Genomic DNA, 238,344 nt, shown 5'->3' on the forward strand with positions numbered 1-238,344 from the left:
CTTTAAATGATATATTGGTGAAGTGAGTGTTCCAGGGCCAATACCATTCAAAGCACACTGGCCTGGAGAAGAGGTCGTTTCAAGGGTCCAAGAGCACTGCCTTCACACATATGAGTGACTAGTCCTGTAGAGCGAGCACTGGACAGCCTGCGTGACCGAAAGGGCAGTCTTACGACCACAGGCGGTGGTTACAGAAAGGCGGGAAGAAGCATGAGTGCTGCCTAGGGTGACAGTGCCTGTGGGGTGACAGAGGTGAAGGCTAGAGGCATCACCTGCCAGCCGACAGCAGGGGGCACTCCAGCGGTCCTTGTGGATTTGGACCTGGCAGCCCTTCAGGTCCTGGGAATTGCTAAGGTGCTGAACAGCAGGTGCAGGTGGACGGTGGAGCAACTGTGACAGGGCACCCAGGCAGGGGTCACCATGATGGACCAGGGGTCACTATGATGGGCCAGGGGTCACCATGGTGGGCCAGGGTCACCATGACGGGCCAGGGGTCACCATGACAGGCCAGGGGCCAGAGAAGAGCACCACCAGCCAGCTCCAGGCTCTGCTGCAAAACCGAGATCAGAGAAAGGGGCTGTGTCCCCACGCCAGTGGAGACCCAGAGGAGGGCAGGGGCGGCTCTGCCAGCCTCTCCTGGGGCCTCAGGCCTGAATTCAGAAAGGAAGAGGGAACTGTGAGAACAATCACCAGACTTTTCACAAGCTCCTCCCCTCTCACCTCCATGTCTCACCGCCTGTCTGCCTGGAGTTGAGTCCACCCACTGGGCCCTTAGCCCTGAGCCCCAATACCCAGGACCCCTGGCCACCACTTCCCATCTCTGTTCTGGGTCTCCTTTCCTCATAGATGGTCGTTGTCAAGGTCAATGTTTCCTAAAATGGATTCCGGGACCACCCGGAATAGATTCTGCCGGGTTCTGCTGTCCTCATTGTCTGCCCCCCTCACCCATCTGCGGGAGACCTACTGAAGGTGAAACCTGAAATCTATACTTTCCACAACCCCCTTCTCCTGGGGGTGGGAGGAGGTGTTACACGGACTAAAATTTGGAAGCTCTCGTGGCCTACACCCACCCCACCCCTCCAGCTGACCTAGGCTATCGGGAGAGAATTAGCAAGCGCCCACCCCAGGGCCGCACAGCCCTGGCTGCACACTGCAGTCACCGGGAAAGTGCGTAAATGCTGATGCCCGGGTGATCCACGACGGGACGGCGCCGCCGAACTCACCCGCCCACGAGCAAAATCAAATATACACGTATAGAGGAAGCAGTCGCTCCTGCGAGACAACCGCGCGCTGAATGAACAGCTTCTGACCACAGGCAAGTGAAAGAGGCCACATACGGATGCCTGGGAAGCCTGGGAAGCCGAGGGAGCCTCCCGGGGGGAAGCGAGCAGCCTCCGGGCGGGAAGAACCTGCGAGCGCCATTGTTTCCCTTCGTTCCCCTCCACTTTCGCGGGGTGGCGGAGCTCTGTTTGGGACTTCGGCATACCTGCAAAATCACCGACGTGTGTTCACAGCTACGCTGCCCGGAGCCTTTTGCCTCCCAACGACGACGACGACGGGAGCAGCAGGAAGCACGCAGCCCCCCGGCCTCCCTTCGGAGAGCAGCTCCCGCCCCAAGGCCCGTGCCTCAGGCGCGATGAGCGCATGCTCCCAAAGCGGCTTCTCGAAACTACCACAATGGAGCCAATGGGGAGGTGTCTTCTACAAGGACCACTTTCTATACAACAAATGAGAGAGCGCGCGTATAGAGAAGACTGGAGAGCCGCGGGAACTCTTTGGAGACTGCAGGAATGCAACAGGGTTGGAGGGGACCTCTCCTTTCGCCTCTAATAGGGAGGGTAGGGGCTCTATCCAGGTGTTCTGGCCTGCGGGCGAGGTCCAGACACACCACTGGAGCCCATTTCTGCCAGAACAAAGGGAGCAAGCAGGATCAACAAGGCATTAATTACTACACACGCCTGGCCGCCCCTTGAGAGCTGCTCCAGCTTAGTAGGCCAGCGCCCCAGGTGCCTTGGGCACTTGCTCAGGCTCCAACCCGCCTGCCGAATCCACAGGCGACACACAGTCTACACAGAGCCCGCTTCTACATAAGGCCCCTTTTCCAAGAATGGAAGAAACAGTTATTTTGTCTTTCATTTAACAAACATAGTAAAACAAAATGAAAAGACAGAAGACTGTCTCTCAAACAAAGGAACAAGGAAGATCCCCTGGAAATAATCCTAAGGAAATCAAAATAAGTAATTTGCCTAAAAAAGAATTCAAAAAGTTGAGAGTAGAATGGAGGAACTTATGGAGAATGTCAACAGAGAAAATAAAAGAAAGAACTAAGCATACCTGATGAATACAATTACTGAAAGAAAAAAAAAATTAGAAGGAATCAAATGTAAATGAGCTAAAACAGAACAAATCAGTGACCTGGAAGACAGACTGGTGGAAATCAGTTAATTGGAAGAGCAGAAAGAAAAAGGAATTTTAAAAAATGAGGATAGTTTAAGGGACGTATGCGATCACATCAAGTGCTCAAACATTTGCATTATGGGGATCCCAGAAGGAGAAAAAAGAGAGAAAGGAACAGAAACTTTATTTTAAGAAATAATGGCTGAAACATTTCCTAAGCTGGGAAAGGAAGCACATCCAGGTCCAGGAAGCAAAGAAAGTTCCAAACAAGATGAACCCAGAGATCCACACCAAGACATATTGTAATTAAAAAGGTTTTTTTTTTTTTTTTTAATCTTGAAGGAAGCAATAGAAAAATGACTTATATACAAAAGAAACCCCCTAAGGCTATCAGCTGGTTTCTAATCAGCAACTTTTCAGACCAGAAAGGAAAGGTGCGGTATCTTTAAAGCTCTGAAAGAAAGGCATCTACAACCTATAACTTACCCAGCAAGGTTATTCAGAATTGACAGGGAGATCAAAAGTTTCCCAGACAAGCAAAGATTAAGAGGTCACCACCGTTAACCCAGTTTTACAAGAAATGTCAAAGGATCTTCTTTAAGTAGAAAAGGAGAGGCCATAACCAGAAATAAGAAAATATGCAAATAGGAAAAACCTCACAGGTAAAGCCAAATATTCAAAAAATACAGCAAATTAGACATTTAAAAAGCTACTATGAAGATTAAAAGAAAAAAGTATCAAACTCAACTCAAGCTACAATAAGTAGTTGGAAAATACACAATACGAAAAGATCTCAAATATGAAATCAATAACATGAAACATGAAGGGGTGAGGAAAAATGTAGTCTTCATAGAATATATTCGAACCGAAATGCCTATCAGCTTAAAATAAACTGCTATAGATAAAGAATTATGTATATAAACCTCATGGTAACCATAAACCAAAAACCTACAGAAGATATACAGAGAATAAAGAGAAAGGAAACTAAACCAAATAGTAAAGAAAAACAGCAAACCACAAAAGAGATCAAAAGAAGGAGAAAGGAACAGGACACCTATAAAAACAACCTAAAAATAGTTAACAACATCAATAAGTACATATCTATCAATAATTACTTTAAATGTAAATGGATTAAATGCTCCAACAAAAAGGCATAGGGTGGCTGAATGGATTAAAAAACATGACCCATCTATATGCTGTCACTTCAAATTGAATGACACATACAGACTGAAAGTAAAGGGATGGACACACATTTCATGCAAATAGGAACAAAAAGAAAGCCGGAGTAATAATACTCATAATAAACTTTAAAACAAAATATGTAAAAAAAAAAAAAAAGACAAAGAAAGACATTACATAATTATAAAGGGTCAATCCAACAAGAGGACATAATAATCATAAACACCTGCACACCCAACATAGGAGCATCTAGACATATAAAGCAATTATTAATGGACCTAAAGAGAGAAAATCATAGTAATACAATAATAGTACTAAATAATAGGGTGTGGAATAATAGGGTATGGAGAAAAAGGATCCTTTCTACACTGTTGGTAGGACTGTAAATTGGTTTAGTCACCATGGAAAATAGTATGTAGATACCTCGTAAAATTAAAAATAGAGCTGCTGTGTGATCCAGCAGTTCCACTTCAAATATTTATCCAAAGGAAACAAAAAAACACTAATTCCAAAAGACACATGTACCCCTCTGTTCATTGCAACATTACTGATAAAAGTTAAGCCACAGAAGCAACCTTGATGTCCATCAATAGATAAATGAATAATATATCACATCTTCTTTAAGATGTGATATATTATTCATATATATTCATATGTATGAATCATATGAATTATATACAATATTCAATAATATTCATGTGTATATGAATATTATTCAGCAATAAAAAAGAATGAAGCCTTGCCATTTGCAACAACTTGGATAGACCTAGATGGTATTATGCTACGTGAACTATGTCAGACAGAGAAAGATAAATACCTAATTATCTCATTTATATGTGGAATTTAAAAAAACAAAATAAATGAATAAACAAAACAGAAACAGACCTGTAGGTATAGAGATCAAACTGGTGGTTGTCAAAGAGGAGGAGGTGGGAGATGGGAAATAAAAAGATTTTTTTCCACTTCAATACACATAAAAAGACATATAAAAAAGAATATTAAAAAGCTAGGTTAAAAATAAAAGGTCACATAATTCAAAAAATAAAAGAAATAAATGTTAAGACTATTAAGATATTCCCCCAAGAAATGCTGACGCCTGGATCCCACCCCCAGAGATCCTTATTTACTCGGTCTGGGGTAGAGCCTGGGTACAGGGAGTTTTCAAAGTTCCCAGCTGATGGAGCCACAGTGGGCCCTCACAGCCCTCCCCAACGCCTGGGGCAGCTTTGTTCTTTGGAACCACCCAGGTCCCCACCAGGGGAAATCGTCTCTGACCTTAAAAACCCTCATCACCCAGGAAAGATCAAACTCACCTGGTCCGCTGAGGGACAACTAAGTCAGAATGAGGAAGGAGTGAAGTTTAACTGTGGGTGTCGAGCGCCCCCTGCTGGAACCATGTGGTCTAACGTCTGTTGTTAATTACACGTTTAGGTTCATTAGGAGGCCTTAAAGATGACTCGGAAATACTACAGAAATATTATGCGTGAGGATCTGTTCAGAGAAATAATAAAACAAAATGTGCATTTTGCATGAGGGCCCATTCAGATAAAAACAACAACAACGTGTTCATTAGAATGTCTTTTTTTTTTTTAATCAAAATCAAAATATTTTTAGAGGATCCCATGGCATTAGAACATGATTAAGAGAGCGGGGTCTGAGAGAAAGACAAGTACCATATGATCTCATTTATATGTGGAATCTAAAGAACAAAATAAACAAACAAAACAGAAACAGACTCGCAGATGCAGGGAGCGAGCTGACAGTTGCCAGATAGGAGGGAGCTGGGGGAGTGGAGTAGAAAAGGTGGAGGGATTAAGAAGTACAAATTGGTAGTTATGAAATAGCCATGGACATGTAAAGTGCAGCTTAGGGAATATAGTCAATAATATGGTAGTAACTATGTTAGTGCCAGGTGGGCACTAGACTAGTCGTGGGGATCACTTCATAAATTATATAAATGTCTAAACACTGTGCTGTACACCTGAAAGTAATATAATAATATTGGCTGTCAACTGTAATTGGAAAACCAAAAAAAGAGGGGGGAAATGACAAGGAATAAGAAGTTCACATTTCCAGGCATAAAACAAACAAGTCATGGGGATATGGTATCCAGTGGAGGGAAAATAATCAATAATATTTTATGATGTCAGATGGTTGCTGGACATATCGTGGTGATCAGTTCTTTCGGTACATAAATGTTTAATAACTATGATGTACACCTGGAACTAATATAATATTGCATGTTTGCTATATTTTATTAAAAATCTTTAAAGAGAGAGAGAGACGGAGACAGAGAGATAGAGAGAAAGAGAGACGCAGAGAGAGACCAGGGTCTAAAGCAATAACGAGTGCCGATAGGGACGTGGAGCGAGCGACCAGAGCACTCCTACTCCTGGTGGCAGTGTACAGCGACTAGAGCACTCCTACTCCTGGTGGCAGTGTACAGCGACCAGAGCACTCCTACTCCTGGTGGCAGTGTACAGCGGTACTGCCCCTTGGGAAGAGAGTTCGGCACTCTCTTGTAAAGCTAACCAGGCACACCTCACACCGCCCAGAAATTCCGCTCTGGGCATTGATCGAAGAGAAGTGAAAATACGTGTCCACGCGAAAGCCTCGTGTAAATGTTCATAGACGCTTTATTCATTGCAGACAACAGCTCGAAGCAACCCAGACGCCCGTTAACTGGCCAATCGTGTTCAGCCATGAAAAGAATGAAGTAGTGATACATGCTGCAATACCGCTGCAGACACATTATTCCCTCGTTGTCCATCTCCTGAAAAACAAACTACTAATTCCTTAGCCCCATTGACAAGATCCCCCCCCCACCCCATAAATCTACTACTCCAGTCAGGTTCCAGTCCCCATACCCCACCCCCACCCCGGCTGATGGCACTTGCCAAATGCTTTCATTCTTGGCTGACTTTCACACTCAGGTCCATTTGTTTGTGGTGCTCTGTCCCCTTCACTGCCTGGCAAACTCAATGCAGAATCCAAGATCTGGTCACTAGTAATTCTGTGAAACCTGCCTCGCCTTTGCTCTGAGTGCGGTCATGGTACACAGCTCACCATTGGTTTGTAATTCCTTCTGTCCCTGGTACATTGAACAAGCAGGACTCTTGGCTGTGATTTAAAAAAATAAATAAATAAGCACCTTTATTTTTGTTCAGTAAGGACAAGCCTTCCCTTAACACTAGAGAAAATCTTGCACAGACCCCTGGTCACTATAAGGTCACTCTAAGTGACAAACACTGTCTCACATCAGCAACTAGAACTGTGCAGTGCCCCCTGGCAGCCCACATTTAATCTCCATGAAACCAGAGTTTTTTCAATCCTCTCCTAAGCCAGGCCATTGCTTTCTATCCTGCTCGCCTCCTCCCTCTCTTGGGAGTTGCGGTCTGACCCAGCCCCACGGCAGGGTTAGGCCCTGCAGATGCCCAACGCCCAGTCTTCCACGGCAACCTTTGCAGGTTTTCGCCCAGGCTTCCCTCTGACCTGGCACCCTGGATAGAGCCACGGCCCTCCTTTGCATGGACAGTCCCCAATTCCCCCTCAGCTTCTCCCCCAGCAGAGTACCCCCCAGCCTCCCACTGCCAAGGTCCCCTTGCTCTGGCAGGTCACCCTCTTCTAGGAAAATCCCTTTTTAAGTGACCTCTGTCTTAAGTGATATATCCCTACCCCCAAGACTCCATGGGAACTTCCCTGACTCAGCCTGACTCTGCTGCCCTGGGACACTTGAACTTCCCACACGCAAGAGTGGGGAGGCAGTGCCCTATGCCCCCCAACTGCAGGGAATCCATAACATACTTGCTGGGTGGTCCCTCGGAAGTCCCTTCCGCTGAGCCTGGGGTCAGGAAGTAGCACTGACCTTGGTGGCGCTCACAGATCCCTATACTGGAAAGCCTTTCCAAAAAGTCAACTCCGTCTACTCCCTGCCACTTTTTTTCTAATCTTTGATCTGTATAAAGGGCCCAAGAAGGGTTTACCTGGTTTTCAGCTCATTCGTCTAAAAATGTTTACATGGCGTAGAACTCCACTGAAGCTTGGTGCCTTGGTCGAAACATCAGACTGGATATTTTCTGATCTCTCTCCTCCGCTGAGCCATCCCATCCTCAGGGCAGAGCTCAAGTCTCAGCCTTTGTGCCTCTGCTGAGAAGGCGTCATCCTGGACACCTCCCTTTCTCTCCCAACCCCCATCCAGCACTCCTCTGAATCTGCTCCTTTGTCAGCTTATTCAAGTTATCTCCTGGGAGCTTTCAACTCCGTGTCCTCTGCTCCTTCCCCACCATGTCCTCCCCCCATCATATCACCATCAGCAGCCTCCTAACTGGTCCCCTGAGACTCCACATTCCACCTCCACATTCCACCTCGAAGCCAGGGGAGCTTATTCAGTGTAAGTCTGATCATGTTCTTTTCCTCCTTAAATTCCTTTAAGGTCTACCTGATTCTCTCAGAATGAAAGTCAAAATCATTAACATGGTCCACCTCCAACCCACAGGATCTTGCCTCTGTCCAGCCCTCCACACCTACCTATTATCTGTTCTACCAGAGTTCAAAGCTCTCTCCCCACACAGGACCCCCTGCCTGGCTGGACTTGCTTCCCCACAACTGGACCCCTACCTGTCGTGTAATTAACCCTTCCGCACCCTTCAGCTCTCAGCTCCATTGTCTCTCCCCCAGGGGAGTGCTCTTTGGGCTCAGTCTCAGGTCAAAGAGACTTGCTGAGACTCTGGCCACACTCATATGCTCCTTTGTAGCACAGTGTACAATTAAACATTCGGATATGAAAATGTTTGATTACTTCTATTCCAGCCTCTATGCCCTGTGCATGCAGAGGTGGCATGTGTCTTGCTCTTTCTTATATTCCCAAATCCTCAGGTAGCCTGGCCGAAAGTAGGAGCTCAAGAAATACTTGTTAAGAAAAGTGTACACACACTTATATATGTATGTATACACACACACACACTGGAATATCACACAGCAATAAAAAAAAAAAGAATGAAACCTTGCCATTTGCGACAACATGGATGGGTCTAGATGGTATTGTGCTAAGTGAAATAAGTCAGACAGAGAGAGACGAATACCATATGGTTTCACTCATATGTGGAATCTAAAAACAAAACAAAAGAAACAAAACAAAACAAAAACAGATTTAGAAACAGGGACCAAAGGGATGGTTACCAGAAGGGAGGAGATGGGATGAGCGAACAGGGGAAAAGGTATGTAGTCAATAATCCTGCGATAAGTTTACTCAGTGACAGATGATCACTAGAATGTGTGAGGTGATCACCCTGTAAGGTATAACGTCAAATTACTATATTGTACACCTGAAACTAATACAACCAATATAAGATCGTATACCAACTACACTTAAATTAAAAAATAAATTAAAAAGAGAAATACTTGTTGAATGAAGTGACAAGTAGTGTGCATCTGATAAGTGTTTATTAAATAAATAAATGGACTACATTCGACTTCTGTCCTCCAGCTCACTGAATGATTCATTCATTCAAGAACACATATTGAAGTCCTACTTCCCTGACCTTTAGCCCCTTTTCTTACTATGATAGACAGTGCCCAGGTCTCAGGGCTGACCCTCAACCAGTATCCTTAGATTCCACAGCTGCTCGCTTGAGTGTTTGGCAAGCATGAAACACAACCAAATGAATTACAATGAAATACAATTGTAATAAGGAAATGTTTAAACATATTGCAGCTGGCCCTGAACTTCTTGAAGGTGGAAATCTGAGCTGAGATCCAGGAGGCCAAGCGCACAGAGAATGCTTAAACTTCTCCAAAGAGAAAAGGCAGGAATCTATTCTCCGCTGAGACGGGGTTGGGGACATGAGAACTGGGAGGCAAAGAAGGGGGAGGAAGAGGCAGAGGCACAGAGATGGGCTGAGGCTGGAGCCACATGGAGTGTCCGTGTTGGGGGCTGGCCGGTGGATGAGCTGTCCAAGGACGCATGAGCCTGGGACACCTAATGTCCTATTTGAGGTTGTCTGTTTGGATGTGGTTTCCATCTCTTTCCCATCTCCTCCCACCACACTCTGGCCTGCATTATATGTGATCATCGAAATCAAGAAAGCGCTGCACTGAACATCTGGGTGGTCGAGAGATATACAACCGACAATAAGTCAGGCAGCGAAAGACAAACACCACAGGATTTCACTTTCAAGTAGACTCTAAAGAACAAAATAAACAAACAAAACAGAAACAGACTCATAGATACAGAGAACAAACTGGGTATGGTTGGGGGGTTGCAGGGCTGGGTGAAAAAGGTGAAGGAATTAAGAAGTACAAATTGGTAGTTAAAAAATACTCACAAGAATGTAAAGTACAGCATAGGGAATATAGTCAATAATGTTGTAATAACTATGGATAGTGCCAGGTGGTTACTAGACTAATCAGGGAGACCACTTCATAAATTATTTAAATGTCTAACCACTATGCTGTACTCCTGAAGCTAATATTAAATGTCAATTCTAATCTAAAAATTAAAATTTTTTACAAAAGAAAGATAGACAACAGAAACACGCTCAAAAGCAGGAGTCTGAAGCAGAAGGATCATGAAAACGTCCCTAGGAGTTTGCAAAAATTAGAGGGAAGACTTTGGACTTCTCCAAGATGCAGATGTAAAAAATCTAAGCCACCTTATCTATCTATCTATTTATATATATCTATACATATATTTTTAAGAATAAGCCTATTCTAAATAGGAGATTGGCATTGAAAAAACTTTTTTAAAAATAAATAAGAGGGTAATTAAATGCTCAGATTCCTACGATGTGACTATGGACCTTGATAGAGCTACTTCTCTTAAACAGAGGAAGACTGCACAGCTGGGGGGCGGGGCTGTTTCAGGTAGGAGCACATCCAAATCTCACCTGCTCGCCCCCACCCCCAAAGCTCGGGGACCCTTCCTTCTCCCACAGCAGCCTGCAGTCCTCTCTCCCTGTCCCCCTCCCCAGTTACAGCCACTTCAGCTGTCCCCCTAACCTGGTTTGCATTTGGTCTCTGAGCCCTTCCTGTGAGCCCAGCTGCAACCTCACTTAGATTGCCACTTTTGCCAGACCTGGACAGGTGTCCTGATCCTCACGTCCCGCGCCCCCGCCCCCACTCCCTCTGCCACCAACACTGCCCAAAGAAGTGCCCGGAGGGGCTGTGCAGTCCTTGCCAGACCTGGCAGCTTCCCATCTTGGGCTGCGCTGCGCATGTCGGCCCTGTCCAGCCCAGCCCACAAACACGTACACACACATTGCCATGGCCAAACAGTCTTTGCCAGATGAACGAACCATTTGACTGGTTTTATTGGGTGCAAATTGAAGGCTTTTCAAACACAGTGACAGATACAAAGTACCCTGATTACGTTCTGAGGCGTAAGTCACAGTCACTACTTCAGAATCACTCAAGTCAGCCACACAGGAGCCGGGGCTCCAGGAGTTCAGCGCGGGCTTCTGCAGGAAGCCCTGCTGTGGGAGCAACATTTGCAAGAAAATAAGTTAACCTTGCAACCCCGCCTCCCAGACTCCTTGGAAGGGCACAGAGCTTTTCTCTCCAGGGCATGGAGGGGAGCAAATCAACAGAGCAAGGGAGGGATTTTTAAAGCAATGCTCCAGCTCCAGGCGCAGATGGAGGGCCTTCGCACCCCGGCCAGCGGTGTCCTGGTCTCCCTCGTCGCCAACAGGAGAGGCTCCCGGAGCACAGAGCAGTGTGCCACGTGGCTCTTGGAAGAGGACAGCGAGGCAGGGACGCGGCTGAGGAGCACAGGAGGGTCACGGCCACTTGGCCACTTGGTCTTCACACATCGGAGGGCGCTCAGCGATGAGTTGGTGCCACCAACCCCTCAGGGACACACTCTGCAGGCCACCTTCACTTGAGCCCCTAGGCAGGGCCTTCGGGGAAACTGAAGTGAAGCCTGGCTGAAGCCACACCCAGGCGCAGGGCAGTGGCCACATGGCTGCGGGACAAAAGGCTTCCACTGTTCCTCTGCCGCCCCCCATTGTCTGTCATGGCTTCATTCGGGGAATGAGGTGGCAGAACTCTGCCACCAAACCACCGAACAACCCGTCGTATGCCCACTGAGTTCAAGTGTGGGTTAAAAAAATATACATGTGCATGTATCTCACAGTTCAAACTATACAGCTTTGAAGAAGAGTTATGGCTTTCTGAAGGAAGGGCAGTCGGGTCCGGGAAGGGAATTTGCAAGTGCCTACCCTGGCTGCACCCCTAAATGTGTGTGCAGAATGTGGGAGCCCCAGAGAGGAATAGCTGCCCCCCAAAGGGATCATGGATGGAGAAACTTGTTAAGAAGCCAGCCACAGTGAGGGCCACCAAGAGACCTGAGGGAGAGAGTAGAAGAGAGCTGGCTCCCAGGTGGGCTGGCAGGAGCTGCCCTGGGGACCCCACCACCCTCCTCACAAACTGCAGCAGCACGAGGGTCTGGCACCGCGAGCTTGAGGCCAGCTCCTTCCACGCTCCCACAGTGCTCAGGCCTGGGCCTTGGGTGACTACCTCCATGAAAACTGCCTCCCCTGCAACCCCAACAAGGACAGCCACCCAGGGCTGCCGACTCTGGGTGCCCACAGCTTGGGGCCCAGAGAGAAATGAATATCAAACAGGCCCCTCCACACAGGCACTGAGCAGAGCATGAGGCCAGGGGTGAGCCCGGGCCTGGACCAGACTCCAAATGAGCCCGACAACCCCCGAGGGAAGAAAGCAAAGGGCCTAACGAGCTACAGCAGGACATGGCCACCTCCCCCCGCCCCCCAGGAGCTTGGGCACCCAACGCCAGAGCCCCGCCACCAATCCCGCGTGGCCTGGGACCACGCCGTCATGTTTCTGGGCCTTGGTCAAGTAAGGACTCCCCATCTGCTCTACCCTCAACACAGGAACACAGAGGAGAGACGGCGAAGGTGTTTATAAAATGGAAATGTTCACCTGTGGGGAAAAAAGTCACATTCTTCAATTCACAAATAAGCCCAGGCCTGAGCCACCGCAGAACCAGCCACGCCCCTGCTGAGATCCTGATCCCCAACTCTACCCCCATGTAGGGGAGGTGCGGGAGGGGGTTGCCCTGGCCACCGCTGTCGATACGAGTTCCCCCGAAGGGGAGAAAGTGGAAGAGGCTTTTCCCCCTCCTCCTGTCCTTTTCCTTGGGAGAGGGGTAGCAAGAGAGCACGGCCACTGCCAGAGGGAAAGGGACCCCCAAAGAGTCTACCCATCTCACTTATTCTGCATCATTGGCTAGTGAACGGCTTCACCGACCTGAACTGCAGGACAACCCAGGGCCAATGTTCTAAGCACCAGGATTAGGGACACCGAAAGCGTCCCTAATGTCACTTGAGAACGGCTCGTACCTAAGTTTTAAGTGTTAGGAGATGGAAATGATGCTGAAACAGGTAAGATGCTTCTCTGCCTTCCTCCTCACGTGTGCTGAACGACATTTGAGGGTTTTCGTACCAGGGCTTAGTGTGGACGTCACAGGGAGAACTGACCTGAAATGCCTTGTTGCCCTCGGGGTTATCATGGCATATTTGCCCCTCCACTAAACGGCCTCGCTTGGTATTTTCTGAGCTATACGGTTTTGGTCTTTTTAATACTATTACTATTAGATGATTAGCTGCCACTTCTACTCTATCTAGCACCTGTCATCATTCTCTTAGTTTGCTTGATTATAAGAAACCAGAACCAAGTTCCCTAGAATTGAAGTTAAAATTGAAGTGGACTCGTGAGGGATTTGCTGTTAGTAAAACGTTTGGTCTTTGCTGCAGAGCTTTATAGCATCGGTTTCAGGGGCTCAAAGTTCATGTTTCTTCACTGAGTCCCTGGCTCTCTGGGGGCTGAGTCCACTAGCTGGATACCTGGCCCTGGGAGGGGAGGTGTGTTTAGACCTTTATTCAATAGAATAGTAAACATCTTCTCCTTTAACAAGTCAAGATGTTCAGGAGTCTTATAAACTTTGAATATGGAATTTCGAGCTGCCACGTGGAGAAAGTTCTCACTGAGTGGGAGAAGAGACTGAGGCAGGAACCGGGTCCTACCCAGTGAGTTTCACCTTGAGACTTTTCCAAGGAAGGGTGGAAAAGGAGGGGAGCGCATAACGCACTGGGTGCGAATCCGGCCGCGGGTCACTCGGTCGGTTTCCGGGGGGCCCCCCTCGGTATTGGTTTTCCGTGGTGAGGGGGGCAGAGCCCTGAGCCCAGCTTTTGCCTCTAGTTGGTCTAACTCCCCGCTGATTCCAATGTGCACACAAGGTTGAGAACTACAATTCTAGAGGACATAAAACTTTTACCCCAAAGCTGAGCAAATCATTTAGTTGAAGGAAGTGAATTACTTGGTTGCCAAGGGAACCATCCACAGACTAGAAAGAGAGACAATCACTGATTTCTGGCTTTTGTACCAAGAGCTAAGTCATGGTAGTATATATTTCTCTCTCTCTCTCTCTCTCTCTTTTTAAATGAAAAAAAAAAAAAAAAGGTTTACAGAAGAGATTATGTGGGGGAAATATCTGAAGACTTATAAAGGATGGGCAGGGCTGTCGTCTCTCAGTTCATTGGCCAGGACAGCTGAGCCCGTCCGGCAAAGCAAGGCTAGGTCTGCTCTGACCCTCAGCAAAGATGCCAAGGCCTCTGGAAGCCAGGGACCGACTGAGGGCCCAGGGCAACTGCTGCAGGCAATAACGAAAATCAGAATTCTATTACAAGGACATCGAAAGCATTTCATGTCATTTGAGAACTAGCTGTTCTCAAATGACATGTGATTCTATATGAAATAAGCCAGTCACAAAAGGACAGATACGATATGATTCCACTTATATGAGGTACCTAGAGGCATCGGACCCACAGAATCAGAAAGCAGAATGGTGGTTGCCAGGGGCTCGGGGAGGGGGAAATGAGGTGTGTCCTTTAATAGGTATAGAAGTTTAGTTTTGCAAGATAAAAACATTCTGGAGATTGGTTGCACAACAGTGTGAATATATCGAACACTATTGAATAGTACACTTAAAAATGGTTAAGATGGTAAATTTATGTTATGTGTTTTACCACAACTAAAAACGAAAGAAAAAAAAAACACACAGAAATCTCAGATAGTATCAAGGTCAAAACAGATTCTGCAAATGTTATATATTCCTGAGCAGTCATTTTTTGTTGCTAATTTAATAGCAGGTTATAAATCATATTCAATTTATAGAAAACACAGAAGTTGGTCTGTGCCAGATTCTTGTTTTCACTCTTTTCTTAGCTAAGACTCCAGTCTGCATGTCAAGCCAGACATCGCCCCTCACTGGGCAGCGGCCACTGAACCACAAGCAGTGCAGAGTGTGGCTGTCCAGCAGTTGCGTGTGCCAGCATCACCTGTGACGTCACACAAACTGATTCCGGGCATCACTGTCCTCCCCACCTCCCGGCTCTGAGTTTAGAGCGAGGGGTATAACAAGCACTCAGGGGATTCTGATACAGGTGATCTACAGTCCACCCTTTGAAGAACACACTGCTTCATCAGGATGCCTTGTGGATGTGATCAACCTCCACACACTGTCCTGGCTTGACCAGACCTCCGAAAACAACAGAAGGCACATCCTGGCCTCGTCTGACCCCGGAACCACCAGCAGCCTCATGCAGGAGGGAAGCCCTGGTGGCAGGCATAGGCCAGGTGTGTGCCGAACGCAGAGCAGCACCAACCCCTCCCACGGGAAGAGCCCCAAGGTCCCAGCCTTCCGCTGGGCCTTGGGCCAGACATCCCGAAAAGTTCTGCTCATCCGTTTCTCAGCCAATAAATAACACATTTTCCACTCGTCTCTGTGACATTATTGATAAGTCCTTCATGCCAGCACGCACTTCAGCACAGCGACACCAGATCCCGATAAATCTATATGGTTTTGAGGAGGGAAGGAAAAAAAAAATGTCTTTCTCTTCTTTAGTTTAAACTAGAGAAAGAGGGATTGTTAACAGCCAAAGGCAAATGAGCAAGATTATAATGGGGGAAACAGAGGGTGGCAGAGACTGGGTGATAGAAGCAGCAAGCCACCACACAGACACCTCAGCCTTCCGGCCCCGAGCTCCCCAGCAGCTGGTAGGGAGCGTGCACAGCTCAGGACTTCCCACGGAGAAGGTATTGGGCAAAAAAAAAAAAAAAAAAATTTGACAGGAGACTCTCTTAAGCTGACAATTTCTCAGGGTGTTACTCAGTTTATTAATAAGGCGTCCTGAACCCTGGAGCCTACTAGGTGACCAGAGACTCCATGGCTATAGTAAACACGCGACTCTGTGCCGGTGCTGGAGGCCCAAGCTGAGCCAGATGCACTGGCTTCCCTCAGGGAAAGGACAGACCCTCGGACACAGGATGCCCACACCACGTGCTGCACGTGCTGTGGGGACATCCTAACGGAAGCCAGTGATGATCGAGGCGGAAGCACAGAGGACAGACTGCCCAGCTCAGGTTCACAGAATAGGGGACCCAAGGACCATAACCCGACCCCATCTGCAAAAGTGACAGAATAAAGGGGAGGCAGAGGTGTGGGACCAATGCGGGCGTTTTCAATAGCTTTGCACAAGCAGGATCCGGAGGAACATGGAGCTGGGGGGAGGAGGTGGTATGCAGGCCTCTGGTAAGTGAGTAAGCCCGCTGGGACATGCCTGTCATATCTGTGCAAGGAATCTGGACCATGTGGTACAAGCAGGCTTCGGACTCCACCAAAGGCGCTTCCGGAAGGTAATTCTCTGGAAGCAGAAGATCAGTCAGAAGGGCCTGAGTTTAGGGCACAAGGAATGTAGGTAGGGAAAGAATTCAAGGGACATTTATGAGTAAGAACTGACACGATTTGGAGACCAAATCTACATAGAAGGTGAAGGAGAAGAAAGAGCCAAGAGTGACCCAGGTTTGGGGTCGAGTGGTCAGTGTGTGGCAGAGCCATTCACCGAGGGACAGCTGTGCTCACTGGGTGCCTAGTTTGTGCTGGACCCTATGTTAAGCACCGTGCAACCCTATTTCATTTAACCCTCGCCACAGCTAGTGAGCTGGTGTCCTGGCCTCATTCTTCAGATGATGAATCTGAGCCTCCAGGGACTTCGTCAGCTTCCCCAAGGTCACCCAGCTAGTAAGTGGCAGGAGGTGATGTGGAGCCCAGATTCTTTTTAACTATATATCAGCTGAGGACACATGAGGTTGGAGATGTCATTCAGGTACAGACTTTCAGGACACAGTGAGCAAGTTTATGATGCCCCGAGGGAGAACCGGCCTGCAGGGAAGGGATTTAAGATGCAAAGACAGGAGAGACTTGAGGCCGTGAATAGATAAGATTTCTGCAGGAACTCCTCGAAAGAGAAAGGACCTTGAGGTAGCTTCAATGAAGATGAATCTATAAAGGGGCCTGAGCAGGAGCATTCAGAGAGGCAGGAGGAAAGCAGAGGGAGAGGAGTTTGTTAGGAAACAGAGGACAAAATGACCAGAGCCCACCCCGTCACATGTTACATGGATGTCGAAGACGATGCCTAAGGACTATCCACTGCTTTGCCAGTTACCATCTTTCGCTTGCCGGCCTTCAGAATTCAGGACTGACCCTGGCATGCCCTCGTCTCCCCTCCTGTTCCCAAGCTGACACTCGCCAGCATTCAGCGCAGCTCCTGTTTGTGCGTGCGGGACTCTGGGTTCAGCGTCTGGACACACCCACTGGACCCTGAGCTCCAGGCGGGCAGGCGTGAGCTTTTGCTCATCACTACTATAGTTCCCCAGTACCTGGCACAATGCCTGGCACCAAATGGGCACTCAATAAATATTTGTTGAGCACCTGGCTGAAGCCGGCTCTGTGTGCTCCTTCAATTGTCAGAAAATGCTGCCCGCCTCCTCCCCCTGCTCAGCAAAGTCAAGGGTGATGGGCACCAGGTGGTAAGTGGCAGAGTCGCTGTGGCAGCCAGCCTGCGACGGTCTCAGAGGTGGCATCTGACCTTGAGCCGCCCTCCTTTTTGCTTGGCTAAGCACCAAGTCATTTACTTGTTTCTGCTGCCTTTCAACCCTGGAGCAGTGGGTTTAGCACAAAGGAAGATGCAATTTTGTTTTGCTTGTGGAGCATCTATTTCCCCTAAATGAGATTTTAACTGGTGGTCTACACCACAGGGCGGGATGGTGACAGGGCGGCGAGGAACGTGGTGGGGGCTTCCTGAGTCAACGCCCGAGTCTTTCTGAGCCTCTGAAAAATGTTCGTCCTACAAACACTGGCTGCAGGAGAAAGAGCGTGGCCTGGAAATCAGGAGAATGGGTGAGTCCCATTTGAGGCACTAGCTGCCCATGTGGCCTTGGGCAAGGCACTCGACATGTGTCACTTAATGTGTCCTCTTTCCGGGAACCTCTTCTTACCTACAAAATGTGGAGATGGCCTCAGTTCTCCTGCAGTGCCAGAACGGCATGCATCCTACTGCGGGTGGCTCAGTCTTGTTACCAGGGCCAAGGGGGACACCTATAAGCAGAGACTGCCTTTTGGACTCATGACAGGCTCCTGGACCCATCACAGCCTCCCAGAGCATTTGCGCCTAGAGCAGGGCCCACTAGCACCCCCTACAGTGGCATCTCAGTCAGGATCCCTCTTGTTTCAGCCCTGGGAACACTGGCTGGGAAGCAGCTAAGACAGAGGTTTGGAGCACAGTTCAGGGTTCTATGACCTGAGTGCAGTTTCCTCCACTGGGCAACTCACTGAATCGCTCTGAGCCTCAGTCTCCTCACCTGTCCAATGGGAGCCTTCTTACCTAAGGGGGTCCTGTGATGATTATAGGAGATAATGCAAAGAAAGTGCTCGGTCTAGGGCCTGACACAGAATGAGAGTGCAGTAAATCTTAGCTATCATCATCATAAATATTATTTATGGCTTAGTTCCACATATCGTGACTGCCTGAAAAAAAGTTAGAGATTATAGGGACCCTAGAGATCTAAGCCTCTAGTTGTATAGATGAGGAAACTTAGCCCCTAAGGGAGAGGAAGAGACTTGCCCTAAGCCCTACAGGCAGATATAGGACCGTCAGCCATGAGACACAGCTCCTACATGGAGTGAATCCTCATGCTCCATCCTCAGCTCTTAAGCCAGGCCTGGCTGGAGCAGAAAGCAGCCCACGGCAGCTGTGAGAACCCTGATACTTGACTCACCAAAGCTCCACCTCCCATTCACTGCCCCACCTGGAACATAAGCATTACAGGAGGACTTTGGTGGAGGGTCTGTCTACAACATGCACTTGGTAGAGCCCCAGGCATGCCTTAACCTAGGTCACCTCCTTGTTCAGGGCTTGTTTCCTTAAGTGAGACAACACTGTCTTTAAGAGCCTTCCAGTTCTGACATTCCATGGGTTCAGGACCTGGACTTAATTAAGCACAAACAAGTGGCTAGAAACCTCAGTTAACCAGACTCTTTCCCAAAAGCTCCTTCCTTGGGAGAAAGAGCCCAAGAGAACATAACCACCCACTGTCCCAGTTTCCCATGGACTTGGGGCCTACCCTGTCTCCTTGGCTACTTCCCCGCTGTGCAGACAGACAGACTGAGGCTCAGGGCAACCTGGGGTTTCCCCAGTAAAGACCACAGCTCAGCACAAAGGTGGGGGGCCAGCATCTAGAACAGTGCTGTGCATGGAGCACATGCTCTGTAACGACCCACCAACGTGAAAGACAAGCCAAGACGAAGTGGATTTGCCAAGGAAGGAGCCCTGGGTGGTAAGCACCTGCACTCTCCTGTCTGTCAGCTGGCTGGGCCTGTTGCTCTGCCTATGGAATGAGGGGATCAGATGAAAGGCCCGGCTCCCTGCTGTGCTCACCCGGTTCCTGCTCCTCCTCCTCCTCCTCCTCCTCCTCCACCTCCTCCTCCTCCTCAGAGCACCCAGCACTTGGGGCTGGAATTTATGTATGGTCTGCCCTCCACCCCTAGAAGACAAAGGTACCACCTGTACACACACACACCTTGGAGACACTGAGTTCAGTTCCAGACCACTGCAATAAAGTGAATTGTAATCTCACTGCTGGTGGAAGGTTTTGTTTTCAATTTGCAAAAAAAAAAAAAGCATCTGCGAAGTGCAATAAAGTGCGATAAAATGAGGTATGCCTGTACTTGTCATCATGTCTTTCCAAGCCCGAGCCCAAATCAAAACGAAGTGGGTGTTTCCGAAATGTTAACGGGAGGGAGGGAAGAAAAGAGGAAGAAGGGAAAGAGGAAGGGAGGAGGGAGGAAGGAGGAGGGAGGGCACTGAAGTCCACCCAGCACTGACATTCTATGATTCCACAAAGCTTAATTCTAAGGCAATTCGCCAATGGCGTCTACTACACACAGCCTCTGCAGCGGTGGACACACCGGGGAGAAGCAAAGGGAATGAAGTTCAGGTGTGAAATGACACGTCAAACCGCTTGCAGCCTAGGCACAGCTAACTTCCCAGAGCGCGGGCCCTATGGGTCCGTGAGCGTGAAGGCCGCCAGGCTCTGCCATGCGGGAAGTCCCGCCTTTAGAGCAGATCCCTCGGTGATGCTGGCGTCAGAGGCCATGACGCGGTTCTGTCCGCTGAGCTCACCAGTTATATATGTCTGCAACATCCAGCCAGAGCCTTATACAGCAGGAATGCGATATAGCAGGATTCTGCAGTCTTCAGAAACATAAAGAGGAATGGGTCTTATAAATAACTCCTGGTTAAAACGGGGCTGAAAATAAGGGGACAGAAGAGGAAGCAAACTGCTAAGCACTTATTAAGTCGATGACATTGGCTTAAAAACCTCGGTGCAAATGGCTGGTCTGGTTTATTTCCTTCTCGTCAGAAGATCAAATGCAGGATTGAATGTGGAGGCACCGAGACTCTGTGTGTGTGTGTGTGTGTGTGTGTGTGTGTGTGTGTGTGTGTCTGTGTGTGTGTGTGTCTGAGGATGTGTGTGAAAGGGTCTCACGGTGTCACTTAATGGACTCGTTCAGTGTGGCCTTGGCCGATTAGCCTCTGGACCTCTCTAAGCCACTCTGTCTTGACAAGAAGCTCTGGCGTTTGGGTGGGCCTCTAAGCTCTGAGATTCTAGACTGCAAATCAGGGCTGAGGGTTCAGCATAAAACTCAGGAGCCCAAAAGTCTGAATTAAATCTCGCCCATGTTCATATGTCCCATCTCCCTCTTTTCCATTCTTTACGGGGCGTTCCTTTAGCTGTGACAAGGCTGCTACAGTTTGTGCTCTCCTGGATGCTAAAATTGAGTGGAAATGTGCTTTATTCACTTGCAGTCCCAGAGCCTGAGTCTTGAGGTGTGGCCCAGCAACATGCAACTGTGGGCAGCGCGGAGCCACAGGACCCAGGCTGAGGCCCAGGATGCCTAGCACAGAGCTGATGCTGCACCAGCCTCCATCCCTGTCTCTCGGCCCACAGGACCCAAGTACCAAGCCGAACTACAGAGGGAGTGGCAGCCTTTCATCCAGACCCTCTCACTGCCCTGCCCCGCGCAGGAGAGCGGAGGAGCGCGGTCCTGGGTGCCGGGGGCGCCGGGCGGCCCTTGCGCCCTCAGCAGCAGCTGCAGGTGCCGGTGTGCACACGGAGGATTCCACGGCTGTGCAGGTGCAGGAAGTTGAAGATCTCGGAGGGCATGGCGTGGAAGCCCGGGCGGGGCTTGACGTTGTCGTAGTAGTGGTGGGTGATGTAGAGACCCGAGGGGTTCATGGGGAAGGCCCAGAAGCCGAACAGGTGCACCTCCTCGCAGAGCTCCAGCGCCGCGGTGGCCAGGATAAGGCCGGTGCTGATGCGCTTCGCGCGCACCCCCAGGCTGAGCCAGTAGCGTGACACGTTGACCAGGTACTGCGGGTGGAAGTAGTAGACGGCCTGCGGCGACTCGAAGTCGTCCAGCACGTACTTGACGCGGATGGACACGTCGGTGTTGCGCGTGTTGTAGAAGGCGGGCAGCAGCACGGATGCGTTCTCGTACACCTGCAGCACGCGGTAGAAGGGCCGTCGCCACTTCTCTAGCTTGTGGAACCTGGGCGGGTGGGCGCAGAGGGAGAGGGTCGGCCGCCCACTTCCCACAGCCCCAGCAATCTTGCTTCCGCCACCCTTGCACCCCGCAGTCTTTTCAAAGGACGGAGGGGACTTACAAGGCCATCCCTGCCTCCGATCACCTCAGTCACCTCAGCAGATGAACGTCCAGCCTTCCTTGGAGGCATTTATATTTTTGGAAGTGGCTACAGGAGAGGATGCTGGACTGAAAGGGACAAATATCTAGTGTGTTGCCTGGGGCGGGGGGCGGGGGCAGCGTTTAACCCAAAGGGATGAGGTTGGCCCTGGCGGGCTCAGTGGGGGAGTGGCAGGAAGTGGAGGCTTTTCCTAGAGCCCTCGGGGCATTCGCCTGTGCTGTCCTCCCCAAGATCCCCAATGAAGGACGCCAAACCAGCAGCCAGTCCTCTCAGCCTTCCCCCCACAACCCCTCACTCATCTTTCCTTTACATTAAGCAGCCCTGGGGTTGGCTCATCTCACATCTGTCTAATGCTCCTTCTCTCCGCTGACCGCTGACCGCCAGTGTTCCTGGGCCTCTGGCCTATTTAATAGCTCCCCCTCCTCTTACATTTCACCTGACCTAGATGGTGTGACTATACCAAGGTTGGAGTTTTACACATTAACCCGCTCCCCTGAGGCCCCCCAGACATATATCCAGAGCCCAGGGGGAGCCAGGTGGGGGGGCTGAGATCTTTGCAGGAGGCCTTCCCCCACCCCCACCCCCACCCCCTGGTGTCACCTGGACACACTGCACAGGGAGCTGCTGTCTCCCATCACACTCTGAAAGCTCAGACTCATCTCTAGGTGAAGACAATCTAGACCAGTGCCGTCCAAAAGAAGTATAATAACAGGCCACATATGTAATTTTAAGTGTTATAGTGAGCACATTTAAATAAGTAGAAAAAAATGGGTGCAATGAATTTTTATATTTTATTTAGCCCGATATATCCAAAATGCTATCATTTCAATGTGTAATCGATATAAACATTTCGTGAGATATGGTCCATCTTCTTATTCATATTGTCTTGGAAATCGGGTGTGTGTTTTACACTTACAGACAGTACATCTCAATCTAGACTAGCCACATTTCAGTGCCCAGTAGCCACGTGTGATTAATGGCTACCATATTGGATAGCACAGGTCTAGAAGGAGGGTCACTGACCTCTCTGTGATGATGCTGGGGTTCACGGTGACCACGTCTGTCTTCACCCCCACATCCATGGTATACTTCTCTGAGATAGGGGGTAGGTTGCACCTACAGAAGAGACCAGGTAGCCCAAAGGCATGCAGTCAGCCATTCCAGGTGGAGTTCAGGCAAGGGTTTGGGGAAGAAAAGAATGCTGATCACATGAGTAGAGGGATGCAGAGGTGGCCAGCTGAGTAGAATCTTTGTGGCCTGGGCATGGAGGGGCCAATCCAACCCCTTCTCCCACCGACGCTGAGCAGCCCAGTAATTGTGAATCTATGACCCACCCAAATGTCTTTGCTTTAAGCTTTTATTTTCAACCTATCTGCCTTACTCAGGATGAAGATGGAAGCAAGGATACCCAAAGAGGTAAGAAGGAGTGCTAAATAAGGAAAAAAGAAATACAAGGACCAGCCTCCAGCTTAGGTAAGCAAAAGTGAAGTTCATATTGGTGTCAGCCACAAGGCTAGCCTGGTTCCAAACAGTGCTTCCAGAAGAGGAGAACCCAACCAGGAAGGTGGCTGCCCAGATGGCCTCACCAACAGAGTTGCATGGTCCCCATGAGTCCTCAGTGTCTTCACATCTGTTATGCCATTTGCTCCCATTCTGCAGATGTGGAGACTGAGAGGTTCGACCATGTGCCCAAAGGGACAGTGCTGGAGAGGGGAAGGGACAACCCAGAGCATGAGGTTCTGCAGGGGTGAGGAGTAGGGGATTAATAGCTTACAGGGCAGCATTAGGGAAAGGGCACAAGGGGGGAGGCCCTGGGGGCAGAAGCAGCAGGTGCAGACCGGTGATTCTTTTACCGGAAGACGAAGTCGGCGCTGTTGATCTCGCTCCCGCAGCGGCTGTTCTTGAGGATGCCTCCGTTGCCCACCACTGCACACTTCTTAAACTGGGACCGGTAATAGGGCATGTCCTGGGGAGACAGAGGCACAGCCTTCATCTGGTGCTCTCACCTCTGTACCCCTACCCACCTCCACTCCTCACAGCCCCATGAGCCACCCTTGTAGAAAATGTTATAGAAAAGTGGTTATTCACTTAGCAGATGAGAAAAGAGGTCAAATGACTTGTCAGTTCCACAGGCGATTACGAATGAGCTGGGACCGGAAGCCAGCTCTCCACGGCCTTTTTCGACAAGCCCTGGGATGCTCCAGGTTTTCAGAGAGAAGAAAGGACAGGTTATGGCTAGCCCTGCTTGTCTTGGGCTTTCCCAGTGTTTAGAAGCTCGGCTTTTTTATGACTGCCAAAATACATATCTTAATGATTAATGCAGGTGTTCTGTGGGATGACTGGCAGCAGAGATGGGGGAGGTCCACCCAGGGACCTTCAACTCAGGGAGAGGTACAGACTCTCCCTCTGCTCCACAAGGAGGACACAGGCCTGGGACAGAAAGGTGCCTGGGACAGAAAGGTCATCCGAATTGGGACAGATGTCAGTATGTGGCAACAGCAGGGACAAGAGGCTGCGGGTGAGCAAGCAAGGCCACATCAGGGGAGCAGTGAGAGGCTGGGACACCTGGGCTCTCTGCGAAGAAAGAGCTCTGAGCACAGGGGAGCCCTGGACTTCCCCTGAGTGATGACAACTTTCATGGAGTGAGCATCCCACAGTGCTTTGATCTTGTCATACCTCAATTGGCAGGGTTACCTCAGTATGGACACTGGTTGTCCACAAAGACTCTCTAGGGGACCACAGGCAAGATGGCAAGACAAAGTAAATAGTGGCCTGAGAGTTAGGAGACCTGGTTCCTAGGCCATAATTCCCTCATGGTCCGCCTGAACCATGTAGAACTGGGCAGGCACAGGGCAGCAAGACAGACCTGGAGTCGAGGGTAGGGTGACCAACTATCCCAGTTTGCCCAGGACTAGAAGACTTTGCCTGGGATGTAGGACTTACATTTGGTCAAACCTGGAAAGTTTGGGCAAACCAGGATTGGGCGCTCTAGTCAAAAGCCCCAAGTTCAATCCTGGTTTTGCCCTATAATGAGGTGAGGGAACCATGGACAAGTTGAGCTCTCAGCAACTTCATTTTGTAAATTTTACAAAATTTGTTGCAAATTAAAGTGTTGTAGTTTACAAAACTAGGATGGCAACGTGTATTTCATGTGATTCAATGAGATGATGTAAAGCAGAGTTTCTGAACTCAGCACCGTTGACATTTTGGGCCAGACCGCCCCTTGCTGTGGGAGCTGACCTGTGCACTGTAGACTCTATAGCAGCATCCCTGGCCTCTCCCCACTAGATGTCAAGAGCATCCCCCAATCATGTCACAACAATGAAAAATGTCTCCAGGCATTGTCAAATGTCCCCAGACTGCCCCCAGGTTGAGAACCATGGATGTCAATGGAAAGCCTACCCAGTGCAGGGCTCGGCCCAGAGGGGTCTCAGCAAGAGCACCAGGTTGTTATTACCAAAGGTCCCCTCCATCTCTGACACAAGGAGGCTGATGGGCGGCTCTCCTCCCAGCACACACCAGCTGGCCGGCCCCGCAGGGGAGCAAGCACTGGTCAGCACCTTGGTCTTCTGTTGGGACCAATTGCCAGATGGACATCAGGGAAAATCACATTACAATGGGATCACTGGGAATGAGGCTAAACCTTAAGGAGATGCTGCATCCTCGACAGTCTTTCCTCATGGCCCATACTCCCTGGAGCGAAAGGCCCAGGGGGCCAAGACAGGAAACAAGGATGTCTCATGACCAGTGGGCAAAACCACAGTTTGCGTGTTACTGGAGAAAGGGAAACAACAGTCATCTTTGGAGAGACCATCAAAGGCTTTTTATGTTCTATGTCAGTTTCTCAAACTCCTGTGAATCGAAAACCACCTGGAGGACTCTCTGAAAATATGAGTTCTGAAAATATGAGTTCCTGGGGTCCCCGGACCATGGAATCAGAATCTTCAGGGCGAGGGTAGGAGACTAAGAAGCTCCATTTTGTTACAAACTCAAATAAATACTTTTAGGGAAGTTCAGGAAATACTTCTGTGTCACATGCTCTAGTTCAGGGGGGTCTCAAATTATGGCCTGTTGGCCACATCGGACCCACCACCTGCTTCTGCATAGTCTGAAAGGTAAGAACGTATTCTATATTTTTTGATACTTGGAAAAAATCAAAACAAGACTATTTTGTGACATGTAAAAATTATATAAAATTCAAATTTCCGTGTCTAAGAGGAGCTGAAGCATTATTGGAATGCAGCCACACTCATTTGTTTTCTCATGTCTACGGCTGCTTTTGCAAGAACGGCAAAGGTGAGTAGTTGTGACAGAGACCATATGGCCTGCAGAGCCTAAAATATTTACTCTCTGGCACTACCCAGAGAACATTTGGCAATCCCTGCTTTAATTCTCTGGTCTATACCCGTGGCCCTTCTTGGGCCCATATGTCATAACCGAGCTGTGTGTCACCCGCTGGCATTACCTGCATGAGATGCAAGTTTACCTGCTGTCAACCTCATGCTCCAAGCCTTGTAAGACCCACCTCGTAAAGATGGCTCACACCCCATCGTCCTCCAACACTGATGTGGGAGGTACGTGGGACACCTCTCCACCTTCAGCTTCTCCCTGGTGCCCCTACAACAGCGACCTTATCAGTACACTCTGGCATGATAACAGAACACAGGGAAACCCTGGGCTCTTTTTCGTTAGCACTCCCCTGAGAAGCAGTGCAGCCCAGGCCCTCAAATTTCATCCAGAAAGACCTGAACATGCCCCCATTCAGCATTTCTACAAACAGGACCCACAAAGTCCTGCCCTGAGCCCGGCGCTCTCCAGGAGTTATGAACAGGTCCCATGGAACCTTCCTCTGCTTGAGATGGCAACCGTCGGAATCTGGCCGTGGGGCCCCTTCTCTAAGAGTCTGATGCAGCACAGGCCAAATCTGAGTGCATGCGCCTGAACTCCGGTGATCTGAGTAGTTCACTCACATGGAGCACTCGTTCTGTGGTCCCCCTGTGACCAGGGAGCCACCGTGCTGGCCCTGGATGAACAGCCTAGCTCCAGATTCCTCATATGTGAAAGGAAAAAAATAAATGGTCTATCTTCTTTCAGTCTCTACTATTTCAAATTTCCTGTTATAAGCAGCTATCCCTAGTCTAAACCCCACATGTTACAGACAGGGAGACTGAGACCTTGAAAAGCAAATGACCACCTGAAGTCATCCAACACAAGACGAATCTTTCAGTGCCTTGTTTCCTGCTGGTTGGTGATTCCTTGTGCACACACAACTTTTGCATGGATGTTTTTGCTTTAGTGCCTCCCTCAGGTGGGGGACAAATGATTATCATTTGCCCAGATACCTGTAGGAATTCCTCTACAAGCGATGCAACAACAGAAATTTTACAACCACTTTCTTGCCAAAAGTCACTCAAATAATAGCCGGTTGACATTCGTGGTGCCAGGCAGAAGCCCCAGGAACCCCAGAAGACGTTCTACAGAGCCTAAGAGGACGGCCAGCCAGGACGAGGACAACTGAGTGCAGAGGGCACAGCGGAGCAGTGCCGACCACGCCGGCATGGCCACAGAGGGCCAGGACGGTCAGCTCCCTGCCCCGCTGACTGCACTGGCCCCCCAAGGCCGGTGCCCCACCCTCACCGCTCCGCCCAAAGAGGCACCTTGGGAAACATGCGGAAGATCTCTTGGTTGATGTGGTAGATGCCGCTGGTGTCGACCTCGTACTTGAGCTTTGTCCCCAGGGGAGTGTTCTTCTGGGTGGTGAAGAGGAAGGAAGGGGCATTGCAGCACCTGGACAGAGTGGACCTGCGGGGCGGGAGAGAGACGAGAGACAGTGGTGACGGGAGACAGTGGTGACGGGAGACAGTGGTGACGGGAGACAGTGGTGACGGGAGACAGTGGTGGCGTGGGGCGGAGCGAGCCTGCTGAGGAGCAGCGGGGTCATGGAGTTCAGACCCCTCGGGGAGACATTTTCTCCCACCTGCCCCTCCCCACCCCACGTGTTTGCTCGCTCTGTCCCCTCCCCCTTCAATACTCCTCCCAATGCCAAGGCCTCTCGGGGTCCAGCCAGGTTTCTCTCCGTGAACTCCTAGTCGCCCTTTCCCCACTGACTGCACTGGCCTCTGAGCCGGGTCCCATCCACTTCATCTTCCCCAGCTCCCTCCCTGCTTGAATGAAAGCTCCTTGATGGCAGGGGCCCTGTCTCTCCAGATCCCGCACAACGTCAGTCACACAGGTGTTCCACCACTGGGCACCTGCCAGTTGCGGGATGAGGCATTCATCTGAGCTTTCATCAAGATCCACTAAGCATCTGCGACTTCCTGGAAGCATGCTATTTATCCGGCCCTCATGGAAACCCAGGGAAGCCGAGCTCTTCCTTGGGCTCTCGGCTCCCACACTGGACTCTAGACAAGGGGTCTACCCTGTCTCATGGGGGTCAAAAAAGCCAAAACACACATGGTCAACAGAAACGTGCCATGTCAATCATTTAGAAACTGTCTTAAAAATGGGACAGAGTCAGAAATTTGGGATGGTGGGTTGACATCCTGTAGAAAGTGGAAAATGGCTTTGAAAACAAGTTTTCAGGTATTCGTTACGAGAGAGAGAGAGAGAGAGAGAGAGAGAGAGAGAGAGAGAGAGAGAGAGAAAGAGAGAGAGAGAGAGAGATCCCTGCAGTTTTCACTCACAAAAACATCCAAACATGAGCTCCGGAAGGGTTAAAGCTGAAATGACGCACACAGGCTTAAAACAAACAGCCGCACAGGGAGAATGTGGCTGATGAGGCCAGCTTGGGAGTCAGCCAGGCCAGAGAAGCCTGGTTCTTCTCCTCTCGGCAGCTGGCCTTCCACCGTCAGTACATCCTCCCAGGCATGCTGGCGAGGCTTGGTGATGGGGTCCGTTCCTGGGCACATCTTGTGCCCCCTGCCCTGGGGACCCACAGCCCTCTGCCCTGGCTGCAGAGGGGCTGCGCTTTACAAAAGATGCAAATTTCCACTTTCTCACATCCAGGACTTTGGGCTCACCACGACCCACTTTCTCCTAAAACAGCAGCAATGGGCTGAGTACACCCTGACCTTCTTCTCCCAACACTGGCTCCGGGCAAAGTCATATCCAGCCTCCAGATGGCCACGGGAGAAATGGAACACTTTCTCCAAGGAGTCCAGACGATGACCACTAACTAAAATTGAGGAGGAGCTTTCCAGAAAGTCACACCCTAGGTCTAGGATGGAAACTTGGCTTGCCAACCTGGTGTCGAGAAGCCTGGGTTCTCATTTCTGCTCTGCCCCCACCAGCTGTGGGGCTTCAGGCAGGTCTCTTCCCCTCCCTGGGCCTCAGTTTTCTCATCGGTGAATACAGGGCTGACTCTTCTGACACTCTGAAGTTCTGTGACTCCAGGTTGCCAAAGCCAGGAAGGTTATACGAATACTTTTTTATAACTTAATCTCTTACAGGGACTTCGCTGAGGAGCTCAGCTGGCTGCTGGTTACTGAGAACATTCTTTCTCATGGAGGGTTGGGTTTCAGAATGTGACTGAGGCTTCCCCAAGGGAAGGCCAGAAGCCTGGCCAGGCAGGGGCCACAGGTCAGCATGTAAAACCAGTATCTGGCCTGTATAGATTTGCTGGTCCAGAAACTCAATCTTGTCAGCTTACTGGAGAGTACCCCATTACGGGAGAATGACTTATATTAACCAAGCTCACGAGTGACTGATGTATAAACCAGAATACCAATGTGTCTCCTTGTAAGCAGTGGGGTGAGGGAAGGCCTCTGCTACAGGATGCCTTTCCTGTGACTGGAATGCTCATGCCTGTCTTCTAGCGCATGCTCTCCACCCTGCTCCACTGCACCAGGGTCTTGGGAACCTGAATTAAGAATCTCATCGATGTTCGATAAGCTCGAAACAAGGGCAAAGGGCAGCGACTGACCAGACTTGAAGGTTTTTCCATTTAGAGCATGGCAAGACCTGAGGTCACCTCCCTTTCCCATACCTAAAACCACTCCCCTCCACCCCCACTGCAGAAGGGTCTCAGGCCCCCCAGACCCTCCCCTCCGGAGAGCACTGGCTGATCCCCGCCAAAGGCTCCCACGCTTCTCTCCATTTTTCTTCTGCCACATCATCTTCCTGTTGCCTCATTATTTCCTTAGACATGTGCATCCCACTGATGAGGCGTCTCAGACTGGACAGCATCCTTTGGCACCTCGACAACCGTGTCCTGCCAATTGTTTATCAGCCACACCCTCAGCATGTGCAGGTCTCACCCACCCGAGGAGTCCCCATAGTAACACTTCTTTCTGAGGGGTGGCTTTGGGCAGCACTTGCAGCTTAGACTTTGGACCTGCTCCCCTCTCTTCCTGTACTTGGCTCAAGTTCACATTCTACTATAATAGGTGGGTCCCTGCAAACTACAGCTGGGCCTTAGCTGGATTTCCATTTCCACAGTCTCACAGATGCCTCTGGTTCGAGACTGCAGGCACCTGCGCTTCAAGGGTCATCACTTTAAACACCCACATTTTTTTTTTTAAATGTGCCACTTTAAACTACTTCCCAGTCTCGAGATGGTCTGGAGTTGCAGCAAACTGGAACAAATGATTTATAAAGAAAATACAAAATACTTAGTGTAATTTGTTTTTCACAGCTTCCCTTGCAGGATTCCTTCATGCTGATCGCTCCTCAGTACATTTAAACTATGACCTGAGTTGTCAAAATCCAGTCTATTCAACACACATGCTCAGGATCCTATCAATTCTATTTAATAAGTTCTACCAGCACTAAAATAATACCATAATACTCACAGAATTTTAAAGATGGAGAGGACCCTACAGTTCACCATTAATCCAAAAGAATGTTTGGATATTGCTAGTTGCTTAGCTCTCAAAGACAGAGGAGCTTTAAGATATAGCTCTTGCTTCACTGGGAGCTTATAATCTGTCAGTTTCAGTTAGAGAGCAATTAAAAAATAATCTACAGCAGGGCTCAAACATCCAGTATAGTCAGTAAGAAGCCAAGAGCTCCAAGATGGAGGGGCCTGCTGAGCTGGAGCAGCTGTCCCCGAGTGGGGAGGGGCATGGGGTGAGGCCGTGGAAGGTGCTTCATGTGCCTCACGTGCCTCCAGGCCTGCTGGAGACCTCCTGCTACCCGCTTCACTGGTGAGTCCCAGGCAACCTCAGCTGTACTGGAGACGATACCACTGACCTTGCAGGGCCACTGCAAGGACTCAGGGTGAGAACGTGGAGGACAGCACCCAGCAGGTGCCCGCCTCAGCCCGCGTACGGAGCCAGAACCTCCCCACTGCCTGGACTCCAAAGTCCCATCAGGGCCAGCTCCAGGGAGATGCCCCTGGAGCTGGGCCTAGTAGGACAGGGAGGATCTGAAGAGGTGGCAGGAGGAGAACCACCCAAGCAGAAGGGCCGGGCAGGACAGACGAGTCAAAGGTACTTGAACTGGTTGGCTTCCGAGATGTTCATCGCCCATTTGCACATCTGCAGGCTCCTCCACCGGTCGAAGAGCTCCGACTGCTTCACCCTTGGGGAGTGGAGAACAGAGAGTCTGTGAAAGGGCCGAGCTGGACAAAGTGCCGTCATTCCCAACCATGCTCCCTCACATGCCAAGTCCTGGGCTGGTTTTTTATATTAACGGTATATTCTTATTTTGGGTGTTCCCGATGCTCTGGCACCTGGGGCCTTGCTAATTCCTAGAGAGCGCAAACAACGCTCCTGCAAGAGCAGGTTTCACATGCACACCAGCCCACCCAGAGCCAATACCCTCACCCACTTCCTTTATCAACTGAGCCACCAGCCCCTGCCCTGATCGCCCCAGGGCCAGCTATCAGACCACTGGGGGCAGCCCCTGCGCTGCGGAGCCCACCGGAATTACTCAGGCTAGCCAACCTGAAACTGCCTGCCCCACTTTGCCCAGCCCTCCCCATGAAAATCACCACAAAGGCTCTCGCCCGGCTTATCCCCTCCCCCTCTCTGCCTCCTACCAACCCCGATGTCTCCGGATGTCTCCGCGTGTGGCCCTGCAGAGCGAGCTGTTCCTCCTGCTTCCAGGGATCTATAAGAGCTTCTTCCTTCATGACAGTATCTTGCCTTATCTGATCACCTTACCTGGGTACATTTTAAAACACTTTTCCTCACATGCCCACTCCAAGGACCTACCAGTTGTCCCAGGAAAATCTGTCTATAAAGGGGGTGAGACCACTTCCCTAAGGGGATGTCTGTATATTACCCACACTGGGCTCAGCACACAGTAGGGCTCAGGACAAGGGCATTCCTTTTCTTTCTCCTTTCCAAGGGCAGATCACAATTTCCAGATGACAGAAGGAAATGATAAGAAGCCTGAGATGTGCTCCTTTTGTCTGAATAACCATCTGTAAGGCTTCACACCAGTTGGTTTTTAAACATCTCAGCTGGAAAGGGAATGTCTAAATCACGTGGGAGTCTCCCTTTGACTGAACCCAGCGAAAAGGGCTAGACCATGGGGCCCTTTTCCCATTGAGCATTGCATCAGACTGGAGTTCCTCAGAAACACTGGTAAACTCTGGACAAATCTTAAGTTCGTTAAAGGAGAGCCACGACCTCTCTCCTGTCCACTCACAATCCCCATCCCAGGATGAGGCAGCTGGCCAAGGTCACCTAGCTGTGGACCAGTTCAGAAGCTGGCTGGTCTCTGGTGCAGTACAGAAGCAGCTCTTTAAAGGTCATTCTGTTTTGGTCATGAATGTGGAAGTAACCAGCCCCCAGGAGCCAAGTGTTATCAAAAGCTACCATGGTTCTTACTCTGAGGTCCACTGAAGGGCTCGAGGGACCCCATGAGACCTCTGAATCACAGGCAAAACCCCACATCTATCCACTCATGTGCTCATCGTGGGGAGAATCTGAAGTTTTCATCAGCTTCCCAAAGGGGTCTATGATTCCAAAAAAAAAAGGGCAAATACTCATTTAACCATAACATACCAAACAGGTTCATTCTACAGAGCTGTGTCCCTTTGTGTAATTGGAGGGGGAAATAGTTGTTCCCAGACAAAGCAAGCCTCACCTCCCGAGGGAATATACGACTGGCATGATTGCAGGAAAAGTCACACAGGATAGTGACTAAGTACACATACTTGGGAAGCAGAGGGGGACTTGGGCCTCAGACCCAGTTCAGATATCTCCTAACTATGGGACCTGCATGGCAGCTTCAAAGAGCTGGAAGGACCCCCTCCTCTCATCCTGACTCTTCATTCTGGCTTTCTCAAACCTCCCACAGCAGCTTTCATCTGTCAAGCTCATGTGACATCAGGAGAGGTGTCATTATACAGGGGCGCCCTGGCTCAATCACTGCTTCCTTCCCCTTCTTCCTGCAACCTACAGGTCCCTAGAGCAGCCCCCTACACTGCTAATGCCTCACAGCCAACACCACACTGCAGGTCGGGGTACCAAGTTCAACTGTTGGCAGTATCTGAGTCCTACTCTCTGTGCTCCCAATGTCCTTGTCATCACAGGGTTGGAGCCTGAACACACAGCCTTGAATCCTGGCTCCATCCCCCACTAGCAACATGACCTCAGGTAAGTCATTTAATCCCTTTGAGACTCGGCTGCTTTATCTGTTAAATGGATATAATAACCTCTGCCCTGCTGATCTCAAAGGTCGTCAGAAAGATCAAATGAGATGATATATGTAAAAATACTTTATAAATTGCTTTACAAATGCACAGATCATCGTCACTTTAAAGATGAAGTGTTGATCCCAGGATATCACTAACATTCCAGAAGACGAATTAGAAAGGTATAAACCTACCCGATGAATAGAATGCTGGGAATGGGGGACTTTCAGTGCAAGAGAGATTTCAACGAGTATGTGCAAGGAGACGGGATGACGTAAGGAGTGATGACAGCCTCGAGACAGAGCGGGTCCACATGGAAAATTTTCAAGGAGGGTGGAAAGGGAGGAAGGGACATGGTGTTAAAAGGAGGACCACTTGCTAGTTCATATCCAGAACCAGCAGACCCACCCCCACGGCAGCCAAATATTTAATGTCCAGCAGAGGTCGGGAAGAGGGATTGAATTGGACTATCAGTTCCCGCCTAAAAAAAAAAAAAAAAAATGTCATTCCCAGTGAAAAGATCCGGCCATTCTAGCAGCAAAAGGGACAGCAGCATATTGCACAACTACCTACCCCCAGAGAAAGCCTGCTCTCAGACTGAGTTTCTCTCAGTTTTGTATTGTTTAAATTTAAATATAAATAGATAACTAAGGATCATCTGGTCAGCCTGAAGGAAACAGACCAAGGGAAACCATCAGATAAAATGACCACAGAGAATTTAGCCCATGAAATCCAAAATACTAATTCAAAAAGACATATGCTCATCGTAGCATTATTTATAATAGCCAAGATATGGAAGTAACCTAAGTGTCTATTAATAAACAAATGGATATAAAAAAGAATAAAATCTTATCTTTCGTGACAACATGAATGGACCTAGAGGGTATTTATGCTAAGTGAAATAAGGCAGATAGAGAAAGACAAATATCATCCGATTTCACTTATGTGGAATCTAAAAATCGAAATAATCAAATAAACAAAATAGAAACAAACTCATAGATACAGAGAACAAATCAGTGGTTGCCAGATGGGAGGAGGGTTAGGGGATGAGTGAAAAAGATAAAAGGGATTAAGAAGTACAAATTGCCAGTTAATTAAATAGTCACAGGAAGGTAAAGTACAGCACAGTGAATATAATCGATAGCATTATAATAACTATGTAAGGTGTCAGACGGGTGCTAGACTTAGCGGGGCGATCACTGAGTGATATATCTAAATGTCTAATTGCTATATGGTACACCTAAAACTAATATTGTATGCCAACTGAATTGAAAAATAAATTTAGAAAAAGAAAATATTTGATTTTTTGGTATGGTATGATTATGGGTTTTATTTTTGTTTTTGCTTTCATTATTTATCCTAGACTACTTTTTGTCATAAATTTCTCCAAAATATAAGCCTGTATATCTAATTAAACTATTTCATACTGATCACTCTATGTGCCTACACACAGAATAAATAAATAAATTTAAAATACTGGTTTTAAAAAATGACCAAAGAGAAGACTACTTGAGGAAAAAAATAGAACTTAAAAATATTCTACTTAATGTCCCCAGAGAAATTCAAGAAGTTGTGACATCCTTAAAATAATAACAGACTGCTCTGAGAACAAAGAAAGAGCTGTGGAGAAAAAAGTGCATTAGAGGAGATAGAACATAAAGTCAAGGAATTTTCTCAGAAAGTAGAAGCAAACAGCAAGAAAATTGCAAAAGATGAGATTAAAATACATGAGTGCTAGAGGAGCTATCCATAAAATCCAATATATAGCTCAGAGGTAACAGAAAAGGAAGCAGAGAAAAATCGAGAGGAGGAAAGATGTTTAAGAGAAAGTTCAAGGGTTTAGACTGAACCCAGATGAAGACGTCCCAATGGATGTGCATCCTGAGGCACAAAACTGGGACATTTCAGAACTGTCATGATCTGAAAAGACTCAAGGAAGAAGACAGGTGACCTCCAAAGGAACAACCAGTGTCATGCCCATATGGCCTTGGACACTAGAAGGTGAAGAAGAAGGTCTTCAGCATTCAAGGGGAAAGGACTTGTGCTTAGCATACTGACACCACCAAACCAACAATCAAGTACAAGGGAAGAATTAAAGTCACTTAGACACAAAACGACTCAAAACTTTACCTCCTAACGATCATTTTTAGGGAGAAGGAAGATGGGCAGAAGCAAAATGAAGGAATAAACCAAGAAAGAAGCAGCTATGGGTTCTAAGCCAAGGTGAACCTGACCTAAAAAGGCAGAGAAGGAAGTTTCAGGAAAATAGCATGTGACCTACAGGAGGGCAGCCTGTCCAGGTGGGAATGAGAGGTGGAAGGGAAACCCTGAGGGAGTGCCTGGTTGATGGAGAGGCAGGAAAAAAAATAAATAGGGCATAATAGAGACAAAGAGTTCAAGGGAGGAAAGATGAGTAGACGCTCCAGAAAAAAAGGAGGGAGGTGGAAATGTATAGAAAGGAGGTGTCTGACCTTCAAATTTTAGAGTCAACCTATAAAGAAAACCTGAAAAAAGGCTTGCTATGGTTACAAATAGGATATACCTGTTACCAGCTTTGGCATTTTATAGATAAATTCATGGATGATTGAAGCCAGAGGCTGGAACTGAAAAGTAGGGGTAATTTTAATAGTCAATATTTGGTAGAATAAGAAATAGGTTACTTAAGCAATATATAAACAGAAGAATTAAAACAGCAATACCTTTCAACCAGGAGGTGGCTGGATGTGGGATAAGGGACCTGAATCCTCACCCAGAGAATCAGGCATCAGTGCACACTGTGCAAATAGGGTAAGTCAGGAAGCCACAAGCACATAATACTTAAGTGTATGGAGGTAATTACCAGAAGAAACCACCAAGAATTGGAAGGAGCAGGACTGGGGGAAAGGGTGTGGGGCTTTTAATCATTATAAGATTCTATATTCTACTTGATTTTTCTAAGCATGTGCTAGAGATGGAGATGATAATGGTCATCTCCTTATCTTTCTTCTTTCTCCCCTTTTCTTCCATGGCCTCCCTTGTTTCCACCCAGGTCTCATCCACTTCCTCTATCCACTCCTTTACTTAACAAATGTGTCCTGAGCCCACGTAGGGTCAGACTCCAGGACTGAGAGATGCCTGGGTATGACGGGCCCGCCCTGGACAGCCCTGCCTGGCTCTGGCCCCCAGCCTCCTTCCCGTCTCAGCCCCAGGCTCAGTGAGGTTTCCCCACACCCAGAAAGATGTAGAAGGGGCAGCAGGAGAGGCCAGCAGGGTGAGGTAAGACCGTCTGGGTACAGCAAGCAGCTGGTTTAAAAATAAAGAGGCTCTAGAATGACTAACTTGAAACATAAGTACTTTTTACAAGTATTAGTGACAATGTGTTTTCATAACAAATCATCATAGAGCAATTTCTCATGCATCTGACATTGTCAGGGAACAAAGCCTTGTCCATGTGGCAATTTTCCAGCTGACTGACTTTTGCCATTGATTTGAGCAACTTTGGATCAGACTCGTTCCCAGATGAATCGCACACATCCCTGTCTCCTCAGACAGAATGCCGGCTGACACTTGTGTGCCTGAAGGGCCTTGGAATGCATCCCTCCAGCCCCCTCTGCTCATAGCTGGGAATTTAACCTTTCCCCAATGCCTCAGTGTCTCCACCACGAGTGCTGCTCATAGCTCTGGGCTGGAGCACAGTGAAGCGCCCGCAAGTGCCCAGGTGGCGTCAGAACCACTCAGATCACAGGCCGCCTCTGGGCTCTCTGCTTCTAGCTCTGAAGGGCGCACTGACCCTCAGCTTGGGAACTCAGAAAAGGAGGAACTGGGCTCGCTGAGGCCCAACGTCCCATTAAACTCACACAAGCTTGATGCCCCTTAACCAGCCTTCTCCTCTCCTCCCGTATCTACCACCAGTGCACAGACACCCAGGGCCTGGGGACCACAGAGAGGGCAACTGTCATGAAAGAGACAGGGGGGTGCAAGGCCCAGAGGGCACCAGCTATGATGGCTGCTCAGTTCAGGAGACCAGAGCAAGTGTCCCAAGGGCAGAGTTGAGAACTAGAGCCAAACAAACAGAGAACCAAATGCCACCAACATGAGTCCATGACAAGGGAAAAAGGGTGGGCACAAATCATGGGGAAATATGAGGTTCCCCATCACACCCCACGACGTTTGTGATTTAGGCTTGAAACCAAGGGCCCAGGTCATTTTTAATTTGGTCTCTAAATGGACAACGTGATAGGAACTATTATGAGCTACATTATGACTCCCCCCAAATTCCTATGTTGAACCCCTAACCCCCAATATCTCAGGATATGACTGTATTTGGAGATACAGTCTTTAAAGAGGTAGTTAAGTTAAAACAATATCACTAGGGTGTCACTAATTAGGGGAGCACTGATCCACCGTGACTGAGGTCCAGGCAGCCATCTTTGCCACTAAATCCCAGCTCCTCAGTGAAATGTAACAAACACCAATCACATCGTAGCCCCACCACCGCCTGCTCAAAACCCTTCCCATGGGCTCCTAGATTAAGATGAACTCTAAATCCGGGTCTGCAATGCAAGGCCCCATGAAGCGAGACCCCTGTCTGCCCCTTTAGCAGCATGGCTTCCGAGTCCCTTCTCACACTGGCATTAAGCTGCCCTGACCCTTCAGAGCCTGCCACACAGTAGGTTCCTTCCTGCCACAGGACCTTTGCACAAACTGTTCCCTTGTCTGGAATCCTCCTGGCCAAGTTAACTCCTATTGCTCTGCAGATCATAGCGCCAGCGACGCTTCCTCAGTGAAGACTTGCCTGATGACCCTTCCTTGCCCCAGCCTAGGTCTTGTCATTCCCTTGTCTCCTAGGGTAACTAGTTTTTAATGTCCACTTCCCCCTCCCTGAGGCTGTGAGCTCCACGAGGGTAGGGCTCCTCGGCCTGGGGCTGGGTGAGAGACTGCGAGCTGTGTTTATCTCTAGAGAGAATATCAGGCCCCTTGGTTAGTACAAGGAACGATGGCTCCCGCCACAGCCAGTGGCCCTGGGGATCGAGCTAGGGTGCAGTCCTCATGAGCACCCAACACTGCCTGCCTAAATGAACTGCATTTCTTCCGCATCCAGATATGACGGTTTTCAAGCAAACACACGACCGGCAATGATTAACACAACACAAATCCCTCTGACTGGGCTTACTGAATTTCGCGGCCGTCCTGGGAGAGAAGGCAAGTCGGGGCAGGCACGCACATGCACTGAAGTGTTTTGCCTCCCATGGGTGCCAAAAGGGCCATAGGTGACAAAGTGTGGAGGGGTAAGAGAGAGCACAGTTCTTTTGTCATATATATATGTACACACATAAAGAAAACAAAAGAAAAAGTTTAGAAAATCCAGACGTAGGTGCTGGGTTTTGCATTGGCTTTCTGGAAGGATGTCTAAGGATACGTGGGCTGCCTCTGAGGAGGAGAACCGGCGGACTGTGTGCAGGGGACTTACCACTGTATACTTCTTGAACATTGTATCATTTAAATAATAAAAAAAAATTAAAAAGTTAATGAATGTAAAATTTTTAAAAGGCAATAATAGCAAGAGGGTGATGCTTAACTCTGGGCACAAAGGACTGAATTTCAGGTAAGATGCTCCTGTGCCCTCTTCAATTTCTATTCGTGAGGAGCCCAGTGATGATCATCTCGGAGGCTCGTAATTGAGCTGGAGACTGAAATGCCTGAATCACCAGAGGTGACCTTGCAAATTTGGATTCTTTTTCATAAAACACGCACGATCGTCCTTGTGTACAGCTGTGCAGGGCTCTCCAAATCCCAGGGCCCTGGGAAGTAGACTTAATTCTTGCTCTGTTGGGATCCGCCATGGTTCTGGGTTCCTTCTGCCCAAATCCCCCCCGCCCCCAGCCCTGTCCCCACGTGCACCATTGCACCCACCACCCACCCGGCCACACTCACATGGACAGGACCTTCACTTCCAAGATTTCGTGTCTCAGCTCCAGGCATCTTGTGGAGTTGTATTCTAAAGGGCCCTCGTAAAATTCAAAATACCTGGGAACCAACAGGGACAGAGGTTACTATGCAGAGAAGCCAGCCTGCCTTTCAGGGTTCTGCCAGGGCTCTTCTGTGGGGGGTTGGGGAACTGCCCTAATCAAATAAACAGAGCAAACCAGCTCCACCCAGCAGATATGTGGTGGGGGCTCCAGGACCACTGGGACCTCCAGTCTGCTCATTGGGTGGGTGACTACTCACAGCACCCCCAATACCCTTGGGAGTATAAGTATTTATGGGAACATGACCCCATTTCAGCAAATCATGACATTCAGAAGCAGATTTGGTTTCAAGTTGACGCAAAGCAGAGGAAAAGGATAATCTGTGCGTGTTTTTGCTCTGGCTCTTCTTGTGACCAGTCACTGAAGGTGGCAGCACTGAGGGTCAGGCGGTGAGCCTGCTGCTTCCGCTGGTCCGGCCCTTTCCTGCCCCTTTATCTCCCTCTGGGAGAGTGTCACCCAATGCCAGCCACGGTGTAGCTGGGATCTACTGCTTTTCTCACTGTACAAGCATTTCCATTTCCGTTAGCTCACCTGATCCTCATGTTCACACTGTGACTAGGTGAGACCGACATTTCTTTCTCCCCATATGGCACCTGGGAAAATTAAGGCTCAACAGATGGAGCAGCTCCAGGCCCCATTGTCACTGGAGGGCCTGGCCGAGCTTGGTCTAGGCCTCACTGCTGAGAGTGCTCAAACTTCAGCTGGCTCCGGGTATGTCAGAGCCACCTCAGGGTTCCTTCTGTACCTTCAGGCAGAGTGACAACGCCAATTTCAGCCAATGCTCGCCAAGCCCTTGCCATGGGCCCAGTGCAGGGCCCAGCACTCCGCATGGAGGCATTCACTTTTAAGCTTTGTAACTAGCCTGTGAGGAAAGGGATCATCATCACTATGCACCAGAACAAGCTCTTGGGAGTTAAGTTACTTGCCCAGAGTCATGCCAACGGCAGGCGGCAGAGCTGGAACGTGAACCTGCACACTGACTCAGGGCTGCTCTTGTCCGCTCACCTCCAAGGACAGCTGGTGTCCCCTGAAAAGGGCCTTCTAGCCTCCCACTGCCACTGGGCAAGGAGACCTTTAAGATGTCCTCTCCTTGCACCAGACAGTTTGTACCGGCCCAGGGAAGAAAGAGCAACCGCTTAACTGTGGGCTGGGGGAGGGTCCCTCAGAGGTAAGACACAGTAGCTCACTGCCGGGCTCGGCCACCGAGGCCAGTGGGGCCTCTCTCACGGCAGAGGCCAGGTACGTCCTCTCCTCACGGCCTCTGCTTGGAGGTTGTGCAGAAGAGACCGGGACAAGGTAAGCTGGGAGAGCTGGACTCCATCCAACAGCATCAAGAAGCCTACAGGGTCAAGCCATAATAGACGTGGGGGGACAGTGGCCTCGCAATAGGCGGCCATGGAGAATCAGAAGTGGGATGGCGCCCCAGGGCTCCTCCTGGGCCCCGGGAGCCATGAGCAGGAATTTAAAATAAAGTCCTTCCTGGATCATTTCCCAGACACCTTCCCCGTGTGTGGCCGTATCATTTCACACATGTTCTCACGCGTCTAGCTTACAAGTACAAACTTAGGGATGTGCTGTTTTAGACATGCTAAATCGATTTTGCCCAGGGAATTGGCTTCCTTTAAAAATATTCGTATTTTAAATAACTTTTAAATATAATTTTATATTTAATACTTTAACAAATATTTTATTTATGAATACCTGTTCTTAATAATTCTAATATAATTTAATAATTTTTAAGCATTATAATTATATATTTAGAAATTTAAAATAATATTTTAAAATATCAAAACATTTTATACACCAAATTGGCTCCTATTTACAAAATAATTTGGTTCCTTGTTCTTGTGTCATAAAAGAATTGAAACCGAGTTAATAAGAACAAGGCACTGGGGAATCCCCAAAATATCACACTCGCCTTTTCCTGTTTCCCTTGTGTTTCAAAACTCTTTTCTCTGTCATTCTCCCCTGGCAGACTCATACTGACCCTGCAGTATCCCGGTTCAAATGCCCCCACTTCTGGAAAGCCTTCTCTGACCCCCACCTCCGGGGCCTCTCCGTATACTATCTCTTAATTGGAGCAAATAACATCATATTACAATGGTCTGCTTATGCATCCATGTCCCCTTCCAAACTGTGAGAATCTCAAACATGGAGACTCTGCCTTTGCTAGGATATTTCCCAGACGCCCTTGCAGTTAGGATTCTGGATGCAGTTTAGATTCAACCAATCAAGGAGCACCTGCATGAGGCTGATTCAGAACTGTTACAGGAGAAGAGCAACGAGGCTCAAAGCATTGTTTTACTGGCACGGAACGCGGCAGGGGTGGCACGGCTCTTGGAAACCACAGTGATGGCAGCACCGTCATGATTATATCGGAGGCAGGAGCTTTCATGGTTGCCTCGTTTCGAATGCAGTTTAGAGAGGCATTTCTGGAAGCTCTGCCTGGTCTCTTTCTTCAGCCAACCTGTACCCTTAATAAAACCCCTTTCTGCTTGAACTAGTTAAAACAGATTCTTCTATCTGCAGCTAAGAACCAGGGGTCAGCTTTGGGCCACACACACACACAAAAGTCCATGACCTTGGCTCTAATCCATGGTGTTTTCCAGTCACACCACAGTAAGTGAGGTCTGGTGTCTGAGTACAAAGATCATCCATCATTTGCAACCAGAGCCAGTGGCACTAAGCCCTTTGGAATCCCCTGAGCCATCTGAAGCCATGATCTCAGGCTGCTACCAGAAAAGCTCTAGATTCAAGTGATGCAAGAGATACTTATGAGGAGACTCATCCTAAAATGCTCAAGGAATGGGGAGGCATGTGGACATATCTTGGATATGTCTCTAGACCAGCTGTGTGACTTTGGCTAAATCATCGCTTCCTCTCTCTGGGCCTCTGCTTTCTTCCTCCCTAAAATAACCTGTTTGAAGCAGGTGATAAAGCCCACCCAGCACTAAAACGCGGTACCAAGGTTCCCTCAGTGTTTGCCACTCACTAACCAAGCCAGAATAATAGTATGAACTAAAGATCCACAAACAGGAGGAAATTAAAACCTAACGGCACCTTCCTTCAATCAGCTAGGCCCTCCAGGGCCTCCACAAGGCCACCCCTGCCTCCTCCAGCCTCCACCCAGTTTCCCTTTCTCCTGAATCCCAACGTCACTCATACACGGAACCAGGCAGGACGATGATCCCAAACGGTCTTGTGCCATGTGCTTAGCAGCTGTCAGGTGGAGAGGCTTTCAGAACAGGGTTCACCTCCCGTCTCTACCCCTCACTGGCCACCCCAGGCCCGTCACTTTTCTGAGCCTTACTTTCCTCATCTGTGAAATCAATATTAAAAGTGCGACAGATGTAAGGACTAGCACAGTGCCTGACACACAGGAACGCCTAAGAAATAATCATTCCCTTTCTTGCCCTTTCTCTTGCCATTAAAGGGCAAGAGCTGATAGTAGGTGCCCAGGGAGTCAGAGGCTTGCTTATAGCCCCTCAGCTGCTTGATGATGGAGCTGAGTCAGGGATGAATAACTCAGGAAGTTCCTCCACTGTCTGGATCCTCCTTCTGCTGCTCTTAGTAAACGTCTCCCCTGCCATTGCCCGGACGAAGCTCATGCTGAGTTCTGTGTCGATGTGGGAATGTCCCAGATCATGCATCTCTGTTGCAGACTCCATGGATTAACTACGTGTTTCTGATGCTTTGACATCTGAGGCCTTTCTGACCCCAGAGAGTCTGCCCCTCCCAGGCTAGCCTAGAGGTTACCTAGAGATACTAAGGACTCACTTACTTGTAGGCCTGTGAGTACACCTTTCATACGCAAACCTATCAATACGGAGCTCATACCCCAGCCCTATCAACTCCTCTCACACTCAGGGCTACCATCCCAGGTGCCCTGAAAACACTCTAGTTGGTACCCAAGTAAAAGTCATCAAAACTGCTCCATGCCTGGAGCATGGAGCTAGTAGCCCTTGAGTCCTTCTCCATCGTACCTGGGCTTTACTTTTGGAGGGCTGTACTGCTCCATCACAATCCCTAAAGATGATTGACTTGAGGAAATAAAATTGTGAGAAGCACTGTCACACTAGGTCACCCCCAGATTCTGCTTCTGACAGGATGTCCAAGAACATGGACCATTATGCGAACATCAAAAATGATGCTTACATTTTTTTGTATGATGACATAGGAAGAGGCTCACATGATGATATTGAGTGGAAAATGCAATTTACAAAGCCGTGATCCCAAAAAGAATTATCTATACACCTGTGAATGCACAGGAAAAGAGAGGGAATGCAACAAAATATTAACAGTGGGTTTCTCTGAGTAATGGGATTATGAGTGGTTTTAAAAATACTTTTCTGTATTTTTTACAAGTTTTCTGTAATGGGGTTATGACTCTTTTATTATTGGAGGTCACTAATAAAGGCCCTTTCCTAGATCTCCCTCGAAATAGCTCTAGCTTGCCCGTAGCCTGCTCGAAGGTTGACAGAAGCAGTCTCTCCAACCTTCTTAACTCCATTAGCCTCTCAAGGTAAATTAGTCGCCATCTCTTCTTACAATTCTGGAAAGACGATCTCTACCCAGCTCAAAGGGAAGAGGACTCTGGCATCATATTCGACACCTCACTGGTATAAATAGTCCCAGCTGGTCAGATAGGAGCCCAGCTCATCTCAAATGCCACTTGGCTTCTGACAGCCAAGTCTGATGCTGGTGCCAGGCTGTATCTGTCTTGCCCATGTCTTGGTGCTCTTAGGGACACCGGTGGGCATGGCTGGGAAGCCCTGGCCACCTGATCGTCAGGTGGTGGCCTCCACGAAGGGAAGACAAATGCCAAGGTGACCATTAGTCTCCATCCTCCTGCCCAGACTTGGGCTCCAGCTCTGCAGGCTAAGGAGGCCTCATTTCAGCAGGCCCCGGGTCCAGTGTGCAGAGTCTGGCTTTGTCATTCCTGCCAGCCTTACCCCATAAGCCTGCCCCACAGAGGTCTCCCCTGTTGGTCTGATCCTTCTCCAGAGCTTCTTTGGGACCATGAGGGTCTTCCTTGAGGGCCACAGTACTCTAAGCCCCAGCAGCTACTGGCTGGTACAGGACAAGGCCCATGCATTCAACTTTCTATCTAACACTCCCCTGCCTCCCCAGGTGCTAACAGTGTTCAAGAAAACGGGAGCCCAGAGAGGTCGCTGTATCATGCAAGAGCACACCTCAGGAACAGGGCAGCTTCCCCAGCTCAGCAGTCTGAACCCCTGGGCTCCTGTCCACCCTGGTACAGAGTCTCAGAGAACCACGGAGTTGTTTATTCCATACTGAGTAGGAAACCAGTGTGGGTATGGTACCTCCATACAAATTATGAAAAAGCACCTTTTTCTCCAAATGAATTAAGCCACATGCCAGGCACATGGCTTGTCAAGTGAGAGTGAGCTGGATTTCAGCCACATCTGACCCCTTGGCTGGGTGTCTTTGTGCACTGCCCACCCTGCACGACTGTGTCTGGCAGGCTGATACTAGACTCTTTAACTGTCTCTCATTTAATCTCCCAACAGCCCTGTGAGGCAGGCGTTATTTCCCCATTTTATCCCCGAGACTCAGACTGCAAGAGGTAACTTGGCCACAGTCATTCAGCTAGTGCCTAGTGGTGACAGTGGAAAGGGAACCTCGGACTTCCAAGAGCCCGGAACCCATGTTCTGACCTTGACAAGCCACGGTCAGGGTCAGGTCGTTGGGGTTTTTCTCCGTGAGCAGCCCCTCCCCCTCCCACAGCCGCACAGTGAGCTCAGTGCTATTTCTAGAGCCAGAACAGCTGTTGTCTCGAGACAGCGCACTACCCGCCAGAGCAAACGCACAGAAATCAGAGTCTGCAAATTGCAGCCTGACAACTCGAAGGACTGGAGCGTCTCCCCAAACAGGTAGAGAGGCAAGAAGGGCTTGGCCATTACCCACGGGATGCTGCTGCCAGGAGGAGAGACCTGGCCTGGACCCCTGCCTGGACCATGGCCCTCTCTGGGCCAGGGTTTCCTCGTGTGTCCACAGGAATCCCCCGAGCTGTCCTGAGAGATCAGAACCGAAAGCTAAAGGGCCCAATGTCCTAACTACAGCCCTCGATAGTCTGGTAATTAATCTGCTCCTGGTGTGAGCCTCACTGGAGTGTCCTTCCTGGCGTGGGGCGGAGTTGGGGGGTCAGGGACAAAGCCTAGTGCCACCACTCCTCCTTTCCCCGAACAGCAGTTCTGCAGGGCCCCAGATCACGTGTCTAGCACATTCCCTGGAACAGCACATGAGCGGTGGACTTATTTTCTGGGCCAAACCAGGGAGCCCTGAAAAGCTCCCCTTGTAAAATTCAGCTCAGCAGCCAGAAGCCTCCATGTGTCTAAACTCACCCTTACACGCACAGCGTCCTACTGCTCCTGATCCTCCAAATTCTTCCCAGCTGACTGGAGCCTAAGAGTTCCATCCCTTTATTTATGTATTTATTTTTGTCCTTTTCTGCAGATGTGAAAATTGGCCAGAAAGGCTTATGCTAACCCGGCCTGCACGTACAATGTTCAGACTCACTGCCGTCTGGCCCCCAACAGCTGTCATGGGAAGTTCTTTCCCTTGGAGTAACCTTGCCACCAAGGGCTCCTGCTCGAAATGCAGAATCCCAGGAGAAGGTGGAAAGGAAGAATTTTTCAGGGATAACGGGAAAACAACAAGCACAGGGGCTGGGGAATGGGGTAACATAAGGAAGATAAAAAAACAGGAAAGAGATAGGAGAGAGGAGACAAGAGACCCTACAGGTCATCTTGCCTATAGTGCTAACGGCAATACTCATCATAGGGAGGGAACATGCACATAATTCCTACTCACCAGCATAGCCATTTCATTATGGTCCCACAGCCAGGAGCTGAGGAGACCCAATCTAACCCTGGGTCATCTGTCCGGCATGACCTATCAGTGCTGGAACTCCAGAGTCACACTCCACGGAGTGTGTCCCAGCTCTACCATACACCACCTGGAAATAGTGACTCACTTTTCTCATCTGTAACTGGGGGCAATGACAGTAGCCACTTCAAAGGTTCGAGGGTGAGAATTAAACACGGTAAGATGCCTGGCACACAACCAGATCCCAACGGACCTTTGCCACAGGCATCGCCCTTCAAGGTCCAATCCAAGACTCACCCCTCCACGGAAGCATCTCTGACTTCTACATGGAGCTCTTGCAGCACTCGTCATCTGGACCACACAATTTATTACCTAATTATACAGTCTTGAAACAATTAGGGGACAATTCAATACAGCATAATAAAGTGCTGGATTGAATTCCATCGAGTTCCTTCCAGCTCTGAAATATGACAGTTCCAAACCCCATATTGTGCAGTGCATGCTAGATACACACTCAGATCTCAACCCAGAGAGAAGGGCTCTGGCTCAGACCCTCGGCACTCAGCCTGGGGCTTGACCTTTTCTCCTGTGGCTGGTGCTACCCTTCCACTAGACGCCCCTATACCCCAACCTGAAGCCCAGCTGTACAGGGAGAATGCTGTCCCAGGAACAGGCAGTGGCTTGACCAGCTCTGCTCTAGACCTCAGAGAGAAGTGTCCCTTGAGTTGTCTTTGCATACCTCCTCTTGCCATCCCAGACCGGGAGGGACAAGACCATGCAGAGTCTGGGAAAAGAGGCTGATGAGGCCGGCTTCCTGTGCATTGGAATTTAGAGGGTCCTGAGGGCTCTGCATGCACAGCGGTCCGGCCCACTTCGCCAGGGCACGAGGCTCCTTGGGATTTGGGGAACGCCTGAGAAAACACGGAAGGGTTTACGTGTTCTGGCCAGAGAGTCCTGAGTGTGTGATATGATAGAAATAGCCCTCTGTGCAGACACATCTTATAGAAGGTAGAGTTAAGGGGGCTACCAGGGAAGGCTTCAGGGAGGAGGTGGGACAGGCAGTGGATACTGGCAGGAAGACAGGGACGGGGATGTGGAGCAGGGTGCAGTTGGCAGAAGCTGAGTGAAGCCCTTCGTGCTGTGGCTGAGAGTCACTGCCTGGGACCCTGCCCTCAGCCCCTGTGACTAGGGGTCCTTTCCCTGGGACATTCTGCGGTAGTGGATGCAATACTGCCCACCCCACCCTGTAGGATCAAGAGCACCAAGGTCTCCCCCTGCCCTCTGAGTGGTCACTGGGCAGGCAGGCAGGCAGCTGGCCACACCAGGGGGTCAAAGCACTGAGCTGGCCAGGGAAGATAGCGATCTCCCTCTCCTCCCTCAGCCCCCTCCCCCTTCTTAGAACTGCAGTGCTCCGTGGGGGCGTGTCCCGGAGGGTTTCCGTCACTTAATGCAGAAGTACATAATCCGCCCTCACTGCTTTCTCTCTTCTCCTACAACCCCTCCCCCACCTTCAGCCTCCATTTTCTCGCACTCCCACCCAGAACTCTCAGACCACCCTACTACCAGCTCTTCTCAAGAGAACATTCTCCGATCATTCCGAACTGAGAATAGGTTTGCGATTCCAAGGCTCGTTAATCCCCCTTTCTGGGGATTAAGTTTCAAAGACAGTGCCCAGAGAAGACAAGGTTTAATCCAAAGGAATAAATCCCTAAGGGAGAATTTGGGGACACTTACATCGAAGTTTGCTTTCTTACCAATAGCCTTTACTGTGTCGCTGCTTAATTCCTCTTTTATTCAAGTAACATTTATTGAGCACCTACTGCATGGCAGGTACCATACTGGGGTGCTGAGAATTCAAAGATAGAGAAGCACAATTGCCGTCCAGGGAGGAGGCAGCAACATAAACACATATTTGAACTGTCTTCAAAGACCTTCCTGCTTCTTCAAAGGACCCACTTAAATAGAAGTATTTGCTGATTAAAAATTATTCCGACCTGCTTATTAAAGCAGTTCCCCTAAGGACGCTTGTTGGACAACACTTTTAGACCTAGACTCAAAATTACAGGTCAATAATTTTTTATAACTCACGCACTTTCCAGTTTGGCCCAGACTTCGCCCAGTTCATGTCCAATGGGAAGTCCTGACCACAGCCTTCATGAGCACTATCTGGCCTGGATTTTCTTTGTGATCCTCTTTGGAATTTTGCAGATGGATCATTTGGACCTCCTCCTTCTTCTTATAGCTCCTGGTTGAGTATACGATTTGTGAGTCATTTGCTTTTTTGTCCCTCTTTATCCTCTGGTTGTATAGATGGTACCTCCTGACTTCCCTTCCAATTCCGTTAATAATGAATGATAACAGGTCATATCATACTTCACACACCACACAACTACAGATAGCAAAATATGGCACATGCTGAATTATTCCCTAGGTGAATAATGCCGGCATGCTCATCACATACTCCAGGCAGAGAGTGTGCAACAGGATGAGTCCTTCACCCTGCAGAGCATCCTCCATGGCGTCCTAGTTATGCCCTCCCTCGGGCCCTGCAAATCTGCACCAGAAGCTGTCCTGCCCATTTTGAAGAAGGCAGAAGCTGCTCCTACACCGAGGTAAAAAATCGGAGGCATGTGGGTCAGTTCTAATTACGTTAACTGTTACCTCCCACATATTACCATTTCTCAATTTGGTGGGTACTGTTGGGGGTCAACCAAAAATTGGGATCTGAAATTGGAATTGTCCCAGAAAAACTCAGGCTGTGTGGTCATCACATTTCTAAGGAGGTGCCTGGTTAAATGGTGGCTCTCCAGAGGGATATCAAGTCAGCTGGTGAGGACAACTGTTAAGTAAAGGGAGCCTTATTTCCAAAACCAAACCAATACTGCCAGTGCTATCCCTGACCCTGAGGGACCCCAGCTGATGGGGAAGGGGAGGCTGGTCCAGTCACCTAAAGAGGACAAAATAAAGGGGAGGGAGATGAGACAGGGTAGGAAAGAAAGGAAGTGGAGGAGAGAGGAAGGACACAGGAATGGAGAAAGAAAAGTGTATCAAGAAAGGGTGGCAAGAAGAAAGGAAGAGGAGAGAATGGGTGGGGTGAGACGAGCAGAGAAATTAGAGACAAAACTGCGGAAAAAGGGAGGAAGGAGAAAAGCTGCTGGCAGTCAGAGAAGTTAGGACTCTTACAGTGGTCTCAGCCACTGCGCAGGGATGCGCCAGAATTGGCCTCCCAGGGGCCTGTCCCATCTTACTCAGTTACTTAGCATTTTCTAGCCCAAACCTCTTGATCTCTTCACAGAGGCCTTCCCAGGGAGGCAGACACTTGCTAACTGATCTAGACCGCCCACCCCCATCCAGGTGGGTGGGTTGTGCAGCAGAGGCCGGCATTGGAAACTCCATGGACAACTCTGGACCCCTCACTCTCTCTGCGCGACATCCCAGGGGCTCCGCAGCTGGCCAGCACTCCCAGCACACGTTTGTGGAAAGAACCAAGCTCCTAAAAAGCCAGCGAATAAAATCATACATATTGGGGCATCCCTGAAAAACACACTCCTTCTCCTCTACAGGGCCAATTTAATGTTTTGGTGTTAAAATTAACAGCTATGCAAACTTAGGCCTCTTTCCCAGGGAAACAGGTCTGAGAGTTAGCCAGTACTTAGAAACGCAAAAATAAAGACACTCAACACTTAATGAGCCCCAGGAAACTCTTAGATGGGCAGGTTCTGGTCACTCTCTCTAAGCAGAGAAAACATCTTGCCTTGTCCAAAAAATTGAATGCATCCTACCTGAGAACATTCCATTTTCATTCATTTAACAAATAGTTACTGAACCCCTACTCCTGAATATACAGAGCTCCCTTAATCACAGATTTTAGCTGAAAACACTACAACAGATCAATAAGAAATGATCACGTGATGGTACGGATATCGAATCTCAGTACCGACCTGGCGGAAATGCTTTTTCCCCAGCCAAGGTCAGCCTCACCAGGGGGCAGAGTAAGTCCTGCTTGCACAGTCGGATTTCAGAGGAGCAGGGAGTCCACTGCGGACACCACCCTGAAGCCACTCCCCCACATATCCGCACACACTTGCAGGCTGGTATCCAAAATCTTTGCAGTAGGGATACACCATAGGCCCCCACCTCAAATGGAGGCTTGAGACCCAGGCTATTCCCCAGCCATCCCCCAAACAGAGAGGGGCCAGTGAATCCCTAATTTGTTGTGGTTGGTCCTGGTCTCCATTCCTCATGTCAAAGAAGCCAAGTCAGGATCTCAAAATGCAGTGAGGTTTGATTCCCTATGCCTAGCCAGCTTCTTCCCTGAGGGCTCTGGGGGTGGGCCATGGGGCAGAGCCCATAAGATCACCCGAGGACAGGCTTCCCCTTCCCTGGTTATTCACGGGGGTCTGTACCTGGAGCTGGAGTCACTGCCGCTCTGCACTGCTGGATCGTCGGTGACATTAAAGAGCCCCGTCCAATTGGCCAGCTGGTCGCCACTCTGCCAACCGAACTGGAGGCCTCTGGCAAGAGAACGAGGCAGTCGGTACTCATGCTCATGTGCTGCTGGGTGAAGCCTGTCCACCAGAGAGCCACATTCTGTCATCGTTCTGAGTGGCACGTGGCCTTGATCACAAACTTAGTGGGGACAAGGGTGATGTCCAACCATGAGGAGGATGACGATACACCTTTGCAGTGTTCTCTGCTCGTTGACATCCTTCCCCTCATTTCACCTTTACCAGCAGAGCTGAGGTTACACACTGTGCACAGGGAAACTGAGGTGTAGCTGGACGAAGGTCACGGCGCCCTCCTCCCTCCCATGTCGTATGTCCCTCAGTTCCTGCCTCTAGCAACGTGTACCAGAACAGCTCTCACCGGCCAGCCCTGTGCCGTCCTCAGAGGCCGGACACACTGCAAAGCTTTTAATGAAACTTTGTTTTCCATTGCAGAAGGACACTCCTCCTAGTTTAAGATGATGGACTCAGCACACATGGTTATCTCTGATCCCTCCCCAAACCTGGCTGAAAGGACAGCAAATGAAAAATAAGGACATGAGCTTGGAGACAGAGATAGAAGGCGGCAAGAGACAACATTTGGGGAGATGAAAAGCAGGTGGGTAATTGCCTCAGACCAGAGAGAGTGGCATCTTGACTGTCTGTAAGAAGCAAATCTGTTTAATGTAGGCAGGAGGCAAGAGAACTAAAAGTTAAATCAAGCTATATTCAGAGACTGCAAAATGCTGATCAGCCCTGCAGCCACGCCACAAGAGGAAATCGGCAGAACAAAGGCTGATTTCTGCTGGGACTTGCTAGCACACACGCTGTGAAGGGAAAACAGGAAAACAGAGTCTTTAAGTCGTGCCCTACACACAACACAATCATGCGTTCCCTATGGCTAAAACCAAGGGGCACCAATGGATCAAAGGTTGGGAATGGCCGGCAGGCCTGTCATGCTACATACTCTACCCTTTCACACAGCATACCCATACCATCAAAGGAAAATGGGGGGGTGAAGTCTTTAAACAGTATTTCATAGCAACTACGAATGATATAGAAACTGAATTCCCCGAACACTTGGGATCCCTGACAGCATCTTTTACTGTCTCTGTCTCTGTCTCTGTTGCTGTCTCTGTCTCTCTCTCTCCCTGTCCTTCTGAGTCTCTCTCAGACTCTCTGAAAGGAGACCTTATATCCTTTCCCTTTGACTTTCAAATTCTCTCCTGCGCTCAGTCTAGACTGCTCTCTCTTGGGCGCAGGCCCGCTTGGGGAATTTGCCCTGTTCTGCATCTTATTTACCACACACGACTCACTTTCCCTTAACAACTCATCACCTCCGCACTCCTTGGCTCATTTAGACTGTTGCAGACCCTGTCTAAAGCATCCAGTAAGAACCCAGTATGGGGAGCGATGTCAGGCCTCTGGGGGACGGACAGAGAGTGAGTGGAGCGCAGGCAGCAGGAACTAAGGTGTATGTTCTGCCTGCGTTCAGGGTAGGGGCCCTGAGCCCAGCCCACTGCTGCCATACGGGAAGATAGGCGCCTACAACAAAATGCCACTTTGTTCATTTTTCCAAGAGATGTTGGACATCCAGACTTTTAATTTCCCAAATTTTAAATGCTGACTGTTAATTTAAACCTGAAACACAGTGAAGACCAATTACTCCATGCTGCAGGCTGCATGCAGCCTGGAGACCCCCCACTGGCAGCCCCCCACTTATGTCATCTTGCTCCATCCTGACCCTCGGCCTGAGAGGGAGACAGAATGGGCCTCATCCATCACAGCTGAAGAAATTGAGGCAGAGCGTGGGGAGTGACCTCTCAGCTGGCTGGTAGCAACTCGAGGCCTGGAACCCAGGAGTCCTGGCTCCCGGCCCAGGAGTCAGTTCACTCAGCACATCTAGGGGTCAGCTTGGGGGCTGCGTCAGCCACCCTCAGCCTTCCTGCCTGGCGCAGCAGAGACAAGCTCACAAAAGTCACCCGCGGAGGGAGCCCAGGTGAGCGCATTCAGGAGCCCTGCCTGTAACCGCCCCTTTCCCTCCCACTCGACCAAGCATACAATAGGAGTGCAAATGACTGTGCTATTATTACAAGCGTAACCTTGAGTCGGCCCCATTTGAAAAAAAATGAAAGAAAAAAGTCATTCACAAAACATCAGCACCTAACTTTCCCAGGAGGATAATTGACTGCATTATTCCTTTGTATTTCCTCTCCTCCATTCCTGAGAAGGTAGCTTGGCTGTTTATCCCTCTTACTTTAGGGCCATGTGTGTTGTAGGGGCTGAAACAAATTATGCTACGCCATCTTGGAAGGAGGTGGGGGCCTTCGGGCCTGGGGAGGGGTGGGTGGAGGAGGTGGTGAGACCACGGCCTAACAGAAAATTTCTCAGGCCTCGGAGGCCCACTCTGCTTTGGTGGTTTGAAGTCCCCCCGCCCCTCCCCCCCCAGCCATGTCTTCCTCTAAATGGACAGCAGGGGTTCAGAAAGACCACCACTTAGGGCCCCTTAGGAGGCTGGACCTAGGGCTCTAGAAGCCTCCCTCCGAGAGAGCAGTGAGCTGACTGGCTTAGGCTGGATTGGCCCGGGGAGACCCCCCAATCTTCTCCACACAAGCCTCTATGACCTTCACACGACCCTAGGGGGTGGGGGTGGAGGGGCGGTGCCTCCATAATGATAGACTTAAATTTTCCACCAACTGGTGGATAAGGCCTAGTCTTTCTCTTAATCAGGAGATAATGAGGCAATGAGCTATTTCTTTCACACCAAACTTGTGAAATAAAATGTACAAACATTCCTCTTGTATTAATCAGCAAACCACTTGGAGGGTACCACACAGCTGACCGAGGATACCCTATTTTTATCCATTCATGCTATCTTTATTATATACATATATATCGAATGTTTATTTTATTATATTATTCCGTTTTATCAAACAGCCATGCCAGGCCGGGTGCTGTGGTTCAAGAGTGAACAACTAGCAAAGGTTCTGTCCCAATGACACTTCATTTCTACTAGAGGGAGACAGATATAGCAACAATAAATGCATCACTGACACGATATATAATGGGTCACATGGTCAAAAATGCTATGGAAAAGACAAAGGCAGGCGAGAGAGGTAAGGAGTTTGGAGTGGGTGAGGGGTGCTATTCCACGCAGGGCGGTCTTCTCCCCAAGAAGGTGACACCCGAAACGGACAGGAAGTGGGTGATGAGGGAGCAGGTGGATCTTAAGGAAGAATGCTCCAGAAGAGGACTTGTGCCTGCGGCGGCCCTGGCGTGAGTATGATTGCTCATTCTGGGGCTGGCAGGGTGGTCTGTGCAGACGGGGCTGAGTGAGCCGGGGGCAGGCGGCAGGAAATGTGGCATCAGTTCAGAGAAGCAGCGTTGCCTTTCTATGGTCCCTCAGAGCCATCCAGGAGGGAGCTGGGCACCCTGTCACCTTCTGGGGAGCAAAGTACTCAGCTGGGGCACCCTAGGAGTCTGTGAGGTGCACCCCAGAGTCTGTGAGGGCAAGACCTTTCCAGATTGCTCTCCTCCACCTCCCACAGTCCTCTGCCCTCCCCAGGTCCACATAAGGAGCTGGGTGGGTGGTCAGGAGAGGCCTCTCAGAGAAGGTGCCGGACCTTTCCACTCAGATCAAAGCGGAAATGCCTGCCAGCTGAGAAGGCTTTTCAGCTGGATGAATGGGCATAATAATCAGGTCCCACGCTCTCCTTCCTATCCTCACTCCTGACTCACTGTGACTCACATTCTTTATCTGTGAAGCGCCAGAAGGTAACACGCCCCCCAGAAAAACCTCAGAGGAAAAAGAAAGCGGGCTCTTTCCCCAAGGTTCGCCTGTGGGGGTCTTCCGTTTGGGGCAACAGAAAAGATACTGCAGGTGGAACATCCTGAGGGAGGAGAGCAAGGGGAGGCGTTCCCCAAGCGGGCCCCTCACGCTCTCCGCTCCCAGAGCGGGGAGAAGGAGACTGGGAGAGCAAGTGGGTGGGGGATCCACGGGTGGCAGAAAGCTGGCCTCTTTGAGAACCCCCCAGGCCTGGGACCTGGGATGCCAGTGAGCAGATGGGACCTCCTGAATTCTAAGGCCGTCCGAGGTTCTGCAGAGGCCTCTGACTAAGAAGCAGCTGGGGCATGACCCGGGGGAGTCCAGGTCTGGCATTGCCAAGCCAGGGGCAGGGGGTGTACTCAGGGCACCCAGCCCTGGGAGGAGTCCAGAGAGAGAAACCAGACAAGCTCCTAACACAGCTCTGACCACCTGGATGCCCCCAGCCTCTGCACCGAAGAGAAGCCTACCCCACCCTCCATCTCCACCTCACCCACCCCCCACCCAGCCGGGCCAGTCTCTAAACAACCCTGCTCCCTGGCCTGAGTTCCAGACCTTTACTGCCTGCCCAACCTCCCCTGGGCCCAGATCCACCTGAGTGGGCACCCCGGGCCATCCCATAATGTCAGGCCCCTTCCAGCTACTCTCTGTTAAATATTTGGTCAACGTCAGTTTCCAGGAGGAACACACACCAGCCTTCCAGCTTCCCTCTGGTGCTCAGGCCCCAAACCACACGCCACATTAGGTCTCACCTGGCTACGCACCACCCTGACTGCTGTCTCTTCTGACACCTACAAGATTTATAGTCTATGCCACACAATTAAGAATTTTAAACTGTCTTACCTATTTTTCATGTTAGCCTCTTTCAGTGTTCTGGAAGTTCCTTAAAGACACGTTTCATAGCTAATAATTCTTTAGTAACATCCCCTCTGCCCTGGCACAAAGCTGAATGGGTGTTTAATGAATGTTTGTTGATTTGTATACATCCATTCATTCAACAATTAGTGTCAGGTGCTGTGCTAGGTCTGAGAATTCAGAGATGTATGAAACATCTCTTACAAGGGTCTTAAAAACTGTGTGACCTTAAACAAGTCACTCACCCTCTCTGAGTATTAAATGAGGATGATTGCACTCGTTTAACAGGACTATTGTGAGGGTTATCTGCTTAGGTCAGGGCCTGGTTCATAAATGAATGTTAATGAGTATTAATAATATTACTGCATAATGAATCCATCGCCTGTATGTGTGTATTGCAGGGGTGGGGGGTTCCCCTACACATAGGATTAAGAGCTAAATTTGAGAATTATTGGGTGAGAAGTTATTAGATGAGAAGTGAATGGGCCTGGTTAACTCAAAGAAGAGAAGCTAGATCCACTAAGAGGTAAAAATGTCCAAAAAGTAAAAATGTCAAAATGAAAAGAACTAGAGAGAGAGAGCAGTGGGCAAGGGAGCAGCATGAGAAGGCAGCACGGTGTCCCTGAGAGACATTCGGGGAAGGGACAGGAAGCCAATGTCCACCACCTAGTGCAGGCTGGGCACACAGCAGACCAGGGCCAGGACCAGAGTGAGGCAAGCAAGGGCAGCCCAACACGCAGGCTCCAGCAAGAGCAGAGCCAACACCCGAGAGGGAGCCTTCCTAAAGTTTGCCCCTGGGTGCCTTGCTTGCCTCACCCTAGTCCCAGCCCTGCTGTAGGTACTCAGTAAAAACTTGCTCTGACCAGCAAAACTGTAGTCATTCTCTCAGCATAGAACACACCCCAAGCACCAGTCAGCTCAGCTCCTCTCTAGGGCATCCTGCAGCTCCACCCTGCCCCCACTAGGCATCCCCCCCAGACTCACCCCCTGCACAGATCCTCCAGTCCCATGGTCCCCATCTTCTGGGTCTGGGCACTTGATCAGAAGGCTTTGTCCCTGGGTGGGGGCAGAGTTCACTCAGCGATGAGACTACTTTGAATATACAATTCAGATACAGCACAAAGTCAGGCTGTACTGTTCCTTGACTCTGTTTCTTATCTTCAAGTCTCAAGCCTGCACCAGCCACATGCAGGCAGCCCAGATCTGCACCCCGGAGGTACAGGAGAGAGGAAAGCTGGGGGAAAGACAGCACATAGGAAAGTCTTCTCTACACATGGCAGAACAAAACAGGCCCAGCCTCAGCGCCTGTCTGCTGTGTAGTCACACGCAAAGCAACAGGACAGCGCTGGGCGGAGTGTGCCAAGTACGAACAGCGCAGGTTGTCTACAGCAATACCACCCTGAACACGCCCAATCTCGTCTGATCTCGGAAGCTAAGCAGGGTCGGGCCTGGTCGGTACTTGGATGGGAGACAAATAGCACAGGCGCTATGAATTCAGAGCAGGGGGAGAACACTCACTGTGGGCTGAAAACGGAAGGAGAAGCAGGATTTGCACCGGCAGAGAGACAGCTGGGGAGGCACGGCAACGGGACACAGTGGGTAAAGGCACGGTGTCAGAGCACACATGATGTATGTAACAGACCCCTGGCCGACAGGCGCCATGCTCCTTAAAACTGGGGCTTCAGGCACAGACTGACCCTTAGGAGCTGAGACTTTCATTTGGGGAGGCGTAGGAGATGGAGACATTCAAAGACTTCCCTTTCTGGCAAAATGGCAGACTGAAATTCTCTGTGGCATGTGCTCCTTCAAATATGAAAGATTTCTTCCTCACTTCTGGGGGTGCCTGAGAGCTGGCAGCCCCCAGCTCTCAGTATGCTCTAGGAATTGCCTCATATGAGGAAAGTCAAGTTGGCCAATATTTCACCCTCTTCCAGAAGCGACCCACATGCAATGACTGAAAATTCAATATAGACATATGAAGGCCTGACCTCCTCACCTCTGAGTCAACTCTCCAGTGCTCCCCATGGGGATGGCTAAGTAAGGCCTTCTCTAAGACTGCGCTGCAGCTCAGTTTCTCCCTCTGCTCAGTCTTAACTTCTTCTCCTTTCTTCAGGTGTTGATCCCAAGAACACATCTTAATAAACATGCTACACTCCAATCTCTGGCTCAGAATCTGCTTTCCAGGGAACCCACTCTGCAACATCACACACACACACACACACACACACACACACACAACCACTAAAATAATCATTAAAATATGTATAAAATGCCCTCTTAATTAGATGAATAATCTGGCAAAGAAAGAAGTAGTAAATGAGTTTTAAAGCCAGCAGCTGCCCTAGGGGCATCTGCCAATCCCCATAACTCATGCCTCCCTAGTAATAGCCATTATATTATTATCACAAGCGAATACTTACCAAACAGAAGCTGCCTAGCTGTATTATATTAGATGAAATAGACTTTAAGCCTCAAAGTATACTAGAAATAATGAATGTCGCTACATTATAATAAAAGATTTAGCTCACTAGGAAGATGACATGTCTAAACTAATTTGCATCTTGTAACATCACTTCAATACGCATAAGATAAAAGTTGATAAGGAGTAATTGATAAGTCCACTATCATGGAGGAAGATTTCATCAAACATCTTTTAGAAACTGAATGATCAAGCAGAACTAGAAAAAAAATCAATAAGGATACAGAAGGTTGAAAAATACAAAATGATTTGATTGAACAGATGTGTTAGAATAGTGCACCTAATAATGAGAGAATCACATTTTTTTCAAGCGCACCTATAATACTTAAAAAAATCAACCACATACTAGACTACAAAGCAAATCTCTACAAATTTCAAGGAATCGGCACCATAAATCCCATATTCTACTACCATGATGCAGTTGAGTTAAAAATGTAAAAAGATAACTAAAAAAAAGGAAGCATTTCGAAATTTTAAAACATTTCTAAATTTACGAGTGAAAAAATAAATTATGACAGAAATTAGAAAATACTTGCGATTCAAAATAATGAAAATGTTTCTGGTAGTTACTAGCCGTATGACCTTGAACAAATTACTTAACCTCGCTATGCCTCAGTTTCCTCACCTATAAAAAAAGAACAGTAATAGTACCTACTGTTGGTAGAATTCAGTATGGTAATATACAAAGCATTTGGACTAGGGCCTGGAGCACAGTAAATGCAATACAGTTCTGAGCTGTTATCATCATCATCATCATCATCATCACCATCCCGAATCTTAAAGGGTTTAAATGGAGAAGTATTTAGAGGAAATTTTATAACCTTAAAAGTTTACATCAGAAAATAACAAAGACTGGAAATTAAAGAAATAAGCATCTAACTAAAGAAGTTAGAAAAGGAACATGGTTCAGGGCTTGGGTGGCCTCCATGAAGAACTAACATCGTCAGGTGGTGTGGGTAGGGGTCGGACATGGGAGAGGTGAGGAGAGGTGGTGCCGCATCTGTGCACCTTTGCTGCTGCCTTCTTCAGTTCTGGGTGTGCACTTCCCCTCCGCCTATCCAAACTTCATCCTTCCTTCAAGAGCCCACTCAGGTTCCACCTCCTCCAGGAAGTCTTCCCTAATGCTTCAGCCCAGCAGTGCCTCCCTCCTCAGACATTTTAACACTTGCTTTGTAACTATCTCATTTGCGGCCGTTTTGTTTCCCCGAACAGACTTCAAGCCCCCTGAAGACCAGAACCGCATCGTCTTCTTCACAGACCACACTGCACCCTTCCAGGATGGGGTACGTACACGTTTTGCTGGCTTGACTGGATTGACCAAGACCCTGGGGTGAGGCCTTTGGGGTGGCATCTGAGACTTAGGGGCCCAAGGTCTCTGTGTGAGGAAGTATGGAAAGCAACCGGTATTCTTGCTGCTGAACTCCGGGCAGCTAGCCCATCCACCTAGGACCAGGGAGGGCTTGCCGGAGCAAGCCGTTAGTAGTCGAGCTGGCATTTACCATGGGCACTGATATTCTCTCACTGTCCACAAGACAGCAGGGGTCCCAGCAGCCCCCGAAGCTCTCGGTAGGTGCCAGCAGAGGGCAGAACCCCAGAGCCACTGCACTGAGGAACAAGTACAGCAGGCAGAGGCCAGCAGGGCTGCAGCAGGCCGTTTGGGGCCCAGCCGTCTTTGCATAGGGACACCATAGGGAGAATGACAGCAGTATCCAAAAGAAGAGGCAGGTCCAATGGGCTCCAACAAGCCAGGAGACTGAAAATGTCCTTTAAAGCCACCAACACCGCGCAGAGCTCATCATCAGCTGCCTTTGACCAGCGAAGAATGCTCTTTGGGATGGTCAGGAGCAGAGGCTGCGTGAAAGCAAAATGTCCTGGACGAGGGGCCTCAGACTCCCTGCTGTGGGACATGGAGGGGGAAATGGCCTAACTGGCATTCCTACTATGGTGCCAGACCCGGCAGCAACCCTCACTCTCCCACCTCCACGTGCCGCCCAGACTGGGGGGCACAAATGACTGATGTGGACCCCAAAAGATGAAAAGAGAACAACTGTTTTTATTATTTGGAAGTTTAGAGAAGAGACGGTATGTTTATACAGCTAGAGAGGCATTTTGTTTTTTATCAGCCTAGAGGGAGAAGCCGTGAAAGTAGGGAGACACTGGCAGCAAAGAAAAACCCACAGCAGAAAGGAGAGGCGGGTTCTTTCCAAAAGAGGCTGAGATATGGCGTATCTCTCCTAGGACAGCGCTCTGCCCAGGCCCTGAATCCAGGCAGAGTAACCAAGGCTTTCCTCCTCAGCCGGCTGAGAGCGCAGAAAACAAGGGCCGGTATTCAGGGCATCTTCCGCACACGCAGCCACTGAGCCTGGGTCTGAGTTTCCCAGCGACACCTCCTATTGCTCTTTCTCTTAATGGAGTTGGCCAGTGGATTCTGCGGGGTGAGTGGGAACGAAGCCCCACGAGGGGAGGGTTCGCTTCGGCTGCAGCTCTGGCCTTCTATGTCAGGATGAGAAAGAACCTTCGGAAGGCATCAGGTTGTGAGTTTCACAGATCCAGAGTTCACTGATGTATAAGTTCGTTACCCCTGTCACATTGTCCTGGCGCACTGTCACCCGCACTTAATCTGAGGCTCCAGGGGCAAAAACATACGCTTTTGCTCCCAAGGACTCCCACAGAAGCTCAGGACTGGCGAAGTAATCTAATCAAATCTAGAGCTCCATGGCCATTTGGTTGACGAATGGCCACGGTGCTCTAGGTTCGGGGGACACCGATCTAACCCCCGCTCTCACTTGGGGCATTCGAGTGGATTTACTGTCAGCTTGGCCACTGGGAATTCTAACCTGTCCCCATTTTTCACAGCCGAACAAAGTCGTCGGCCCCTCCAGCCTGTGCTGGGCAGACTAGACCCTCTTCTTGCTGGGAGGGGAGATGCGCCTTGGAGCGCCGCGGAAACCCAAACGCAACGCTGCGGGGCTCGTGGCTAAGTGCAGACCCCGCGGCCACTCAACCCGGGACGCCCGGGTAGGGAGGACGCTGCGGGCGCCGCCTGGGGCTCGCGCGCGCGCTCCGCGCAGCCCTGCCCGCACCCGTACTTTCTCACCTCTTGATGTAGTTCCTGCCATACAAGATCTGTTGCAGCAAGGTCACCAAGGCGAAGGCGCAGATGAAGATGAAAAGCAAAGTTCGGTTTCCCAACAAATCCCGGTTTGCCGAGGGATCCGCGTAGCGCATCCTGGTGGCCGCTCGTGCGCCGCCGGGCGCAGCGGGCGCCGGGCGCCGAGGGGTCCCCGCAATCACGCGCGGGGCTCCGGGGCCCCGGGGGGCGCACGATCTACCAGGTGACTCTTGGCGCGATCAGATGGATGGGGACTTCTCGGGGCAAAGTTTCCGATGGCGCGGCCAGGGCAGGGGGGCATCCGAGCGTCGCCGGCGCCGGGGCGAAGCGCAGGACAGGGCTGGCGGCAGGGAGCTCGGCCGCGGCTGCGGGTCTTACCTCCCGATGGCGTTACCCCCAGGCGCCAGCGCCCGGCACCCGCCGATTTCCCTGCGGAGGAGCAACGGCCAGGTGCCCCAAACCCCGGGCAGCCGCTCCCGCCGAGGTGGCGGCCAATGGGGAGCAGGGCCGGGGCCGCCTTCCGCCCGTGCGCCCCAGAGCGCCGCGCACCGCCCCTTCCGGTGGCACTTGGGATCGTGGTTGCCCAGCGCAGCGCTCTGCCCCAGCGGACCACGTCCGATCCCCCCGGCCCGCAGCGAGGGAGCGCGAAGGTTGGCCTTCAGTTCTGCGTCTGGGAGGTGCGAGACAAAACACCAGGACAGGCTGGCTAATAACAGGCCGGTGGTGGCGAGGAGGAGGGTGGAGCGCAGAACGCCGAGTTTGAAGCGTGGAATTTAAAAAGAGGGCAGGAAAGGGAAGCCCCTGCTGCTGCGGAGCAGAGCTTGCTGGAAGGGAGCATTTGCATGCGGTGCGCAGGGCACTGAGTCACCGCGGTGGCAGCGTCCGCGCGCTCTCCGAGAGATTTCTCCGGAGAATGCTGGGCAAGGTCAGTCGGGCAGCCCTTCAAGGACGGCGCGAGCGCGGCTCCTGCATGCCGATGGCCCCCGGCGCCCAACTCTTGCGGGGAGGAAATTCAGGGGCTCTCGGCCCCTGCCTTAGGCCTCCACTCCCTCCCCAGCTGCAGCTCCCGGCTGTATGTCAAAGACCTTGTTGTCACCGAGACACTAGGACCTTGTCTCATCCTTGGAACCACTCGTAGATCTTAGGTCAGGCAGCTGGCTGCTTTCGGGTACCACAGTCCCCGAAATGTTTAGTAAGTCACTGCTTGGAAAGGTTTGTGCTTCAAGAGTGCACACCAGAGAAAATAAATACCGAAGTGCAATGCCGAACTCGTGCCCCTTCAGAAATCCTAACCCCTGAACGCGCTCCCCTTCCCCGCCCCTCCCTGCACCCCGCCCCGCACACCAAGCCACACCAAGCAACAGCTCTGTTATCCTGACGCTGCAGTCTCCCGGAGCCTGGGGAGTCACGTGCCCGTGGTATTCACTACTGAACCCTCGCTGGATGATTCTAGGATGCCCCTGCCCAGGGCCCTCTGGCCACTGGGGGAGGTTCTAGAGTCAGGGCAGAGATGCAACTTAGAACTTGGAGGCAACTCGAATAGCCAAAAGAAAAAAAAAAAAAAATGATGGGGAAGTCCCCAGAATCCAATACGCTGGCCTTGACATTTAATAGTTTCCTCTTTGAACTGGAAAGCCCAAAAAACGTACAGTTAAATCTCATGATTAGGGTTCCACCAATAACTTGGTGTGACTTCACAAGTTATTGGTGGAAATAGAACCTGTATCTCGTATAAAGAGTTTATGTGTCAAATAAATGTTACTCCCAAGGTCACAGATAGGCTTTTTAACCAATTAAAGAAATAACACAGAAATATTTAGATGGTCCATTATTATAATAAACCTGATATTTCTTTGGTATCTTACATATCAAAAAGTACTTGTCTTGCAACATTAATGAAGTAGCACCTCCTAGCCTCTGGCTAACCCGTTTTACAATGGAAAGGATCAAAGCTCTACTTGCCCAAAGTAACTCACCTCAGGAGAAGTCTTTGGAGAAGTCTTTGGAGTCTCCTGGCTGTTTCTCTCATGCATATAGGTAGGGTGCGCTTCGTTGGAGTGTGGCCAGTGCCTACTCCCTACCCCCACCCTCGGCTTACGTTCCCCTCTTGCTGTCTTCCAGCTCATAATTTTTGAGCAAGGAGGTCCTGTATTTCACTTGTGCTGGGCCACACAGATTACGTAGTAGGCCCCCCACACAGGTCCAAGTGGACAGAGTTCCAATGTGGCACCACGTTGGCCCTCACCTGCAGAGTTCATGAAGTACCATCATCATTACTCCAGGCGAAGTGTTCTTGTTGCTTTTCTTTTCCTGCTTTTTCTCCACACCAGGTACCCACTCTGATAGTTGTCTTTGGATACATACTTCCTTTTTAAAAAATCTATTTTAAAGTAATAAATCCAAATTATTCTTTAAAAATGTATAGCTTACTGAGTTCTTCCAAGCCGAACACAGCCATACAACCAATACACAGATTAAGAAACAAAAACATTATCAGCCCCCAGAATCCCAATTTGTGCCTTTCCAGCTCCTGCATTCTCAAGAGTAACCACTATTTGAATTCTAACACCAAAGATCAGTGCTTCCTGTTCTTGTATTTTATACAAACAGAATCGTACATTAATATTCTTTTGTGTCTAACTTCTTTGCTCACCATTGGCTGCGAGATTCATCCACGTTGTTGAGCATGGTAGGCAGAGTTCTCAGATGACCACAAGGTTCCATTATCGTCTTTTGTACACACACCTTTTCCCCATTATTCAAGCAAACATTAATGTAGGTGCTGCTGCAAAGGGGTTTTGCAGATGTAATTAAGGCCCAAACCAGTTGGCTTTAAGATAGGGAGATTGTTCTCAATGGAGCTGATCACATGAGCCCTTAAAAGAGACTGGGAAGAGATCTGAAGCCTAAGAGAGGCTGACACGAGGGAAGTTCTTCAGTGTTGGCTTCGAAGACAGAGGGGGTCCTCATGGCAAGAAATGCGGACAGCCTCTAGGAACCGAGATTGGCCCCTGGCTGACAACCAGCAAGGAAATGACAGCCAAACCCCAGTCACACAAAAGACCCTGAATTCTGCCAACAACCTGAATGCACTTGGAAGATGATCCTGATCACCAGCCACCTACACCTTAACTTCAGCCTGTGAGCCCCTCAGCTGAGACCCCAGCTACACCGGGCCCAGATTTAAGACCTACACAACTGCGAGCCTATAAGTGCATGTTGTTTTCAGCCCTAAATTTGTGGTAATTTGTTTCATAGTGATTAAAAACTAATGCTCGTGTGTTATAGTTTAAATCGTTTATAGGTACAGTTGGAGTTTGTTTAATCTTTCTGCTATATAGTATACTACCGTTGCATGTAACTTATTTATCCATTCAACTGTTGATGGTGACCTGGGTAGTTGCTGCCATGAACTTTTCATGTCCTTTGGTGAATACAGGCATGCATATCTGGTATATATTGGGTATCAGTAATTGGGTGTGAAATTGCTGGGCCACAGAGTGTACTCATGTTCAGTTTTAGTGACTACTGCCAGTTTCCTCCCAAATTATTTTTTTCATAGGTATTTTATGCAGACTTGTCATGACCTGATAAGGAACTGGTCTCCACCCTCGCCTACGCTAACAGTAACTGGCTAATCTAATAGCAAAAAAAGCCTACACACCCAAGAGCCAAAAGAGTCAAGGGAAAACAACAGCTTTAACCCCTTTAAACCCTGGTACTGACTTAAACCCTGGTACTGACTCTCCTCAATGGCCAGGTGGCTTGCACGACTTAGCGACGGAGACCGATGCTAGCTGACATTAGCTGCAGTGAGAACTCTGTGGCAGTTTCTGTGTGGGAAGGATCCAGATTATTTGCTCCTCTGCAGATGATCGGCGCTGTCCAGGGCACCTCTGCTGACACTGCTCTCCTAATCCTGGTGGTATTTCAAATCTGACTGTCTTCGCAGCAAGTCCAAGAAGCACACAAACGTGGGCATCTGTGCTGGAGGCACACACAGATCTTGAAACATGGAGGTCTGCAGTCCCCGTTGTTGCTATTAATATGGATCCGGGTTCCATTTTAAGCCGAATGTGTATTCCGATTGCAGAATTGCAGCAAACACTCAGAAAGCCTTGCAAACAAAAGAGTAAACACATGGATAACTGATCATGATGCCAGAGTCAGCAAGCACCATTTTTACATCCTAATTGCCAGGAATGGGGACAGCTGCGTCATTGTTTCAAACACACACTCGCACACAATTAAGCCAAGAACAAATGTCAACACTGGCACCATCTACTAAATTACCGATAACTGATGGGCATTGCTCATGCTGTGAGCATCGTCCCCCATATAAAATGGAAAGGTTCCTCTTTAACAAAGGCCTTAGAGGTTCCCAAGAAAGCCGCGTTTTGTATCAGATAGCAGAACTGCAACCTGCCAGATTATGTAAGTGACATTCCGCCTGTGTGTTCAAGGAGTTTGTGATAAGTACATGCTGTTCTTGTGCTTCTTTACATTTGTGTTAATAAAGCTGGTTTCAAGAGGCTGATTCCTGGTTTGGGGACACTTTGTGTGTGATGCAGGGGTGAGGTGGGGGCGGGAAGGTGGTCTTGCAATCAATGGGAAATGCCCATTGATAACCTCGTAATCCAGGCAGCCAGGGTTTGCCATGGCATGGTCAGCTGCAGAGACTGGATTCTACTTCATCAGTCTTGTTTCCAATAAGTTGTTCTTACAGAATTATAATTTAAACCCCTCTGTCCAGTTCCCTCATGAAGTCCAAGTTGTATTCTAAATAACTTATTAAATAATCTTGAATATGGATGTGAACTTGCCTTTTGGGCTTCATGTCTCCAGCCTGAGAAACATCCTCCTCTGTCTTAGCACTGCCCCCCATCCAGGTGTGTCCACCCTGAATTTGCCATAATTTATCCAGTTTGTTGCAAAAGGGAGAGACATTGTTTTATTATTAATTATTATTATTCTATAATGATGTACGCATCCAATGTGTCACAGTGCAGAGAGAGTCATTTCTACCGTGGGTATGTCATACTCCCGTGGGTAGCCAGAAACAGCAACACTGTTTAGAATAAGGTCATGCAGAACACATTTATATGGCACCATGGCCAAATGGACCTGGAATCTTTGCTCACCTTGAAGGCTGAGCCCTGAGGTAGAAACACGGGGCTCAGGTTCTGCCCTTTGAGGAGGAGCACTGATGAATTTAGCTGGGAGCATGTTTTCGCTTCCAGTCCATTGCAGGCTCCTTGACGTGTTCCGTTGGTGGTCTGTATAATGCTAGAATTTCAAAAGAATGCCTTATAAATATAGCTGCTCAGAACGTTTAACGTTCCTTGGTTACCTGAAAAGAAGAAGGGGATGTGTGTTCCACTATGACCACGTCTAAGACACCGGGGGGGGGGGGGGGGGGGGCGGGGCAGGGTGCCCAATGCTGATGCCATGGCCACAGCGAAGCGTGCATCATTTCTCCACTGCCCGCGCCTCTCCGTGAAAGCCCCAGGCATGTGGTAGACGTGGCGGGAGTGTCAACTGTGTGCTAGGTTTCAAGTGACTGTGCCGAGGAAATGAGAATCAGCAATTCGCAGTCTGCGCCCTTAAAGGAGGTGGCAGTGCAGTGAAGAAGGCAGACAGACAACACCCTCTAGCAGGACAGGTACACCTCTAACCCAAATCGGGGGTGGCAGGGGTGGGGAGGTGGGAGGGGGTGGAATGGCAAGGAAGGTGTCCGGAGGAGGCAGGTTTGACCTGAATTGTGGCGGGTGAGGACGATCAGCCAGGTAAAGGAGTGGGATGAGGTGTGCTGCGCAGAGGAAGCCACGTGGGCAAAGGCTGGCAGTGGGCGACGTGGCGCAGTCAGCTCAGTGTGGCTGGAGACGCGCGGCAGGGTGGGTGAGTAGGAGCCGAAGCACAGGGAGCTGGGATTTTATCCATGGAACCACTGCAAGATTTTAAATAGGGGAGCGATATGATCAGATCTGCATTTCAGATCAATCAATCTGTGGGCTGGCGGAGAACAGTTGGAGGGAGAAACGCCTGAAAAGGCACGGATGTGACAGCTTATCTTTCTTTTCCCCGACGGACCCCTCCCCACTGCCGCAGCCCCCCGTCACACACCCCACTGATGTCTCATTATTGTACCAACTTGAGGATGAATTCTCTGCCTCCTTCCAGGGGAACAGGCAAGGAGAGGCAGAGGATCGCCCCCCGTATGAAAGCTGGCGCTGTATTAAGTGCTTCGTCCTTCAGTTCATTTAATATTCATGGAAATCAGTTAAGCGTGGCCCCCCGGGGCTGGTCCACTGAGCACTGGTACGATCTCACACACTCTTTTTGCTACTTTCTGGGGGTTTCCTCTGCTCCGTAGGTCCGTGGCGCAAAAACACTCTCTTCCCCCTCCCTTTTAAAACCCTGCTCTTGGGAAAGGCTCTGGTAGCTTTCATTTAAATCCTGTTCCTGATGGAGAGAAATTTAACTGGAAGTGTCATCAGTGCCTGGAATACCGGTGACATCCCATTAGAAGTGCACTCAGGGCCATATAAGGAAACTGACAGGTGACCATCGCTTAACTACATCCTCAGATGTTTTCAGTGCACTCTAATGGGGAGTGGTTTTCTGGAGGAACACATATCTGACGTAATAGGAATTAGTAGAAACAGCATTCTTTCTAAAGGAAGTCTCTGGTCAGCCAGTGATATCAATACTTACATAGAAAAAAACAACAAGATTGGTGTATTCTGCTTGAAAACACACTGAAAACAGATCATTAGCTGCAAGTGTAGTCACCAATATGGCAGCCTGGCTTGGCTATGTTGTAGCCATGTAGGTTTGCCCAGATCGTCATTACTTACAGGCCAAGGAGACAGTGCTGTACCCCAAAGATCAGCAAACTTTTTCTGAAGGGGCCAGATAGCAAATCCTATAGGCTTTGTGGGCCATGTAGTTTCTGTTGCATCCAAATCTTCTATTGCAGTGTAAAAGTACAAATAATACAGAAGTGAATGGGTGTGAGCAGAGTTGGCCAACAGGCTGTAGTTGTTCCTGATCCACACCATGTGACATGCAGAGGCCCGTGCACAAAGTCCTACCCTACTGACCTAAAGAGTCACTATTTAAGTCATTTTTCTGTGTTGAGGCACTATGTCCACAAAAACTCGATAAATGACAACATGTTAGTCTTCATCCAACATCAATGTGTTAGCACAGATTCATTTATCTGTGAGGTACAGCCTGGAGATTATAGGATAACATTTCTATGCATTAAGTGCCCTCTAACTTTGCCCAGCGGTCTCATAAACACATGCCCCTAGTCACTAGGGACTACTGAGCATAGATATGGGTTATGTTCCTTGTATCCAGAATTCTTATGTCCTGAAGGTCAGTGTATCAATTAAGATCTTTTGACTAAAGTAACAGGAATCATGGAGAAATTTATTATCCTATGATTAGAAAAAGGTGGTGTGGGCTCCATAATCGGCTAATCAGTATTTTTAGACCCCAGGATTTTTCCATCCTCTGCTCTGCCACCTAAAGCAGGGGTCTCCAACCCCCATGCCATGGACAGGTACCAGTGCAGGGCAGTTAGAAACTGGGCCACACAGCAGGAGGTGAGTGGCAGGAGAGTGAGCAAAGCTTCATCTGTATTTGCAGCCGCTCCCCAGAGCTAGTAGCATCACTGCCTCAGCTCTACCTCAAGGCATCAGGCATTAGATTTTCACAGGAGCACCAGTCCTTGGTGCCAAAAAAGTTGGGGGCTGCTGATCTAAAGTATAGGCTACTATGACCAAAGTGCCCATCAGTAGATGATTAGACAGAGAAGTGGTACATAAATACAATGGAATATTACTCAGCCATAAAAAATGAATGAGATCTTACCATGCGCAACAACATAGATGGACCTAGAGGGTATTATGCTAAGTGAAATAAGTCAGATAGAGAAAGATGACTACCATATGATCTCACTTATATGTGGAATCTAAAGAACAAAATAAACGAAAACACAAAATGGAAACAGACTTGTAGATATAGAGAACAAACTGATGATCGCCTGATGGGAAGGGAGTCGGGGGGCTGGGTGAAAAAAGGTGAAGGGATTGAGAAGTACAAATTGGTAGTTACAAAATAGTCATGGCGATGTAAAGTACAGCTTAGGGAATATAGTCAATAATATTGTAATAACTATGTTTAGTGCCAGGTGGGTACTGGACTTATCGGGAGGGGTCACTTTGTAAATTATATAAATGTCTAACCACTATGCTGTACACCTGAAACTAATAAAAAATAGAATCGAATGTCGACTGTTATTGAAAAATTAAAAAAAAAAAAAAAGAACGTATGTACTAAAACAAAAGAAAGAATAAAGTATAGACTTCCGGCAGCCTTCTTCATGTAGTGGGCAGTATGTCTCCTATTCTAAAGATCCTAAATTAAAGTATAGGCTTCTTCTTAAAAGCAGTCGTTTGATGGGCGCAAACAGTAACTGAGACTGGGGAGGAGGGGAGAGGAGGAGGAGAGGGGAGAGAGACACTCTTCTCTAACCCGGGGCCAGTAATAACCACAGAGGGATGCCAGGTGCTGCTCGCCTTACACCTGGGTCCCTGCACCACCAACAAGAGGATGGCATTGCCGTAGTCGGCTTAGTCTACTGAGAACCCTCCTCAGGAACGGGGGTAAATTCCAGAAACCACATTGCTGCTGCACAGATGGAGAGGAAATGGATACTGGAGGGTCGACCTCCATATCCACCGTCATCAAGAGCACTTTTCCCACTTATGTTTCTCCTTTCCTCTTTTTAATGGAACACTTTTGCTGTGATCGAGGAGTGCTAATGGCAGAGGAGTGACTGGGGAGATGTGCCCTTTCGACATCCAAGAAACATTTTAGAACCACGTACGGCATCACCCGTGGCCCAGTCTCCTGTTCCCTGCCCATCCCCCCAAAACGCACACGCGCGCACACACACACACACTCATCCATGCAGACGCTACTAGTTTACTGTTGCTAGTACCTGTGACTGTAATCACCAAGCTCCTTAGGGAGCCAGGCACGGGTCAGCCAACTTACAACTGTGGACACAGATTATGCTTGTTGTCTGAATGCCTCAGAGTTTGGCTGCAAAGGCTGTGACAGGCTGGAGAAAGTGGCTGGCAGTGTCCTAGAGTGTGGGAGGTGCTGTAGGGTGGCAGGAAAGATCTCAGGACCGGGTGCCCGGAGGAGACATTCCTTAGGTCACAGCTCTGTGAGCTCAGGAAAGACTTTCCTTAAGCTACTGGTGTCCTCACATGTGGACCGAAAAATATAACATCTATCACTCAAAGTACGAGTTTGTGAAGATGAAATGTAAAGATGTAGGAGCCTTGTGTCAACTATAAAGCTATACAAGTCTAAGGTAAACAGCATTATTTACTACGGCCTGAGATGGAGTGATTTCGGTGAGTCTCAACACGTTTGGGATGGTGGTCAGGTGTCCTTGGTGGCTTCCCTCCAGCACTTGACCACTCCAAGTGCCAGGATGATGCTCCAGCGTCCCCAGTGAAACCCAGACCGGGATCTGCCCCCTTCACCCTCTTCCCACCCAAACTTACCTGCATTTACTCTCACTATCTCATCCCCTTAATAGTCGTCCGAAGCTAACCTTCAGGAAGTCTAAGTTAACTGTCTGAAAGTTAACTGTTAGTCTGAAGCTAACTGAAGGAAGTAGGGAATAGTGGAAAGAGCCCAGTTCTGAGAGCCAGAAACCTAAATTCTAGGTCCGGCTCTGCCACTAACTGGCCATCTGAATTCAGTTAGCTTGATTAACTCTATTGGCAACCTTGGACTTCTAGCCTTTAAAATAAAAAGCTGTGGTTCTTAAAACTTTTCCCAGCATTGAAACCTTGGCTTTAAAGCAAAAGAGTTCTTTAGTGGCAGCCCAGAGACACCATCTTAAAATGTGAGGGTTTGCCAGACCCTAGGTCTCATTCATCTTTGAAATGTCCTAACTCAGTGTCTATTTCTAAGATAAATGACTTCATGCAAAAGTGAAGTAATATAGTACTCCTCCCTAGAATCATTTGTATTTGAGGAGGAATTATCATAGCTGGATAATCTTATGCATTAATACATAAAGATGGAATTTCAGGCACCATATATGTGAAAGAGTTGGGAGACTCCCTGGATCCTCCAAAATCATACCACTTGGGTTGTCCATTCAGCTTTCATGTAGGGTCTAATGCCAGGAAGTGGTTAATGGCATTTATTAGGGTGGTGAGTGACCTCTTGGCTTTCCAATTTGTCAAAGGGAGGGTTTCCATCAGATCCTTGGTTAATCATAAGGCATAAAAAAGACAAGGAAAGGCCATTGTTTCATGGGGGAAGTATGAATTAGAATCAGGTTCAACTCTGAGGGACAGAAATCCCCCAAATGACAAGATTTAATAAAGATACACGTTTTGTTTTCTCTGTTATATAACAAACATTCAAATGGAAGCAATCCAAGGCTAGAGGAGTAGATCCATTCAAAAGAGTCTTGGAAGATCTGGGCTAGTTCTAGCTCTAATATCCCAAGGATGGAGCTCTTGTCCTCACATACGCACCAAGGTAGACACTAGAGCTCCAGCCATCATCACATCTAAGGTGGAGGAAGAGATGAAGAAAAATGGATCTTTCTCCTTTCAAGGACATTCCCCGAAGCGTCACCTAAAACTTCTGCTCATATCTCATTGGCTAACCTGAGTCGTGTAGTCAACCGAGATTCAAGAGAGACAGATGAAAATAGTCTTCTAGCTGGGCAGGAGGAGGAAAAAGGGCCTATGACCAATGGTGGCTTCCATGTCGGAAGCTAGTCAGCCACAGGAAGAGTCCGCAATTCCTAGAATTTCAGTTCTGGAATCTGTACATTAATCCAGACTCTTGGGAATTTTACCTGGATGTCTTCAGTTTCTTAAACGTAACTTTTAATGTCATTTGAATAGGTGCAGATGAGAGCTGCATAAGTAATAGTCTGAGTATGAACTTTAAAACTACATTTGTACTCAAGATATATATGCTACAAAGTTCTATTTTCTTTTTAACCTTTTTAAAAAAGCATAACATATGTACAGAAAAGGGCACGAATCATGGCGTACAGTTCCATGAATTATTACAAAGTGAAGGCACACATGTAACTATCACTCAGAAAAATGAAGGAAGGAAGGAAGGAAGGAAGGAAGGAAGGAAGGAAGGAAGGAAGGAAGGAAGGAAGGAGAGAGGAAAGGAGGGAGGAGGGGAGAAGGAGAAAAAGAAAAAGAGAGGAAGGAAGGAGGGAGGGAGAGAGGGAGGGGGGACCAGGCTCCCAAACACGCCTCATGCTCCTCCCGCTCTGATGTGCCCATGTGGAACCCTTTCCTTTCTCCACTTTGCTTCCCAACTCTGCCCGAACCCCGTCTTCTGTTCTGCTCGCCTCACTTCCCAGGCCTCCCACACACCCCAGGGTGGGGTCATTTTTGAGGCCGTTTTGCTTCTGGCACAGAAGAAACAGCATGACCTTTGCAGCTCTTCTTACCAAGATCTAGATCTCAGCCTTTCCACTCACTAGCTTGGCGCGGCCTCTCCAACGCCCACCCAAGCGAGTCAGCTCTGAAGGTTCTTGTCCTTCCCACGGTACCTGCAGCAGGCTGGGCATTCCATACGTGGTGACCTATACGACAGTCACCGCATTTTCATTTCAGTTCTTTCGCTTGGGCCTTTAAAAAGCCGGCCTTTCCATTTCACAGACTGAACTTTAAAAATACATTTGCCCACTAAGGCGAAATGACTTGTCCAGCATCACACGGCATGTCAGTGGCAGAGTGAAGACCTGGGCTCTGAGGCTGGGCCAGTGCATGACCTGGAGCTGCGCCCTCCTGACCCAGAGGTGCAGAGACCAGGGAGGGGATTCAGACCTGCCTCCAGTCCCAGGGCCACCCAGATGCTTTTTCTGGCCCAGGGCTGCCTGGCTCTGTCATCCTAATACTCGCCTCACCTCATCAGAAGGCTTCCTAAACAGACACACGGGTGCCAACTTTATGACACTTGCTAATAAAAACAACTCCCTCAACAGGATTGGGTTTCAGCAGTGCCTAATAACAACTGCAGACCCAGAGGGGGCAAAGAGCTGGCCATGCAGAGAGGGGGTGGGACTCTCCAGGGCCAGGCAGAATGCGAAGCAGTCACAGCCAAGGCAGAATCTGCGGCCAGGGCAGGAGTGGGGCCTGGGGCTGGGGAACGGGGCCCCTGCAGGATGAAGAGAACAGTGAAACAAAGTTGGGCCCCATCCTAGATGTTCAGACATTTAGTTTAAAAGGGTTCTTTCCTTATATTAGAAACAGACTGACGAGCCAGTAAGCCGAGGAGCAGAGGCCTAGGGACGTGTCCACAGCAACGCCTAGGGTAGGAGCCTTTGCTGACAAGAGTCTGGCAAAGCTCTGTGGTTTGTCCTTGTCCATTCCAGAAGCCTCTCCTCATCTTGCTCTGCTCTGTCCCAACACTTAACCTTCTCCACAAAGCTCTGAAATGGCAACCTCAACAGTACTGAGTGCTCACGGCGTACTAGGCTGCAGAGTGTTCATTCATTTCATCTTCGTAGCCTTACAAGGTGGGAACGATTACTGTGCCCATACACGTGAGAACATGGAGGCATAATAGGTTAGGTAACTTGTCTGTGGCGACACGGCGTAAGAGGTAGAAATGGGAGGAACCCAGGCCAGCTGCTTCAGCCGAAATCGAACTCATACTACGGGGTGCTTGTTCCCTGGACTCTGTGTTGTCTTCCAAGGCGCAGAACGCCAGTGTCAGGGCCAAGGTAGGTACACTCCTGGGCGGCCAGATCTCAGCTCCTTCATATGACCCTTTCAAGGCTCCTGTCACGACTGTCCCGCCCTCTGCTCGCCCTGGTCTGTAAACTCATTGCCTGGTACTGTGGCTCACTGCCTTCCCCTCCACCTCGCCTCCTGCAGCCATGATGGGGGTTTGAATGTCCATCCAGAAGATGCAGCCACCAGCCACCTCACAAGTCATCACCTTTCTGTGCTTGTGTGATTCTCCTGGTAGACCCCGACAGTGGTCCCCCATATGGTGGAAGGCAGAAGAGCGGGCGCAGCTAAGAGCTTGGGCTCTGTAGTCATGTTGTCTGAGTTCTAATGGCACCCCAGCCAGTTAGTGGATACGTCTCTTGACCTCTCTGAGCCTCAGTTTCTTTATGTCTGAAACAGGCTGATAAGAGAAACTTCCTTCCAGAGTCACAGTGAGGAGTGAGATTCGGCACACCAATAAAAAGGGAGCCGGCTGCATAGCATTTAGGAAATGTTAGCATTTACTATGGCCACACCTTGCCAAGAAAACATGGCGGGAGAGTGTATAGATTAAACTGTTAGCTGTTAGCGCCTTAGTTCTCATCAGTTATGTTCTGTTGACGTGTGCTCAAAACCCAAAATAACAGTCCTTAAAATCATTACAGTTCATTTCTCGCATAAAACAAATCCAGAGTTAGCCCAGAGGTAGGATGGTGGCTCTCAGTGCATCGGGGACCCACGCTCCTTTGCTCTTGCTGTTCATTCTTAGCACATTGTCTCCCGGTCCAAGATGGCTGTCTGCGCTCCAGCCATGGTATCTACATTCCAGGCAGCACGATGGAGGAAGGAAGACTAGGGAAGAACGTAAGAGAGCGCCCCAGCTGTCTATCCATCCATTCTGCAGCCTTCTCCTCCAAAACCTTTGCTTACATCTCATCGGCCAGAATCCAGTCACATAGTTGCACCTTCACTGCTTACTTCCTGTCCTGTCCCAACGGGAGAAGGGGGAGGGGGGTGGTCCTACTGCTGCTGTACCTGCCTGGCCAACCCATGGCCAGTGATGACTTCGCCATCCACTTCTACTTCCAGGCTGTCCCCACGACTGAAGAAATTAACAGAGCCATGCTGAGCGGCACCCCTGCAGACTCGTGGCTTCCGCCCACTGAATCCCCCCACTCCTGGACAGGCTGTTCTCCTCTCTTTTGCATGCCTCACGGCACTTATTCCAAGTAGTCAGTCACTTTCCTGAAACACTCTCCCCACCCTTGCTCCTGGCAGAGGGTCTTGCCTCCGCCCTCCCTCTCATCTGTCTTTAGATCCCCCTTTCATTTCTCTGAAGAAGCTCATCCTGGAGGTGACTGCCACCCTGGCAAGAGCAGGACATTTCTTTCCCTTGAATCCAACAATAAACCTGAGCACAGAGCTGAGCACCCGTCAACAGAACATAACTGATGAGAGCTAAGGCGCTGACAGCTAACAGTTTAATCTATACACTCTCCCGCCATGTTTTCTTTTTCTTTAACCAGAGACTTTGATGCTTCATCTTAAAAGCGGTGCATAGGGGACGTTGGAGGCCCGACAGCAGGCTGACTGGGGGCTATTTCGGGCACAGTGGACCTCCAGCAGTCCTTCCTCACAGCAGCTACTGGGCCTTGAGACAGAGAGCAGTCCCACGGAAGAAAGCTCTGAGTTATTAGGCTCCATCAGCCCGACCCCTGACACTTAGGCCAGTCCCCAGGCTCAGGCCCCATTGGCACCTGGCCACAGGACACACCTCCAAAAAGAGGAAAAATGACTCAGGAGAGCATGCCAATATTTCCTCACATTAAGGAGATGGTGTCCGTCTTCTTATAAAAATGTCCCTTTTGTATTCCTGGCTGCTTGTGAAGAACAGTCTGGGTATGAATGTCCCTGGGTTTAGGGACTGATTGAGGCAGCCCCCTCCCCTCAAAAATAAATGGAGGGCAACAGAGAAAAGGGCGGGCATTCAAAGCCCACCGCTCCGCCTGCACAGAGCTGGCGGGAGGGGGCCTTCTCCGAGGGCTTGCTCTGGTTCTCGAACCCCCACAGTACCCACCCTCCTCTGCTCCTGCCAGGGCTAATGAGGCCTTGGGTCAGGAAATTGCTCAGGAGCTGAGGGGTTCCGACTTAGTGTGCAAAGTCTGACTTGGAGGTTGCTATAAAAAGGAGCAAAAATAACAGATGTGCCTCTTCATCAGTCTTTATGTTCCCTGTTTCCTTTATCACACGCATCTTGCAAAGAGCTACTCATTTTCACATTTTCCTCAGTCACTTCCTCCCTCCAACGTGAAGTACTTAAAATAACAGCCGCCACTCTGGGTCAGCCTCATAGCCATGCAGAGCAGGCAGCTGCTTCGGGATGAGGCCTGCGCCCGGAAGAAGCCTCGGGTGACCCCTTTCCCCATCACCATCTCCACAAATTCTCCAGCTGGTCAGCAGCACCATGGCCTTTGCTTCCATAGCCAAAGGTGGCACCGAGTGAGGAGGCTGGGGGACTCAGCTCCCACGGTACAGGCCGGGATGACGAGGTTGGTTAGGAGAGCAGGAGAGAGAACACAGGCCACCCGGCAATGGAAAGAGCAGCAGCCAGAGGCAGGAGGTGGCTTCTGGTCCAGTATATGCTGTCAGCATGCTGCGTGGCCATGGGCAGGTTGCTTTCCTCCTCTGGGTCTCTCGTAAGGGCGTGAGGGCCCTTCCTGTGCTTGGTCCATGCCCGGAGCCTCTCCAACATTCAGTCCTGCCTCCCAAATCTTTTTCCTCTCAATCCCTCACCAATTAGGCTTGCCAATGTCTTAGTTAGCTGCCTATTTACGTCATGGCCGGTCTAACGTGGTAGCCTCTGGGCTGCTCCTCCAGCCTCCTGTCACCCCCTGGGTTCTTCCCTGTACACTGCCACCAGGCTTCTCAACGCTGGTCTCACGAACTGTTTAAAGTCTGCCGGTCACTCTCCATTGCATTCGACTCCTTAGCAAGGATTATCAGTCTTACTTTACCTCTTTCCATAGCTCCCAACTTCATTCACAAATAGTTATTCAGCTACGTGCCAAGGACTGCTCTAGGAACTCAGAAAAAAGCAACGAGGCTTCAAACACAGTTCAGTTGTCACCGCCCCTGAAAAGCCTTCCCTCACCCCACTCCCTCATGCCCACCAGCAGGGTGAACTAGTTAGTTACTCCCTCCTGTGTGTGCAGGCTGCTACACCTGGCCAGGTTGCGAGACAGGTGACAACAGGAACATTTCCCTTTTATGTTGCTACATCAGGGAAGTTATGTTCAGTTAATGTTTGCCGAGAGTGATGGTTAATTTATGTGTCAATTTGGCAAGTCTATAGCAGCCATATATTTGGTCGAATGCTATTCTAGATGTTTCGGTGGAGGGATTTTTAAAAATGGGGTTAACATTCAAATCAGTAGACTCAGAGTAAAGATTACTCTTTGTGGTGTGGGTGGGCCTCATCCAATCAGTTGAAGCCCTAAGAGAAAAAGATCGACCTCCCCTGAGGAAGAGGGAATTCTGCCTCCAGATTGCCTTTGGACTTGAGCTGCAACGTTATTGTTTCTTTGGGTCTCCAGGCTGCTGGCCTACCTGCAGATTTTGAACTCGCCAACCCCCACAATCGCCAGAGCCAGTTCCTTAAATTCTCCCTGTCTCTCCCCATACACACACACACACACACACATTATATTTACATACAGTAACATTTATCCTTGTAGTTATACAGCTCTATGAGTTATAGCAAAAGCAGAGTTGTGTAATTGCCATGAAAATTAAAATAAAGAACAGTTCTCCAAATTCCAAATGACCTTCTGCATGCAATTCTTCCTGTCACCCCCAACCCCTGGCAACTACTGATCTGCTTTCTGCCCATATAGTTTTGCCCTTCCCTAAATGTCACATAAATGGCATTATACATTATGTAATCTTTTGAGTCTAGTTTCTCTCACTTAACAAAACATTTGAGATCAATCCATATTATTGTGTAATCAGCAGTATTTCCTTTTTGTTGCTAAGTAGTCCATTGTGCAGCGGTATTAGTTTATTTATCCATTCGCCAATTGAAAGACATTTGGATTGTTTCGAGTTTAGGACAATTAGAAATAAAAATGCTAAAACTATTCACGTAGAGGTTTTAGTGGGGATACGAAAAGTTCGTTTCCTGTCGGCATATACCGAGGAGTGGAATTGCTAGATCATATTGCAAGTTCATGTTTATTATAAGAAACTCCCAAACTGTTTTCCAAAGTGGCTGCACCCCTTCGCATTCCTCCATCGATGCACGAGAGTTGAATTTGCCAGAACCGGTACTGTCATTTTTTTTTTTTTCTGGCTAGTCTGACAGGTGTATAATGATGTCTCACTATAGCTTTAACTTGCATTTGCCTAGTGACAAATAATGTCGAGCATCTTTTCATGTGATCATTTGCCATCCATATCTATTCTTTAGTGAAATTTCTATTCGAATAGTTTTCCGATTTAATTGAGTTGTTTATTTTCTTATTCTTGGTTACACACACACACACACATCAACATTTTTTCTGGATATGTCTTTAACAAACATCTACTCCCGGTCTGTAGCTCATCTTTTCATTTTCTCAACAATGTGTTTTAAAAAACAGAACTTTTTTTTTGATGGAGCTCAGTGTATCTTTTTTCTTAGTGAATGTTTATGGTGTTGATCCAAGAAATCTTTGCCTAACACAAGATCATAAAGATGTTTTCCCTGTTTTCTTCTACAAGTTTCACAGTTTTAGGTATTATATTTAAGTCGATGATTCATTTTTTTCTTAACCAACGATTCCTTTACTTAGAGGCAACTGACTGTTGATAGTTAACATATTTCCATGCATTTTTTAAGCTGATGAAGTTTAAACTGTTTGCTTGTGTAAAAAAAAAAAAAAAAAACCTTTTATTTTTCAGGGTAATTTTAGGATCACAGCAAAAGTGAACAGAAAGTACAGAGTTCCCATATACCCACTGCCCACTGCGTGCACGACCCCCTCCAATGTCAATCAACGTTCCCCACGCGTTATACATGTACTACAATCAACGAACCTACGATGACGCATATCGCCCAAAGTCCATAGTTCATACTAAGGTTCACTCCTGGTGTTGTGCATTCTGTAAGTTTTAACAAATGCGCAATGTCATGTATCCACCATTTTTAGTTCCACCGCCCTAAAAATTCTGTGCTTCGCCTATTCATCCCTTCCTCCCCCTGACCCTTGGCGACCACTGACCTTTTCGCTGACTTCATAGTTTTGCCTTTTCCGGAATGTCATATCGTTGGAATCACATAATATGTAGCCTTTTTAGATTGGTTTCTTTCACTTCGTAATATGCATCTAAGGTTCCTTCATGTCTTTTCATGGCTTGATAGGTTGTTTCGTTTTAGCGCTGATTAACATTCCCTTGTGTGGGCACACCACAGGTCATTCATCCATTCACCCGCTGAGGGACATCTTTGTTGCTTCCAAGTTTTGGCAGTTATGAATAAATGCTGGAACATCCATGTGCAGGTTTTTGTATGACATACATTTTCAGCTCCTTTGGGTAAATACCAAGGAGCATGACCACTAGATCTTATTTGGTAAGAATATGTTTAGTTTTGTAAAAAAACCAAATGTCTTCCAAAGTGGCTGCACCAGCAGTGAATGAGAGTTCCTGCTGTTCCGTATCCTTGTCTTTTAAATTTTGGCCACTCTAATAGGTTGTTTTAATTTGCGATTTCATAATGACATATGATGTTGAGAATCTTTTCATATACTTATTTGCCATCCGTATATCTCCTTTTGCCCATTTTTTTAAATGGAGTTGCTTATTTTCTTATTGTTGAGTTTTAAGAGTTTTTGTATATTTAGAAAAACAATCCTTCATCAAATGTCTTTTTCAAATATTTTATCCCAGTCTGTGTCTTGACTTCCCATTTTCTTGACAGTATCTTTTGAAAAGCAGAAGTTCTTAATTTTAATGAAATATAATGAATTGGTTATTTCTTTCATGGGTTATACCTTTGGTGTTGTATGAAAAAAACCATCATGATACCCAAGGTCATATTTTCATTGTTATTTTCTACTGAATTTATCACTCACCTCTGTCTTTGTGAGGGTATTGCCTATTTCTCTAAGTCACAAAAACCTTGAGGAAATCATCTCAAAAAAAAAAAAAAATCTCTGTATTCCCCACTGTATCTTGCCTACAGTAGATGCTGAACAAAATGATGGCTGATCAGGCCAGTTTACCCACAAATGAAAATGAAACTTCCATAATTAGAGGCTTCACTACATCTTTCTGGCTCCAGCTCACATTGGCCCAAAGTTCTCTCTATACACAGGTAGATAATGACAACAAGAGACCACTACAAAACTGCGAGGTCTCCAGAGTCTTCTGTAGACCTCCACTCCCTCTCCTATGACCTTGACCCCTTCGGTGGCCTCCGTGGTTTCCTTATCTTCTTGCTTGGTAGCTACCCAAAGAAGGGATTCATAAATGCCTGGAGAAGAGCTTATTCACACTAATGCTTGCTATTTTCTTTTATGTCACAAAAGGATTTTTCTCTTGTAAAAAATGTGATGGGTATTAATTAGTAGATGAAGAAGGTCTTAAGGGGATCTTGCTCTGAAATCATGCCATGCCTCACACTAGTCTTGAGAGAGTGTGAAGGAAGTTCTGCGTATGTCCCCTGAGAAATTGGGCTGGTGTGTGTGAGACAGAGAGAGGAATGAGAGAGATGTTAGGTAAGAGAATACTACTATTAGTCAATAGATTAAGATGTTTACAGAGTGAGAAAAGAACATTTTTTTTTAGTTCCAGTATAAAATAATATTAATTGCAGTTATTTAGAAGAACCGCTTGCCATTTCTAGAAAATCATCACGCAGCATGATAAGTACATGAGTCAGTGATTTTCAGACCCGTCTTCAACACCAGAGGTTTCTATGGCAATGCTTCCAGAGACAGGCTACAGCGCCCACCACATTTCACCTGGGCCACTCCTCTTCATCTACTTTTAAGATTTACTTTAAAGGAAAAAATTTCTCCAAAGATGAAGAGAATAAGGGCTAGGGGCAAGGAGGGAAAGAATTTACAAACCATGGACGTGAAAGATTAACTCTAACTTAGATAAACTTGTGGCTTTGATTAAACCTTTTTCTCCAACTCTGAAAAAAAAGCATGATAAGAAGGAAATAGCTTGACCAGATATTAAAAGGCATTATAAAGCCTCAGTCATTAAAACAGTATGGCAGTGACACTTGAATGGGTAGATTATTAATCAAACAGAATAGAAAGTACAGAAGTAAACCAAAACATGGAAACCAATTTGGTAAACAACGAAGGTGGCTTATAGGATAAAAGGGAGACAGCTGCTCTGAATTGTGAGCTGAACTGGGAGACAAAGGGAAATCACCTGAATCTTTGGAGGCAGTAGGCTCTGAATGGGAACTTACTCTCTTTCTTTCTAGCCATGGTTTTGGGTCAGCCTGGGCCAAAATAAAATGTAGCACTCACTATAATTGTGTGTTCCTTTCTAAATTCAGATAATTGGGGCAGCCGGACAGCAGGCTGAGTTCCCGCTTCATTAAGCCTGTTTACCAAAAAGCTCTTCAAAGCCGCCCCCACCACCCCCTCCACCTTGAGCTCCGAGTCCCTCCCATGGCGGGGCCAGGGGTTCCTGGGAAATGACGCAGGCGATCTTCAGAGACCAGAGCCCTTCCCCGACCCTCACCCAGGCCAAGGTGCACGTGGACATTAAAGCAGAAGCAGCTCTGCGTGCGGCCACCATTCCACCGGGCTCCCGGCCCCTGAATTCTGATTGCCCCAGGATACAGCTTGCGCGTCATGAATTTTAAAACTGCCTATGTTTCTAATGTGCAGCTACGGGTGAGAATGGTCGTTTTAAATTATACGGCTATCTTTCTTTCCATAAACTTTGGTAAATCATTCTCTGATGATGTGTGAGTAAACAAGAAAATATAGTATGAGTGCTTATAAACTACATTGCTGGCTAAGTGTTAACCCATACTCAGGGTGAGGACAGCAGGGTGAATGTGATGAGGTCGCAATCTCTGGGGACACTCCCATTCGTACTGGGGAGCAGTTGATTTCAGCTCGATCTACTTCCTCCATGTTTTTTTCTAATGGCTCTAGTGCTGCAGAACACATATATTGTCACCGCTCTCTCACCGGCATTCGCATGTCAGCAGATTTCACGAGCAAAGCAGCATCCCTGCTGCCCAGCCTGAGTCTGAGGCTTGTCACTGCATCTCCACAGCCCTTTCTTCCCAGACGGTACAGGGAGAGACGGTCTGTGAATCCATCCATTCCATTTCTGCATCTTAATGTTAAGCATACTGCTGAGCTGTTTGCATTGCCTTAAAGAGTCATCTTTTACAAATTTTTTTTTTGTAGCCAACTTTGTAATAACTTTCTATACTTTGTGTTTAACTTCTTTTTCATTTAAACCTGTTTTTTTTTTAAAGATAAGCACTTCATTTTTATTCTTTAGTTCATATATCAGTTTTTAGTTCACTTTATCATAATAGTTGACTTTAGTATCCACGCTTTCTTTACTCATTAAATACAAATAAACTAGTGTCCAATTATACACTGCATTTTATAAGTTTTGATCTTATAAATCTTATGTAGTGAAAAACTACGTATACTAAATGAACTGGGAATTTAGATTTGAATTTTGCAAAATTCATTCTCCCAGTAAAAAAGAAGTTTCCTAATTTGTTGCTTTATCCGTTATCCCTCAATTTGCCCTCTGATCCTAAGTGATCCTGGGTCATAGCTAAACCTGAAGATTTGGGCTCCGGAGGCAAGGTGTCCTAAAGGAGAAAGCTTCACAGACCCCGTTATGGACCGAATGTTTGCGTCCCCACCTCAAAATCCTTGTGCTGAAACCTAAATCCCGAGGGTGATGGCATTGGGAAGTGGTGCCTCTGGGAGGCGTTTAAGTCATGAGCGGGATCAGGGCCTCTTTGAAGGGTGAAGAGACCAGAGCTCTCTCTTTTCACCACATGAGGATACGATGAGAAATCAGCAGTCTGCAAGCCGAAAGCAAGTCCTTCTCAGAACCTGCCCATGCTGGCGCCCTGATCTCAGACTTCCAACCCCTAGAACGGAACTGCGAGAAAGACATTTCTGTTGTTTACACGCCACCCAGGCTAGCGTACTTCGTTGTATCACCCCAGACTGAGACACCTCCGAAGTGCTCCTAGGGCCTGGATGTCAGTTTTGAGGTTGTGTCTTGTGTTTCTCATCTGTGCGGTCTTATATTCTCCCTAACGGGCCCATAAATACTGATAAGCAGGGATCGGTGCGGTTCCTTCTGAGGTGCTTTCGTAAAAACGCAGCACCACGCTGGGTGTAGGGGAGGGTGTCAGTGAGTAACTCTTGTACTCAGGAGCCTTTACCACGAAGTTAGAGAAGCTTACATGCCATGTTCACCTGGTCATACGTACTTGTAAAACTTGCAGAGAATGCAATATATGTAATTATACATGCATCATATGATTCTTTTTTTAAATGGGGATTGTGAAAAATAGAACCTATCAGAATTCTGGAGTTCTCAAGTCACAAACTTACAGTGGTGCTAATAGTGGGCGCATCTCTGGGTGAAGTTGTATGCTTTATGCAACTGTCTCAAGTGGATTTTTTCCTCTCCCACTCCTTCCACCAATGGCTGCATCCGATGATTCTCCCTCCTAACTCCCTGAAAACCTCCAGCTCCTAGTGTCAGATGACACCCCACTTACTGCAGTCATCTAGAGACCTGCGGGTCACTCCTCTCATGCCCTGAAGTAAGCCCCTGGCTCACCGTCTCTCTACAATGGTACTCCTGTTATAACTCTTAGGGACCTCAGTATCTCCATGGATGGCCTTTCCAGCCCTGGCCTCTCAGTTCCTTGACATCCCCTCCTTTCATAGTCTTGCCTTCCCTCCATCACTCAGCACCTACTCCATGAATGCGCCTTAGGCTTTAGCATTAAAAATCATCGCTCTCTTCCCAAAGTTGTCCATAATCGGTCTTCACCGTCTCTCCTCCAGTCTCACGAATCCCTCCAGCCAGGCCTTCATCCTCACCAATCTGCTGAAATTGCCTTTGTCAGGGTCCCCTGTGCCTTCTACATTGCCAAGTCCAGTGGCCAGAACTTTTACTAGACTTTTGGTCCTCTTCCCTTGATGAAAAGCTATATGAACAAGACAGATTTAACAGAATCATTTTACATAACCTATTTGAGTTTAACCACTAACTCTTTAACTGATGGGCTTCCTAAAAAGGGTTCCAGCATTCTTCAGAGATTTCTATTAGGTGGAACCTGGACTTCCACCCACATCTAGCAGTAGTCAGGTGCTCCCCTTCTCCAACCTGCACAAAGCCAGAGGAAGCCTGATAAAACAGATTTAAACAAATTCAAGTCTCCCAATAACCCGAATGTCCAAGACTCAATAAAAAAAAAAAAAAATCAAAAGACCCCAATGAGGTGACATATATGTTAGAATCAGGTCTGACAGGGATTTTAAAGCAGCCAGCATAAAAAATGTTTCAATAAGCGATTACAAACATGCAGAAACAATTGAAAAAAAAAAATAGCCTCAGCAAAGAGATAGGAAGAATAAGATGGAAATTTTAGGACTGAAAAATACAATAGAAACCTCCTCCAAATGAAAGCAAATGCCTAGAGGAACACATACCCAAATGTTTATAGCAGCATTATTCTTAAGTCAAAAGGTGGAAACCCAGAAGACTATCAACTGGTGGGTGGATAAACAGTGTCATGTATCCACACAACGGAATATTAATTGGCCATAAAAAAGAATGAAGTATTAATATACTGTAGTCCCTATCCACAGTTTAGTTTTCCAGCTTTGTTACCCAGCTTGTCAACCGTGGACTGAAAATATTCAATGGAAATTTCCAGAAATAAACAGTTCGTAAGTTTTAAATCTCACACTTGCCATTCCCTCCCGCCTGGGACGTGACCCATCTGACTGTGTACACCTGTTAGTCGCAGAGCAGCCGTCTCAGGGACCAGATCGACTACCCTGGCATTGCAGTGCGTGTGTCCAGGTAACCCTTATTTTGCTTACTGATGGCCCCAAAGCCATTCACATATGTTACAGTTACTCTATTGTTATTGTTACTCTTTTTTTTTTTGCCTAATTTATAAATAAGCTTTATCATAGGTATGTAGGTATAGAGAAAACAGTATATACAGGGTTCAGTACTATTGAGGGTTTCGGGCATCCACGGGGGGCCTTAGAATTTTCCCTGTGGACAAGGGAAGACTGTATGTTAAGCTGTAGGTGAACCTTGAAAACATTAATGTGACCAGTCACAACAGGCCACGTATGAGTTTATATGAAATGTGTAGAATGGGTAAATATATAAACAGAAGGTAGATTCGCAGTTGCCCACTGCTGGGGTGTGACAGACGGGGACGTTGGTGGTAGGTGACTGCTAACGGACATGGGCTTTCCTTTGAGTGTGCAGATACTGTTCTAAACTTGATTGTAGTGATGGTCGCACAACTATGTAACTATACTAAAAACCAATGAATCGCACATATTGAATGAGCGAATTGCACGTGTAATGGGTTGAACTGTGTCCCACACACAAAAAGTCGTGTTGAAGTCCTAACCCCGAGGACCTCAGAATGTGCGTACTTGTGGACAGGGTCTTTACAGAGGTCATAATGGTAACATGAGGTCATTAAGTCATTAAGGTGGGCCCCCACCTTACAAAAAGGGGAAATTTAAACAGACACACACAAACAACGTGAGGAGACACGGGGTGAGGATGGCCATCTACTAGCCAGAGAGAGAGGCCTGGGGCATTCCCTCCCCTCAGAGCCCTGAAGGGGAACCAACTCTGATACCTCAGTTTCAGATGTGTAGCCTCCAGACTGTGAGAAGACATGTCTGCTGTTTAAGGCCCTGGTTTGTGGAACTTTTTTACAGCGACCCTAGCAAACTAAAACAATCAGTAAACTATACCTCAGTAAAAGTGCTACCAAAACATAAACGACAGACTGTCAACAAGAAACTCACTTTGAATACAACAGTTACTACTGCCATGCTACCCTGAACACGACCGATCCCGTCTGATCTCGGAAGCTAAGCAGGGTCGGGCCTGGTTAGTACTTGGATGGGAGACCACCTAGAAAGACCAGGTGCTGTAGGTGTAAAAAAATAAATAAAATAAAGGATAAATACAACATAGTTAGGTTGAAAAGTAGAAACTATTCTAGACATTTGCATTAGTACGGTTAAGAGCAGACAGACAATCCTAGCCTTCCTGGCATTTACACTTTAGAGGAATGGCTGGGTAAACCAAGGAATGTGGGTGAAGTGCCTGGAGAAAGGCAGCTAGCTACCCAAGCAAGGTTACACCTACGTTTACATTTCTGGAGAGAAATAGAGAAAAGGAGTTCCTGGAGACAGAAAAATAATTGTGCTGTTACAAAAACCAAGGACTGGGAAGGAACTGAGTGTCAAATGCAGATGTTCAAGTTAGTAAAAGTCTGTGGAATTTGATGATTATGTGCATTTTTTACTTCCAGAGCAATTTCAGGAGTGTGATTAGATCGTGTTAACTACCTGGCAGCATTCCAAAGATGTTACTCCTGTCATTCTTCGGTTGCACCTACTTACTACTCAGCCTTGAATAAAAGGCTTTACCAATGAACACTGAAGAAAAGTCCCCCACGTAAATGGATACCGCTGTTAAGTCTATGGTGCCCAACTCACTGCTGTTCTAGTCCATTCTCGTTCTCATTCCGCAGGATCGCTGTTTCAAATTACTCTGCTGTCTGTACCACTGTCCTCACCCCCTCCCTTCTAAAACTGGCCGCCTCATTTGATTCTCAAAGATGTGAAAGCAAAACCATTAGATGAAAACTTTGCAACTCTTGCCATCCAAATGGCATACATGCCTACATCCTTACCCATCCTTCATCTGCCTGATATAGATCCCAACTTCCTCCTCCTGCTCAGGAGCCGATGACCTTTGCCAATCCCTCCCTCCCCTCCTCCTGATTCCATCCCACTATCTATTAGCATTTACAGACTTGAGGTTCTCCCACCTTAAAAACATTCCCTCAACCATACACAGTTCTATCGCTACAACCTCACCCTCTATCACAGGCAGTTCTCAAGTTGCCCACTTCATTACTTTGCAGTCCTCACCCCACTGCAATTATTCTTTGATGAACTTGTGGCCTGGTTAGGAAAGTCGAAGGAGGATCCTGATTATTAGAATTCTTGTTTTAAGATGCATATTCACTTTCCCCCCACATTGTAAGGGGCTACATCTCACAACAAATGGGATTGAAAGCAATGGGTCACATTTTAGTTTTTGTTTAAAGGTGTCTTAGATTCACTCGGGTATAGATTTAATCAAATATTGTTTTTGAAATGTTTTTGTAAATACTTTTACATTATAGCAAGTTTCTAGCTCCACTGATCACGCTTCCTGAAATCCTGTTCTTCCTGCCTCCGTGACACCGCCCTCTCTGATACCACACCGCCTGTCTCAGCTGCTCCTTCTCAGTCTCCTGCTTTTCTTACTCACCGACTTCTCTACTCTTGAACTTTCACGGTCTCAGTACCAACCACGAATTGCAGAATAAACCTGTAGCTCATCATGGCATGTGGGCATGACTTCCAGAGACAGCAGGTTAACTGATTCTTGTTCCAGATCCAAAGTACTGAGTCCAACAACGACAAGCCCTTAGCCGAGTGACTGAGGGTGACAAATTAGTTTACCCTTTACAACCGTGTTGTGTAACTACGTGTGACGTACCTGTCCTGGATGAGGTATTCCTCGGTATACTGAGGTTACATGCAGATCTTTCCCAGCCTTATATATTCAGTAGGCTAGGCTTACAATGGGTCGCTTAGGCTTTCATGTTTAATACCTACTCACACATTATGCCCACTGTGTACACCACCCTACCAATCTCCCATTCCCAGCTCTTGCCCCTGTACGTTCTTAAAGTCTAGAAGGTTCAGTGCACTGACTGCCTCCCAACTTCCCAGTACCTTTCACCTCTATCATCCGTCCCAAACATGTACGTACCTCCTCTTGTTTTCCTTTCTTGGTGAATACATGTTACTCAGGTATTAAATGATTTCCACGGTCAGCATAAGTCAAATAGAGTTACCCATCATTTTTTCATTCACAAATATTTATTGAGCACCTACTACACACCACACCATGTTAGGCTCCGGGAATCAAGTGAAATAAGAGATCACCCCTGCCCTCATGGAGCTTACAGTCTAGTAGGGGAAACAGATAGTACACAGTGGACCAATATATAAACACACAGGTTATGATAAGTGCCATGTAGGTAGGACATAAATAGAGCAATTATGATATTTAGGAAATACCTACTTTTTAAGATAGAATGATCAAGAAAGGCCTCACTTGTGATTACAAGCTGGGTTTGAAGTCTGGCTCCCCACTTACAAGCTGCATGACCTTAGGCAAGTCTCACCCTCAGAACCTGTTTCCACATTTGTGAAATGGAGATAATCATGCCCAACTCAACAAATGCTGTCAATGAGAACTCTTCAATGCCTCCTTACTGCTTTACAAGGCCCTTCACGATTTCTCACATAATTATTCCTGAGCAAATTTCCAGCTATTGTGAATACATTCAGCCCTCTTTACTGGACAAACTTATATAATCAACTCTTCTCTTCCTTCTCGTATGATACTCCATGACATCAGTTAGTTGTCTCATCTATGTTACTGTAGCACCCTCTACTTCGCCTTTCATTTTTGCATTTTAATCTGTTTCACTCATCTGCGTATTATATAGGATAACCTGGTGAAGGTAGGCACCTACCCATCCTGTGTTCCAAGTGCCTGATACAATGCCTGACACATAATAGAATCTCAAATACTTGATGACTGAGACTTTTGTAAGCCAAAAGTAGAGAGGTGAAAGACATGGAGGAAAGAGGGAAAAGTCTGATGGAATTAGGTCATGGAGATGACAGGAAAAGAGCCAAAGACCTATGTGGCTGACTTGGTCTTCAGGACCACCTCATCCTCTGAGATGAAAATAAAGAATGAAGGTGGGCACAGGTGGAGAGAAATGCTAAAGTTCAGGATCTTCTGATTGAATTAGAAAGCAAGGTCAACCATTGAGTGTGGTTTGCAAAGGAGAGGTATACATTTGTAATAACTGATGAGAATGGGCAAAAGAACCATGCAATACTAAGTCAAAGGACTGACAGGTACCTCCAAGGGAGGAGTCCGAGGATATGTTCAAGGCTGTGATAATGAAGGAGCAATCTAACTTGGACAAGAAATACACAGTAAACAGAAGGGGTGAAAGAGTGGTAGGGAGTTTCAGTGAAAGGAATGTTAGAAGTGAGGGAACCGAAAACCTTTCAGGCTAAGCTGTTAGATGGAGCATCCAAAAGAATGTTGAACTTGAGAATAACAACAGAGTCAGAGATGGCAATAACACTGTGAGTCAGGAAGTGAAGCAAGCCTTCGGCAAGTCAGAGACTGATCAGGAGATCACTTGGTAAGAGTAGCTGATAGTATTAACACCTTAGCATAAGCTGCAAAGGGGCAGGTTTTTGTCAGAGGTCTTGGGAGAAATGTAGAAATTACAAGAGAGGAATGAGAGCAATTACGACGTCTTGAAATACGTAGAATGTGAACACAGATCACACTGGTGACAGCTACAGGATATTGGCGGGGGGGGGGGGGGGGCTTCAAGTGACAGCCGAGCATGATTTAGGAAGAATAGGTGGGTAGGCAACTGGGAGTGGCTAGAATATACACAGGATGAAGACAAGATGAAAATGGAAGACAAAGGAAATCTTCACTTCTTAAAAGTCTGCAGGAAAACAAAGGTGAGTTTCATGGGTGCTTCCTTTTTGAAATTTTATGTTCACCAAGTGACCATTGTTTCCTCTAAAAGACTAAAGTCCATTCTGCCTCCTGTCTCTCTGAATAGCAATATTATCTTGGTTACTCAGGGTTGAGAAGTAGACTCAGCCCTTATTCTCCCACATCCATTCACACACTGAATCCGGAATATTCCTTTGAAATAGCTCCGGTATCCACTCCTCTTATTCCTGTGGCCGTTGTGTGAAATCAGTTCTCATAATTTTATGTCTAGATGCCCATTAATCAGTCTCCTAAATAGCTAACCTAATTAATGTCACTTCAGCTTAGTCAGAGGGCTTTTGGGTCAGGTCTAATTTAGACTCTTAAGTCCACTGTGAAACTTACCTAAAGCTGTTTCTGCATTTGTAAAAGAGGAGAATACCATTTTCCCCTGAAGAGATGTTGTAAAGAACGAGACATTTTTTTTCGTAAAGTTCTTAGCATGATGTCTGTTTGTAGGCAAGAATTACTGATTTTTGACAACTTGATGATAAGCCCTTTGAAGTCTGGGACCAGATCATTTATACCACTGTATCCCATATGCACTTAGGAAACATACTGAATATGTTGGAATAGTTTGAAGGCCAAAATAAGCAGCACATTCTACTTTACAACATAACAATACTCTTCTTCGTTTAACAGTTAAGCGTGGAGTACTTAAAGGAAACTTTAAAAGGCACTCAAAAATAAAAAGCAGTTTGGGATATAACGACTGTGGTATACCAATCAAGAAAATACACAAACGTCTGAAGATAATATTTGTCTTTTCCCACAGGTGCCCTCAGAATGCCAAGACATGATTGGAAACAAAATACAAAGTGAAAAACAAACGCTTGGTCCAGCTTTTGTTCCTGTTTTAGCCTTACGGCATTTCCAGTTTGTGTTGGACTGCCTCTGGCTCAGGAGAGTCAACTGGCTTGGGGAGCTCAGGACCAAAAGGAAGCCTACAGGAAGAAGGGTGGGGGCGGGGGGGAACTGGCTACTAAGGGCTGGCCCTAGGCACAAATGGCTTTTTTGTGTGTGTGTCAAGATTTTCTAAGAATGGAAATTGTAGTCTGGCAATGGGCTACTTCACAGTGCATGTAAAACTATGTGAAAAATCACTTGGATAGCCATATAAACGTGTTAGATATTTCTGGACCATGTCAGACATATTTGAAACTGAGACAGCTCAGGAAAATCTCTGCCAATTACCTCCAAATCATCCCAGCTCACCAGGATCAGAAGGGCAGAGGGTCTTAGTGCAGATGCCTGCATAGAGATAAATTGTGCATGTTCATGGAAAATATAATCGGATTGCTCTTATATCACGTAGAGTATAAATTACTACTATATACACTTGAGAAGGTGACATGAATCAAGAACTTGACCCAGAAATTTATCTCTAGGAATTTTTCCTATAAAATAATTTATGCACAAAGACATTTGATTCTAACATTATGAGATGCAATCTGAAATGCCAATGGGGAAAGTTGATATGAATCATGGTACATCCAAACGAAGGAATACCATGCAATTAATTAAGGTTGACATAGCTTTTAATGACACGGAATAATGTCTGCAGGTTGAGAAAAAGACCAAGATACAAATTATACTGAAAATAAACAAAACTATGTAAAAACATCACAACAGAGTGGCAAGAAATATGCAAAGTTATTAAAGTGCTCTTTTCCCCCTGGGTAATAGAATTATAGGCAATTATTATTTTTCTTTATACTTTTCTGTGTTGTCTAAATTTTCCATAATGAGAATGTACCACTGACATAAGCAGAAACAAAAACATTATTGAATCAGGCAAGCATTAAAAAAGAATGAGCATTTTTATATAGCTTTTATTTGTTTCTGCTAGGAATTGGTGTAATTCCTAGCAACTACAAAAAGGAGCTTACAAACCAGTCATTTGACAGTAGCCTTAGACTCTTTAAAAAGCAGAGAAATTCTTAAAGTCTTTTCCACAAGTTTCACCATATTTATGTAGAACTCTAACAAAAAGATGGTGAATCAGGTTGAATCATTGATCACTGATTTAAATGACAACTCCAAGCTCCCACACCACACGGATTCAGGGCCACTAAATACAATGTCAAACCTAAGTTTAAATGACACAAATTAGAAAAAATAAAAGTTTAATGAAAGACATAACAACAGTTAAGTGCTTTTTTACCAACTGGGGGCTAGAGAGAAATGAACAGCATACCTGAGAATTAAATTAATGCTTTGTAAAAATCAACTTTATTTAAAAAGACAAAACGTAACTAGTAAGGACTTTATTGGCAGAAGAAAAGAGACAACTTGGTCACTAAATGACAAGTTCCCAGAATTGGTCTGAAGGCAGAATGTCTGAAAGGTCTGAATCTCAAAGTCAGAAAAGTCTCTCTTGAAAACTTCATCTAAAATCCAGCATCTTAGCTTTCTTCCAATTCCTTAAGATTCTACCCCAGGGAAACTTGTGTTCCACTAAGAATTATGGATCAATTTATTCATTCTCATGATCGCTAATCATGGCATTTTCTTTCTAGCTTTCCTGAAACACATTATTAGATAAATGCCACATAACCTAAATTTACCCCTAGTTTCATTTGGCCTTTATAATTATCCTAGGACAGATACCAAGTACTTAAACCTTCTTGCAGAAATTGAAGTATAATCCTAAGGTGGCTCACCCAAGGGTCAGAAATTTAGTGAATGTAAGTAGACCTTAGGTGTGAAGCTATATTTGGCACCAATTACACTGTCAGGAGTTACCAAAGCAAGAAAAGCCCTTAACATTTTTATGTGAATCGAGATAAAAATACAGGTTGGTTGTTTGTAAGAGACTAGTGATTGCAGTTCCATTCCTTAAACAACATGTTCCACATAATCACTGGTTTGCTGATGTCTAAGTAACAACGAAGACAACTTCCTCTGAAACTGCAATGTACTTGGCTTGGTTAAGAAAAAATCTGGGCTAGCAAAATCAACTAATAATTCAACCTTGGTAAAAATATTTAGTGACCATACTAAAAAAAGGATAATGGCTTCATAACCATGCTATTGTCATAAGGCCAAAGGCATAAAGAAACATACTCACCTTCAAAAGTATATACACAAAAGCCCCAATTTTAAGATAAACGTAAAAGTGCATTTTTTAAGATGTTAAGTCGCCTGTATGAGATAAATTAGAAACTTATATGTAATTTCAGTGTAAAGCACCAAAAATGAACACTAAAACTGTTCACATAAAATATTGAAAGGAAACAAATCACAACTATAAAAGCACAGAGGTATTGGTTACAACGACCAAGTAAATAAACTAATCTATTAATATTTTCGTTTACCTTATAAAACTCTGTTGGTTAAATTGGGGAAGAGAAATCTCTGAGAATCTAAAGGGTAACAAAATGATAACAAATATACATCATTTCTTTATTAACAAATTATACCACACAAATCAGGTTACTTTTTCTGATTACAGAGTTAACAGAAATTGCATCTGTATTTAAAGCAGCAACTTTAAATCTTACTATGAAGAAATTCTTTATCTGGACCAAAGGACTGTAACATGGATTGAAAATCTAATGACAAGACAGAACTGGCAACTATAGTGCAACTACTGCAAGAAGTTTGTTTTCCACGTTTTTAATAGTAAGCCACTCTCCAAAAGGGGGTAATACATTAAGGGGATGATGTAGCCAGAGGGGTGACTACAGAAAATCACATGAAATTAAATCAGTACAAAAGGTGCACAGAGGCCATGAAAACTTGAGGTGCCAAACCCAAGCAGTGACAAGTCAGCTCCACAGAACTGCAACAAACCTGAAGAAATGTGTCCCTATTCTAACTGAAACTGGTACTCTCCATTTGGGCACTTCAGCTTAAGAATCAGATTAGTCATTAAAAAAAGGAAGGTTTTTATCTTTAAAGTAGATATAACTTAGAGAGAGAAAGATAAACTTTGGGCAAGTACTGACTACTTGAGAACTAAAAAATTATTTAGGAAGCCAAATGAAGCAAAAGAAAATATGAATTCTGGATGAAAATATTTCTCTAAGGGTAAAACTCAGCTTCCTGAGGGATTTAAAATCAAACACATTCTATAAGACAGTGGTTTTCACAATGGGGTTCAGGCCCATCCTCCCAACCCTTCCTTGCTTAAATCAAACATTTCTAATTGTTTTGTATTTGTGGTTTCAGGAAAGATTTCCTTGCAAAAAAAAAAGGAAGAGGAAATCTGATGCTATCCCTATCCTTTGCTACTTGTTTTTTCAGTTTGAAAATCATTGCTCTGAGACAGATTACACTGGTGAGAAACATGATTGGAGATCTAAAACATATTTTGTCAGTGTTATTAAAATCTGAAAAGTTTCAACAAAGATTTTAATATTATTCTATCAAGTAAATGAGCAAAAGAAGTTCTTAGGAGAAATTAAACTTTGTTATTCCCAACACCCTTAAATAATCCATTCTTCCACTGCCTCCAAGCTCTCAATATTTCTGGAAAGTATGAACAAAATCCTAATGAACATCCCAGCCACACTTTACTCCAAAAACATTTCAATGGCTGCATAGAATTTCTTGAGAAGGCAAGCCCCAAATTTATAGACATCCCTAGATTGAGAATGTTCAATTACCAAAAATAGCACACATTATGTCAAGGCAGAATCTGCATAGTGTTCTTCAACATACTAAAATAAAGAGCAGCCAAATCCTAAAGCTTCACTCTGCATTCAGTAGCAAACAACATCAAAGGATAAATGACAACCAGGGAAAAATGCATTAACACAAAGGCCAGTTTTCTTTGATGGAATCAGGAAGAAAAGTGAACTGCAGAAGAAAAGTGGGACCCAAGCTTTGGCCACTTATCAAGACTTCATTACTTCAACGAAATAGAACAAATCTCTGTGGAAAGGACTCATTCGGCAAACATAACTTCTTTCCATATATTTTTCCTTCACATCAGGTTAAACAAAAGTTGCTGTCATTTTAGAATCATTGATTACATCTTTTCTAATTAGAAAAAAGTTTTCTTGAACATTTACATAATTTTATTGCTGTTTATTACAACAAAAAAATTTTTTAACTGATTTGTAGAATCCATCCAGTCATGTACGAAATTGAAATCCATCTCCCAAGAAGATAGAGTTATGGCTGAATGGCTGAATGCAGCTGATGTTCACAGTACAGCATGAATAAGAAAAATCCTGTTTGTCATTTGGTTCTTGCTGCAGTCATCTGTGTTCATCTCTCAGAAAGCAAAAGAATCCATCTGACGTTTCAATAAATATCAAGTAATTGTTACCAAAAAAATAAAAAAGAAAGAAAGAAAGAAAGAGTTTCCACGGACCAGAGATCCAAGAAAGAGAAGTTGTGATGAATGATTCCTAGAATCGAGTGAGTCCTCCTTTTAGTCCAATGAGATGATGTCAGGAATGTTACTTCCACTGCTGGTTATGACCCCTGTCTCACTCCTGCTGCTGGATGAACTAACATGAGTACTGCTTTCATGGGGGCTGGTGGTGGTGACAGACGTACTGCTTGCTGTTAAGGGTGAGGTGAGACTATCCAAAAACATAGGAGGACAGTACTGCTTGAAACAAACAATGATGCCGATGAGGAAGAGGCTACATTGATTTTAAATAAAGAGACTAGAAATTGTTAGATATGCACAAGTGAGAGCCACATATTTAAATCCCAGTGGAATTTAATGTTTTCTCAAAATTTCACGTCTTTGGATGGAAGGTGGCATGAATTAAACTATTTGACATTATTTAGTGAATCCAGCATATTCTTGATTCTCTCAAAACTTGTAGAATTTGTTTGCTGATCAAATATATATAGGTACAATTATAAAAATGCCAACAATAACTAAAGTTATTTAATAGTAAATATTGGTCCCACAATGACTCATAATTAACCTCAAAAAGAATATGCTCACTAGATGTATTTTACACCAGGTATAAATCACACTGCAAATGGCTAGTAAATGCTTATTTCTAAGGGTATTAAGCAAAAATGCTAATGTGAAATTCAATAATTCCTTCAAAATTCAGTATCAATCAGACCTTTTAGGAATAATGTTAAGACTGATCAGCTAAATAGTGGCTTTTGACTCCTTTGTACATACATGTAACAATACCTGTGTAATTACAAGAACATCATTCTAAAATGGACTACATGGTAGCTAAGTACCATGGGATGCTTAAAACAGAGAATTATCTCATGTAATCACAAAATTTCAGAATAAATCTTAAAGGCGATCTAAGTCTAATCTAATCTTCCTTGTGATGCTTGCTTGACACCTCTCTCCAAGAGTTCATATTTCGTTTCCTTACCATCTTGGTTGCTGATTCCTAAACAAATTCAAACCTGAGTTTAATACTCTAATATTGACCAAGAGGAGAGAGAGACAAGAGCTAAAAGCTTTATTTTACATCACCGCAGAGTATTTTACGTGAGAAACCAACTGCACTGACTTTAGTAAAATAAGCAAGGTACAGTATATACTATAAGAGGAGATGTCCTAAGTTTGTATTTAGATAATATAAAAAGATCAGAAAGGATATCTGATCAATATTATCAATTCTATAGTCAGCTATCATTAGAAATACTAAGTTACAGAACAGACATTGAAAACTGAGGTTGTTTAGATCACATGATCTTCAAAAAGACAGCCCCAGGTTAAGCTGCTGGCCAGTGGAAGAACAACTAAAATTCAAGCTGCCTTTCAAAAACAGTAATTTAACATTTAAGCTAGATAACTGCCTTAGTTCATCAATAAAATGCACCAGAGATTCAACAGACACTGATTAAGGGGGAGAAGGAATGATAAAGAGCTTCTAAAGAGTGCTAAAGAAAGTTGAACTCTCAGGTATTAAACTTCTTTCAAAGCCAATCAATTTCTAACTTTCCATTAAAACAGGGAAAGAATTCGGAAAAGAGCCCAGAAACTTATATTTTATTTCTACTACCTCTCAGGCAGTTTTTGACTGCTAGTAGCAGTAAATAGGTACTCCATTTCATATATAAAACAAAGGCTAGATACTACTGTTCTATCAACTGGCTTTACGCCTTGAATTTTTATAATACTCAGGTTGCAGGCATTTTACCTCTCTGTATCTTGTATGTATATATCTGCCTAAGGATAATAAAGATATGGAGGTAAATTAGAACAAATCTAAAAAGGCTAAAGGAAACGGAAGGCACAACCTCACCTTTCTATTGGCTTATCAATGTCAGCCTGACAAATAGCACGCCAAATAGCACTATGAAATCAGAATCCTCTAGGTACCAAGATCATTTTTTAAAAAAGAATGGTTCACATATCAGTACTACTTTAAGCCTGAAGAATCCATTTCCTAAAAAAATTTATATAGATACTTTGCTATACATAGAATTTACTCATGTGACAAAGTCAACTCGATACTGAGAAAAAAAAATTCCTCATTCTGTGCACATTACTTTGGGCCCGAATTTCCAGTGTTGTATGATTAGATACAGAGAATTCAAACAGGAGGCCGATACAAGACCTGTAGTTGGCAGATTCTGAGCTGCCTAGAGGGGTGGCTCATGTTCTTTCTCTGTCCCTCCCTACCCTCAGCACTTCTCTCAAAGTCTCTCTGTTTCATTTTTCCCTTCGGCTTTTCCCATGCCTTTCCCTCCTCTGCTCTGCCTTTGCTATAAGCCTGTCAGTGGAATACATGCTCACTGCCAGGTCTTCATGTTGGGACACTAGGATACTAGAGTTTATCTCTGACAGAGAAAACAGGAATAATTGGTTTATAGCAACTTTAGATTGGAGCTTCCCCAAAGTCTGAATCTGACTGCCTTTAAAAACAAAAAAAAGAATCAAGATAATCATTCAAGTCAGTTTAATCGGCTTCAGCTATTTTCTATGTATAAAACAACTGTTTTACAATTATCTTTGTAGTTTTAACTTCCAGTCATCTAGCACTGCTTCCCCTCAATTTGATCACTCAAATGCTTGTAAGAAATGCCAAGAGATTATTAAATTAAATAAAATATAATTAAAAATGCAGGTATTTAAGGCCAAAAGTATCATAAATCAAAAAACTGCAGCTTTGTCCAAATAAAACTATGAAAAATTTATACAGCACTTCCTTTCTATCAATTTGAATCAGAGTTGACTGTCCTGATTTTATGCAACTGGTCATTTTTAGTTAGTATGACATAAGTAACAATCAAATACAAATTAGTTGCTTAAATTCAGGATACATACCTGGGGATCAACTGGAATAAGGGAAAGAAAATCCAAACCTAAAACAAAAATGCTTTGTTAATAGTTGTCTCATATTTTGGAGACAAGAATTATTTCCCAAAATCATTCTGTATTTATCATAAGTCATAAAACAATTGGAGTAGGTGCTTACCATTCTTCAATTGGAAAGTTCTATACCAGAAGCAGTAATATTTAATGTGCATAAAACCCCAAAATGAACATATTTCCTGACAAAACATCTGGAAAAATCACTTCCCAGAGACTTTAAAGGGAGGAGTCCAAAAGTTTCCAGAGAAGTAGGACTAGTCAGAGCAAACATTTTCTCGCCTCATCACTTAACAGAATGGGAAGAAATAAAAACAATGAGAAAATGATCTGGATACGGACCATTAAAAAAAAACATACTTAGGTTCTTAAGATACTTTACATTTATTTTTTTAGAAATACACCACACTGAGCTTCATCTAAAATACCACTTCTTAAGCAGATGTCTATTTCATGGAGCGCTCTCTGTTCCCCTGTTTGCACATCAAGAGTAGTACACAGTTCCATGCTCTGCACGAGAGGCTGTTGGTAATTTCTGCTCACTAGCAAACTAAACCTTATCAAGGTTTACTGGTTATAAGCCAATAGGGTTTTCCAAACCAAAGATTTAAGATTCCCTAACTAAGCTTTAAAAACAGGAATGTGGACAAGATTACTCAGTAATACCATTTTGAAGTATTAAAGTTATAACAATAAATTTAAAAAAAAGTCATGTCTGAGAAATCTAGCAATAAACTTCAAAGTCAGTTCCCCTAGAATTCCCTGTTTGACTAAATTTCAAAATAAAACACACACACACACACACACACACACACACATACACACACACGGCATAGGTCACTAAGATAGGCCAATTTCTATTCAATTCTATAAATTTTTATTTGCTGGCATTCAACATCACCTTAAATAACAATCATACAGAGTGAAAGTCAGACACTAGACTATTACTCAAAATAGAAAATGTTAGTGTGAATATTTAAAATATTTAATAACCAGAATAATTTATAACTCAAAAATTTTAAGTTTATTCCTTTATAATTTCTAAATAAAGTACAAAAATGCTTATCAAGTGATAGAAGCTGTAGCACCAATCATTTGAAAGAAATCGTTCCATTTCTGAAGCATTTAAAAAATATTGTGGATATGATTTTTCATTTCATATGTCCGTCACACTAGCTATATGATACAGTGGGGTGTGAGCCAACACTAGACAAAGGGAATCACGACAAACTTTTCCAACAATTTCTCCATTAAATAATCAGTAGATGATGTATCTCAATTAGTGGAGTTTCTCTTCACATTAACAAAATCGTTCAGTAAATCCTCTCTCTGCTTCTGTTGAACACTAATTCAAAATTTGTCTAACTCTCTTAATACCTTTTGAGAGTTTTATATATTTGACATCTCTAAACCACAAAAATACTTTGTTGACATGTCATTTAAATGGTGTACTTTTATTAATTTTCTGTTTTGTTTCAAATGGTATAACATCTTTCTTTTTATAATAGCTTCTGTTTTAATTTTATATCCTCAGTTACTTTTAATGTTTGTTGAATCACTCAGTCCACTTGAATAACAAACTTTTCTTCAGGTGTGCTGCAATTCTCTGATTACTTCATGTGTGTGTGCGCGTGCACGCGCATACACACACACAGTCTATTGATTTAAGAGATTTACTTGATCTATATATCTTTTGACATCTCATCCAGGGATAACTTACACAATGCATAGTAAAATACCTAGACATTTTTCTAAAATTTGGTTTAAACTCTAGGTTGTCTCCCCAGCATACAAAGATGCTGTCTATACAAAATCCAATAATGCTCTAATGTAAATATTTCTCACTGAAACCATTTTTTATTATACACTAACACTAAAATTTGATATAGTATTTCAGATGTTACTCTTTCAAAAAAAAATTATCAGTCTTGCATTTTATATTTTAAGTGTTTATTAAAACTCATGAAATAGATGAAGTTTCATCAATAGTGACTCATGTTACTTTCCTGTTTTATATGTTTAGCAAAATGCTATTTTATTTCACTGTAAGTTTCAACTGCAACAATAGTTTATATTGATACACATTTATGCCCTTCTATGTGTTTCATGGTTAAAAATATTCGATTATTTTTAACTAAAAAACAGGTAGTGTTAAAAATGCTGATGCTATATTCTAAAGTTTTTTTTATTAACACTGATAAAACTGTAGTTTTAGATTTTAAATGCTCCTTTATGTGAAACTGACTCTACATGTCTTATTAGTAATAGCAATACATTTTCCTACTTGAGCCATGAGCTTTAACAAAACATGATTGCTACATGCTTAAATATGTAAATGTTTAGCACTTTCAAATTTTAATGATACAACTTTTGAGCACCATTCGCACCTGACAATATGGCACTAGCAATAATAAGGCAGTCAAATTTTTTCTTGAAATAATCAAGCTGTTTTCCATTCCATAAATACAAATTATTTGTTTTATTTTGAATTCACTGTTGCACAGTATCAGAAGATGTTCCAAGCTGCAGTTCATTATTAATATCATTTCTTCTTTGTTCCCCTGCAGATTCAGAAGATTCATGTTTATGATGTTTAAAAGGAATGTTAAGAAATGAATTAAAACTCTGTCATCTTTCCATTCTTGGTGTTCTATTTAATATTTTATTATAAATTATTAATATCAAAACTGTATAATATAACTAATTACATAAAAATTATGCATAAAAATAAAACCAAAGTAACCACTAATTACAAAAGAGCACATTAACAATAAAACCAAAGTAAAAACTAAGCTATTTAGATGTGGTAACTGCTACATAATTCATAGATGATGATAAACTAAATTCTTCTCAAGTACAATAGATCCTATTATATTCAGTTTATCAATTGGAAGAAAGCATTTCAATGTTTTAATAACCAGTATCACCATATTGGTTTATGTTGGCTAAATACCAAAGCTAGATATTAGTTTAAGCTCTTTTATGCTAGCGTGAAATGTATTTTACGGAAGAGTTAACGTTTTACTGCATTTTTCTCAAATCTGCACTTTCTATAAAGTAATTAGTCTCAAGTTATGCCCAAATTTTGAAAAAGTATAAATTCCCCAAAGTTAAAAATTCATCCAGAATCACATAATTTGAAAATAGAGAGGTGATTTGTAAATTGTGCCTATTATTCTACAATTAAATAGCCAGAGTAACTTTAGTAAACAGAATGTTTATCATCTTTTCTCAGGATTAATTTTTATTTCAAAGTCCTTAGGAAACAAATCCTTCTGGAATGCTTATTTATAACATGTGCTAAGATGAAATGTGGACACTCTTCAACGTCATTTAAAACTAGCCAAGGTTAGAGCAAAAATGGCAGTTAGGAATTAAGAATCTCCAAGTTTCTTTCTCCCTATGCACCATGAAACCTCACCTGTTCCTTAGCATCAAGCTTTGTATATAACAAATACTTTATAATTGTGATAGCTGGGTTTAAGATTTTTAAAATACCAATTCCCAAAGCACACGTGGAATAAACATATTTAGGAAGCAAAAGGTATCTAAAAATTTTTTGATGGGTACTATATTTAGCCTATTCTTTTCCATTATTCTATTTGAATAACTGAACAAATTTCAAGTGGCAAAATTACATTGGGCCAGATAATACAACTATCGACTGTTTCCACAACACAAATTTTGCCCAAGAGACCATATGTTGTTATTAAAGACCCTAAGAGGAATACGAAGGATAGATCATAAGTCAAAATTAACACCAGAAATTTAGAGAAGAAAATTTAATAACAGGAGGAGGGAACTGTATTCCACTAAAAAACCATCTTCAAAGAGAAGGGAAGTCATGAATCTAAGAGGCACTGGTACTAAATGGTTCAAATTTGATAGACAAAAAACATGTCTGCAGAAACAATGGCTAAACAGAGGGAAGAAGAGAGGTGCTGAGGGGTGGTTAAATTTATAATATGGCCTTGGTTGCATAAGTCTTTGTATTAAAGTAATTTAAGTAGCCCATAATTTTTTAAATGTTGAGTTAATATACATTTAAGAGATAGCTCCAAATGTTAAGAAGCACTCGAGAGAAACAGCTGGTAGATGCTATTTTTACAGAGAAAAAATCCAAAGGATAAAGCTAGTAGGCAACACTGACCCTATAGTACACCAGTATATTCTGAAGTTGTGATGGGCTCCCAAGGAAAGTATGAGAAAATACTCTCTCTTCCTAAACTATGAAACTTTTATAATAAAATATACCAAGAAAACATCTCTGAGTATAAATTCGCTATGGAGAATAAATTCTACAAAAATTTCCTACTATGCTATGATATTTGCTATCATCAGGAATCTATAGATTGCTCTGTAGTTAAAATGACAGGAATTTTATATATATTAAAACAGATCCTACTACCTTTAATGGAACTTTCAAATTTTCTTAGAATTTCTATTTTAAAATTTAAAACTATACTTGTCCATAAATCAAGATTAAAAATAAATGACAAAATTTGATATATATATACATATACATAAATATATAAAATAAAACAACTCTTCACATACCTGGCAAATCTGATGACATGCTCGATATCGGCGTGTGGTGGAATGGTACTGAGTAGTCTGTTAATGAAGGCGGAATAGCAGCAGGATCAACTGAAGTCACACTGGGCACCCTCACAGAAGATGGCTGATACATGAGAACCCTGTTTTAAATAGCATGGGAAATTACAAACAATCTGGCTGTTAGTTCACAGGAGAGAAGGGCTGTACTATTGGACACTGTCAGTTGTACGTTCCCTAAGCTTCAACATGACTCTATGGCAGCCACTCTCTATACAGTACTCCACTTTAATCTCCTCTTTCATTAACAGCCTTCATTTTAATATGAATGCATGTTGATTCACGATAGCAGCTATGACATAAGAGCAAGTGAGCATTACAACATGTAGTGCTGGAGTAACGCATAAAATGTTTATCCACAAATAGAAATATATTTTACATATGCTTTTATTAACGTTATGTGTAACGTACATGGATATTAAGAGTTTTATCTATAAACAAACTTAGAAATAAAATAGAGGAGTCCTAAAGAAACAGTAATAATTAACCATAATTTTGAAAAAGTCTAGGAATAAAGAGACGATTATGCATTCTTCTTATCTAACCTTTATTTTGTCCTAGCCCAGAATAAACAATTAGAACTTCACAAGAAACAAATCCTGAATGCATATAAGAAACTAAGCAATATTACAGACCCTATGGTAGACAGTGGTCTTCTTTTTGTCCTACACCTCAGCGAGACTGCAGTGGTAGCAGCTGCTCTTTGAGTTTTGAGATATCATCCAAAGATGACGAGAAAATTAAGTGCCAGAAAGTCAGACAAGAAAGACAAAGACTCTGTGAACAAATCTGGGGGCAAAGTCAAAAAGAAGTGACTCAAAAGCAAAGTTCAGGACAAGCGCAATAACCTAGCCTTGTTTGACAAAGCCATATATGACAAACTCTGGAAGAAAGTTCTCAAATATAAGCTGTTGCCTCTGAGAGACTGAAGATTCGCAGTTCCTTGGCCAGGAAGTCCTTTAGCAGCTCCTCAGTAAAGGGCTTATTAAACTGGTGTTGACACAAAGAGTTCAACTGCTATGCACCAGAAACACCAAGGGTAGAGATGACCCAGCTGCTACTAAAGATGCATAAACAAGTCCTACCAACTGCACTTAGTGAAAAATAAAACTATTAAATAAAGGGGGAGGGGGAGAGGCTGGGGACATTATGTTAGCATTCTAAAGCACTGCCAGAAAACTACTGTAAGCTTAACGAGAGGCACGGAATTCTGTAGCTGGAAGGGACCACTACAAAGATGATGAAGAAAGTAAAACTGACAGCAACTTAAAAGTAAGACTGAGGTGCCAACTAAGACCTCTGGATGTCCTTTCCTTTGGCTAAAAACACTTCCTGTGTTTGCTCAAATTATTAAATAGAGCGACAATGTACAATAATGTAGTTCCATGATACACATACTCTGACAAAACTACATCATAACTTCAATTTACATCTCAAACCACTTAAATAATCATGACCTATTTAGACACTGAAAACCTTCTAAAGCTAGTTTGCATTATGATATGAAGATCTTGTCTAGCTGTTATTCTGTAGTATCTCAAAAATATGGATGTCACTATAAATGTGGAAAATGAAGTCATCTTGAAAGTTCATACCTGGTTGTGTTGGCAACTGAGTTAGTCTCAGAAAAATGAATAAATAGCATCAGTTAGAATTCAAAAATCTTAAAAACAGATTCATTTAGGAGGCACAGGAAATATGCCTGAGACAATAACATAAGCCTGGTATTTCAAAAACACCTTCCAGAGATAAATGAAGATGGAAGGAAGTCATCTTCTAAATAGCAACCTGTTAGCTTTGAAGCAGGCGGTTTCTTGGCTTCCAGTGTTACCTGGAGACCTAACATCACAAGCAGAAGGTGAACAGAGGGTAGGAAGGAGAGAGACTGGTATGCTAGTGCTGAAGGGGGGAGTGTAAAAACTGGTTCTGATTATTCTGGCTGCCTCACAGTGTTAATATGTTAATTGTATTTTTAAAATATTTAAGTGGCAAGCTTTTGAAGACATAGATAGACATGTGCACAAAACACACACACACACACACATATGGTTTCATTTATTTTAAAAAGTTCCTACCTAAAAGTATATTTAATCTATCAGTCTTCTTCTGACACTGAAAATAACTAAAAGAAAATGTTCAGGTTTACGAGAAAAAGATAAGGCCCGCCTTCCTCCCACTCCCCTTTCTCTTCCTTGGCTATCTCACACTGGAGATTTTTCTACTGTATTGATCTGGAATTGGTCATTCAACTTGGATCAGATTTATAGGGAACAACAAAACTCACTTCCTCCTTCACCCCTTTACTTGCATCCGTAGGGGAGTCAGATCAATGTCTCAACACACTGTCTACTGCCATAGTAACAATTATTGCATATGTTCTGTTCTCTTAACATGAAAATGATTAACTTTCCTAGTTTCTCCAATACAAAATTGTTGACTGTCACATGTCAAAATCCAGTGAGGGTAGAAATTATTATATCAACCTCTAGAATCTAATCAAACACCCTTAAAAAACTCAACTATTTAGTGTAGGTTGACTCTTATTTACCTGTACTTTGCAACCATTAACATTCAACTTTATATACAATGACAAGTCATTTGTCAGAATTATCAAATTATGCATGGTAGATTATTTTAATCATAATCTTCATAAGGACCACATTCAGAAAGGTAAATAATTCTAATGCCTATGCAAAAAAGATATATTTATAGATATAATACATCTAATACATAAAATAACAAGGACCATGGAGAAATGTAAATGGTAAAATTATGAGTATAAAGATGTGATGCTATGAAGTAATAAGAATTCTTAAAAAGCTTTTAACATTAGTTACTGCCTCCTCATAGACTGAGAAATACACGCACAGGCATACGTATACTTAATTTTTTAAATTTTATAGTTTTATCGATAATATCGGAGCACAAAAGGAAGGCAATTGTTGGAACGCTGCTAGAGAATATGGGTATTTTAGACTGTCTACTGGATCACTGAATTCATCATAGTTGGCCCAGACTTAAAGATCTAAAAATGGGTTAACAATACAATAATTTGAAACTTTACCCATAAAACTAAAATTCCTTGTGTGCTCCCTTGTACTTTATGATCATAAAAATATTTTTAAAAGATTAAATTTTGCTAGCAATTCCTAATGATCCTTAATCCAGAGAAATACATATTTATCTCTATTCCTTGTTTTGAATCTTTAGAATACTTCCATATTAATGACAAAGCAATCATTCAATTTCCAATGGGGCCAGGGTATAAAATTTAAAATGATCTTTTAATGTAGAAAAATATCAAAGATCTTCTAAAAGTCTTCAATTAAGATGCCAATTTCTTCTAAGAGATACTACATGACTACATTTAAGGACCACAGTAAATATGCAAGGAAAGAGGTTGGAAAAATTACCAATGTTCACAGTGGTTATCTCGAGACAATGCTTTTTAATTCTTGGTGCTCTGTAAAATTGTTTATAATTTGTACTAAAATAATACCTCTTAAAAAATTGCTCACATAATTTCTAGACTATAACTTAAAGTCAGTTTTCCTGGTTTCTCATTCTCTATTCTTTCTAATTTGCCTATTGTTATTGACCAAGAAGTCTTATAATAAACTTATACAGCAGAAGAAAACCATAAAAATCCTAGACACTGAGTCACAGAGAGGATATAAAAATGACCATGAACAAAATAAAAAAAGTCTAAGAGCTGAAGAGATTACAGAGATGATATAACTACAGCATGAGTCTCCACTATGACACTGGGACAGGTGGCATCCACTCAACCTTAACACAGAAATTTTAGCACAAAGCAACAACTTTGCGTTCAGAAAGCTCCAGGGGAAAGTTTTTCTATACATCTTTCCTCCACTTAATTTTCATCTACCAAATATTTTAACAAAGAATAAACTCAGTTAATCGATGGCTCTCTTTTAAGACCTACAAGATAGCTATCACATATTCTCTTCTGGCTTAACGGCTTTAGTTCTTAGGTCCATTCACCCATCATGCTACCGTTTCCACCATTCACCACTCTGTTCCCCAATTTACATCTCAAACCACTTAAATAATCATGACCTATTTAGACACTGAAAACCTTCTAAAGCTAGTTTGCATTATGATATGAAGATCTTGTCTAGCTGTTATTCTGTAGTATCTCAAAAATATGGACTACATTCATTTATTAATACCCTCCTTGGGGATCAGCACTGACTAAAATGGTCTAAATGAAAGTTATCCAACCTAAAGTTCAGCCAAACTGGCATGTACGTGTACCCTAGACACTGTACTTCTTTTATTAATGCTGTGTAAGAACAAATGAACTTAAGTGATAAACTCTTTAAACCATTAAGTGAATTCTGACATTTCAAAGAGTTTCTATTAGGAATGGCTATTAATTTATTAAATGCCTTTCCAGTATCTATTAAGATGACTAGGGAGTTGCCCTTATGACAAGATCCATTTTATCCATGTACTTCCTAATAATAAAGCATTTTAATACATTATTAAATGATTTCCTAAGATTGAATTCAGAATTTTGATTGATCTTTCTAACATTAGCCTGTTTCACATGGGTTTTTCTGTATGGCTGTTAATGTATAAACCTAGTTTGGGTACTAAGAGCTATGCTGACTTAATGGAATAAGCTGGGTGGCTGCAATTCATAGTCATTTTAAAGCACAGTTTTCATGTATTGCTGGTTTAGTCAAAATTTCCACCCTATATTTATGATGTCAGTTTTTGTTTTCTTTTTAACCTAGATGAGGAGCCTTACGTCTATCTCTATGGTAGCTGGCCATGGTGTGAACTATTCTTATTGTCCTGCATGTTGAAGCCATTTCAAATTGTCACCCAAAGTACATGCCATTCATCTAGTTTTGTGTCCTCAGCAATTACTTGCAAAAATGTACTAAAGGACAGACAGGAGACCCTTATAGCATGCCACCAGAGACACCCTCCAAGACCACATCAATTTATCAGTAAGTATCATTATGCACAACCCTTTCGACCTGGCATGAATCCATCTAACTATAATGCTGTGAAACCTATGTTTTTCCAATGTTTTAAAGAATATCATTAGATAGCAAACTCTGGAAATACCACATCTAACTATTCATTCCCATGATCCTCTACTTCAGTAAACACTGCGAAATTATATTTTCATTTTTTGTTTTTTAAATTCTAAAGGTGCCAATCGAATTGTCTGAAAGGAATAATAAATGATCGGCATCCCAGAAAAAAACCTCACTTGAAATACTTTTTTCATTTTCTGTTCTATTAAAAAATCTCATTCTGATTAAATGAGTAAAAAATATATATACGCCGTTACTATGATGCATAAATCATATCTGGAAATAGAAGTACTTTAATATTGACACGTTCTCCATGAAAAGATGTAATTCTCTTGGTTTCAAAAGTAATTTTAAAGAATGTTACAAAAGTACACTGAGAGTATAATTCCGTTTACATAAAATGTCAAGAACAGGCAAATTTATAGATATAAAAAGATCAATAATTGCCTGGATCTGGGGTGTGAATGGGGATTAACTGCAAATAAACATAAGAGAAGTTTACTGGGTACTGGCAATGGTCTACAATTGAACTATGATGATGGTACAACTCTATAAACTTACTAAAATCACTGAACTGCACAACTAAATTTTATGGTATGTAAATTATGCCTCAATAAAGCCATTAGAAAAAATATATGGAGAGGCCAAAAAGACTGGAACATCAATATTGAAAGAATGTGTTCTTGTGTTGTAAAGAGAACCCTCTGCTACTTTCTTGCAGGTTCAAAAATCTCTTAAGAAATATCTATTGCTAAATACTCAAACCTGTCACCTACTATAGGTTAGCAATGGCTCCTGCCAGATAAATCCTAAAGAATACATACTAGAATGCATTTAATTTACCCACAGTTGCCTTAGAGAAGGTTAGAAAGAAGGCAATCAACCTTTATTGAAAAACTACCATGTGCCTGATACTGAGGCTAAGCTTTTTTAATATCTTACTGAAACCTGAAAAAAGTTCAGGAGGTAGACATTATTTAACCCCATTTTACAGAACAGAAAAAGAAGGCTGGAACTAGTATAAGTATTTTTCATCCAAGATCACAGAACTAGTAAGCAGTAATATCAAAATTGGAATCCACACTTGTCGGATTCCCAGTTGCACACTGCATTACTCGGGGATTCCTCCTGTTCGTCTGTGATGCCAAATTTGCTTCTTATAAATAAATAGATTGAAGAAAACTATAAAAAGCATCAAATATGAAATATTTACACATGAGAAGATTTCCACTCTCACTTCCCAAAGATGGGAATATTTTCTTCATCAAAATTTGTTCTCCTATAAACAACGTGCTCACTTGAAAATATTTTAACTGAACAAAGGCAAATGAAAACAGCCTTCTAAGATTATGCAACTCTTAGAAATATTTACAAACCCATCCCAATAGCAGTTAGTTCCAAGTGTTATAAATAATGAATTAACAAACCCTTTGGTTGGGCTGCTTTGTGTTTCTGCCATAAAGATGCACTTCCTTTTGGCAGGAGGGTCGTCCTCTTCATCAGAAGAGCTTTCTATTGTTAGGTCAATAACATCTACCTTCTTCTTGCTTGCCTCGTTGGCTACAGTCACTGAACAAGGCTTAGTGAGGACACTTGAACCTGTATGTAAGAAACAGAAGGAAAAAACTCAAAGCTGTGGAACAAACTCCAGCCATGGGAGTCTTAACTGTGCAGCATGGCCAGGAGAACACACAGCCCGTAAAAGCCACATGCTGTCCCCATGGACAGAGACTGACTCCCTAACTCCAGACATCTGTCTGTAAAATGACTACTAACCTGGGGAGACAGGGTGGGCTCTGTGCCTTGACAGAGGGTCAAAAGCCTCCTTCAGGCAGCATGATCTTAGTTATCTCCCCGGTACTGACAATAGATTTGTGCATATCCTGCTGCTCATGCTGTCTCCCCAGGTAAGCAGTCACTTTATAGACAGACATCTGGAGTTACGAAGCTGATCTCCAGCCGTGGAAAAGAGTGCGTGGCTTCACTGGCTGTGTATTCCCACAAACATGTGGCAGTATTCAGTCAGAATTAGATATTTCCATTCTAGAAAAGGAATGGTGCTCATGTCAAAGAATGTATAGGCTCTTCGTCAGAACCTGATAGAAATTTTCATGTTGAAAAGAACCCTAAGCTTCTCACTTAAGTGATTCGGACACTTAAAATTTTTCTTATCAATCATCTACTAATCACCTATGTTCTCCTTTCTGCTACGATAGTCTCATACACCATATATTTCCTCACCATTTCATAGAAAGTAGTTTATGCCCTGTAATCTATTAAGTAGAAAATGAATGCTAATTGATATGGAAAACCAACAGCAGCTAATCAACTAAATCATTATTTTTCTCAAAAATCAGGGAAAACTTGATCATTCTACACATAGGTTCTGTAACAATCACAGAAGAATGATCAATATTAACATTATTTTTTCCACTCTTCTTACTCTTAACATTTATTATTACATTGCTAGAATGTCAAAATAGTCAACACAAAACTCAAGTGCAGTGAGTGGACTAGGTTAGGTAAAAAGAAACTAAATTAATCTATGTCTTTCAATTAGTCAAACTGCCCTTAGTTCCCCTACTCAGTATGCACAGGTACAGAGAGGTGAAGGCTAAGTATCTTCCTAGGTAACCAAGACAGTGGTCAGATTCCTTTCCACAATGACATGGAAACAATTTGTTCACTTTTTTTTTAGCAACTAACCTGTGACTTCCTTCCCCAACTCTCCATTAATGGTTCAGTACCCTCCCTAATCACACCTCTACTTGAGGTTTCCCCAACACTACTCTAAAAACAATTCTGAAAACCTGTCCATAGAAATGTCATTTATAACCCTTCATTTTTAACAAATATCATACTTAAAACAATTTTAGATGATTATTTCATTTATTTTACATATGAAAACTACTATGAAAAGGCTAATAAAAAATGGTATAAACTTTAGCACATTTCTTAATAAAAATCATTTGGGGGAAATTACATATGTAATAGATGATCAAAAAAATAAAGTTAGCAAACTAAGCTTGAAATGTAGTTCTAGAGGCCAAGATTAACGATAAAGATAATGCTGCATGAGTCTCACTGCTTTGCTCTCTGCTGCCATTCTGCACATACTTTCTATTTTTGTACATGGTTGGCTGGATACTTTCATAGCTTCTTTCTTCGGTCTCATTGGACACCAAGAGCCATCTTCTTGGAATTTGATCTCATCCACATCAGAACAGTCATTGAGAATTTCCATAAAAAGCCTATAAATTAATTAAGTACATAAATGTAATAAGTAGCTTTGTTCAAAGGTGAAATTGTAACAAAGAAACACATATTACTTTAGAGATTAAAGTAATAACATTTGACTTCAGTCTGTTTTGGTATTTCAATACTTGATACTTTACCACAACTATTAGACCCCTCCTTCCTCCTAGGTTGTAGATCTTTAATGGGCAATAAAAGAGTTAAGTGACTTACTGAGTTGTCTAAAAAATTAACGGTTAAACAGAAATAGACACCTGGAGCCTCCTAGCTGAGACTGGCAGTAAAGAACAACTTTCAAAACATAAAATACGTATAAGCAAACATAGAAGTTATTACACACAAAAAAAATTTATAAGCTTATTATCACAAAATAAAGGATCATGGGATGAAGAAAAGAAGAAATAGGAATATAGAAGAAATAAAATTTTTAGAAACTCAGCACATACAAATGATGTTCTATAACCAAAATAAATCTAAAATCATCATCAGAATAGCTGGTAAAACTAACAAAACCAAAAAGCTGGTACTTTAAGGTCAATAAAATTGACAAACTTCTAGTAAGACTAAAGCTCACTCAAAAAGAAATAGATAACCTGAGGAGTACTATGCCTATTAAAGAAATTAAATTTATAGTTAAAAACTTTATCACAAAGAAAATTCCAGGCCCAAACATCTTCGATAGGCAAATCTACCAAATATTGAAAACACATAATACCACCACTTTCCAAATTATTGTATAATGCCAGCATTACTCTGATACTAAAAACCAAAGACATTACAAGAAAACAATTAACCAATATCCCTCATGAATTTAGCAAAACGAACCCAACGAAAAATAAAAAAGATAAAAAATCATAGCCAAGTGGGGTTTATCCTCAGAATGCAAGGTTAAATATCCGAAAATCAATCAATGTAAATCATATTAACAGACTAGTCACTTCAAGACAGCAAGACAAAGATATAAAAGGCATCCAAATTAAAAAGAAGTAAAACCGTCTTTACTCATAAACAACACTGTATATACAGAATATCCTACGTAATCTACAATAAAGCTACCGGAACTACAAAGTAAGTTTAGTGAGGTTTCAAGATGAGAGCAATATACTGAAAAATCAACTACATTTCTATATACTAGCAACAATCAGAAAATTTTCCAAAAAACCCACTACTATATCAAAAATATGAACTACTTTAGAGATAAATTTGACACTAGGCATACAAGACCCATATACTGAAGACTATCAAAAATTACTGAGACCGAATTAACTAAATAGATGTATCTTCTTCATGGATCAGAAGATTCAATATTGTTAGATCACCTTTAAGTGATCTATAGTTTCAATTTGATATAAACAAAATCCCAGCAGGTTTGCTTTTAACTGCAAGCCGTTTCTAATATTTGTAATGAAATGCAAAAAATCTATAACCAAAATAATTTTGAAAAAGAACAAAGTGATAAGACCCACATTACCCTGATTTCTAGACAGTATAGTATCGATATAAATAGAGACATATCAGTAGAACAGAGTCCAGAGGTAAACCATACATACATGATTGACTGATTTCTGAAATAGGTACAAAAGCAATTCAACAAAGAAAACACAATCTTTCAACAAGCATGGTAGAACAACTGCATGGCCATATGCTAAAAAACCCCTACCTTGATCCTTATCTCACGCCATATATAAAAATTAACTTGACATGGATAATAGATCTAAATGTAAAATAAAATTTTACATTTTATTAATGTAAAATGAAATGTAAAATAAAATAAAGAAAGCATAGAGGAAATCTTTGTGACACTGGGTTAGGGGGAAATGTCTTTTGATACCAAAAGCACAGTAAATAAAAGAAAATCTTAATAGACTAGACTTTATCCAAATTAAAAACTGCTATTTGAAAGACACTGTTAAGAGACTGAAATAAAATGGCAGAAAACATTTGTAAATCACATATCTGATAACAGACTTGCAACTAGGATATATAATGAACTATTAAAACTCTAATATGAAAACAAACACCCCAATTAAAATATGCGAAAGTTTAAACAGTCACTTCACCAATGATACACAGATAGTGAATGATAAATACATGAAAAGATGCTTAAAGTTATAAAGGAAATGCAAGTTAAAGCGACAATGGGGCACCACAATATACCATTAAAATGTCTAAAATTAAAAAAACTATATCAAATGTTGGTGAAAACTAACTACTCTCATATACTACTAATTAGAATATAAAAAAGTGAAACCCCTCTGGAAAAAATTGGGGAATTTCTTACAAAGCATACACCTAAGCATGTAACTGGGGATCTTACTCCTATGGATTTACCCAAGATAAATGAAAATATCAGTCCATACAAAAACTTGGGACATTAATGTTCACAGCAGCTTTATTTGCAATAGCCCCAAACCAAAACCCCATCAATGAGAGACTTGATAAACAGTGGTATATCTATACAATGAAATGCTACCTGGCAACAAAAATGAACCATGTGTATATGCATCAACATGGATGAATCTAAAATTAAGCATGCTGAATAAAATAAGCTACACAAAGAAAGCACATACTATGATTTATATAAAATTCTAGAAAATACAAACTAACCTATAGAAACAAAAAGCATATCAATGTAAAAGATTAGAAAGATAACATGAGAAAACTCTGCATATGATACGATCAATACTTTGACTATTCTGATGATTTCAAAGTCACTTAAACAGTCTTATATAGATTAAAATGTTTCAAACTGTACACTTTACATACAGGCAGTTCTTATACCCCAATAAATGTGAAAGAAATGAAAGGAAAATATGCTTTCATTAGAGATATATTTTAAAGATGTTTATTTCCCCAATTATACTAAAAACATAAGTCCAATCAAAATCCAAACAGGACTGCTTAATGTAATTTGAGAATACTTTTATTCAAGTGAATATGGCAAAACAAATTGTGATTAACAGTCCAAAAACATTCTGAAATATAGGGTCTAAGAGATATTAACACAAAACAGAAATCCAATAATTAAAATGTTTATATTGGCCCACTAATACTCTGACCAGTGGAGCAAATAGCAATTCAGAAATTAAGACTAAGGTATCTAAGGCTGTATTAAATGATGGAGGCAGTATTTTAAGTCTATGAAAAAGACTAAGAATGTTGGTGAGACAACTGACTAACAATCAGGGTAGGAGGGTGGAATGATCCTACCTTAATGGGATCATCTACTCCCTAAAATTTCTTCCCATCCCCGATATTCCTCACATAATTCAATCCTTTACCTTCATAGCACTTAACACTTAATATGCAATTCTCCCACAGTGAAAGTGCTCTGTTCACTATTTTAGACTTAGTATCTGACAAATAGCAGGTATTTATTAAGTACTGTGTTGAATAAATTCATGAAGGAATGCACCGTGGAATGAAGAACTACACAAGAAAGGGAGGGAAAAGATCAAATCTTAAAAGTACCTGAAAAAAACAAGTAAATGTTCACATAAAATGTCTGGGACTTTCTAAACATATTAAAGACAGAAATTCAAAGTGAAAGAACAGACTTGATGAAATAAAAGTTCGAAGTTTCTGAATGAGAAAAATATCACAATAAATACAATTAGAAGGCAAAAAGAGAAAATATATTTAACACATATGGACAGAGGAATTAATGTCCTCAAAATATAATGATCACTTATAAATCAGTAGGAAAACTACAATCACAGAAAAAAATGGGAGGAGATAAAGAAATATGAAGAGGCAATTTATAAAAGATTATTAATAAAACCATTAAATAGATGAAGAAATGTCTGTAATTCTTATAAGAAATAGAAATCGAATAAGATCTCTTTTCAACTAAGAAATTGGAAAAGGCATTTAAAGAATAAAATTTTAAATGATAAGACTGGTAAGAAGACTTGGAAGTAGTAGGGTTCTAATACACTACTTGCAAGAGAGCAAAATGACTTACTAGGAAAGAGTAAAACAGTTTACTCCTTCTGGGAGGAATCTTAATAGCAAATGCCTTAAAATTACATATTCTCTTTGATTCGGCATTGCAATTTCTAAAAACCTAAGGAAAAATCCATAGACATACACACATAAAAGCTTCAAAAATGTTCATATCACAATGCAACTTAAAACAGAAAAAGCAGAAGCAAACTATACAGGCAATAATAGAAAAATGTTTAAATGATCAGTAGTATACCCATAAAATAGAATATCAAGTATTTGGAAAACACACCCTAAAATATTAATGGGCAAAGGAGTATGAAATATGCAAATTATTCTCGAATGGTTCAAAAGAATTCTAAAAATAGTAATAATCATCTCCTCTCTCTACACAAACATGCACACTAAAAATGTGTACATACACATATATTAAGAGGGAATGTGATAAAACAAACATGACAGAATGTTAACAAATTGTGCACATGGGTCAAAGTTACAGGCTCCTTGTGCACTGTTGCAACTTCTCTGTAAGTTCAAAATTATTTGAAAATCATTTTAAAAAAATTTGAAAGTAAAAACCCAGTGAAGTAAAAGTTCATAGAGAGAAAAGTCAAAGTACTTTACTGCCTCATTCCTCTCTATAGTAATACTCTTTCGAAAACCTAAAATGTTATACAATTTTAAAGATCTAGAATATTTTTCACTCCATATCAAGTAAAACTCGTATGTACAGATAAGCCATTATATAAAATATAATTTCAATCTTTTTAATACATTAGTAACAAAATCATCACTATAGAATGGTTATAGCATGATTTTAATCTCTTCATTAATTATATTTTCTAAATCTCATAGTGATGCATGGATGACATATGCTATTTTCTAATAAGTGTTACTCAAAAAAAGGGTACCTCACTTAATTGGTTCATATTTTCCTTAATTCTGACATCTGCAATATGATATGAGAGAATGCTTAAGAGTTTGGACTCAAGTCAAAAAAAACTTGGGTATGAATTCCAGTTTGGAACTTACCAGCTATGTAACACAATTCTATCTACCCGATTACTCTGCATTTTTGCACAGACCCTATTTGTTCTTCAAGAGTTTTAGGTAAGCAAAATGGTACCACTAAGTGAGTGGACTTTCCCCACTTTCCTAAGGGCAATGATATATGATCTTGGGAAGCAAAAAGAAAAGAAACTACTCACCCTCTTGCCCTCAGCACAAATCATAAACAAAAGAGCCACTAACTAGTTTAAAAAGAAAACTGAATATAATTAAGTATAAAGCAGAAAACAAACACCCGGACTTTGTGCTAGAGCAGAATTTACATGAGGTTGTATTGAATGGAGACATAGCTAACATTATACTTACCCATCTAAAATTAGACTTTCATAGGCAGCTTTTTTGTCACATACAGGACAAATCCAGGTGGGCTTCTTCTCATTCATTTGCAGATAAAGGGCAGCATCAAAACACTGTAGATGTGTACAAGTCACAGCACGGCATGGGATTGTCAGCCTCATTTTCCCTAACTATAGAACAGGAAAGAGAATGTGGGAAACCATTTCAGAAAGGAGAACAAAGCCTCAAAGGGAAAAGCCGGCCATAGAAGTTTGAAGAAGTCATATAAGAAGATCAAAATGAGAAAGAAATTCAAACCAGAATTTCCATCAAGATCGCTGAATATTTTATTAGTATTCATTGACTGCCCTAGAATTTTTAAAAGACAGATTCACTTTTGGAAAATAGGTAACGTAAATTCACAGGTAGAAAAAGATAAATGAAAGCACCTCTTTCTCACCTGTTCCCCTATTTTGAGAGGACCATTGTTATTTGTCTCTTGAATGTCCTTTCATAGATGTTCTATCCATAAAGTATGCTTAAAATAACATTTCCCCACAAATAGTGGCATACATACGCATGATTCTGAACCCTCTGTCACATGATATAACTTGGTGACTGTCTCATATATATCGGTACATAAAAAGCTACCATGATATGAAGGTATCATAATTGGAATGAACTTTATGACATGAAAGATCAGAACATATGACTAAAGGTTTGCACACAGCTTATGAGCAGAGGAGGTCTGGGGTCCAAACACACATCCCTCTAGGGCCTCTGCCACCACTTCAAGGCATTAATGTCCACCCCTGCTGGGAGTGCAGACCCCTCTGGGTTTGATAACCCCAGGATCCCAATTTCTAAGCAATCACAATTTCATGTAATTCTATTCCTTTTCAATAAAGGTAAGTTAGTTTAAGTTAATGATAATTTTAAAAATAAAGCTTCAGAAAGAAATATATATGCAAACACCACTTTCCTGGGTGAGAGGAGGGCTTATAATCAGGATATTTATACTTTAGATCAATGTGGTCATATGGTATACTGTTAAGATAAATGGAATAAAGTCAGAAGACCAAAATTTTTATCCTGGTTCTACTACTAGTCATTACTGTGTGATTTGGGTTAACCAACCTTTCATTCTAAGTTTCCTTATCTGCAAAATGGGAACGACTCCCATATAGGTTTGCCAAGCAGGTGAACAAAGGAGCACACAATAGGAACTCAACAAATTATTCCCTTCTCTCTTTCTCTGACACGATCCTTTCTCCATTTAAAAAACTGTACATTTTTCACAACGGTGGCTGGTCACCAAATGCCCCCAAACTACATTATAAATTTCTGATTCTATATAAAGTCCCTCTCCTACGGAAAGGATTCCATCCACCATCCAACAGTACTGATTTTAAAGAAGCCTTCACACACACTATTCCTGACCTCTCACATCTCTTGGTACTCCAGCAGTACAAGATTATATGTGGTTAAGTATAGTCTTCTGCGTTTTCATGTGAGTTAATTTTTCTCTCTCAAACTAGATTAACTTTCTGAAACTTTCTCATCAAGTCTTCAGTATATTCTCCCACAATTAGTTCAGTACCAAACACATAGGAGGCTCTCAGAGTTGCTGACTGATTCTCCCCCATAGTCTCTATGTAAGGATATAAAATAAATATTATTGTGCAATTCAAATGTACATTACAAATTAATTAAAGACATCTCACACATTCTAACTCATCAAAGCAGAACCATCATTTGCCTTTTATTAGGTCCTAGTAATCTTATTGCTATCAGGATATCATTTATATTGATAAAAAGGAGCCGACTCTCTCTATATGTTTATTATTAGCAGTGGATTATCTACAGCATTAACTGTGACAGATTATTCTGAACCTAAAAGTCTCTTCCCACTTCGCTACAATATCCTTTTAGGTCTCTCCTTGCTTAGTCACTGCCTGAAGAATGTTTGCATTCCCTGAAATAATAATGTTTAATCATGAAGATTCCTGAATAGCAAAATGACAAAAGTTCAAAATTCTAATATAGCATTCATTTCCACACTTACTAATTATGGGATAATTAGTAATTTATAAAAAGTACAACATCCCAGAATATTTTATTGCTTTACTTACTGGGCACATCAAGGATACCCGAAGGCTAGTTGTAGCAATTTCACTATCGGGATCTGCAGTAAGTTTTTCTTTAACTTTGAAAAAGAAGGAAAAATAATAATTTTTAAAAAACCTACTTAATTGTGACATGTGACAGAATTATAGAAATAAATTATCATCTTAAAGTTTCTGACACACTTTGAATAGGTCAAGAAACTATAAAAACAAACAAAAAAAGATGTAAGTACTAATGTACTGAAAACACAACCATACTTCTATTATTAGGTTAAAGAACTACAAACTTGCAAACTTAGATCACATGTTCAATTGAATTTTTAAAGTAAAATGGCAGGAAAGGAAGAGTTTCAAAACAGAAAGCTAAGACTTAAGAACAAAACGATTAGGAAAGGAACCTGGAAAGCTGCAGCAGTACTCCAAGTTTCAGTGCTGCTCTAACATACATTCTTGACTGTTTTTATTAGGGAGTACTGGTTGTTTCCAACAATTACTAAATTTGCAAACAAAAAAGGTAAAATATTCTTACACTTCCTTTGAACACGGAAAACTACTATGTGGTAATGTATCTGTGATTTCATTTACCAGGTAATATATACAAGTTAATAAACGTATGCATTGCCCTCGCATGTCTAATTCTCAACACCACTATAGGGAGAATGGAACTGGAGACAGTGGAACTAGAGCTGAGCAAGAAAAATTAGGGAAGATCTTCCATGGCTTTCAGCTCTAGGCAGAAAGATCGATACTGTTCTGTTTGAGGAGATGAGAAATGTTTTGAGTTATAAGAAACAGAATACCATTTCAAAAGCCCTACTTGGCTCCCTTTTCAACCTACAGATCTTTTTCTCCTTTCTGGTTCATTCAGTGGTATGGGAGGTAAATGGGGGGGGGGGGATAATATTCCCTTTCCCAGAAAAATGTCTTGTTCAATTAAATTCAGTTACTGAACTGAATTATTTAGTTTGGGTTAGACTTTTTTCTCTACCTGCTACACATTATGAAAACAAAGTACAAAATAAAACATCTCAGAAGGCAAATATTATTGTTGGTGGTTACCATCATTTCTTTGGCTTAAAAGAGCTTCTTATTATTTATAACTTTTTAAAACGTACGTTCTAGTAAACATGGGATGTTCTGAAAACTTACATTTCTATTCTCAAGTCAACGTATTTATCAAAACTACCATCGACCTGATGTTTTCATGAAAAGGCCAAAAATCAGACTAGTTGGAATTTAAAACTGATTCTCCGGGGACTGGTTTCTAAGAATGGTTTTTTCAATTTATAGGGCTGCATTGAGTATTTTTAACTTAAAACACATTTTGGGTTTCTAATATTTGTCCCCAAATTATTTGATATATATGTGAGGCTCTCCCCGCCCCCTCATTAAAGCTTCTCATATGTTCAAGTCTTACAAACATTACTTACTTAGTGCTCTGGAATGATCAGGGTTTCTAATACCTTTCATTTTTAATCTCTGTAATAACATGGCTGATGTGAGCTGTCGTACAAGATATACAGACATGGAGTAATTCTACAAAGAAAGATAATCTGTATTAAAGACAAGAGATAATAGTCTCTTTATTTACATAAAATACTTATCTAAGAATCTCTGATTTCTAAAAATTAACATTCAAAATAACTTCAATAGGAAAATCTATGACTGCTAAGGGAACAAATTAACTCAGCTCCTTTAGGGAAGATAAAAGCTCTATCATATTAAAGAAATTTCTCAATCACTTATCACTTTAAAACATCTATGTGAAAGACAACACAGTTTAGATCAGTGGTTTTCAAACTGCATTTCCGATTTAGCAAAACCAGTACCTTAGGGACCATCATGGTGTGAATGAGATGTACCCTCCTACGCCTAATTCTAACTGGAACTGTTCTGTTTTTACATAATGGGCTCTCATAATATTTTCATTGAAAAATGGGTTCCACTGCAGAAAAAAAGTTCAAATGCCAGGTTTTCAATGTTTACAATCCTTTATTCAAAAAATCTGAAATAATCATTTAGAAAAGATACTCTTCTGTTTAAATTCCTCTCACTAAGCATTAATACTTGCTCATTTAATAATGTCCCTTACATTTGTATACAACACCCATTCTCAAGATTTTACTTATTCTTTACAGTAACTAGGCCTCAGGGAATTAAGCAACTCTGCCAAATTCAAACAATGGCTAACTTGAGACTAAGCCAAGATTTTCTGAATCCTTATCCAACACTTTATCACTGCACATTCAGTTCATGCAAGTCAAAAATATTAGAAATCAGTACCCTATGAAAATAATAAGCTATAGTAAAAATTCAGAAATGAGAGCTCAAGAGATCATTAAAGAAATAGTAATATTTTTAGTCCAAAAATTAATACAAAAATACTCTTCTTCAGGTCCAGCTCTGCAATTACCTTGGCAATAAAACCAAAAACTTCCTGCTACGAACATATGACTCAACTTCTTTATCCATAAAATAAATTTTTTCCTATGAAATAGCAACATTAAAAAGTTTATGTTCAGAAATTAACTGAAATCGTTTGCCATTCTATTATTTCAGTGATATGAACGAGTAGTTCTAAAATGGAAATCCCTTGTTGTATTAATCACTATAACTGACACAATGCATTTTGAGATTCAGAATCAGCGGAATGCCAACTTCATCAACCTAAAGTTATAGAGAAAATAATAAAATTCTAAGTAAATATTCTGAAGTATCAGGTGTTTATGTAAAGACTAGCACAGATTATTGCTCATCACAACATGAATACATTCAACTATTTTCCCCAAAGCTCGATAAAGCTTTTTTGCTCCTTTTCATAAATATATAACATCACTCAAAAGTTTCCCGTTTTTAACATACTACTTAAACACAACTGTGATTAAACCACTACCTTAAGAAATATTGTTATTATAATTATTTCCTTTCTAGGAAAATAAAGAGATGATACTCGGGAAACCTTAAAAGTTTTAACCTTAAGAATCTCCATACTTCTTTCTACCTGATTTGGAAATTACTTTTTAGAGATTATAATCAGAAAATGGAACAAGCTGGGGAGAGAATCTTTACCTTTCCAATTTCTGATGCCCAAGAAATGGAAATCTGGTTTGGCACAGCTGAAGATAACCTAACTAAAGATGTTATATTCAAAGGACGTCCAGGGCGCTTCTGTTCAATCCCATTTTTAGGTGGTGGTGCGTAGCCCTATAACCATAAGAAAGAAAAACAATTTTAAATTCTCTGTAGACAACCAAACATTTCCTCCAAGGTACAGAAGATCCTGCCTAATCTGTTATACTATTTTTATTTTATCCTGGAAATCACATAGTCCTCACCTTAAGGTCCTCAATCCAAAAGAGAAACATGACCTTTTAAAATAGTTTTATTTCACAAGTTCAGAAAAGTACCAGAAAAAAATTTATGTTCCACTTTTAAAATTAAAGATGCTGACATCTCGCCATTTTAGCGATGAGTCTTCTTCCTTTTTGTAAACAATAAAATTGCACCTCTTTGTACTGCTTTATCTTAAGGAGCTCCCATTCGAAATGGGAAAGAAGGAAAATAAGCTTTGGGAATTAAAAAGAGAATTAATGAATATCAAAGGAATTATTACAATCTTGTGAGTGATAAAAATGTTCTTCACTGCCCTCTTTCCAAGCAAAATAGAGATTATAATCTTTAAAACAGGGTCAAGTTAACAAATAAGAATAATCAGCATTTCAATTGGCATTAAATTAGCTTGATGGCTATAGTAATACTGCTATTTGTGCTTTATTCTACTTTTGCTAGTCATTAAGTATTTGTTTTAAATAGCAAGTGTACTCATATATAATTCACAGTACATCCAATTCTCAAGCACAAGACTTTTCAGTTTATGATTTTCAAAACCAAAATAATATATTTTTCAGAAAATTAAAATTTCTACGTTGTGAAAACATCTACGTACTTAAAAGTAGATACCTTGTTTTACTAAATAGGATGCCATTGATGTAATTTAACTATTACCACTAAGAAGGAAAAAACAGTAAGTTAATGATACAACCTGGTGTATCATTACTTATTGCTATATACATAGCAAGGAAATATAAGCAAAATGAATCGCCCAACATATTTCTTTTGGATATACATTAGAGTCTTCTGAATTATTTTTCACTCAGTCATCAATGCATATGTTTTCCACATGATACTCTCCTGCATGCCACACCAAGAGCTCCAGAGATAAAAGTATTCTATATATTTACTTTATTTCAATATAAAATGATATTCTACTCCACTAACATCTCTCAGATTTCCCTGCAAGTCACTGACACCCTTAAATTAACTGCTTGTGTTAATGCTGATATACTCCGGGTCTCATGAGAATATACTGATCAAATGTTTTCAGGCAACAGCCAGGATTCATGAACCTTTCTCAAAATGTTCTTAAGTCATTTGTTGAATGAAAAACCGAGGGAGAGCAGCTAACCAGTCATGCCATGGGAATGACATTAAGGTTGTACAAGTGCAGATAACAACAATACATGACAGATGCCACCTGGACATCAGCGATTTTAAGATAGCTCTAGATTTCAGGGATGTTAAAAATACACACCTTAGAAGAAAATGAAATACCATATTGGTGGTATTACACACCAGAGCTAAAGAACACATTCTGTCTATTACAACTAGGGAACATCCTTCACTGCCTCATAGGAGGCCTACTTAATAATAGTAATTATTAAGTGGACATTTCACATGGTAACTTAAAATCTACAACTTACAACAAGACTCTAAAAGTCATTAAGAAGTTTGAACAGGGGAACAGAAGACAAAGAGATCTTAAATAATTTCCAGAGGAAGCTGTGTGTGTATGTGTGTAGAGGAGTTATGCCCATCTAGGATTGTTTAACTGAAATAAAACAATAAACACTTTAAAAGTCCTCTTATAAATAAAACTCTAGAAATTGGTTCAATGAGCAGTAAGTACATGGAATATCAACACCAATATTTGGATAATTCTGAATGAAACCTTTGTTTTGCCTTTGTGTGTGTGTGGTGGGGAGGGCGGATGGGGCTGAAAGATAATTCTGTCTTCTGGTACCTTAACTAAATAAAAATAGTGGCACAGGGTCTGCCAAGATGTTAACAATAACTCATGAACCAGCTAAACGGCTAAACTGTGAATGGAATATAAGACACCAAGCAACAATCTTTAAATTAGTTTGACAAGATGAGAGCAATAAGAGTGGGGGAGAATAATAATGACTGTAAGAAAGAGGTGTTAAAAAAGTCAAAATCAAGTATGGTACTAGTCTTAATCACCTTAAGAAGTTTAAATCTATCCTCTATTCCACTTGACTAGTTTGATTTCACTGGTAATTCTAAGTTATCTGTTAGCCTGTCTTCTTCCTCTGACCATCAGTGTCGCCTCCATTCAACCATCAAATTACCTGGCAATTAAGAATAGGATATAGCTGGAATTTTGTAAAATATATTTCTAATAATTTTCCAAATCTAAAGCAAAAATAAAACGAACTTCATTTGACAAGGGACCACTGGAGTAAATCTAAAAGCTTTCTATATAAAGGCTGCTGGAGAGCCACTAGAAGTCTCAACCAAATATTTCAATAAAAGATACACACAAAAAATTTTTCTATTACATCCGATGTCATCCTACATGATTTGTAATTGTCACAAAAGCTGACAGTGTTGTTCTTTTAACATTTCCCCCCAATTTTCTAATTAGCACTATTACATTAACACAACCAACCCAGATTTACTTTTTAAATTTATTATTACACAAATTTTCAAACATATACAAAAGTAGAGAACAGTAAGTACCTACTAACCAGCTTCAATAATTATCAACGTGCTGCTATCTGTGCGTTGTTTGCCTCTGGTCCCAGGACCAGCCCACCCCAAAATATAACCCACACTGATATGCATTTCGTTTTGACCCTGAATATTTAAATGCAAATTCTGGACATACCATTTACCTACAAATACATACATCTTTAATAAGACCTTAAAAAAAAAATAGTATCACAACCTTATAAAATTAACTACAATTTAAAAAAATTATCTAATATACAGTGTATATTTAAATTTCCCAACTGCCCCAAAGATGTCTTTTATCTTTTACTTATTATAGTGACATTGGTTAATGAAATCCAGTACGTTTCGAGTGTACAATCCAACAGAAAGTCACATATATATTGCATTATATGTTCACCACCCATAGTTAGATTTCTTTGTCATTACATATTTGACTTCTTTTACCCCATCTACCTCCCCTCTACCCTCTGCCCTCTAGTAACCACTAGTCTACTGTCCATGTCCATGAGTCTCTGTTTGTCATGTTTCTTTGTTGCTTTTAGATTTGTCTATCTTATTATTGAAAATTTCAAACGTATACAAAAAGAGAGAAAAAGGTATCATGAACTCCCATACACCCATTGTCTAACCTTTTAATTTATTTACTTATAATCGGTCTTTATTTACTCTACCCTACCCCCTGGTGAATAAAGGCAACTTACAGGCAAAGGAAACAGCTTCCCATTTACTTTTATACACAGACTATTGGGATAGTTATCTTCTTGAGGGCAACTTGTCTCTGCCAAGCAAAGTCTGCATTAAAATATAATAAAGAAATTATTCTTAAATAGTGTACTCAAACATGCTTACATATTTTCAAATTCATGCTATATATACATAGTTAGCAAGTATGTTATTAATGTAATAGAAAATTTCAAACTTGCCTCAGCTGAACTTGGACTGTATAATCTCGCCTACCACCTGGCAAAAAATCCCTGTTGAAATGAGAAAGAAAAAAATTAGTATTTTTATTCTTATTCCTTAAAACATTAACACTAGCCTATCAATAGTACAAGCCTTAATCAACCACTATAGAGGTGGTGGGGGAAAAAAAGGGCGTAGATGATAGAAACTCTATTTATCCCTCTGGCGACCAAATCAAAGTTGTGACAGAAACAAGGAGCAAACAGCAAGGAAAAATCGCCTGGGACCTAGATGAACAAGCCATACAACTAGAGAGAAATCTAAGAAATCACCCTGCAACGGCAGAAGGTAGGATGGGGGAAAGATGCAGGGCTGCCAGGTCCCGAGTGGTTGAGTGAGATGGAAGCTGTGGCAGTGGCAGAAGCCTCTTAAAGGGGCTGCGATCACGAGCAGACTTTCGTGGTGACAGACATGCTCACTCTGAGCACCAGTACTGGTTTGGCTGCACATGGGGCACCAGGGACTTACAGGGGAACACTGAGTTGCTGAAATGAAAGCCAACGCGGGCCTCACTCTGTACAAAAGTGCCTGCGTTTTCCACTATTCCTCCTTTGAGCCCTCCCATCTCCCAGGGTGCAGAGCAGTGCCGCCATACCTGTGATGTCATCAACTGAATAACAGAGGTCATTCTACACAGAGGATTCCCTGAAACTCTGCCTCCCCCAACTTGAGACCCTACCCTAGCCACATCCAGGTGTGTCCCCGCTTAGTCATGTGCCCCTTGCTGAGCAGGACCTAGACTCACACTGGAGGCAACTGGCCTCAGTTTCTGGTGTGGCCTATTTTGTTTTTTCTTTTACGTGAAGCAACCCTTAGCTGACCTCACAGATTGCAAGCTTACGATCCCTTTTTTTTTTTTTTTTTTTTTTTTTACACCTATAGCACCTGGTCTTCCTAGGTGGTCTCCCATCCAAGTATTAATCAGGCCTGACCCTGCTTAGCTTCCAAAATCAGATGGGATTGGGCTTGTTCAGGGTGGCATGATCATAGACTGCTGTGGCCTTTTGGGTAACTGTGAGCACAGCATCTGTGGATTGCTTGCTGAATCTTAACAGGCCGCCCCAGAGCAGCACAGACTGAGGCTAAATTTGGCCTGCAGCTAAACCCCTCTCAGGACTGTGCGACTGGACATCTACCACACAAAACCACACTAATATAGTGGGAGACTTAAGAGTTTTGCTTAATACATAGAAACAGACACAGAAAGGCAGCCAAAATGGGAAGACAAAGAAGCAGAAACCATATGAGAGAACAGAACACAGATCCAGGAATAATGGAGTCAAGCAATCTAACAGATGCAGAGTTCAAAATACTAGTTATAAAGATGCGCAATGAACTTATTGGAAGTGTACATGAATTCAGTGAGAACTTCGACAAAAAGATAAAAAGCATAAAAATTGAAATGGAAATTATAAAAGGGAACCAGTCTGAAATGAAGAACACATTATCTAAAATAAGAAGTATATTTAATGGAATAAAAAAAGTGAAGAAACAGTATCAAAAGACCTATATAGAGGTTGGGAAAGCCAAGGACACTCAATCAGAATAGCAAGAAAAAAGAAGCCAAGACTATAATAGTAATTTAAGGAGCCTATGAGACACTATTAAAGGTCAAAATATTTGCGTTATAGTGGTACCTGAAGGAAAACAAGATGTTGAGCTATTTGAAGAAATAATGATGGAAAACGTCTTTAACCCAGTGAAGGAAACAGACATAAAACCCCAGGAAGCTCAGAAAGTCCCAAAAAACAGGAACCCAAAGAGGGCTACACTAAGACACATCATAATTAAAATGCCAAAGGTTAAAATACAAAGAGAGAATCTTAAAAGGAGCAAGAGAAAAGTAGTTACCTACTTGATGTCTCAAAAGAGACTATGCAGGACAGAAGGGCTTGACAAAAAATATTTGATGTAACGAAAACCCAGGATCTACAACCAAAAATACTTTATCCAGCAAAGCTATCATTTAGAGTTGAGGGACAGATAAAGAGCTCCCCAGACAAAAAAAAAGCTAAAGAAAGTTATCAACACCAAGTCAGTATTACAGGAAATGTTGGGGGAACTTCTTTAAGAAGAAAAAAACATGTATCAAAAACAGGAATAAAGAATGGTACTGACTACATTCCTACCCAACAAGTACCTCAAATGGAAAAAAATGAAGTGCTCCAAACAAAAGACAGAGTGGCTGAATGGAGAAGTAAACAAGACCCCGACCTATGCTGCCTAGAAGAGACTCACTTCAGATTAAAAGACACACACAGACTAAAAGGAAGGGGATGGAAAAAGATATTGCCTTGATGGACCTAGACGGTATTGTGCTGAATGAAATGAGTTGGATAGAGAAAGACAAACATCACATGATTTCACATACATGTGGAATCTAAAGAACAAAATCAACAACGACGACAACAAAAGTGGAAATAAACTCATAGATACAGAGAATATTTAGAGGGATACTAGATGGGAGGAGGTTTGGGGGACAAAAAAAGGCAAAGGGATTAGGAGGTACAAATAGATTGTTGCAGGATATGGAGATGTAGACTGTGGCATGGGGAAGATGGTTAATAATGTTGGAATAAAAATGTAAGGAGGAAGAGGGGTACTAGATTTAGTGAGGCGATTGATTGCTTTGAGTTATGTGGATCTCTGATGACTGCTACACAACTGAAACTGGTAATATTATTATATGCCAACTATAATTGAAAAAAAAATCATTGAAATATACAATGTAAATGCAGGCAACTAACTGTCCATTCTATTTCAATAAAGATGGAGAAAAAAACCCCACTATAGTGATAACCCTCATTTTATTAACATTTAATCACGTCTTTATAGTAATTTTAGGGTATTTCACTCACAGAAACTTTCATAATGCAACAGATTTCAACAGGCAACAGATTTAGCTAACATGAAAAGAAGCACCCTAAGTGCTAAAAGATTTTTAATAAATGAAGTTGTTTGCTTATAATGGTTCTTGACTTTGGCTGAGCATTCTAACCACTTGCCAATTTTTTTAAAATATAAAGGCCCACTAAATATTCTTATTGTTCTGGGGTACAGTCTAAACATTAGATTTTACAGCTACTCAGGTGATTCTAATATAGAACCAGGATCATGAACTAGTGCCTAGAGTCCCATTACCTCTACATCACAGCAATACATAATTATGTATCCAACTAATATATACACATTCTGTTAGGTAAGAACCTAACAGAATCCCATATAAAATATCTTTGGCCCTGAACCTTCCAAAAACTTGCAACTCAAAAGGAATCCACAGTGAAGCAGCACTGCTACTGCTGGGGAGGCTTGTTAGAAATGCAGAGTCTCAGGCCCCACCCCAGGCCTACAGAATTAGAATCTGCATTTTTAACAAGATCCCCAGATGACATGTATGACCAGTTTAAGAAGTAGTGTCCATAGCTATTATTACAAATCTTGGACTTTGTCAGAGAGAATAACATTAGAGATTAGTCCTTTCTTAAGAATACATTCGGCCCTTACCTTGCTCTAATTGGGCCAGTCTTCTTACTGTTTCCAATTCTCTATGTTCACTAGAAGGCAGTAAAGCACAGCATGGACCAGCTTGAGTTCTATAGTACCAAGCTGTATAACCTTGTGCAAATTACTTAACCTTTCTGTGCGTCAGTTTCTACATATTAAAGATGAAAACTTACTGCACCTACCTCACGGAGCTCTTGTGATGATCAAATGTGTTAATAATACACTTAAAGTACTTGAATATAAGAAGTGCTCAACATGTGTAAGCAGCTAGCTACTATTATTGTTAACTCTGATCTGTTTCCCTTGCCAGTGGAACCCTTCGCCCTTCTCAAATATCTATTCAAATTATCCCAATATCCTAGACTACATCAACCTCTTGTGAGTAACCCATATCATTCCACTCATTCAAATCAAGAAACATTTCAGTCTGGGTGCTGGAGTTTCAAAGGTAAATAAGACACGATATTTGCTCTCAAAAGTCTTATATGCTAGTAACAGGTATATACAACTAAAATAAAATGTGCTAAATGCTATGTACATTATGAAAAATAAATGCTACAGAAAAAAGGGAAAATTTAATTCTGTCTCATCAAGTTAGAAAACAGGGTTTGTACAGCAGTGGTTCTACCTATTTCTACTTTGAGAGACACACCTCCATCAGTAACAGTGGCTTCACTAGTGCAGTGATTCTCAACAAAGGGTAAAGATCAACCAGAATCTTGTTAGATTGAGGAACATAACTTGAAAAAAAGAGAAACAAAAGATGAACCTAGAAATTTAGATGGAAGCCTGGTATAAAGGGTTCCAAAAAGCTCGCTAAAGATACTTTATTCCAATAAAACACTTTATTCCAATAAGGGAAATTAACATAAACTGGGAAATGCAATGTGCTAAATATCTTCACAAACAGTATGAGTAATGACTAGCATCTTCTGACATTCATTTTCGGTAGTTTTATTGTTCTGAGAACTTTCACATGTTGATCTCATTCATCAGATATAAGTAAGCATTTACTATATACCAGGCACTGTGACAAGCTTTAAGAATACAAAAAAGAGTCAGATGTGTTGCTTTCATTAAGAAGTTTACAAATGCAAGTAGTCAAATAAATGCAATGATACCCTAATAGAATGTAAGTACACAGTACAATATACAGTGAGAGACAAAGGATGTATTTGGGGAAATCTGGAAATGTATCACAAAAAAGGTAAGACTTAAACTGGCCCTTAACGCAGAGTAGGGAGCAAACAGAGCTGTGAAAACCTAGTCAAAGTATAGGCTGCTAGGGAAGAGTGACAGGAGATGAGATGATAAAGAAGATAAATAAAAGCAAGATGTTGAAGAGAACTGCCAGGCAATGGAGTGTTGAGTTCATGAGGTATCACTATAGGGTTTTTAGGCACAAGAGAAAAGAAACTGAATTGGCTTTAGAAGGACCAAATGGTCAACTGGAAGAACAAGGAGACCATTACAATTGTATAGGCAAAAGATGATGTCTTGAAAGCTATTTAAACATAAATATCACAGTGATATTTAGGTATAAAAACTGATAGGACTCAATGACTGACTAGAGATGGAAAGGTAGGATAAGGGAAGGGGAGCATCTAGGTCATAAGGTTGAGGCCCTAATCCAATCTGACTGGCATCCATATAAGAAAAGGAAGAGACACCAGTAATGCTCAAGCACACAGAGGAAAGGCTATGTGCATACACGCAGCAAGAAAGCAGGCGTCTGCAAGCCAGGGAGAGAGGCCTTAGGAGAAATTAAATCTGTCAGCACCTTAATCTTGGACTTCGAGCCCTTTGAAAGTGAGAAAATAAATCTCTGTTGTTTAGGCCACCCAGTCTGTGGTACTTTGTTACAGCAGCCCTAGCAGACTAACACACCAACATTGAAGAAGAAATATATTCCAAACATTCCTCTTACCTGGATATGCATATCTCTCTAACTTGCTGAGGTGTCAGAGCAAAAATAAAAAACTTCTCTTGAAATCGTTGAATACTGCTTTGAACTGGGGAGGGAAAAATAAGAATATTCAAATAACAAATCCAAAAATATTAGTACCTGCAGGTACTTTTGATAGTCTGTCAAATTCTAAAATTTTTATAGTTAAAATACTCCAAAATAAAGAAGTACTAAACTGCATTCTTCTTAGAATTATGAAAGTCAAGTCACTCTAAAGTAGTTTCAATTTTAGACATTATTCTTTTATTCTAACACAATAATTACAATACTGTAAAAATATAACACAACCCTTCGAAATTACATTTCATTCATGACTATATAGAATCATCTAATGAAAATCTGATCAAGTCAAAAACTCTGCAGGAGAACTCTATCCAAGATTCAGGTGTTTTTCAAGTTTGCTATTTTCTTTGTTGTGTTTTGTTTTTGATATTTCATATTCAATTATACTGCTCATTCATATGAAAGAAAATTTAAAAGCTTAAAACTTCTAAGCTGATAGTTATTAAGATACATAACAATTATTTGCATACAAAAGATCTTCTATTTAAAAGATTACCTAATAAAATCATCCTTAATTTTATTATTAAAAATTGTAATATATTTAATTCACAAAGAACTTCAGCAGGTATATACTGATATATTATTCAATGATGTTTAGGGCTCATTAAAACAAAACAAAAACTAATATAGAGAACTCAAGTCTTCTGCTTCCTAACAAGTACATATGTGTTACTGGCCAGTTTTCCTGGTCAGTTTTCCTGAGCATGAAGATAAACAAAATGCCAGTTGAATATCCCTTCAAATCCACCATAACGAGAAGAAATATTAACTCCTTGGGTAAAACAATCTTTTCTTTAAGCAAAGGTAGTTTATTGTAGCAGGTACATTCCTAGAAATCATGTCATAAAGTGGCTCAGATTTTCCCAGAACATTTAAAAAAGAAAGGAGAGGGATGCTGTTTATGATCAAGGCCTAAAAATGAAACAAAACTGTAAGTCATAAACATAACTAAAGGGCATGAAACACAAACACAGAACTACAATAATAAGTCTCTCCATTTCCTCAATTCCCATTCACTCTTCAACTCTTATGCAGATTTATTATTAACACATTTAATCATCACAAGAACTCCATGAGGTAGTTGCAGATTCTGGAAACTTTCCACTATCCATGGCTAAGGTCACCAATGACATCTTAACTGTCCAATTCAACAATCTATATTTGGAGATTAGAGGTAAACACACTGCATTTTCAATCTCAATGGCATGAACACTCAGTCTTCCAGCCAGAAAATTCAAATGGTCTAACACAGAAGGGAAAATGGTGCATATATTTAAAAAAGGAAAAAGAGAAAAAAAAAAAAAACTTGCACAAATAATGGAAGACTATCCCCCAGCTTTGATGGAAGGGGGTAAAGTCCTTACAGATCAAACCCCAAGCAAAATAAATACAAAGAAAACTACCTAGTCACACCAAAACTAAACTACTAAAAGGTCCTGGGTTCACACCCCAGTGGAGCCACGGTCAATGGTCTATCACCATGCCACCCTGAACAAGCCCAATGTCTGATCTCAGAAGCTAAGCAGGGTCAGGCTTGGTTAATACTTGGATGGGAATCCACCTAGGAAGACCAGGTGCTGTAGGCATAAATAATAATTAAATATATATTTATATATATATTAATTCATATATATATTTATATATGAACAAAGGCTTGACTTCTTGTTAAAAACAATGTAGGCCAGAAGTCATCTTTAAATTGGTGAAAGGAAAAAACTGTCAACTGAAAATTCAATACCCTTCAAAAACAGGGTAAAATAATGACTCTTAGATAGAGCTAAGAGAATTTGTTGAAAGTGGACTTACACTACAAGAAATGTAAAAGGAAATTATCAGAATGAAAAAAAAAACCTTCAAAACAAAAATTTCAGGAATGAGAACCACCACGAATAGTAAATAAGTGGAAAAGTTAAAATAATATGCTGTTTTTATTTCTTTTAAAAGATAACTGTAGTAGCATTGAAAGGCAGTATTTATAACACAGGTATAACTAAGACATAACAAGAGCTAGGATAAATAAGTATATGAAATTATCTACCCAACAGCTGCAATTCTTACTTTATTTTGATAACCTTAATTAACATAAATCTCCAGAGACAGATCCACTTTCGGTGTACCCAAAATGTCAGGTACCTACACCTGCGAAGCTGTGTGTAAGATCTTCAGTGAATTCACCAGCACAAATACCAGTATTTGAGGTCCTGTCTGACTGGGGTCAACCTACCCAGAAAAGCACCCATAAATCATGAACTTTCTTGAAACTACAATGCTTCCATAGTCAATATATGCCACCATTTATGTACAATTTACAGAACTTGCAGCTTAATGTTAATAGTTTATATCATCATAGATATCTTTGCTGTACCTTTTATTTTTCTAAAAGTTTTGGCTTTATCAATTATTTGCTGACAAATTTTCAGTCCAAAATATAATCCCAAATAATCATACCATTTCTATGAAAAAATGGATCTGTCGCATCACTATGTGCCATAACTAAATTCCAAGAATTTATAGAAAAATAGTGCATATGGTAATAAAATCTAATATGTATTAATACTTACTGATAGTTTTTAGGTAGGACAATTTTATGACAGAACAGTAGCCAAAAGCTCACTAAGTTCACTGTAAGGTAAGTCTATTAGCTAGACTTTCATTTTGATTCAGATGAGGAAAAAGAATGGCAGGATATAAAGTAGAAGCATGCAGGTTTTGTGGTGTTTGTCCCCATTAGTTAGTTTCTCTAACACAGAACCAGAAAACCAATTCTACATAGATCCAATGAATGCTTTTTATGTTAGCTGCAGCAAATGAAAAGGAAAAAGACCATGGCTCAGGGAAGGACATGAATTGGATATGACTTCATTAAACTCCTTCCTTTTTCAATAATCCTTCATAATGTAGATTTTATTTTTCAAAGATAGCTGCAACATCTCCCATCATGCCCTTCTTATAATGTAATCTTGATACTCTTCCAATTAAGTAGTGGGGTCTGTATCATGCTCCCTTTGAACCTGAATAGCACTTTGTGACTGCTTCAATCAGTAGCATATGGTATAAGTGATGCTATACAACCTGCAAGGCTGGATCATAAAAGCACCATGCACTTCTTTCTTGCTCTCTGGGGACACTCACTCTCAGAATCCAGCTTTCATGTTATAAAGAAGCCCAAACTAGACCACATGAAAAAAGTCATATGTTGGTATTCCAGCTAACAGCCATGCTGAGTCCAAGCCAATAGGTAACATAGCCACCACATATGTTGAATGAAGATGCCTCCAGATGATCCCAGCTTCTAGCCATTAAGTCACCCCTAGCCTTTTTATCTTCTCAGCTAAGATCCCAAATATGTTGGCACAGAGACAAGCCAAAAGAGATGACAGAACATAAAAAGAGAAACAGGTTAACTACTGACAGGACTAGCTGATAATATATGAGATTATGAGACTTTCCCTGTTCTATTTCTATGCTTGAATTTTCAATTACTACGATAAATTACTTTGAAATCTGAAAAGAATCACAGGTGTTCATTTCATTAATGTTCTTTACAATTTAATATTTTATATATATTCTTATACACAGACCGAATACAGACAAATTTTTAAAACAGAAATAAAATTCAAAAAGGATTTCATCTTCAAAATAAATTATATTAAGAAAAAAATCAAAAAGATGAGAAAGACTGCAGGTAAGAGCTAATCCAAATAGCTACTTAAATGAAGAGAACAGAGATTTTGGTTAGTTTTTAGACTAGGGGATTATCCGTTTGTTACAGTATAACCTTAGCTACAGAAAACTTCCTTAAGTACTGTATACATTCCGGTTCCTAAATGATATTGTCATTGTAAATGCTAAAATATTTTCATTTTAACCATTCTGAATAAAAATAATTCTGACCTGCAAACTATATAATAATGTATCTCCTTAAACAATATATTCACCATGGTTCCTTCCTTCCTTCCTTCCTTCCTTCCTTCCTTCCTTCCTTCCTTCCTTCCTTCCCTCCCTCCCTCCCTCCCTCCCTCCCTCCCTCCCTCCCTCCCTCCTTCCTTCCTTCCTTCTTTCCTTCCTTCCTTCCTTCCTTCCTTCCTTTTAGCATCACTCCATGTGCCATGCTGTAACGGTGATTCCCTCAACATTGAATGGTTATTGGTCTCAATATCCTAAGAGATTTTGGAATGACATTTTTGACCTCTTGTGTTTTTTCTAGCATGGCTCTTTCAGTCTCTTCTGTGCTGTCAATTAATTCCTATTCAACAATATATTGATGGCTTAGAAATTATCTAATCAATTGTATATAAAATCAAGACTATACACACTGGCTTGTGGTTCTGAAGAATATGTGCTTTGCAATATGGATCTGGTATCTCTTTTTGACTCCTGAGGATTGTGAATGCTTGGTTCCAAAATGTAAACAGTTTTCTGCATGGTAGCATTTCAAATAAACAAATTTTCCCATAACTTTTATTTTTAGAAATATTTTCAATGTCATAAAACCAAATCATCAAAACTTAAGGGAACGTCTGAATGTCATATCATACTGCCTTTGACATCATGACACTAAGAAATTCCAGTTAAAGGTCATTACTGGAAATTATTACATTCTTCCACTTTTATATGGCAGACGATATGATACTATACTGATTTTTTAACTTTCTACCTCAAAGTCTAAAACGGCATTTCTTAAGATCAGTGTTTTACCAATCAGACATACTAAAACTGTATACATTAAGAAATTTTTCTTTTTCTCTTTTGGGAACAAGGCAAAATAAGGAAATGTTCATAAAAATAATGAGAGGCAGGACTTCTGAAAAACAAATAAACGAAGAGCTTTTTAGCTCAGGGGTAAAAAGTTATTTTATAAGCCCCGAGGTTACAGATATTTTTTTACCTTCTAACTATGAGCAAAAAGCAGATTTTTCTAAGCCACTCTTCTACACAAAATACCTTTGGCATTTTTTTTTTTTTTAATCTAAGCCAAATGAGATACAAAAGTTTTATTTTATTAAACTTATAAAAAGCCTACTACTTTTCTTTAACCTTATTGAAGTTAATGAAAGAGAAACTCTATGAGGAATATAGAAAAGAAGGAAAATTTCTATTCCTATTTCTAAACAAAGCAGAAAAGGAACAGAGAAAAGCAGGAAGCCTCACAAGCAGAGAGACACACTGCTACATCTCTCAGGTCTAGTCTTCTCTCTACACTTTCAACCCTACCTCTGAAACACCTTCCACAGTACCCACAGGCCCTCTTATCTTCTAAGTCCTCACTCTGGCCCCATTCCCGAGGAGTCCCATGAAGAGTCACCTAAGCATATTACTAGTCTAAATCTTTCTCAAAATACATACAAAGAAATAAAATTTGGGCCTGGTTAGTACCTGGATGGGAGACCACCTAGGAATATCAATGCTGTAGGCATTTTAAAGAAAAAAGTAAAATCATAAAAGAAAGGGAATTGGGTAATAAGCTTTTAAAATGCTATTAGTAATTTAAAAACAAAAAATCTAAACAAGACATGTTTCCATCTACCAAAATCGCAAAGATTTGTTTTCAATAGCACCTAATAAAGGCAGGAAATAAGGTACAATGGGAGGCATTCTCTCACTTTGTATAAATTGGCACAGCTCTTCTGGAACCTAATTTAGCAAGCAATATGTTATCAAGAGTCTAAAATGTTCTTATTCTGTTGCAATAATTCTACTCATAGGCTTTTGTACAAATAATAAAATGTAAACAAACACAAAATTCTTATTTCAGAATGAAACTGATGAAGGGATAAAATGCATTATTATATCTGCCTGGCTCAGGATTGTTAAATAAAAACAAAGCAAGGAGCAAGGGCCTTGGAAAAGCCCCGCCACCTTGGCCTGCCAACCAATCAGGCCATAATGACCCCATTAACCAACTCTTTCCCTCAAAATTTCCCTCTGTAACAACTTTTAGTAATATGGTAAAATTTACTATATTTTCTGAGCAGTTGACGGGTGTTAAAAAGCTAAAAAACGTGTGTCAAACTCCCTGTGCCACCTCAGAAAAAAATTAAGAAAAATAGGTTCATTTCTTAGGAAAGTACTTTAAAAGGTATGGTAAACAGAAACTAAGTCTTTGTAAAAATATCAAAAATATCAAAACAGAATCACAAGCAAGATGATTTATGCTCCCATATGCAGAGAAGAAATCCAAGTTCTAAGCCATAAGAACATGAATGATGAATCAGTTATATTAGGTTTTAGTCATGGTTGCCAATATATTTTTTATCTGTGCATTTAAACATTTGGCATTAATGCTTCGAATTTATAATATTAACAGCTAACCGTTAATCAATAGTTGAAAGCCGCTTGCTTTACTCTCTTGTTCAGAATAAATGGATTTCTCTAACACTTACCTAAACTTGTAGGCTTGATGAGAACATCAAGAACGTCATAAAAGGGCAAGTTTTTTAACTGCACATCAGGATGGACAGGAGGAATGGGAGGAGATGGCTGCTGCATCTCAAATGTGGGCTTAGTATCTTGAAGCAACACAGAACCAACAGGAGAGGACGGTGAGTGAGGTGTAACTGAAGTGGAAGGCAACGCGTGGATTCCAGCCACGGTCAAGTCAGGTTCTACAGGTGATGAGCTACCATCCAAATTGAAAACCGATGATTTGATTGTGGATAAATCAGAAAGTCCTTCAAGAGTCCGTGGGTATCGGCGTCTATACAATTCTCGGATTTTAATCTGAACCGCAGGGCTGCAGCCGCTCTTCAATAAATGCAACGCCCTCATCAGGAGGTCATGCTTGCGTCCACTTTTATTCCGCCCGGCAAAGCCTAGTAACACTTGTAGTTCAGAAACCCTAAAACTAGAAACCATATTCTAAAAGAAAAGGAAAAAAAAGACATAAGCAAGTAGTCACCCTTAAAAATATAAAAGCCCTATTTAAAATATACTATAAAATCTGATTTTTCCCACATTCTATCAACTGGCTTATACCAGTAACCGGCATTTCCACATACCAGTTAAGAATCATTCCTGTTGATGCTACTACTCCAAACCCTACCAAATTACAATCAAGCTATGGTGTTAATTATGTTTTGTTGTACTCTTAATTTTGGTAGTCTACTGGTTTCTATTAACACCCCATTGTCTGACTGCTTAAGTGAAAACCCATGTCTGCTTTTGACCATGAAATTTATAACCAATGAATATACCTTTTCAAAACTAAGTACTACCAATACATATTGTTTGTTACAGTATTATCATGAATGAATCAACCAAAGAACTACATTTTTACAGTACTATATGCATAACTTCTCATGCTAAGTAGTAAATCTACAAAACCAAGAGACTTATGATCCAAAATTCATTTTTCACCCTAACTCAAATATTAAGAAACAGAAAATATATGAAAATATTTTTAAAAATTAAAGCTAAAAATTCATATATCTTATTTAGGTGTCAAACTTTTAAAATGACTGAAGTTTCCGGGTGAGTATCCAATGAGAAAACGACCTTTCAAAAGCAAGGAAATAAGCGGTCACAAATCTCAAAGGACAAGGTTCCTTCTAAGCCACTCTCTACCGCCTTGTTCTTAGGTATGAAATGAAGGTAACAAGCAGTTCCTGCTTCAAATCCTACCATCTATTTATTCAACAAACTCTAGCATATACTTTTAACCAACTGCTGATTCAGAAATCTACCTTAATGATTTTTCGGTCAATTCTGAACTTGGAAGTAACCCACACTTGGGTCAGATTTATTTGTTCACACGCGTACTGTTCAGTCAGAGTGTGACCTAGAGCTGACCAAATGTCCTTTCAAAAATATACCCTTTCAGAAAGCAACCTGAGGAAACTTCCCTCAATCTACCTCCTCAGTGCCGCACACTCCACAGCTACCTGGGATTCCTTCTCAACCTAGTAGGTATGCAAGGGCAATACCTATAGCTGGCACTGATTCATAATACATAATCCCTCTGTTCTGCACTTTTAAGTCTCATCGATACCCTAGAAGCCATTGTTAAAACTCTTCTTGGCTTATAGTTGTCAGGAATAATACTTGCCAGTTTTCTAAACTGAAAACAATTTTAAACATGTCAAATACAGCTGCATGTACAAGCATAGTTCTACTACATATACTATATGTGTCTGTATTTCATGCTGTACAAGTCAGAGATTAAAAGTTGTAACCTTAGCCACCATTTCTTATACTCTCGATCAGCGCTGTCCGATAAAAATAAGAATCACATACATAATTCTAAATCTTCTAGAATTCAAACAAATTAATCTTGACAATATGCTTTATTTAATCCAGTATGCCAAAAGTATTATTTCAACATGTAATCCACTTTTATAATTTAAAAATCACCAATTTTTTTAAAGTGTCAATGAGATTTTTTTCCATACTAAGTCTTCAATATCTAGTGTGCATTTTACACTTAGAGCACTTCTTGATTTGAACTAATCACATTTCAAGTGCTTAAGAACCACATATGGCTAGTAAACTACCACAGTGGAGCTCTAAACAACACTCTCATAGCAAGATGTATCACAATGCCATGGTTACACTTAACTCTCTTCATTTCCTCCATGTATTAAGATGAAGATTTTATTTATCTTACCCTTATATGCTATGGACCACAAAGATAAAAAATAAAAATAAAAATAAAGATGGAAAACAAAATTCCTGACCAAACTCATGATAAGCTCGTTACAGTTTACTCAAGGTTTCATGCATAAAAAGGACTATGTAGACTTCAGGACTAAGTGTCTTCCCAAACAAGAAAAGCAATGCACCTTCCCTGAAGCCCCCAATCCTAGTAAATACTTCAACTAAAGTTTGCTTATATTACAATAATATAAGCAACATTAAATCATGGAGAATACACACACCAACAAAAAAAGGCATACAGAAATAAGGTATTTGTGATTCTATCTAAAGAAATGGAATATGTTACTTTATTTCCCTCCTTCCAGGTATTTTCAGATATTCTTTGTTTTAACAAAACTTGTTTTACAGAAAAGAGGCAAGAGAACACCAAGTCATCATAAGCTTGGCTCTCAAAATGGAATTCCTAGGAGATTTCAATTCACTTATTTCCAATGGTAACTTCATCTGGCAAAGAATGCTAATGAAAATGGCTCCATTAGCTATTGTAAATACCCAAACAGAAGGGAAGAGATAAGGGTTTAGAACTATAAATGCGGGATAACAAGATTCTGAGCAAAAAAGAAATCCCCTGGTTTGGAGAAAGAAGGACAAAGGAAACAACAGCAGACAGGACAGCCAGTCTTTGCATTGCAAAAATGCTGCAAAGTACTGCTAGGCACTTCTGAAGATAATGGCAAGTCCTGCCAAAGATGATGGCTTTGAGTGTCAATGGTGTTCTGTGGAAAACTTCACAACAGCAATAAGGAGTTGTATGTAGGTCAAGTCTTAGCATCAAAACTCAGGACCTTGGGCAAGTCACTGTATCCTCCTGGTCATCAATTTCTCTTTAAAAACAAACAACAACAAAAACTAACCTTTATTTAGCATTTAGGATATTCCCTATTCTCTAAGGAGCTTATTAAGTCAAATTTTATGAATGTTTTTCCTGGCAAACCTTGGTGGATCCCATTCTTCTTAAAGTGATGCTTCTTTTTTTCTTTTTCTTTTTTTTGACTCCAGCTTCAATGAAGTTTCAGGCTGTCACCAGGTAAGGTGAGCCAGCTATGAATATCACACAAAAAATGGATTTCAGCTATAGCTCTCCACTAACATCTATCTTTAGTATAATTTTTTAAGTAGATTTTATCCAGTCTATCCTGCTGCCTCCCCAAATTTGCCCTCTAATATGATTGCTGTATGCTCTACACAGAGGAATTTCTCAATAAATGCTCGCTGACTTTAAGGAAATTCTATGAACTACAGAGACATAGGTTGTCATGACTGGTTTTTAAAAAGATACACAATCTGGATTTCAAAAAAAAAAGCTAATATCAATTAAGACTAGGACTTTAAATAAACCTTGTTTCTTTATCAAATTTAAGTAACACCAACTTATACAAATTTTTAAAGCTAGGACATTATGTAATTGGAACATTATATATAGCAGTGAAAGCAAGTTGTCTACATTTAGAAAACAACTTATCAAACAAATAAATATGATAGTTATATGTGATCATTAATGAGTAAAATATTTTAACTACTCTTCAACTCTTAAACATGAGAGAGAAATTTCCAAACACAGCCCAGAATTTGGGAAAGGTCTAACACAAACTTTGTAGATCCTCCATTTGCTATCATGTATAATATGAAGTAGAAAGAGGAGCTGCTGAGGAAAACTGATATATCACATTATTAATATTGCCTATCCCAATTACATTAAAATAATCTACATCTTCCTTTATAAGCAGAAATGAATAAAGAAAAACCATCAAATATGCTATCAAAAGGAGTGACCAAGCTGATGCCATAAGAGAAACTGTGACAATTTAGAAAGATTCTCCAATTCTTAGCTACTACTCATTTTATAGGTCATAGGAGGCCCCTGCAGTTCCTGGCCTTCCATTCCTGTGAAATTACATATTCACTATAATTAAATCCTCTTTTACTTGAGACACCTTATGCGAGTCTCTTCCTTATAACACATTGATAAAATAATTCCTCGGCTAAAGAAATCAAAATCGAAAGTCAACTATGAAAAGAAACGATGGAGATTATTTATTACTCTTTGAAATCTATAAAACCAAAGTTTGAGAGAACATCACCCTAAATGCTTCTATTATTATACACAAGATTAAAAATAAGTTTGTAAACAAAAAAGTAAGGTGGTCCCTCAGTATCTGAGAATGACTGGTTCCACGCCCCCTGAAATATACCAAAATCCACAGGTGTGAAACTCTTGGATCTGGAAGGCTGACTGTAACAACAAAATAAACACATATCTTCAAATAGAGTGAAGAACTTAAAAATAAAAGAAAACATGAATTAAAAAGCAAAAAGCAGAAAAGTCTATAAATGCAGGCTCCAAAAAGGGAATGAAAACAGTCTTGAGAATGAGAAAAGGAATATAAAGACCACAAATACTAAGAAAATTTCTTTAAACCAAAAGAATAGCACATGCAATTACGTTCTAATTAAAGATACTGACAAAAGTTATTTCCTAGAAAAAAAATAAATTACTCAATCTGATTCAAGACCAAGAGATTATCTTTGCCCCTCTACAGTTTCAAAGTCCTCTACCCAGACAAGACAGCTTAATGAATAAATTTTATTAAGCCTTCAAAAAAAAAAAAAAAAGATGCAATTCTGTTCCTTAAATTATCGAGAGACTAAAAGTCAGTTAAATACATGTTAGAAGACAAACATGGAAAAATCTGTTGAACACAAAACACAAAATTTTAAAAATATGCAAATCATCATTTTTCAAATGTCAGCAGGGAGTCCACTCGTCCAATGAAAATCTTAGGCAAAAGACTGATGAAACCAGGGGCCTAGTATTTCCCAATGTGGACCATAGGAGCCTTTTTTGCAACACATCAATGTTTCCTGTGAGTACAGATACAAAATTTCTCGATGTACCCAAATATAGTTTAATCTAGGAAAATAAAAATGGTTTAGCACAAATTTAGTATATTGTTTGGTCAGCATGATCTCTATCCTTATAGTCACATACTGATATATTTATGAATAAAATTATACAATATATGAGATTTCCTTTAAAATCATTTGGGGTGACCCCATGTAGCTAAAGCAATCTTAGGAGAACAAAGCTAGAGGCATCATGCTCCTTGATTTCAAACTATATTACAAAGCTACAGATATCAAAACAGTAAGCTATTGGCATAAAAAGACACATGGAGATCGATGGAACAGAATAGAGAACCCAGAAATAAATCCATACATATATAGTCAATTAATTTATGACAACGGAGCCAAGAATATACAATGGGGAAAGAATAGTCTCTCCAATAAATGACACTGGGCAACTAGACAGCCACATACAAAATAATGAAAATGAATGATTATCTTACACCATACATAAAAATTAACTAAAAATGGACAGAAGACTTGAACATAAGACCCGAAACCATAAAACTCATAGAAGAAAACAAAGGTGGTAATAAACTCCATATAACAAAGGTCTTGGTAATAATTTTTTAAACCCGACATCAAAAGCAACAACAACAGCAACAAACAAGTGGGACTACATTAAACTAAAAAGCTTCTGCATGGCAAAGGAAACCAGCAACAAAACGAAAAGGCAACTTATTGAATGGGAGAAAACATTTTCAGATCGTATATCTGACAAGGGGTTAATATCCAAAATAAAGAACTTAAAACTCAAAGTAAAAAAAAAAAAAAAATCCAATTAAAAAAATTGGAAGGAGATATGAACAGGTATTTTCCTGTTATACAGATGGCCAACGAGTACATGAATAGATGGCCAACATCGCTAATGCAAATCAAAACTTCTAGATATCACCTCATACCTGTCAGAATGGCTATTAACCAGAAAGACGAGAAATAAAAAGGATTAAGGAATATATGTTGCTAAATAAAATATATAACATGGCAGGTGGTGGTGAATACAGTGAACGAAAATAAAGGAGGAAAAGGAAACAGGTAGTGAAGAGGTAAAAAATTTGCAATTTAGAAGAGGGAAGGTCTCACTGAAAAGGAAACTGAGTAACTGAAAGAGTAATAAAGCACCAAATGGATCCTGAAAGAAAGGCATTCCAAAGCACAGGACATAACAGGAGCAAAAGTCCTGAGAAGGAAAACATGCCTCACACAAGGAAAAAGCCCATCGACTGCTGCACAGGGTAATAAAGAGGAATGAGTATTAAGACGGTAGAATAAGCAATGAAAATAATAAACTTGAAGAGGGAAGTCATCAGCCAAAACAAACATTTACTGTATAAAACTATCAAATTTGTGAGGCAAGAAAAGAGAGAACAAAAATGCTGGGCAACAATGACCTGCGATAAATTGGTAGACTTTATATACAGTATTCTACAGGTGAGAAAGGAAAAGAGTAATTTTAGACTTCCATGCACGTATTAAAACCAAAAAGATTCATGAAAACCTCAAGAGTTTTAATTGAAAAAGTATATAATTTTACAACTAGTAAATGGGGAAAACATGAGAATGAGAAAAGGGAAAAAAAATCTACCCAAAAGCTGGCAAGAAAACGAAGAGACAAACACAGAAAAAGTAGGACAGCACAAAATGAAGGGGTAAAAATAAATGCAAATACATATTTCAAACAAATAAAATTTTCCAACAAATAAAAATGAAATAAACTCTCCAATTCAAAGACTGAGATTGGGGATACTGCTACAGAAACCACAGAAATCAAAAAGAACACAGGAATACTAAGAACAGCTCTACACACACGAGTTTGGCAACTTGGATGAAAATGACTAATTTCTTGAAAAATATAAACCACCAAGTATGAAATACGAAAAAGAAAATTTTAATACCTACCTACTCAGAAAATTTAATTCATATTTTTTTAAACTCCCCAAAAAGAAATGAGCAGGCCCAGAACATTTTACAGAATTCTACCCCAAAATTAAAGAATTAACACCAATTCTATACAATTTCTTCCAAAAAATAAGAGAATATTTCCAAATTCATTTTATAAAGCTAGTATTACTGATACCAAATCCAAACAAAGACATACAAAAAACAAAACTACAATCAATTTTCCTCATGAATATAAATGCTAAAATACTTAAAAATATTAGCAAATAGAATTCAGCAATCTTTTAAAAAAAAGCTATTCACCATGACCAAGTGTGGTTTATTCCAAGGATGAAGGCTGGTTCAATATCTGAAATCAATGTAGTACACCTTACTAAGAGCTAAAAAAGAAAAATTGCCTGATCATATCAATCAATGCAGAAAAGGCATCTGACAAATTCAACACCCACTCATGATGAAAATTCTCAGAAAAAGAGAAATAGAGAACTTCCTCGACTTAATAGAGAGCACCTATAAAAAAAATCTAGAGCTAACATACTTAATGGTGAAAGACTGAATCCTTGCCTCTAAGATTGTAAATGAGGCAAGGATGTCTACTCTCACCATTCTCAATCAGTACAGTGTTGGAAGTTCTAGCTCATATGAAAAGACAAGAAAAGGAAATAAAAGGCATATATATAGTTGGGGGTGGGAGTGGGGAAGTTGCCTGAATTTGCAGATCCCAGCAAATCAACAAAACAACTCCTAGAATAACAATTTAGCAAGGTTGTAGGATAAAAGGCCAATACAGAATACCAATCATATCTTTATATACTAAGAACATGTGGAAACAAGTTTAAAAAACAATACTATTTATAATCACTCCAAAGAAAATGAAATACCTATGTTTTAAGACATAACGAAACATCTATTTGTATGGTGAAAACTATAAAACACTAATGGAAGTCTAAGAAGATTTAAATAAATGAATTCTTCATAGATTTGAAGACTCACCGAAGCTAACATCAATTTTCCCGAAATATATACATAGATTTGACACAATTTCTACTCAAATCCCACCAAGACTTTTAACAGATATAATATTACTCTAAAGTTTATATGGAAAGGCAAAGGAACGAGAAGAGCAGAAACAACTTTGAAAAAGAATAGAGAGTAATCAGTTTATCACATTTCACAATTTAGCTCAGTAACCAACACTCTGTGGTTTTTCAGCAGAGCAAGAGACACATAGGTCGACGGAACAGAATAAAGAACCCAGAAACAGACCTACACAAATATGCCCAAATAGTTTTTGACAAAGGTGCAAAAGCAACTCAATGGAGGAAAGACAGCCTTTCAACAAATAGTACTGGAGCAACTGCACACCCATAGACAAAAAAAAATGAACTTCCACCTAAGTCTCGCATTTTATACAAGAATGAACTCCAAATGGATCAGAGAATTAAATATAGAACGATAAAATTTTTAGGAAATAACACAGGAGAAAACCTTTAGCATCTAGGCAAAGAGCTCTTAGACTTGACTGCTCAAAGCAAGATCTACAAAAGGAAAAACGATACATTGGACTTCAACAATATTAAAAACCTGTGCTCTGCAAGACCGTGTTAAAAGGATGAAAAGACAATCAACAGTCTTGGAGAAAATATTTATTTACAAAGCATATATCCAACAAATGACTAGTTATCTAGAAAACATCTAGAATTCTCAAAACTCAACAGAAAAAAATCCAATTAGAAAAAGGACGAAAGACATGAAGAGACATTTCATCAGTGGGGATATACAGATGAAAAGTAAGCACATAAAAATATCTTCAGTATCATTAGCCACTAGGGAAATGCAAATTAAAATCTTACTGAGATATCACTAGATACATACCAGAATGGCTAAAATGAAAAACAGTAATAACACCAAATGCTGGCGAGGATGCAGAGAAACTGGATCACTCCATACATTGCTGGTAGGAACGTAAAATGGCACAGCCACTCTGGAAAACAGTTTGGCAAGTTCTTAAAAACTATATATACAATAACCATACAACCCAGTAAGTGCACTCCTGGGCATTTATCCCAGAGAAATGAAAACTTAGGTTCACAAAAAAACTATGCACAAATCTTTATAGCACTTTTATTTGTAACAGCCAAAAACTATAAATGACCCAGATGCCTTAAACAGGTAAATGTTTAAACAAATTCATACTAGGGAATACTGCTCAGCAATGCAAAGGGATGAGCTATTGATGCATGTAACGACATGGATGAATTTCCAGAGAATTATGCTGAGTGGAAAACAAAAACAAAAAACTCCAAAAGGTGACATACTGTATATGATTCCACTCATATAACATTCTTGAAAAAAGCAAAATCATAAAAATGAAGAACAGATGACTGGGTCCCAGAGATTAAGGGGAGAGAAAGCAGCAGATGTTGGCTATAAAAATGATAATATAAAGGGTCCTTGTGGTGATGGAAAAGGTCTGTATCTTGATTGTGTCAATGACAATATCCTAGTTGTGATACTGTACCACAGTTTTGCAAGACGTTACCACTGGGGGAAACTGGGTAAAAGATACATGGGCTAGCTCTACTATTTCTTAGAACTGTGAGTAAATTGACAATTATCTTAATAAAAAGTTTAATTTAAAATTACAAAGACCAAAACTATCAGAGCTGATTAATTTTCTTAAGTTCAATAACATATATTCACACAAGGCAAAACTAATATGTAGAGAGAGGGTGAATTTTCATTAACAGCCAAAATTAGCTGACCAAAAAAAACCCAGTATAGGTATGAAAATCAAACAGCAGTATGTAATACAAAAAACATTCCTAGATATAAAGAATCACTACACACAGAGTACTAGTTTCAATTCAATGAGAAAACAGAACAAATTTAAACTTTCATATACTAGTAACAATTTAAAAATATATTTTAAAAAAATTGACAGAATTACAGGAAAAAAACCCCCACCACTCTAACAAAAGATTAACATTCTCTCTCTAAAAACATAAAGATATATGATTTGAACAGCAGAATTAACAAGCTATTTACTGGACATATATCTTTGTGCCAACAACTGGAAAATACACACTCTCTTCAAGTACAAACAATATTTATTTTTAAAAATGACAACATAGTCTCAATAGATACCCAAGGATTGATACCATACAGATCATGCTGCCTGAACACAATACAAATCAATAACTAAAGGAACTCTCATATGTTTGGAAATAAAACTTTCACTGACCGATAAATTATTCACAGTGGAAAATAGAAAAATAGTCACAAGTGAAAATACTACACATCAAAACTTGTGTGATGCAGGAAAAGCAATACACAGAAATTCATGGTCTTAAATGCCTATATTAAAATGATAAAAATTAATAAGCAAAACATCTAACTTAAGAAATTAGAAAAATAGAAACCCAAAAGAAGTATAAGGAGAAAAATGAGCAGAAATTAGTGAAATGCGGGAAGAATACACTAAAGAGCAAAAAAAAAGACAAAAGCTTCATTCTTTGAAGTCTTTAAAAAATTGCCAAACTTTTAGCTTTTAAAACTGATCAAAGATGGCTTAAAAAAAACTAAAAGGGATATTACCTACAGATACTACAAAATTAGAGGTTAACAAATTAATGCTATAAATTCAAGAACATGGATGAAATGGACAACTTTCTATTAAAGTATAATCTACCAAAAACTGGTTTGAAAATTGAAGATACGAACAAGTCTATAACCAAAGCAATTCAATTAGTGGTTAAGAAGTGTCCCACAAAGAAAACACCAGTAACAATTTTACAAGGGAGAGCTACCAAACACTTAAGAAATGCAGTATTCTAATCTCATATAAACTCTTTCAGAAGAGAAAAAGTATAATATTTTTAAATGATAGGTCAATATTACTCATTAGAGGCAAAAATTTTGAATTAACTATCTTCAAACTGAATCCAATAATGAAAAAAAGGAGAGAGATCAGGGTTGACTATATTTGGAAAAAAAGGTTGATTTAAATATCAGAATATCCATCAGTGTATGTCATTATATTAATAGGTTACAGAAGGAAAACATTAACAGGAGTTTAAGGAATAAAAACTACGATCCTCTCAAAAGATGCAAAAAAGGTTTCTGATAAAAAAAATTAGCAAACTAGTAACAGAAACATCCTTAACCTGAGAAGATTATCTACAATAAACCTACAGCAAGCATCATACTTAACTGTGAAACTTTGAAAGTATTTCCTTTAAAATCAGGAACAAGATCTGGATGCCCCCATCATCGCTTCTATTCAACACTGTACTGGAGATCCTAGCCAGCACATTAAGACAAGAAAAGAAAGAAAAAAAAAAAGCATAAGAATTGGAAAAGAGGACACAAAGAGGTCATTATTCACAGATTGGTCTGTCTACACAAAAAATCCAAAAGAATGTATAATCTATCACAATTAGGAATATAGCAAGGTTGTTACACAAAGTCAAATCTTACTTATATACAGCAGCAGGGTAGAAAATATAATTATAAAAAAGATGTCATTTATTATCTGATACAAAAATAAGGTACCTAGAAATAAATCTAACAAAATATTTGCAATAGTTTAGTTGAAAAAAATTATAAAACTTTAAAAGACACTGTAAAAGACCTAAACAAATGGAGATTATGATGTTTACAGTCAAGAAAACTTAACAAAATGTTCATTCTCTCCAAACTGGTTTACAGATTCAATGCATTTCCCATCAAAATCCCAACAAAGGGTATGAGAGCATGGGAAGGTGTGTGTGTGTCTATGTAACTTAAAAAGATAATTCTAAAATTATATGGAGAAGCAAACAGCCAAGAAGCTTTTTGAAGACCTATTAGGCAGGAGAACTTGATCTGCTTCCATGTCCCCCAATGACTGTCTAGACTGTTTCAAATCGACCTTCCCAGTAAAAACTTAAAACCTAAACATAATATTAAAAAGAAAAATCAATTTGAAGGCATCAGGCACTACAAAGGTACCAAAGACCTGAGAAGCAAAGACTGTGGAGAGAAGGGAAGCCTAGAACATTGGATGCCCTTTCCCCTGGAGATATTTGCTAATGGAAGACAGGCAAGCGATGGATAGGTTGAGAAATCAAGCAGAACTTTGAATAGCTGGGGAAACAAGAAGATATTTGAAATTATTACCTGTAAGAGCTGGTATTGGGGATATATAATGAATCCTTCCTACAAGTACATATGAAAAAGACAGGTGGTCCAATAAAAAAGGTGTAAAATATTTGGCAAGCCACATCACAAAGGATAAATGGCCAATAGGTATATTAAAAGGGGTTTAATATCATTATTAATTAGGGGAATAAGAAAATGCAAATTAAAAGCACTCGACAACCACCAAAATGTCTAAAACTGAAAGGTTGGACAAGAAAGGATGTGGAGCAACTGGAACTCTTATTATTTTGCCAGTGGAAGGGAATGAAGAAATTACAACTACATACAACAATGTGCATGACAGGAAAGAAGGGAGGAAAGGAAGCAGGGAAGGAGGGAAAACGAAAGGAGGATAAAGCTCTTACAAATTAAAAATGTAATTACTGAAGTAAGTTTAACAGTTCAAAGACAAAATCAAGAAACTCTCCCAGAGTGTAAACAAATAAAATATCAATCTAGGAGGTCCAACATTCACCTGTCAAGAAAACAGAAAAGGGAGAAAAGAAATTATCAAAGAAATAGATAATTCCCCCAAATGAAGTCTTAGAACTGAAAAGGTACTCACCAATCAATGAAAAAGGCCTACAACACATTTCACAATACCAAAGATAAAGAGATCGCCATAGAGACTGTAAACAAGGTTACTACAACGGCATAACCAACAGATCTGCAATGGACCTCTACTAGCAACACTAGGCATTTTAAATTCCTAGAGCAAAACTTTCGAAGTTCAGAAAGAAAAAAATGTCTTACCAACTTAAAATTCTATATCTAAACTTTTCAATCAGAAACAAAGCATGCCATTTTCAAACATTCAAGAAATTACAAAGTTTATCACCAGCCTATCCTTGCTAAAACAACTACTTATGATTATATTCTAGTAAAAAAAAAAAAAAAAGACACGGTCTCCAAATAACAAGACCTAACTAACACAGGAGTCAATGTAAAGTAATCCCAGATGATCAGTATACAAGCACACCAAGAAAGCAAGCTGCCCAAATTAGAATAGGAAGATTGAGAGCTCCAGAAAGCCTATCCTCAAGAAAAACTGAATGGTTACAACATGACGACACATGGTAATATATAATTTAAAAAATCATATCCATGAGATCTCCTCACTCAAGCAGGACTTAGTTGTATTTCTCCTTTAAGGAGCATAGGTTTAATGACAGAAGTTCCTCTCCAGCTGGACACTACTTGGTTCTACTGTGTCTAACACATAGATCAGCGTACATATCACAAAGCCTGGGTACTAATACTCAATTTTTAGAATCTCCTGAACAAGTACAGAAAAGTTTAGGAGACTTATAAACTATAATATAAATGCTATAAATTTTAACAGTGTAACAGAAAATAAAGGCTAGAAGGAGAGGAAGTGTAGTGGTAGGATAAACAAAGAGAAATGAATGGGTGTTAAATCTTTCTGGGAAAGACTGGGAACTAAAGAAATAATGTCTAAAACTGGTATGCCAAGAAACAGAAATTTACCTATTACAAAAAGTTAAAAATAATCAACAGCAGAATAGGAACAAAAATATAACAGAATTAAAAACAAAGTGGGAAAACATACTGACCTGAATTTCTCAACTAATAGAAAGTCAAGCAACAAACACTGTTTAAGGCTGAAAGAAAAATCAATATATATGTGGTATTTTTGAGTTCTGAAATTAACCTAAATTTTTTTTTTTTTAAGTAACAGTTTAAGGCAGTTACATCAGGAGTGGGACTTAGTGGGAAAGGACTTTTCCTTTGGAATTTTTCTGCACTATCTACACAAGTATTGCTTTCATTCAAAGAAAAAAAAAGATGAGGAATGGAAATAAGATGAAAAATGTTATTAAATCCACTTTCCATATTAGGGAAAAATTTAAATAACTTTTTAAATGTCATAAATTAAATATCCATGCTAATGTCAAATAAATATACATTTTGTGACATAGTCAAGATCTGCTTTTATTGACCTATATGAGTAGGCAAATGGACAGCTCTGAGTGTCTTTGTTAAGTTTATACTGTTCTCTTCAAAGGCAAAATAAACTTATCTGTTTCAAACTATTTTCCCAAAAAGTCTAGGAAAAAGGCCACATTACTGAGGGGGTTCCAAGGTAACAGTCATAGAAAACAGTTTAAACTATGATAACAAATGATTCCACATTAACAGTTTTATTTATATGAATAAAAACACTATTTGTCAAGACAAGTCAATGGGGAAAGAATTGTCTTTTAAAAAGTAGTGCTGTGAAAACTGAATATCCACATGCAAAAGAAGCTGAATCCCTATCCCACACAATAAACAAAAATTAACTGAAAATGGATCAAATGACCTAAATGTAAAAGCTAAAACTATAAACTCTTAGATGAAAAGAGACATAAAACTTTGTGACACTGACTAGACAATGGTTTTTTAGATTTGACATCAAAAGCACAAACAACAAAAAAAGTAGATAAACTTTGTCAAAATTAAGAACTTTTGTGCTTCAAAGTACACTATCGAGAAAGTGAAAAGACGGTCCACAAAAAGAAAGAAAATATTTGCAATAACATCTGATAAAGAACTTGTATCTAGAATAAAGAATGTAAACTTAAAAAACAACCCAATTAAAAAATGGGCAAAGGGTCTGAAATGGCACGTCTCCGAAACAGATATACAAATGGCCAGCCAATAAGCACACGAAAAGATGTTCCACATCATTAGTCATCATGGAAACACATGGGTGTGAAGTGGTATCTCATCAAAACCCCAATGAGATACCACTTCACACCCATGAGAGAGGAAGCAGAGAAATTAGAACCCTTATACATTACTGCTGGGAATGTAAAATGGCATAGTAGTTTTGGAAAACAGTATAGTAGTTCCTCAAAAACTTAGAGTTGCCACATGGCCCAGGAATTCCACTCTAAGGTAACCACTCAAGAGAATTGAAAATGTATGTCCACACAAAACTTACACACTTTTAGATGAATATCCCTACTAGTCAAAAAGTAGAAACAACCTAATGTACATAAATTCATGAATGGATAAACAAAATGTGGTACATTCCATACAATGGAATATTATTCAGCCATAAAAAGGAATAAAGTAGTGATACACGCTACCACATAAATGAACCTTGAAAAGGCTATGTTAAATGAAAGAAGCCAAACACAAAAAGCCACATGTATATTTCTATGAAACGTCCAGAACAGGCAAATCTAGAGACGGAAAATAGATTAGTGAATGCTAAGGGCTGGGGGTAAGAGAGTACAGAGTGACTGCTAATGAGTATACAGTTTTTTGGGGGATGATGAAAATGTTTTGAAGTTATATGGTGGTGATAGTTGCACAACTTTGTGAACAGATCAAAAGCACTGAATTGAATGACCACTTTAAAAGACTAAATTTTATGGTATGTGAATATCTCAACTAAAAAATCTGAAAAGACTAGCTAGGATCCAGTCCAGAAAAACAAAGGTAAAAATGCTGAGAAAAGAGAAACATCTGGAGAATGCTATACTTAGGAAAATGTTGGCTCTGTCAGAAAAGATACCTGTGTTTACCAGAGGGACGGTGCAGACCTAACTAAGGAGTAAACAAATGCAAAGTATCTACTACAGGTATAAATATTTTGTTTAATGACTATTAGGAATTATTTATTTCATTTTAATTTAAATACAATTGACCCTTGAATAACACAAATATGAACTGTGCAGGTCCACTTATACACGATTTTTTTTTTCAATAAATACAATTGGCCTTTCAATCTGTGTGTTTCACATTTGTGGATGCCACCACCTGCAGATCAAAAACTGTATTTTCACATTTCCAACCGCAGTTTCCCAACCAAGGATCAAAAATACTGTTTCAATACGTAGTTGGTTGAACACGTGTATATGAAGAGCCAATTGAAGAGTCAGAAGATATATGTAGATATCCAACTGCGCAGGGGTCACTGTCCCCTGCTCCAGTCTGTTCAAGAGTCAACTGTAGCTTTGAATGTGCTTTCATAGATGTGACCTCAAGTGAGGTCTTCCTGGAAATTTTAGTTGTGTCCATTAATAGCTTTGAATCACATGGTGGATTGTTACATCTATCACAACTATTAGACTATTTCCTTGCCTGATAGTTGGGGAGTAGGACGAACGAGGACCTCTAACCTCAATTTCCCCTTTAACTACCCTTTCTCCCCCTTCAACCCAACAGCACCTGAAGCTACCAGGATGGCAAGTCCTGTTAGGTCTAAGGAATCACTCAACCCTTCTAGACAAAAAATCTTCTGTTATAAAATTACTTAAGCCTCTTAGCATAAAAGATCATCTGTGTCTGGTTTACCAGTATCTACTGATAAATTAATTAAACAAGGAGTCCACCAGATTGGGGTAGTTCTAATGCCACAGCATCAGTGCAAGTAAACCAAAACCTAAGCCCGTAAATACCTTCAGGTTATTAAAGCAAAATCTAAGGACAACAATCACAAACAGCCAACTAGGATTTAGGCTATAGCCAGTCAATAATTTCCATACTTTGCTTTCACTTTTTCTCTATAAAAGTTTTTCCCCAGCTCCTATCAACAGAGTCCCTCTAACCACTCAGGTTTTGCAATTCAGATCCATTTTGCTTAAATAAATTCCTAAGATTTTAACATGCCTCAGTTCATCTTTTAATAGTTCTGGTGTCAGATGCAGAATCCAAAGGAGAGTCCCAAGAAGCAACCTGTGGAAAGTATCCACTGAGTCCACTGCATTCACTGCTTTCCTGCTGCATCTGGAGGTCGCAGGTAAGTCTCTTAAATCTGAGCTTCGCAGTTTTGGTTTTAAAGAGCTCTTCAGAGTTGAGCATTTCTTTTTCATGACTGGGTCTGTGGTTGGCAGACTTAAAGGAAACCAGACAGGATACAGTGCAAGGCCTCGGGTACTAGGGCAGTGTGGGGAGAAACGGGTTTCTCTGAGTTTGCATAATCCGGTACTTCCCCATGTGGGACCCCTGGATAACTATACATATAAAAATTATGAGCTCAGACCTGTGTTTTTCTGAACCCATGGGTTAATCTTACCAAAAATAATCTCAAATTACAGTGGCCACAGTCAGGAACCTAAATAAGTTTATTCATTTATGAAGTTTTCTAAAACACACACACACACACACACACACACACACACACACACCCTGAATTTCCCCAAAACAATGTTTATTTTTTGTATTGGCATGCATAAGTTTATAAGAAACTAAATGAATCAAAAATTTCACCTTTAAAAGATTCTTTACTAAAGGCTAATGAAAAATTTAAGCTACAAGCTGATGGTGAATCTAAAAATATACACTAACTTGAACCTGACTGTTCAGACTGTGCCTTCCCTTCACCCTCATCTCCCTAAATATTCTAAACCTACTAATAATCCCCTTACTCAATTGCTTTTTCACTCCTAAGATGAGCTAAAGAGGTTAAACAAATGCTTTTTAAAGTGAGGCCCTTCACTGAGCTTGTAATACCAAATACAATCATCTTTTCTCCGTGGTCAAAAGCTGAACACTTAGTGCCATCACCAAAGATTTTTCAAACCCTAAAAAGACTCCTCAAAAACTTTATGAGGAACTTAGAACTCTAATTAGAGCTTACAATCTGGAACTCCCAGGTTTCTACCAATTTATTCACATGACATTAGGACCTGGTGACACCTGAATATGGATGGCAGAAGCTACATGGGAAGATCCTGAGTAATATTAAAGACCCACATAACTAATCACTCTGCCAGGAGTGGCCCAAAACACACTAGAAAAGTAGCCCAAGACCTACAATATAAATAAGGCAATTCTGCAAAAGACTGACTGGTTTGTCATTCAATCTTGCAAACAAAGATGAACCAATCTCAAACTATAAAATGAAATTGGAAACCCTTTCTGTGAAACATTCTTGGCTTATTTTATTAAACGGAGGCAAAGAAAATGCCTTGATTTCCTTATTCATTAGAAGACACCAGTCCCAGCCAAATAAACAAACACAAGTTGGGCTGTGAAACCACCCCTCTTGTTGAATGAACAACCCTAGCTGTTAATTCATTTTTAAAAAAACCTTGTAGGAAGATAAAATTTAAGAAGCCAATAAACATATGGTCCTTCAGTCCATGGGCTGAGAGGACCTCCACATACACATTTCAAGCCAGAATCTAGGGGTCCTCCACTCAGGAACACTGTGCCCCAAAATGCCTGCCTTTCTTGTAAACAACCACGGCACTGGAAAAGGAAATAATCTCCTACTGAACTCACTGTTGAACAGACCTCCACTGATTAATCCAAACTGTTTTTCCACTGGGGGAAGTTCTTTTAAAAATTGATTACCAAAATAATAATAATCATTGATGGGGCTCCAAGGGATCCTTCAGTAAACTGCTCCCCATGATACCTCTAAATGAGCAAAAAGAAACTAAGACAAAAATTAATAGAGACTCCTGTACAGTACTGATGGATACCAGAGCTACTTTATCTACTTACATAAAGCAGCAAATCCCTAGAAGTAGAGAATATGTCTGTAGTGGGGGTTTCTAACCAAATTCAAAGGTACCAGTACCTACCTATGTCTAAATCATTTTTAGGAAACCGCATTTTCTATGTGACACTGCCCAGTCAACCTGCCCAGAAAACGAGACTTGTTTTCTAAAATTGAGGAGTCATATAAAATTTAACTCAGGGCGAAGGTGGCAAGAAGCCCCTGAAACAGCTCAAGAAGCAGGCCAAGGATATGGATGAGGAACATATAGCATTCACAAAGAATCAGAAAGAAGAGCAGAAGAAATTCAGGGAGTTAAAAGTAAAGGCCATGGCGAAGGGCTCCCTGACCACAGGTGGAATTAAGAAATCTGGCAAAGAGTTGTTCCTTATGTCTGCAGCAATGGTGATACCTAATTCCATTCCCGTTTTAACATCTCAATTCCTTGCCATAACATCTTTTGCCACCTATAGCTAGAATGAAGTTCTTTTGGAGACTGTTGTACATGTAAAGATAAACTTTTGTAAAAAAATAAAATTTAACTCAGAAAGAGAAATGATCTTAGAATTCCCTCACCCTCCTGAACTGAGCTGCTCTGCTCCTCTGCGAGCAGGTATTGATGAAATTGAGAAAGTAAGAAAGCCCTGGTCTCTCAAAGTGCCAGAGTGCCTATGGGCTTCTTCAATGTACAAAGGCAAAATTAAGAGCTCTGAACCCATAAAAATCCAAATAGGTCACTCTAAATGCCTGCCTAAATCCCCTAAATATCCACTAAAACTAGAATCTACCCTAGGGCTCTTACCAACTGTAGAAGACTTAAGTAAAGACGTATTCCGTGCACTAGTCCCTATGATATCCAATCTTACCCATTAAAAAGCCAAATGGACAGAGTTGGAGATTTGTCCAGGGTCTCCGAGCAATTAATAACTGTGATACCACTGTTCCCTGTAGTTACAAATCAAATACATTGTTATCTAATGTACATACAGACTCAAAATGGTTCACAATGGTGGATCTTTGCTTTCTTTAGTATCCCAGTTGACAAGGAGAATCAACATTTATTTACATTCGCTTGGGAAAACTAACAATATACCTGGACTATAATGCTACAGGGTACATGGAGGCCCCATCCTAATTGTCACAGGTTTATATTAAGGCTTGGCAAACCTTACAGTTCCCTAAGAACTCTACACTCATTCAATACATAGATGATTTATTACTATGATCCCCTACAAGGGAGGATTCAAAAATATATTCAATTTATCAAATCAATAATAGCATAAGGACTCCAAGGGAAAACTCCAATTCTCAAAAGAGAAGGTTCACTGCAGAAGGCATTTCCCTCTCACCTAAAAGAATAAACACTATCCAAAACGTCCCTAGACCTATAACTAAATTACAATTAAGGAGTTTCTTCAGATTTGCAGAGTACTGTAGATTTCGGGTTCCAAATTTTTCTCTGATCAAAACTCCCCTGTATGAGCTTACAAGGAACTAAATTCCTGAGTCCTTACTCTGGGAAGATAATCATGAGCAAGCCTTTTACAAACTAAAATCGGCCCAACAAACTCTAGCCCTAAGATTCCCAAATTATAGTAAACCTTCCACCGTATTTGTCCACAAGCGTGATAATCAAGCACAAGGCGTTCTAACAAAAGAGCATGGAGGAATACCAGACCTATTACTTACTATAGCTTACAATTAGACCCCGCAGCCTGAACACACCTAAATTGCTTGAAAGCAGTAGCCACAGCAGCTAAACTGATAGAAGCTTCAGCTGAATAGGTATTAAGATATGACTTACAAGTACCTCATACTATTGAGTCTATTAAGCTCTGATCAGACTCAACATTTTTCAGCAAGCAGACTAACACCTTATGAGAACCTTCTCCTTTCACCTTCTAAATTCCATTTTAAGAGCTGCAAATTGTGCAATCCTGCAACCCTTGCCTGACAATGACAGATCACCATAACCGTGTAGATGTGGTGTAAAGGTTATTAAGCCCTCACACTGACTTACAATACATACCATTAGAAAGCTCAGATTTAATACTTTTTGTCAATGGATCCTATGCTAAGAATGCAGAAGGGAAATATCAAGCAGGATATTCAGTAATGAGTCAATATGAACTATTGGAAAGGGGAACCCTTCCCCATTTTCAGTCTGCCCAACTAGCAGAACTACATGCCCTCACTCGGGCTTGTCAGCTATCCAAAGGAAAATCAGTAAACATTTATACTGATAGCAAATATGCCTTAGGGTGGTCCATGACTTTAATATGTTATAGAAACAGAGGGTTCCTCACTTCTACTGCAACCCATAAATCAAAAATGGGCCTCAAATGAATTACAATTATTATTATTATTATTATTATTAATTGCAATTATTGTTAAAACTGAAGCTCATACCAGAAAAACAGAACCTGGGTATCAGAGAAATGCTCTAGCAGACTTCCATGATACATTAGCCAGAACTAAAATTATTCCAATATGCAACCTGAATGAACTCTATAAGATTGATTCTAACTAAATTATTTATGATAATTTATACAAAAGACAAAATCAGGCACTCAAGCTGGAGTAACAATGTTGAGACAACAAGGGTGCAAATTTAATATTAAACAAGGACTCACTGAGAGCCCTGACAGCCACCTGATTCCTCCTGCGTTCTTAAAACTGACATTACTAAAAGCTCTACATTCAGCTGCTCATCATGGCAAGATACAATGAACCAAATTATGAAAAAGTATTGGTGAGATGATTGCTCCAAGATTGCAAAATTGGTTTATGGCCAATGTCTGGTTTTGTCAAGCCCACAACTCTGGGAAAGGCCATTAAGGTATTAGATGGAACATTCCCACCACCTAGTAGGCCATTTGAACACCTACAAATAAATATAATTCAATTGCCTCCCACGTGCAATTGTTTACATGTTCTCAGGATGGACTGAAGCCTTTCCATGCAGAAAGACCGTTGCCACAACAGTGGCTAAGAAGCCTTTAGAAAACATATTTCTTTTATGGAGTATACCCAGAGAAATCTCCAGTGATGGGGAACTCATTTCATTGGATAAATAAACAATTAAATAAGGCACTGCTGATACAATGGCATTACCATTGTCCTTACTGTCCTCAGTCACCTGGTAAAGTTGAACAGACTAATGGTAACTTAAAACTAAAATTAGCTAAATTAACAGAATCAACCGGATTGCCCTGGACAAAAGTTCTACCACTGGTTTTGATGGCAATTAGATCAATGCCTATAGAAAAGCATAAATTAACACCTTACGAAAGAGTAATAAGATCTATGTCTTTGATGACAGAATCACATATGTCTCCTGTACTCAATATGACTCGATATTTTAAGGCTTTAATACATTACATCAAAGTGGCTTTCCACCAGGCAAAGGAAACTTTCTGTGAATCTCCAACAGATGGTCAAACTTTCCACAACTTAGAATCTGGAGAGGTCTTCTGGTAATGACACCTAAGAATGCCCCTGAACCTAGCTGAAAGGGACCATGTCAGATTCTCCTCAATACTCAGAATCAAAACGACCAGGATAAATAGCAAAAGCAATTCTTCCATGGATCTGACATCACAACCTGAGTTTCACAATGAAACAAAAGCAATTTAATGGTAACTAAGGGTAGCACTAACACCAAATTTCTGGTCAATCTCTCACGTATGACATGACAACCAAAAGAAAGGAATTGTTAATTAAATGAAGCCATTAGACTTAGGTGACTCTAAGGCTGTGGCAGGCACCTCTATGTATGCAAACCCAAATCTCAGCCTATAAACTGCCAGCTAGGGTGTAAGTTACAGCCATTCAATAATTTCCTTAATTTGCTTCTGTCTTTTCTCTGTAAGTTTCTCCCCAGCTCCCATCAACAGTCTCCTAACCACTTCTGGTTTGGTGCTGATTCAAATCTATTTTTGTTCAAATTCCTAAAATTGTTAATATGCCTTGGTTTATCTTTTAACTCCATTAATAGCTTTGAATCACATGGTAGATTCTTTTACATCTATCATATCTATTAGGCTATTTATTATCTTGCCCAATAGTTGGAGGGTATGTGGGATAGAGACCTCTAACTCAAATCTCCCATTAACTTTCCTTTCTCCTTCTGCAATCCGACAGCACCTGAAGCTACCAGGATGGCAGATCTTCCCAGGTGTCAGGCACCAAACACTCAAGCCTTCTAGACAAAAAAATCTTCTGTTACAAAATTACTTAAGCCTCTTAGTATGAACGATCTTCTGTGTCTGATTTACCAGTATCCATTAAGAAAGTTATACTCAACTGGCTAGTGAGCCCAAATACGAACCCAGACATTTGCACATACATTCACTCTCATTTTCTGACACACAAAGAAACTGTCAATGCACAAAAAGGGAATGAGGAATACAGAAGAGAGATCCTTTAAAAAACAATCTTACAACGATAGAGCCCCCTCCACCTCTACATTTGAGTGGAGAGAAGTAGGGGGAGTGGATTAGCCAGGTTAAATTGTAGTAGGGGTCTTTTTAAGGACCGCTGAAGGACTGTACCAGCGGGTATTATGCATCCTGTCTAACTGAAGAAAGGAGGGACTTCAGAACCCCAACTATTCTCCCTCTCCACCACTGCTGTGCTTGGGTCCACTAGAGACTATTTTTTGGGGAGAGAGCAGAACGGGGGTGACAGGGGCCAGGCCATCAGCTCTTGCAAGCTTATCTCAGGTTAATTCACAAATAATTAATTTGCAAACTAGTTAATTTGCAAACTCCTAACAACATAAATGCTGCAAATAAGCAATTTGTAAATTGAATAATTTCTTCTTGAGCACCCTGGAAATTTCTAATACGAGATGATTATAATCTTTAACTGTTCAGACCACAATTTCCCTTCACAGAAAACTTGCCCTTTCCTCACCCTCAAACCACCAGGATGATCTTATGAGTCAAGTTTGTATGATATGACTCTAACCTTCTGACTACAGATGATTAGAACAGAAGAGAACCCTCACCTAAGCTAAGCCAATCAGACCCTCTCTCCCAGAAAGAAAGGTGTGGTGGTATTCTGCTGGTCACTTGAACTGAAATAAGGAAAGTATAGGGCTGCTACGTTCTGCTATGACCAGACAAGATCTCTGGTATTGGTTCACATAGCAGTCTCAAAAACTGAAATTGTCAAGCAGCCTCTTAAGTTTCTACAGTTGTCTCTTCAAATAACCCCCTCCTCCAACCCCTCCCCCTACAAGGGACAAGAGTCACTAAAGCACAATGAGAATGATCTTTCCCAAAATTACTGACCTCCAGTACAGGAGATGGCAGCACCAGCCAGAAGTGACTTGCTCTGCTTATACAGGCACCTAGGGAGTAGCCTTGATGATAATGGACCAAGATAATGGAAATCCTTTCAGCAGACTATCAGCAGCCAAATATGTGACATCAGGTCAGCTACTTCCTCTATGGCCAAGAAGTTAGCCAACAAACTAATCCCTGTGATTCTCTTCGTGCTTTAACTTACTTTACTATTATTCCAACCGCTAAGCACATTCTGAAGCAGAGGCCATTTATAATGTCCTAGATGTTCTATCCTCTTTTTATTTTCTAATAACATTATTTAGTCAGTTGTATGTCGTGTGAAGGAAAAAGGGGCTATGTAACAAATCTGGCAAGCTCAGTGACCAAAGTAACCTCACACGACGATCTGATCATAAATTCCTCCCAGAGCAGGTCATGGTGGGCAGTCAGGCCCGGGCTTATAACTTTCTTAGTAAAAGGTTTATCTTTGCCTTAAGCAAGCCCTGTCCATTGTTCTTTCTAATCTAGGTTAACACACCTTTGAAATGCCAGAGTAATCCTCTTTTCCAGACCCCTCTGGTAACCACTCTCAAGAAAGCACATAATCTTTGTTGCCTGTATACATCCCTATTTACTATAAATGTTAAATATAAACTATCTTGTACCCCCAATGTAAAAGTGTATCTCTCCATTTTACTTTTTATCTAATCATAGGGATCTTCTAGCTTTGCGCTCTCTACCCCCTCTACCATGGATTTCATGGTATCTTCCTTACATTCTCTCCTTTGATTCCAAATGGATAAAAAGGACTGCAAAACTGCCAATCTCCAGAGCACTTTTAAGATCTTGCTTCTTAGCATGTCCTCCTCGGTGGGGCTCAAATAAACTCTAATAAACTCAAAAATTTTCCATAGGTCTTGGATGTTCTTATATGGACAGTCACAAAAAAAGGGTGTTGGTTATTTATCATTCAATTTAGTCCCATGAGGATAGCTGGGAGTGGACCCAAAGGAAACTGAACAAAACAGTATAGCTCAGACTCTAGAGCACCAACTCTAAAGCTAGACATCTGAAGTTAAAAAAATCCCATCTTCCAGTCTAGAGCTGTGTGATCCAGGTCAGGTTATTTAATCTCTGTGCCTTAATTTCTTTATAGAATTGTTGTGAAAATTTAATAAGTATGTATGTGAAGTGCTTGCACCAGAGCCAGGCATGTAATAAGCACTATAGTATAATGGATATCTACCATTATTATCATCATCATCACTCCTTGCAATGCATAAGGGGATGGGGGAGACACAATTCATCTTCAAATGGAGAAGATGCCACTGAGCAGCTAAAGACTGCAGTGAATAATTCTTCCAGCATCTGCACAGCCCAAACCCTCCCCTACTCTGAAAATTCTCCCCAGTTAGTCTATTGTTAGTCATCTAATGTGAACTGTAAGAAAGGGGCCATCTTCTATCAAGTGGAGGGAGAAGCAAAGACAACTGATTTACAGAAAGAGATGATGAAGCTGACTCACAAAACAAACTGGGAGAGGGGAGGAGGGAGGGGGGAGAGGCAGAGGGAAAAGCTTCTTTGGTTTCCAACCATTTTGTAGTCCTGATTCCACTCTAACGTAAGCATTGACTACCCTTTCAGCTCTACACCAGAAAATAAATTCTCTGCTTTTTATTATACTTTGACTAACAATATTTGTAAAAGTGTAATACAAGACTTGGAAAAATTTTCATCAACAAAAAATCCTAGAAGAGGAAAAGTTGAATACATCTGTTATTACACAAAAATTAAGGCAATAATGCAGGTAAAGGAAAAAAATTTAACTTCAAACTTCAGTCTTCTCAACCCATCCAAACCTAATGTATGAATTTACACAGGTGAGGCTCAGGCTTGGTTGCTTCAAAGCTCCACAGGTGCTAAAAGCTCTGCCGCTGGGGCTATGAAACACCAAAATCCTTATACTTTTATGATGATGAACCCTTTTTACCTACCATCATGGTTCTCTGTATAAAATAGTACAGGGCATTAATTAATTAATATACTTTTCTCTTTACTGGCAATTACACGATTCTTTTTCAAACAGCAAAGGGAAAAAGGCAGGCATTATGCAGATATAACAACCTCCCTTTATCAGAATCACCAGTACGTTCTTCTGCTGATGTCCACAGTACCAGCCAGGTAACTAGCCAGCATCCTTCCCTGACACCATCCCTCATCAAAAAAATAATAAAAATATATACAAAACTGAATCTTTTACCGTATTCTTTTTCCTTCTTATTCAAAAAAAGTAACCCTAACACCATACGTCTATGTTATGCAAAAGGTTTTCAGTAACTTAATTCCAAGTTCACATTCATCTCTACTTTGTTTTTAAAATCAGGGTTTCCGTCCTTAAGTATTCCACTTATGTCGCCAGTAATTCACTGAGCCATAAAAAAATAAATCCGGCTCGTTTATCACAGTTTTTTTTTCGTTGAGGACTCTGAAGATTAACAGCCCGAGGAAAAATATCCTTTACGTTCGACCCCCTAGCACAGCCCTTTTCAAACCTCTACTATACAAAGGTATCAACAATAAAGTTGTGACCTTGCTCTAAGGCTAAGAGGAAAAATGTTTTTACTCAAGACAAGTTCACAAGCAAACCTCATGACAACCTAGACTTTGCGGATTTCTTACCGTGGCATTAAGAAAATATCAAGGATTAAGGCCCATTATTGAAGGCAGAGTTTCCAAAAGACCACGCTTCTCTCCAATACGTTGAGGAAGCACTGGTGGAAGGGGCCTTATTCGTAACACATCTATCTGTCTAAACGGTAGCATCAACCATACAGGAGAGAGAATTCCCAAACGCAACTTCACGTTTCATTAAACGGTCTTCCCTCTCCACCCGCCCCCCCAAGTGAGAAGCATGTGGACTTCTGAGTCGCCATAGACGCGGCACTCTTCGCGACGGTGGAAAAGCACATCCTGCTTCCCATCTCAGCCCTTTAATAACGGTGAAGTCGAGTCCCCATGAGCTCCTCCTGAGAGAGGCCCTGGTCCTCCGCGCCAGGTGTGCGAAGCCCAGGCCAGACTGACCGGCCGCTAGCCCTGGGCCCCCGGCCCGGTGCCCAGCGCGGCCCGGGCGTCCTCCGCCGCCTCGCTCCCCTCCCCCGCCCCCCGTCCGCCCCCAGCCCGGGCTCCCGCTCCGCCGCGGGCGGGGACTCGGGGCTCCTCAAACCCGTCCCCGCTTAGAAAGAAGGTGGCGGCCTGCGACGTTGCGGTTTCCCCGCCTTCCGTCCCCTCCCCCACGGCCTCCGCTCCGCACTCCCGCGCCCCCGCTTACCCTCAACTCCTCGAAATCCGCCATTTTATGCCACCCGCGGGCGCCGCCGCCGCTGCCGCCACAGCACCCCCTCCCGCTGCCGCCAACGACGCCGCCGCCACCACGGCCGCCGCCGCCTCCAACACCATCCTGCACTGGGCGCCGCTGAAGACGCCGCGGCCGCCGCCGCCGCCGCCGTCGCCGCCGCCGCCGCCGCCGAACCCGTCACGTGACCGGCGCGGGAGCCCCGCCTCTGCCGCGCGCGGCCCCGCCCACACGACGCCCCCGCCCGCCGGGCCCGCCACTTTCCGCCCGGGTCTTGCGTCCGCGCTCCCTTTGCGCTGCGTTAGCTTCGCGTCATCTCCCGTTCTTTGCCGCGGCCTGCCTGCCTTCCGCATGCCTTCCGGTCCTTGTCGCCGTGTCTCCCTCCTCACGCCCGCGCAGTGCCTTCCCTCCCCCTCCCGGAGCCGGGCCAGAGCCCCCTGAAGCGCCTTCGGTACGACAGCGTTACATGCGGGCCAGGAAGAGGGCCTGGCCCGGGGTGCAGCGGAGAAGAAAAGGGGGCCTGTACTCGTGACGAAATTTTCGGGAAAATTCTGATGGTGCCCTTCCACACGGCGGTTGTGGACGTAGGACGCAGTCTCAGAACCGTCCCTCAGAGTAGCTGTGTCGGAACAATCTAAGTATGGGTGTCGGGTGAGCTATTGTTCCAATCTAATGATGCAGGATTGGTGGGACCTCTTCGGATTGCTGATATCAAAGTACTAACCTGGCTGATTCGGATTTTGAAGGGCGACTGAATGTCATGGACCAGAGTCGAGGTCGGGAGGGACTAGGGGAGAAGTGGAATAGGAGAGCACTCAGACGGGTCCTGATAAAAAGTAGAGGGGTCAGGGAAATCTGATAGCTAGGAAAGAATGAAATGTCAAGGGCAGAGAAGATGGACGGAAGCTTGATGGCACCCTCGACTTGCCGATAAAGGATGAAAGAAGATGCTGAGTCAAGATGGCCAGAAAATTCGCTCAACCAAGAACAGGGTTCAGATTTCCTTGAAGTAGTAGATGGAACTCACCCATGAAAAGATTTAAAACAATTTACAAGGCCATGTTTAATCTGGTTCCTACCTACTGCTGTTCCCACTCCCCCTCACTCAACCAACAATGCATTTCTTTCAGTTTCTGCATCATACCCACAGCACCACCACGTTTTGAGACCTTTGTAGGAATGTTGATACCTGGGCCAAGAATAACTTCCCAGTCTTTCCCTCTTCCCTTACAAAAGTCTGTTGATCCTTAAGGTCTCAGTTGAGGCATCACTTCTTTAGAAAGACCTGCCCTAAACCCACAGGCCCCGTTTTAATTCAGATCCCTATATGACTGCTCATAGGTCCTGAGCTTTTTCTCCATACTATTTCTTCATGGTAATTATGTAGGTATTTAGTTACTATGTAATTGTTAAGTTTTTACCTTTAAAAATGTTTTAACTCACTAGACTAATGACTGATAAATGTCTGACAAATAGTTCGTCTCATATTTGTTTAATGAATAAAAGAATAAGCAAACAGTATCTAGAGCAGGTTCTAATTCTGGCCCTACACCATTAACTTTATGGTTCTAGCTTGGCTTATTCTTGATCTTAGCTTGATCTCCTTAGGTCTTGGTTTACATTTCAGTAGAGTTTAACATTGTTTTACAGACATAAAGTGAAGCCCATATGAACTAAGAGCTTTAGGGGAATAGAAAGATAAATAGAATACAATAGGCCTTTTCGCCAAGGATCCTACAACCTGTAAAAGGATTAACATGAACACAAAACTGTAAGAGAAGCAAAGAGTTCTAGGTGTTGCCTCAGACTGGTCTATGCCAATAATAACTAATGTCTTCCTTGCCACAGTGATTAGGTCAGAACTGTACCTGTAAATCTAACTACTACAGGGCATATCCAGGCTTTGCCCATGAAATCAAATGTGGGCCCCTGCTTGATTTATTGTAAGGCAATAAATGTCTTGAACTTTTATTCAGTGATTAGAGTTGAGACTTTATAGAATGTAGAATGCTGCAGCTGTTTTGCTATGAAGGGCCAGCCTGAGGACCAACCTGATAAGAATCACCAAAAAAAAAAAAAAAAAAATTGACACTCACTTCACTTCTGTACTTGTCAGTTTTCTTGAGCCAATTTCTTTCCTTACTGTTTTAGATAGTTCGAAATGGGTTTTCTATTAGTTGAAACGAAAAAAAAAATTCTGAAATAGGATGCTGCTTTGTCTTCGCAGGCCAAATTACTCATTTGGCATCTTTTCTAAACCATTCTCCTTAATATTCATTCAATATTTGTTTAAAGAGAAGGCTGAGTTGTAAACTGTGGAAAGAATGACTCTCTCTTTACTGTCATGAGCAATTCAGCTCTGATTCAAATTCGTAGTATACCCTACTCATCAAAAAGAAATCTGCACTTACTTGGATCTAACTTCCTTACAATGTGGCATAATGGTAGGCTCACCACCACCGTAGGCAACATACCAAAGTACCACTCCAATCACATACAAAACTGTTCCCCCAAAGGAGTTCCGTTAAATACTATTTTCTCCTTACTACATTTTCAATGGCAAAATTATGGATTGAGGTTCGAGGCAATTACCTGGTTGGGACACCACCTTAATCTGGCTCCAATTTAAAAAAGATAAATATTATAAGGAAAGTGTTCTAAGATTATATAGAGTGTCTTAAGATTATAAGATTTGACTATACAGAGTCAAAAGTCTCAGGACTGGATTTTCTACTTATTAACTGTGTAACTTTAGCAAAGTCTCAACCCAATTTTTCTAATCTATAAAACAAGAATGATTTTTCCTAATCTCAAGATGTGAGAGGATTAAATAAGGGTACTTTATAAACTTACAAAGTGGTAATAAATTTTTGTATCTAAATAGCTGATAAAGTATTAAGAAGCACTCATATACTCATATAATATATCCTAATATCTTTAGAAAAGAGTATTCAACCTAGTTGGACCATGCATGGAATATTGAGTTTAGTTTCTAGTACCTGTCTTGTTAATCCTTTCCCTTCTTATCTCTGAACCCATCAATCATTGCTGATCTCAACATCTCTCTTTTCCTTTCTACTGATTTCCTCTCTCCCTATAACCATGTTCAAGTCTCATAGATAATTTCAAGTCACCTTCTTTTGCCAAACACACATCTATTTTAATCACATTTCTTCACTCTTTAACATTTTGCAGATAGTGTTTGGCTTAACCTTTACTGAAACTAATATCAGGGAAACTGCACAATGAATTTACCTTTTAATTTTACACCCTCGACTTTTTATTCTGAAATTTAAAAAACTTGTTTAAGTTGGAGGCATAATACAATAAATATCTGAATACATTCCAACTAGATGTGACAATTATTAATATTTGAACAATCATTTTCATTAAAATATAATTTACATATAGAGAAATCCTCATATCTTAAGTAAACTCTTCAATTAGTTTTGAAAATGCTTATCAAGATACAGAACATTTGCATTACCCCAGAAAATTCCTTCCAGCTTCTACCCAGGCAACCTCCCACCAGAAACAACCAATTATGTGATTTCTAATACTACAGAGAGAATTAAAAAGTGAAGGAACATTCTCTACTTATTTTAAAATGCTATTATAACCTCAATGCCAAAACCAGACAAAAATTAGTTTTCCTAACTTATAAACCAGATCTTACCCAAGTAATGCTAGCATATATATTAAACAACTTGAGAATTTGATCCAACTCACTGAGATCAAAACAATCTGGATTTAGAAAACAGAAGCGAATACCTAATATAAAAAATTATCCAGCCAAATTCTTAGAAGGCAATATTCCAGGTTGTTAAACATCTGTCCTGAAAGCATTTGACTATCCAAAAATAGAATCTATAAACCGAGCTATGATTTTTGAAGGATTGCTGAGCAAGAGAGACATAAATTTAAATCTAGTGCCACAGAGGATGGAAAGTAATAAACACTCCCCATATTTATTTCAAGACCCCACACAGTAAAGATAAACCAGAAGTAAATCAGCACTTCCACAAATTGCAATCAGGTTTTACAATAATCAGGAAACTTTAAGCCTTGAATATTGAATAAACAGGTCCTACAGTGGCACTCCACAGGCATTGGGCACGAACAAATAAAAATCCTCTCCAGATGGAGATACCACCCCAAACTTCAAATTATCTTACAGATAATTTTCCAAATAAAATGACCAGCACACAGTTGGAAATCTGAAAAAGACTGCAATGAAAGCATGCTTACACTAAAAACATTAAATAAAAAGTTTGAAAAAATCTAATGGAAACTCTAGAATTGAGAAGTTTAAGAACTCAATGGATAGGTTTAATAGTATATTTATTACACACAGTTTAAGCAAGAGTTAATAACCAGAACATATGTTAGAAGGCTATTTAGATGATAGAAACAAAAATATGGAAAATATATAAGAAAACATTAGAGACATAAATTTGAGAGAAAGAAGATAATGTTGAAAAGGTCTAACAAATGTTTAATTGGAGCCTTCAAAGAACAGAAAAAACAGAATGAGGCAGAAATAATATGTGAAGAGATAAAGTTTGAGATTTTCTAGGCTAATGAAAAATACTGTAGGTAAAGGGTTAACAAACCCCTTTCCCACTCTGCATGAGAACTTGACCTACAGTTAACTTTCTAGCTCCTTTCACCCGGAAACATGATAGAGGTTTATGATAAAAGGACTTCTGACTAGAAAATTGCCTTTGGAACAGATATAAAAATGAACTATAAATACCCGATAGGGATGCCATACTTGGGACTTTCCTGAGTGAGTTAAATTTGCCAGTAAAAATAGAAGTTTCAAGTATGTATGCACCAAATGACATGGCCTCGATGTATCATACTTAACTACAATGAAAACTAGACAGAATCTACAAATATAGGGAAGCATTTTACCATATCTATCTTAGTATTGCTATAAAAGGCAAATCAAAAATATCACCGAAGATATAGATTTTTGGAATGGCAAATTAACAACTCAACACAGTAAATATAAATAATGTGCAGAAAATTCATTTTAAGCACATATGGAACATTTACAAAAATTGAACATATACTGACTTTAGAGAAGATCTCAACAATTTTTAAAATTGTGATAAGACACATAGCAAAGTTCACCATTTTTATCATTTTTAAAAGTATAATTCAGTGGCATTAAGTATAATTGTATTGTTGCACATCCATCACCAACATTCATCTCCAGAACTCTTTTTCATCTTGCAAAACAGAAATTCTGCTCCTTTGTAACTTCCTGATTTTTCCTTCCTCCAGCCCCTGGGATATATGGAACTCTCTGTACTATGTGCACATGTGCACAAGTGGAACCTAAAACCAATTTTATTTATCATAAAAAAATTCAAAATCAATTTGTTAATGATAGAAAAGGAATAGCTATTAGATTTTTTAAATGTAATTTCAACTTTTGAATAATTGTAAAAATGTGAAATTTTTTATCGATTGTACTGACAAGAATTTAAAATGTTTAATCAGGAAGTATGAATATTTCAAATGTAAAATCTGATTATGAAAGTGTTCTCAGGCTTTTCATTAAAACTTTTGAAATTTTTTATTTGCAAAGTTTTATACAGATTTAATATTTTATATTTCCTTCTTAATACTTTAGCATTATTTTTTCTTATAATTAATGGTGAGTTTTTCCACCAAGCTACATATAGATGTTCATAAATCCCCTCCAACTTATCAACATGTCACAGAAATTTTATCATTTTCTTTGTGTGCTACGACATGAAAAAGGTTAGGAAGCACTAACCTACAGAAACTCTTATCCATGTACACGAGTTATGCGGCAACCTCATTCTTCTCATAGGCCCCGGAAACCTATTTGTGTCATGGGAGACTCCTCCCTAGCCATAATGGATTAGATTGGGATGGAACACTGGCTGAGAAAGGGCCATCCGTCAGACAAGGAGAACCAATCAGATTCTTTTTCTTGAAAATTTGTGCTGAGAGACATGTAGGTTACAAAAGTTTGAAGATGTTCGATGTTTCCTTGGCTTAATGACCTAAGTTGCTCACGCTTCTTCCAATAAATCCATTCCTTTCATTTTTAAAATTAATATGGGTAGGGGTCTTTGTTTTGTTGATTATTCATTCTCCTAAAAACAAACAAAGAAAACACAACCTCTTAGTCAAGACGGTCTTTCCCACATGTGGTCTCATTTAATTCTTGCAACACTGTGAGAGAGTGTTACTGTTCCTATTTTACAGATAAGGAGACAAGGCCTGAAGAGGTTCAATACCTATCTTAAAATCTCAGAGCAGTAAAGATTCCAGTCCTGGTCTGCGTGACTCTAGAGAGGAGTTCTGAACTGTAGCGAGAGGACTGTTGTGAAGATAAAATTAGGAGGAAGACATGGCAAACATTGGGGTACCTATTAGGGTAAATTAGAAAATGACACTGATAACAGCAATGGAGCAAAAAACAGATTTCATTCTTTTGGATAAGTGTCGATAAAAGCTCTTTATTTTCATGTTTCTACAATTGTTGGCAGGGAGGGATTTATACCAACACAAAATGTATGAGTAAAACTTTTGCTCTTCAACTCTCTTGACAGGGTTGATGGCTTTTAAAGAATGGCAGGATACATTTTTGTAGCAATATAAAAAAATGGAGTTTTAACAATATATATTCAGGCATACTCGACTTATAGTTTACTGTCATGGGGTTTGCTGTTAGGCAGGTACATTTCTTGTGACTCTCAAAAATTCACCCTCATTCTTGTATGCTTGTAGAGCACTCATTCATGTAGAGCACTCTGCTGAAGATGATTTGACTTAAGTGAGTTGTGAATATAGAATTTCAAGGTGTTTGCTTGGGGAGAAGCTAGTGGAGAGAAAGGTATAGGGACTGACAGATAAATGTATAATTTGAAGAGAATAATCAATAAAATAAAAAGCTTATGATTAAAAAATAATCAGAATTCACCCTCTAAAACATCCTTGCTGTAAGAGAAAGAACGAGTGGAATAACTTGCTTTCTCCAATTGAAGTTGGACTGTTTTTCAGTAATTAGTAAAATAACATGTCTTGAGAAACACTGGTATGCTTGAACTCTATTTCATATACGTCAAATGACACACTGTAGAAACATCATTACTGTGCACACCGGACACAATTTTGTTACTTTGATAAATATTTAAACAAGTTTTTAAAACTCGAGCATAAAAAATTTTAATGTGTTTTATAAAGGCGGGAAAAATAAAATTTTCTTAGCAGTGTTTGTTTTCTCTGTAGGTATTATTAGTTTAAGAAGCAATACACTGATACATTTAAAATATTGATTCTGGGAACATGAAGCCTGCCATTCTCTCACCTCATGCCTTTGCAAGTCCCTGGAGACCCCAATGCACTGGAAAGGAAGAGGATGCCCTAAGTTGAGAGTACTTTTTTTCTTTCAGCAATTTCAAGATATATTTCTATAATCATCCAGACTCGGGTTGTTTCCATGTCTTGGCTATTATAAATGGTGCTGCAATAAACATGAGGGTGCAGATATTTCTTCAGGGTAGTGATTTCTCTTACTATATTTATATTGCAGGATCATATGGTAGTCCTATTTTTAATTTTTTTGAGGAACTCCCATAGAGGCTGTACTAATTTACATTCCCACCAGTAGTGCACAAGGGTTCACTTTTCTGCAAATTCTCATCAACACTTTTTTTTCTCTTGTCTTTTTGGTAATAGCCATTCTAACAGGTGTGTATCTTGTTGTGGTTTCAATTTGCATTTCCCTGATAATTAGTAATGCTAAGCACCTTTTCATGTACTTGATGGCCATTTGTATGTCTTCTTTGGAAAAATGTCTATTCAAGTCCCCTACTCATTTTTGAATTGAGTTGTCTGAGTTTTTGCTGTTGAGTTATATGAGTTTCTACAAATAGTATATTTTGGATGTTAACCGCTTATTAGAAAGATGATTTGCAAATATTTTCTTCTCTTCTTTAGGTTGCCTTTTCATTTTGTTGATCATTTATTTTGTTGTGCAGATGCCTTTTATTTTGATGTAGTTCCAATTATTGATTTTTTCTTTTGTTGCTTGTACTATTGGTGTCATATTGGAAAAAAGTCATTGCCAAGACTAATGTTGAGCTTTTTCCATGTGTTTTCTTATATATTTTTTTGTTTCAGGTCTTACATTTTAAATCCTTAATCTATTTCAAGTTAATTTTTGTGAGTGGTGTAAGATAGGATTCAATTTCATTCTTTTGCATATGAATATCCAGTTTTCCCACTTATTGAAGAGACTATTATCTCCCCATTACGTATTCTTGGCTCCCTTGTCAAATATTAGCTGAACAAAAGTGTATTTCTTAAAGTGATTCTTGGTTAGAAGAGTTTGAAAGCCAATGGTCATGTAGGGGAGATACTTTAGAAAAATAATGTATTAAATTTTGAAATAAGGCAAAAGAGAGTACAGCATGTCCTTTTAATGTTATACTAGAGCAATATTTAAGAGGGCCAAGTGCTATCCAATATGACTTTCTGTGAATATCTGTGTTGTCCAATTTATTAGCTACATGTGACAACTGAATACCCGAAATGTGGCCAGAATGACTGAGGAAATGAATTTTTAACTTTATTTGATTTTAATTTTAATTAGTTAAAATTAAATGTAAATGGGGGGAAAAAAGTAAATTACCAAGACTAGAGGAATAAATCTATGCTCATTAGAAAAGAAAATTTCAAAGGTTATGGTTTGATTGCCCTGTAGAATTTTAACCAGTTTTGTACCTAACCTAGCAATTTTGTTCTAACATTGTTTTCTAAAAATGCCTATACATATCCAGTTCCTCAAAATGTCTTTACACTGTCTCACTGGCTCCCTCAATGAGTTAGGTAAAATCTTAGACATGGGTCCATTCATATCAAAGAGTCATGTTTTTTTAACTTTTTGAAAATCATGTCAACAAACCGTGTAATAATGCAGCATGAAATGTATGTAGTGGAATTGGGAACTACTTATTTCTTCACCTAAGCTCTGCTTAGAGTAAGGGTGGTGATTGGAAAATGCGTCTTGTTGGATAACTTAGAATTGGTTAATTCGCCTCTTTGAGCCTGTTTCCACAACTGTAAATTGTGAATATTAATAACTTTTCCATGGGGGTGTTAGGATTAAATTAGAAAGCCACATAAATCACATAGTGAGTTGTCCGGTATTGTAGATGACTAATAAATTATAGTTATTATTACTAATGGAGAATAGTCAACAACTTCAAATGGTGCTAAGTTTAAATAAGATAAAGAGTGTAAAATAATCTATAATTTGATTTCCTAATTAAGAAGTTATTGGTGACTCTAGCAAGAACAGCTTCAAAGGAGCAGGGGCAGAATGCGCTGAGAAATAAATGAGAGATGAGACCTGCGGGAGAGGACAGCCAGTCCTTTCAGAAAGTTTAAAGTAAACGGGAGAGAGGTGATTCAATTGAACAATTATGAGAACTTTTTGTTAGAATGAGGAGACTTGAATATTTTTGTTAACCTGAGAGGAGAGAATGGGTGAAGAAGACCAAAATTAATTAAGAGGGGGAGAGTTTAGAACAGGATTCACAGCAAGAGAGACAGAGGAAAAGCCATTGAAGACACAGAGTAGTTAATATACGAAGAAAATGGAGCGGAGGAAATGGAAAGTCCATGTTTGTCCACTTCTAATGAGAGCAGGTCTGATGTGGAGAGCCCTGGAGGAGAAGGAAAAGTTCGATGCACAGTCTGCATCCCAAAAAGCCTCTGACAGCCAGAACCGCCCTCCCCCCCAAAAACAAACAAACAAACAAACAAAAAACAAACAAACAACCTCCACAGCAGATTCTTCCAGTCTAAATGGACCACGTACAGACAATTTCGAAGTAAAGCAAGAAGGCACTTAAAACTTTTATCTTACTGGTGAGTTAGAGGGATGTCAAAATACAGTCTTGGGAACATAAGCATTGGTTTACAAAGGCCTAAACCGAAAGGACAAATTATATGGTTAACTTGCATTTGAGAGACAGAATTAAGAGTACCATAACGACTGCACCCCACCCCCACCCCCCACCCCCCGCCCCCCAAGCCCTAACAATCATTGGCTCTCGGTCTCTTGACTGGTCAGTGCCAAGAAAACTCTCTGGATTAAACATGCTAATTATAACATTGATTGGCATGGCAAAGAATCCATCTCTGCCTAGTGATTGGTTGATCTGTCTAAGCTCTGGCCAATCCTGAAAGGGGCGGGCTGGTTAAGCGTCAGGTTTCCCCGAGCTGCGTTCTTCGGGTGTACTTACTGGTTGGTCTGTAAGTAACTCCTTTTGTCCCTTCTCTCCGGCCCTAACACAGAGTCTGATGGAGCTTTCTTACCAGACCCTCAAAGTCACGCATCAGGCGCGGGAAGCGGTAAGGAAGCATATACAAAAAAGAACCGTACCAGGAACTCGTCTTCCCGTGTTGCTGCAGGCAGAGTTGTGTGTCTCCGGTTGTTATGGCGACAAAGTCCATCGCCCTAGTGGCGCCAGCGCATTAAAGTCCTCTTGGCCCGGCTGGTTAAATCCGGGGGCCGGTCTTGAGGTTGTGATCCGGAACAGACAGAGACGGGTTTGGGAGTGACAACGGATTTGATAAAAAGGGTGGGCAAAGTCTGTTTGTGATTGAGGAAGTAGGGTGTCAAAGGGGGTTATTATTAGACAGATTGCATCTTGATAGATGAGTGGGTTTGGAGAGTGGTCAAATGAAAACTGTTGAAAGACAGGACGGTGTGACCTGGGATGCTAGGTTCTGGTTATGATTTGCCACTTCACAAGGCTGAGGGAACTTAGGAATTTAATTCTTTTGGGTTTCAGTTCCCGTATTTGAAAGTAAAGTAATTGGACCTTTTTCACATGAAGGTTACATGAACTTTAAAATACTGTACAGTGGTTTCCTGTTGTCTGTATCGTCTGCTAACTAGCCAGGAGTACTTTTCAACATGAATTGAAGACGTATTCTATGCCAGGCACCGGGGAGATAAAAACAATTTTTTTGTTTGTTTTTTGGAGGGAGGAGAATAAAATTAAAAGTGAAAAATAAAAATAGTGCTATCTGGGCCCCACTTCTGGAGATTCTGATTAACTCATTTTGGATGGATCCTGGGCATCAGTATTTTCTGAAAGCTCAAGAGGTGATTACAATGTGTAGCCAAGGTTATGAACCATCGCTCTAGGGTCTCCTGCCTTAAAAAAAAAAAAAAGCTAATAATACAAAAAATATAACCTTTGTTTGGCCTCACATTCCCCCTCTTCCCCACCCACCTTAACTACCTGAATCAGAACATTTTGGGTTGGCTTTTAATAAAGCAGATTCCTGGACCCCAAGAAGACTTCCTAAATCAGAAACACTCTGGGGTGAGGTCTTGAAAATTGCAGTTAACATACAATCCAGGTTTGAAATCCACTGCCCTAAATGATCTCATATAGTTTCATGACTTCCAATGCCATCACAGGCCAACAACCCCCCCAAACTGACTCTAAACTGGACTTCATTGCTGAGCCCCAAACCCATGTGGTGTCCTAGAAGATGGAATACAGAGAGGACATTGAATCAACTGATTACTTGACAAATCTAGTGAGGTATCTCAAGTACCTATATCTTGTTCAATACCTAACTTTTAACCTTCCTCTCTAAAATTTGTCTTTCTTCCCCAGTCTTTCTCTACCACCCACCTAATTGCTCAAATCAGAATTCTCAGAGTCTCCCTTAGCTGCTGCCTTCTCCTAGTCCCTCCTCTCTGTCTTCAACACAAGGAAGATATCAGCAAATCTTATTGATTCTACCTCTATAATGGATCTTTAGTTATTCATATCTTCACAGTCACAATCCTGATCCAAGCCACCATAATCTCTTACCTGAACCACTTTAATAGCCTCTTAACTATTCCCCCTGTTGGTTTTTGCCTCCCTCCAGTCCATTCTTCATCCAGTAATCAGAATGATCTTTAAATTGTGTCACTCCTTGGCTGGATCTTTTTACTGGCTTTCCATTACACTTGGGATAAAACCAGCAACCCGTGACATGACCTGCAGAGCACTGCTTTCGCATCCACCACCCTCCACTTTGCCTCCCACTGCTCCAGGCACATCCTCTCTGAACTCCATATACTCTGTACCGTACAAATTAGTGTTTAATTGTGGTTGATTTATATTATTTTCTGTTTCCTGCCTGTAACATAGCCTCTCAAACAGAATTCATGTGACTGTAAGGCAGAGACCCAGTTTTATTTCTTGTTTTATTACCCAGATGGTGCTGAGTGCATTATTTAGGTATAGCTTCATCTTTTGGGATCTAAGGGCAAAGAATTGTGCTGATTAGGGGTATGGAGAAGGAAATAAGGTGGAGGTGGGTGTGGCGATCCAGTGAACTGGAAGTAAAAGGATTTCCTGTCTATAGGAATTTTGATCATCTACAGAGTCTACCGTATTAGGATTTCCAGGATACTGCCTTTTTATTTGGTTGATTTTCATTTTTGTTTCTAATTACATACATACAAACACACATGCGCGCGCGCACACACACACACACACACATACTTACATATTTCAATTTGAATTTTATTTTTACCAAAGCAATGCCAGCACATAGTTAAAAATTTTAATAGTTCTACGAAATTAAAAAGAAAGTCTCCTGCTTCACCTCACCCTCCCCAGAGCAACCACTTTTAGCAGCTTCTTCAAAATAACGGGTTTATATTTCTGAATTTTGATTTTTCATTCCTAAATGTAATTTACTCACTTTTATGGTGAATAAGCATTTGGATTTCTTCTACCTACCTCACTCCTTCCCCTTCTTCTACCAGCAGCCAATACTTTCCTTCCCCCATTCTCCTGAGATAATTCTATCACAATTTTTGTCTAAATAAATATTCAGTATTTATGTTAATCTGACAATGTAAATATTATTCAGAGATGAGCCATATTGGGCACTAGGATTATATATGTATATTAACTTTTGGTGCAGGACTCAATCATATCTTAACCAATGCCTTATTCTTTGGCTTAGTTTTCTATATATTTGATAGCGCTGCCTTCCTACACTTTCTGACAGAACTGTAAAACTCCTCTTCACATGGTGAAGCTCACCTGGAATTTCTCAGGTCCATTTTTTCCCCTTAGAGACATCCTTTTCAGTACCTCCTGAATCCTTCTGTTGTGGACTGGTTGCTCTCTGGGCTCACAATGCAGATTTCTTCCTAGGAAATCCCTTTCCCTCTTCCATGTGTCAGAAATCCTGTTTCCTGGATCTCGTGTCCACCTCCTTCTTGCCCTATATCTCCATTTTAGTGAAACACATCAACCAATAGTTACCTGAGAAAAGGTACATGGAAGGTAAAGTGTTTGAAACAAGGTATGTATGAAACTCTCTATTTTCCCACTTTGTCAATGGCGTGGCTGAGATTAATATTCTAGGTTGGAATTGATTTAGTCTCAATTGTGAAGGGATTGCTCTATTATTTTTTAACTTCCAATGTGACAGTGACAAGTCTGATGCTATTCTTTCTCTTTTTCTCTGAAAGCTTTTGGAATCTTCTAACATCCTTGGGTTTTGAATTTTCATGAAAATATTGCTTGTTGAGAATTCTTTTTCATCCACAGTGCTGGCATGCAGTGTATGGGCCATTTAGATCAGGAAATTCATGCCCTCAATTCTATAAAATATTTCTTGCATATTCTCTCTTTTCTCCTTTCCTATCTTTGCTTTTCTTCCCTTCCCTTCCCCTTCTTCCCTCCCTTCACTTTCTTTTTTTCCTTTCTTCTTTCCTTCATTCCTTCCAAATGGAGCTTCTAATTATGTTGTTTTGTTTTACTTTGCTTACTTAATCTTCTTGTTTTTCTTATCAAGAGGTTGTCGCCACTTTTTATCCTATTTTATTGAATTTTTAATTTCTGCTATTATATTTTTATTTTCAGGTACTTTCTTATTGTCTTAATGTTCCTTTTTCACAGCATCTGGTTATTGCAAGATGGCATAGCTTCTTCTGTCTCCCTGAGGAGGTTTTATTTTTGTTTGTTTTTCTTTTTTCTTTTCTCCTTCTTTTCTATCCCTCCTTTCTTCCTTTCTTTTCTCTTTCTTTCTTGGTTTTCTTTGCTCCTTGGATTGTGTCTATTTCCCCTCAAGTTCCTTTTTTGCTTTTCACCCTGGAGCTCTGTTTTCATGTGGGAGACTTTCCTCTAAAGTCTGGTGAACTTTGACTGAAGTGAGACACTTTAAAGCTAATTAGAACTGTATGTTTTAGAAGAATCATGTCTGATAAAGATGGGTTCTCTGTAGTATGATCAGGTAGCCATAGGCCTTTTCATTGGGGCATCCTCAAATGTCAGCATCTGTAGGTCTTCTCTGAGAGGTCTTCAGTTTTTCCAAGGAGAAAGCCTCTATACCCCCCTACAAGGAACGAGGGCAAAATAAGCATGGTTGCTCCTGATGTTGGGGTCGAATAGGGAAAGACAACTGTGTGTGGGGTGGGGGGCTGGTTCATACAGTTCGCTATGTAGAGTATAATTAATTACTCTTTTCTTAATTGAGTACTTAATTATTGTCTCCTCAGCACACCCTGGTGTCCTAAAAGTCCAAAGCTTCTCTGGTGAATTTCTCTGAAAGTAACGTCCAGTGTTCTGCCAAGGGAGGGAAGGAACTGTCACCGGTCGGGATGGGGTAGGGAATCTGCTATACCATGTTCAGCCTGTCCCTCACTCTTTACTTCAGCCCTTAGAGGTTCCTGGTGACTCTAGAATACCTGGTGCCCTTAGTTCCTATAATGTTCTAGGGCCCTGTCACAGATATCTGCTTCTCATTGACTACTTTCTCTATCGGTGTTGGTTTTCATTGATTTTGGCTGTCTTTGCTTTTGACTTTCTTCACTTTCCTAAGTCAGTCGGCATTTATTCATTTGCTTTCTATCTATCAATTTTATTGTCGTACTTTCTATCACCTCCTCTACCAGAGTCTTTGTTCTTGATGAATCATAGGATTTGTAATCCTTTACCATCATTTTCATGTGGTTTTGGGAGAGAATAGAGATAAATGGTCTCTAGAACACTTTTTATTTTTATAGGTATTTATTGAGTGCCTACTGGGTACAAAAATCACACCTGTTGTTTGGCAGAGGGTGGCTTCAGAGAAGTGACTATAAAAATCTAATTTGTGATTCATAGCTAAAAGACAAGTTTATTTTTTGTTGGTTTCAAGTTAGGCATTTATCATACATCTGTTTGTATATTCAAATTTAATTTTAAATATAGTTACTTCTTTGGATAAGGTACAGGCTAGTGGGTGAGCATAAAAGTGGGAGTTTAGACACATTTTAGTTCATATCCTGGTTTTTACTTAACACTGAGGTAAATATGGATTTATTCATCAACTCATGCAATAAACACAGTGTCCACTATGTACAGAACGTGGTACTCTTGTTTTGAGATATCCATAAATGGGAGCCTTGACGCTGTTAACTACCTTTAGGGAACGTCTCTTCTCTTGATTTTTCATGATACTACAGTCTAGTGTTCTACTTTCCTTTTGGCCTCCTTGACAAGCTTCTCTCTTATCCTCTTAAATTCTTGTTCTTTAGGATCTGAATCTACCCTTTCTTGGTCAGCCTGTGTCCCAGACTTGATAAAGTGTTCCTTCTTGATGCCATGAGTAGAGAGCCCACCTTCATCCTAGGAAGTTACAATGGTATTTTTCCTCGCTGGTTGCTTCCCTGCCCACCATCCTAGTTGACTATATGCTCCTTGAGGGCAAGGACTCTGGCAACTTTCTTTTCTGACCAGTAAACCGATCATGCTGTAGCAGTGCTTCTCAGTCTTTAATGTGCACACCAAACACTAGGATGTTTTGCAAACTCAAATTCCAATCCAGTAGTTCTGAAGTAGTAGTTCTGGGGCATGTATCATAAGCGCCCATGTAATACTGATGCTACTGCTGAGCTCTGGGTAGCAAAGATCTGGAAATGGAGAATTTTCTTCTATTCTACTTTAAATTTAGTGTTTAATTAAAATAAGACTATATTTGGTCTGCCCCTGCCACTTTCTTTTTTCCCAATTAGCATGTTAGACCCTCTAGAATATGCTAAGGGCAAGGAAGCTCTGAGGGGCAATTGCTTCAATGTTTTTAATTTGACCACACAATTAAACAAATAGTAATTGGTATCGATGCATACAAATGGTTTTGGGAAAGCCATAATTGATCCACACATTTATACAAAATAATCCTGAAAGAAAGTTACTTTTTATTTATTCTTATGTATGATTGTATATACTTTTCAAAAGTTGTGACTTGGCCTATGTGAGACTTTTATATTAAAAATATCTATTATAAGCATTAACTAATTAATGAGGTGTTTGACTAGGTTTTTAAATGAGTGTTGTTAAATGCCTTAGCTTTTATTAATTGCATAGGCCCCTAAAAAGAAAACAGAGTAATTGAAAATTTAATTACATCAATGTTTTTCTTCAAAGAACTAAGGCTTATTAAACTTTAAATGTTCAAACATTTAAGCATCTATTGAAATACCAATAGCTATAAACAATGTGCAGTTCTAAATACTAATTAAACAAACTCTAAATCACCATAAAGCTAAGCTGAATTTTAAGTAAGTCTTATGTTTTCAGTGCTCTGCTCTTACATAAGGAAGATTAACCAGTTTGCTACTGACCATGGCTGCACCCTTGTTGAACCACCATTCTTCCTGTATCTGGGCCAAGAAAGGCAGGTTGATCCGATAACCTGGAACACTTTGCTAATGTCACATCATGACTATTGGAGACTTGTATTTTTTTTTTTTAACCCATTATTGAGAATATGAAGAATATACAGATATAAATTTGTACATTTGATATTTTGGGCTATAAACATCCTTTCTTTCATAAAAATAACATTTATTGGGTTTTATTTTTAAATACAAAAAGTATATATCTCACACCCAGATAAACCTTTAAAAAAATGGATAATGCCTTCCACTTTCGAATGTGATAGAGCAGCTGGTACCAGGCTAGCCTTCCTGCTATATGCAACTAGAAAACTGGACTAATTAAATGAATAATCTGTTCTCAGATGCTGGGCAATGTGATCATGAGAGAAGGCCTTCTGCCTGGAAGCAGTTACTGGGTTCCGGTGTACGCGGGAGTGTCTAAGCACAGCACAGCAGATGAGACAGAGTTTGGCAAGACTCAGGTGGTTAGAGCTGGGAGAGGAGATCAGGGAGACAGAGTTTGGCAAGACTCAGGTGGTTAGAGCTGGGAGAGAGGATCAGGGAGGAGGGAGCTATGCAAACAAATTGCTCCATAATTCTGAATTTTGGCCTGAATACTAAGCTGTGCATATATAGAGCAAAAATATATGAAGCTCAGAGGACACTAAGCTAAATAAATGCTGGTGCTCATATAACATTGAAAGACAATAACATCCAGACTTTCACAACTACGAGCATCCAATAAAAAATACTAGCAGTTAAAAGAAACAGGAAAATGTGACAAAACCAATATAAAAATTAGTCAACAGATTCAAGTGCATTTCAACAGCACTATTGATACTTTTAAATTTCTTTTTGGTATCAGTGTGGTATATTGCATTTTCTTGGAATTTATCCATCTCATGTAAAAATTTAAATTTATTCACATAATTGTTCATAATATCTTGTTATTTTCATATAAATATATAGAGGATCTGTAACCATCTTCCCTTTTTATTCTTGACATTGATTATTTATGACTTCTCTTCCTTCTTTTTTATCAGTCTTGCCAATGGTTTATCAATTTTGTTATTCTTTAAACCAACATCTGTTTCATTGATCCTGTTGTAAGTTTGATTTCTATTTCACTTTTACGTTCTTAAACTTATTATATCTTTCCTCCTATTTTCCTTGGGTTTGTTTTATTTTTCTTTTTCTAATTTCTTAAGATGATTGCTTAATTCATTAATACTTACCTTTTTTCTCTTCTAACAGATGCATTTCAGGACTTCAGTTTTCCTCTAATCACTACTTTGCCGGCTTCCCATGTTTTAATATGTAGCATTTTTATTTTTTAAATTTTCATTCAATTCTAAACATTTTCTAGTTTCTATTGGGATTTTTCTCTGATCTATAAGTATTTAGAATTGTAATTCTTGCATATAGGAAGTCTATGATATCTTTTTGACACTGTTTTCTGATTTAATTGCATTGTGTTCATACAACAATATTCTAAGTAATTTCAGTCCTTGGAAATTTGTTGAGAATTATTTTATGGCTCACTGTATGGTTAAGTTTATTAATTGTGTTGTTCAAATCTTGTATATGCCACAGATTTTTTTCTTATTCTATCAATTACTGAGGAAGGCATATAAAAATCTCTTCCGGTGATTGTATTTTCTGCCTATTTCTCCTTTTGATTTTGTCAATTTTTGCTTTATTTTGATCCCATGTTATTAGTTACATAGAAATTTAGGATTATCTTCAATAAATTTGTGTTTTTGTGAGAGAGTTTAAGCTTCATTTTTTTTTCAATTTTGGCAATCCAGTTCCTCTAGCACCTTTAAAAAGTTTTTTAATTACATAGGCCACTTTGTAAAAAATCAAATTACCATACATTCGTAGGCCTATTTCTGAATCCTTGTTCTGTTCTACTGATATATTTGTCTATCTCCGTGCCAATATCAAACTATCGTAAATAGTTTAATATTTTCAAGACTTTAAGTCTTGAAAACTGATAGTGTAAATCCTCCGACTTAGCTCTTTTTCAATGCTGTCTTGGTTACTCTAAAATTTTCACGTAAATTTTAGGATCAGATTTTCAGTTTATAGAAAATAGCCTGCTGAGCTTTTGATGAGATTGCATTGAATCTATAGATCCATTTGTGGGAGAATTAACATCTTAACAATATTGATTTTTCTCAATCCATAAACATTATGTCTTTTTAAATTTCTCTTAGCTGTATTTTGTTATTTTCGACATAGAGGTTATATTAGCCTCCTAGAGAAGAGCTCGTTTATATTTGCCATAACAAAATACTGCAGACTAGGTGGCTTAAACAACAGAAATTTATTTTCTCACGCCTCGGGAAGCTAGGAGTCCAAGATCAAGGTGTCAGCAGGTTTGGTTTCTCCTCAGGCCTCTCACTTTGGCCTGCAAATGGCCATCTTGCTGCGTTGTGTGTCATATGGTCTTTCCCATATTAGAGAGCATCCCTTGTGTCTCTTTGTGTACCCAAATTTTCTCTTCTTATAAAGACACCAGTCAATTTGGATTAGGGCCCACCCTAATCCATTTTAATTTAATCACATCCTAAAGGTCCTAACTCCAAAGACAGTCACATTCTGAAATATTCAGGTTTGGAGCTTCAATGTGTGTATCTGGGAAGGCAGACACAATTCAGCCCACAAGAAGTCTTAAACATCTTATGTTAAATTTGTTCCTATTGGATTTTTACATGCTATTGTAAACAGTATTGGTTAAAATAGTTTTTCTGAAGTCTGTGTCTGATAGTTCCAATATCTCGAGCCCCAAGCAGATCTGTTTCAGTTGTCATTATTCCTGATGTTTCTCATTGATGTTGTTTTTATCTTCGACTGTGCAGGGCGGTATAGTTGATAATTTGTTTTTAGAAATAGCGATGAAGGATGATGTTATCCTCTTGTAGAGGTGATTTAGGTTTGTTTCTGCCTTGTGCCTATGGGGCGTCAGGGGCTGCTAGCAATCCAGGAACATCTCAATTCAATTTCAGAAACTGATCTTTTTCTAGTCCACATAGAAAATGAAAAACTGAACTTGGGCAGCTTAACTTCTTTTCTGTCTTTATTCCTAAGACTGAGTCCTTCATGGGTTTTACCAGGGTCCCCTATCTTGCTGGGTCCTGAACTCCTGATTTTTGCATCTGTAGCACCTTGAGGTTGTCGAATGCACTACTCGACATCTTAGCCTCTTAGAGGCAGGCAAATGTCCTTGGGAAAAAGTAGCTTCCAATGCCCCAGTCATTTGTATGTATTAATGACTGCACGCACACACACACACACACACACACACACACACACACACGGTATATCTGGAGGATAGAATCCCATAATTGAAATTGCTATATCAAAGAGTTTGTATATGTGTATATTTGAAATATGTGCATATACAACTGAACCATAGTACCTATCCATATACCCTTCCAGATCCTTTTTTTATGCATGTATACACACACACATGCACACACACTCTCCAGGAAGGGAGGCAGTGGCTGTGGCATGTGGTTTCACAGGCACAACACTCAGAAACTCCAGGAGTCAGTTGTCTTAACATTATTTATTGAGTACTCTACACTTCCTCTGCCATTCTGGGTTTTAAAGATGTCCCACGTGGAATTTATTAGATTTAAGAATTCTTGACAGTTATGATTGTGATCAATATTCTCAGTAGTGTACATTAGCAGTACTTACAACAAATGATTAGTTACAGAATCATACATCCAGTTTAAGCAAATGATAGGTAACAAGCACAAAAAATAAAACAAGCACACCACATTCCCACCACCCAGATACATTAAGGGTGAAACTCAGCATCGATCCCTGTAGCCTTCTAGATCCTTTTCTATGGGTGTATATACACACACAGGCACACACATACTCCTGACAGGGAGGGAGTGGCTGTGGCACAAAGGTTCACAGGTATCAGAGAACTACGGATTTCCTGTGGAAACTGCATTCCCTCGCCCTGCCCGGTCCTGCCCGGTCCTCCTATTCCTCCTTCCAAATTCCATCTCTGAAGGTAAGCGCCTAATTCATCTTTGGGAGAATCTGTTCTTGAAATCTTTAATGGTCTTGGCCATCAACGGAGCAATCTGCCTTGCAGGCTTCCGGCTGCTCCTGACCAGGCGGGCACTGGTAGTACTTGGGCGGTCATAAGCATGCTTTTCAAGAGTGGGGTGAAATCTGCGGCCATCGTCACTGCTGGAGGGAGCATGACTGCTTGCTGTGGTGTATGGTGATGGCTTGATTGTGACTTTTTCCTGGAGAGCTGCTGCTCCTCTTTCAAATGAGTTGAAAAGGATCATCTTTGTTTGTCGGCATGTGGGCCCATTGGCATATGCAGATCTGATCTTCAATGTCAGTGCTCGAAGCCGCTGCTCTTGGGCATCTTGAAGCCGCAGGTACATCTCCTTCCATGACTCATGCTCTTTTGGCCTTTCTTTCTTAAAGTTTCGGTGACAATGCATTTTCCATAATCGATCTGTTTCTTTAACTAGCACACGGTTGCATTTCTCCAGGCGATGTAGCTGATCAGGCGTGCAACTTTCCAAAATGGGTTCGATAACAGAATACGGGACTCCTCCCACTCGAAAGAGTGAATCGAGGTTGTTTCTAAGGACCTGGATACACTGCTGGCGCAAGGTCATCCTTTTCCAGAGACAGGTCCTCTTGGAATTAGAGAACACCCTCATCTTAGAGTTCATTCTCTCTCCGGTAAACGCAGCTTCTTCCTCTTTCTGAAGGGAAGACGGGGCTCTTTCCTCGGCTTGGGCGGACATCCATTCACAGGCAGGAAGTGGACAGTAACTGGGCAGGACCCTGCATAACGGAAGATCTGGCCACGCAGGTGACGACGCATCAGCGGGGACCTTTTTCAGCCTCACTCCATCTGCTCCAGGAGGCTGTGGCTTCTCTGACTTGTTTGCCATCACCTTAGGTAATTGCTGAAACAGGTCCAAGTTTTCACGAGCGCTTTTAGAATCCTTTTTCTTTTTCTTCCGGGGAGGCTGGTCGTAGGTGAGGTATGCCTCAAAAGACATGGCGGGCGGCTTGAATTCCTCCTCCATATCTGTCTCCTCCACGTTATGGAGGGAGCCCGCTGACTTCTTATCCCAGTAGGAAGTTTTGACATCCCCTTCTTGAGGCTTGAGGTCAGCAACCTTGTCTTTGACCTCGGGCAGCGGGCGCACTGCCCCCTTTCCTGTACCCAAGCTGTCCAGACGCGGCTGCTTGCCTTTGTCGAATTGGGTTTTCTCCGAGCGGTTGCACTTTCGCTTTTTCAGGGAGTTGACTGAAGCCACCTCCGAAGGAGGCGAAAACTTCTGGAAGCTGCGGCCCTCTCTGTCCTTCTTGACACCACGAGAGGACGATTTCTCCTCGGCGTCCTCCCTGGAGAGAGGCCTTGGGCTTCCCTCTTTGGAGAAGGCCTGGTGCGATCTCCGGCAGATCGAAGCAGAGGACGTCTCATGTCCCTGGGCACTCTTGTGGGAAAGTGGGTGCTCCTCGCTTTGACTCACAGGCCCTCTTCCTTTGGTTGTCCCCAGGTGTCGTTCTTGGCCGGGCCCCCATCTGTCCCTAGAGGCATTGGAGTGGCCTACTCCAGGCCTCTGGCGTGCCACATGGGCCTCGGCCCGGCGCCTGTGACGGTCCCCAGACATCTGACGAGGGTCCGCGGACGATGGGCGGGGAGGGGACCAGCCGTCACCAGAAGATTTGTAGAGTCAGCTGGTGAAACTCGGTGGCTGGTCCTTCTCTCGTCTCACGACGGTGGGGCTTTCCGTGGGGACTCGAGCTCTGAACGCTCTCTCTGTGTTTCTTCTGTCTGTGCCCAGGGCTGTGCGATGAACCACTGGAGGCTTCTTTGCAGGGCGCTTGGGGGTCTTCCGCCAACTCCTGCTTCTGAAGAGAGTCCCAGGTGGGGAATCACTCTCCTCCGGGCTCGGTGTTCCCTTCCACGGGAACCAGCTCTTTGCGCTGGGCCACGGAATCCCTAGTAAGGCTAGGGATGTGCTCTCCTTTAGCAAGCGACTGAATGTCTTGCTGACCCTGGTCTCCACCAGAATGGCAACTGAGAATGGCCAGCTGGAGTCTCTCTTATATAGTTCTGTTTCTAAGGGTCGTGGTTGGGGTCAAGCGCGCTGAAGCCTCAGCACAGCCTGGTCCGCGCCCCTGCCCCCATGTTGGGGGCTGGGCTTGGATCACAGTGACCTCTGAGCATCCCTGCAGAGACCCAGGCACTCTTGGACCCAGCTTCCTGGATGAGGAAATTTTAGTGTAGGGAGATAAAATTAATTTGCATATGTGGGTCAAGTAACAGGAGGAGGGAAAGTTGGAATTTGAATTTAAAAAGTTTAGGTCTACTGTGAACATATTCTCTGAAGAGAGTGAGGAGTAGAGGCCTGGAGAGAGAAGGGATCTGTTTAAAGTTTAACAGCTTAGCCTGAGGAGGACAATAATAGTCCCTCCATCTGGCTTGCCCATAATGCATCTAGGCATGCAATTAATTCTTCGGGAATGAATGACTGAATGGCCATTGGCTCTGATCACCTGAATATCAGCAGTAGGGCCTGAATCGGATCAGCCAGAGACACTCCAAGTGTTCTTGAGGGTACTTACCCTAACCCCAGAAGGGCTCAATTTCGTTATTATTATGATTACTACTCAAAAGAACAACTTCATAGGTTTAATTAACAATATCAGCACCGATTCCATCTCCGTGATTAGATCAGAGTTGATTGGATCAGAGTTGATTAGATTAGATTGGAGTTGATTAGATTGTGGCCAGCTCTCCAGCAATGTACTGGGCCTGACCCCTTGCCCAAAGCAGGAAAGCCCAGTGGTTGCTCTACCTTGATTTTTTATATGTAATTTTTTTGAGCTCTCGAGCAATTCTGTAGGTATGCCTTGTGAGTTCTTGTTCAACCTTTCCTTTAGATTTTTCCAGTTGTCTTAACATTATTTATTGAGCAGTCTATATTTCCCCTATCATTCTGGATTATAAAGGTAATCCTAAGTCTTAAGAGATCTGAGAATTCCTGACAGTTCTCATTGTTTTCAATATTCTCAGTAGTATCAATTGGTGGTTCTAATATTACATGATTACTCGCAATAAATCAGTTTTAAGAAAATGATATGTAACAAACAATAATAATTATAATAATAATAACAATAATAATAAAAACTCACATTTTCACAACCCAGATAGACTAAGGCATTAGCCAGGGTGACCTTAGTATATGCCCTACGTACACGCGCATGCAAACACATTTGTATTTATTATCCAAATGGAATCACATCGTAAATACTGTTCTTTAACTAACTAGTTCTCTAACCAGGATCCGATCCGGGATCATGCATTGTATCTGGTTTTATATCCTTTAAGTTTCTCTGAATTAGCACAGCCTTTTTCAGCCCCTATTGTCTCTATTTTTATATTATTTATTTTTTATTTTTAATGACACCGACTTTTCCAAGAAATCATGACAGTTGTTCTGCAGAACCTCTCCCTTTCTCAATTTGTCTGATTGCTTCCTTGAGGTTTTATCTGCTGCTCATTGCTGGTGAACTGAAAGTTGTTTCTAAAGGCTTGATGGATTTAAGTTGATCCCTTTACTTTACCTCAGAGGTGGTACTGAGGACTTCACATTGCACACAACAGGAGATTGCGATATCACCTTACTGTGATGGCAGTCTGATCTCTCTATCGTGCAGCTCTGTTGCAACAAGAAAGTAGCCTGTGTGAGCATGAGCTTTCAAAGAAGTTTAAAAGATCATAAATATCATAATTCCATAATCTAGTCCAGTGTTTAACAACAATTGCATGGTACAGAAAGTCCCCTATGTTTAGTGGACCTTATACTTCTCTGAAATTTCAATTTCTATAACCAGTTCATACCGAGGATCAAAAAAACATGCCTGTTTTCATGGAACACTGTTCTTGAGCTTGGTGGCCAATTCTGACTTTGTATTAAATACAATAAGTATCTTCCTGGATCCATAGACATTCCTTTTGATAGTTCTAGTGCTTTTTCAAACTATGCAGCACTCGAAACTTAGGAAGTTTCCTGGTGGAGACAGGAGGTAATCAGGAAACAAACAAAAAAACAAATTAGAACCTATGGATACATATATATATATATATATATATATATATATATATATATATATTCAAGCTTTTAAGTGAATATTAGATGCAGGGACTGTAAAATAGAACTATAATAAAAACATTTCAAAGAAGAAATGTGTCCTTTAACTGTTCGTTTTTGAATAGAAAGCTTAATGCAAAATTCGGATCTTATTACAGAAATTGAAACAAGCTCATGCAAATTAATCTCCATTGCACCCGTAAAAAAGAAATTAAAAGCACTAATGTTGCATGTGGTGTATATACAGTAACATTTCCTCAATATCTTCTGGGTCTAAAACTGAGAATGATATTCAATGCTTCCTTTTCCTCAGGCTACAGTATCATAGAATTCAATTTTGAATCTGATAATGGAGGCATTTTTGTTGCACAATAGCCCACAGAGGAAATGAAGAAGAAAACAGACAGATTATTGAAGCAAAGACAAATGAGATACTTCAGTTAGATGTTCACTTCTGGGCCTCCTTTCTTGGGTAGACAGAAGTTAATTGAGCATCTAATTGTGTCCATTTCAAGGGCACACCATCTTTTACAGTTTAAACGGACCATTTGTTGGTGTCCTATTCTTAGTTTTTTAATTCAGAAGATAATTTTCTATGCTAATTTGAATGGCACAAGTAGAAAGATGTTGTAGAACTAGCAAACTCTATAATTTAATTAACATTCTATGTTTCAAGTAACAGCACATCATATAAATATTTAACACTAGGTATTTGGATAGTGTTTTCTTAACTCCTTTTTAATACTAAATTCTGAATTTCCATCCAACTTGTCTCCAAGAAAAGGTTGCATTATTATTTTGAGGCTTGGAGGCCCCCAAGTACAAACTGTTTCCCAGTCCTAATAGTAAGAAAGCCGTTTTTGAAGCAGGCTCATTACCAAACAGGATTCTAAATCACTGAGCCAAAGGATGTCCCTCAATTCTCATCATCTGCCATAGATCTCAGGATTATTTGCCAAACTTTATGATTCCAGCCAAAAAACCCTGGAAACACACTTGACTGGAGTTGGACAGCTACCATTTTCCAAGAATAAAATCAAAACCCCACACAAACCTTTCTGATAGATTATTTGTTTCCTTTGAAGAATATGGTCAACATTGCTCAGGACAGCTCAGGATCCAGAGGTCCCTCTATTCCAAGAATTAGAGCTTTGCCTTCCTACCCTGATGTACTGAAAGTTCGCTAGGTTGGTAGTTCACTGTTTAAACTCTCCAGGAATTCTAAAAGGAATTTGAAGGAGATAATTCTGACAGCTTCAGCTCAGGTTTCGTTAGGGCTGCTGTGAAACCCAAGGCTCTACCTCTGGTTTGTGGACAATAAGACTCCTAGGTTTCTCTGACTCTGTGTATGAGCTCATGAAAGGGGGACATGGGGGTGGGAAGGGTGGTATGGAGGAGGAGGTGCCTTTGGGCGACTGCGTATGGCTCTTTCCCTCCTAGTGAATGAGAACATCTGAGCCCAGTATCGGTGTGAGGACACTTCCCTGACCTCCACCCCAGACCTACAGAGGCTGGGGCAGGAAACCCTGATGTCAAAGTGGCTCATCTGCCAAGGCGATGATGTAATTTCTTGGCCTCAAAATTTTCTGACCTGTGAAGAGTTGAGCCCAACTCGACATGTTTATTTGCTTTTTATTTGCCAAAGTATTATATTCAAACAATAAAGAATTATATGGATTAAATATTAAGTTGCTGTTTCCCCATCCCATTCCTCTACTCAGAGGTAACTACATATTTAGGTTTCTATTTCTTCCTTTTTCTATGAGTGAAAGAGTATAAGCGTGTACTTCTGTGATTTTTCACTTTTCAAAATGTTTTAGACTTAGGTAGATCTGCATATGCTCATATAGAAAGATACTTATGACATTATTAAATGGGGAAAAAAAGTAAGTTGCCCACCAGCATATACAAAATGATTTCATTTTTGTGAATTTTAAAAGTTTGTGCACATATATGTCAATATATTCATACACCCCTTTCAGAACTAGTCCACAAGATACTAACAATGGTGGGTAGAGTGGAGAGAGAAAATTTTCTTAAAAAAATTTTTGTACTAATTAAAGTTTTTATTTGTCAAATTTAAGTGTTACTTTTAATTTAAACTTTCTTTCCCTGAGTGATACAATATTTGGGAGTGGGTGGAGAGAAAACATGATGTCTTCAAAATCTTTCCTCATCACTATATCTAGATCCACCTCATTCTTTTCATTGGTGCATAGCATTCCATAGTAAGACTGTGCTATGATTTATTTAAGCACTAATGAACATGTAGGCTATTTCTAATTTTTTGCAAATACAAATAATGCTGTATTAAACATCTCTGAATATTAATCATTGTGCATACGTGAAGTATCCCTATAATAGTATAATTGATCTTCTATAGTACAAATTGCTAGTGGTAGAATTGCTAGGTCGAGTATGTGCATTTTTTCATTTTGATAGATTTTGTCAATTTGCTCCTTATAAAAGAGTTGTACTAGTTTACACTTCCATTGTATCTAAGTATTCTTTTCCATCTTGACTACTCTGGATATTATCTGGATAAATTTTTTTTTTAATTTTGCATTTAAAAATATTTGAGATTCTTATTGAAAGAAGCTTATTTTGTTCCAATTTTGTACAATTCAATGGCTTTTAGTACATTTACAGAGTTATACAAACACACTTTTTTTTGCAGTTTATTTTTTCTCCATTGTACACATCATCACTGATTTTTGCTGCCTAACTGTTCAGTGTTTAGCTCTTTCAATGCTACCTGATTGAAAAAAGGACTGGCAAGCATAGTTGTTTGATTCTGGCAAATTTGGTACAGTTTTTGGCAAATTAAAATAGCTGCTTCTCTCTGGTCTGGAGTGAATCTGCAGTGATGGGAGTGGAGATTGCAGAGGAGGCGTTAATGCAGGGGAGCAGCTGATGGAGGGAGGGGCAGTGGCCCAGGAACCAGAAGATCTGGGTTCTGCTCCCACCTCTTTGCAGGTTTTGAGCAAATCTCTTCCTAACTTTTCTAGATCTCAGTTGCCTGAGACTCAATGATCTCCAGGTACTTTCTAGACTCCCAAAATTCTGAACCAAAACCCTAAGCATGAGTTTGGGAATTCGTACATTTAAAAACATTCATTCAATTTTATTACTGCTTGTTTAATACGTGGTTATATTTTTATTTTTGCAAATTTGGTTTTAATTGAATTTTGTGATGCAAATAATTTAAACTAAATTTCATGAAGTGCTTCCCCTCTTAGTACACTAGATGGCACTATAGGCGAGGCAAATCAAATTACAAAAAAAGGCGGGAGCGGGGAGGGGAGACTGAATACAGTCGCCAATTTTGGTAACTTAGAAAGGCTTCAGCCCTCACCAAGAGTTGGTTCATCAACATCTTCAGAAAGCTGGATGAAAACTGCCGGTGTGAAACATCTTACTCTCAGGATGTCGTTTCGTATAGTGGCTTTCAAACTTGTTATTGTGATTAATTGAAGACATCTTAGATGGAGATCCAGAACAAGTACAAACAGGCAAACACAACAAAAGTTTCATGAAACAATAGTAACACTTTTATCTCTTATACATCCTGTGACAATTCTATTGCATTAAACCATGCAGTTCGTAAACCTTTACGTTAATTTTATGACCTGTAGTTTGAGAAAAAATATTATCTAGTGAACCTAGCAAGGAATATCAGTCTTTGCATAGCACCTGGCACCATGCCCTGTACTATGGGAGACAAAGAAATATTTAATGACACTTCCATTTTCCGAGAAAGAGAAGAGTGAGAGGCATTAGAGAACAACCCCATATGACATGGAATTCACAGCTACAGACTAAAAAACAGTGGAAACAAATAACGTGAGTGAAGACTTTTATGGAATAGCTGAATCATATCTAGGCCTTCACTTTGATATGAACTTTTGTTGGGGAGATTACATATTGTGGAACAAAAGTAGTCACATAAAATAAATGCAATAAATGCATATTCCGTTCATAAAAAATTCAAAAATGTGAATCCTAAACAATATGTTTTTAAAAAATACATACATGTTTGATAAAACCATAAAAAAAGGTTTTAGCCTTTTTTGATTAACATAAAAGTCAGGATGGTAGTTATCTCTGGTGGGAGGGAGGGGAAAAATCTGTAAGGAACACAAGAAAATGTTTCTAAGATACTGAAGATGCTCTGGGGCTTAACCAGGGTATTGTTGTTGCTGCTGTTGTTAAAAATGAATGGATGTTTCCTACACTCTTCTGTATGAATTATATATTTCATAATAACATAAAAAATAGCAAAGAAGGTTACTGTAATTGCCTTCTTGATTCTTTATCTCTTCTTGGTAATTTGCTTTCTGGTTTGTTAACCCTCCCTGACAAAAAAAAAGGGTCTTTTCAAGGACAGAGACAGAAATGTACCCAGTGTCAGTTTTTAAGAATAGCCTGTTAAATACTTTTAAATGTTCAAATACTCCTCTTATGTTATATGATCTGCTCTTGAGGACGAATTTGGATTTTAGAAATAGTCAAATCTGCTCATAAGCTGTGTTCTGAAATTGGATAACTTCAAAGAACAGGACTACCCAATAGTAGAGGGTTGATTAAGTTATGGTACATTCTCTGCTGTCATTCAAGGTCATGTTTTAGAAAAACTTTGAATGATTTTGGAAAAGATTTACAAAGCGTTTTTAAGAAAAAAGAAAAACTACAGGTTATCAAAACACATGGAAAACCTGTTTTGTAAGGAGACTGAAAGAATGTGAGCAAAATGTTTTTTTTTTTTCTGTGCCTTTTTGAATTATTCCAGTTTTCTACAGTGGCCACATACTAGTTTTTGTAAATGTGGGCTGGAGCAAGGCTATGGTCATTTATCTACATTGAAGACAATTTAAATAGAGGAGTATTGGAAATGTTTTGAGCAATGGAATAAAAACATGACCTGTTGAGGTGACTGGTCTGATAGGTGACACTTTTTAAATAGATTCGGTCTGATATATTTGTTTAAACATCAATCACTACTTTCAAAAAATAGATATTATTTTTTAGAGCAGTTTTAGGTGCACAGCAAAATCAAGCAGAAAATACAGAGGATTCCCACAGGACCCCTGCTCCCACACACACACGAGCCCCCCCACTGTGAACATCCTGCACTGGATGTGACACATCATTATCACCCAAAGTCCGTATTTTACATTAGAGTTCACTTTTGGTATTGGACATTATATAGATTTTGATGACTGCATCCACCATTGTGGTATGATATAGAATAGCATTACCTAAAATCCTCTGCGCTTTGCCTCCCTCCATCTCCCCCAACCCCTGGCCACTGCTGGTCTTTTTACTGTCTTCGTTGTTTTGCATTTTCCAGAATATCATATAGTTGGAATCACGTAGTATACAGCCTTTTCAGATTGGTTTCCTTCGCTTAGTAATATGCATCTAAGGTTCTTCTATGTCTTTTCATGGCTTGATAATTAACATCCCATTGTGTATCACAGTTTATTTATCCATTCACCTGCTGAAGGGCATCTTGGTTGCTTTTGGCAATTATTAATAAAACTGCTATAAACATCAGTGTGCAGGTTTCTCTGTGAACATACAGGCTCTTTTGGGTGAGTACCAAAGGGTGTGATTGCTGGATCATATGGTAAGAGGATGTTTAGTTGTACAAGAAACCACCAAACCGTCTTCCAAAGCGGCCGTACCACTTTGCATTCCCACTAGCAATGAATGCTCTGTATCTGCACCAGCATTTGGTGGTGTCAGTGTTTTGGATATTCACAACTACAATTGATATATGGTGGTGTCTTGTTGTTATTTTTTTTTTTGCCATTCCTTGATAATATGTGATTTTGAGCATCTTTTCATGTGTCTATTTGCCATCCGTATATCTTCTTTCATGAGGTGTCTGCTCATGTCTTTTGCCCATTTTGAATTAGGTCGATTTTCTTATTGTTGAGTTTTAAGGGCAATTTGTATATTTTGGATAAGAGTTTTTTAATCCAATGTATCTTTCGTAAATGTTTTCTCCCAGTCTAAGTCACTACTTTTTATGTTATGTATTTTATCACTTCAAGGATTATTATAATTTTCCTTTAATCCCCTTTTCTCTTGGACTTCTGAGAACCCCGATTTTATTTTAGACTTAATTCAGGGCAAAACATTTAACTAACAACAAAAAAAATGTATGTAAAGATGTGATAAATAAAATGCTTCTTCATTTTTTTTTTTTTTAAAAACCATAACTACCTTTTGAATGGCAGAAAACAAAATAAATTTCAGTTGAACAAGTGGTACTTACTATACTTCCTTCTTAAGCTCTTTAAAACACAAGTTGCTTCATGTACTGTGTTTTCTAGCAATCTGAATAAAAGCTTATCACCTTATACAACAAAACTTTATTTGAATCATTTTGGATGATTCTTACAAAAGAGTTTAGCATTTTACCTGCTCCTTCAAACAGCAAATATTGAACTGAATTGAACCTCTTCATTATGACGTTGACTCACAAGAGAATAGTGCATTCATAAAACAAGAATAAGATGTTGTGGAAAAGGAACAATCAGAGAATAAGAAGAAACTCTTGGAAATTAAAAATATTATTGTCTAAATAAATTCTGTATAATGGTTCAAAGACAAGTCCAAGGAAATTTTTCAGAAAATAGAATAAAGAGACAAAAATGAATCATTACAGGGAAAAAAAAAGGAAATTAGCAATAGGTATATAGAAAAGTAACCAATATTTTAAAATTAGGCAATTACTCATTTCAAAAAATAATGTACAGAAATGGAAAAGTAACCATACTTTTTAACTCAGCAGAGAACAATATTTACATGGCCATGATAATCTAAGCACTGAATATTGATGTACCCGTAACAGGAGGGGAGGGTGAGAAGTGTGTAAAACAGCTCAATCCTCATCTACCTTATCAGGAAATGAATAGATATAATCTAACAGTCATGTATCTGAAACAGTGATAAATTTAGAAACGTGGAGGTAAATGTCAGAAGAAACAGCTAAAGAAATTAAAGTTGTTGCCTCTAGAGAGTAAGGGGTGGGGTGGGTAGTGGAGTGGAGCAGAAGACTAGTTTTTTCTTTAAAAATTTACAATATGTTATTATTCAACCTTAAAAAGGAAGACGTTTCGATACATACTACTATATAGATGAACCTTGATGACATCATGCTGAGTGAAATAAGCCAAACACAAGGGAGTCTACTTATATGAGGTGTCTAGCATAGGCAAATTCAGAGACAAAGTGGAATGGTGGTTGCCAGGGGTTAGGGGACAATGGTTGAGAGTTATTATTTAATGGATACAGAGTTTCAGTTTGAGAAGATAAAAAAGTTCTGAAGATAAATGTAGTGATGGTTGTACAATAATTTAAATGTACTTAATCTTACTATCTAAACTGTACATTTAAAAATGGTTATAATGGGAAATTTTATGTCATATGTATTTTACTATTATGTGTCTAAAAAGCAACATAAAATAAAAAATTAAAATACTATTTGTTTTTTAAATAATGGTATGCATATTTTAATTTTATTACATTAATTTTTAGAATGCTTTGGATGAATCCCTGAAAAGTTTTTATATGTCATGCATGTGTTTGTGCATAACTTTTCTGACATAATTTGGGCCACTCAGGGGCCCTTTCTGCTTTTATCCAGTTCTTACCTGTGTTCTCCTTAGGTAAAGATGCTAGAGAAGTTATTTTCAAATAGAGAGATATTACTGAAAGTATTTTATGAATACATTTCAGGATAATTTGAGATACCACATAACTAACTGTAGCACATCAACACTGTGAATAAATGTACAAATTCAACCAGTCTAAATAAAGACATTATTATGCAGGAATATCCCATTTATGGCCTCTGTTACTCTATTCTAAATGTTGGGTTATGCAGTTACCCTGGAGTGGTTTATTGAAACTCACCTCCATGTTTGTGTAGGGACTGGGTGGGATTCTGCATGCACTTAAGGTGTAATAGCAGGTGAGCACCTGTGATGTCAGAGCTGATTTCCAGTTCACGAATTTAACTTTATCATCACTTTCCTTAACCTGGTCCAAACAGGAGGCTTATAAGCAATAAAACGCCAATTCGCTTTAAGAAGTTAACTAGTAAAGTGCAATCCTAATTTAATTCGTGATCCCTTCAGTTTCTAATTGAGAAGGCAGCTCTAAGTAGAAAATAGCAATGGAAAACAACTTCATATATCCCGAGAGACATCAAACTGCCTTCCAACCTTTAAGTTATGCTTCTTGGTTTTGACAACTTATTTTTACCTTCGAGGGTTTATTGCTATTAGAGAAATGTTATATCTCATTATCGTCTCATCTAAATCTTCCTCTTTGTTCACAGTGCGAGATGAGAACAGAAGCACGACGAAAAAATCTTCTTATTCTGATTTTGCATTATTTAACACAAGAAGGGTATGTTATGTTACAAATATTTACAGAGGTGAATACTCTATTTCTCTGACCTCCACTTTTCCAGATACACCTTTTTCAAAACAATTAATAGACTTTATTTTTTTTAGAGCAATTTACACAAAAATTGAGCAGGAAGTACAGAGTTCCCATATGCAAGTAACCGCCTCGCCCAGCCAAGTCTCCCCTAATATTAACAGCTTACATTCGTGTGATATGTTCGTCAAAACTGATGAACCAATATGGGTACATTATTATTAGCCGAAGTTCGGTTTACATCAGGGTTCACTCTTGTGTTGTACAATTCCGAGAGTTTTGACAAATGCATAATGTCACGTATCCACCACTGTAGAATCATACAGCACAGCTTCGCTGCCCTAAAAATCCCTCTACCTGTCCCTGCCTTGCACCCTAGACACATTTATTACCTCATTTACTTAGATATTTTTTTGCAGGGTGCCTTTGAAAACTATGTTAGCAACACTACCCAGCTTATGCAATACTTTCCTTTTCCTGTTTGGGTTTGAAGATAATTTAGGCCTTTCCGATGAGGTTCCCAGGGCCCCAGAGCTGGCTATGTGCACACAGATAATGTTTTTAATCCTGAACTTTTCTTCCCTCAAAATAAAGGGATTGCATTTATCTGGATGACCTATGCTCAACTCTCTTTTCTTTGCAAAGCCGGTTCTATAACTGACAGGGGGAGGAAACTTGGCCACCTACCTATTATGGCCTAAGGAGTTCACTGTGTAGCAGCAAAGCATGCATTTCCCTTTTATGCCACAAGATGGCCCCTTTCATCGTGAATCAATGAAAATTCTACTTAGAGTTGATCATTTTCCCTGAGACCTGCTGGGAAAGGGACTTGTGAGTAGATTATAGAGATGAAAAGTGAACTACAGTATAGGTATTTTTAAGGACATAACAGTGTCAGAAAAATAGACCTGCCTTTAACAAAATACTAAGAATTCAGCAAAGAGGATATATTATTGTGGATTAGAAAAAGCAATCAGAGAAAGTAGGCTTTGAAGAGAAGGCACTGTGAGCTGGTCTTGAATATAGATAGGCGGATATGATGAACAAGGACATTCTAGAAAGGGGAACAGAGTAGGAAGGGTGGAGGGTGATGGATGTGGGCTCCCATCGTACATACATGATCTCCTTGGGCCCCAGTGCCTGTCCACAGCATCCCGTTTCTCCTGTTGTGCCTTGCTCGTTACTGTTTATGTCACTTCCTGAAGTCACAGTCCTGTCGCTCCGCTCCGTTTGTTAGGCACCGCTGGTGGTCCTTCCTGCCAACCCTGTTAAGTTCAGACCTCATTCAAGCTCAAACAGTGTAATAGGAACACACAGAAGCAGTTTTGTTCCCCTGATCAATTAGTTTAGGAAATCCAGGACCTGCCAGCATCTATCATACATTTTTTAAAATCAAAACTCTATGATCCTGGAAAGAGTTCAGAATATAATGTGATGTCAGTAAAAACTACAAGCAATCTATAGTGTATGTTCCCATCTTCTGATTCTCTTCTTGCTTTACAAGTGCATATATGTAAGTATATGTATATTTAGTCATTAAAAAAGGTTTGGAACGATAGAAAAAAATGTTCAGTCATTGTCTCTGTGTGGTGGAATTTTCTTTTGACTTACCTGTATTTTCTAGCTTTTCCCGTAAATTAGCATACTAAACAAAGGTTATCCATGAAAAGTGCATTTAGTTTTTCTCTCTCTAAAATGGGGATTAAGACATTGTCTAGAAGCCTGGTGAGCCATCAATAAATATAGAAGCTAACTGACTACAGTCAATTGACATTTGCAAATTCTTTAAAATTAGCAAGATCGTTGGAAATAACATGGCAACCTCTTTTAAGAAAGTTCAGTCTTCCAACTGGCCTGAATTTGGGGAAGAAATAAGAGCATAATAAAAAAAGAATGTTTTCTCGTTTTACTTTTCTAGATTGAAGTCAAACAGAAAGAACTCTAACCCGAAGCAGAAATTCTCCATCTGAGATCCTTGAATGAGCCCCTGAAATTGTATGCTAAATTGTGCATATTTACTGATGTGCACATTTTCCGGGAAAGAGTCCTTGGTTTTAAAAAAGAAGTTAAGAACTAAGAATTAAGACCTGGAAAATATTTCTTCTTTCAAAGGATTGCGATGCAAGGCCCTTGTTTTTTTTTTATTGCTAACACCATTTAAGTCAGACAGTTTTACAATGGAACAAGTTAACAGTGACAGTGAACAACCTGTGACGAAGGTGTTACTTATAGACAGAAGTGGCGTAATATGTGACTGATGAAAAAATTGCCAGAAATAATACATCCAATCAGATGACATCTTCTTAGACTAAGTTTCCTCAACGATGTCGATCAACCTGTCATAGGAATTTCCTTCAGAGCTTATGACGTATTCTTCTGAATTGCCTTCGTGATGGCAAATCTTGCCTTTTGGGGCTGAATTTAGGTTTCATCCATTGCCAAATGTTACCTAAAGTGAATATTGGTGAATAAAGAAGTAATTATGTTGGGAAAATACCCATTTCGGGTTAAATGAGTAAAGGGAAATTGTAAGACATTTTCTTCATTAACTTACTTATTTGACCTTTAAGCATTTCCAAATATATTTTGAACAATGATGACATCATTAGGATAAGCATGCATCTTCCAGAAGCAATAGCTTTGAAAGATAGGAGTTGGTTATATTTAACATGTATGGTGTTCCATACTCTATAGGGAGAATATAATGTTTTCTAGTTTTCAATATACTATTTGATACAGGCTTATTCTTTGTATTGAGTCCCTTTGAACTTTTAGTGCCTGTTTGCTTTTATTCTTTTTACTCAGAGTTTATTTTTTGTTGTTGTTGTTTTTTTTTTTCTTCTGTGAAACGACCAGATATATGGATGCAGCCAATGCTTTGGAGCAAGAAACTAAACTGGGGTTACGACGCTTTGAAGTTTGTGACAATATTGATCTCGAAACTATTTTGATGGAATATGAGAGCTATTATTTTGTAAAATTTCAGAAATACCCCAAAATTGTCAAAAAGGCATCAGACACAGGTACGTGGCTATTTTCTAGAAATAAAACATTATCTCATCTTTAAGATTAATGTTTCTTCCTCATTTTATTCTCAAAGTGATGGTGCCCCTCATCCTGTACTGAAAGAATAGATCAGAAAGACCGTGTAGCTTCTCCTAGATCCAGTGTAGACAATTTAAATACGATCATCTGGACACGAGCATTCCTTTAGTCATGTTGGCATTTATTTGAGGAATGTATGTTTTAGGGCGATGAACGCAAAACTCCAGTGTATCACAGGTACTTTTCAGAAGACCTACATTACTTTCATTTCTTTAGAGATAGAAAGAGCTGTTAGAAGAGGATAAATGATAAAAGACTCTTTTCTTGTTAGGAAGACCTATTATCTATCCTGAAAATAACATGAAAATGAGTATTGGTGAAGCTAATAGCTCATGTATAGATAATGAAATGCTTTTGAAAGCCATCAATCCAGATAATGATCAATTTAATGCAAAGACCCAGTATAGGTTAGCAGTCAAGGAGGCTGGCTGGAGGAAAGATCTAAAGTGAGGGTCTGATGTTTGGTAGTAACATTGACTTAGAAGTCTGTAAGTGGGGGAAGTAATTATAAACCAAGGGAGATCATTGTCCTGTTTACAAGGCACTTGTTAAGCCACAGACTTTAACATTTCATGTGGGGACCAGGAAACCGAGAGGAACGTCAATTAAAAATAGCTAGGGCCGAATCTAAGAGCTGGAAAGGGGTCCAAGAGAGAGGTATTTTATCTGAGCCCCCTTCCAGTGCAGGGTTCAGAGCTCGCAGTTTTTGGCTAGCTGTTGGATCTGGGTCTTGGCAAAGAAAACACTGACTCTAACTGCGGGACCACCAGGACTGTTACTGACATGATCTGATTTCTGAATTGCTAGTTCTGATCTAGCTTGGAATCACATTATCCTGGGATATTGGACACAATTATTTTATTTTAAGGTGAACTGGCAGAGTAAATGGTCCCTGCCTGACTCATGCGATCATCCTGGTGTCCCATAGAGCACAGCAAATGGAGTCAAGTTCATGGAAACCTAATGAAATGGTAACTATAAAGCTAGCCCATAATGGAGTTGTCACTAGGTCTATAATCTTCAACAAGTTTAATATCCCGGCCTTTAAGGTCTTCCTCTATGTGGACATGTTTGGGAAGCCCAGGGTTCTTTCACTTCTCTCTAGCTGAGTTTAGTGTCTTTAGATTCCAAAATGTTGTAGCAAAAAATTTAAGAACAATGTAAAAGAACAAACATACCTGAAAAGTCACTTTCTCTTAAAAATTAAATTCTTTTTCCTCCCATTATCTGTTTTGCCACAGCAGAAAATAATTTACCACCAAGAAGTGGAGGGAAGAACAGAAGGTAAAGTCAATGGTAATTCATCTTGATCAACTCAACTCTAGGAGTTTGTGAGACTCTTTCCAGAAGATTCTCCGGTGTTGACTCCATGACCGTCTACCAGCAATATCAAATTGTGGTCACGTGACCTTGGTGGGCCCAGCCATGCATTCCCCTCTTGTTAAAGATATCTAGAACTTGGGCCACTGTCTGTTGGGTCTCCTGGTTTTACTGCAAATGATACTGTATCTTTCTAGGCTACTGTAGTATGAAAAGTATGGACCTTAGAGTTTAAAAGGCTCAGGTTCTTTTCCAGATTCTGCTACTTACAAGTTTGGAGCAAGTTTCTGACACATAGTAAGTTCCCAGCACAGAGTGAGGATGCAAGAAATATTGTTTTCCCCCTTTTAAATTGCATCCGTTTCTTTGTGCATTCCTAGATCACATGTCCTGACTCATGTGAAGATAATCAGGTCTTTCTTTTCTTCTTATTTCTCTTACTCATCTTAATATCCCTTCCTCCAGCTTCTCAAATCCAAATCTCATTTGGGACTTGTCGCATCTGATTGGAGCCCTATGTTCCTTGACCATGCTGAATAGACACAAGGCCCTCTACTCTTGCCCCAGTGTCCACCCCATCCTGCTCTTCCCACTCCTGACACATAGCCCTGCAGTCGGAGCCTGTCCAGAAATAGCCAGGAGAGCAAGGACGCTGCTCCCAAGGATGGCATAGTTCTGGGGCATTAAGGCCTGTATATTCTGCTATTAAAATAAAGCCCCAACTTCAGGGTAAGATTGAAGTGGGGTTCCAGCGGCAGCCATACAGCCATTCAGTCAGTGAACAAAATTTCTCCAAATTTAAGAATGCACTTGAAAAAGAAAAACTTAGATTGCACTCATAATGAGTCACTTAGGAGGTGTTAGTTCCGTCTGCCCACTAAGTTCCCTGCACTTGTGACTCCAGTCCTCTGTCTGCAGCCTAAGAAGGGCTGTTTGGCATCAAATACAAAATGGCCGTGGAGCGCAGTGCATGCTTCGTGAGAATACTCACAATAATACTCTGCCTGAGGCCACCTTTGCTTTGTGCTATTCTTTAGGAACAGTTTCATTGTTTTGACCAAAGTGTTATTCTTTTGTTCATAGTCTCCATAAAGCTGGTCAGACTCTAGTAATAAATAACTGCTTGTGAATAGGAACCGCGGGGAGCATTTTAAGAGGCCGGCTTTGGAGTGAATGCATTCGGATTCTGATTCTCTTTCGGCCTCACATTCCTGCTTGGAATTTCCTCAGTACTCCTCACCTGGCAGAATGTTGTTCAAAGTGCTTTGCTTTCCTTGGATAGAGCTTGACAGCTTGGGGTTCCTTCAGTTCCTCTCTGAGTAGATGTTTGTACCTGGCAGACATAAAGGTTGGATGGCAAATGGCTAGAGTCAGGAAGGATAACTAGGAAAGTAATGAATGGTATTTGCTTACAGTTTTATACTCAGAGATGGTTATTGAAATGAGGGGTTGTGTCATGAGACTGGCTATTAACAAATGAAAGTGCCTTTTCCTAACTCTTTGCATCTTACACCAGAGAGCAAGCTCCCAGTTTAGGGATTTGCAGCTGACCCAAAGGAGAAAAGGTTATTTAGTGTGATGGATGACAGAATCAGGATACCAGAAGATCTTGACAATTTGGGAGATGGACCCAAAATTACAAAATGAAACTTAATAAAGCAAGATTTAAGCTGTAACCAAAGAGTCACAACAAATAGCTCCCCATTACAAAATCAGAGACCTAAAAAGCTGAGTTAACGGCAGACGCAGTGCGAGTCGACAGTGTGGTGTGATTGGTCTCGGGCCTCGTCAGTGGAAATGTGTCCAGAAAGCAGGTGACTCTCTTCTGGTCAGAAGGCAGTGGAATAAGGAAAGGTGACCAGGATGAAAACAAAGCTGGAGGGCAGGTGACCCTAGGAATGACTGGGATTAGCAGGGATGTTTAGCTTGAAGAGCGAAAGACTTGGGGCGGGGTGGCCCCTAGAACAATGCGGTAGTAGTCTTTGCTCTCTAAAGAGGAATTGGACCTTCTCTGCAGAAATCTGCAGGGCACACCTAGGACTGGTGACTAAAATTAAAGCGGAGCGAATTTGGTTCCACGTCAAAAAGGATTTTTACAATCACTGTAGCTGATTGAAAATGAATCACATCACTTTGCACATTAGAGCACTCGTCTTTGTTCACATTAAAGCGAATCTGTGAACCAGCTGCCTCCAGTGGGAAACCACAGTGAGGAAAATAGACCCCCAGGTCCCCGACAGCCTCACAAGGATGTTGAGGCAAGTTTGACTATATGCATATATATAAAATATATACTTCATTTAAATCAATGCTATTCATAAGGGTTTGCATTTATAACAATGCTTGGTACTCGTTGCATAGCTACTTCATTGTTGTGCCAACAAAAGGCCTGAGGGATAGACATTCTGATTCCTCACTTACCGATGAAAAACCGACACCTGAGAAACTGGCGGTTGTCCTCCGCTCATGACACTCACCCATGGCCCGACACTGGGGTCGCCAGGTGTGGACACCGGTGGTACGGTTGGCGTGAGTGGTCTTGCTGGCCAAATGGCTATCTATGTATTTGTATTAGACACGCTGAACAACTTTCCCTTTCCTGCAAAGAAATAAGGGGTGAAATGGCAGCTCTCCGAGACCACTTAGAACATGGGGGGGAAAATCTTCTAGAAATACATCTCACATGTAAGAACAAGAGAATGGAGAGAACCAAGCAACTGATAGGGCGGGCATTCGTGTTCCTCCCTTAAGCAAGTCCTGCCTCTCTCCGATTTCATCCCTTATCTAAAAATATTCCAGCACTGAATCGTGCGTCTAATTATGAGGATGTAAAAAAGAGATTTATTTTACCTTTGTATTGATATGTTGCATATATATTCATAAATACCCCCACTTGCAGCCTACCGGTAGACTCCCTCCCCAGTCAACCCCCAACCCCACCGTCTCCATCAGAGTTAGCCACTATTCTGACTTCTAGCCCCATTGATTTGCTTTGTCTGAAGTACATAATATCTGATGAAAATTTGCTTTACAAATACGAATGATCTTTGACAACAGAGATGACGTAAGCTTGCTTTCCTTTCATAAGCCCCCTTTGCCATTTACTGTAAGCAGCATGATGGGAGGTGTTTTAAGTAGGCAGAATACACCCAGCACACTGGATGAGAACTATGGATAAATCCTTAGGCTTCCTGATGCTCATTAATTTGAACAGAGGATGCCCTCCTCCCCCTCACCTTCCCCTTGGTCTGAGTGCTGCTCTTAAAAAAAGGTGGGAAGAAAAAAATGGAAGAACGTTTGTAAAGCAAATATGTTCTTGGGGAAATAAAGCAATTTCAGAAGGGCTGAAACCAAGGGATGTGAAGGAAAAATGAAAAGAGCGAGTTGGGGCCTCCAGGAGGAGGTGGGCTCTCTAATCCAGTCTTGGAGAAACCTAGTGGGTAGAGACTGGAGCAGTCAGGGCCAGAATGGGCGGGAGGTGGGGTAGGGAGGTGGCATAGTACAGAAGGAAGGGCCATATTGTGGTGTACCTGCCTATTTTTCAAGAATTTCTCTATGTGTGCTCCACAGTTGTTTAGTTACCCCATACTAAGTGGTGAGAATGATTTCCTCCAAGGTCTTTGTTTTCTTCTCTAGGGCGATGAGCAACAGTTGTCAAAATCTTCCCAAGATCAGTCAGCAGCGGCCACGGTCCAAAACCACGGCGGGGAAGCCAGGGGAAGCCAAACCTCTCCAAAAGGAGCATCCTAAACAGGTCAGTGCGGCTTTGCTTGGAGTTGGTAAAATTGTGGGCAACTCAGAAATAGCTCCACAAAAAGTCACTTTTTTTTTGAGGACCTATGTTTTTTAAATGACTGTGATTTCATTAAATTGTAGATTTTATTCCGGGTCGATACATTAAAACCCTGGGCAAATCCCTAGTCTTCCTAATATTTCCTCATTTGAACAGGACTCTTCCCTTCCCCAGCCTTTCCCTTGGTCTGAGTGCTGGGTAACAGGCCCTGAGGGATGAGCACTGGGCTCAGTCAAAGCAGGAGGACCTGGTTGCTGCAGAGTTCAGTCCTCCCATTCGAGGCAACTGGTACTAAACAGGTCTTCCTGTCCCAAAGCACATTCCTAGGTTTCTAAAAGTAGGCCAGGGTCAGTCTCAGGTGTGGCTGGAACTCCGCGTCTACTGTTGGCTTTCTTCAAAGTGCACATGGTTGGTCCCCACCCCGAACTTCCACACTGGGCTTTCCAGGGGAGAGATAGGAAGCGAGACGAGAGTTCAGCAGGTGGGTAAAAACGATGGCTCCTGACTTAGGAGATCTGTGCCTAAAACCTTCCAGTTTAGGAGAAAACATATAAGGTTTAAAGAAAAAAAGAACCAAAGGAAGTTGTGAAAAAGAATGGAAAGAGCTAATGTCAAAGATATCTGACAGGATAGAAAGAAATAATCACGAAATTCTATTGGTCAGAATGACTCTCTCGCCCTCGGGGAGGCTGGATGGTTTGGCCCCTGCTGTCAGACCCAGGCAGCAGGGAAGTGGAGGCGCAGCAGGGTAAATCCCACAGGAGTCGGTTGACTCTGCTGTCTCTCCGAACTCAGCCACGCTTGGCCACCAACACCTCTGGTCACGGGAGAAAAGTCAAGCCAGAGGAATGGGGATGGGTTGAGGTACAACTGTTTCCTCCCCTGGAAAAGCTGCTCGGAGCCCATGGCTTCCAGGGACAGCTCCTTCCACATGGCACAGGCTGATAATTAATTCATCTTGCTGGGACTGCATCGAAACGGCCGCATGGCACATGGGCTTCCCTCCGTCAGAGCTGATCTTCAGCATTTAATTCGGGCTGGTGGATAGACAGTTAACAACCGGCATCTCTAGGTTGCTTTCCACGCCGACTGCCCCTTGTCTTCCTCTCTCTTCAGGAGGCCGTCAACACCACCAGCGCGGAGAGCTCGGACTTTGGCCTAAGCGTGTCAGGAATCAACAAAGGCAGTGGAGGAGAGCACGTCCGTCCACACAAAGTAAGCGGGACTCATGAACCTAATTGTGAAAAGGGAAATTTTTTTTTTCTTTTTAAAAAGGAAAATTAAAAAATGTTACTTTTGTCACACAGGAAAGTTAATAAGTAAAGATCAAAGGTTGGCTGCGAGGTGAGCTGGGGAGAGCACTGGATAAGGATTAGAACCCTGGGGTTCTGTTCCTGAATCTTCTTTCTGGATAAATGGACTCGGTGAACTGCCCCATCTCTGATGAGCTGTTGCCTCATTTGTAAATTGAGGGATTTGGAAGAGATGGCCGAATGTTCCTTCCGGCTTAAAAATTCCGTGATTAAAATGATAAACGTCGGCATAACTGTTCTGCATTATTTAAGGAGTTGCGGCCTCATAGTTATTCGTTCCTGTACTGTCAGTGGTTGTTAATTAGTGGTGTCACCTTTCTCCTTGGAATTATGGCTCCAGCTTGAATACAATTTCCTGTAAAGCATGAAACCTCAGTTGATAGAGAGTTGATCTTGTTCTTGATAGATAGTTCTATCCCTTTCATCACGAACCTCATGTCCTGATTCATAAATAATAGTTTCTCGAACAGAAAAAAAAAAAAAAGATTGGGAGGATACGGCCCAAAGGTAGGTTAAAACATGTCTCCTGGAAATGAAAAGCAGCCTCAACACCAGCACGTTTCTCTTGAAACTTCCAGGATTGCATTTCTTTAAGGATCGTCTTTCTTTGATCAGGTTCTTGAACTCCAGACCTGCTGACTTGCCTCCAGCCAGCTCTTCTCAGCCAAACTGAACTTTGGATTGTGTGTGTTTGGAGGGCAAGCTGGAAATCGAGGGCTCTGTCTCATTGGCCCGAACTGGCTCCTTGTAAGGATCTCAATTATATGAATAATTTCTGGAGATGATACCATTCGAATCAGTGCCTTGCACGGAGAAACATTTCCCTTTTCATCTTCACCATTTTTATCATGTTTTCAGTCACTTTTGGGCCTAGCCATTTTGTGGCATTAGTTTCTCCCGTAAACATCTCAAGTTCATATGAATGGATGTTTCTGATCAGGTCACAAGGAAGGGACTTATTTAACCCAGCACCAAACCTTTGAAGGAGTCTGGCTATAAATTCTCTTCTTAGTAGAAATGGGATTGCACAAGGTAAAATGTAGATGGCTTTCTCTCTTGTATTTCAAATGTTCATAAGTTGAATGTGGGTGTATGTCCAGGGGCCAATCTCCAAAATGTGTCTCTCATTGCCGTGTTAGGGTCCCTATGTTCAGGGTTTCCAAGCCTTACTGCAAATTTAGAAGCCATGTTGTTCTTAAAGGCAATGGCTTTGGAGTCAGCCTGCCTAGGTTCAAACCGTGGTTCAGACCTTCTCAGCTATGTAACCTTGAGCAAATGATTTAATCTCTCCAAGCCACCTTTCTCTCTCATTTGTAAAATGGAGATAATCATAGGGCTGCTTTAAATGCCCTCATACACAGAGGGCCTTAGTACAGTGCCCAGCGCATATAAACACTCAATAAATGCAGACTACGGCAATTGTTATTTTGTTGCATGCATCCTTACCTTTTCCTTCTGCCTATAGGGGAGACCAGGAAGGAGTATGGAAGACAGATATCTGAGTTTGAATCCTGGCCTGAAGTCACTTGTTAGCTGCATGGCCCTGGGCACATAGCTTATATGGCCTTACTTCTATATCTATGAAACTAGGACAGCACTCCTGACTAGTGGAAGTGTTATAAGAATTGGAAATAATCTTCACAAGGTATCTTGCACATCTGTTTTGTGCCAGGCACTCTACTGAGTGGTGAAAGTCCACGCTAGTCAGTAAATAGGAACTATCGTTACTCTCGTGCCAATGAGTTCTTTCTCCGTACAGCACGCTTCACAAGGAGGAGCCCGTACAGGGGAAACGGACATGTAATGGAGCAGATGGTGTATGTCAGGAACTGAAAAATGCTTGTGAGCTTTTATTCAAACCAACTTCATTCTAAAGAATTTGTTTCCAACTTTTTTTTTTTTTCCTAGAGTGCTCTGACTTGAGGAAATCACTTTATTTGTTATTAGTGCAGGTTCTTTTTAAAACTTTAAGTTCGCCCTACACACCAGGATACATAAATGTGTCTTGGTTTAATAGAGCTGAGCTATTAGGCAGAGTCTTCCCTCATGTTTAATGGTGTAAATAACCATTGCTCCCTTTCAGGGCCAAATCATTGACTTCCGGGGGCTGCTCACAGACGCTATCAAAGGAGCAACCAGCGAACTTGGCTTGAACAGCTTCGACTGTAACCCTGACCCCTCAGTAAGTGGCTGAGATGTGACGTTCATCTTGCAGACTGGCAAAATTTAGACGAATTTCAGAAACATAATTGTGGGTCCAGAGAAATCTCGAGATCGGGCTCAAGGTCATAGCAATCTGCCACCATTTGTGTCACCAAGATCCGTGCCCTGTTTCTCTTCTTAAGTGAGGAAACAAGCAATACGATAACATGAGGCTTTCTGTTCCCGTTCTCAGGAACGACTGCTGAAACCTCTGAGTGCATTTATTGGCATGAACAGTGAGATGCGAGAATTGGCAGCCGTGGTGAGCCGGGTAAGATCCGATATTCAATTCACAAATTTACGGAGGCGGACTGGGGCTCCTGGAGCATTGTGGGCTGCTTCTTTTATTAATAACGATAAATATGATCATTTATTTATAAAGTGCCCCCACTTGCAAAGGCACTCATATGGTTTAGAGGCACAATAATGCATGATAAATAAATTATAGAATCATAAAATTACAATATAAAAAGCCCACCATCTCACTGTAGAGGCAAAAAAAAAAAAAAAAAAAAAAAAAAAAACCCAACTGATAAAGACTTACAAAGAGAAGGACAGGTGAAAGGTTTTAGAACAGAGCTGCGGGTTAAGGAAAGAGCCTTCTAGAGAAGGAAAGAGCATGTCTGCGTCTTGTTTAAACAAAACCTAGAAATAGAGATGTCAAGAGTGTGATTTTATAAGTGGAAAGTTTCATGAAAAAAAAGGTGGGCAGCAAAGAGCTTACCATCTAGACTACTGATTTTTCAAGGTTACCCTCCCCCACATCCCACCCGCTGCGTCTTCCCCCCAGAATCCAGTGACGGGGAAGTCTTTTGGTTGATCACACAGGCTCTGGGACCGGTTGACCTGGATTTTACGTCTAGATCCTCCTCTTTCTAGCTGTGTGATTTTGGACAAGTTCCTTGGGCATAGAAGAGATTCCTGAGTTATAGAAGACTTTTCCAATTTCCAGTAATCTCTTATTTCACAAAAGACTGAAACCTGGGTAGGCACAGACAGATGTTTAAAACGACGCAAAAAAATGCACGGTGACCGAGGTAATTTAAGGTTCCCCAGTTTTCTCTATTCAGTCCAGTAGTTGTTCACTGCACATCTACTATGTGTCAGGCATGTGCTAGGGGCTGGAAACACAAAGATGAGTTAATTGACATTATCCTGGCACGCGAGAGTTTCTTGTCCCACCGGCAAGGTGGATTTTGAGAGCACAAAGGAGGGGTGTTTTGTGCCAAAGGGTCGGGAAAGTGTTAGGAAAGGAGATGCACAGGAAATAGCCACATGAAAAAGAGTAGAAGACAGAGGGTAGGGGGCATTCTGGGCAAAAGTACCTGTCTGAGAAATTGTATCGCTTGTTTCCTGTAAGCCAAGTAGGGCACACAGGAGTGCTGAAGAGAGTTAGGTTTCCTGAGGAAGGGCGCTGTGAGCAGGGCCCGTTCCCTGCCGGAAGTGGGGACTCTTTCAAGGGTGTCCATCAAGAATGGGATAATCAAATGTGCTTTTAGATAGCTTGTTCTAATGACAGCGTGGTGGATGAATATAACGAAATGGAGATAGGGAGACCAGCTCTGGGAGAGGATGCAAGATCGAGCCAGACTATGGTAACTGGGATGCATAGGAAAGCAGAAAAAAATATTTTTTATGACCATAAAAATCAATAGTCTCATTACCATTTTTGCAAAAGAATAACATGACTAGTGATGATAGAATTCTAGAGTGGAAGTGGCCTGAAATGATTTCATCTGGAATCCTTTCTACAGTACCACGGGAGGCAATCATCCAAACTCTGCTTGAATGCTTACAATGATAGGGAGCTCACCACCTCATGCGGGAGCCCTGTTGAGTTCTGACTAATAACTTTTGATTGCTCTAAGGAGAAGCTTCCTATTGGGAAATTAAACACTACTATGTGGAACTCCATGTCAATTTTGGAAGAGAGCAAGAAATACTACTACTATCTACGAGTGCTTTGAATTCCAAGGTAGATGAACACCCATTGTATGTGGAAGGGTAGTAGGAAGAACGTGAGTGGATGGTGGCCATGCAAATCCAGGCTTTAAAGGCATGGTGGGTTCTCCCAGGATCTTGTTAGACTGACTCCTTTCGCTGTCATCCCACTCAGGAGTGAATCATGAATATTATGTATGACCAAAATCACTCGCATAAATAATGTCCCTAGTAAAAGCTGCCACCTGTGGTGAAGGGAACTGGGAGGATGAAGGACAGAAGCGGGAACATAACATCTCACCAGCATTAAAAAAGTTTTTTATATTTTTGAACTTATGCATGTACCACTTACTTAACAATTAAATAACTTAAAAAACAGTTTCCAGATTGTTCTGTAGCCATCAGGATGACTTTGGAAAGAAGCTCTTGTTTGTTTGTTTGTTTTGACGTAATACTCTAGATCTTGTTTTCCCCAAACAGCTCCTACTGAGAAAGGTCCCTGAGTGACTGTTTTGAGATATCTTGTGAAACTGAAGTTTGGAAACTAAATAAATGAGTTATCAGTAAAAGCTACTTTAATTGATTACCCTAGATGGTTGCTCCGGGGCTCTACTCGGAGAGGGAAAAACTCACTTTTGCTTGTTTGTTGGCTTCCTTGAATTTTGTAGAAGCAATTGTTCTTGATGGAAGTAGGGAGCAATCACTAGGGAAAAAGAGAAATTGGTTTCAGAGGAGCATTAATTTTTTTATGCAACAAATTAAAAAAGTGTTTGCAAGATCAAAGAGCAAGAGAGAGGCCAGGCATGGGCTAGGAACTGTGTTTCCCAGTAAAAGCTAATGTAATTTGAAGGCATATTCTGTACCTTCTTTGATTACGGTCGTAAATCAGCCTGGTTTGCTATTGACTGAAGTCAGGTATAGTCTATCATTAGGAGTTTCCCCCCCCCCTTAAAAGTACCATATTTTATTATCAATATCTTCTTCAGGGAAAATTACTGAATATTCCCGTGGCATCCCTTTGATGAACCAATCCCAAATTACGACGTGCATATATACATATATCTAACATGAAAAAATTTTATCACCAGCACTTTATGTCCTATTGCGAGTCAAGTATTCTGCAGCTCCTGTGTTTATTACAGCTGCGGAGGAAAACATTAGTTTTAACAAAATGATCAAATGTGCATTGCAGGACATTTATCTCCATAATCCAAACATAAAGTGGAATGACATTATTGGACTCGATGCAGCCAAGCAGTTAGTCAAAGAAGCCGTTGTGTATCCTACAAGGGTAAGGATGGGAAGCCTCTTGGGGGTCATTTCTGTTTATTATCCACTGTACAAGTTATATGTCATACACTCATCAGGGAGAGAGGCACAGGATGATTTTCTGTCCACAAGTAAACTTTTCGCCTGTGTTACAATATTTCGTCAATACTGGAGTACCAAGGCCCAGTACATTCTAGGCAGTTTGAAATCATGTTACATGTGGGTTCAAGGCAGGTGTCTGCTGTAAGTGATAATTTAAGATTCAAGACTCTGTAGTACATACGATTTGTAAGTCCCTATAGATCGGCTCAAATTAGCTTGCCTCCGAAAAAATGTATTTTAGTAGAAATACTCCGTAGGAGAGGGCTGCTTACTTTGATTGCATACATATCCCTCTGTCCCTCCGAATTTCCATCATCTGGAGCTTTGCTTTCGGCTCGTTGCAAAGACTGGATAGCTCCTTTAGGGCCATGGCCAGTAAAGCCGGCATGCTGTGTCATCACTTACTCCTGGCAAGACTGTGCAGAGTGGCTCAATCGATAGGAAAAAAAAAAGAAAAAAAGAAAAACAAGACTCTCCGTGTTTGGTTTACAAATGTGGTGATGAGAAGGTCAGTGTATCACGTAGCTTTAGCTGTATGACAGACTGCCCCAAAATGTAGCATCTTTGAAACAGTAATTATGTGTTTGCAGTTCTGTGGGTAGGCGGTTGGGGCTAGGCTCAGCTGGGCCGGTTTCTCTCTTTTTCACATGGTATTGGCTGGCCTCATTCCTATGTGTGCGGCGTCAGAGTGTTTGGAAAAGATGGAGAGGCTGGGAAAGCTAGGATAAACAGGACAGCTGAGGCCTCTCTCCACGTGCCTCTCGTCCTCCCGCAGGCAAGCCCAGTCTTATCCACATGGTGGCGGAGAGTTTACAGACAGAAGCAAGAAAGGGCAGGTCTCAGTCCATGAGCGTTTCCCACGTCTCCTCTCACAGTCCTCATATTTCCTAGGCTTATATTTTCAAGCTCCTTATATTTGCTAATGTCCCATTGACTGAAATTACAAGGTCAAGTCTGGATTCAAGTGGTGGAGAAATATACTCTGCCTCTTGGTGGAAGGAGCTAGAAATAATTTATGGCCATTTTCTGTAATCTCCTGCAGTCAGGATTACAAGTCTGTTTTGTTGAATGACCTATTTATTTTTCACCACTGAATCCTTGCAGCTCCTGATTTCTGGATGCTTCTATTCTAGTGAGACAAAAATCAATAAGTGTGGATTGTGTTTCCCCACCTTTTTTCCTGTGTTCAAACAAAAGGGTAAGAAATATACTAGTGTTCAGAACTGGTAGATGTTTATTCACCATTGCCTCTGAGCGGCTCTATAGAACAAGACTTACGGAAAGCATAGAACTTCTCATTGAAACTTTCTGGATGTGTTATCCCCATGGTATTATAAGTTCTGTATGTGATGGCATAGAGATTTTGACATTAGCATCAGCTAGGAACTAAAAGCTAGGTACAATTATACTATCCGCTTTCCTTCTGGTCGTTCTCTACCAACCCTACCCACCCTCCAGATTGTTTGAATTCGAACTAATGGGAGAAACTCATTGAAGATTATGTATGTCCCGTCTGGAGCCAGTGTCTCATAATGCATTCGGCATTGAATGTTCCCAATTTCTAAATCAGACTTCCCCACAGCTTTGTGTTTTATTCGCATACACCTTTATTTGTTGGTTCTAGTGTTTCTCTTAAGTTTCATACCTGCTTTACAACATTCAAAAAATTGCCAAATGCTCTGCATATGGAACTCAGGGGAAATGATGTTATCATGTAAGAAATTCATCTCAGATCTTGATCTCTATTGTAATGGAGAGGAAAAGTACATACACATGCCTTTTTTTTTCCCCCTTTAAAAATGTTTCTCTTTTAAAAAGTCACAAAAATTAAGCCATGCATTCCTATCAAATGTGAAAGTAAAATTGGGATAAATAAGATATAAGCATAAGTAGCCAGCCTTAAAAAAAGGAAAACGTGAATCTTAGAGTTGTGCTGTGTTTCACTCCAGCTTCGCTAGCTTGCCTGTGCTCAGGGTGCGACTGCCTCACTGATACTAAACCTCATTGCTGTTCCTTGTTCCCATAGTACCCACAGCTGTTTACAGGAATTCTTTCCCCCTGGAAAGGACTACTGCTGTATGGCCCTCCAGGTAAAGATATCTTTCTGGTTTAGTCTTGGTATTAAGCGTGTATGCAGAGGATGGGTTGCCCCAGCTGTCCTCGCCTCAGGACTGGGGCAAACAAGTGCCCAGGAACCTCCTCTTTTTTTTTTGCTTGTGAGACTGACTTCTGTCTGTAAGCAGAGAGGTGAAGTTCAAGTGCTGCTCATACTTTATTCACATGTGTCTCTAGGTACAGGAAAGACTTTACTGGCCAAAGCTGTGGCCACGGAATGCAAAACAACCTTCTTTAACATCTCTGCATCCACCATTGTCAGCAAATGGAGAGGGGATTCAGAAAAACTTGTTCGGGTAGGAATTTTTTTTCATGTATAATTGACGTACAATATCCTATTAGTTTCAAGTCTACATCATAGTGATTTGATAGTTATACACATTATTGAATGATCACCACAATAAGTCTAGTTACCATCTGTCACCATATAAAGTTACTACAATATGGTTGACTATATTCCTATGCTATACATTATATCCCCGTGACTTATTTATTTTATAACTGAAAGTTTATAGTTTGTACCTCTTAGTCTGTTTCACTGATTTCGTCCATCCTCCCAACCCCTCCCCTCTCTGGTAATCACCAGTTTGTTTCATAGAGACAGGAATTCTCGATTTTGGTATTTTAGATTAAGTTCCAGCAGAATACAGTAGTATAAAATGATGGTACAGCTTATTTGTTTGTAGGTGATTTATATGTTAGAATTTACCTTGGATCTCGATTACCAAAAGCCCGGGAGATGGAGTGACTATCATATGTGGATATTAGTTATGCTCCCTCCCATCAGCAAAACATGATCTTCCTTCCTTTGGGAATTCGACCGGCAGTGCTTTTGTGATTCACGCAAATTACGAATGGAAGCTGGAAAAAACTGTCTCTGAAGTGGCCTTTTTTTTTTTTTTCACTTGAGAAGCATTTATTATTAAGCATGGCAGAATATTTAGTTAACGTTTATTGAAAGACTACTACTATAGGCTAGTCCCTATACTAGGTACTCAAAGGAAGAGTTAAGAAACTTAAAACTTAATTATTCTTTCAGATGCTCTCAGCAACTCTCCTTCACAGTGCCCACAGGATGTAGGGTTTTTTTTCTTTCCTTAAGAGATTGCTTCCATCTTTACAATATCTCATTCATAGTCTATGGTATATTTCATAATATAAAATTTTACCTTTTGAGAACACCTGTTTATGATTTATGCCTTAATATAAAGTGGGTCCTTTTCAGAAATCCTTTTAAACTATTGAATTCTGTGGAATGACTGATAAGTAATCACTATTAAGTGAATATATTATATTTTTTATGAGAAGAAATTAATCTAAATTTTATTCTTAAATTATATTCCCTTTGATGACTCATTTTCAAAATATTATGGCTTAATTGAAAAGCATAATAAAATATTTTAAAGGACTCATTTACCTGAAGTAACCTATTATTCACTACTTTAATCATTGTTTTCAAGTTGTTTCAAATGTGTATATTTTTATAAACTCTTATCACCTCTTTAAAACTGTAATTCATGGAAATCTATATTGACTTCTTCTATTTCTTTGTTCTTCATCTTAAGTCTAACTCAGTTCCAGGTCCAAAGATGGGACCTGAATTTACCTGTTCCTAAATTTGTGGGTGCCAGCTGAAATCCAACTAACTAAAATCCTTATCAGCCTGAAGATTTTTTATTTTTAACATTCCATTTCTGTGTGCTGAGGAACAAACAAAACTTACAAAATTCCCCTAGAATCAGTTTAGATTCATCTCCTGTTGTGGAAAACAGTGGTTAGAGCTATGAATACAAGACATAGCAAAGTGTTCAAAGAAACACTGCACTGTATTCCCTGGACAGCACTTAACCTGGACAGAAAAATGCATTCGGATATTTTGTGAATATTCTTAACAAAGATTGATACTAAATGGATTTTTTTGTTTAATGCCAAATAGCCATAAAATCCATTTAACCACAACTCTCCCTTCTGTGTGGGCATTTTATGTAAAGTTTTCCTCTGCTTCTAATATTCTTTCGTTAGAATTCTAAGAGTGAAGAAATGATTCCTACCCAATTTCTTCCATTTTATATTTAAAAAGTAGCTAGTCTTTTTTGAGAGAGAAAAAAAGTACAAAATGGTATATGGACCCGTGAGCCTTCACCCCAGAGGCAACTACCACAGCTGCTGGTGCATCCCTATGGAACATTTATCTACATCTACCTTAACATCAATAACTGCATCTTTATCTCCCTTTTTAAATACAAGTAGGAACATTTTTTCCCCTGCACTTTGTATTTTTTTTTCTCACTTTACAGTATAACTTGGGTATTGTTCCACACTATTATAGACAGACCTGTCTTTTTACATGTCTGAATGAGTATTTCAATGCATGGGTGTGTCCCAAAACATATTTAACCCGTCTTTTCTTGATGGACATTTAGGTTGTTTCCAGTCTCTTGCTATTATGATAAAGTTACAGTGAACAGTGTTAACACACACACAGCTTTGCATACATAGTCATGCAGGACTGTTTCTTTGAAGTAGAAGTGCTGGGCCAGAGGGCATGCACATCATGACTGCCAAACTGCCAGCCAGCAGGGCGGCACCAGCTCCCGCTCCCATCAATGGTGAGCGTGCTTGCTTCCCCACATCCTGGCCAACACTGTATAGAACTCAAATTTTAAAATCTTTGCCAATCTGATAGTGACAGAAATATTTCAGTGCTCAAATATACATTCCTTTAATTCTGCATGAATTTGAACAGCTTTACATATAGGTTTAGAAGAATTTGTATTTCTTTTTCCTGTGAAATGCATTTTTACTTTGGATATTTAAAAAAATAATAATTCAAGAGAAAAATAGATAACCTCTACTAACCTTGAAGGATCTCATCTTCTATCCTTTAAGAAACTACTTTGTTTTCTGAGCTCTTAAAAATATCTTCACCTGCAAAATCTTGGTCATGCTGTCAAGCTCCTTACTGTGAAGCTTTCAGAGAAAGAAAGCCCTTCAGGACCTTCCCTTAAATCAAAGAAGCATTCCTACCATTTGCTTCTCTTTCTGTTCCAATTAAGAGTTATTTATAGGGAACCCTTGGGTTATATTCCTCCCTCCCTTCCTAATGTTCATGCCTCTTAGGAGTTGACGCTATTGAATGCTTACTTGAGTGGTCTCTTTAGCAAATGCACACACCTGTTGGTGCTTACATCTTTCAACATCCACCCTCCACCCCGGCTATATGATTTAACTTCCTCCAAGTACTTTTGAAAATTTTAGAGTTATGCTTCCAGAGCACTTACCTAGGATTCTGTATATTCTGTGGCAGTGGAAAGAGCAGTGGCGTGGTCAACACGGAGACGTAGGCTCCAGATATGGTTCTCTTTCCAACTGGATGCTTGGGTCTTGTCTTGCCCCTTCATCTCTCTGCACCTTCGGGAGCTCCTTAAAAACGTGTGTGATTCTAATAGAGTCCTACTATTCCACTTTTCATTGGGTAGATTGCTGCTGTTATACTCATCCTTAATATCAGGTATATTTGGGCTTTTTCGTGTGTGTGACAAGACAAGTTACTTGCTTCTAATGAGGTGCTTTCTATTACGTCTAAAAGGCATTCGTGGTGAGTGTCCCAGAATGGACACTGTCCTCTCAGTTTATTAGGCCGAGCCAATTGTCTTGGCTGAATGAAATTAGATTCTGTAAAGGAAAATACTTGAGCGCGAGTATGGAAGGACCACAATGCAAGCAGCGAGCGGTACAGGTGAGAAATTTCCCATTTGGTGAAAAGGAGACTTGTAAGGGACAACCTGCTACTACTCAGGAAAACCACAATCTGGCCTTTTGTGAGCTCTTTCCTTCTTATTTGTTCTGTGATACTTTGCTAAGTGACATGGAGAATAAATCCCCTCTGCCTATTAAAGAACCTCTATTTGTTTCTAAATCTCTACTGCTTTCTCTGATCAACCAGTAAAGAATTGTATATGGTGCTCAAGAGAACAGTTTCAGGGTTTAAAACAACAACAAAAAAAAGGGTCTAGCTTTTTATATTCTTTTCATCACCACCACATCTCCCTTTAGAGCTCTTTATTTTGTTTTTATATGTCTGTTCTTTTGCTGCTTGCTTTCCTATTCTTGTTCAGTCTATAACAGTTTATTCTGGAATGGAACATTTTACTCAATTGGAAATTGCCTTCAAGTAGCTGAGCCTACTGAACGGCAGAGTTGGGGCGGAATGGAGACCCCGTGGAATAATCTGGGGATCAGAAAGAGGCAAAATTCTTTGGTCCTGTTACCCATGACTGGAACTCTATCCTTTTCCTGCAATTCTTCCTTTTGAGAATAACCTTGTCATTGTCCCAAAAGGTTTAGGGAAACTTATCAAAGGATTTTACATATTTCAAGGCTCTTGTGTCCCTGCGGAACATGTTATTGACAGAGGGTCTCGGGGTTAGCTAACGGTCTGGAACCTGGGGGCTGAGTATTACTTTAAGCTCTCTCATTCATGATTAGTAACCTTGAGCTAACCACTGACTGTCTCTGGCTCTAATTTTATCAAGTGATAAATGGAAATAATTGGACCATCCAACCCCGTGGGGTATGCCAGGGAGAAATAATTGTAATGATTATAAAGTTATTAGCGAAATATACAACAGAGTGCAGCATAAATGCTTAATATTACAGTCATTCTAAGCTTTTAATCTCTGGGAGCATCTCAGAACTTTAAATATGCGAATTTGAACATGTGGTTGCTTCTCTCCCACCCAGGTGTTATTTGAACTTGCTCGATATCACGCCCCCTCCACCATCTTCCTAGACGAGCTGGAATCGGTGATGAGTCAGAGAGGCACGGCTCCTGGGTAACAGACAGTTTTTTTTTTTTTGTCATCACTTCTCCCCTCTTGTAAGTGTGTTTGATGGTCGGAAGCCCATCGACATTTACCAGCAGAATGAGCCTATTAATAAGCCCACAAATTTTCTGCAGACACACGGAAAGGTCTTTAAATTAGATCCTGTTAACTGAATAGCTGATTTAAGTAGTTTTCATAACCGGAGGAAATGTCATCCTGCCTTCCCCCTTCCCCACAGGGTGGTTTTCAGGCCTGACGATCACCCAGCCCCAGAGTCCCAGGCTGCTGTAACGGTCCTGCTGTCTCAAAATAGCTGCCTATGACCGCTTCCTCTGGAGCCAGAGGGCTGCCTGTGGGGGGAGTGGGGCTGCATGGGGCCACGCCCCGAGAGGCACAGTCCTTGACGAGGTGCGTGAGGCTAGGGGAGCCACCGCTTCTCTGTGACATCAGGCTGTTGTTGCTCAGCAGGCCCGATTTTAAATATGTCACATGTGTCATCTCTAAAGACAAAGTGTCCGCTAATGTCCCCAACAGGAAAGACCATTCACTTCTAGTCACTTCTCAGACTGTAATAAGTGCTCGCTCGCTCGCTCTCTCTCTCTCTCTCTCTCTCTCTGTATGTGTGTGTGTGTGTGTGTGTGTGTGTGTGTGTGTGTGTGTGTGTGTTTAAGAATGCTTTTCTGTCTTGATCAGAGGTAGTTTTCTCTGAAACATTTTACTAAACTTGTCTCCCCTGGCTTGAAAAAAACAGGTCTCTGGGAACTCTCAACAGACTGCATTTATTAATGGCCTCTAATGGTCTATCATCAAGGCAGAAGTAATAGTAATAAAAAGCAAATAATTAGCTTGTTGGAAGCATAACTAGAATATTATTTATAAAATTTTACTTATTCAAAACCACTTTCCCAACAGGGAAAAATAACCATTAAGGTCCATGGGACTCATGCCATTGATTGAAACAGGAAGATTCCATGGCTGAGTAGGTGCTGTCGGCCCCAGGCTGGGGCACTCAGCCCCTCTATGTGGAACCTGACTTCATGGGCACCTGGCTGGGAATCCACCAGACCAGTGGTCATTTCCTCTGCAAAGCCCCAGCCACTTGGCCTGCCTTACCCTAGTGACCTGGGAACTCACTCTTAACATTATCTTTATTGGTCTCTCTCTATCCTTGGTTCCCCACCGCTTTGACTGAGCTAATTTGGAAACTTTACCTACTAGCTTTGAGTGTGCTCCAGGTTTGGCACCAAATGTCACTTTCCTTGTCTGGAACTTAAACTCTAAAACTAGAATCTGCAAACAGCCAGGGAATCAGGGCAGGTGCTAGGAAGACTTCTTGGGTCATATTATGTTAAAAGAATAATAATTAGGGGCAAATGCTGAATAAATATGTAACTGTACTGTGAGACTGCTCTTTTAGGAAAAGGTAGTTAGATAATAAGGGACAAAGTTCCTAAAAAAAAAACCTGCATACCTGATTTGGATTGCCACCACATACATATAGAGATGAGAAATTGAATGTCATCTTGTCTAAGAAAGGTATTTTTTTCTTCTGTCCTTCTACCTTCATCTACACAAGTGAAGAGGAAGGAGAGGCTGCTGGATGTGGTCTGTATTTAGAGCCAATTTGGATTGTTCGGGTCCTGTAGTGAGCTCTTCCTTGTGGGGGGGTCTTTGGCAGTGGTGGGGGCGGGGAGGTTGGAGGATGAGTTTGCACAGAAGGCTGCCTCCAATTGGCTGTGCGAGGAAAGCACAGATAGTTCCCATGTCATTATTTTGCCTCTTACTAGGAGAGAATGAAACAGATCTATCTAGCAGTTCATCTTTCTTTTTGGACAGTTTATATCCATACATCATACTAAAAAAAATACTGCCTGTGAAACTTCTTTAATGCCTGCTATATAAATGAAAAAGATTATTCTCAATTATGTCATTTTTTTTTGAAAGGTAAATAATACTGCAGGTAGCCACAGCAGGTTGCATTTAACTTACCAGTGGCATTATCTGTTCTTCGGTTAGTTTCCAGTTCACTGCAAACATTATGTTCATTTACTTCCTCTCTATTACTAAGGGGATATAGCGCCAAATGACTTGTTTCTTCCAACTCTCATAGGAGTGGCTCTTGAGAATGAGGCAAGGAAGGGGTTAGCTGCCAGAAGGGAACCCTTTCCACAGTCCTTGAGTCTTTGCTGTGAGTGCTGCTTTGGTCATGGGAAGCAAAGGCTTTGCCCTTGGGAGAACCTCACCTCCTGTCTCTCTCCAGCGGAGAGCATGAAGGAAGCCTTCGGATGAAGACAGAACTGCTGGTGCAGATGGATGGGCTGGCTCGCTCAGAAGACCTGGTGTTTGTTTTAGCAGCTTCTAACCTGCCCTGGTAAGACATCTAGAGAGTGCATTCTGAATACATTTCATGAGCCACTAAGTACAGATAAAGATATTATAGAGGCCACTTTGGGCAAAGCCTCCTTATTTGGTTCCAGTCTCAGAAGATTAATCTGAAGGCTTATCTGTTCAAGTCCTCAATCCTCGCTATCTGTACCGTGAAAGAATCTGCCTTCACAGAAGAAACCTGGGCTAGGGCTGCCACTGACAATATTTAAAATTGATATTTTGCATTTCAAAACAATTTATTTACTATGTTTTAATAGGACTTTGGCATAGAACTATAACATGCTAAAATCTCTAGGACTCAAAGACTATTCCAGAAATAGTATGTTTGAATTTTAACAGTATTAAAATTAAGCTTTTTTTTTAAGTTAGTAAGAAAATCTTTTCCTTAATGTTGCACAGTAAATAGAAAGCTAAATAATCTCTAATTGAAAATACAACATACTCTCTCAGTCTTTTATTCAAACTGTATCCCAGAGTGGTTTAAGAAAAATTCTAGAAGTGGAATTGGGAAATAAGAGATGTTGACTAGGGAGAAACAATATCTACTTGGAGAGTATATTTTAAAAATAATTATAATCTTTTATAATTCAAAGAATATTTTCATGTACATTATTTCTTTTGAGATACAGGTGAGACAGGAGACAGATAAGGAAATGCTGCTTTCCCATTGGCAGAGGGGGACCAAGGTCAAGGGAGGTCCACCCTAAGTCAATAGCAAATTTGCAACAGGGCTCAAACTTGTGACACCCTTACCTCACCCCTGCCCATTCATTTCTGTTTCCACATGCAAAGATGAAACGAGACTCCCTTCTGTAGGACATGCTGATCACCTGGGCTCCTAAAGCAGAAGCCACTGAAAAGAGATCATGATGCTTATGTATAATCTGTTATTTTAAATATATTCATAATTTAAACCTGGTTCCACCTCCCTGCAAATTTACAAATGCTCTCTAATGCTAAGGTGATCAGCGTTCTGCATTTTGAAGATACAGGTTATTTATAGGCAATATTAAAGTAGAGTATTTAATTACGATTGTGGAATCCTTTAGAGAAAGAATTTCTGTTCCTTCATCCATTTGAAACAGGGTTGATCATAATACTTTACTTACGTCTCAAGGGAGGGGAGGGTGTGAAAACAGTGAAGCTTTGTGCCTGGCTTTGGGAAGGTCTATGTCCCCAGGGAGACCTGCACATTTTCTAGAGGATTAGAGAACCCTCTGCTCCCAATGATGCCTAGGACTGGGTTGAGGAACTTACTGTGCTGCCGCCATTTCCCTAAGGTAATCAGTTGTTGGTAAGCCCCAAATAAAATGGTTCAGAAAGGGACCCTCCTAACCCCCCGCAAAACAAAAACAAAAACAAAAACAAACTAGCAAATAATAAAAAATTAGATCAAAGAAGCTTAGAAGGGCTTTCCTGAAAGAATTCCTCTAACATGTCAAACGGCAAATACGCACATGGTTTTGAGAGTCCATCTTTTATATCACAGATTGCTTCATTACGATGTACCTTGGAACCAACGTGCTCTAATCCATACATCCTTGAGCATTGCCGAGATTTTAATAAACATTTTATTATGAAAAATTCCAAACAAACACCAAAAAAGAAAAAGACACAATAAACCCACCACTTCACAGTTTCCGTAACTAACAATCTTGCCCAATTGATTTCATCTATTCTTACCTCCCCTCTTTTTGGCTGAATATCTCAAATTATATCCCAGATTGTTATGTCATTTCTCACATACATACTTCAGCATACGTCTTTAAAAAAATAAGGATGTTTTCTTACATTCTCACAATGCCATTATCACCCCCAACAAACTTAATACTAATTCCTTAATATTATCTAATATCAGTTTATATTCAGATTTCCCATTTTGTTTCAAAAATGTCTTTTTACAACTGATTTACTAAACTAATATCCAAGCACGGTTCACCCTGGTACTCAAGCAAGGTTTGCATTTTGTAATATATTGTTGGCTAAAGCCTCTTTTAATTTGTAACAAACTCCTTTTATCCCCCCTCACTTGCCATTGACTTGACTGTCAAAGCAATTGTCCTATAGAATGTCTAAACTTTCTGGATTGGCTCATTGTATCCTCATAGTAGTATTTAGATTGTTTCTCTTACCACTATAATTACTCTAGACTAAACATTAGATTCAGGATCAACATAATTTTTTGGCAAACATACATCATAGGTTATGCTGCGTACATCACATTGCATTGCATCCAGAGGGAGGTAATGTCCTGTTGTCCAGCTTTGGGTGAAGCCAAGACCTAACAGTGCATTCAGGTATACAGTTCGCATCACCGGTTTTAGCATCCATTGATGATCTTTGCCTGAATCATTATTTCACTAGGGTGTGATTCTATTGTTCCTTCTCATTGATAACTAGAACTGCTCTCTATAGTAGGACTGTCTCTTATCCAGTAAGGCTATTTAGTTACCCTGAAATACAGTTCTTACTAGACAAGCGGGATTCTTTCTTTGTGATTCGTAAAGTCATGAGTTAGTACTCTAGTAACCTCTAGTGATAACCAATGAGTCAGTTTCTCCCCAACCCCCTTCCCTTTCTATATGGTCTAATGACTTGTCAGGTATAACCTCATCAGTTCTTTAAAAAAATCTTTGTTGAGATGTGACTCATGTACTGTACAATTCACTTATTTAAAGTATACAGTTCAATGGTTTTAACTATATTTATATGGTTGTACAACTATCACCGCAATCAATTTTAGAACTTTTTTTTACCCCCAAAGAAACCCCATACACATTATTAATTACTGCTCCCAGCACTAGGCAACCAGTAATCTATTTTCTGTTTCTATATATTTGCCTATTCTTGTAACTATGAATGGAATTATTATGGTAACTCTATGTTTAATCGTTTAAGGAACTTTTTGCCTTCCTTGCTTCCTCCTTCCCTCCCTTCTTTTTCTCCCATCCCTTCCTCTCTCTCTTCCTTCCTTTCTGAACTTTTTTATTTCTCTTTCTCTCTTTCTGCCCTTGTTAACTTCCCATGTCTGCCCTTCCTAGGCTTGGAGCCTTTCAGAAGACCCTGGAACTGGTTATTCTACAGCAATGCTGTTTCATAGAAATATAATGTGTGACACACATATACTCTAAAATTTTACATTTAAAAATATAAAAAGAAGCATAAAATTAATTTAAATGACATATTATATTTAGCCCAACATATCCAAAATATTATTTCGATATGTAATCAATATTAAAAATATTGTGATATTTTACTTTTTTAATAGTAAATATTTGAAATTCAGTGCAAATCCATTTTACATTTACAGCACATTTCAATTTGGACTAGCCAGATTTCAAGGTCCAGTAGCTACATGTGGTTGTTTGATGGCTAACATATTGGACAGTGCAGTTTCATAGACTAATTTGCCTAAGCCCATGCTGCTGTGGCAGAGATTAATTAATTACCTCCCAATATTCCTATTACCCAAAATGGAATTTTGGAGTTCTATTTCTTAGTGTCCCTGCTATTAGGTGTGGCCAAGGCCAACCTTCTTGGTTACTTGCACAAGATGACTCAGGCTTCTTTTGTACATTTTGATTCAGACCGGGAATTAGCCGTTGATTCTCAGAGCCCCGGTTCCCTTTAATGGGAAATGATTCTGAAAGAATTACAGTCTCACAATTAGAGGTGCTCCTTGCTACTGGATTACCATTACTTCTTGACCTTCTGATTGGGCAGAGCTAGGAAATACATAGTTTTAAAAAGAGGCAAATAACAGGTTCACAATAGTATTTCCCATTCAAATTTAAGAGTACAAGGTTTTTAGTTAAATTCTCTGATTTTATATTGTATGTTTTCTTTAATTGCGAAAATCTTAGTTCTTAACAACAGTAATATATTAATTTTATCATAATATGTAGATCTTTTTTATATATGTGTGTATAACAGAGTTTCTCAGAATAATCAATACCAATACTATCATGACTGTAACATTTTGATGAGGAAAATGGCACAGACCTGGCCTAAGATAGAAGTGCTCATTCAGGATTTCTCAACCTCAGCACTATTGACATTTTGGGCCAGATAACTCTTTGCTGTGGGGGGGGGCGGGGAGGGCTGTCCTGTGCACTGCAGGATGCTGGGCAGCATCCCTGGCCTCTCCCACCAGTAGCACCACCCATTCCCCAGTTGTGACAACCAAAATACGTCTCCAGACATTGCTAAATGTTTTCGGGGAGTGGAGAGAATCACTCCCATCTGAGACTCCCCGGACTAATGATACGCAATGAATATAATGTTATATAGAGATAAGCTGCCACATGCTCCACAGCTAAACTCTCAAGATTTTTTTTAAGAATGCCATAGAATAACTGAACTTGGTTTACTTACACAAAAGGAGACATATCATATAAATTGTTCTATATCTTGATTTCTTTTTCCCTAACAAAATATACTGGAGATCTTTCCAAAGAAATACAGAAAATTCTTCTTTACTCCCTTTAGAGCTGCATATGTCCCATTTAGTGCATATGATAACCTATCCCAATTACTTAATGATGAGTATTTGGGTTATTCTTACTTTTTTGGTATTAAAAATAATGCTGCAATGAGTAATGGTGTGCACATATCACTTCGTGTATTTGCCAGTGTATCTTTGGGGTAGGTTCCTGGAAGCAGACTTGCTGGGTCAAAGGGCTATGTGCATGAAATTATAATAGAGATTGCCAAATCTCCCTCCTTAGAGGTCGTATATCTTGTATTCCCACTAGTGTCCTGCTTTCATCACTTAACATTATAGTAAGAACATTTCCAATGTCATTAAATAATCCTTGAAAATTGGAAGTTGTAATGGCTGCCCGAAATTCCCACTTGTGAATATACCACAATTTAGTTAATAATTTCTTTCCTGTCGAACGTGTACGATGCTCCCACATTTCCTCTATTATAAATAACACTGAAACAAACTTCCTTGAAATAAATCTTTGACCAAAATCTGGTTGTTTCTTTAGGACGAATTTCTAGAAGTAGAATTACTATATCAAAGGGTAAAGATGTTTTTTTAAGCTCCTTGCTATCTATTGCCCAAGTCCTTCTCCAAGGAAATAGTGTATTTTTTATCAAGGATATTGGGGCAGGCCTTTATCTTGGCTTCAGGACCTTAGGTGAAGGAATACAGTTATCTGATTCAAGCAGTTTGTCCTTCTGGGAGAAATAATTAAATAATATCAAAATGTGTAAAAACTCAGTCCTAAAATTTCAAAAGAAATGCTTTAGGGCTGAGTAGTGGTAGTTGTCATCTATAGCATCTTTCAGAGCACTAGGCTGTCCTTTACTGCTTGTGAACTTACCATTTTCCCCAGACAAACCCATTCTGTCTCAAAGACGCAGTCATTTCCTTCCTTCTCAGCAGTGAGATGGCATGTGGCATCTTTGTTATTCAGTGTTTTCCCCCAAGAAGCACCTTCCTGATCTATAGCATCACAGAGAAGACAAGAAAGAAGCAAGAAATAACAGCTCATATGTGCCATTTGATGTGTAAATAAGCAGTGAGAGGAATAACAATTGTTGCATTTTAATATTACCACTTACGATAACTGCCATGTAAGAAATGTTTAGCCAGCACAACTAGGGCTAATTTGACTCGCCTCAATTGTTGAGTGAGTATTCACAAACTCAGGCCTAGGAGTCCAGAGGGAGACAAAACATTGAACAGGGCCGTTAAGGCAAATACTATCTTTAGATGTCTATTTAACTTGATGGTATTTTGTACAAAAAGGTACGAATATTGTGCGTGTGAGGCATGTTGAAACTCATCTTTTCCTTGCTTTATTTGCAAAAGAGCTGGAAATATCACTATACCTCTTAAAAATAGACACATGGTATAACCAAATTCTGGATTAAAAATACCGCCCCCCCCCCATCCTAATATTTAGAAGAAAGCATAAGATCTAAGAAATTACTGTATTGGCAATGGGCAGGAATGTACCCATGTAAACCAATTTCTTCCCATATGAATTCTCTTCTCTCTGGTATGATATTTCTCTAGAGGTGTATGCATGTGATTGAAGAACTCAGCAGACATAACCCAGGTTCTTTCCGTAATAACTGCATACATTCCTTGGGTTTTATGAGAGAAGCTGCTCAAGTAGAAAATGTAAGTAGGAGTCAGCTTAAGCAAGGCTCACTGGGGAAGACAAGGTAATCTTCAATGCTTTATTCATTGGCTCCCCATCATCTTTCAAAGAATACTGCAGTTCCCTAACCTGCTCTTCAAAGATTACCACGACCACTCACTTCATGTTGGTTATGAACATACTGCAAAGACTTCGCTTACAAAACTTCGCTTCTCTGATCATGCTGAATATGTTTGAACTAGAATTATATTCAATTTCCAAATTCTGTAAAACTTGGAATGACCTCTGTACCAGGAACCACACAGTTTAGCAAAGGAAAGCAGAACAAGGGGCCGAGGAAGGGCCCAGAAGGTTTGGCATAGGAGCCCAAGTGTTCAGTGCAAGGTTGTGTAGCCCACGCAAACTGTCCAGGTGATCCGAGGGCACTGCCCCCTGTGTATCGCAGTGGGCAGAGGTTCAGTGGCCAGGCTGAGGTCTGTGAACCTTGTCTGTGTCTCACATGTCACTCTCACTGGTTACTTTTGACCTTCCAAGTGAAGGAAGTATCAGATAACCAAAATAAAGAAGACAGGAGAATAAGGTTACTAGTCAACAATCAAAGTGTAAGAGCTAAAACGAGTGTCTTCTGGTTGCCACAGGTTAAATTTTTTCATATAAATATATTGGCATAAAGAATAATTCCTGGGTACATTCCATTTGTCCTTTGTTTCCTCCCTTGTATGATTGTATTATTATTGATGTCATTAAAAGTGCATTCATCAGGCCGGGCTGTCAGAGAGTTGCACTTATTTTGTGCCCACAGGCAGTTTTGAGGTAAATCTCTTGCTTTAGGGCATTAGCTGATCAATACAGACATCTATAGTGAGGGATTGTTTTCCCACCTCCCTCTGCATGAAGTCACTCTGGATGGAATGGGGAGACCAAGAAGAAGGTGCCCCTTTTGCAGTCCCCCGCTTTTTCAGGAGTGGGCCGCTGGTCCAAAGAAAGGCCATGGAACAAAATGGCAACTGCTGATCACCCCTAGCTCTGCCATTTTTTCAGATATTCACTCTACCTTCCTAGTTTTCAGTCTGATCTCAAGTCTTATTTTATCTTTGAAGTTTATGGGACCAACAGTCCTGCAGCCCAAGGCCAGAACCTCCCTGTTATCACCTTTATTTACCTTTAGTAGGAGTTTATCTTACTCATTTCTGTATATTGGAGACTTAGCAGTGACAATACACTGGGCAGGTGGTCCATATTGCTGAACTGAATTCTTAAAATGTGAGTTTAATGGGGCTTTATTTCTCTATTCAAAGATATCCCCCTCCCCTCTCTCTTTTTCTTCCCCCAACTCACCTCACCCTCTCCTTCCACTAATTCAGCCATGATTATCTGCTAACTACCTAAATTGACTCTGGATTCACTCAGATACACTCAGGTATTCTATCAATTTCATCTTCTTGGAGATGTCTTCTAGAGCCTTCTTACCAACTCCAATCTGAACTGATAGTCCTCTTCACCCAGGATATAGAGGAGACCCTGGGACCTCACCTCATCATCCTGGAAGATTCCTTCTTTCTCTGTGTCAGACCATCTGTTTCTTGGATCCTATGTGGCCCTTTGGTTTAGTTCACTCTCTCCCTTTGGTCCCCCAGGACTTCCCTGATAAAGTGTACATGAGAGATAAATATTTTAGGCTTTGCATGTTGAAAATATCTTTATTCTGTCTACTAACTTAATTAATGGTTTGATCAAGATATAGACTGCTACATTGGAAATTATTTTTCCTCAGAATTTTGAAGGCATTGTTCTATTTTCTTCCACTATCTCACATTGCTGATGAGAAGTCTTATTCTTGATCCTTTCTTTGTATGTAACCTGTACTTTCTCTCTGGACGCTTTTATGATGCTCTCTTTGTTCTCAGGGTTCTGATATTTCACTTTGATGCGACTTGGGAGTTAACTCCAGTAACTGTGCTGGCAGCAGATTGTGACAGAGATGGGTTTCAGAGTCTCACTCTTTGGGTTCAAATCCAATGCCACCATTCACTAGCTTACTGACTTTAAGCAAGCCATTCAACCTCTGTACCTCAGTTTCCTCATCTTAAAATGGAAATAATAGTACCTACCTACAAGATCATTGTGAGAATTAAATGAATTAGTATCTGTTAAATGCTGAAAACAGTACTTACCACTTAGTGCTATTTTAAGCATTAGCTTTTACTAATATTGCAAGTATGAAAAATAATCTAGAGTTCTGTAGAGTTTCTTTGACCCTCTGTTTTGAATATGAATGTTGGCCTTGAGTGGGGGGAATGTTTGTGTAGGGGAAGAGGTGGTTGAGTCTCTGATGTGAGATGAATTTCAATGAAGTAAGGCTGATAAAGAAACAGGTAACTGTTTTTGCTGGCAACACTGGCCTATGGTTCTCAGCTCAGGATGGGAGGAATAAACACAATCTTTAAGAAAATCTGGCCACTCCAATTTAGGAGTCAGGTATGCTCCCTGAAAGGGTGTTTTCATTTTTCAGTCTACAAGGAAATAGCATGACATAGATTCAGAATTAAAGTAAGAAAAATGGGAGGCGCTTTGGAAATTCTCAGTGTCTTTATGAATGAGAAGTATCTGGTGAGGATGTTTTCATTGTTACTCCTTATTAATGAGTAACATTATTATCCCAGACCAACATACACAAGCATTTCCTAATTTTTATACTAGGAAATCAAACAGATGTTTCCCTCCCTTCTAGGAATTTGAAATTTTTAACATATAGAGAGTAAACAGATTCACACTCAGAATGATCTGCTGGTAATAGGAATGGTGATTCTGGGTAAGTGAGAGCCCCAGTTAATGAAGGAAAACTACTTTACATAACAATTCTGAATAATACATTTAGAATAAAATTTTCTTTTAAATAACCATTTTGCACCACTCTCATGAAATAATTGACTCAAAGATCATTAACAGATGCTGAAACCACTAGTTGAAAGGGAATAGAGAAAGGGGCATTAACATGGTGACAGGTATTGTATGTAGAATACTTACGACTTGCAAAGAGATTTTTCTTTTACAGTGAAGAAATACATCGTCACTAGATGATCCCAGTAATTGAACACAACATCACTAATAGCAAGACAAACTCAACAGGTGGATCCCAACATAATAAATATGAAAATATATTGATATATTTCACCTGCCAAATATACTGGCCAACATTTTTACCCTGAGTCTAATTAAGCTTTTAGACCTAACTTCTGTCTTAGAAAGGAGGAGCTAGTGGAACCTATCACATGATGCCATGAGGAAAACATCAGGTGGATCCAGAATGTGGGGCATTCTACAACTAGCCTCATCTTTTCAAAAAGGGGCCAGGGCAAGGAGACTAGTCTAGATTATGAAATTTAAAAGACATACTCATATGTAATGCATGATTTGTAATTAGATTTTGGTTGGAAAAACTCGAAGATTTTTTGGCATGACTGGATAGATTTTAATATAGACACGTTATACCATCGGTGTTAATTATGTTGGGTGTAATAATAGTATTGTAGCATGTAAGGAAATATCCTTTCAGAGGGGAAATGCATGCAGAAGCATTTAGGGGTGGGATTTTATGATATAACTCACTTTGAAATAATTTAGCTAGATAAATAGGTATGAAGCAGATATAGCAAATGTTAACTGTTTTTGAATCAGGATGAGAGGTTTATGGATATTCATTGTTTTATTCTACTTTTCTATTTGTTTGAAAATTTTATATTAAGAAATTTCGAGAAACGGCTCACAGATACGAAATTGCATAAACCTGGCATGACAGCGTTTTGGAAGGAGCATGAATGAGTGTCTGAAGGGCCACATTTGCATTGGACACCCAGAAGGAGCACTTGCTCCCCGAGTTCACCAGAGCAATGGAGTGAGATAGTCATTTGCTCCAGAATGTATGAGAATCTTGGAAGAATTAATGTACTTCCCAGAGTGCTCAAGTCATTGTCAGGAATAATTTACTCACTGGCAGGATTGGACTGAATAATTCATGTTACGACTTCAGTGGGAATGCTCATTGTTTGGTTGCTGTTAGTTGGATTATTTCCCCCAAAATTAAGTCACTTAATATTACCTCCTTTACATGAGATGTTTTGGGGATGTATTTTCTTTCCTTAACCAATCCTTTCTCCCAAACAGCATGAAGTAATTGTCCTATCCACTCAGGCATAGAGGTAGAGTTAACGGTTAAAATGCAGAACTGCTCCCTGCAGTGCAAAATTGTTCTTAAACTATAGTTGTCACTTAGGGAGTGAGTTTACTGCCCCAACCAGTTCCTGTTTGTGACGTGATTTCAGGGAGCTAGACTGTGCCATGTTACGCCGTCTGGAGAAGAGGATTCTGGTTGACCTCCCCAGCCCGGAGGCCAGGCAGGCCATGATCCGCCACTGGCTGCCCCCCATGAGCCAGAGCACAGCCCTGGAGCTGCGCACAGAGCTGGAGTACAGTGTGCTGAGTCAGGTAAGCTGCCCCGCAGGGAGGCACCACAAGACACCTTCTAGGCAGGGTCTCCTCATGAGCTGTTTGGAGCCTCTTCCTTGAATCACTTAGAAAAGATCCAAAGTCTCCAGCAATGCAATGGGCTCCTTCTTCATGAAAGAACGAGCTCTTTGCCAGTTGGGGATATTTAAGCAGAGAGAAACAATGTGATGTAGTGAAAATAGCGCAAGGTTTAGACTCGGAGAACCTATGGCCCTGTGTGACCTCAGGGGAATCACTTATTCTCTGAGCCTCAGCTTCATCTGTAAAATAGGTAATGGATCCACTACAAAGGATTACTGTGATGATTAAATGAGTCTTTCACAAATGGAAGAGCTCTAGGTCTGTTACCCCTGCTGTCACTGATATCATTGCCTCCTCTGAGTGAACACTTGAACTTGTTCTCTGAGGTTCCTCAAAGGCAGGTAAGAGCTTATTTACAAGAACAAAAGTGTCTATTAAATTTGATCATCACTGGATCATCATTTAGGCACAGGGCCCCATCAGGCTTCATTGGATGCTCCAGTCCTTCACCAGCATCTTACAACATACATTTGGAGGGAGTTAGAAAGTTTATTGACCAGCTTCTTAAGTTATCCGAACCTAAGAGATAGGCCCCTCTCATCTCTAGCACTCTCTATCTGGGAATCTTTGTATAGTGTTCATGGGGACAAATGCAGAATCTAAACCCAGACTCCGTTGCTGGGTCCTGCCTATAAGGATGTAATCACCACCAGCGTTCTGCCTGCTGGCCAATAATGTCTGGTTTGTGGCTGTTTCAGGAGACTGAGGGCTATTCAGGCTCAGACATTAAACTGGTCTGCAGGGAAGCAGCTATGCGGCCTGTGAGGAAGATCTTCAATGCACTTGAAAATCATCAGTCAGGTACGCTTGGGATCAAAGCACAGGTGTTCTGAGAGGGAAATTTGTGTTTAAAAATCCAACTTTCACCAGCAGATGGAGCCTTGCTCCTGTTCTTGGTGGCTCTTTACATTTGAACACGTTCTTTGGTCAAACTGTCCTTCCAGCACTCAACCCGTCCCTATCCTGGTGTTCTGCTTTGGATCAACTTTGCCCCCAGATAAACTCAGGGCTTGGGCTTTTATTTCTCTGGCATACTATGATGTTGGGCTGGATCGATTGCGGCACTATATAAATATTAAATAATACTTTGATAATGATACCTTTAAGTCACTTTTTTTTTTGGTCTGGGCTTCAGGGGCTGAGTTGCACATTAAAGAAATTTTATTCCCCAGCCCTCTTTAGTCTTGTCTTTTCTGCATTAACCATTAAGAATGCTGCATTATGCATTGTCTTGAAAGAAGGTCTATTAGCATTTCAAGAGCATTGATCATAAGGTCGATTGTTATGCCGTTTACTGTTGTGTTTTTATCTAGAGAGCAGCGCGTTACCTAGGATCCAGCTGGATACAGTGACCACTGCCGATTTTTTGGATGTGCTAGCTCACACCAAGCCTTCAGCAAAAAATCTGACTCAGAGATACTCGGCGTGGCAAAGTGAGTTCGAGTCTGTTTGAAATTACATTTACCCTGACCTGGCCACAAAGACCAGCACAGAGGCCTGCTGGTTTATTACTGTAAGTGAGAGAAGAACATAATGATTAGAACAGAAAAGGAAATTATTCTTAAAGACTGGATTAATTTGGACAACTGTATTGTTTCTGGAAATGTGAGATTTTTTTTGTTAATTTCATAATTGATGTCAGCAGTTGTATATGTTATTAGGTCAGACAGTGGAGATTTTTCTTACAATTAGACTCTGTAAAATTTTGATGAACAATTTCTTGCAGTGTTCCTCATTCATGAATTGGTGTTTTCATTCTGAAGAAAAAGATGTGGTAAGGAAAGCGGTGTTGGAATGCCCAGGGGAGCATTGCGCTGGGGAGCCAGTCAGAAGCTAGGCTTGGCAGACCATCTGACCAGCTGACAGTCCAAGGGTGGATAAGGATGGGATCAGGGAAGGAAATGTAGTTTGTTGCTTCTGACAATATTCTGAATCTTATCTGTTCTCCCTAATTCTGACCTCAACCGGTTATATCGGCAGCAACCCGCTACCAAACTATGCCCCCTCGGATATGCCACTGACCCATCTCTAGACGTGACTGATTTGAGTCTAGAGCTAACAGCAGCAGTGACTAGCACATCACCAAGAGCTACCAGTTTGAGTGTTTTGAGTTCTGGCCCCGTGTGCTCTGCCCTTCTCTTTCCATTACCATACTTCGTTGGATCCAAAGCTCAGGGTAGGGTACCCGAGCTTCTAGAACTGTCATCCTGAGTCTCTCCTGCTCTAAGGCTCCTCCACATCTCCTTGCAAGTTATAAACAACTAGAAGCATCTCCCTCAGAAGTCTATAATCTGAGAGGAATCTACTTTCAACTCCTGATACATTTTGAAGGCTTTCACTAAGTAATGCCACCCCTATCCCCACCTAGAACTTACCTACAGTAAGTCACCTTCCTTTCTCTTCCTTTGCCTTGTTTTCTTCATCCCTGCAAGATACACTCCTCCTCTGAAGAAAAACTTCCAGGAAAAAGACATTTTGGATAAATATTCTAAAGGATGGTACCCTTTTAAACGAAAACAAAGCATTTGGGGGGTATTGATTATTTCAAGCAGATATCCTCAGATGCCTCTTAAAATGTCATTTCATGGAAAATATAGTCAAATTGAAAATATGCCTAATATAATAAATTTGACATAAAAAGATTTCATCTTAGGATATGCTAAACTTAAGCTTCTTCATGATCATTAGGTATTATACTATGCTGCACTAGTGATACCTAAATGAATAGGTTTCTTAACTAAATGGCCTCAGCCTAGCCTCACTCTGCTTTTGGGTTGTTTTCTTGATGAGGCTGCCAGCTGACATTTCTTGTAGCTGTTAGTCCATTTGCTTGTGGCCACTACCATCCTTTCTAATTCTAAACTCTCAACTGAATGGAACCTCAGCTGTTGCTGTTTACTCACCGTAGTTGCAAAGTAGGTAAGTTTGCACTGTAGGTGTGCTTAGGAGTGAGCAGGTCAAAAGGCAGAGGAGACAGTCCTGTGGGTAACTGCTTTGTGACAAGACATTGGGGCCCTTTTAGCGTACTGCCCATTCCTGATTCCAAGGTCAGTGTGGTTCTGCCATCCCTCACAGTGGAGACGTGCCATCTTCCTCTGCTTCCACACGCCCACACGCAGCCTGCTGTGTACTCGACACCATGTCCACACACTTCCTCCACTCCTTTTAAAGAATTTCCAAGTTCACCTTCGTTAATACTTCTACTTATATTCACTCACGTATTCATCCTTCCTCTCCTCTTTCCCTTGGAATGTTTGTCTCCAAATAATTATGTATGTATGTTTTTAGGTCATACTTTTATTTCAGTGGCTTTTTTAAAAAAGTTTTTTTACACTAAAATGATGCCTTACTTTGGATGAAATAAAATGTATCTCTTCATCCCTCTGCCTTGTCCCTCCCACATATGAGTCTTCCCCAATCATCCCAAATAGCTGTATTACAATTTTAGGTTAACTCAAAATTCACTATTTCCATGAGAACTACACCTTGTTCATGAATCAGGATTGTTGTTTTTTTTTTTTTTTTTTTTTGGTGAGTTTTGTTTTTCCTGGCATTAATAACTGCCTTGTTCTTCATTTGCTTAATTTTCTAAGAAGCTATTTTTTTTTTTCTGTAACACATCCTCAGATCTGTCAAATACCCATCATTATTATTTCCCAAATAGCCAAGTATCAGATAAGTTTTCCATTCCATGCCCTCTCGTCCTGGTGTGGTAAGGGGAAGGGAACCAAGGACCACTGTATGTACCTAATCCCCATTTTCAGCCCTGCACCTCACCCCGGCCCACCACCATGCTGTCTCCAAGGCCTTAACATTTATGGTTTCTCTTTTTCAGAAAATAAACCTCCATTCTTCTGCCCAGGTTGGGGTGCTCACCTGGCTGCTCAGGATGGGGAGAGTTTCTGAGGACTCCGATCATTTTTTTCACCAGTTTTAAACCAATTCCTTGCTTCTCAATGCTGCCTCATACCTCGCTTCCTCTCTACCTAGTGTCTCCTAGCCTTGGGTTTTTGAGATTGTTCTACAGGATGAATTTTGGTTGTCTTTTCTTTGTGCTGATTTTAATTATTCAACGACTTACCATCTTCCAAAATTTTTGTATCCACTCGTCCACTGTTATCTCCTCCTCTAATATTCTCTTGTGGGTTGTCCTTGTGGGTTTATAACTTCTTTCTTTCCTCTTATTTTAGTGGAGCTTTGAGAAAGAGGCCAGCTAACACACATGATTAATTTACTATGTTTAGAGTCTCTAGTTATTTTTCTAAAGTAAATTAAAAATATATCTAAGTTTATAGGGATACAGGAAATTGGTCTGTTAGTTGTTGGGGAAAATTTAACCTAATCCAATGGAGGTCACAACTCAAATACCCACAGGAACTTGGAACGTAATAACATATGAGTAAAGTAAGACGGGTGTAAGACAAGGAAGGGGGACTGCGGTGAAGTGGAGAGGGCCAAAACTATCAGAATGACACAGCAGGACTCAGTTCCAACTGCATGTAGAAATCTGGACATAACACGGCCAGATCATCCAATCTTCCTAGGAAAACCAATAATTGCTCTGCATTTAAAATTCTCCTGATATTTGGATGCCGCCAACTAAGGTTAACTATCTGCCTATAGAATTCTGACTTGTTCCTCACTTCGTTTAGGTCACCATCAGAAGTCTTCTCAGATGGACTGTACTTACCTAAAATAACTCCTTCATTCTTATTGGCTTTATTCATGTCTATCACTTAGTGATTTCTCTATTTTATTGTTATGTGTGTTTTATTTATATACTCTAATGTTAATACCATGCTTATGATACTTTTTTCATTGCTACTGAATTAAACATTCTTTAAAATGGCACAAGCAAAATATGAGCACTGTACCTGCTCCACAAGCTAGAGGTTGTTATTAGTGTCCAAAGCACTTAGCTCATTGCGCATGACTCTTCTCTGAGAGGACTTAACTGTCTTGAACTTGTCAGTGCCCTTTGGACCGTTAGATATATTTTTATATGCATCACTTTCCAACCAGAACATCGCATCTAAGAAGTTGGAGCTACATTCTCCTCTGTCTTCCTTAGTGCGTCACCTATAGTGGGCATGTAATAAATAGCTTGATTTTCTCAGGCACATCAGCCAGTGAAACAAATAGGTGTTGAGATGTATATGATGTGAAAGCAAGCACTGAAAAATGTAAGGTAATCAAAATTGTTTGATTTTCACAGATACGCAATTTAGATCATGAAAATTCCTGGTGCTCAGGTGTCTTGCTCTACTTCAAGAGAGCGGCACGCTTTGGGGTAGCAGGCCTTGAGCAGGTAGTAGGGCAGTAGGCTGGCATAACACAAAGTCAGCAAAGGCCTTGTGCATTTATGCGGAAAAAGACTTTTGTGACTTATGTCAAAGAAACCTGACAATGCAAACATGGCTCTATGCAAACAACTTCATAGGAAAAAGGACTTCTACTATCTGAGGCAGAGTGTTTTAGTGAAATGGTGCAATTTTTAAAATACTTCATTACAGGTGGCCAAAGACTTCAGTTTCATATCACAAGAACAACACTGATCTAAAAGAGATTAAACACAACCCGTGCAGGTATGTTTTTGACTTACCTGTCCAACCAAAATGCTGCTGTTCTTTTT

At 41.3% G+C, this 238,344-nt stretch overlaps 4 protein-coding genes, 1 long non-coding RNA gene and 2 pseudogenes across 15 annotated transcripts; 2 read left to right on the forward strand and 5 right to left on the reverse strand.

The window, feature by feature from the left end:
• Nucleotides 1-12,478: 12,478 nt before the first annotated feature.
• Nucleotides 12,479-61,019, reverse strand: ST8SIA5 (ST8 alpha-N-acetyl-neuraminide alpha-2,8-sialyltransferase 5). 2 transcript variants are annotated; one of them, XM_016148420.2, is made up of 8 exons: nucleotides 60,875-61,005; nucleotides 50,543-50,650; nucleotides 39,193-39,285; nucleotides 31,128-31,214; nucleotides 27,353-27,497; nucleotides 23,549-23,661; nucleotides 22,719-22,811; nucleotides 12,479-21,541 (listed from the first exon to the last, which is right to left on the reverse strand). In XM_016148420.2, the coding sequence occupies exons 1-8, from the start codon at nucleotides 61,003-61,005 to the stop codon at nucleotides 21,073-21,075; spliced, it is 1,239 nt and encodes a 412-aa protein (XP_016003906.1). In that variant the 3' UTR covers nucleotides 12,479-21,072. The 2 variants fall into 2 exon arrangements, with proteins under 2 accessions (XP_016003906.1, XP_016003907.1); XM_016148421.2 differs by lacking the exon at nucleotides 50,543-50,650 and having other exon boundaries at nucleotides 21,073-21,541; nucleotides 60,875-61,019.
• A 24,753-nt stretch (nucleotides 61,020-85,772) lies between these two features.
• LOC118610111 lies at nucleotides 85,773-85,891 on the forward strand (annotated as a pseudogene).
• A 5,540-nt stretch (nucleotides 85,892-91,431) lies between these two features.
• On the reverse strand, nucleotides 91,432-164,457 carry PIAS2 (protein inhibitor of activated STAT 2). 6 transcript variants are annotated; one of them, XM_016148428.2, is made up of 14 exons: nucleotides 164,264-164,457; nucleotides 136,932-137,406; nucleotides 130,447-130,531; nucleotides 124,976-125,026; nucleotides 124,754-124,844; nucleotides 121,308-121,442; nucleotides 119,669-119,774; nucleotides 118,245-118,318; nucleotides 116,143-116,303; nucleotides 110,686-110,819; nucleotides 108,996-109,167; nucleotides 102,437-102,576; nucleotides 97,835-97,872; nucleotides 91,432-95,156 (listed from the first exon to the last, which is right to left on the reverse strand). In XM_016148428.2, the coding sequence occupies exons 1-14, from the start codon at nucleotides 164,285-164,287 to the stop codon at nucleotides 95,100-95,102; spliced, it is 1,743 nt and encodes a 580-aa protein (XP_016003914.1). In that variant the 5' UTR covers nucleotides 164,288-164,457; the 3' UTR covers nucleotides 91,432-95,099. The 6 variants fall into 6 exon arrangements, with proteins under 6 accessions (XP_016003914.1, XP_016003908.1, XP_016003909.1 ...); XM_016148422.2 differs by having other exon boundaries at nucleotides 91,432-95,185; XM_016148423.2 differs by having other exon boundaries at nucleotides 91,432-95,182; nucleotides 164,264-164,456.
• LOC118610366 lies at nucleotides 125,889-126,007 on the reverse strand (annotated as a pseudogene).
• LOC118610040 lies at nucleotides 145,941-164,069 on the reverse strand. The gene is made up of 3 exons (XR_004953720.1): nucleotides 163,615-164,069; nucleotides 148,217-148,305; nucleotides 145,941-145,987 (listed from the first exon to the last, which is right to left on the reverse strand). It is a non-coding gene; the product is annotated as an uncharacterized LOC118610040 (long non-coding RNA).
• A 10,106-nt stretch (nucleotides 164,458-174,563) lies between the features above and the next one.
• KATNAL2 (katanin catalytic subunit A1 like 2) lies at nucleotides 174,564-237,563 on the forward strand. 5 transcript variants are annotated; one of them, XM_016148431.2, is made up of 16 exons: nucleotides 174,564-174,694; nucleotides 197,529-197,599; nucleotides 200,489-200,655; nucleotides 201,979-202,021; nucleotides 205,694-205,811; nucleotides 206,967-207,065; nucleotides 209,247-209,345; nucleotides 209,559-209,636; nucleotides 212,499-212,597; nucleotides 214,704-214,767; nucleotides 214,970-215,088; nucleotides 219,536-219,627; nucleotides 221,879-221,989; nucleotides 232,448-232,610; nucleotides 233,411-233,513; nucleotides 234,026-237,563. In XM_016148431.2, exons 1-16 carry the CDS (start codon nucleotides 174,644-174,646, stop codon nucleotides 234,163-234,165), a joined length of 1,617 nt encoding a protein of 538 aa, XP_016003917.2. In that variant the 5' UTR covers nucleotides 174,564-174,643; the 3' UTR covers nucleotides 234,166-237,563. The 5 variants fall into 5 exon arrangements, with proteins under 5 accessions (XP_016003917.2, XP_036085911.1, XP_036085913.1 ...); XM_036230018.1 differs by having other exon boundaries at nucleotides 201,982-202,021; XM_036230019.1 differs by lacking the exon at nucleotides 197,529-197,599 and having other exon boundaries at nucleotides 174,589-174,694.
• Nucleotides 185,063-186,829, reverse strand: LOC107512660 (elongin-A-like). Its single transcript, XM_036230017.1, has one exon. It carries the CDS (start codon nucleotides 186,686-186,688, stop codon nucleotides 185,063-185,065), a length of 1,626 nt encoding a protein of 541 aa, XP_036085910.1. The 5' UTR covers nucleotides 186,689-186,829.
• Nucleotides 237,564-238,344: the final 781 nt, after the last annotated feature.

Source organism: Rousettus aegyptiacus, unplaced genomic scaffold (assembly GCF_014176215.1).
Source record: "Rousettus aegyptiacus isolate mRouAeg1 unplaced genomic scaffold, mRouAeg1.p scaffold_m13_p_12, whole genome shotgun sequence".
Taxonomy (NCBI): domain Eukaryota; kingdom Metazoa; phylum Chordata; class Mammalia; order Chiroptera; family Pteropodidae; genus Rousettus; species Rousettus aegyptiacus.

What these genes read in the sequence shown, in the direction of transcription:
- PIAS2 (XM_016148422.2), bottom strand. Translation starts at nt 164,287, where the DNA reads ATGGCGGATTTCGAGGAGTTGAGG. An exon ending in ACAGTCCAAGTTCAGCTGAG is followed by an intron (nt 124,845 to 124,975) that starts GCAAGTTTGAAA and finishes ATTTTAATGCAG; the next exon opens with ACTTTGCTTGGCAGAGACAA. An exon ending in TTATTCCAGTTGATCCCCAG is followed by an intron (nt 95,186 to 97,834) that starts GTATGTATCCTG and finishes GTTTGTTTCAAG; the next exon opens with CAGTACTGTCCTCCTATGTT.
- LOC107512660 (XM_036230017.1), bottom strand. Translation starts at nt 186,688, where the DNA reads ATGTCTGGGGACCGTCACAGGCGCCGGGCCGAGGCCCATGTGGCACGC.
- ST8SIA5 (XM_016148420.2), bottom strand. Translation starts at nt 61,005, where the DNA reads ATGCGCTACGCGGATCCCTCGGCAAACCGGGATTTGTTGGGAAACCGA. An exon ending in GGCAGTGACTCCAGCTCCAG is followed by an intron (nt 39,286 to 50,542) that starts GTACAGACCCCC and finishes GTTGGTTCCCAG; the next exon opens with GTATTTTGAATTTTACGAGG. An exon ending in TCGGAAGCCAACCAGTTCAA is followed by an intron (nt 27,498 to 31,127) that starts GTACCTTTGACT and finishes CCCGCCCCGCAG; the next exon opens with GTCCACTCTGTCCAGGTGCT.
- KATNAL2 (XM_016148431.2), top strand. Translation starts at nt 174,644, where the DNA reads ATGGAGCTTTCTTACCAGACCCTCAAAGTCACGCATCAGGCGCGGGAA. An exon ending in ACTGTAACCCTGACCCCTCA is followed by an intron (nt 209,346 to 209,558) that starts GTAAGTGGCTGA and finishes TCCCGTTCTCAG; the next exon opens with GAACGACTGCTGAAACCTCT. An exon ending in GCAGCTTCTAACCTGCCCTG is followed by an intron (nt 221,990 to 232,447) that starts GTAAGACATCTA and finishes ACGTGATTTCAG; the next exon opens with GGAGCTAGACTGTGCCATGT.